The 241,510-nt window shown below is 39.6% G+C and overlaps 4 protein-coding genes and 4 long non-coding RNA genes across 15 annotated transcripts; 2 read left to right on the top strand and 6 right to left on the bottom strand.

Annotated features, from left to right (window-relative positions):
- Positions 1–1,247: 1,247 nt before the first annotated feature.
- On the bottom strand, positions 1,248–127,061 carry kdm4b (lysine (K)-specific demethylase 4B). 3 transcript variants are annotated; one of them, XM_088622450.1, is made up of 22 exons: positions 126,920–127,061; positions 113,256–113,406; positions 112,314–112,489; positions 109,792–109,906; positions 107,144–107,337; positions 93,160–93,209; positions 77,282–77,385; positions 69,772–69,909; positions 43,583–43,779; positions 38,572–38,756; positions 37,063–37,469; positions 33,557–33,683; positions 28,979–29,157; positions 28,300–28,504; positions 20,869–20,945; positions 20,489–20,544; positions 19,513–19,621; positions 12,515–12,700; positions 11,655–11,822; positions 10,424–10,543; positions 6,458–6,550; positions 1,248–4,063 (listed from the first exon to the last, which is right to left on the bottom strand). In XM_088622450.1, exons 2-22 carry the CDS (start codon positions 113,394–113,396, stop codon positions 3,842–3,844), a joined length of 3,249 nt encoding a protein of 1,082 aa, XP_088478576.1. In that variant the 5' UTR covers positions 113,397–113,406; positions 126,920–127,061; the 3' UTR covers positions 1,248–3,841. The 3 variants fall into 3 exon arrangements, with proteins under 3 accessions (XP_088478576.1, XP_088478577.1, XP_088478578.1); XM_088622451.1 differs by having other exon boundaries at positions 126,829–127,030; XM_088622452.1 differs by lacking the exon at positions 126,920–127,061 and adding an exon at positions 126,659–126,779.
- LOC148638922 (uncharacterized) lies at positions 3,771–8,252 on the top strand. The gene is made up of 4 exons (XR_015930895.1): positions 3,771–3,910; positions 4,269–4,390; positions 4,955–5,059; positions 6,441–8,252. It is a non-coding gene; the product is annotated as an uncharacterized LOC148638922 (long non-coding RNA).
- Positions 127,062–129,761: 2,700 nt separating the features above from the next.
- Positions 129,762–148,528, bottom strand: uhrf1 (ubiquitin-like with PHD and ring finger domains 1). Of its 4 annotated transcripts, none has more exons than XM_088621883.1 (17): positions 148,373–148,528; positions 146,568–146,730; positions 143,371–143,628; positions 142,535–142,698; positions 141,594–141,809; positions 141,175–141,284; positions 139,969–140,155; positions 138,099–138,222; positions 136,702–136,809; positions 136,231–136,335; positions 135,517–135,623; positions 135,121–135,283; positions 134,423–134,560; positions 134,118–134,238; positions 133,730–133,881; positions 132,120–132,218; positions 129,762–131,809 (listed from the first exon to the last, which is right to left on the bottom strand). In XM_088621883.1, exons 2-17 carry the CDS (start codon positions 146,718–146,720, stop codon positions 131,663–131,665), a joined length of 2,352 nt encoding a protein of 783 aa, XP_088478009.1. In that variant the 5' UTR covers positions 146,721–146,730; positions 148,373–148,528; the 3' UTR covers positions 129,762–131,662. The 4 variants fall into 4 exon arrangements, with proteins under 4 accessions (XP_088478009.1, XP_088478013.1, XP_088478012.1 ...); XM_088621887.1 differs by having other exon boundaries at positions 133,730–133,878; XM_088621886.1 differs by lacking the exon at positions 148,373–148,528 and adding an exon at positions 147,154–147,865.
- Positions 148,529–151,748: 3,220 nt separating this feature from the next.
- LOC148638919 (uncharacterized) lies at positions 151,749–156,293 on the bottom strand. The gene is made up of 3 exons (XR_015930857.1): positions 155,186–156,293; positions 154,048–154,208; positions 151,749–153,059 (listed from the first exon to the last, which is right to left on the bottom strand). It is a non-coding gene; the product is annotated as an uncharacterized LOC148638919 (long non-coding RNA).
- A 1,960-nt stretch (positions 156,294–158,253) lies between these two features.
- On the top strand, positions 158,254–163,895 carry ticam1 (TIR domain containing adaptor molecule 1). Of its 3 annotated transcripts, XM_088621760.1 has the most exons (3): positions 158,260–158,469; positions 158,794–158,983; positions 160,094–163,895. In XM_088621760.1, exon 3 carries the CDS (start codon positions 160,211–160,213, stop codon positions 162,449–162,451), a length of 2,241 nt encoding a protein of 746 aa, XP_088477886.1. In that variant the 5' UTR covers positions 158,260–158,469; positions 158,794–158,983; positions 160,094–160,210; the 3' UTR covers positions 162,452–163,895. The 3 variants fall into 3 exon arrangements, with proteins under 3 accessions (XP_088477887.1, XP_088477886.1, XP_088477884.1); XM_088621761.1 differs by lacking the exon at positions 158,794–158,983 and having other exon boundaries at positions 158,254–158,379; XM_088621758.1 differs by lacking the exon at positions 158,794–158,983.
- Positions 163,896–167,635: 3,740 nt separating this feature from the next.
- fem1a (fem-1 homolog a) lies at positions 167,636–170,393 on the bottom strand. Its single transcript, XM_088621762.1, has one exon. The coding sequence runs from the start codon at positions 170,230–170,232 to the stop codon at positions 168,382–168,384; it is 1,851 nt and encodes a 616-aa protein (XP_088477888.1). The 5' UTR covers positions 170,233–170,393; the 3' UTR covers positions 167,636–168,381.
- A 638-nt stretch (positions 170,394–171,031) lies between these two features.
- Positions 171,032–196,628, bottom strand: LOC148638916 (uncharacterized). Its single transcript, XR_015930765.1, has 4 exons — positions 196,430–196,628; positions 195,986–196,117; positions 177,676–177,796; positions 171,032–176,369 (listed from the first exon to the last, which is right to left on the bottom strand). It is a non-coding gene; the product is annotated as an uncharacterized LOC148638916 (long non-coding RNA).
- An 8,290-nt stretch (positions 196,629–204,918) lies between these two features.
- Positions 204,919–205,836, bottom strand: LOC148638915 (uncharacterized). Its single transcript, XR_015930844.1, has 2 exons — positions 205,771–205,836; positions 204,919–205,384 (listed from the first exon to the last, which is right to left on the bottom strand). It is a non-coding gene; the product is annotated as an uncharacterized LOC148638915 (long non-coding RNA).
- Between the last annotated feature and the right edge of the window lie 35,674 nt (positions 205,837–241,510).

Below are 241,510 nucleotides of genomic sequence, written 5' to 3'. Positions count from 1 at the left end.
TTGTCTCAGGGGAATTATATATATATAATCATAAGTTAGGGAAGCTAAATCTCTTCAAATCTAGAACAAAGGGGACTGGCAGATTTGGTTAAGATTCATAAAATAATTCCTGGTTGAGCCTATTAATGCTTTCTATTATTTCAGTAATGAAAAAATACATTAGGTCACAGCTTGAAATTAAAAGGGCAAAGAACAGAAAAATTATTTAAACAGTAGTGGTTATGTGTGGTCGAGACCAAAACTCGGAAGCACTTTTACGAAATGGGTACACAAGAGATTTCAGATTCCCTTACCTACTGAAATACCAAATGGCCTGCTTTTGTTTCCTGTGCTTTAGGATAAACATTTGTATTTGTTTTAAAGTGTCTTAAGGCTTAAGGGCAGGCCAGATTTTTAGAAATTTTAGAAAATACTCACTATGGCTATTATGTTTGACAATATAAATTCCTTCAGTATCTGTTTCTGTACATTGCATCTCCTAAGATTTTTAACAAAGAGAGATAATAAAGCAAAAATTAAACACGAATACATCACAGGCTTTGATATCTCCTTGGAAACTGCATTCAGATTACTTCTGAAAGGGCAAAAGGTGAAAAAGATGTAGTGGAAAAATGAGGTTCAATGAAGGGATCAATTAGCCCAAGTCATAAAATATTAAGTTAAGAATAGACTGAACATTGCTCTTGTTGTCTAAATTACTTGGCAACAATCTACTTATACAGTCTTTTAATAGCAGCAAGTAGAACAATGATAATATAGTTCAATTAAGCACTGAATAAACCTATGTAATGTATATAAGAGCTCTGTTGGGCTTGTGCCTATATGATTCTGATCAGTGCTGAAACACTAGCAGGGGATAGCACATACCCAGAGGACTGCTTTTCAATGTCTGAGGATTTTAATTCCAACTCATTTCTTATCAACCTCAGTCTAGTCAGTGTTGGCATTCAGGACAAGGACTGGAGACCTAAGCTTTAAAGAGAATTACCAACCCCCCCCAGACAAGACAGATACTTAACCTGTCAAATATTTTAAATAAGGAAGGAATTGTCAAAAATTTCATAATCGTATGAAGAGAGCCTCAAGTCTGGAAGCTGGCAGTGCTGTTAGGAAGAGGTGTAATGCAGCTCCTGCCAGGCAATACGAAGCTAAGAAAGTGTTGGATACCTTGATGGGCACACATTGCCCCACCCATGACAGGACTGGATATCCTTGATGTAAGATTAAAAACACAAATTCCAGAAATCTGAGGTCAATGGCCCATTTCACAGTTTTAATAGCATTTCAAAATTTTGAACTGAATAACATTTATAAACATGTGTGAACACCATGTGTTTGCTTCTCAAATATTACAAAAGTTATTGCAAGTATGGGTTTCATAAAGTCTCAAATACTGCAGTTTTAAAATCATCAGTTTTGTTCCATTCATCCGCATATATAATCATGCCAAAAATGTTTTTTTTTCCTCAGGTTTTAAGCAATTCCACTTTCATTTTTACTTAAGGGTATAACATCCATTATGCAAAATTAATGCTAATCACTGTGCTACAACATTTAACAGAAAAAAAGATTAGCAGCTGACAAATTTAGTTCTCAAAATGCAGAGAACAGAATTTTTAATATAATAAAGGTGAACACATTCAGAAAAATTTACAATAGTGCACTGACCAACAAGATAACCCTTTCACAGAACTGATATAACACTTATTCCACTCTTGGATGGAGATCTTGAGCAACCAGATGCCTTTTTTGATTTTTTTAAAAGCCTGTTAATAAAATCCACCGTTTCCAGCAATTAAATAGTACGTAAGTCTACTTTGGTTTTTCTGGGTTGTGAGCGACTATCGTATAGTAAGTGCTCAACCCACTATAAAACATACTCCGTTTGCCAAGTAACAATTACTTAATTTCTTAATCATGTTTGATTAAGTGTGTTAACAGCATACCTGTTGTAGAGGTGATGACAAACCATGAAAATAAAAAACGGACTATGGGAATCTGTCCATATGTAAAGGCTGCAGAAATTCACTATTACCATTGCAGTCCCCTGGCATCTCAAGACCAAATTTAACATTATCTCCTGCTGTTAAATTAAGTTAATCTATAAGCCCTGAAAGACATCTTCCCAGCATTCTATCTTCTTACTTTTTCAGACAACTTTGCAAAAATAAGGGACAGAATTGAAGAGGGAAATCGAAGGCAATTTGGCCCACTGTATCCAGCCATTGTTTCAGGAGTAGGGTGGTCAAAAGTAAGCGGTTTCATCTTGCTACTGGGGAATATACTTCTTTGCATTCACTTTTCCTACTGTTTTGGCATCACAGAAATTTCTGGGACACAACACCAAGGATGGTGAATGTACTCACTTTAACATTTAAAAGCCTGTTTTTAGAAAAAAACAGCTGGGAACAAAGAAATTAACATATCAGTGAAAACAATCAACTAGCATAGTGGCAGCCACTAAAGAGCCTGATCATTCTGCCCTTTCCTCTACTTTCAGCTAAGCAAGCCTGAGTCCTGGGTATCTTTTCAAGGTTGTTGCAGCCAGGTGGTCAACTGGTAATGGCCATTCCTGCGACCCTGCTGAGTTCAATCAGGAAGCACGGAGTGCACTGAGCTCAAACCAAGTAAAGACTTTGGTAAACTGGAAACAGCTGGACTTTATTCCGCCTTAGGCATTACCAGAGGCAGAGAAACAAAGCCAGTTCAGTGAAAATGAAAGAAATAAGGGCCTGCTGCTATATTCAATTTTAAAAAGGTGTGCACAAAAACGCAGTTAGTTCAATGCTACTTTACAATACCAGTTTCTCCATGGTACTAAACTGTGAACTGTTGCAGTAATGCTGTTTAGATACATACTTTCAAACATTAAAAAAGGTGGTATTTCATTGTTGAAAACATTGCTCCTTGTAGAACTTCAAAAAAAGAATTTATATTTACAGTTCCATAATATGAGGGATATTTCCTGCATCAGTAGTCATGATCATAGCACCGCTTTTGAAGATGGCTCAAAAATGGTAGAAAAAAATTAAGTTAGTCTTAAATCTTTCTATGGAGTTGTGTATATATACCATATATGTATATATTTATAAATATATAGATAGGTTTCCATGCCAACACTAGAACTGTCATTTCTCCTTCTTATATAAAATTTAACAATATCAAAATGCTGAATGACTGAAAAGAAATCTTTGAGATAACACCTACTCTCCCAGAGAAGCACAATGAACAATTTCAAGAAAGCAGTGGGAAAGAAATGGTCAATAACTTAAGAGCTCACAGTGGATAAAAGAAATTAAATTACACACAACTACTTTATCCCCTAAGAAAAATAAAGTAACAATCCATTTAAGAACCTGAGCTCTCAAACTGTGAGGGACAGGGCTCAGGACGTTCAGACTACAACACTTTCTTGTGTTTTTATTTTAACATTTTCTTCTATATCACTGGAGTTTCTAAATACTAATTTTCCCACCCCTCACAAAAAATATACTGAAACTGTACAACTGTAGTCCAGCTGTCTTTGTAATTTGTTAGCCTGCTTGTTTTCTTAAAAAATACAGCAAAAACAAGCAAATTGCTAACGGCACATCCAGGCGTGTCTCAGGTATTTTAACGTCAGAAAAAAGGTAACGTGACAGTCCTGCACAAAATGGTACACATTGAGAGTTCTAGCTGCTTTTCTGGTATAGAAGGAGAGAATTCCCAAAAGTGTCACACGACTAGTTTTCCCAACAGCATCCGCCTGCCCAAAGCCTGGTGCAGCGAGACGGGAGGAGCTGCTTCATCCAGCCGGCCTGCGGGAGCGGGTGGGAAGCCGGAGCCTCTGCCCCTGGGCCCTCTAGAACGTGCTGCTCCGGCCCTCCGGCGGGGGGAACTGGGTCTGCAGCAGGGACTCCATGATGGCCAGGTAGTCGGAGCCGTGGCCGTAGTCCTCCAGGGGCGGCGGCGGGGCAGCGGGGGGGGTGGGCGAGGGAGGGGGCGTGGGCAGGCGGGGCCGCTTGGCTGCTTTGACCTCATCCCCAGAGAAGGAAGAGTCCTGCACAACGGCTGTCGACAGGGACTGCAAAACAAAGCAGACAAGAAGCTTGACTTCTGAATACAGGGAAAAGGACAAGACCTCCACTGACTAGGAATCTGATCTGTTGTAGCCCATAAGCTTAGTCAACACCAGCTGTTACCAGGCCGTTACAGGCTTGTAGTTTTATGTCAAGTAAATTTGCATAAATAAATGTGAAATAAAACTAAAACATGTTTTTTACTTTCAGCAAGTGTCTAGTTAACAGACTTACTGTTAACTAGAAGAATGTGGGGTAATGGAAGTCCAGCAGTGAAAAGAAGCTGGACACCTTGCATGCATGTCTCTGCTGCAATGAGCAATGGTGTGATGGTAATTGAAAAATAATTAATGCTGAAACTCTTGAGAAAAATGTAAAAATGTAAGCTCCTGTTCAGGGTTTCTCAACCTTGTTTGATCACAGGCAACAGTTTCCACTTTTTAAACATGGACAGAGTGATGGGCAGCATCTTTCGACAGTGGAATGCAAGCCTCTTTGCACAAACCACTGGGAGAATTTCACTGGCATCTCATTAAAATCTGGAAGTTGATGGCATGGTGTCAAATGATTTTTGAAGGTTTTGAAGAATCTTTGCTTAAAGGCATGCCAGGGATAACATGGAGGTCACATCAAACCCATAATTAATGTATTAATTTGCAGCATATTATCAACTGAAGGTGAAACATTTTAACTTTTCTTCCTTATACATTAAGAGTTATTGTTCATGTCATATGCTTTACATGTCAGAATCAAGGCATTTGATGTCCATCAACTGGACTTATTCATGTATTGTTTAACATTCAGAAATAATTGTAGCATAAAATTATATAATGTAGAGACATAATACAGTGATGTAAAATGTGAATTACAAAACACTTAACATTTTTAATATTCAGTGTCATAAGAATCTCTGGAACCTGCAGAGGACTCTGCCAGGGAGCCAAGTCATAGTGACAGAGCTGAGAGGAGCTGTTGTCAAGACTGATTCAACACTTGAGAAGGTAAGAGGGTAGTTCTGCACTATCCTCAGGGACACAGCTGGCATTGGGGATGATACTCGAAAGGCTCTGAGCATATAATGGACAGGAACACCTGGACAGCAAACAAGTGTTACTTCCAGGCCAGCATTAACTGCTTGTATTGTCGAGTCTGCTTTTTTCTCAGTGCCACGTATTTACTAGGGATGAAGTTGTAATTGCCATCAGCTGTGGACCGCCAGCATGAGCATGCCTATATAAGCAGATGGGACTGAGGCCAGAAGAAATATAGGGAGAGCAGAAAAACTTAAGAGAGACCTTGAATACTAAAGATTTGTACAAGTTCTTGTACAAGACTTTGTTGTACTCCATATTGTTGTTTGTGTCTCTCCTTATGGTTGGTACTTTCTGTTTAGCTGGGCACTTTGTTGTTGCTAGCTAGGCTAACAGAGGGAGAGGAGATAGCCAGTTTATTTTGTATTTGTTGTTTTACAGGTCTAGTGCTAGCAAGTTCTAGGTACAGGCCCACACTTTTATGTTGGAACAGTTATTTTAAGGGGCCCTGCAAACACTGTACTTATGCAGCTTATTATTAGCCGGAATGGGCACACCTTCAAAAAGACAGTGCTGCTCAACTCTTTGAAAACACTGAATGCGAAGTACAAGCAGACACACATCTTGGCTAGGAAGCAAGGCAGCACTGCCCTGTTCTGAAGGGCATTAGAAAGGGCAGTTACAGCTTTGGCATTCCCTGCCATCTGAGTCTCAGCACTGCCGGTATTTGAAAGACTGTCACAGGTCAGCATAATGTGCCTTCAGTTCATTGTGCTGCTTAAGTTTTGCAGATGTGAGCTGAATGCAGCTAAGATCCACCTGCTGCTTGCCACAGGCTATATGAATCTCCAAAGACATTACCTGAGAAGCTGACGAGTACTTAAAACTCCAGCCTTTTTTAGTTTGACACTATAACCATCTGCATGCATAACTGTGCATTTTAAATAACCACAATAAGACAACATGCTAGCACCTGATCTCCATGCATAAATGCTAATGAATTTATCTACGATGAACAGCAACATTACCCTTAAATTTCTGAACCTTTGCTCCCTCCCGTGCTTGACTGGAACGCTTTGTTTTTTCTTCTTTAAATATATATATGATCTGATCTTGACCTTTATTACACTACATATTCCTTGATTTTCTAAAGTTATTTGAGGCTTTGGGCTCCACAAGACGTGCTGTGTAGAAGCGACATACATTTAGAAAATTGAAGTGATGGTTAAAAGAAAATATTCCAACTGCTGGTGTCCTGCCTACTGCATCTGTGAAGACGCGATGCAGTTTAAGGACCAAAGGATATGCCACTGTCCTGTGCTAATTCACCCCTGAACCTCTGTGTTGACAGCCCTCATCGTCACTCACCAGCCGGGACTTGACTTTCTTCGGCAGTTCTTCTTCCAGTGTGTGAAGATCACTGCGCTTCACTGTCAGCTGAGATCCATCTTCAAACTCCACCTGTGAAAACGTGTTAGAAACTGAGATGACACTACGGTTGTTCATGCTACATTTCAACAATGTTAAATCGCCACATTCCAAACTCATTCCACAGGACAGCCCTGTGTTTTCCCTTGAATGTTACATGGCGTACTTCACAGCTGCTGTGATCCTTTATGAAGTCCTCTTATAGAGAGTACAACTGCCCCCACTCCCCCATGTGACAACGCCATGTGTCTTTCCTCGCGCGAACAGCGAACAGTCAGCGAAGCAGCACGGCTTGCCGGCACCTGGACCTACCTGGCCAGCTCTGTCAACTACACACCTGCTCCCTGAAATAATATACATAAACGAAGGAGCTGCGACATATAAAACTAGACAAGTGATTAATATCTACACCCATCATTGAACTGTTCAGTCCAACAACAGTTTAACTGCTGTTAAAAACAAGGGACTCAGCTGGAAAGAAAAACAGAAACACAGGCTGTGCTTCAAGGTCCAGGCCTGCGTCCTTAAAATGACAAGTAGACTCGCAGTGCAGAAGGAAGATGATATTTTTACAGTTAAGTGCATCATTCACATTGAAATTGTTTAGAAGACGTTCCAGAATTAGATTTTTACTCTTCTGCAAAAGCAATACATAAACATAATGATCATTTTTTAAATGACTGCTGCTTTACAATGTTTGTTTTTCCATTCAGGTAATGAATAGGTGAAATTAATGTTTTACAATGTTTATTCTATTGAGATGTCTCATTACCAACACTAAACAGTGAGAAACAAAAGCATAATTATCATTTTTTGGAAAATTATATATGTGGTACTAGATATTAATTCATTTTATGTCATTAATTATGGCAATTATCTTCCATCATTTAACTTCTACTTTTATTGAAGGCACTTATTAAGATACTGGACAGTCTACAGTCAAGTTGAAGATTGGAAAATATACTTGACTTGAATCATAAAAGTTCAACCTGCAGTCAGGTGAAGACCTTTACTCTTTGAGCGCTTTGCAAAATATATAAGAAACCAAAACTAATGAACAGTACTGAAGTTTCCCCCCTCCCTTTCTGTGCAGCACCCACCTGGGTGACATGACAGCCATACAGCTCCAAAAGTCAAACTACCGCTCAGGTTTGGAAGAGTGTACTGCAGTCAGGCACTTCGTGAAAACCCTGGACTTGCATTCTGGCAGTCTTGCTGTGACAAGGACTTTCACAATAAGATTCTTCTTTTGCCACTTTCAGAGTAATAAGATTTAATTTAGGGAGGATAACTCTACAGGCTATGCGTGGCTTGGCACCTCAGTACCTATCTGAGCTATGTTCGCCCTACTCCCCACCTCGCATCCTTCGCTCTTCTAATTCTGGTGTCCTGGCTGTCCCCCGAGCCCGTCTACACTCTATGGGGGACAGGGCCTTCTCCTGCTGTGCCCCAAAGCTCTGGAACTTTCTCCCAAAGGATACCAGAGTCAACTTCTCTAAACTCCTTCAAATCCAGACTTAAAAGCGTCTTCTTTAGAAGAGCCTTTACTTAACTGGTTCCGTTCTTTACCCCTCTGCTCCTACTATATTTAGTACTACCATCTACACATTCTCATCGTGTTTATCTTGTGTATTTTTTTGTTTTTTATTGTTGTTGCTGTTGTGTTTCTGTAAAGCGCTTTGAGAAGCCACCATTAAAGGTGCTATATAAAATAAAGTTCATTATTATTACAGTCTTCAGCATCTGTGTGCAGTTTCAGCCCCCGTCATGACTTTTGCTATTGAAATGCCTTGCACTGCAGGACAAGTGACCATCAGTGTTTACCAGCTGTTTCTCAAATTCCTGTTCCTCCTAATTTCTAAAATAATGTACAGCTTAGAATGGCATGAGTGGAAGCAAATTACAAACAATAAGACAGTCAGGCCATGAAAACACTGTAGTGCTGCCAGAAAAGCCAGGGTTTCAGAGCAGAAAGGAGACAGAAAATACGACAAAAGGTTTTACCAACATTTATCGATAGTACATTAAGACAAGACAGAAGTATTTATTTAAATCCAACATCTAACAACATGTACTAATCAAATTCCAATCCTGCAAAAAACACTTAGAATTTATATTTAAAAACATGCTGAGGCAAGAAAATTCAAAATAATTTTACAACTGTTGGACATGATGTACAACGTAAAGTGATGCACAGTGTTGAGTTTTCCAGAAACCTGCTCCTTGCTTTTTAAGTGGCAAAAAATGGGTAAAACTTAACTTTCTATATTTTGAATGTAATCAAAACACAGTTAAGAGGCTTATGCAAAACAAGTATAATAAAGATAATTTGGAGGAGCAGTCTGACTTGACGAAATAATAAAAAAGGTGTTTTCCACTTGCAGACTAAAAACGCTAGTATGAAATCTAATGAGGACACATTCTGCCTTCCTGTCTATCGGCAGCTGTATTAGTGCATAGTTTTTGTACATTTTTTTTTAATATTACAGCCTAAGGGCCTCGAGAACTCAAAGATCAGCACATAGTACAACATGAGTCAGAAGAATCACAAAGAGAAGAAGAGACAGAATTCTGTAAAAGTTTGAGTTACAGGCAGGTGAGAAAAAACTGTACTAGTTAATTAAAATCAGGTCACTCTACCAGAATGACTGACAGACTGTACTGAAATGCAGTTGTAAATTAGAATACTTTTAACAAAAAAGCAGCTGTTACAGTCACTGATGTGGAAAATTCAGACCTCACAAAAGGATAAAATACAGTAGGTATGTTCCAGTAAATTCAAGAGAGGCAGGAGAAATGTTTGGTGGAAACTCAAAATTACTCGTACTCAGTAACACACTTGGAACCACTCGGAGGGGAAAAACAACTAATCTCTGATGTGGCAAAAGCACCTCATCCAGTGCTTCTATTTACAAAAACCCCTCTATGTAAAACAGTCACACCTTACACACTGGGACACCAGATGCTGGAAGCATTCATTATACACACAATGCCAACAGAAGCCAAGCTGATTAGCTTCGACCATAAACCATGTTTCAGGGTGAGTTACAATGGCCAGTGCTCAAGGATCAATAACAGATGCAGTATCTCTGAATTGTGCTTTATGTCAGCCCTTGTCATATTTTATCATCCCATCTCACACACAAGTTTCTGTGCCAGAATTTAGATTAGGCAAGAACATAGGATCTTATTGTGTTTAAAAATCTGGAACCATCAATCTCTTATCGAAAACCTCTACATTTTCAATTACCTAATCAACTGAGCTAACTACTGTCTTGTAACCACACAGAGGAAAGGAAACAGTTCATTTTGTGAGAGAGTGTTTACATATGGAGCCTATAAAAATGTTACAAACCATTTCCAAAGTAACATTTTGTGGCCAAATAGCTTGAAATCAAGACTAAAGCATAATTTATCTTTACACATTCTGAAAAGTAATTACAAATGAAAAGCAGTAAGTACCTGAACAAAAAGAGTTCAATTATCTAAAACTGGAGAAAGGAATGAATGTGTATCTCCAAGACCTAAATATTCTTATTCTCTCTAAATTTGCAGGTGGAAAAACTGAAGTGTTCAGCCTCCCTTCAGTTGTTAACAGGACAGAATGTTCAGGGTCAACAATGCATTGCCACTGAACCAACTCCAAATGCATCTCAATTTAAACCATGACTTTCACCCATCCACCTTCAAACCTGCTCTCAAGGGGAGCTGGAGCCCATCCCAGCAAGCAGCAGGTGCACAGGAAGGTACACCCTAGATGGGACACCAGTCCATTGCAGGGGAGATGGTCAAAAACATCGCCGAGCAAGCACTCACACCAGGGCTGACTTTCCCAGAAGCAAAAGTGAAACCATTTTCAAACCATCTTTGATGGGGGAAAAAAAGTTCTCTTTAAATTCCTCTTACCTGGTAGACATTCATGAGGTGAGCGGTGATGAACTTGGCATTGAAAATGTTGCCGTCTGTCCACTGAACCTGAATGACTTCACCCTCCACCGGAGGCCCAAACTGGAGGCAGTCTCGACTCTGAGGGGTAGACATTTGCTTAGCAAAGGCACCGAAACACACATAAAGCAACATTCTTTATATTTTTAATCATAGAAAAACAATTCAGAAGAACTACTGTATTCAATTAAAGACAAAAATAAGTACTCTCCCCTTAACCACATGTCCAGTTGCTCTTCAGTCTGTCAGCTAACATGTACAGTAGCACTCTCAGCTAATGCATCACTCAATAGAAAGTGTTACACCATGCTTTGTAGCACACTGATAACTAAACGGCATGCAACTGGACAGCTGTGAGTGTACATTTTCACTATATACTACATGGCTAAATATGGCTATGGTCAGTAAGCACCTTTGATGATTAGTTTCTATACCGCCAGGAAAGAATCTGTCTAGGCAGTAAAGATACGGAGCTCTAGTTGCATCTCTGGCTCATGAAGCGTATATTCAAATGATATCACGGCTGACTAACTCAATTAAAAAGCTTATAAAACTGAAAAAAACAAGAAAAACCTGCTGCTACATCAAAGCGCCAAACCATAAAACTCTTTCTTCACACATTCAGAAAAAAATTCAAGACAGGTTACATTTGGCCCACCTACAGTAGCTATATTGGCCACTAGCCAAATATCCAAGGATCTTTTCTGGCTGTTTATATACAGGCAGAGAAGATTGATTTCCCAGCAATACAGCAACTCAAGATTTCTGAGAATTTCCTAGCCAATGGCCAACCGCACTTTCTCTACTTTGAGCAATTGAGAAGAAGAACAAAACATATATTTGAGATTGAATGATATTGTTAATATATTTTACCACTGAATTGTGCTTTTGTGGGCAATCCAGTACAGTTCATCTAGAAATTACTACAATGAAACATTCAATATCACAGTAATCGGCCCAGCCATGCTATTGAAAGAGATTTCATGGGATCTTTTAAGAAACAGCCACATGACAACCAAGGATCTTCAAGGACTGAGCATCTGATTAGGAGCACTATGATGAAACAGGACTTTTTAGCACCCAAAAGAAGGAGGTGAGAAGGGTAATTCCCAGAGAGGGATAAATCTCTCTTAAAAATACTCTACATCACATCATCCTTTACTGGTAAAAAATGGGAGAAACACAAACTCACAATGACGTTTTCGGGATAGAGGTTGTCACTGTAGGATCCGTCCTCAAAGTTGACCTCGTAAAAATTCTGTGTGGCTGTCCCTATCACCCGGCACTTGTAATACAGCCCGTTGCGGTTCCTGCCGATGACAGTCTGTCCTAACGAGACCTCTTTGGTGGCCTGGCTCAGCTGGAGACAGAGGAAGGAGGTTCGTTAGCGGAAGACGGCGTGTTGCTAATGAGCAGAGCTACCGTCTGCCTTTAGTGTTCCGTCACCTTTTCGAGCAGCGACTGCAAGCAAAAATTATTAATAGAAGAAAGAAAAGAACAGGGTTCGCCCAGCTGGCCAGTCTGGACTGATCCTCCTGCTGTTTTTGTTAAAATGCTTAATTGGCTTCAGCATTTCAAGACTTTTTTTATCCACTGCCTCCTTTACAGTGCTAACAATGTCACATGCTAACACAGTGAGCTAGGACTTTTACTCTTCTAATAAGAACTGCAAATGGTAGTTTCTGCAAAGCCAAATGATCAAGGCACTAGACAGAAAATGAGCTGAAATTCTGAGTAGTGCAATCAGTATGCAGGGCAAAGATATAGGAAAAACCAGTTAATTCACCATTTTGTGAGCACAGGTAACCATCTTTTGGCAACCTGTGTTTGAGTTACAGTAGATAGGCAAGCCCTATAGGCAAGTTAACGTGAAATGATTGTGAATAAAGCAAACACCTGGGTATAACCTCAAAAGTAAAAAAATGTCCATACAGGTTTTGAGAAAAACTGTATAATTCAATGCTAAGGAAATTTTAAAATTTAAAGTAACATCCACCTAACTACCACTGAAACTTTATAGACTAGGTTTTCCCAGAGGTCCAATATACTCACGTTCTGATTGGTGGACTTGTGTTTATGGCAGGTGATGGACACTATGTAGGGCCAATCGTCAGGCTCCATGAGTACCCCAGCTGTGTGCGCACAAGTCACATGGAAGGAGGTGGAGCAGCGGTCAAAGGAACACTGGATACAGGCACCTGAGACCCTCTTCATCGTCTTGTAACAGTACACACATTTCTGCACCAGACAAACAGGCAAACGCACGCATGTCACAAGAACGCACTGCATCACATGGCTTGAGAATATGAACAAACAGCTGGACTGAGGAAGAGTAAAAAGCCTTTTCTGCCTGCCTAATTTCAAGTACTGAAGTTTATGGATCCAAGAATTTATTGTAGCTAATTCTTGGATACCCTCAGCCTCATTAACACAGCTTGACTGTTTTTCCAGACACGGACACCCACAGCTCTCTAAATTAAGTAGTGCTTCAAGCCTAATGTAGACTTACATGGATGTCTTTGGAAGCTTTAGGCTCCTATACAAAATCTGTTGAACTGTGCCCAGTCCTCAAACGCAAGTGCTGCAAACCAAAAAACCAAAATGGTTTGCATGTGTCATGTCAAAGCCTTGGCATCTGGAATTCAAAAAATATATAATTTGGCAAGTGGGGGGGGGGGGGCAATCGCTACTCATGAGAAGAGGAGTTGCTTCTGCCAATACTCACGCACATTGTTTAAAGGCAACAGTACAATCACTGCTTCATGCTCCAATGGCAACAGGTAACCATATTACAGCTTGGAGCATTTGTCCATCCTCAAACTGGGTATGAATGAAGCACTGAAATTGCCCCTGATAAATATATTCACTTGCAAAGCACAAAAAGGAGCCCTGGGGAAACTATGTTGATCCACTGAAGTGGATCAATACAAACAAAAAGCCAAAACGAATACTGTTGAATATAATAAAATAAATCAAGAGAAAACTAAACATAAACCTTAAACTGACAAGCTATTTGGATATACTGGAAAACAATTTCAGTTCTTTCATCGCTAATTCACTTTTCAATCCCTGCCACTTCCAAACAGCTGCACAGTGACTAATATCAGGACAGCACCACCAAGGGGAGTATTCACAAATGCCTGAGGCCTTGAAAACAGGAGACAATGGGACCAGGCAGGTAGCAGCTTTACAAAGAAAGTGCCTCACATTACTTGAAAATAACTTTGTAATGGAAAGTCCACAGTCCTCCTCAGGAAATACCTTAAAACATTTCTTTCAAATCTCAAATCTTCAAGAGAATCCCACCGATGCGGTAAATACAAGCTGTATAACACAGTAACAGAATATTTTATGTGTGTTTTTATTCTTTTCTTTTGAAAACCACCATGTGCTTCGATCTATAAATGCTTCCAAAGCCAGCGCAGTCAAACAGAATTAAAAACATAAATGAAGTTTTCCGATAAAGGGAGGCAAACGCAGCATGATCTCTGGAGACTTCTCTTAATCTATCTTTACTAAACTACAGAACAGGGAAAGACAGGTGGTCTTTGAGGGTTCTCCTGGTTAATGCCATATTTAAAATTCTATCGTTATTTACTCTTCAGTGGTGCTGTCAAATAATGATCCTCAGTATACTTTATTCCATTTCATTGATGAACTGTACCCTTACATTTTACTAACAATTTGCTAAACTTTACCTAATTTTTTGCCCCCCAAAGTTTCTTAAATGATACAGATTTTAGGTCTGCCAGGTCCCAGCCTAACAGACAAAAGTAATGACAAAAAAGGACCATAAAGTGATACCATACGATAAAAAAAAACTAGAACAGTGGAAAAAATGAGGATAAAAGAGTCTGACTTAAGACTTTTTGAGGACCAAAGTTTTGTCTCTTAAATCTGTCAGCCTTACATCTCCTTCAATACAGTCATTAAGTTAACAAAATGGACATTACTTCCTAGGGAAGAGATCAAAAAAAAGTAACCAGAATAATTTAAGGTTATAAGCTATGTCATAGGCAAACATGCGAAAGGAGATGAATCCTTTAGTGATCTAAAACGAATACCAGTGGAAAGCGACAGTGCATTAAAAACAGAAAACAGAAAGCAATGTTACTGAAAGGGCCTTGATTGTATGAAACAAATCATCCAGCTATGTTGAAGCCAACTCTTTGGAATGCTTTAAGAAAAAGCTATATTCAGTGACTGACTCAATATACTACCAGTGCAAACAAAACACAGTATAAGATGGCTGATTGGCTGTTTCTGTGTAGCCCTTCTCAAGCTCTGATCCCCAAGTGCCTGGCAGTATCTTCACAGACGACATGCTTGCGGGCTCTTTACCGAGGAAGGTAAAGAGTGCACCATCAGCACTGGAAAACTTCGAGAGAGGTATCCCAGCGCCCACCCTTTCTGTTTGGCATTCATCGACAGCTAGCACTTGGCAAAGTGAGGCATTCTCTGCAAGCAGGGGATCAATAAAAATAAAAATGCATTATTAAATTGTCAATACTTCATTTTACAGCCTGTGGGTATGGGCGGCAATGTATAACAGCTCTCAATATCATTCTGCATTGAAATTTTATTTAGCGCACGTTGCTGATTTAATATTCTGTAAAAGAGATCCATGAGACAAGGAAAAGCCAGGAGAAAGGGAACAGTGAGATTTATTAATATTCTCTCGTTATTTATTTCTACAATTTTTGCAAAGGTAGACAGAAGCAGAGATCACTGTAGCCAAGTACATATATTTTCACAGGATGCATCTAGATTCTCAGAAGAAGTGAAAGTCAGCAAATTCAGGCAACACTACCAAGGCCTGTGGTGAGTTGCAGAGAATGCCCCAAGTTCAATTTCACCTCATAAGGATGTTTAAGGATGCTGCAAAGACCAGCCTCATAAAAGGCTGGTGAAAGGAAAGAGTCCCCACATTTAAAAAGTGGTCGTCAGGTACTACCGTGTTAAACTACATCCTGGAAACAGATTATAAGCTACCAGACAGCACAACTACATCTGATAATGTATTTGTTTCTCAAACGGAGGTTATGTTTAACTTTCATTTTACTGCAGCCACTCAAGACAGCCACTGCCTTCTCAACAGAACAGCAGGAGATACTCAAACCACTGTCAGTTGGAGCTAGAAGTATATGACTATTCTACTGTTATCCGTTCACATAGAATAATCTCCAAGAGTATATTTTATTGATTACTAATATTTCTTCCCTTTCTCAGTAATTTTTCTGGTTTTGTATGTAGGGATACTCTTTTGTGGAAAACAGGTACTCAAACAGCCTTAAAAGATATACTCACTGAAACTGCCCTATCTAGAAAAGGAATAGTTAAAAATTACAACTACACTTCTATGATAATTTACTTATTTCATTTTGATACAGCATTAAAGTGCTGCAAATAAATAGCGGGAAATGAGGAAATGCAAGTTCAAAGATCCGGGAGTAAGAAATTGCCTGTCGCCTGTCTGGCGATCAATGCAATTCATTTAGCACAGTGAGAAATGACATGTAATTACTCAGCAGTTCCACATCATAAATTATTTACACACTTCTGGTCTGGCAAAACACCATTAATCAGCACTGGCTTGCAGTGCACACGCATAGAACTGTTTTCAGTCACGTTAGAGCATACTTTAGTAGGGACAGGTTGAGGTATGTGGGGCAAAGAATTGCTACACTCTTGTACCCTTTATATTAAACCATCTATTAAGGGCAAAGATAGTGGAAAAAATGTATTAACCTATATTCAGGTCTGAAAGCATTCACTGGTTAGAATGGCATACATGCATTATTTAATTTCAGAGCTACCAAGATTAAATGGTTAAGATATAGAAAATCAAGGTGTCAGTCAAGTCTTTTCACTGAAAGTAGTATAAAGCATTTCTCCTAACACTGTTGGATGTTTACAGCCAGGGACGTCAATTTTGGAACCCTATGCCTACAACAGGGCTATTAGGTGTATTAAATATTGCTTGATAAATAACACATGGCAATGCATAGGTAACAATTTCCCACTTATCCTAAGACATGAGAGGTGTGATGTACTGGTGAACTAACCAATGTCTGAGTACTGTAAGTGGGTTTGCTTGCTCTTCATACTGGTTTTCTCTGCAGTGTACTCCCACTGCTCAAATAAATGCTGGTAGGGAAAATGGCTCACATTCCCCTTCCATAATAGGCAAGAGCAGTGTGGCATCTTATTCATGAGCCTGTCTTGTCACAAGTTGGCCTGCTGCAAAGCCATCACCAAAGTACTTGTAATAAGGTTAAGATGAACTAGTTAAGTCAGTTTCTTGCACTGCAGTGTCCACAGAGACTGACCTTTAAATCACACATCTTTCATAAAATAGACTGAGCATTCAAGGACACATCTCTCTATGCATGAATGTTATTACAAAGTGTATAGATTTTGAATATTGGATTAAGGTTTTTGTAATCACTTTAATTAAATGATCATTTACAAGTGGCACAATGATATAATCAAGTGACTTTGTTGCATGAGCACTAAATCACCTACTTTAATGGACAAGAAAGCTGATCTGACATGTAATGAGGTGATTTAACTTTCTGAATATCAAGCTTGGTGAAGAAAAAAACTGAAAGGTACTTTTCTGGAAAATAACGGCTTTCTGCCACCAATATGATGTGAAGACTAGACTAAATCTATGCACTGTCACTCAGTGCTCTTCAGTGCCAGCAACGTTACAGCCAAACACATTAACAACAGACAAGATCCAAGACACCTTGCTCTGATAATAACTGTGAATAAACTGCAGTTATAACTTGTTATACAGCTCAGTATGGTTCTTTTGGTGCTCAGTACAGCAAAAGTATAATACTGAATCACTCTAAAAATGTAGGTAAGGAATCTCGGTGTCATTGTTGACCAAAGTCTTGCAATTAAATCTTATGTTCTCAATGATGTGAAATTCATAAAATTGCTCCTACCTGTTTGCATATTTCTTAAGCTGATGCAGAAGGCTTGATGCATGTCTCCATCTTTTCTAGGCTTTGTTATGGCAATGGAGCACTTGTTGGTGTAAATAAACATGTTCGAAGCAAGTTGGAGCACAATCAGAACTCAACCAAACCTATAAAGCATGAACATGTAATTTTTGATTTACATGAACTAGCTTCCTCGCACTGGCTCTGACCTCTTAAATGCCTATTCACGTGCACTTTATTCACACTCCTTAAACTTCGCCCTTCTTTCAGCTCTCAATGCAATGCTCAGTGTCCCAAGTGACTTTTTGGGTTTTTCTGTTAGTTCAAAGTTGAGGAGCTCTGTCCCAGTCGATATCAGAGCTTGCAAGCCAAGGGGCACTTTCAAATTCCATCTTAAAACTACCTTTTGGTTAAGTACGATACTAAGGTATACCTTTCATTTTATTGTAAAAAGCTATAAGATGATGTAACAATAAAGGAAGTATAAAAAGTTTGTTATAATTGAAATAACTGATAATAGATCAAAAATAACTACAGTTGGCTCAACAGGAATGATCACTATGTTGCGTCACTCTTATTACATAATGACCGATTTATGATTTATCTTGAACCTTTTTATTCTATTTGCCTAGTTTGCTGCAATCTTTACCTTTAAAATGGATCAGTGACAGAAGGGCTGCAATTGTCTGCCACTAATTGTGTTCATTACCTATTTACCCTTTAGATCATTTTGTATTAAGTGACTTGACTTATGTCATTGGAATTCATCCATGTGCCTTATCTACAAGGGTCTGGCAAGATGTCCAGTGAAAACTAGAAACAAAGTGAGGGACATCTGAACTAGAAACTGAGGGAAAACAAACCAAAAAAATACATTAAATCTGAATCAAAGGCTTAAAAATACTATTAGGAAGTATAAACACCCAATGTGCAGCTAACCTTTATGCTTAAATTAATAAACATTTACTGGTTGACTGAACACAAATTCCTTTTTCAAAGAGATCATAATTATAATAACTGTGATCATGTTTCTATTAAGGAGCAGAGTAAATCAAATTGATTCCTGGGATGCTAGCCTGTTGGCTGCAGACGGCAAGACAAAGGAAGATTTCAAAGCACATAAGCGCAATGATTAAGGTTTTCTTAGGTTCGGAGATTAATGTTCAAAGCAAAGATACAAGCTTTATACTAAATTCTGATTTTGGATGGGTGTGGTGGGAAATGTGGAGAGACAAACATCAGAAATAGAGAGATGTTTTGTGAGGGAAGATTTCAAACTCGTCAGGTTTTAAATCCAGCTACTTGGATGTTTTTTTTAAGCAGACATCCCCTTGAAAGCAAGTGAACTATTCACTTCGCATGACGTTCACTCTAACAGCCCATCACCAGGCACTGTGCCAATGCTAATCTCCATGTTAAGCAACACGTGCAAATGGATTTACAGGCTGTGGAGAAAGTGGCGTTACATACATTGAACACAATACAGACAAGAAAACCATCATGTAAGAATATTCCACTGACAAAGGAAACGGACAACGACTGGAAAAGGCTGCTGGCAAACTGGAACAGACGAAGTCATGTGAGAAAAAGTGGTACTTGTTCAGTCTTGGAAGGCGCTGGATTTATGGGCTGAGTATGAAATTTACACAGGAATGGGGAAAAAACTTCTGAACCAGATAACAGAAAAAACAAGCAGATTAACCAAAAATATTTTCTACAAAGTCACTGTTCAATTGGGCAGAACATTAGGTGATTGTCAATTCCATTAATTCCATTTCACTGGAAATAAGTTTTTTAACCAGAATTGTTCTGATTGTGTTCCTGTGTGGGTACTACTGTTCCGAAAATCATTTCATATGAAAACTGTTAGGATTTAATTATGATATTAAAGAAAACTCTGCACTGACAGCTACGAGACTGACCATCTCTCTCGGAAACTCTTATGCTTATTACTTATGCAATGCATTCATTTAAAATAGATATGGCTTAATGAATCGGCCTGAGTTTCAATCCTGGTTGTGGGGTGCCATCTACGTTTAGTTCTCCCCATGTTTGTGTGGGTTTCTTTTGGGTGCTCCCATTTCAGCTGAAACTCACCAGGTTCTTCCTCTGCTCTGGGATGGTGCTGATATCGACCGGGTTCCTCTCAATGGCGTTAACAAAACGAGCCTCTGGCACCGCTATGGCACAGATAACATGCACCCACCTAGGAAAAGGAACATGATGAGGGCACACCGTACCGCAGCCAACAAAAATGCAGTCTTCATGACGAGTATTTGGTCATACATCCCACTTCAGTAGGGAGACAAAAGTGTGCCCCCAGTTTAACTTAATGAGCACATTCTTTAATGGGTAACTCAAAATTAAACAGCAAACCAAAAGCAAATAATAAAACTTCATCACCAGTGCAACTGCCACACAGCAGACGGAAGGGGCCTCTGGCAGCAATCCTACATTTTGAACTTGCTATTTACCTTGGCTGCTCGAGCCCCACCAGATGGACTATCCAAGATGAATAATGGGACATGAATGCCTATATTTCCACAGAATTCATTAAAAAAAGAGCACAACTAATGTTTATCACAATAAATCTTAAAAAAGAGGGCTCAGAGACAGCTCAAATGATGAAGGCCTCCACATGCTTATGACACAGCACAGCTGGGGTTGGCTGGAAATAGAGTCAAGTAAGGTTTTCCACAGCTTTCCACACCACAATAAACCCTGGGGCTGGAGAGTCGCTGAAGAGCTTGAGGTTCTGTCAGGTTCTACTGCCAGGCTTTCAGAGTGAGGAAGATGACACTCGGTGCCTGCTCTGAGTGGATGCTGGCAACATGGGTCTCCTCTTTAATTGCATATTCCAAAACTTTAAAGAAGTGGGCAGAATCCAGTAAAACCACATTGTGGCTGACAGGCTGCATTGTGCAAACAGGTGTGGGTATTTCGTACAGTAGGGTTGTTTTAAGGCAAGAGAAACCACCTTCTATCTGTGCAGGGTCATCCTTGGCCCGAGTCCTGCACCAACCATCACATCTCCTGGACACTGAGAAGAACCCATATGAACAGGAACACATACCTCTTGTCTGTGGTCATCTGGAGGGCTCCTCCTCTTAAATTGCACAAGCAACAGTCCTGTACAGAAACACACACAAATCATTAGGGATGGAACAACAACAAGATCGGCATTTTGAACTGCAGTAGCCTGCACATTTACAAAGAAAAGAAAATCTGAAAAAATGAACAGCACTAATTAACAGTTTACCAGCGAAAACCAGCTTTAAGAAAGGCACTGCAAACAAAAGCAAACTGTTTTTAGGCTTCCAGGAAATGAAAGGTTTTAATTAACGGCAGGCCCAGATCAATGTCATCATTTTGTTAATATGGCACAGCATTAGCTACACCCTGATATGAAACTGAGAAGGGGCTGGGAGAAGATTCATGTTCCCAAGCACTCACCACTGTCCAGACATTGGCTGTGCAGCGTGAACAAGTCCAGCCCTCCTTCACGTGGTCTGGCCTGACTCCATAGCAACCTATAGAGAGAGAAGCAGTTCATCACGCAGCCCAGACTCAGACAGGACCTCATCCTCTTTAAACCTCACGCTGGCGGCAAGCTACCACAGCAACTCAAGTGGCTCAGGAGGTAGAGCCTACAAACTGCATGAAGCAGTAGGCAGGGTTCAGGACTACAAGCCTGAGGGTTTGGGGTTCGAATCCCATGTGGGACGCTGATGTGCCCTTGATCAAATGAGTTCACTCAAACCAGAAATCACCCTGCTGTATAAATGAGTCTCCATTGTATGTTTCCAAGATATCGAAAAATATATTGTATGTTTGTAGAATTCAAACAATACTGAGCCCTTTAGCCCCGAGATTGCCTTTAAATCTTTTAATTAAACCAGCAGTTGCCTGTGACTGCCTGATGCCCAAACTGTCCAAAAATATTATAATGAAGTCAGTTATCACTGAGGGCTGTATGAAGGAACAAGCATATACATTTCACATATCAAACAGGTAGCATTAGAAGAAGGAAAACTGTAAAATCCATAATATTTACTCCACTAAAATAAAGAGCAGCAAATCACTCTGACTAGCCAAAATACCACAATGAATGTCAGCCAAATCTAAGGATTTTATAATATATGAAGAATAATGACAATTCTTAGACAAGAAAGGGGATTAAAAATGTTTGGATATATTTAAGAACGTGTAATTCAGAAAAAGACTGATACAAAATAGATTGTGGGGGGTTTGATTCTGATATTTAAAATCGTGATAGCCCTTGATGTATTCTATCCACAAGACATTTACCAGATCAACAATAAAACAACACAAACACTTCCTTACACCAGGTTGTGGGGATCTGGAACAATATCCCTTGCACACTGCTGAGGACATCTGTACAAATCTTAAAGAAATGGACTGATGGGATTCTCGGGTCATCAAGCTACCAGCAGTAACACCAGCAAGATGGACCAAATGGCCTCCTCTTATTCCCAGCCTTACGTTCTTAAAGCCTCATGTTCCACAGGACATGGTACATTGGCAGTATGAAACAATACAAAAACAACAGCATTTTACAAACTGCTGTCACACATTCCTGTGAGCTGAGCTTTTGCCATTTTAAACTCTTCAGCTGTGAACTTGCTTGCTGACCACTCTTTCCAAAATATCCCAGCAGTATTTGGTAAGAAAACACTGTGCCCATTCTTCATAGAAATGCAACAAGAAAAAACAAAAAAAAAAGAAAAGGGAAATAAAAAGAAATGCTTGTCACAGAAAAAGAGCACAAAAGACTGAGTACAGGTATCCGATTTTAATGTTCTGCCATTCATGAAAATGCCTCTTATTGTGAGATGTGCACCTGGGCCACCAAAACAGCAAAGCCACAGGCATCGGCCTTGACCTCAGGCAGAACGCTTTGAAGAACTAGAGACAACCTGAATGGATTCTTTCAAAAGAATTTTGACTGTCCAGACAGTCAAATGTCCAAAGTGTCTTATTTTTATTACATCCAGTTTGCCAATCCAGGGGAGCTGTGGCTACAAAGCTCAGAAGCAAGGCGGTAACAAGCTGCTACTGGACACACGCGAATGAAAATGAGAGTGAAGAAGAGAAAGGAGTGAAAACGCAGGGGGCTTATTAAAACACATTCAAAGACGCCTCCAGATAAAAAAAAAGAACAAACTTCATAATTGTCACTTTCTTTCACAGAATCACATGCTGAATTGTATTGTATTCCAATCCAGGACTACAGTAGATGGTCTGTTCTGTAGAAAGAAGGAAATCTCTGACAAGAAGCAGAAGATTTTCCACAGACAGAAAGGATTTAACTGTGAAAACTGTGGTACAGGTGGAAGGCAAGAGTACAGATTCTTGCAGCAGTGAGTAAGGCTCTTCAGAGCAGCAGAAAGCTCTGTCAATAAAGAACAAATATGACCTCATCCAGAACATGAATGCGAGTTAAATACCCCTGTAAGAACATTTAAAATGATTTCAAGTGGAAGAAAAGAAATACAGTTACAAAGTTTAAATAGTATTTCCTGTCAAAATACTAAATACAAAAGGTAAGTAAGGCTACCACCTAAGAAGAGCCCATTTGGTCAATTTCATTGAATGCCAGCAGCTTACATGTTCAAAATCCCACCACACCATTTCTTCAAGTATCCAGTGGAGTCAAAAAAAGATCTCACTGCTCATGGTTCAGTGGAGTTGTGTATGTGCTCCCTCTACCAATTAGGTGGGATTTGATCCAAGGGAAAAATTTCTTGGCGGAAGATCGGGAGTCCATGTATATTTCAACTTCTGAAATCCTGCGAAACATGATTAACTAGTCTGAAAGAAGGAAACCCACTGGAAATTCATTCAACAGTAATTTTTTCTTGTCATATTCTGGTTTGAATAAGCTTGAATGTCATTTGTAATCCATCTTTAGTTCAATTGACTTCTGGGTACGTGTGAATATTCTGATGGATCAGAATATTCTAGTCTGCTTGCGTATTTCTCAATATGTAAAAGTATAAATCACTGAAATTCAGCTTCTTAATTTTTCACTTTGCTTTTCATTGCCAAGAAGCTCTTTTCCTTTTAAGAGGCACAGTTTTTTCCATGCACGTCCATTTCCTTCACAGATGCCGTCAAAATTTGCTAGCATTTAAAAAGCAACACACAAAAAAGAGGCTATTTATTTCTTTTGTCCTGATATCCAGGACTCAGGATTCGGCTTCAGAAATAATCGCAGCCCAGGAGGCCCATTCCAACTTAACCTTCACACTTTTAACAGCATCGTAACAAGCAGGGCATACAGAAACATCATTTGCTTCTTTAAATATGGAATCACTTATTGTTAATCAGTTTGGCTCACTGCCGTAACTCTTTTCACAGAATAGGGACAAAGCTGAAAACATGCACCACATCTTCCTTGACTAAATAGTAAATCACACGTTTGTACCAAGTAACTGCACAGTAAGGTTTATCCAGATATGGTTTCAGATCTCAGCCTGCACTACTGTAGGGATTTGATGCTTTCAAAATGACTTAGACGATTAGAAACTGGATCAATACATTTGATTATACATTGACAATACAATACATTACTTTTTTAAAGTTACTAGAAATCAATCAGAGCAACTAGCAATGTATATGCAGAAAAAAATGTACACATTTTAATTACAATAAAGATGTGGCAGTAAAACCAATGGAAGTGTAAATATAAATTAAACTGTCAAGAAATACACAAACAACAGATCAATCACTCAGTGATTACAAGAGCTAAAAAAAGGAGGGTTAAATATGCTAATACTTGGGCAAACGCTTGTGGACCTATGAAGTTCAAAATAAACATCAACATCCATAAACTCCAAGAAGATAAGCAAATATTGAATTGCCATCATTAACTGTATCATACATACTCATCTGTGTGTATTTAAATGAGGATTTTCTTTTCCTTTCATCGGCATACCCTATTCCGTACAAACACGAGGCGGCACAGTGGCGCAGGGGTTATCACTGCTGCCTTGCTGCACTCGGGCCCTGGGCTCCGTTCCAGACCTGGGGTGCAGTGTGCATGTTCTCCTCCTCTGGGTGTTCCAGTTTACTCCCACAGTCCAAACACAGACTGGTACACTATGTTAACTGGTTTATAGAGACATTTGCCCTGGTGTGCATGTCTGTGTCTATGTGTCCTGTGATGGACTGGTGTCCTGTCCAGGGTGTACCCCGCCCTGTGCCCATTGCTTGCTTTGATAGGCTCTGGCTCCCCCATGACTGTGGAACAGGATGAAGCAGTTAGAAAATATAATTAGATAAGTCTGTATCTGCCCCAGGTTAATACTTGGAGGAATCACCTTTGGCAGCAATTACTGTACAACTGAGTCTGTTGGGATAGGTCTCTACCAACTTTATACACCTAGATTTGGCAATATTTAACCTTCTTTTTTATAAAACCATTCAAGGTGTGTCAAGTTCCTTGGGGAACCTGGAGGAATCCACGTGAACATGAGGAGTATGTCCCAAGCTGGAACTGAACCTGGAGCCCTGGAACTGTGAGACAGCAGTGCTAACCACCACTTGACTTCAGCGATTCAACATTACATAGGCTGCAAAATGTTGTTAAATTGCTCCTTCACATTCAGACTAAAACTACTTTAATTTTGTGAAGGTCATGCAAGGTGGCGAATGTTGTCATTATTTCATAATGAGGAAAAGCAGTAGAGAAAGGGGCTGGGGGAAGGTAGGTGATTTGTGGTGAAACTAATATGGAATTTACTTTCCATATTTTAGTTTTTCCAGCTCAAGAGAAAAAAAAGAAGACAACAGCCCCGGGAGACAGGAGTGTGTATAACAAATCATCCCTCGCTAGCCCTGTAGCGGCTTGAACAAGAAGCACTGGACACAGGCCTCTAGACCCCCGTTTCAGCTCATACAGCCACTAGGCTCCACAGCCTCCTTTCCGCTCTCCACACTCCCACTGGAGAACAGACAGGAGCAGCAACAGGGAGATTCCACAGGAGCACAGCAGTGGGCCACGAACACAACAAGGCTTTTGAAGCGCAAGGGACACTTAAAACAAGCTTCAGACAAGAACGGGCAAGAAAGCTGCAAATTTGCATTATTGTTCACAAGGTTCTGTACAACGTCTGTGGGCAAGTTCTTTTTATAAAAAAAAATATCAGTGAAAGAGTCCACAGTCAATTTCTTTCATTAAACATTTCTTTCATTATCACCTTGTATATTGATCTCCCAAAAAAATCTCGAAAGACTGATTCCAATTCCAAATTGAATGCTTATTAAAGTTATTAAAGATTGTGATTGAGTATAATGGTAATTACTTCTTTTAATTAACAAAAAACTGAACTGAACTATATCATCCAGATATTGTGGGCTGGGTCCTGGTCTTGTAAAGCAAATTGTGTCACTTGGACAGCCTTTATGTATCTGTCATTATATTTCATTCTATCAATCTCTACTATTAAGATGCCATTAGTGTTTGTCATGGTTCATCAGAAACCTCTTTTCTTCTCCACGCAGAATATGCAGTTTTGGTATACCCTCTAAACTCCAGACAGTTAAAAATCTACAGTTGCTCATCAAACTGACCCATACCCACAGCCTCATAACCAAAACAAGAATGAATACCATGCACAATACTTTTTTTCAAGCAGGCAGATCGTGGTGCAAAATGATTTACTAATTTTACAAAACTAAGAATGATGAAGACCATTGGGTAAATGAACCATTATTGCAGCTAAATTTTAAAAATTGTATTCACAAAAAGAAAATTAATAATTTCTTCTACAGTAATGCATGTCAAAGATGCAGAATATGGATTTTAATAAGATACACAAAATAGGAAAGACTTGTTTGTGAATTGGCCACAGATGTAAAACCTTAGTCCTACACCCTCCAAGGCTTTGTTGTTTAAAAAAACTACATTTTTATTCACTGTAAATTCTACTCAGTGCAACTGTCAATCCACACACTCATCCCCATCACACAACTGGATGAGGCAGTCAGCTGAAAGAGACATGGACCACTTGTTAATTTAACAAATACAGCACCAGGGGTAATTGGTTTAGCTGTTAGAATGCAATAACTATATACATGAATGGGTTAAGCAAATGCCAATCTTTAAAGTTCAGGATGAGGGAAAGTAAATATTGTGACTGACGTTTCATTAGTATCTTGCCAAGTAAAAGCTCTTTAGAATTTTGTCACTTGCAGCAAGAACTTGAAATCCAGCACTGCATGTTTCTCTCGTTATCAGACAAACCTGGTACAACTACTGCTTGATTCACACTACTGCACTACAAAACTGCTGATCCCAAAGATCCACAACTGTGGTAACTGGGACCACTGCAGTAATGAAGTAATGATTTTGGTTAAGCCACAAGAGCTCAAATGGAATGAAACCTACAAGATCCAAAGTCTCTCCAGGACCACAAGTGAAAACCAGCGATTTACACTGGATAAGGACAGCTAAGGCAATACGAGCAGGAACTGCAAGTTCTGAGGAATACAGCAGAGTGAAAACTGGCCAAAAAAGAGGTATGTCCTATTAACCAGGCCCAGATATGTGCATTTACACCAGGATTTCTGGATGTGTGCAACCTACCACCATCTTATTTACTTGCCACTCCTCCCAGGAATGTCACACAATTAAGGTTTGCCAAAGACATCAAGAATTCAATGGCAAAACAAGCTGTTTGGCCCATTATATGGCAAGTACTCAACTCGCAACAGAGACCCTCCCCCATGAACCCAGGTCACAGATGCGGATTTCACTAGAATCCATCAACAAACAGCTTAATAAGGTTTGTCAATGAAAATATTAACAGAAGCAAATTGCACCTACTTTAATCCCATACAGAACACCAAGGAGAGGCCATTATCTTACATCATTTTGTTACAGGCCTCAGCATTCCTAGTACCGCATTGCAATTGTGTGCCTTATTTGTTTTGTGTATTTTACGACTTCCCCATGTAACGACTCACTTAGGTTTATACCATTTCTTGGTGGATTCATAATGCATTTTTTCACCTTATCAATCAACTGAAAGTGCTCAAGGGTTCAATATGTAATGCCCCAGTGTGACACATTAGGTGTTCTTGTTCAGTGGGGGAACAGACTATTGTAAATCAACAGAAGATGCGACAAACCATTAGAAAAATCTGACGCACAAGAGCAGGTTAACAGATACATCAAAATCGTCACAGCAGATTCACTGCATGGATTTTATACCGTATGCTAGAGGAAGGGGAAGAGTTATGTTTTATGTCTGTTTTAAGACCTGCTTCTGAACGGCTGCTTGCCTACTTGTTTACAATTCTGTTAATTATTCCTCTCTAAATGGAACTGTATTGACTAAGTCAACTTGGTTGAACCATTAATCATATTCAAAATAAATAAGAGCTGTAGTATAAGATGGCAAAGGAACAATATTGGCTGAGGGAGAATGCAAAGGAGGAGGAATTTGGCTTATGCTACAAAGTATAAGCAGGTAGAGCTGAAGCAAGCAGCACTGGAGTGATTCTGGAATTCAACAGTACCTTTCTTGTCACAGTGTACGTGGTCACTGCGCTAAGGACCAGGGGGATGTCAAGGCTGGTTACACCCTGTTTATACCATCACATTGCTCTGTAGGGCTGTAGAGCAATGCAGCTTCTATGCATTAAGATGATAATGGAGGACTCTCACTAAATGGGGAAGGTGTCTAGGAAAAGCCTTGGTCACTACTGGTACCCATTTACACAGTTCAGAGGTGATCAGGACAAGCTACCTTGCCCAAGGAAAGGGCAGTATCCAAATTCAGAAACCCCAAACTCTCAGGTCCAGAGTCCTAACTACTGCTCAACCATGTACCAGAACCACATTTGATGGGAACTCACTGGCATGGACCTGCAGGCAGCACTTGGAGCAGGAGATGAGCAGGCTGGTGCCATCATCACCAATGTAGGAGTTGGCAGGCAGCGGCTCAGTGTTTTCTCCCCCTGAGCTGAAGCACATCTCTGGAATGAGAGGCCTGGTGTACGTGCCGCACTTTGACACAGGGATGGTCAGACTGTCTGCTGACAGGGAGAGGTCCTTATTTGGCTGCAAGAAAATAACAGGATAGTTAATCAATTCCGTATAGAAATGTGTGGATAACAAAGCAACATCTTGAGTTTACTGCAATTATTTGCAATATGTCAGCTGACAGGAACCACAGATTCATCAAAAGAGTCTTTTGAGGATGCCGTCTGAAGTTAACTACAGCCACTAGACTAATAACCCTAGACAACATACATACACCACTTAGTTTAGCCCCAGCAAGAAAAGGAACATTTCAGAGTATCAGATGTTGTGTAAAAAGTGTTTCAGAAGCAGACGCATGGAATGCAGCTTCCAGGACAAACACCTGCAAAGAACTACAGCTCTCCAAAGTGATCCTCAAAGTGTCTTCAAGCACCAATAAGCTTAAAATTAGGATGTGGTCAGTGGTGAGAAAAACCAAGAGGAACGCCTCTGCAGAAGGTATAATATCATAGAGGTGTGACCAATAGCCCGAGCAGGGGCACACGAGCTGACCTGTATATAAGGGAAGAAGAGGGTGCAGATGGCACAGTAAGGCTCAATGAGGGCCACTGCAGCATTGAAGCGCCGCTCGGCTAGGAAATTGTGTGACTTGTTCTGCCAGAGGTGAGACAGGACTGTCTTCACAGCCTCAGGATCCAGCTCTTCCTCTGTAGCGAATGAGGTGAACAGCTCTGTGGAGAGAAGGCAGCATTAGTTGGACACTCAAAACCACCCACACTCCCTCTTATCCCCCCACTGTCTACAGCTGAGCATGTTAAACTCGGGGATCCCTTTTAAAGGATACTCCCCATACATTTAAACAGACATTAAGATCTTTACATTGCCTTTTAGAAAACAATCTCTATATGGTAAAAAATAAGTGATCTGATGAAAAAGCTATCATAACACCAAAATGGAGTGCAAGCTTCATGATCAAGTAAATGAAGAAGTTGAATTTTAAAGCCTGAAAATGAACTTTTAAGAGCTTTTTGAAGATCATTCCACAGTTCTGACAACCAGCTGAACACTCAGATACTTTTGCAAATTTGTAGAGGTACAACAACTTAAAATGATCAATCAAAACATTTTAATTGACAAAAGTGAAATGGACAGATTGGATTTTTTACACTAGGTCTAGATTGTGTAGCCCCTCTCTGAGGGCACACCCGTCTTGAGTGATTCACCCTTAACTGCAAACTTTTAAGCGATTTTTTAGGGTAAAAATGTTTTTGTAAAAGTATTAGTCAAACACCATATTTTCTGAGTAACAACTTTTCAACTCCTTAGAGAAAAAAGGTCAAGTTGCACACACATAGGTCTTGTTAGCATTTATTTAACTAAAAGCTTAAGTGGAAGAAAAATGAGAAAATACCCAGGAAAACACGACTGGTATTAGTATGCTAGAGCACATTTCGTACCAGACCTTAAAATGTGACATTGAGTAATTTACTACAGTTCATAAGCAACAAAATCCACAATAAATAAGCAAGTCTAAGGCTGATGCACTTCAAAAAACATAAATTTGACTACCATTTCATTACAGTTTTTACAGTACTTTGAATTACATACAGTGCTCATTTTATTATTCTTTACATATTAAATCACAAACTATAAACTTTTAGTTTTCACTGCTAAGGCACTGTAAATGTTGAATTTACCTGCAAAAGGTAAATTCTCTGCTCTCTGGATTCATATCTGGGCAAAAAAACTGTCATTTGAGAATTGGTGGACAACATTCACTGCACTCAAGCTGACAAGCTGAGAAATATTTATCTCTGACATTTGCACAATTTGCAACAAGATTTGTTTCCTACCTATTCCCAGTACAGGGCGTGCCCTAAAAAGGGATTAATTTGAGCCCTTTGCTGTTCCTGAACATATCAGAAGTTGACTTTTAACTAATGCAATCTGAAACTCAAGATCTCCAACTTCACTTCTGATTAAAAGGAAAACTTGCAAAAGCTCTGATCAAATCACTTGTTAGTTCAATTAAGGTTTTAATTAAGTAAAGAACTTTGCTGGAACAAAAACCTGCAGGTGCATCCCTAGGAAAGAGGTTGGGAACTGCTGATTAAGCTGAACCTAACATGAAAACTACCAATTAAATGAACTCAGTCATGCAAAGATCTTGGATTATCCCAGATGGTTTATAAAGCATTAAAGCACCACTACCAGTTTAACTACTATAGTATATAATTTAGTCCACTACAGTTAACGTTAAAACATTTTCAAATTAAAGAAAAATTTAATTGTCACTTTTCAAACAATCATTAATGAAATGCAGACAAATTAGAAATTAACATAACATCACTTTATTAGCCCTATACAATTTCTTGCATTAGGAATTAATCTTTTCTCATACACCAGCTTGGTCTCCATGAGACACAGACACACAGACAGGGAGAGAAGCCTGGGGTCAGAGCACAGGGGCAGCCATTGTACAGTGCCCCTGGAGCAGCTGGGGTTAAGGGGCCTTGCTCAGGGGCCCAGCAGAGTAGGTCTACATGATAGAGTCTATGCACCGACATGCACTCTCAAATGAGGGGCATTATGTCGAAATACAAGTGTATTTCTCATGAAATCCACTCAAACAATTGAACTGCAGTGCAGCGATCTTAATTTATAATTACATATCACAATTAATAAATCTGTTATGCACTAGAATGAATAGTGTTTTTCTGTTTTAAACAAATCTCTCCACTACCATTAACGACTTCAATGCATTACCATACAATGGTTTTCTGAGACCCTCACCATACTTCGTACTGTAGCAACATCTTATTTCAGTCCATAATGCACCTGCTCGTGACTATTGGTCATCATTTCTTCAGTGTCTGAAGCAGTCCCTTGCGGCTGACTTTGTCAATACCCTTCAGGAAGTTCAACACGAATTAAATCGCCTCACCATCTCTTACATTCAAGTTTATTGACTGCGCAGCATTGTAGGAAATTATACCTTGAAATCAAGTTCTATTTCTGCAGTGCAGTGGTCCCCCCCTTCTCAATTGCAGCTGTAAGTCTGACAGCTCTGTCACCTGTGGGAAGCCGTATATAGACAGGGATTCCAGGGAGATGAATGTTTTATGAGCGTAGGAAATAGACCTAGATTGATAATGGCACAAATAAATGGATCAGTAACTGGAGGAAGGAAAACATGATGAGCAAAGGATCCTTTATGTCTGGGACTTGCTCTGCATGGTCTCAGTGTTGTCACTCCACCATCAAGTAAAATTACAGAAATTTCTGTAAATAAAATTGATGAACATACATGTGTACAGTTCTCTGTATCACTGCTGCCATATGATGTAGTTAATACTCCTGTAACCTTTGTCAAGGAGTTGCTGAATCTCTGCTTAACAGCCACATATCCTTACTGAAAGCCCCCTTCAATTACAACTCCCATAGATATTAATTCAATCAAAACCGTGAGCCGTCCACTAATTCTTGGTGGTCTCTACTAGTTTTCTTGAAAGATTGGTATTACCATAAAAAATGGGTATCTTGTTAAAGGCTTTTACATCACCTTGAGTAAGGAAATGCACCCTGTTCACAGTTTAGAAAGCACTTCCGTGTATTTTTTCACTTTTGTCCTCTAGTTCACTTTTCATTTGATTCTGAAGAAGCTGCAGCTTTACAGGATAGGACACAGGGGTCTTGCAGCAGTGTAAGGAAAACCGAGAACCACCGGTTTGCAGCTCAGGAAAGGAATGAGCTGCACAGTTTTCTTCCCACCTCAGACTGCAAATACCCAGCTGACAAATTATGTGCAGAAAAGGTCACATAGCTTGTGTTTTTTAGGTTTTAATTGGTCTCTAATTAAAAATGTACCTGTAAAACATGTAGGGGCCTCTGGCCCTGGGTGCTATATAATGTTAGAGGACGCCGTGTTGTGTGTTCGGTGTGCCTGCGCTTTGTTAAGGCCGTGTACTTACACCCATCACTCTCCGAGATGAGGCGCTGAGCCTCTAGAAGGACAGGCCTGACAACTTCCATGCAGCCGGCTGAAAGTGCCTTTGAAATTGGTAATTGGAAAGTCATGATCCCTGAATCAATAAGTGTCTGTTGGAGTAAATCCACAAGGGAGCTTTTGCTCAGGCCACAGTGACAGCCTGTCTCCAACGCCCACAGCCCCACTCCCCCCCACCCCTCAGTCAGCCTGCTAATCGTTTCAGCTAATTTCCGATAGTGCGCCCTCTGGAAACAGGCTTTAAAATGCCTCGCCCTGTATTGACACGGTTATGTTGCTTTGCTGTTAGAGCAACCGGAAAAGATCATCGTCAGATGTGGTTAGACAACTGTCTGTGCTAATTATTGCCAGACAGTTTAAATAATTCAAAAACGACAACTGAAACAAAAAAAATAAAACCTCTGAGTAGGATGAAACCAACGTAAGCCCATCTTGAGCTACTAATGTTTAAGGTTTGACTGATTTAGATTTTAAACTGCATCTCCATGATTTGTTTTTATTTTATCCTAGGACATCAATTCATCAATTTCCCTACGGGATTAATAAAGTATTATCTATCTATCAGGGAAATAAACATGCAGTAGGTGGAAATGAAGGGGATGCCACTAAGAGACGGACCTGCAGCTTTGTCAGTGTTTTCTCTGCAGTGTTGTAGGCAGGGTTTTAGTTTTTCTGTGCATGGGGGCTCTAATTAGAAAACATCCCTGGACATACGCTACATCTTAAGGCAGCGGGCTAGCAGATAGATCAGAATACATACTGCCTCTGTTCAGTTTTGAAGAAGCTAATCCAATAAACAGAGCTACTGCAACAAGGTAAGAGTGACGAGCCACAATGCAGAAGAAGACAGTGCTGCAACATTACTGTACAATCTTAGTCAACACAGATAACTGACAGTCTATAAGTAGGTTTAATGTCACACAATGCAACAGCAGCTCACCCAATCCTGTGTTTAGGTGTGACCACTGGCACACTGTCAGCTCAGCAGTGGGTCCCTAGCCCATACACACCTTCCTGTGAAACCATGAGTCACAAATCTGAAATAGGTGCATGTACACTAATGCATAATTCTTGCCAGTTTGAAACGAGATCTTTCTGTGGACTCGCCCGCCCCACGCTCTCACCTTCATCACTGGAGGCCTCCTGTTTGACCACAGACAGTGGGGAGCGCATGGGCGGCTTGCTGAAAGGGTGCCGGCGACTTTTCTTCACTTCCATCTTCATTTTCAGCTTGGAGTAGGACGGGGGGGGCTGGAAGACGGAATCAAAGCAGCACGGTTTTACAAATACCGTTCAACTGACTAGAAAGGGAAATATAATCCTTTACCCAGAGTAGAAAGAAATGAAGACATTTTGTGCCAGTATAGATAACCTTAAGACCTTAAACACCATTACAATTCCTTGCACGTCACCACATCCTCCTCCAATTCAGAATGCTCGAAGAGCCTTGTTTTCATTGCTGCATAACTGATAAAAATATTGCTTCAAAACATGGAAAGTTACTTTAGCATATTGAATTATGTGAACAAGCCAAGAAATGACAATCACTGAAATATTTGTGTTCATTTCTGTGAATCTGACCTATTCCTCTTTAAAGAAATAGATAATTGCTAAGGCCTATTTCTCTATTCCCTGCAAAAACCTAATAAATGAGAGCAAAGCATGTTGGCAATACATCTTATAGGGACCACAGGATCAAAAGATAACGTGTACTTGAATTAGTTTTTGATAAAACGCAAGTTTTTTTCCCCAATAAAGAAACTACAAATCCAAATGAAAATGTTTTTGGTATTTAAAGCCCAATTCCAATTTACTTCCAGAATCCCTGACTGATTTGATTAGATTTTCTCAATGTCTCAATGTTGTATTCATATGCACAGATAAAGCACATCTTTAAAAAGAACAGCCCAGCTGTGGTCGCTTTGTGAAATGTTCGATGCTCCTGTGGACTGATATTGAGAGGGATGTTTTCTTTATTGGTGCTATTTCTAAATGTTAAATTGCTGAAGAGTAATTTTATTTATATTTCACATATATCAAATGAATATTTTGAAACATTTGAGGTTGTTCTTATGTTGTAAGACAGTGACTGACAGCTGTCAATCCCAAACACTTGGAAGGATGGAAGAAGATGAGAGTTAAAAAAAATATGAATACCACACCCTCCTGTACAAGTAGCAATTAATTCTGAGATTAACACAAATGAACTGCTTGTTCTCTTGTTCTTATTCTACCCCTAATAACTTACCTTGGATAAAAGCAAGCAATGAAAACGGAAACAATGACAAGACATGCAAGCAGACCCTTTCACATGGTGTTCATCTCCCGTTAAACCCGATTTCAAGACTTTATTCTTTCTGAACATGGACAATACTGCACATATTTAGGGAACTGAGAAAAAAATGATTTTTTGTGTAAATGCAGCATAAAATGCAGAGGTGTTATAGACAAATATTTTGGCATTCTTACTGAACCAATGTGCTGCTAACAACCAAACCTACAAGATGGGCAGAATGGGCTTCAGTGGTAACCATATCCTTTCCTCTTTTCCTGAACAAAGCTCCATCTATGCTGACTGCTATTAACTGTGCTCTTGCCTGTGGCCCATTTCAAGGCAAGTAGGTAGTGTAGTCTAGTTGGGAGTGTTAAGTACAAGGGGGTTTTTACAGGGTCAATACAGATGCCCACTTGCACTGATCTACACAGATATATATACTTCCAACTCTCTACAGTAGCAAATTAGTCTGAAAAGTCACACTCAAGCAGCAGGCTATGCTTCAGTGTCCTTTCATGGTCTTTATTGTGTATAAATAGCTACAAAGATGCAGACCTAAGTGCTGGAACAAAATATCTTCCCAATTCCCCTGGAACACCTCAACTACCACTTTCAAGTAAGAACAGGTGTTCGGTTTCAGAAGAGCCATCACTGATATCAAAACACCACCTATAACTAGGATAATTATTTCTGAAAAAAACTGTTTCAGATACAGGATACCAATGCTATTGTCTGGAACTGTATAAAAGTTAATGCTTTTAATAACTGGGAAGTACCCTGACAATAACTCAGGCAAAAAAAAGGCTTATAATGCAGAGGCCAGTGTTATTTAAAAGCCACTTCCGAGGCAGGTTTCTCATCAAGACACCAAAGAGCTACAACATTTCTGAACTTACTGTAGGTTGACATTTGAATGGGACTTAATTAGTTCTGAACAGCAAGACATCACTTAAGCCTGTGGGCAATGAATATAATGAATATGGGAGAACAGCTATTTATAGCTATTATTCTGTTCCATAAAAAGAACATTATAAATCAGTGCAGTTGAGTAATTATAAAGCATGGAAATGGAACCACAAAATGTACATAGCACATAGCTTATGCAAATTCAGTTCACGTACTTTACTTCTGGAGGATGGTTACTGCATGAATGAAATGCAAGCCAGTAATGTTTTCACACCTGGCGTAAAGAGTGAACTGAATGAGCCTCCCAGCTAGACTCACTGGCCTCTCTTCTCTACAGCCTAGTGCTCACGTCTGTTGAGGAGGGAAAGTTTTAAGTTGAGAAGTAAATTCCCCGGTAAGGATTTGCAAGCATACAGCATATTAATACTGTCAGAGAACTGTATATGTAGTTATAAACACGCATGATCTTTTAAGACTAGCTTTTACTATGAACTTGGCTAAAGGTACCTAAAGTCATTCACAAGATGAGCTGAGAACACCTACAAGTGACAGTTGCATTTGGGAGTATAGTTGCTCTTTATAAAGTCTGTCACTTAAGGAGAGTTTTTAGGGAGGTTATAGTTTTAGCTATGATGATGTGTTTTGCTGTATTGTTTGGACTCCTAAGCCCCATCCTGCGGCTGTAACAAAACCCTCCTCATTTTCTGTTTCATTTCAACACACAATTTAAAGGTCATATTTGGAAGTTATAACACCACTAACACCTCCCTTTACATTTCTGATATTGGATCCCATGACTTTTTATTTTCTTTTCACAGCATAAAGGCCTACTTTGAAACTATAAATCATTAGGTATCGGCTCATCTTCGTACAGTAGACAAAAACAAAAGGCATATTCAAGTAAAAGCATCCCAGAACCAACTACAAATGTTTTACATTTTTCTTTCCTTAAAGATTTATTGAAGAGTAATGGCTTCTCTGCCACCAAGGTAGTTTCCAAACTCTGTGGAAGCTACTGTCTACTGTACATACACTGCGAAAGGAGCTACAAAAAACACACGAAAATGATCAAGTATTAAATAGCTCCAAAAAGACTTCAAAGAGAATACTACAGATGCAGACTTTACAATTTTGAAGCACTGTAGCCAAGTACAATAAAACAAAATAATGGCCTTTGCTTTAAATTTTTTGAAATAGAAAAGCTTGTGTAAGTGGAATTCGACAGCGGATCTTCTCCCTTCTGTGAAAAACCCCATTTCCTCCCAGTTCTACAGCTGACTGGTTCCTCAACTAACAAAATTATTTATGAGATTAATATATACAGGGAATATAAGGACAACAATTTGGAACACGTACAGGAAAAGTAAGATGTAAGTGACCACAAAGTAGATCCATGTTGCAAAATACCAACAACAGGGTGTTTAGTGAAGGTACATTTACAGGACCAACCTGGATGCCCCTCTTCTCGGTTCTGCCCTCCCCGGGCTCTTCGGCATCACTGCTCTCGTCCTTCACCCAGTGGCCCTGTCTCCTGATGGGAGAGGCATGGGCCGCCTTGCTCTTGGCAAACTGCTCAAAGGCCTCCTGGCAGGACATGCGCTCCTTGTCGAAGACGACCTTCTTGGGACTGGGCATGACGTACAGGGTGGGGATGATGGGACGCGCCTCAAAGCTCTGCTCCCCCTCCTCCTGGACGCGCACCGCCGGCTCTGCTGGGGACAAGCCAGCGGCCTCTGCAGCCTCCGAGGCCGCCGCCGCCCCCCCCTGCACCAGGGCTTTCTTCTTCTTTTTCTTTTTCGCCTTCTCGCCCTCTGCCACGGGCAGCTGCCGCCCCGCCTGGCTCTTGTCTAGAGGTGCTGGAGAAATAAGAAGAGACGGGAGCTCCATTTGTGACAGAGCAGCGTTTCCTTCACGAGCTGATCATCAGCTGGTGATTCAATTTGTTCACTTTCTATTCATAAATATTTCAGCTATATGTCATTGTCTGATCTGATTGATTAAATTATACAGGCTGAACTGGAGAACAGAAGCCATGTTTAAAGGCTTCTTTAAGGACCGGACTTCTGCTGTGTCAACCCACCTACAACACGTTCGAAATATGGTCTTTGCGTGGTAGAGAACTGAAAACAATAAATTTCCATGCCAGTTTACAAAAGCATTTGCCCAAGTAGCAGAAGAAATTTAAATACAACTAGGGTCATACGTAAAGCTGTTTTACCACAGCAGTAAAGACTGTTAGCATCTTGTGCCTTTTCTTTATCGAATAGGGTTTACTGGGAAAACAGCAGCTTAGCCGTGAGTAAAGGGAATACTGTCAGAATACCTCATTCCTCATTTGCATATGAGGACCGTGAGAATAATTCATGACAGTCAATGGCTTTTGCCAGCATGAAAAAACACTTAACTGTTGGTGGTAATAATATAGGCATATCAATGATAAAAGTTAAAATTGTTTTTAAAATGTAACATATACACATGAAAAGAATTGTAGAGAAATCTGGCAGTACTCAGATTTCATTTCTTATGGTTAGCCTAAGTACAAGTCAGCTTGACAGACATAGCAAAGACCTGGTTAATACTATAGTGTCCAGCTCACTTGCAGAACTGCTGGGCGAACTTCCAGTATATGTGTACTGTACCCAGTCCACCTTGTTATTTTGGAAACATCCTAATATAGGATAATATAGGACACAGGTGGCTGCGATCATCTCAGCACTGATCATGGAAAAAAAAATATTTTATAGACACTTCTGATAATCTGAGTATCTTTCTACGACTTACTGTCTATATATAATCAGTTCGTGAGTGAAGAATATTCTTTTCTCTTGTGAGAGAATCAACAAACACCATGTCCAAATCTTGCAAGATGACATGGGAAAGGTTGCACTTAGGGGCCCAACACCATGTGCTGAGTGTGTTACATGAAGACGCCCAGATGCCCCATCAGCACCCAGCTACCTGAACTGGGAACATGTTTTTGCTCTTCCTGGTCGCCGGACGCCGCTTCCTTTTCTTTCTTCTCTGCCTCTCTGGCTTCCACCATGCGCTGGTGCTCCACCGGGTCGACCATTACTCCCACCTCAGCCAGTGCCTTGATATCCTCCATCTTCAGCCTACGAACCTGTTTCATCTTCCGCATCGCCCTGCGGAACACAGCCATGGGATCAGAGTTACACACCAGGCACCAGCTACACACAAACCCCCCAGAATAATCATGTCTCAAACCCACAACAGAGGACAGAAAACCATTAGAGAACTATGATCCGAACATGCTGTGCTTTGAAACATACTTTGAAACTGTCCAAAACAAAGGTTTACATCTTTTTGAAACAATGCTATGATTGAACTTAAGGAAACAGGATATTAGGAACACCAAGAGATAAAAAAGTATTGCAACTGAGATTTCATAAACATTTATTTTCAACAATATGATGCAAATGAAAGGTAAAGGATGTTGTCTCAAATACACATAGGAAACCTTTATGTGATGACAGGGAAATAGCTGATGTATCTAATGATTATTTTACTCAGGTGTTTACCAATGTAGGAAGAGAAAACTTGCCTCAGGCTAAGCAAACACAAAGTATTACATCAAAAATAATAATAGCATAGAAGAGGAAGAGTTGTTACAGATACAAGAAGCACTTCATGTCCAGCACTTGATTGTATTCTTCCTATTGTACTTTGAAAATGAAATGTTTTTCTTAGACCATTAGTAAAACTATTACAGCAGTCTGTCAATAAAGTGGCAGTATCCACTTACTGAGAAAACTGCTAAGGTAGCACCCATTTACTTTACAGTAATTCTAACTTACTGTAAAAAAGGAGTGGACCATCTTTGATATTTCTAGGCAAAGTTAGTAACATTTCTAGAGCACAGCAAACATGCATTTAGTAGAGGTGAATTTCAGTTAACTTGATAGAGGTCTTTGAACAACAATGGAACCAAACAGAGCGAATTGTATGATTTCTCCAGAATATTAGAGCCTTTTAATTAAGTTCCCAATATAATGTTATTTCATGTTAACATCTGAAAGGAAAATCTGAACTTAATGGACATTAAAAAGAAAGTTAAATGCTCAATACTGAGGCGAGGTATGTAGTGGAGTACCACATGGATCTGTACTAGGAACACAGCTCTTCCTAATTTATAACAATGATTTAGATTCTGGTATAGTTAACACCTGATGCCAAATGATGAGGGTTAGTAAACACTATAGAAGCAGCAAAGGAAACAAACAAACAGATAAAATCCAACAATAAGCAAACACCTGTCATATTCCATTTAGGGTGCATGTGTAACCTCTGACAAGAGAGTTAGAATGGACTCTGGCCGTTCGGAATCTATTGGGAGCACTCTTTCAGGCCAGGTGAGAGAGAAAACTCCCACCAATTCCATTACAAACATACTAGTTTCTCAGTGTCCTAAATCACTGTACACTTTTAGTGGATTAAATATGAGTAGAGATTATATACAGTACTTATAAATTACTTTTACGGATACTGAGGTTGATAGCCTGAACTACCAAATATATGCTGTAGTTCCATATATTAATATCTGGCTTGTATACTTCATAAAGGCTTGACAACTTTTCCCTTTCAATTTCCCCTCATGAAAAATTGGCTTCCAAAATCTAGATCAATACATAAGATTTAAAGGGTTAACCACACTGAGCTGAAATCAACCAGAAACTGCAGAAGTTACTTTCTGAGGCACTCTCAAGACAATTCTTAGACAGTCAAGTGGAGTTTACATATGTAATATAGGCAAGTTCTGTGCAGACAACAGAAACAGTTAGAACAGCGCTTCAATCTTTCAAAGGTGAACTGGAGTTGGATTGATATTTCATATCTAAATAATATAAGGAAGCAATAAAGAAAGGCAAACAATCTTAGTATATTTCATTTAAGTGCAAAATTAAAATCACTAATGTTAAGATGGCACAACATACTTGTAAGAGCTCTTGTGATTTTGAACACCATGGTACAAAAAAAGTACTGCTACCCTAGAATCAATAATGAAAGATATTTCCAGGCTAATAGGAATGTCCTATACACAATAGCTATTAGCTGCCAAAACCAGTGACAGAAGACAACACAGGTAACTCAAATGCACCAAATGGACTTCTTAATTAAGGATTAACATGAAAAACAATCCAGGAGACACAAATTAAAACTATGGGTGGAAAAAAATATTTATGTAGTGCAGGGATGGAACATAAAATCACAATCCTGATTTGGAGAATAAAAAAGTGCCCTTCTTTAAAAGGTAAATTCATTGTCTCAGGTGATCCCAAGTATCTTTTTTTTTTACTACTCCCAACTATTGTGCTTCAGTGCACTATATAATTCTCTCCTAATTGCGTGTTAGTAATGAATAAAGAAAAATCCTGCTTTTATTGGCAGGTCATTCATAATATTTTCTAATCCAATTAGAGCATTCCAGGACTCTGTCGTGTGTATTGGCTTTTGCTCCTGTTGACCAATTAGCTGCAGCCGTGATCAATTCCCATTATGCAAACTGAGATGGCGGAGAAACTTCAGTCGTTCTCTTCACCCCAGCGCCTCCCACCCTGCTTTGTTCACAGAAAAGCAACTTTGGAAATTTCTAATTTCTCAAACCACTGGCTTATGCTACAGTAAATTAAAGACGAGAGCGCTCCACAGTCAACAAACCAATAAATAAATAAAAATGCAGGTTCTTAGTTTTAAAGTGAAGTTCAAACGATTTTGAAACTATTTCTGAGAAAAGCCAGTGGAACAGAGAAATCCTTTCGGTACAAATTTGTGTTTCTACTTTAAAGTTGTCTAAATATTACTTAACATTTATTTTCTATACATTTCTATAAATAACATGGTATTGTTCCATGTTTGTTTTTGATCCAGTTCGCAGTAAGTCAAGCAGTAAAATCTAATCCTAACCCTAACCCACATAAGCACTGTAGCTTCGGCCACTTCATTCTCCGGCGTGCTCCCTGATCAGTTTGGTTTTTTACAGATTACAGAATTTAAGCCTGCAATTTATTCAATGGAGTTGCCTGCAATGTACTCTGTGTCATATTTTGGGCTTATTGTTGAGCATATGCTGCATATTTTTATTTTTAAATCACTCAAGTAATCTAGTCTCATGTAATGTCTCAAGTTACATGTAAATTCATTCTCACCTTGAAGACAGGAATCAGGCCAGTAGATAAAAATATGTAGCTGTAGCCCACATAAATGTGATGACAGGAACTGAAGGACACATTTGAATGAAAAAGGGCAATAGTACTGGTTTTCCAGTATTAATGTGGTATTAAGAAAAGGTGATGAGAACTACCAAAGCAGAGGAATCCATTTTAAGTAAAAACAGGTAAAAGGTGCCTTCTACATTGTGTGCTGAAAATCAGCAACAGTAATGGTTACCAAATGACAAGAAACAACAGAGTGAAAAGGAGCGTGCAGCTTTTCATTCTGGTATCTTACTGATTTTCTAGTCCAGTTACTGCTTCATTGTTTTTATTTAGGTTTTTCAACTGAATCCCAGAAAAAGCTATTTTGCGTGGAGTGAGTTCAGTCACTGCAGCTCAATTGCTTTGAACAAGTCCTTAACTGAGGATAATACCTAGGCCGTCAGTAGATACTGCATTAGAGAAATTCACTGTCACATTCATTCTTCTGTTTCACTTACACTGGTAAACGTAAATCCTTAAACAAAATTTCTTTTTTCATCAAATGGGAATAACATAAGGACTGCATCTTTGAGCAAGGCACCTACAAACAGCAGCAGTGAAACCAAAATGCATAAAATGACCATCACCTGCAATTCACAACTGGTTACTCAGTGAAGCTCAGCAGGTGTGAGCCCAGTCAATACCTAGATGGGAAACCTGGGAAAAACTAAGGTTGCTGCTTGAAGAGGTGTTAGTGGGGCCGGCAGGGGGAACTCACTCTGCAGTCAGAGTCACTCTATCCTCATCACTATAAAAGGCCATCCTTCGAATGAGACATACAAACAAGGCCCTAATCCTGTGGCCATTAAAGATCTCATCAGGGCTGTTCCCTTGGTGTCCTGGCCAAATATCACCCTGACCAATCGTGGCCTCGTAAGACCTCCAAGGTCAGGCATCTGTGGATCATATCATATGAATGCCCTGACTGCCATGTAGCCGACATACATCTTACTTTTCAGACCTGCCATTTGGTTAATGAGATTATGTATTCAGTGAACACCCTGGACATGGCCCACACAGTGGACACTCTGTATATGATGAATTAAAACTAAAGAAGGAAGTGCTACAGCTAAGTCTGAAACGAAGGCCCTGCCTACAAGACCCTGATGGTTTGTATTCAGCAGGCTGCATGTGGGGCTATTCCACTGTTGAGTGTTTTCTACAAGCTTTTGAAGATGAACTAGGAGTAAGACATTTCAGCTGCTGTATGACTTAAAAAAAACTCTAAATAGTGTGGTTAAGTACAGGAAAACATTGGTTTATATAAAAAAGCTAGGAAACGTACAGGGAAGTAGTTGATCTATTCAGCAAACTGTATCATGAAAATCACTGTGTATCACTGTGACACCGAAATGTGCCAAACGTAGACAGGAGCATCAATAGCATGTACACATGCACAACGGCAGCACACAACAGAGGGCAGCTCAAAAATGGCCTCTCTTTGACTCCAGGATGGCTTTTTTCATATGGAAGAAAATGGTTCATGGGTGGTTTGTCCACGGGAATTTAAGCCCCGTGGTATGATCTGTACAAGCACCAAATCTGGCTGTTTCACTGTGCAACTTTCAGAGCACAGTTGTGTGATACAGTCAACTTCATTAGAACCACATAGGCATGGATGTGCACTTTTATAACAACTAATGCTTGAAATGTAATGAGAGAGCCACACAGTCTTTTGTTTTTGTAGCCTTTGTGCCAGAGGTCTGTGTAATGTTAGCGTTGGCATGCAAGGGGCATCTTTTTCAATGGGCCACTACCTTCGCAGCAGCTTGTCCTTCAACATGGCCCGTCTCTCCCACCACAGTTCCAGCTCGGGGCTGGTGAGGTCAGTGGGCTTCAGGTGATCCAGCGCCGTCACATCCTTCCCCTGCTTCCACTGGTCATAGCGGTCAGGCTGCAGGCACCGCACAAATACATCCATCGAGATCTTCACCATATCCTTCCGACACGTGCACTGTGAAAGCACAAGGGAAACTTGTTTTGAAGACTAGGAGAAAACTCTTTATGGCTTATTACAGACACACTGGACCAGCTTATAGCTTCACTTATGACAAGCTAGCACTGAATGAATTAAAATGTGTGACATGTTTATACAGTGAATGCTTAGGTTTCTTTGAATTGATTTTAAAAAACATGCTAACTATAGTTACAGTATGTCTTGGGTGTCTAAAACAGATATATAAACTGTCCAGTGGCAAACATAAGCATAGTAATACACACAGCATACAGAGTATCTGTTATTTATGGTTCCGACATCCACATGCTCTCTTGGCACAAGCCCCCTGGCACTACAATACAGCCATTTCTTCTACAATGCGAGATTTGTGTTCCTGGAAAACACCGCAATATAGAAAATCTTGTTACAGAAACCACTGGTTCAATGGGATTTAAGGAGTTAGGGGGCAGAGAGAACAGATCCACAATAATAAAAGCATTTTGTTTATAGTGATTGGTCATGTTCAATAGAAAAATTATTAGATTGAATGTATTACATCTGCATGTGTATTTGTGATAATATTAAACAGAAAACACTAAAAAAATAGATAAGGCATAATATGCATCAGTATTTACATCACTAAGCAATGAGAAATTCTGCATTGGAGAGAGGCGAGAGAGCATTTTTTTTTTTACTTTAACAATGCGCACTACTAAGCGCAGTAGTGTACAAGATATGTTCTTTCATTTCGCTAATATAACTTTAACATCAAGCTTTTGTTCCAGAGTAATAGCTTTCCTTTTTTTACCACTAGCAGAATGGTTCATACCCTTGCCACTCAATGGAGCAGCAATATTCATACCAATGTCTCCAAAGAATGAAAATATAGTAGAGGAGCAGATACACAACGTTGTTGCGTATGCAGGTTGGGCACTGACAGACCGATTTAAATTTACAATAGGTGCTGGATCCTCAAATGACAACTACAGAAACTGATTAAAAGAATAGCACTCACCATAATTTTATCACAATGCCAATACACAATTGTGCTTAAAATAAAAACTATTGTAAGTGCTATCCTTTTCATCATTTTCATGGATACTAGGTCAATACACAGGAGAATACACCAGCATGTCAGGTGTGCTGCAGCGCTGCCAGATAGCCGTTTGGACTCTGCATGTGTTATAGCCTACATGCACCCGTGTTCAGGAAACAGCTTCTCGAACCAGTTGCATTACAGCCAATTTGTATTATGGAAACTTGCATTTCGCAGAAATAACTGTATTGACGACCACACCAGTGGACAGGAAAGCTGGGGGTAACACAGACACACAACACGGAAAAATAAAAGCAAGACAATCAGGCTCAGACTAGAAAGGATTTACTTTCTGGTTCATGGTCTTATCCTGTAATTCTGTTTAACACCCACTGAACAGCACTCTGCATTTCCTTCATTTGCACATAAAAAGATCAAGTCATAACCTGTCAAAAACAGTGGCTGGGGAACAATCTGCAAATAGGTCACCTGTAATTAAGTAGCTGTAACAGAAATTCAGGCACCCGGAGTCTTCAATAATTCAGCACAACACCTTAACTATCAGCCATTAAAATGAATGAGAGCTTGGTAAAGTCAGCTCTTATAAATACCAACAGAAGCTAACGTCGTTTCGATATAGAGTTCCGGTACTTGTGTCCGCAAGAGCTCCTACAGGTAGTATTTATGACAAATAAAATTTTCCATCTAAAAAAATACTATCATTACACGCTACACTGGACCCTAAAGCAAAACAGGATTAAACTGGATCTCCCATGACATTTTGACTGTTGTTTGGAGGTAATTATGACATTGGTGGCAACAGGCAAGCCAGTACAAATCGAATGAAGCCTCTAACCTCAGCCCATATCACATTAGCTGCACAATGTTAAAAAATGTATGACTTAATCCAAAGACTGCAGGGGCTCCTTTGAAAAAACAACAACAAAAAAACTAATTCTCTTTGTGCCCTGGTTTCATGTATTACATTTTTGCTTTATTTCATGAACTGAGCTGAAAGCCTTGAGTTCAATTACCGTGAACATTCTTCAAAAAATGGGAGGCTGTGGCTGGGGGAGATGTGGGGGGTTGGGATCTACAAACTGGTAATAAAACGGCAAAAACCTCACCAAGCAATATAAACAAACAGACGTGAAATCTAAAGGATTTATTAGGAGCAATCGCATGTGCCTACCAAGGAACAATTTTGCTTTCTTATAGGGGGGAGGGGGTCACAAAATCTAATAAAGGGAGAACACATTGAAAATTGTGTCACATACACAGGGAGTTTAAAGTGTAAAAAAATGTTTGCAAAATGCCAGGTTTGCTGTCCTCTCGCAGGTTTGGAAGGTGAATAAGTAGAATCTGCCTGTTCTTTGCCCAGGCCACAGTGCCACTCATTCACACCACAACATCCAGCACACATTTGCGATCTTTCCCATTTTTAAACTTTTAATTTTCTAATTCCTTCTAGTCCAGGTAAAGTTAAGAAAATTTTAAAAAATGAACATGAACCAAAAGCCTGTTGCTCCTTTCATTCTGCCTCCGTAATCACAGGGTTTTTATACAAAATATTTCCCTTCTTCACGATCACTGGAAATGGAAAAGGCACAAGTATGCTCTGGAGCTGGAGTTTCATTTGTTCTGGACCTGGACTGGTTTGGTAGATCTTACCAGGTTTAGACACCATTGCAGTAATTAAGCTACATTCCCTCCATTAAAGTGCATTTATCATACCCATATCGAATACAAGATGAAGGCTTGCTTCTTCTTCTACATTGCTACTACGGTAACGGGCCTTGTTGGGTAGCACTTGGGATTGTGAACCGTGACTGCACAAGAAGTAAAGTGCTATTTTTTCTTTTACTCAGTGTGTTCACATCCTGACATTTTTAGACCCAAGTTCACTGTGCCACTCATTCAGCGCCCAATTTTTGCCAAGGACCTGCTGCTCATGCAGAATCTTTATCCAGGTGATCCACAGGTTAAGTAAACAGTCTTGGGCTCACCGGCTTAATTTTGTGAAGGAAGTAAGATCCAGCCCAGAGAACTTAAATGGTGAGTGAGAGCCAGAACGTACCGAGCCTCTGTCTCCTGCTCACCACAGAGCAACTGCAACTCCCCCGAAACACAACAAATTATACCAGCTCTCACTCAGTAACTAAGGCAAGCAGTGAAAGATAAATAAAAACCAGCTCACGCAGCTCTACAGTAGTCAGTTTACTGCTTTCTAAAAACTTTTAGTTCCTCAGAGTGGTCTTCAGATAAAATAGAAACGTCAATTACACACTACACACTTGTATCTCCACAGGGTTTGCCGTGTGTGAGAATGCTCAAAAGCAGAGCTGGAGTTCTCAATGCTTGGCTGAGCTCCACTCCGAGCTCAGAGCAGATGGGGGAATTTTCATTCTTACTGCTGACAGGTTCCCAAGTCAGACATGCCAGTGCTCTGTCAAGAAGCGGAGAACTGCTTCCCTGGTTTTCTGTTATTTTAATAGCATTTACCTCTGGCGCTACTCCACTCTGCCTTTCGCTTACCCCAATAGCCCATGAATAAACTACAATGTTAAAACCTCACCCATGCAATTTTCTGATCGCTCGTCCTTGGAGATTACATTACCACCTGCAATTCCGGGATCCATTTGAAGAGATGGAAGAGACACAGGATCACACACAAAGGCAACAGTCACACCATCCTGACAAAGGGTTTCTGAGGAAGCGTGATGTTCCTTTAGACAGCAAAATGTACTTTTATGAAAATGTTGCCAAAGCAAAAGCAATTAAACACAGATTTTCTCAAAGAAAACCAGGGGTGAGAGGGGCTTAATTATCGATCATGTGTCAGAAGTGAATTAAGCAATATGATTAAAGACTGAAAAGACTGAGAAAGATGGTACCATTTAGAGATAAATATTTTTTTATCCACAGATCAAGATTATTCTATTCAACATTTCTTTCAACTACCTGCTTTGCTCTCCCATGTTGTGATACATTGGATGAATTCAGGTATCTAGCCCAATTTGAAGTTTCTGGGTGTTTAATAGGCAACATCAGTCCGGATAAAATAATATCTACAGAGACTTTTCTGCGTGCCTTCAGCAGTGGTAGCATGTAAAGTCTGAGGAGGCAAAATCATCTTCTTTGTCGACTTAGCAGTCAGTTATTTACAGACCTTGTTACAGGTCCCTTTGATCAAAGTCTCTCTAGCCTCTCAAGCACCACAAGAGGGGGATGAAAGGGGGAGTAATGCTGGACATCTAAAATCAAAATCCACATTGAGAAAAATGTCACTTAAGACTACAGGTACAGCGCACCAGAAACTAAACTGCACTTCCCTTGCCCCCAAAAAGTTACATCTTTTATATAAAAAATACAGCATATAACAGTCCTTTATGCATGAATACATCTGGCAATTCATGTAATTTCTGCCTTCTAGCTACGCAAAAAAAGATCAACGGGCAGGTCCTCCGCTATGACTGAGGAGAGATAATGTCCAAATGTTCCTGCCATTATACATTAATGAGATGCCAGGAGTTCTGCATGCCCTAAAACTACAGCCCGATTACCCACTCACCACCAGTGCAGTTTAGTGACTAGGCAACGAGAAAAGCTACAGAAATCTCATTACAGAGTTGTCATCAAATGGAAATTTAATGTGTCATATCCAGCAGCTGAGAAATGCCACCCTCTCAGAGGATATATAGAAAAACGTGATATCAGGACCTGTCTGGTACTGCCACTGAAATTCGGCTTCTGGCATCCTCCAGACTCGCGCAAACAGAGGTACACAGGGCCCTAGTTAATTCCGTTTTGAATTTCTAAGTATTTTTATGTGACTAATGTTCTTTTGTATTGTTACAGTGGTACACTATCAATTCTTACTTTTAAACATAGTACAGTATAAGATTATTGCTTTGAGGCATCATACTGAATATTAAATATAACTTAGGAGTAACAATTGTTTGTGTGCTTCATTAGCTGCAGCTAAAGCCAGTTTTCAGAGAGGAGAACTGATACCATCTGCCAAAATAAGTTTGGTTCTTTAGTTTTTTTAAGTTGGCTAAACAAAGTTTTGTTACCATTTAAAACCTATCCCTTCTGGTGTTCTGGGCTCCAATCCAGTTCAAAATACTTCAAAACATTAGAACAGGAAACTAATTTCTGATAATGGTGCAGTAGAAAATGGCCGTGTGTGATCAGGAAGAAATTATATATTAAATGTCCCTGAAAGGTGATAGCGAAATCCCAGAACAGATTTTTTCAGCAATTGGAAAATAAGCTCTGATTCTTTACAGAGTAGCCTGGGTTATAAAGTTTCACAAATACAAATTTAGAGAAAACACACATGATTTAACATGTAACCTCTTTTTTATGCTTATAACACACAAAGCTCCTCCTTCATGACTTTTATACTGTATGCATTGTAGCAAGTTAAACATTTCTTGATAATTTGACCATCAAAAGTCACAATAAATCTGAGAAGAACTAAAACTTACATTAAACTACTCCTTCTAAAGACTCACCTAGGATAAATGCAACACTGTATTACACACAGCATGTACCTTAAGTGGAAAGAGCTGAAAATTATTTCAATAACATCAGATCTAACATTCCTGGAACATGAAAAATTAAGATAATCAAATCCATCAGAACCGAAGAACAAGACCATGGAAATGTGCAGAATCCAAAGACAAACGGGGGTAGATTCAAAAACAAAGACCAAGGAACGAACATGTCAAAAGGACCAGATCATCCAGATCTTACATTTAAGAGCCAGAACAAGAAACAAGTTGCAAGAAATGGAAGCTACATGTACCTAGCTAGCCTACAAAGATGTCATCACAGAAACACAGCTCATGAAGAGCAATAGTAACAAATACAGCAGATATTAGCAGATGTGCAATGCACTGGATAGACATAAAATGAAGAGCTGTGGTACTGTACACCAGAAAGATAAATCAAGGATCTCAGAACTACATGGGTCAGGCTTGTAAATAAAAACGTGAGAGAAATAGTGCTAAAAACGACATCAACATATACGTTACAGTACATTACAATGCAGCCTCATGAAATCACAAATATTTTTGTAAATGATACATTACGGAAGATTTAATATTTTCCAGGGTGTACCCTGCCCTGCAGAGGACTGGCGTCCTGCCGGAGTGTACCATGCCCTGCAGAGGACTGGCGTCCTGCCGGGGTGTACTCTGCCCTGCGCTCGTCTCTTCCCAGGAGAGGCTTTGCTCCCCTGCAACCCTGAATTAGATAAAGTAGCCAGAAGATGGATGGATGGGCCACCAGGGACATCCTCACAAAACCAAAATTGTAGACATGGCTAATGACAGATTTCTTACTGAGACTGTCGGAACTCCCTAAAAGAAAGAACTCCTCAATTATGGCAAAGTAAGGAAGACAGAAGTGACAAATCACCTGGGGAGCACCAGACTAAAATTTCAGGACCATCAGTGGCCAATATAAGGTTGACACATTTGTTAAAAGAGAATCTTCATAACTTTAGTCTTCAGTTCTAAAGTCATCTAAGCAGTCTGACAAAGTTAATCATCACTACATTAAGCTGGCTAGAGCACTGACAAAATTTCTTATAAAAGATTAAAACTGCATAAAAGATTAAACTGCAAGCCAGGCAATAACAATACAAGGTAATGCATGTACTTGGATAAATAACTGGTTAAAGGAAATAAAGATAAGTGGTAAATGGGTGAGTGAAGTAATGGCGTACAACAGGGATCTATATTAGGAACACCACTTTTAATTTATTTCATCTAGAGTTTGTAAGTAACCTAGTCAGGTTTACAGACAAGATTAAACAGGATTAGCAAAGAGAAGAGAGACAAGATACATGCATGGACTTAAAGGAATGTATTTAGACAGGATAAAAAATTAAATGTGCTTTTAACTGCTGAGCAAATAAAACTTATGAGGGGATCTGACTTGGCTGTTCAGAATCCTCAAGAGCAGAATTTAGATGCCATTCTAGATGGACTGGTTACTAGAAACAAAATGATCCATTGACTGAAGGAGCCAAGTACAGTATATTAATTTAGCTTAAAAAACATAGCTGGATAGCTTGCCCAAGACTCCACAACGTGTTGTGTAATGTGTCCTCTGCTCTCAGTTTCAAATATACCCTTAGCTTCCACTTATGTCCTCGGGCTAGTGTTTCACTGTTGATCTTGAAGGAGTCCACCAGGTATACCTCGTCAGGATCTTTGATGATTCTTGATTCTTAAATCCAGTACCCTTGTAAAAGGGTTTACAATACTGGTATCTGAATCCAAAAAACAAAGTTCTCTTAACTTAGCAGCTACATTTATCACTCACTGAAGGTGATAAAATATTCTGAATCCATTCTATATGTTTACATATAAATAACTCTAAAGTAATTGGCAATTGTTTTTACCTTGCAAAAAAAACAATTATCTGATTAAAGGAACAGGATGAGATTTGTCCCAAGAGCCAGAAGAATTAGAGAGTTTGGCCAGCAGTTGATAGGACACATGCTTTAAGCATCTGTACATTCAACATGAAAATCAAAAGATCAAAGACAGCCCCATCTACATTTAGGAGCGGTCTCTGCTGCAACACCAAAGCTTTTAATTTTACCCAAAAAGCAACCGACCCACGAAAACAAAAATATATATATATATTGAACAGCATCCATGTGCTTCCATGGTTAATGACTATATGAAAATGCTGCCGTGTCGTGTGGCCGCCTGGGACTAACTAGAAAAATGAGGAGACCCTCCACTCAAGCAGTCATTATTGACTTCGTGGTGGTGCAGATTTAATGACTTCCTCCATTAGGAGATCTGCAAGAAACTCAGCATGTTCCTACAAAAACGATAATTATAGCTCTTTCTCCTGCGCCCTGGAATTAAATGAAATCCATCGTGTTTTTACTGTAGGTATCATAGGATTTTATGGGAACTCGTTAGGTCTGCCACGAGTCACATCCACCATCCGGAGCCTGAGTATGAGATCCAAAAAAATCAAGCTTCATAACGTCAGCTTATCAACTCCCTTATTAAAAAAAACATTTCATTTTCCAGAAACCTGAACTATTTTAGTTTCTAATCTCAGTCTTATACAACTACTGGAGTAACCACTGGGGAAGTACTGGGCTGAAAGCAATGAACAACTTCAGAGTCATAAGTAGCACCACTGGGCAATGTTTTAGAAAAAACTTTCACAAAGTTGAGAAGAAACAAAGATTTAAGAAGTACAAAATTTAATAAGAGATTAAATATTCTAAAACAACTTCATGCTTTTCTACTCTTGTCAATTTTAAATAAAACATCCAAGAGTGGATGGGTTGGATTGCATTATGTTATTTCCATTTAAATACTGCATTTTATTACACCAATTAGTGCTTAATAAACTGCTTACCCCCTTCTCCACTGATAAGAAGGGGAAAGTGCTGGTTACGGGTCACTGTGGAACTTGCCCGCGTTTTGGGATTCTAGCTCCATAAAACCTGTTGGAACCCCCCCCCAAGATCGAAGGTACAGGGATGTTTTGCGTTTGCAAGTACACAAGTTTATGTCAGCTGTGAGAAAGAGATGATTTTGTTTCTCAAAACACAGTCCACAGAGTCACAAAACTAAGATTTGAAGATTCACAAAGGACTTGTGGAATACGTAAACAACCCACAACTGCTACAGACCACCTTGTTTCTTCTGGCAGAGGCAGCCACTGAGATTAGACATCGTCCTTTAGCACCTGCTGCCTGTACTGCACACAGCAGTCAGCTGCGAAGGATCAAGAGTCTTACAGACAGATTTACTCCATGCTTTACTTTGCCATAGTTAAGATCTTTAATGTCCACTACAGTTTTATAGCACAGAGAAGTTATAGTATTTATATGATCTCTGCAACAGGATCTCATGGGGAAAAGACTGTAAACAGAAATTGTAATTGAATCGTAAGGCTTGATGGCGGGGCCTGGAACAAAGCATCAATAAATTAAAAAGAGGGGTGAAAAAGTTACAAAAATGAAATCTGAAAGACAGCAGGTGGCTAATGAAAGCTGCTTTCTGGCTCAGAACTCAAGTTTAAGAGCAACAGCAGGAGCGGCCATTACGACTTCACGATTTCTGGGAGCAAATCCTTCCAACTCTCAACTTCAGCCAAGGAGCAAGAGATTCATTACAAAAAATAATAAATGCAGATGCTGTCTCAAAATGGAACCTAAGGTTTTATACATTGGATAAGTGCTCTGGTGTGAAACTACAGGAGGCTACATGAAATTATCACTACTGGTAAAGTACACCAGTCCTATAAATTTAAAGATAAAGCTCTGTTTGGGCTTAAGGGTCACATAATAAACCTAATTGAAAAAGTCTAGAAAATTAACCCTCCTCATATCCAACACGCTTTCCATCTCATAACACTTCTGTAAAATTGCTTCAAGTATTTTCACAAATGCAAAAGATGGTCATGGATGACAAATAACGGATTAAAAACAAAGGAAATAAAAATATTGTGTATTGGCGACTTAACTGAAGTGTATGTTGTCTACATCCAGCTGGTAGCGCCAAGTGGGTGAAAATCTAGTGAGCAAATGCTCATGTTCACTGGAGCCAGGTACACAGCCCCAAGGGGATTTAGAAGAAGGGGCTCATTACGTTTCTCTGGTTTGTTTTCTGGTGCCACTTGTTACTGCTTTCCCCTGAGAGCTTGATGAGATTTCTTTAGAGTGGGACATCTCTCCAGAAAAAAACATTAAAACAGTAGGTGACTCTGGCAAAGCATGTCCCACTGCAGCTGGCAGCCTGGCAACAGGGTGAGAAAGGAGCACCAAGCGCTTGGCATAAGGCCAGCGCAGTGCAGGGCCGCCACCCGCAGCTCCACCCCATCAGATCTGCGGGGCTTCAGCCTCGCACACTTAACCAAGGCATCCCACTCACATGGGGATCGTAACCAGTTTCTGGCTATTTCAGTAAGGTAGAACAATTTGAAACAGCTGAAATTGTTTTTTTAAACAATCAAAAATTATTTCTGTACAAATTCACTGTTGCTCAAAAACAAATTCTTGTGCATAGAACTGCATGTATGAAGGTCATATTTATAATTAGAGGGAAAAAAAGTTTATTCTGTTCCGTTTCACCTCCAAAGAAATGTTACATCCAAATCTGCTTACCTAAAACAAGCTCAAAGCATGAAGAAAGTGAACCTTAAATGCTTTATCACTTTAATTCTAAAAAAATAAATGTTACAATAAAAACTCATTTTTCTAATAAGAAAGATGTGAAGCATCAGTATTGTGTGCAATTAAGGTTACCATAGCACTATTGGAACCAGAACAGCTCTAAGAGCTACATAACTTTGATCTCTATATTTTTCAAAAATAATAGCCTTACTGCAAATGTAGCATAAATAAGAAAGTTTAAAAAATCATTCAACTCATCTCTTATGGTTATTCCCTGAAGAGCATGAGATCCACGACAACTGTCCCATTCTCACTTTGCAAGAAACCTGGCCTTGCACGAGCAGCATGAGGACACACAGCCCACCTGTAATGTTGTCAGGACGAGCCCCCAGGAAGGGCAGAGAGTGAGATCCGAGGACGGATCAATGGAACATTGTGCAGTCAAGTTGCCATAAAATCAGTACAAGATTTCTGTAGCAACTAGATTCTCTTGATGAGAAGATCAGACCTGGACCTCTCTATGAATTGGTGTGGATAACAGTTGGTGTATTGTTGTGATGTCCATGAGGGTGAACTAGACGCAATCACGATTCATTATTATTCACTAAAACCATACACAAAAAGTGTGATGCATTTCTTTTGATTCTCCGCCCATGTTCTTAACTACAGTACTGTATGAGAAATTAAGTTAAAACATTTTGAAGAAAAGCATCGTTTCTGTTCTGGGATATTATGAATGAAAATTTTATTTCCTTGATTTAACTATAGAAATGTTAAAAGATAGCCACAGAATAAGCCAAAGAGCTATAAAAACATGTTGCAGAAGTTTTTTCAGCATTTTTTCCATTTAATACCTTGGACTCCTGGAGGTACCTTAAAAAAATACTATTAATGTTTAATTATTTTCTAATGTTTATTTTAAATGCTCATTTTGAAATAAACTTTTTAAACATTTGCAGTAAAAAACAATGTAGTATAACTACTGTATAGATCTGGACAGTTAATGGCTCCCATCAGAACCAATATTTTTTTATTTTCTATTGCATGACAAAACCATGAAACCCTTACTAGGTCAGTGTCAGGAGCCTGATATTTGCTCAAAATTATTTCTTTCATTTCCTAAGAGGATAATTTACTGAAGTGGACATCTGTAAAAAATAGCATGGTTTCATTTTCATAGACAAGGTAGAACCTTTTATGGTGGATGTAATGGGTATTATGTTTTTGTGAAACACGTGAACAATAATATAGCTATATAAGAGTATAAAATATATAATAAAAGAAACAAAACACCAACAGACCCATCTTGCTCATTTCACTGTCGGTGGCTAATTGACGCAGGGATCTCATGCATTAGTCAAAATTAAAGCAGCATATTTTGTATTGAACATTTCAAATTACCCATCAGATAATTCAGTGTTAATTGTGTTACACTTTAATGTTCATTTTTGGAAAGTCGGTTATTCCTGATAATGGTTCCAGAAACTTGGAGCTCATCCTGGCAGCATACCTTATTCGGCACATGTTGGGATGGTGGAGGGAAACCGATGCACATGAAGAAAACTCCACAAATCCCAGGTAGAACACGCACCGGTGCATAGCAATAAAATATTATAAACGTAGGTCTTTCTTGTTCTTCTAATTGATGTGTACTAATCAACCCCAGAATATAATTTATCACTTGCATGAAACATTGCAAAAATCATAAAACCAAAATCTGATAACCTGAAAGTTTTTAAAACTGGAAACATTGTAAAATCAATGCATACATTTGAAGAACATGTTATCAGTAAATCAGTAAGGTCAGTCAGTTAATTATAAGATTCAATAATACATCTGAGTCACTGGTAAAGTCAGCTGTTTCACACTGTTGAGCTATAAGGGTGACTAGCTTACATGCACGAAAGGTGGAATGAGAAGTTGTAAAACTTGAAGTTGTCTGCTTTAGCATTTTGAGTGGATGAAAAACTGATCAGTATTCATATCCACTGTACATTGTAACTGCTTCTCTTCATTCCCACCTTCATCTGCTAGGGTTAAATGGCAATGGCAAAACATTATGTTATTCAACGTTTTTCACATTTGTATACTGTCTCTTATACCTTTTTTATTTTCCATCTGATCCTGTGGGCCTCTTCTAAAGGACTTTAATCTCACATTAACAGTGATCTGAAAGCCTGGAGGGAGTCTCAAATTCCCAGCACAATTACAGAAAATCATCCTCTTTCAATAATACCCTCAAAAACATATATTAAGGTTATGAACGAAAAAAGGCCATCTAGCCGATAGTATAAAATATCTTGAAACAAGAGAAGTTGTTTCCAGGCTCAGGCAATGTAGGTCTCTGATGGCACCTTTTCATCTGAAGGTTCCAAACAAGTGTAGGGATTGTGCTTTGTTATTGGTCTTATAATAACCGTTGTGGTTATTTACTCCATGATAAAAAGTAAATTACCGCAATAATATCCTCTCTAATTGGCTAATTGGGTCAGCAATTATATAATCAACATCACACAGCTTCATCACAATTACACTACAATTTGCATTGTGCAATCCGATAGTTCCAAAGTCTATTTTGCAACTTGGTAATTGAAATGTTTGCATAAAAAGCCTTTGTTTTTCTTACGTTTTTACACTCAAGAAGGGCAGATCAGGCTGAAATAAAATATTTTATGACCTGTACCAACACGGTAGTGTTTCACACTATATATGCTGTATAATTTGCTCAGTTTTCCGTTGTTTTGCGTCACCTACCTGTTATATCAACTGACTTGTTTGCGCCACAGCAGTTATGCATACAAGACATCTTTCTTTTAGTGTAGAGGTGTGTCCTCGAGGCCATGGTCTGCCAGACAAAACTCACTGCGCAGGTGGAGCGCCACCTACTGCTAGGCAAATTCTTCCAGAACCCACATCCCTTTGTGTAAAGAAATGCTGAGTTCTAAATGCCCGGTTATTCGTTTCTAAAGAGAAAATGTTGGATTGGTTTTAACTGTAAAATAGTTAAAGAATTAATTAAGAATTTTTAAATATCTTAACTACATATCATTCACGAACATGGGAATGAACAATTTTATTTTAACTGGGTTTAAGGCTTACAAGCAGAGGGCATCAAAATATATTAACCCAGGGCCCACAGAAGTGTTAATCCCAGGCTGAGACTGCAGTATGTCTTTTCCTTAAACAGGAAGAGGACAGCTCCAGCTGCTAACAACTCACAGTGCAGCTGGATGAGAGGTTTCGCTGAAGAGCTGTTCTACTGCGTGCAGCAAGAAGCAAAAAAACACTGCGAGTGAAAGCACCCATCACTTGTCCCAAAGAGCATCCTCTGCTTTGTTCACTTCAGGATTGCCCTTGTTATATACAACTGTCTTTTTCAGGTCATAAAAAATACTTGTAAAAAGCATTTGAAAAGCTGAAAACAAAAAGCAAAAAGAACAGACGAATGTAAATATCAGTCCACATTAAGGGTTTATTCAAGTGAGTTACTGAGAGTGCAGCTGGACACAAATCACAGACCAAAGTATGACAGGTTAAAAAATACTGTCACAAAATATTAAAATGTATATATATGGAATTAAGATGTAAAAATATGAGGTTAAACCAAAATTATATTCACATTTACCAATATATCCAATTTGATTACTTCATTTACATTCCAATGACAAGCAAAAACTTCCTCAAAAATGACAGTTAATAAGTCTGAGGTGACAGTTAATCTAAATCATCAGGAGAAGAGCACAGGGGAATTCAAGACACTGTCAAAGCTGAGCACACAGATGAACTGCCTGCAACTTTCACACAAAAGGAAAGGATCTAAATATCACCCTGCAATACAGAGAAAAAACAGTGATATCCATGGTAACGCGAGTGAATTCTGTATTTCCAAAACCCCACAAAGCACCCTCAATAGCAGCCTCATGATCCTCAGTACAACAGTGGGAATCACTAATTCAGTGTGCTTCAGCCTCTCAAGAGATTTCAGCACTTATCCACACTGCTGTCACTACAACAGCTGCGAGTGACGTCAGCAGAGCCTTTTAAAAATCTGCTAAATGACAAAACTATTTTAAAAATGCTGCAACTTGCAATGGAGGTCCTTAGTCTAGTCTATCAACAGCAAAGTTACAGCACCCTTAGTGCTGTTTTTTCACTAACCTGTAAACAAAATTTAAGTCTCAAAGTGACTCACTTGGACTCTCAGTATAAGCAGGCCTATACTGAGAGTCAAAGCAACCTATACCTTGAGGTTACAAACTAGCCAGGATAAGAAAAATGAAAAATATAGAACTTATTAATTCAACAGCTGTGGCAACATGTGGTCATGAATAACGCTGAAATGCTCTGAACCATGCTGCTTGCTCTCAGGGCTAAAGCATTATCAAACTAGTCAGGCCTCCAACCCCTCCTAATGAAAAAAGCAATATAGAGTTTTAAATTGATATTCTTTATTATGAATAAAATACATTTTGGCACACAAGGCTGACCTGCAAAACAGCACCAAGCAACAGCTGTTGTGGGACCAACAGAATGTGATCCTACAGCACCAAACATCTTTACTTTGCCTCCATTATCAGAACTACTTGACAAATCTCTGCTGTGACATGAAAGAATTACTCTTTCTATGGATAAGCCAACAATTCTATCTGTGCCTTCTTCAGCCAAAAAGGGGGTGATCCAAACTAAATATTATAGAAGACGGACAAACACAAGTAGACAAAAATGTAAAGCAAGTGAATTCAATTGAACAAAATGACCATAAAACAAATAAGTACCAAAGTCGCAGTCTTCATTAAATAGGCTCTGCTGCCACCTAGAGAGGAGTTTGTCATTGCTACATCTAAAACAGGAAGTCTTATTGGTCCTGTTATTTGCCACCCTGAACAAAGCAATTTTGGTCAGAAGTCGCATTTTGGATTGATGCAAGATATTCTCCACTTCGATTTCAACTTTCAAAAGGACATAGAGCAAATATGATAAAGATCTGAAGGAGACCAAGACAATACATTCAGACTGCAGACGGACTGGAGGGAGGACAGGCTGGGCAGTGTGGAACAGGGTCTGGGTGTGGAGCTAGTTAAACCTGAGCACACCTCTCTGGTTAAACCTGAGCACATTCCAGCTGGTGGTGCCAACCGTTCTTTCATTTCTGCATTTAAAAGGTAAAACGGTTTGACAAAAGGGATCTTAGGCTCAGGTCACTGTGTCTCTTAGTAAACTGATCAGAAAAGAAGCATGAGAGCCCACTGCCTGAAGAGCTGAGGTCTGAACATGTTTGTCTTCCTGCCAGCAGGATTTACAAAGAAAGTGATCTGAGGTCAATCAAGTAATTCCTCTGGTCAAATACAAGGTGTCATTATTTTTAAAGTGGACAATGGGACTTATTTCTTAAAAAACACTGAAGAATCTAACTGTTCTTAGATTATATCTCAAAATCTACTTTACAACACTGGCAGCACAAGAGCTGTAAAAACTGCATTGTGCTCATTACAGATTCAATCTGAGCTGTACATAAGGACTTGGGGAACAGATGTTTATTTACACTGAAAACACTGCACTGCTGTTCAGAGAATAATGCTGTTTAACATCACATGCTGAGACCTCCGCCTGGGCTCGAGGTGTGCATTATGTATAGATCTGACCGCAAATTACATTTTCAGCAGCAAGTGTATTATGGAGGGCTAGATGTATATTATATTGAAGTGGGTTAATTTTCAGGTTTTATTTAGGGTTCCAGCACAATCATTCTTAAAGGTGTAAGAAACGCTGGTTATAATGATCTGGTTTAAATTTTCAATCACCTGGGAAGTCCAAATCCTGGTCAACACAAAGTATTTGCGTTAATTACTAAACAACGTTTAAAACTACCAGGGAATCCAAATTCACACTCTGACATGATCAACTCTCCTGAGCCGGATCCTGAAGCTCTGTGATCGGCCCTCCAGGCCAGGAACAGACCCAAGGTCAGCGAATCTGGGAGGGCTAGTGACCCTGCAACAACTGATGGCACCATAGTTCATCCCCCAGACTCTTTATAAAAGCCTGCTACATTCCAATAATGCAATAAAAAAGGGTGCACTAGCCCTCCTTAAATCTTTGAATAGAATGGCAACAAAACATGCCGAAACCTTAGGAAAAACATATAATGGTAATTGTACATCTCCTTCACTACTACAGATGTGCAAGCTATTAGAGGTATTAAATAAAAGGAAAAAGCAAAGTCAAAAAGCTCTATATTCCCATTCAAAGTTAGAGGGAGATGTTAGATTTATATTAAACTATCCAACTCCAACATTTTTTAGCACTACATACCAAACTTAAACATTGTCAGTAAAGTATATAAAGTAAATAACTGTGATGCACAATTAACCCTTCCAGGAAAAGTACTGTAACAGTTCAAAGATTAGGGACACGCCCTCCCTCTACTGATGGAACGTCCCTGTTGCAGACCTGAATTTCTTTGGTAATTACTCCCTTCCACGAAGCCCTTTGGGTTGGGTCTTTACATTTACCCAAGACCCACAATGGGCAATTACTGTAAAGCCCCTGTCAAAGATGGAACAGGTTCAATTCTTTTCATCTTATCTTTTGATGACATACCTTTCAGAAAAGCTTGAGCACTTTCTATAAGAGCAGTATAGCTCATAAAAGCACAATGCATACGAAAAACCCAGACCAGCGGTTAGTCATTGGCAGCTAAATGAATTGCCTTGGAGTACAGAGCTAGAATCTGAGAAACCTCTCTATCAGAGGATGTTCAATACAGAGGTGGTTCAATTCCAGTTCTCTAGGCATGGCTGAGATCAGTCAGGCTTTACTGCACCTTGAAATTTTCTGTGCATTCAGCACAGTGCATATTTGACACACGGCAGGCTACTCACTGCTGTTAAAATCCTACAGCAGCTCTGCTATCTTAACCCTTGTCTAGCACAACCGTAAACACCAGCCTTCAGAGAACTCTAGCAGGGTTACTCCAATTCAGGTTGGACATTTTAAATAGTATCACCACTTACAAACACCCATGACCATTTCTTTATTCTTCCCATTTTAGAAATAGCTTTTTTACTGAAAAGATTTTTTGTGGTTAGAAATTTGTCTTACACTCTCACAAAATGCCTATCTGCATTCCTTCTAACAACAGGCTAACATTAGTGAAGAAAAACAACATTCTAATAATTACTCTTTTAGCAGAGTATTCTAGCCCAGAGGCTGGAGAGATGATTATGTATTTCCTAAACCATACATTTGTGTATAGTAAAACCAGCAGTCTGAGGTAGACAGCACTGAAAACATAACATAAAACAGAATTGTGTGTTCTAATATAGCGGTTATGGTAATGTGCAGTGATGAACGATCTAGATATTTCACAAATTATCCTGCTTGCTTTCCAAGCAAGTGTAAAATCAATTTAAAAAATCCTGAGAACCTAGTGTAGAGATGTGAGCAAAGATCATATGCTGGAAAAGGACACATATGCCCAAGCATTTTAGCAATCTATTAGAATAATCTACTGTATGGATGAAGTTATAAAAATGTAAAAATGCATGATTTGACAGCTCAGCATTTTTTGCCACTGGTAGTGCACTGATTAATGCAATACACGAGTGACTTAATGGACCTCAGATTCATATTCTTCTCACACTGGACGTCTGTTTCATTAAAACGAATCCTGGCGACAAGTCTGCTGTAATAATCAGGTAACCAGTTCTTGTAGGAAAGAGAGCTTCCTTACTCAAATTTTTGGAATGTCCAACCTAAGAAAATTCTATAAAAACAGTTGGTCTTGTTGCTTAAAGATGTTTGAAAAAGACCTGAACTCTATTCCAGGCAAGCTCTACTGTGGGAATTAAGGTACAACATCAGTGCAGATGCTGAAATGTCAATTGTTTTTTCTCCTTGTTCTTTTCTAAATGAATAATGAAAACCAAAGACTAGTATTGGTATGCTAATTAGCATGTAACACTCCTCATCTAAGCAGGTAGGACATCCTTAAAGCAAATAGAAAACCTTTTTTCTATATTTTGTGTTGTTCATTAGCCACTAATATTCAGTGGATTTCCTGTATCGCAAAAATACTTTGGAATTAAAAAAGGATTAGGATTCCTTAATGCAAACTTGTCCATGATACTTTGGTTTGAAAACTAATTTACTTTTCCTGATATGGCATCACCCTACTTTCACTGTCACTAGAACTGACTATGATAACAGTGATCTAACACAATACATATTCACAAGGCTAGGAGGCCTGTCAGAGGACAAGCCTCATAAACCTTTATGATGGAAATCACAGTAGTATCATAATAGCAAGAGGGTGCATGGGGGAAAGCATATGAAATTAAGCTGAAAGCAAAGGAAGCTACGGTAAATAGAAAAATATTCAATATTACTGAGCAAAATCACCAAAGTGAGCATTGCTAAGAGATGAGTCAATGTCACCTAATCCCTTATAGAAAATCTGAAGCTTTACAATAAGTATTTATGTACGGACATTTACATATAACAATTTTGGAATTTAATCCAGTTCTGAACAGAAACACAAAAGCCCTCATGGTGTTCTTGGCCAGTAAGAGGGGGGGGAAAAAACATGCAGATGTAGAAAAGTTTGTAAAAAACACAAGTTTTAAATTCAAAATACTGCTCTAATATTGCAGGATTTATTAGCCGGTATTACATAAATCATTTCCAAAAACAGACAGGGGGGCTATTTGTTTTCTCTCACCGGCGCAAAGTTGGAATCCAGCATCTGTGAAGCCGAGCAGTTTCTTCTTCAAACACACACCATGTAAGAAGCACCTGCAATTCATCTTTCAGTCACGTTAACGTGACATTAAGGAATCATCAAGTGGAGGAAATGGGAAGAAAAAAGATAGCCAAAGAAGCCACTCTGCTGTGTGTGAGAATAAGGTGTGGCTCCGGGGAACGAGCTTCTGCATTCACCACCCTGCCGGCTCTGTGACACCACTTACAATAAATCGAAAAGCAAAAAAATGTTATTTGTCAATATCAGCTTAAAACAACAAAAGCAGCCCCCTGAGCACAGCTCCGACAGCCCCGGGGAGGGGAGGGCAACCATGGGATCGGTTCCTTCAGTTTTCCAGTCAGACACTCGGGACTCGGAGCTCAAAAATCAGAGGTTCAGCCAAGCAGAGGAACTGTGAGCAGTGTCAGCTGCACGGCTACTGACAGACACAGGAAAGCACAGGAAAACAGCTAATTAAGGCAAACTACAGTTAGCGCTAAACAAATACGAAAATAAATGATCAAAAGGACTAAGTGATCATATGCTCCTAGTTCTTTAGAGAAAAAACAGTTGTGCTTTACAGAACTGCTTCAAAACCACTGAGCAGTACATCTTCCTAATTTATTAGATTCGGTCTTCTCTGCTGGAATCAGACTTGATGTGAACATGATGCAAATTAAACTTGGTCGTTTGAAGCAGCACAATACCCCTGAAAAGTTACAGAACTGCATCATTGCATCCTGTTCCACAAGAGATTTCTGAAAATCTGTTAAATGACAAATTGATTTTAAAAAGATGCTTGGATGTTGGGCAATTGTGTTTCTCATGGAACACACTGTTAAGACTGCAATATTGTCTTGAGACTACTGACAGCACAGGTGCTCCAAAAGCAGATCACAGACCTTGATGCAAAGGGAGCACCTGTAGTTGGCATTTTCTCCACCACTGTGACTGCAGACCCTCCTGGACAGAAGGAAAGATACCTTCAAAGGGTGTGTGATCGATCTTTCCCTTCAGAAACTATTGAGAATGTAAATAGTAAAATCACAGTCATGTTAGTGTTTTCTCACACAAAAGGATTAAACGGGAAACTTAAAATTGGACAAGAAAGGTGCTTGTTAGTGTGCTATACAGCCAAAGTAGCTGATCAGAAAGAATTAGATTGACTCGACACTGCATCCCCTTGCACACTTACACAGAAAAGACTTCTTAATGACACCACGTGCCACACCTCCAGGACCCCTTCCATTCAGGTTTCACCTCAAAAGGTGATGAGACAGGGCTGCTGCTTCCTTCCTGGGCAACGGAGAGACCTGATATAAGTCTCGTCTAACATGTTTGAGAACATATGGTTTGAGAGCTTTGGAAAAATAAACTTCTGCCATGTTAAACAAGATCTATAGGCCCTTAATACAAAATCTCATATGTTTGCATTTACGTATTTCCAAAGCCTGTGGCGGTGAATCTATTATGGCAGGGTGAGGCTCTGACACAGGGTGCTTACATAGTCAGTTGCTTTTTTCAAGCCACCAAATGGTGAAAACTGTGCATGTGAAATGCAGGTGCCCATGCAGCACAGCAGGTGACAGTAGGTGGCGCTATGTCAGCGGGTGTGGCAACATTCTATACCACATACAGACACTGCCAGGCCTGGTGCGTACTGGTGATGTTTACAGGACACACAGCAGCGTGACCCCCAAGCGTCCATGTGAAGGTGTTCCAAATCCAATCGTTCCACCGTGCACAAGCCTAATGACAGATGACGGAGGCCATCTAGCTTTATAAACACTACAACTATGGAAAGAGCAAAACAGGGAAAAAACACAGAGGACAGTCCGCATAATCCAAAAAGAAAACATCACCTGAGGAGGTTGAAGGGGAAAGAGCTGATGAATCACAGCAGCTCTCCGGCTGTGCTACAGTGTGCCTGCAAGAAGCTCTCAATGCTCTGTGTTCAGTAATTTCACGCTAGGCTGCATAACAATGTAAGCAAAGCGGCACCATCCAAAAGCTGCTGTGCCACTGTCACCAGCCGGTATACACGGCTGAGCTGAAAATTACTTTTTATGTTCTGTATAGGCTTGTTTTAATTGCTATCATTTTCAAAATAATTTGAAACAAAGTACTAGAAGAAATCACTGGTAAAATATTAAAATGACTGCAAAGAAAACATCAGCAGGTAATGTCCGTGTTAATATAAATATCATACTTTCGCCACTTTTACGGTTTGCAATATGACAAGCCTAATTCCCTCTGTTAATTAATGAGAAATATCAACAATCTGGGTAAGAACAATAGAAAAGTTTGTTGAATTTTACTCTGGCTAAATTGTCCATCACAATTTCATCATCGCTGGCAAGTTTCTGCCTCATTTCGTACCTGTTAAATGTTTTATTGCTTTGTTTATACTTCTAAAATCTAATTTCTACAGCTGTTCAGTGCAATGAAATACTATACCGAGTTGATTTACACTTCTCTCTTGCTTTTTCATCTTCTTTATAAAGTCAGGAATAATATACTATTCTGCAGTTTTTATTTAGTGTTTTTCCCATAGCCTGTTTCAAACATCTAAAAGAAATCTTGCAAAACAGGAAGACCCAACTGTCTCACTGATAAAGGTGCTTATTCTAAATGGGTTCAAATCTAATTTAATTAAGGTTCAAATCTTGGGGCACAGTTAAAAGTAACAGACTTCAGGTGTGACTAGAGATCACCCCACAAGGAGTGAGTGGATTCTGAGAATGCTCTACATCAGTGATCTATAGCCCTGGAGTGCCGTAATCCTGCATGCTTGAAAGCCAGCCATTACTGGAGAATGAACAGAGAGATCTGTAAAGCATGTCTACAGCTCCTAACCATGAGTGATCTGAGTGAACTAATGAAATCATTCAGAGTTCAGATGTAATGAAAAAAAGGGCAATATGACACTACAGGACCAGGACAGCAGACCCCTGCTCCACATGGCCAGAATGAATATACTTCAAGGATACATGGTTCAACTATTCAAAAACCTAAAAGGTACTGACAAAGACTACAGCAAGCTCTCTAAGAGAACCTGAAGACAAATCAAGCACACGTTTAACTGAAGTTAGTGAGAACTTCAGAAAGTGTAAAGGGAACCTGGAATAATCTCGCTAGCCATAATGTAGACCCCTTGTTGCCAAGGATTGTTCCAAAAACAGCTGCATAAAGATCTGGGATTAATTAGCTACTAGCAATCAAGTTTAATTGGCCAAACAACCTCCTCTGATTTGTAACTAGTAACAATAATATTTCTTTTTTGGGGGGGTTATCCCATAGAAACAGAACAAGTGATAAATGACTGGCACAGAAATCATACTGTATGTCTCTTCAATCCAGTCTGTTTAAAACACACATCTGCTGCTCTAAAGGCTCCATTGGAAAACCTACAAGACTCCATTTCATTTCATATTGTGCATCTTGTGTTTGAACGCCTGGAAACACGGATGTAATTACAAAAGCACTTGCCTATAGCAAAAATTTCTAACCGTTCTGAGAGGAAGAGGGATAAAAACGGAAAAAAGAGGAAGAAACAAGGGAGGGAAGCAAGAAACAAAGACAGCTGGCAAACATGTTGAATTGAGCCAAACTGTTTGCTGATCTAAATCAGCGTCTCCAGAAGAAATTGATTGCCGACTGTGCCAGCTGGAGTAAGTGAGGGTCAGTGAGCTACTGAGAAGCAGACTCGTGAATTTTAATGCTGCAGTGCCTAAAAATTCACTTGGCAGAGACTGTCCTCCGCTCACCGCAACCCCACGAGGCCATCTTGTTGATCTCTGCCAGAGGAAACGGGACAGCAAGCCCAGTGCACAGAAAACAGACTGACATGCTTTGTGTCTTTAGGAGCATTTGATTTTTAGCCACACCCCAAATAGATGATACCCAGCTTCTTCACCTCCATGATCCAGAAACTGAAGTCTGCCACCAGATGGAGGCAACAGAAACAATGCGAACCATAAGACCACTCCTTCCTTCTGGCTCCATTCTGTTGCCTGTGCCTTTCAGTGTTAAGGTGACAAGAAGTTTCACAAGATAATCCTCTTTGATAACCACGTATAATGATAAAAATAAAGAAAGCCTTATAAACGCTTTATAATTCTCAACCATTGACAGTCCTTATAAAAAACCTTGTTAATTCTATAGAATAGTGTTCTTTTTTATACATGTATGTATTTTTGATACATATAGGATTGCCATACAGAGCATGAAACTCCAGAACACGTATGCAGAATTGCTTCTGTTAAGACTGTTATTTTTTCCCCCAGTCTTGGAGCTGACACTTGGCAAATGAAATTGAAGATGCTCAGTGGAGAGCTGTCTCAGTGTGCACTGGCAGCAAAGGAACAAGTAATGAAAAAACAACATTTGATGTTGATTTCATCTCACAAAGATGAATGTTTTTTTAAATCTTCCACATTAATTTACAGATTCCAGCTTTTCACACCTCTGCCTTAGATACCCCATCTGTGTGACCACTCTCACCTGCTCTGTCCTTTGCTCTCCTGTGGTTTATATTCTTGCCACCTTCTTCTCTCACACCTGAAGGCGGCTCAACAGCTGAAGCATGGTTTCAAGAATTAACCTGTACTTGTTCTAACTGAATGTATCGCAAATAACTGCACAGCGATTCACAACAGTATGAGGACTGCTACACACATCACTTGAGAGATTCGGAGCTGCAGGAAGTCACACGGGAAAGGAATCTGGCTTTTCTATCCTCGTCATGCAAATGTGGAGGAGGAATAATTAAATCAAACAGTGCTTGGATATAAAGCAAAAAGCATGGGATTTTAAATGCAGGGAAGGTACATTAAAGCTTTCCTTTACATTATTAAGAGCTCACTGACAAAAATGTATTTAGTTTTCATCACAATGCCACAAGATATGATAGCCTTGAAAGAGGTCAAACAAGAGTAACGATTGTTTTAGGGAATATACAAACAAATTACGGGATGAAATGTTTTCAGTCAAGAACAAAGGAGATTGAGAAAAGTTAATCCATAATACATGTACTCAGAATCCTAAAAGGTATATATATATAGGTTTCAGCCAGGGTACGATTTCAGACTTAATAGCAAAACCAAGGCATGTGGTCACAACAGGAAACTAAAAAGGAAAGAGCTATGCGTGTCTGGAACAGGATTCCTAGCCAGATGGTAAGATCCAAACCACTTTCACAAAGAGGCTAGATGAGCTAATAAGCTACCAAATGAGCAAGATGGCATCGTTGTTTTCCTTCTTGTCAATGTTTATTTGCCACTTTCAAGTTATCAGAATTCTATCAATTAAATCACAGACAACACAGTTAGCTGCTTGCACTAACAAAACTAGACTGATTATTACTTTGCTTCTACTTACTGTAATTCATAAATGAGCCATGTCAGTGAGGACACTGGAAACTGTTCAGGACACGCTACCACTGCAGTTCATAACAGAAGTGACACCTAAATCTGTTGAAGTCTCTCTGTAGCTGAGAGAGTGTCTGACTAGTTATGGAGACAAATGTGACCTACTTTTCTGGTAAGAGGACATAAAAAACAAATGGAAAATGAAAAATATTAACTACTTGTCTAAGATGCCAGATAGGTCTTGGGGAAATAGGGGAAAATGAGTTCCTGCACTAATCCTCCATACAGCCAACGTGTTTACAGGAGGTACGGAGCAATAAGACATTGAAGTAAAACCAAACTACAGAAAGAGTAGGAGCAGTGTATTCATTTTTACCAGCACTATTCAGAACCTACAAGAGCAGCAAGAGAGACCAATGGGAGACTTTCTGCAAACCTATTAGAAGGGTGGTAGGAACACCAGGAGATACTGAGGCTCTACAAGACGGGACCAGGGGATCCGCTTTAAAACCACTGAGCTACACAGACAAACATACTTCAAGTTTCTGTTACAGACGCTAATAGTTAACAGGCTTCTGTGTCATCTTTTCTTCAGCATTAGCAAACATTCATCTTCTTGAGATTTAGTCTTTGTGCATCCGAGACTATTTTAAAATATTTGGGAAGTGTTACATGATTCAGTAGCAGTAGATTTAGTTTTCTATATTTTCTTGATGTACTCTATTGAGCAGATTATGTAATGACATATAAATCTTGTTCTAATGTACAGTATATTATTTTAAATTCTACATAATTACACTTATTTTGGGAGATATCACCTGCTCCTACTGTGATAATAGGGATGCAGAACTCTAGTACACAAAGATCCTTGAATGTCATTATATGAGTGATTGAAACTATTCAGATTCCCTAATCCAATTCTTAAGTGATTATTAGATTATTTTAGAGTGAACCATGCAAAACATAACAGAATGCATAACGAAGCCTAGTTCTTCCCTACTGAACCTTATTCCTGTTAAAGTGCTGAAAGAAGTATTTTGTGTAATTAGGGACTCATATTTTAAATGAGTCTTTCCTCTCATGTATAATTCTGTTAGCTTTTAAGTAGCTGTGTTTTTAAGCAATCTAAATTAGACTGAAAAGTCCCAAATAATTAATCTACCATTCTTCGCTTAGATATTTAAGGAAAGTGTGGCTAAAAAGTTGAACATCTTACGTTTTGCAGCTACTTCTTTAAAACCTATCTTAAGCTTTACCATTTTTTATGGATTGATCTTTACTACATTGTTATTAAAAATCGCCAAGACGGAGTGGTGAAAGAACTATTTCATTATTCCGATTAGGGTAAACAGAAGAAGTTAAAAAGATGATTGATTGGGGGAGTTGTTGCTTTGATTTTCCTGCAGAGTAACTATCAGTTTTTAATTAAGCAACCAAGCGAAAATTACTACTGTAATTAAAAACAGTTTTCAGCCCATTATGACTTACAAATCAAACCTGAAAACAGGAGTACGTGCAACGAATCCATTTCCACTAACCAGGCCGAGACTTTCTCTCTTTTTTAGATGTGCCAACCTGGACGCTCTTTCACTCTACAGTGTGTAACTCACAGCCAACGCCATTCCATCCCCTTTCCCACACAGCCATGTGGACGACTCTTACGGCTCTGTGAAGACGTCTGGTCCAGAGCCTACAGTACCTGCGTGGCCATTTTGCCGTAGTCGATCCAGCGCAGCGTGGCGAAGTTGGTGGACTCGGCGCAGTTGAAGCCGTGATTGAACCCGGCGTGGTACCCGTAGGGAAAGGTGATCATGAACTCCCCAGCCTCCTGAGTAATCTGGGACAGAGAGGGAGCAGAAAAGGAGTCAACACAGCAGACAAAATAAAGACATCCTTCGACAATAACGATACTGGCAACAAAACGTATAACATTTCGTACTGGCATTGCTGAGAACTCCTGTAATTATGATAAACTCATCACGCTACTATAGCTCTTATTCCAACATGGGAGAGGTGAAGACAGTGAGTTCTCGGAAACGTGCAGGAGCACTTGTTTCACTGCGCAAGGAGCAGCATTCACTGGCAACACTCCAAGCTTTGGGGCACCTGGCAAGCCTGCTCACCTTGGCCAGTCTGGGCTCAAATAACTGTATAGTCAACTCCTCACGCATAACAGACACCAAATCCAGACGAAAGTTACCAAGCCAACGTTCCCCAGAGCTAAACGGAAAATGCAATGTGGAAGACGTAACAATTTGTAAAGTCTTTTGTGCATGTTTGTATTTCTTCCCCCAGCTTCCAATTCCAGCAAACAAACAGAGATCACCTTGTAACAACAGAAATTACCTGTGCTAAAACAGCTTAAAAAGACAGCTTTGGAGATATTTCCTTACAACTAATTGCTTTTACAGAACCATTAAACTATTAAAACTCTACATGGATTATTAACCACAGACTTTATAGGACACTAAAGTTTCCAAATTAAACAGGAAATTACGTTTACCTATGCAACAATGATAAAATGGGGCTTGAAAAACACACTGATGCATAGTTGTAGGCACAAGCTTGATGCAACAGAAGTCAGATTTTACCAGAAATAATTAAGAAAAAAACTGCATCAAATTTACTTGATCTAAATTACAGCGAAACGTCCCCCTTTGGAGGTTCCTGATGAATTTTGCAGCAAATCATTTCCAGCAGTACAAGTGTAATTATTTAACAATCACAGAAGTCTTGCGTGAAATTTAAGCAGCCTGTTAAGTTCTGAATGCACTCCAGTGCCTGATGGGCCCCACAAGCAACAGTTCAGGCATTCATTCATATATATGAAAAATTTTCTCTACGTTCGTTACCTTAAAGATTACAGAAACCCATTTTTATTTCTGTAATTCTCCATCTAAATGCAGGCATTTCTGCTACAATGCTTTAATTTTGTTTTTGGAAAACATTTTTATAGAAAAGCACATACTAGAAACCATTGGCTAGTAGGAAGAGAGTTCAAATTCACAATAACATGAATATTTCTATAGTAATCAATCATATTAGTTTGAGTAGATTACCTCTGTATAATGTTCTTTGGATTTTTTAAACGGTAAACAGTGGAAAAAGCAGATAAAATAAGGCATAACATGCACTATTTATGTAACTAGATAATGAGATTCTTCAGAGGAGGAGGGCAAGAGCATTTTCGTAAGAAACGTCAAAAATACACAATACTGTAATTTTTTAACGTCCCATATAGAACATAAAATAAATTTCTAAACAAAGATGTCTGTCTGTGCTCAACTACTCTGTTGCATATGCAGACAAAGACCAAGGCCAATGCATGAGAGAACACGCCACCACCCCAGGTGTGTTGCAGCGTTGAGGGTGCATGCCTGCACGCACCCATGTTTTGGAAAAGGCATGTCCTAATAAACAAACTGTTACAGCCAGTTTGCATTATGTAAGCACAGGTTATAGCACAAATGACTGTATACATGAAGTAGTAAAGGATTTACTAGATTTACTACTGAAGGTATACTGAATACACATTGTGCATGTGTAACACTCCACTGCTTCATGCTATTTCTCCTGTATGTTTAACATTTGATCAGGAACAGACACTTCTAGAAAGTAGACTCCCTTCCATCTAGATATCTCTGAATAATAATACTTTACACATACAATGATACTTTGATACTTCTGATAATCAATTTACTATGAAGAACTAGAGAAATTCAACATTGTCTATATTTATTATGGGGGAAAAATTACAAACAAAATAGTAGCAGTATTCTGAAGGCAATACCAGTTCCAAGATGGAAAAAACACATTTACACACAGAACAACACAACAGGATATTTGGCAAAAGCTGATACGGGATCAATGACAAACAGCCTGAGTGTGGAGGAGGAGGAATCTGGGGAGTGTCCACTGGACTGGGCTGAAATCACAGGAGGAGACACGAGGCAAGCGATGTCTGTGGGGGAGGCGGCACAATCATACGGAGCCAAGCCACTGAAGACCTTGTAAGTCAGAAGATTCATTAAGAAGACGACACAGACAAGCTCCTCCAGCCTCTTTGACCTCAAATTCTTCAGTGTGTGAAACCTGACAAGGCAAACCACCAGGAACAAGCCTTTTCCATTAGAGGATCGATCGCAGCTAAACAGCGGTACAGCAGCAGGGAGGAGTACTGTTTAAAAAGGAAGCGATCAGGAAAATTTAATTTCCCATGAATTCAACCTAAATTACTTTCCAATATCCACCCCCAGCAAAGCCTCGAGCATTTGTTTTCCTTGCAGGGAGTGTTCAAGTACTTGTTTTTTTGTACCGGCGAATTAAGTGCTTGTGAAAATGCAGACAGGAGGGCTGCGCTCAGACATTTCGTTTTTGTTAAAGACCAAAGGACACAGGAGCTTGCACAGCTGCAATGGGACTCAGTGCTTGGGAAACGGAAATCTGGAAAATGAGGACCACTTCAAAGGTCACAGTAAGACATTGCCTTTGAAGTATGTCTGTGGCCAATTATAGGCACAGCACCGGCTATTGCAAAGATGGTCATTTGGGAGTTTTCCCAGAAAACAAGGCAAAACTGATTAACCACCATCTGATCCTGGGTAAAGTTGTCGACATTGCTCCAGTTAACAATAACTCTTGTGGTTTGCCAGGTGTCTGTGAATCCTCACTGTTACTATAACATGATATAATGTAAAGATAATATTAATACAAGGACAAATTAGTTTGCTTCTTTATGGAACTTCCCTCAATATTTTCCTAGATCCAAAAGCCTAGAGGCAAAAGTAGACCAAAAATCCAGAAACAAAACAGATCTAGCGTGTGACATGAGAAACAAGATACTGTATCAAGTCAGTGCTAACCTAATCACCAAGGTCATCTCTGTGTACAAGGCATTATTTTAAAATAAAGTGTATTGCTTTTTAAAAAATTGCTTTCTATTCCCTTTTTGTACGCAAGTAGTGCATATAATATTGACTAGTTTAGCCAACAGCTATTTAAAAGTACCTCTTCCTGTCTAGCTGGAGTAAAAACAGCTGTTCCTGTGACCTTCTGCTGCTTTCATACCTCGTGTCATTCTTGGACTGCACACATTTCTGGAGACTTAAAACAGCATCATCGATAGCTACATCAGAAGTGTTCCTGAGTGTCCTAATGCAGCTGTTCCAGCATTGCAAAGTTTGAGAATGGTTCCAAATTAGAAAAAGCAATTACTAGTTAATTCAATAACCAGACCTAGAACCTCCTTCAGCCATCTCTTGATCAAACACCTGCACAGCTTATGATAAACATTGAAACATTCTTTAAGTCGACCTGTGGCTAATGTGGTTTGGCTAGGTTCTTGATTGTTTCTGAAATTTAAAGCAGTCCTTTGGAATGGCTTTGTCATTGCCTTTCAGAAATCACGGATTGTGTTATAACATTTACCTATTTTGGAATTGCCAATTGTTTTGATTAAAATGTCCAGCATCAACTTCTGTACTCTCTCTAAAGAGAATGAGCACAGCACTGGACAGGGAGTTAGCACCAAGTAGAGGAGCTAACTGTTTAATGCCAGCTTGTGCCACTCCACCAGTTGGGCACCAATATTTGAGGAATCCCAGTCATTGCTTGATAGTTCCCCAGTCTCAAGCTTGCAATATTTGGGCAATAGAGATCTAAGTGTAGAGAGAATGTCAAGCTGTTTGAGTTCCGGCTTCAATTCCAGGCTTGGGTGCCTTCTTTGTAGAGTTTGAAAGTTCACGTCTTTCAAAGCACGCTTCTATTTCCTCCCACCTTCCAAAGACATACTGCCTGGGTTAACACTGTCATGGGGGCTGGGATTTAAAAGAAATACAGGTGGAGATGGTCCCCCATTTTCAACAGCATTCTAGGGCTTTATTTTGCAGGTCAGATATCCTAAGCCTTACAAGCCCTAGACACGAGCAGAAAAGAGGCTGCATAAGGTATCTACAGCAAAGCTCAAAAAGGTTTGCAGTGAGGAAAAAAATGCCAAAACGCATCTTCCTCCTTTGCTACAGTGGTTTCAAAGAAGGGTCGTGTGTCTGCAAGAGGAACTCAGCATAGCACACGCTCTTCCTCAGGGCTGTCAATAAGGCCCAGACAGACCATTAGGGAACGGGCTCCGGTGACAGAGCTGACAAGTCAATCGGAACACAAAGCGGGAGGATGCTGCTGCCACTCACAAGCCTCCCCTCGTCACTCACCGACTTCACTGCCAGCCAGCGCTCTCACAGATCGATACAGAATCGCATTATATACACCCCCTTCTAACAGCTTAATGTGTTCTGCCACTTCCCTGTTCTGTCTCCATCTCCTTTTCTCTTCTTATTTCTAAAGAGTTAACAGGTGTTTTTTTCTTTTGCTTTATCATGAGCTTTTATAATATGCACTTTCAATCTGGGTACTCATACTAGCGAAAGCAGTAACTGAAATTACCTTTATGCAAAATCTTGTAATAACTGATTTTCCATTTAATTCCTATGCAATTTAGAACTCCAATTGCTTAACAGCAACTCCTCAACAGCATGGATAGTTATGATATACAACTAAGGCACCAGTTACATTATGTAGATTATCTTTTATATACCCTGTGGTGAACGCCAACGCCTGAACCACAGAACGTAGCTTCAAGTCAACGAGTCACCTTAGCACACGCATGTCCGAGTGGTCTGTCTCTATATTTTGCACATTTTCCTTGCCCTTCACGATCCACTGTTCAGTTATGCACCCTCCAAGCATCTCAGCTGCAGACAATTTAATTCATCTCCCTCTTCAGGTCAGTTCTTCCATCTTCAACCTAGAAGGCCGGAACGGACAAATTCATCTGTACTCCATATCTCTCAAGTAAAATCACAAAACAACAAATGTCCCTTTCATTCAGAGACACCCTGGTGTGCTTCATCTTTTATGCCCAGTCTTCCAACTTCACTTCAATCAGTACTAATCACCTTTCATAAGGTAACATTGGAGTCTGATAAACTAAATACTGGGATGTTCTAGCCTAGTGACTAAGCTACAGATCACTCTGGATCTAAACCTTCAATAACAGATCCTTGCAAGTATTTCTATCACACTCTCATGCCTATTAAACTATCTCTACAGGATCCAAAAGACTACACCTGTACTGTCCATAATCTCTACTTCTCATTCTTAGAGCTCACTCTCTTCCTTTACCGCTGGAGCCCAGATACAGTCTCCCCACCCTAATAAACACCAGATTACTGTCCCAGGGGTGTGGCCAATTATCCATTAAGCCCCAGTGATGCATGCTTCCACCTGTGGAATTTCACTTCTACTGGATGCTAATTAATCAAATAAGGCCAATGCAGAAACTGCAGACATTAACACTTCTCAGACTATACTGATCCAGCTCTAAAGCAAAGTCAGTGGCTCAACTCTTGTGGAAACAACTCCAAGCTATCGGTGACTGGCACATCTGATAGATCTGAGCTAAGGAGCTCTTGGACATCTTGGGTTAATCCCTCGCTCTCAGTCTCGCTCTCACAATCTGAGAAACAACTGAGGACTCCAAAGCAGGGAATAAGTAAGAAATGGAATGGCAAATGTTAAAAAGTAACCATCTTGCATTCTAAAGCCCTGAACTTCAACACTGTTGAAAACTTTCTTCTCTCCCCTATGGTTATATTTTCTCCAGCTCTTCAGAGGATGTTGGTTTGGAGTCAAAGTGACAAAGGCTCTCTTTCAACTAATAGTTCTCTGAATTAAAAAAATAATTTCAAAGTAGTTGAAGGCAGGGAAAGAAGAGGAAAAACAGCAAAGTAAGCTCATCTAAAACTTCTGCTCCTTCTCCTCTCACTCACAGAAAATCATGAATCAGTTCTATTTTTAACATGTTCTCTGAGGACTTCCACAGAGGGAAACAAGGAACAGACAATGCTCTTGTTGCGCAGACTTACAGTATAATGAACACTGTTAAAAAACAGCAGAGCAGAACCGAGACTCTGAGTGCTTATATTTGCAGTACATTGGCAAAAAACATGAAATGCAGTCAAGTAATCTACATTAGTGCTAACTCCTCTAAAACTAATTACAACCAGTGCTCACTTCTCTATATACTTCTCTGTATACATAAAGTAGGATGAAGAGTAGAAATTGTTCATAATCGTTTAGGGCTGTGATAGGAGACATCAATAATCCCCAAACTGAAGAAAGGTGAAAAAGACATTTCACACAGAGTCAAAGTTTTTGATCTCATCTTGTAATATTTCACTAAGCCTCTTAAGATATGCACACACTGTCATTCAGTAAAGTCAGTGATTAAATTGGTCGCTGAACACCTGTGATTGAAGTCACTAATAAAGTTTCTGACTCCTTCCTAAAGGACCATATTTTTTTACAGTCAACTGTTCCTTAGAAGAGGGTGGCACAGTGGCGCAGCAGTGAGCAGCGCTGCCTCTCGGCGCTGGGGCCCTGGGGCGCTGTCTGCATGGAGTTTGTATGTTGACCCTGTGCTTGCCTGAGTGTTTGCTGGGTGCTCTAGCTTCTTCCCACAGACCAAAGACATACAGTACTGGCAGGTGTCTTGGCTTCTGTGAGAACTGGCTCTGGTGCGAGCATGTGAGTGTGTGTCTGTCTGTCTACCCTGCCTCTCTTCGGCTCCCCCACAACCCTGAATCAGATAAAGCCATTATAAAATGGATGGATGTTCCTTGGAAAAGAAATGAAGTGCTCTCCATCTTTTTCCACTGGATAAATCAACAATTCCACTTTATGTTTTAGCTCCTAATTTGGTTTTGTTGACTTGTAGCTCAGGAGTACACTTTCCCATTTTCTAAGACTCTCAACTGTCAAATTTTCAATTTATAAAAAGTATTAAAAATTTATAAAATTAAGATTGAAAATAATTTCAAGAGCAATCATCGTGGAAGTGAGTGCAATCTTAATTACCTTACTCTTCCAGCTGGAGTTGAAGGGGTTGAGGATGACAATAAGAATAGAAAAGGACAATTACAAGCAAAAACAAAAAAGCAAAGCCTGACTACACTAGTCAACTGAAATTTTAATTGCTTACATTTTTAAAAGCCAAAAAAAAACTCCCAAAAAATGTTTCAAGGTAAAATAAATCTATTTAACAGAGTTATTTACCTCATTACTGAATTTGCCACAACAGAAAGGACTTGTAAACATCTACACTTGAGACCTATTACTGCTTCTTAAGATGTTATCCTGCCCCAAATCACACTTACCCTGTCAAAGGGGATTCCGTACTTCTTGAGGATGGAAGGTGAAATCAAGGTCATTTTGTGCCGCAGGAAAGCATCACAGCCTTGAGAACTGCCTGGGAAGAATCCTGGAATGTAGAAGAGATGAGATAGAATTATGGGGATTATTTTTTCATGCAAAGGGGTATATTACAAACAAAAATTTAAAAACCAGAAACCAGAAAGGAACTGAGAAAAGTAAGTCAAAGACCTGTCAGGACCAACGCACCAACAAATAACCAAGAAAAATGCACAAATGAATACAGCGGACACTCTTCTTTACATGAAGGGAGGCAGAACAAGTGCAGAACCAGCCACCCAGCCATGTCACTAAGTTTTTGGAAACCTAAAACACAAGACGTACCAAAAAGGATGAAGAGCAGTCTTTTTCAAGTTCATAATGTAATGTTTCAAGTACATAATGTACAGAAGTACAGAGCCGAGAGCTGGCACTATACAACTGCCACTTGTTATTCACGCAAAACCAGGTACTTCAGTGTGTGAAACTGAACTAGTGGACCTGAAATCACTACTGCTGTACCAGCCAGAAATTGCAATTCCTTTGTGACCCAACGAAATGTTTAAAACAATTGTTTTTAAGTGAATCATTAAAAAATGTAAAATCATACAGATCATATCCTTCTAACGCCTAATGGAAACACTACAGTGACGGACAAAATTCTTAGCCCTTTGAAAAAGGACTGGAACACAGTACCTTTCTATTTTTCTTCATTATCTACTTTGATGATTGCACTAAAGATTTTAAAAGATTATTCATTTTCTTTAACATTAAACAACTATAGCCACATTTTAAATGCTTTATTTCTGTGACTTGGAAGAGCAATTAATGTGATGATGCATAGAAAAAAGTATCCTGCTGGGCTATTAAGTGTTACTGCACCCATTTTAAATAAATGCATGTGACTGCCCAACTTCACACAGACCCAATTTATCAGGCAACATCTTCCACAAACTGAGTCAGGCAAGTATATCAAAACCCCTGTTTGAGACAAGGGAACAATTTCAATAATGTAATTTAAAACACCCGAGAACAAACTAAATTTATTAAAAGAGAAGCTGACAAAGATTTATAACCACACACAATTAATGTTTTCCAGTCCAGGACGTCTTGCACAATGGCATGGATCTTAGCATGGCAAACAAGAAATTTCAGAAATATGAAGTGGTGTTTCCCTGTCAGTCTTTCATTAATCTACATACGCACTGACCTTGTTCCCAGAGTGACTTTTAAAGACTCAGACTCTACCTCGTTGCTCTGCAAAAATACTCTTAACTATGAATACCATGTAGCTCTTTATGGAACACTATTATAAACCTCAGTCCACAAGCAGTTAACAGCTCCAATACATGTTTAATGCCAGGAATCACTAAAATATTAACAGTCCCTTCACTGACGTTGGCCTCAGATCAAGTAGCATGGCACTGAGTCCTTAAAATACCAATACACAGCAGTGCCCCTGTAACAGTGCTACTTAAAGAGAAGAGCATAATGTGTTAAAGTAGCATTACAAAAATACATCAACTCCTTTAGCTATTAAGAGGAATTTCTCATGAAGGTAAAAAAAAAAACTCATGCTGGTTAATTCCAGTTGATTATAGCTTTGATAAGCAAGAGATACAAACACAAAAAAACAAACATAGGCCAAGGGCATTTTGGCACACACTAAAAGGTTTATACCCTGTCCAAATGTAAAGCATGTGTAAATAAACTGCTTCTGTGCCTTTTGAACACTTAGACAACATTCTCCATGGTAAATGGATAAGTTAATGAGAACACAATCTTTGCTCTTAATCATGCATAACATTTCAGAAACGGACATCACAAGGGGGCCATTAAGTCCATCTTGCTCCCTTGACTACAAACAGAACAGTCGCCCAAGAATCCCAACAAGATGTTTCTTAAAGGAAGCCACAAAGTCAGGTTTAAAATAGTCAATATCTTCTGTTACCATTTATTATTTATTCATCGCAGACTCCATAAAAAAGCAAGTTTTGTTCAAGTGGAATAATCATAGCTTCAGCTTATGCATATTTTTTCCATGAAACCATGAAAGTAAAAAACACATTTAAAATATATATGAAGTGTGAAATGTTTTATTCATGCATGTTCTTAGAAAAATATATTATATGGATTTTGGTTACTGATTTAATGTTTTAGAATCATACTGATTAATTGGTCATGCCTAACAGACCATGAGACACTTGAGTGACTTTCGATTGTTGCACAAGTACTATTTCAGATTAGAGAAAAGGCTGATTGTGCATAAGAGAAGACCCGTTGAACATCAAGCTTGATGAATATCAACAAAGGAAAATTGAAAAGGGACCAAAAGAATGAAGAGAACAAGCTTTAGGGTTATCAGTATGTTGCAAACTGGACTAAACCCCCGTCACTTGCTGTCAGGGTGCTCACATCCAGCAATTTCCCACCTGTCATGATGCTGCAGCTGAACAGTCAACGTTAGACCGCAAGTCGCCACACCTCACCAAGATCAAAGGGAAGGTCCGAGTGTGATGGTCTGGGCGGACGTCTAGTCACTACAGACCACCACTTGCACTGACTAGCTTTATACACTAAGTGCCTGCCTCCCTGACACACACGTGGCAGGTGGGAAGAGAGCATTTAAGAATCTGAATAGAAAACCGAGAATAGCCACTATTTGGACTTTTGCTGCCACAAAGGCATTTTCCAAACTGTCACTGGAGTGTGACTTGCTAATATGAGGGTTCAAAGACTCCAGAAGACAAAACTTATCATCGGGGTTTGCTGTTGCTTCAGGGCAGTCAGGCCGATGAGGTCAACCACGCCTCTCTGAGAAAGTGTTCTTTTCAAAATTGTATTAGGCATCACGGACACTTTCTAATAAGACTCACTGCATCCCTCTGTAGGAGGTTGTTGTCTCACAAAAAAAAAAATTTAACAATACTTTACACCTTCAGTTCATGTAGCGATGGTTCAAAACTATGTTTCTCAGGTTCGAAAGAAAAGAGAACCGCAGGAAAAGTTCCTAAGCTGGAGAAACTGATTATACAGTTTGTTCCCTTTCCACTTCAGGGTGCATGTTTCCCATGTTCACTCGCCGCGAGGGGTATGCCACCACCGGAAATCTGCCGAAAACATGGCAGCAAAATACAAAATTAAAAAAACGAGGTCTGATTTTGTAATCACCAGACTTGATGTAAAAATGGATGATAATAAGGAAAACAAAAACAAGATGAATGTCAAGTGCAAGTTTATGCAGAGCGGGGTTAACTACATAATTGAGCACGGTGATGTGTGAATGCGCGCCTGTGTTTACAATCAGACAGGTTGAAGCAAACAGCCTGCAATGAGAGGTAAAGTAAAAACTTGACAGCATTTATCACACAGCGGGGAGGGGCACAGCTGGGGGTCCTGTGACTGCTAAGAGCCATTTCCCAGCTGTATTCCCTCAGCTGTGCCCCCGTCGACAAGGAGAAAATGCGAGCTGAAAAGGAAAATTCCTGCTGCGAAATCTAGCATACAAAAATCTAAATTGGTTTATGATCATAACACACTTCCTATTAAGTGAACTGTCATTTGTGGAATATGAGAAAGGAAAATGCTTTTTAAAAGAAGTTATGCGAGCACATGAGCTCTCGGCTACATCCTTTGGTGATGCTTTGTGGTTTAACGCATGTCTCTGTATTTATCTTCCGGCATGTTTTCAGTTCTTCTAAATAGCTTGTTACCACACTAGAGGGAACTTTTAGCGAGACCTGCACTGGGAAAACAGAGCAGGAGAATGGATTTGAAAAACGGTGATAAAGAGGACCCCTCACATTTAATGGGTATACAGTACAGTCCCAATTTCGCAGACCGGTTATTAAACGTCGGTAACAAAATTGACGGTATCGCAACAATGTACAAATTTCACACCTATATACTTATTTCGAACTGTGTGAAAGTACTGTATGGTTGCCATTTTAACGCAGGCAGATGAAAACCAGGTGGTCTCACCACGAGCAAGAGCATGAGTTTGCATGAATTATGATGTGAAAGTTACCCTTCCTGCTCACTAGTCATTGTAAGCAAATTCCTAACAACGTTAATTATGAGTGTATTGTAGAAGTTGCTCTTTTCTTGCAATATCTAACAATATTGCCTTGTATGTCTTAGTTTCATGAAAATATTTGCTATTAATACTGTAGTAAAATGTGCTTGGTCTAATGCACGTTTACAATGTAATAGGGCCAGTTTGGAATTTTTTGTAGTCTTTCTTTGAATCACAGACAATGAAGGCAATATAGCACTATGCACATATTAAAACTTTGTCTCTTTTGTGATGTCAATTGGAGGTCGTACACATTACAGTGCACTTGGCAATTCCATTGCGATTTGAAATGCACCCATCATTGCCGACTCATTATAACCCCAGAATGTAAAAATACTGTTGCAGTTTCTCCTTCGAAAACTGCATCCCACAACTCATTAATATAAACATTGCATTTTCTATTAACTCATATTTTACTGGAAAACCTGAGAGCTGCACGCTAGTTTGCTGGTAACTGAGTGAATGGATCTGTGAAATCTGCAAAATGTGCTCATAAAGGAAAATCTGCACAGTACAGTAAGTAAATCAGCTTCCGCAAAAGAAACTTCAGACAAAATAAGCAAACTGTTGGACATTTCTTTTAAGTACAGTCATTTTATCTGATATTTCTTGGTAAATAATGTTTTCTTTTAAAATCTGACAGCTTCTTCTGTACTGACTTATTATTCTATTATTTCAAAATTACATGAGCCTTCTCATCTCAACATCTGAGCGTGAAGCTGACTGATAAAACATTTCTGTACTACTTTTGATAAAATTGCCTGTGCCCAGAGTTTCATTTGGTATTTCACTGCAAAATATAATTGCATTTTTGAGGAATCTAAAACTGGAATTGAACACCCAGCTAAACCAGTTATGCCCATCATCAGGCTACATCCTAAGCAGGGATTTAAACAGTTCTTGATTATTAAATCAGAGATAACATTAATGGAAACTAATTACTTTTTAACTACTTTGGAGCTGTTGGTTGTCAAACTGTAATATGGACAGGGCCAAATTAGTTACTATAGTAAAATGCAATACATGATTATCTACACCACATCTATAAAGAAAGAATATGGAATTACAACTCCAGAAGTGCCAGTTTGGAGAATGAGCCCACAGGTTTGAACTGCATCAGTGGTAAACTGCTTTAAGTCAATCCCAAATGTTTTTCAAGACTTAATTTAGCACTTGGAGCCCTGGCACTATGCATTATTTAGATAGCGGGGGTCTCTGTAAGCTTTTTTTAAAGGGAATACCTAATGTTATACTGCAGTGCTAGAAGCTGGATGAAATCTGCCAAAAGCCCTGGTGGTTCAAAACGGGGAAGAAATCAGTAGGTATTTTTTTGTTAAAGACCTTAATATTTCAATGACTCTGTCTCACTGGCCTTGCTATTGTTTTTCAAGGCATGTTCAGTTTTACAATGCCATGCAATTCACCAATGCATGCCAGTTTGTACAACTGCTTGTCAGGGTGCAGAATTGCAGTCTTCTTTTTGCATTTTAATAGAAAATATTTTTGCTGTTAACTGGAAACCATCCAGGAACATTTCTCTGCAAATGTGTACTACTTTGGAGTACTAAATTAGAGAGCTCAGTGTTTTAAGTACTTTGGAAGGTGTTCAGTCTCTGCAATTTCTGTCATACCATAGCTTTACAGAGGACTCAAACATTGTTCAGGGAAAATGCAGTCAGAAAACAAAGCATCCATCTTTACAAAAAAGGTGGTGTGAGTGTTTTAACCTAATATTTTGTAGAAAACGAAGGCAGTTTTTTTAAAATTCTGCCATAAACTGTTTTGTTCACAAGCCAAAACAGCATATCTTGCAATGTCAAAACTAGAAAAAGCAGCCCGGAGCTGCTGCATCTCAGTCCATCACAAAGCTCAATCTTACTCAGTGGTGCTCTACCCAGAGCAGGGTGAGACGTCACCTTGACATCACACAGTGAGACCTGCTAACCACACCATCAACACTCATCCACCTAATTCAAGCTCTCCTGCTCATAACTGCCACCTCTGAAGGCCGAGGAAGAGAGATTTGGAGAGTTTCAACTGAAATTCACAACTCAGATTTTCAAAACAGAATAAGTGTGACTTTGGCTCTTGACAAAAAGACTTATCGGGGACCATCTTTCAGCTGCATGGATTATACTTTAAGAGATAACTAAGATGTTCGCTGCAAGAGTAGACACTGATGGCTTGCGTCAGATTCATTTGTTTGGAAGACCCCATTTTATCCAGTTCAGTGGTGTTGCTTCAAAAGAAATTACAACAAATGTGCTTTCATAAGAACATCTCATTACAGTTTTGTTAATTACTTTTGAGGCATGTCACGTAGGCCTTGCGTTAAAAACTGATTTTGATTTTTCCTACCCAGAAGCAATCCAAAGATGCTTTAAGATGCACAATGAACTGTGATTTTGCATTCATAGCACACCTGCATGCCATTAATTTAAAGCAATAGATATCCTGGGGTTTTGCTATAAGTGTGTGATGTAAACTTCAGCAAGCTTCTCTTCTCACACTGTCAAAAAAGCTCACCTTTCTTTCAGTTAAACATTTATAGCAGTGCAAAATTGCTCCAATTTATTTTTGAGCCTTTTTCCATAAAACAGATTTTGCCAGATTTACATTTTACTTTATCACCCACCAAGGCATATGTTGTCTTCAGCTGAAGTGGCCTCCTTAACTCAGAAAAGGGAGAGGGTACAAAAAATGGATAAAAGCAGTTTTTAAATCATGTCAGGGGCCTGCCACATCCTTGCGTGTCTAATCTGCAGACTGCTCACAGCACGTCTTTGGGAGATGTGAGCTCCAGGTCCCTTGTCGAGCCTAAAATAAGAACTAATGACAAGAGAGAAAGCTTTACAATGGTTGACTCAAACTCTTAGAACTCAATTCGCCCTCAGCTGAGCAATATCTCTTTATAGTGCTGAAGCCTAAAAAAAAACACTAAACAAATGAATAAAGTTTTTTTCTCAAATTCCCCTTTCATTTTGTTTTTACTATAACCAGTCATATACATTCCAACTAGAAAACACCATAATTCCTTTTAGCTTCAATTCATATCACTTTTTTTATTCCCTCTTTGTTGGAGCTCTCACAGATTTATAGAGACATTCTCCACTATCCCTAATTTAACTCATATGGTTTAGGGTGAGCACACATCCTATATGGAAATGACATGGTCAAACAGTCTATGAAAATAAATGCTGTCTCGTTTTAAAGTGACTCCGTTCACCTGCACTTTAAAAATATCTGCCAACTGTGCCAGCACCACTTTGCAAATTCATTTCAAAGGGCATCTTTTAAACTTTTTCAGATAACCTTCCACAACCCTTTCACCACCCAGAAGGGCACCAATTTAGTAAAATGGTTGGCCTCGCATTCTGAATATAAAATATCCTTAAAAGCTTTATAAAGCAGTGTCTCCTGTTGACCCGACACTTTCAGGGCACCACATTTTGAATAACCAGCACTTAAAACTGTTCAATTACCATAATTACTTCTCATTCTGCTCTGTGCCATGGGCTCCAGTAAGAGGTTGTGAATGCCTTCGAATTTTCAGTGATAAAACAGATATGAAGAACAAAATGGGTCCCAGCATGAGCCATTATCAGCACACTAATGATGGGATACACCAAATCAAGGACCTTCGCACAACACTGGCAATGAATCTCCAGCAGGAGGATGATGTAACCCAGCAATTAGCAGTTGGGCTTCTGCCACCCGCGCCTCATTAAGCGGAGTGATGTCTGCTCTGAGCAAAGGCAGATCTGGGCGCTCGCGAAGGACCTCGCTCAGGACTGTGACCCTCAGCCAGCCCCACTGCCACCCCAATGTCACATGATTAGCGGTGACATCAGCGAAGTGTGAGAGAAATTCTTGGCTTATACTTTGTATGAGAAAATTCTACAGCACAGTCTCTTCTGTCAACTTAAAGCCTGTTTCCTATCATATGTCTCGTGTCCCTAATCCAGCTACAGCAGAGCTGGAAGGCATTTTCACTATAGCTCGGGTACAGTTTCCTGCCTCAGGTACAATCAGGCCACAGAGCTTGTGGGGACATGTCAGTATCAAGAAGTTTTGCTTCCATGGCCATTTGGAGCTCCATGAGTTTTGGCACAGGTGACATCATCTTGAAACACAACAGAAACAATGAAATAACAAGCTCCTTTAACATGAAATAACTAAAGTATAGCAGCAAGCAAAATACAAGAGGGGGCAAAAAATATTTTTTTTAAGGATCATACACTGAACAATGAGACAAAAACAAAAAGTTATTCATATATATATATAGGACTAAAGAATACAGGACATATCAACTGGTTAATAATCAGCTAAATAGCTGGTAACCTCCTGTTTGCAAACTTCCTTAAAACACACCAAGGCAGCCCTCTATTGTACCAGGGGAGTATGGGTGTCAGCATACTACAGGTGATTTCTGCTTGGCTTTGGAATGAAAATTAATGTGCTCACAAGGACCATGGCTTTGATTTCTGATTCAGATTATTCTTGGAGACAAGAGCATTTATGTATCCTGGCAACATTACATTGAGAGGTTTAGAAGGTACAGATTCATAGAATCCACCACACTACATGAGCAAGAGTGTCACAAGAGACAGAAGCACAAGCTTTGAGCTAAAAAGAAGTCTCCTACCAACACAACAAGTTCTACCGATGACTCCAAGCTCAAAATATCAGCTGATTGTAGTGAAGATTTTGAATTTTAAAAGGTTAATTAACTATCCTGAAAGAAAAAATCCGTATGTCTGCTTCCACATATCATTTTAGATCCTGTGAAGTTTTTGCAAAGTACTGTGCCCTAAAATATTTTCAAAGGATTTAGAAATCTGAGACCCACAGTCCAGTTCGTTATTTTTTTTGTTGAAACAATGCAAACCAGAGCCCAGTGCAGAAGTAATGCAAGGGGTCATTCAAATGCAACTGGTGTCCATGGCCTGGAACTTGGAACTTAACTTCTGCCTGCGAGAGGACACAGGTGCACCTCAGCTGCAACTGAGTTTACCTATTTGTTGCACTTCATATTCAGTTTACTTTCAATAGTATTTTATGTTTTCTACATACATAGACAACTGTATCCTACTTCAAGGGGCTACACCTGGTCAGCTGAGGACTTTCTTTGTCTCTGCTTTCTTGCTACTACTCCCATCTGAGATCCTGATTTTGTCAGTCTGCTGGGGTCTCCCCCTCCGAAGAGGCAGTCCTGGCCAGCTGTGTTATTGTGTGCCTCTGCACTAAGGCAATGCTGCCACCTGCTGGCTCAGATCACCGTTTACCTCACCCCTTGCATGTAGTATATCCTGCCTCTACTTTGATTCATTCTGGTCTTGATCCTTGATAAGATGGGACTACCACTGCTGGATCCACATACTACCATTCCCTGAACTGGCTCTGTAAGTACAGATCACCAGCAGTATTTTTATAGACCTAGGAAAATATTTTTTTCAATCAATAACCATGTCTACGACAATGGTAGATTACAAGCACTCACTCACACTGTTGCAAGCCGCAAGATCACTACTGCAGCCTGGGAATCTTGCCATCTGCCCCATCAATGTATGCAGTCACCAAAGCACTGTGGCATAAAACTGCAATGTCTTCAAACCCAAGATCTCTTTTAAATATCTTTGCTAGGTTTCCTCTCTTTAATACGTGCCATTAAATAAACATTTTATTATAAATAACAGCCAGCAGCCATATCACTCTGCAACTCACAACAGGCAACCCACTAATGCTAAGTAGTTGTGAGCCTGGTCAGTACCTGGATGGCAGACCTCCTGGGAACACCTAAGGTTGCTGGTGGATGAGGTGTTAGTGGGGCCAGCAGGGGTGCTCACCCTGTGGCCTATGTGGGTCCTAATGCCCAATTGTAGTGACAGGGTCACCATACTGCAAAAAGGCGCCATCCTTCGGATGAAACGTAAAACTGAGGTCCTGACTCACTGTGGTAATTAAAAATCCCAGGGTGTTTCTCGAAAAGAGTAGGGGGTGTAAGGTATTGCATAGCACACCTTTAAAAACAAAACAATAGTGAAGCCTCTATGTATCAATCCAAGGGAGATTTTATCTATCTTTATTAATTTATCTGTTCATCGAAGGGTACCCCACAACACATGAACACAGCTCCTGTATGCGCTGCGTCAAGGTACACAATCAATAGCACTTAGATCAATTCAATTTCCTCTAAGTCTATCTGTCCTTGCACAGGTCTGATCTGTATATGAGAAAGGTACTTTACAACATTTCAAGGTTATTTTTTTTCAAGTCATTTTCATAGCATTCTTATTGGAATATTCATGTCAATGGCCTTGAGGTTCTTAAGCCCAATACTTCAAAATGTTGGCACTCTCTCACAAAGAGAATTTTGTTTCCAAAAATAACTACTAGTCTGCCCAGCAGACCCTCGCCTAAGACTGCACTTTTGAATTTTTATTGGAGTAAGTTTCAGTAGCAGTAACAGTGCAAAATACCTGTGTAAAAGGAGTTTTTTTTTTTACTTTGGCATGGCTTAAAATATCTTCAATCCACCCACGAATTGCAAAAGACAATAGTTGAAACTGAAGCTTATTTGTACATCCAGTGGTCAAAATATTAGGAGCGACCAGTCAAATTAGACTCAGGAAGCACATAATGCATTTTAGCATTAGGAGCATGAAACAGATTTCCATCACCACCCAGGACCAGAAAAACTGGCAGACGTCAGTCCTACTGCAAGCCTTTGGAAGCCCTGGAAAACACTGCCTTCATAACACCCTCTACTGCAGGAGGAATGGGACCATCCCGGCTGTAATTGAGCCCACATCCGCTGAAGCAGCTTTCTTTCAAGAAATATCTAAAAAAGATCCTCTTATCATTGTGATACCCTTCAACTCAAAGAGCAGCATTAGCTGAATGCAACATTTCTTATGCACTCATGACACACTACTCGTAATGCAGAAATGTACAGTAACTCACTGATGAATTGTTTGTGGAACTGCTCTCAAGTTCACAGCCTAACCCTAACCCTGTTCAGTCAGACCCTAGATTCAGACTAATGTTTATGGCCCTCCAAGAACCTGGCACTTATATCCCAGTCGAGCCTCAGCCCCACAATTGTCACCAGCCCTGTGCACAGCAGAGCTTGGACACTGAAGAGTCCACCTCTAACTTTCGCATCTTACACTTTGAGCCCTGTTACACTACCTCCACACCTGACAAAGAATAATGAGGTCTGCAGAGGCTGGATTTCATTTCAAAGCTCTCACTTGGCCTCGAGAGATTAAGAATTTTTCTCCCTGACCCACTGACCAATGCATCACCGAAACTGATTATACTGTCACCACTTGACATACCAAATAACCCCTCACCTAATAAGGAAAGGCAAAGAGTAACAGCTTTTTATTTCCATTTTATAACACAAATCCAACCTCCCCCACCACAGAAAAAACAGTGCTCTTCAATGACAAGTGAAGAGGCTGGAACCATTAAAACACTTTTCTTCCTTTTTTGGAGTCTCTCTTCATAGGTTGATCAATATAAATACAGCTCTTGATAAGACGTCATCTTCATTTATCTGCCCGATGAGAGATCCCTTAATTAAACCACGTTCCGCTCAGCTCAAATTTTATGTGTAAGCACTTTAGGTGAAAGATGTTTTTAAAAAAACGATAGCGGCTCTTCGAGTTCACTTCCATTAATGGGAACAAAAAAAACCCGAACAATATCGACTGACATACTATATTATTTGCTCATTTAGTTTTTATCTCTGAGCTGAATGGATTTTCTCAAGCACTTGGCCGGATGGGGGGTGATGCTGCACAAATCAAGACATAAGCTCATTCTCAAGGTAGAGTAGTGCAGTTTCAGCCACTCACTAGCAACTAATGACAACAGGACAGGAGTCTTGGGGATTCTGTTGTATGGCAGGTCTGAGCAAATCGTTCAACTGTGGCCAAGAAAATAAAACTTGTCGCTAATGAGAAAGTATTGGTTCTGAAAAAGTGTTTTTTGTATTATATTGCTCGATATCCTTCAGCAGCATATCTGTACTGGACAAAAACAATACCCTTGTTAGGCCACATCTGGAATACTACAGCTTAGGTCCCTATGCTACAGCTGCCAATTGCATTACTTGAGTCCCTTTGATGACTAATAACAATCTTTCTGGTATTCTAGTATTTTATAAATACTAATTATTCATATAGCAAAAATTAAAGTTAGCCACAAGCCAATGATAGTCATATAGCATTATTCATTGAATTGCTGCTTTGAAGTTTCATAGCTAATTTTCTTATTCATTGCTCTGATGAGAATTTCCTGAACTACACAACTAAAGGCTGATATACACACACCTTGTTTTGTTATGCCTGATGCCTATCTGCCACACATTACAGTACATACCAATTTTAGTCAATACCAGTAGCATGCAGAACACTTCAAATATATTTTCAAGCAGGTGTAAAAGACTTGAAAATGTAAAAAAAACTAAAAGGTATGTGGAAAAAAATGCATAAATCAGCTTTAATGCATATTGTTTTTCATTATACCATCTAAATATCATGTCCCAGTAGGCCACTACCTCACCCTGGAAGCTTGCAAGGGTACCCATGTGCCCAAGCGTTGCCAGCTCTGAGGTGTTTGACTAGCTGGTGAGGTGACTAGACAATGATCAGATCTCAAACCATGTCTTCAGCTGAAACTTTGTTAAAGCGAGTAAATAAAAATGCTGTCTACTATCCCAGGTGTCCTTCATACAATCACAAAAAAGACATGGTCTGGAAAGCTATTTCATCTACTTCTGGTGCACAGCAGGAGTACTGCAATTCACAAATTATATGACAAACATTGACAGAAATATAATGGAATTAATGTATAATTTCATTAAACAGCACAATATGTTGTAGATTTACTGAATAGTTTCAATAATGTGAATGTTGTATGTTCTTATGCCACTTATCTTAAGTACAGTGTGTAAAGATTAGGATATGAAAACAAAAAAGTATTATATAGTACACCACTCTACTCCAAGCCACACCATTACTACATCAGACAAATAAAGGGCAAGGTTAAATTAAAACACAAACATTATGCTACAATAATATTAATATCTTTGATGGTGTGTTGATTAGTTTAAGGCACTGTTATTAAGGAAAGAACAAAATGTACCAAAATAGTATACTTCAATATAATTACATGTATTTCAAACTCCCAGAGTCTAACATTACTCTATTGCATTTATTATTATGAGATAATAATTTCATTATTCATCAATACATTTAAAGAATGTAAACCATTAAATAAGGGGATATGACTGTCTGTACATTTATTTTCAAGTTATAAATATTGTAGTCTTCTGTTAATTTGTAACATAGCACGAACCTTACATTAAAGACAGTCTCCAGTAAATTCCAGTTTCCAATACTTGTTTATGCCTCAGCCACAGGCAAATATTCCAAACTCCAGGTCCATATCGATTTTTTCACAAGTGTAAACCACAGCAAAAAATATCTAGTGTAGAAAATGCACCACAACTTCAGAAGGAACAGTTGGAAAATATTCATGTACTCTTATTACACTGCAAACCAACATCAATGAAGCAAAAAAAAACATTGTGTAACTATTAGCTTATGGTAATCACTGATAACACACAAACTATAGAGCAAAAGCAGGAAATGGACAAATGCTCTTAGGTAACTCACTGCTGCCAGTTTCTAGGCTACTCTATTACACCATTGTCTGCTTTAGACTCCCAACGTTCACGCTATTTTCACAAAAATATGAAGCCGCAGTAATCAGTGTGCATGACACTAGTCTTGCACAAGAATGTGTCTTGAACAGCTAACAGAGAAATAACAGTGACAATGTTTGCATGCTTACATGTAAAATGAGCAACTCGGTGACAAATACTAATTACTCACTGCTAATTAAAAATAAGTGATTGGATGTACTCCATATCAGATGAACAAGTGAAAGGTTTATTCCATGCTGAAAAGAGCATGGTGGCTTCTTCAGAAGGCTCCACAGACGAAACGTTGCGTTTCCTTTCTTCTCTTTTCAGCATGGAATAAACCTTTAACTCGTTCTTTTGCAGCCTACGCTCAGCTCCCTACTTGAACTACTCCATATCAGATGTCAGCCAGGCCGGCCCAGGTGTGCACATTGAAACCACCAGAACATAGGTATTTGTGTGCTGTTAAAAAGCACAGGATTATATGCAGATATTCATTTTAAGTAAAGTGTTTTTGGATATTTGAAAGCAACGAGTCTCGGAGTTACTCCAGATGGCATTTTAGGAGTAAAAGTCAGAATTTCAGCCGTCATCATCTGTTTACTGAGCAAGCTACCTCTTGCTATTTAGAAATCACCAACAGCTAAGGCAACCAAACCATTAAATAATCATAGAATATTATGTAGAATAGAAGATGACATTTTTTAGTGTACCAATCACCTTATTGTGTAAAGCTCTGTATTCCATATCAAAACTCCATTTCCTCTTGAGCCCCCGGGTCCCTGATTCACTGCTGGTTTTGAATAAACTCCCCGGACTCAATCCCTCTCAATCCCTTTCAAGATTCTGTGAACCTGAATAAAGTGCCCATGCAATTAAGCATCCCAAATCCCAGGATCCTGGACTCTTTAAATCCTGGGGTGGAAAACATATATTTGAGGATATAATGACAGAGCATTATAATATGATTTTTATATAGAGCAAAGCATGTGTCAAAATCCTTTATCTCAAAGAAAGGGAGGCCCTGCATACACATGAATTAATTCACCTACATATTTAACCTTAATGAACTTGTGTATTTAGGAGCGGAGCAGTGTACATGGCAGCCTGTGAGTAATGTGTAACAGAGCACTACACTCCCAGCAGTCACACCATGCCAAAGACGTTCATGTCAGTAATTAGCAAACACCACTTTTTACAGATGAAGCCCTCCTCAGGGCGAGACAAAGAGATAACAGGTGTCAGGATGCAGGTACAGTTGGATTCTAACTTCAAAATTAAGAACTGCAAAATGCAGGAAATGTTAAAGAGAATTCTTCTAATTTCCCTACCTTCAAACTGCATCTATTGCAGCTACAGTGACACTAGTGCTGTGGCTCCTTATAACATTACTGACCTCAGGCTGGCTCTCCACACCTGGCCCCAGTGAAGCATCAGCACAAACCCCCATCGGACAGGCTTCTGAACACCGACAATGGAAGGCAGGCTGGGATTTTGACTCTTGTCTCTCAGTTTAGGGAGCTTATCATTTGTAATAAATTCACTGTGCTAGACTGCAGGTTACAAATTCTCTCTCTATGTGAAAAAAAACCTTTTGAACTAGCCCCCCTGGGACTCTCTGCATTCTCCACATCATGTCAGGCAATTTTCCTCTGGATCCCTGGGATGTAAACTGCAGTTTAACAACAAGAACATTTTTCCTCAATAAGGAGCACATTTTCTTTCCTTGTAAAGTCACTTTAGAAATGGTTCATTTCATTTCTAAATGAATTTGTCTTTTTTGTTAGAGCAGTTTCTAATTATCACTCCTTTGCTTCTTTCAGTCTGGGCATTTGAGCTCAAGTCTTGAGCATTAAAAAGAAAGAAGGATTCTGCAGGGAAAAATGCATAGTTTTCCATGGTATTTGAAGACGACAGTTTTCTGGAGCTCCAGATTTCCCCCGATACAGCCTGATAGGAGTTTAAGGGCACTGGAATGAGGGATCGGGTTATCATCTTTCACAAAGTGGAACAAGTACAGAAAGCACAAAGGGAAAAGAGGGAGCAAAATTTACCTTTTGCCAGTCTCTCCAGCCTCTTCCCATGTTCAGGAGGTATGGCATACCTGGGAAAACAAAGAACAGTATTATTATTCACTGGTGCCCCATGATTTTAAACCTACAGGGTTTAAGATATTTTATCACAATGCTCTATATCCCAAATCTGTAGGAAAGCCTCAACAGAATATACAGCCAAGGACTAATTTCACATTTAAGATAGAACCTGACAGGTTATGAACAACGAATGCTACTTCAACAGTTGAACATGCTGCGATGTGTAGGGTTTTTCAGAACACCTCCACCTCCTTCCTGAGAGGCACAGGGACTTGAACAAGGGACCAGCTGTCAGTAGTGCTGGAGAATGTCTAGCAAATGCATGCATTTTTCTAAATGTACAGACAAGCTCCTTCTCCTGCTGAGCTGTGCAGCTGGAGCCAAAAGGAAAAACTAAGAATCTATGGGTTTCATTTTAATAAGGGGATTTAGGAAAGACATGGCCCCTGTCAGAGCACCGATATAAAGAGTTAGGTGTAGAGCAAATAGATTCCCCACTTCAAGAGCATCTCCGGGGATTTTAGGATCTCTTCACACTGAGAGCTGCTTCATTAAGATTTTCAGTGCCAGGTCCAGGTGCCTGTTCTGCAATCAAAGGGAGGGCAGCACCTTGTGTCACTCTCGTGAGAGCAAGCTTTTGTGATAAGGAGAGAGAAGACCACAAATGAGCCTAGTAATGTTTGCTACTAATAATGACTATTATAAGGATATTTAACATCGATATGGCACTTAAGTGACAGACCTGTTCTACAAAACATTGAGTGGAGCAGAAACTGACCAGTAATTCTTACTGACAGATATAAGCTCGACCACATCTAAGCAACACTAAACTGCATTCTCACCAGATAAGGATTTGACCATTTTTCTGTTGTATTGGAGTGACAACCCATCAGAACCTAAAACCTTTTTTTTTTGTTTGCTTTGGAAGTACAATATGGACAGCCTCTTCTTTTACTCCAGAATTTTTTTATTGCCAAAATATTTTATTTTTCAGACAGTTATTACCATGATGATAGTGGAGAGAAACTGAACAGCAGAACAGCACTACACGGTGCTCACCTCTGGAGTTCATTATAGCCAAATTTGTTGGAACATTCTTTGGGGACCAATGCTTTGATCTAATGGGGAAAAACTCCAGCATAGGTCCCTATGGAATGAGCTTGATATGAGACTGCATCAGACATTTCACACTTACAGGATCAGCACAAGAACAAAGTCGTACCAAACGACTTTCCCATAATCCCATCACAGCACGCAGCAGCCTTATTCACCAAATTATACGGACCTCTGAGAAACAAGCCTGCTAACAAGATTTCACCAAAATCCTGTTCTCCTCGTTGTCGTTTTCCCTCTCCTCAGACACACGCACTTTACAAAAGGAGAACTCTTTGCTTGGAGAGCTCATGTCATGCTGTGAAAATCAGCTTTTTCTTAAAACAATGAACAAACACCAAAGAAACTTGACTACAGATATGAAAAATGACTAAATGAAAAGTAGAGAAATTCACACTTGGTGAGCAAGTTGCTCATGCTGTGAAGGCTGGATGCCAAAGGCAGATGTTTCCAGGTTTCCTATTAATGGTTTTCTTGGTCAACTCACTACATTACAAAAAGGACTGCATTAGTGAAAAGACCAGCTTTTCTATAACCTTATCCCCAAGTTATTTTGAAAGGTCTTTGATCTTCATGGTTGAATCTTTGCATTAAATTCACTTCTTAAATAAAGGACCTTGAAGAGACAAGTGTATTTATTCTAAACTATTAATCACGAGAACCAGTATATCTTTAGAAAAACAGGTTATTCAACTACTTGCGTGACTTGTCAAAGTAATTTTTTGCACATGAACTAATTTGCTTACCATAGCAAAGGGGGTGAATTTGTGTGCAATAAACAATTCAGTTCCTTTTGTAGTTTTGCCAACTTTATAACATCTTCCACCATTAAAATTCTGAAAAAGTACATCATTTATAATTCAAGAAGGTGGAACATCTTCTGAAGGAAGTGAATTTTGCAAGGCACTGTAAGTTATGTACAAAAATAAACAGATGTGAATCTAATTAGAACCTGTCTGCTATTATGAGACTTTAGTATTCCTTAGTTGTCATGGAAACAAAATGCAAGTCCTGAAATGCAAAACAAGACACAGGTTTCTGAACTTTGCAACTTTAGAACTTGCTGAACCTGCCCACAACCACTTCAGATCATTATTTTTCTCTACGACGTAGGAGTAATTTAATAAGTTATCAAAGTCGAGAATAAAATTTCTGAAAAAAGACTCTTAAATGACTTAACTATTTGAACACTAACTCATCATGACAGATTTAAGATTTATTTTTACAACACCATAAATGTGTTCATATTTTATGATTTGCTAACTAATACCTTTGGGCAGGATGCTAACTTTTACAATACAGTTGTACAGTTTTGTTTGTTGAGCTATGCACTCCTCCATTACAGTGAGTCAATTCTGAAGATCACATCCAGAGATGTGCATTCTCTTCCTCCAAACACTTACTAAATATTTTGAATGTCCCTTTTTTAAAGATTCAGAACATTCCTTCCCCTCTTTTTGACAGATATCCTAGAGGTACCCATTGACTTAGCTCACTTTAGAATTTACACTATTTTGAATTGTGTAAGAAGTAGCACTGATATCCTCAAGATCACTACATAGGGAAGGACTGTTTTGCGCTTTTCTCTATGCTCTCTGCCTGCATCCTGGTATGCCCACATGAACCTCAGCGCTATAGGAGGCAAAATAAATGTCATAATATTGAACTTGTAAAACAATAACATCTCCAGTTCATCTCCATCCATGTAATTTCTTCTATTTTTAGTGGTCTCAAATTCTCCCTCTGCCATTTCATCTTCCACATACTCACCCTGCAGCTCACAGCTGGCAGCCCACTGTGAGAGCCTGGCCAGTACCTGGTTGAGAGACCTCCTGGGAAAAACTAAGGTGACTGCTGTTAGAGGTGTTAGAGGGGCCAGTAGGGGCGATTACTCTGCAGTTTGTGTGGGTCCTAATGCCCCAGTACAGTGACGGGGACACTGTGCTGTAAAAAGGCGCTGTCCCTCAGATGAGACATTGAACTAAGGTCCCAACTCTCTGTGGTCATTAAAAATCCCAGGGTGTTTCTCGAAAAGAGTAGGGATGTCACCCCAGTGTCTTGGCCAAATTTCCCATTGGCCTTTACCAGTCATGGCCTCCTCATAATCCCCCTCTCTGAACTGACTTCATCACTCTGCTCTCCTCTCCACTGAGAGCTGGTGTGTGGGGAGCGGACTGGCGCACTATGGCTGCACACTGGTGGTGGTGGAGGGAATCCCCATTACCTGAGTGTCCAGAAGAGTGCTGTATAAGTGTAAGGGATTATTATTATTCAGCATCTGGTTCGGAATGGCTGCCATACAGCTCCCACACTGGTGCTTCCCATCAGCTGGAAGCCAGCCCCCCACCACAGACTTACAAAGGGCTCTTAGAGTCCTTGGGGAGAAAATGTGCAAAATTAGTGCAAAGTATTTTCCAAACAATAATCTGATAAACAATCTGATAGGAAAATGTTTTAAACTATGAAGATTTTCCAGTTGGACAATCAGCTAATATATTCAATATTCTGTAGCATCTTCTTCAACCCTTTTTCTCCTCTGACAAAGCTGAACACGAATAACTATTCAAATGGCTTATAACATTTTTGTCAGCCACAGCCCATGTAATGTTAGTAACAATGCAGCAGTATAGAGATAGAGAAACAGCTCTTTAGAAGTCAATGTGCCTTCTACGAGAAGCTGACAGTGAGAGACAGTTTAGTTTCTAACAAGTCCCCATAAATAATTTGTATTCTACGTGGGCTGAGCTATTTATAGGGTCACTTGCTTGTGTTTAGTTTGATGGATGCAAACAATTATCCTAAAGAAACCACACACAAGAAATAATGACTTTTGCTTTCAATTCAGCTCTAACAACCTGACTAAATGAACAAAAACACATTAAACATCCGCACATCTGATAGAACTTAACAAGTGTGTAGGGTGGGACTGAAAGTAGAAACACTGCTGTGCAAATGCGCTTTACAAATCATTTTATTAGCAAAGTAGCTAATGTTTCAGATGGAAATTATTTATCTGATAATGTGAGATACACACTATTTCAGTGATAATGTGAGATATACAAAGTACAACTGGCAATCCTGTTATTGCATGCATGTAAAAAAAACAGCATTTTGTAATAAGCTTTCAACAATGAAGTATTTACTAAGCTAACAAAGCCATCTACATAAAACAGTTTTAAAATGTTATTGATAGAAAAGTTCAATGTCCTAATTTCAAGTATGTATTTATTAATAATTGCATGTGTATATATTCCAGATAAATATATAGTCCATATATTCCTATTACCCAACAATACCAGGGTAGCATGTGTAAGGATGTAAGCTAGATGTGCAAGATTAAGCTGACTTCTCAAAATTGATTCTAGGAAGACTTGAATAAAAATACAAATAGAAATAGTTTCAACAGCATAATAATCTCACTTTACACAAAACAGAATGAAGAAACAAACCGATGGCATCTCAAAGTAATTCATTCTAAATCTCTGCCTGCTGCTCTGGCCAATATAAAACAAGACAGAAGGCACCACAGATACACTGTCTGCTGGCTGTTTGGAGAACAGTGTCACTACTTACCAGTAACCAAAGGACTAAGCAGAAAAAAGCAATTTGGTGCATGAAGTACATTTCCAAAATCAATACTAATGAGATGTCTCACTATGATGGCTGCCTTTCAAGGAAAAAAAAATCTGTTTGTTTTGATGGGTAAATGTGATCTGAGCAGATTGTTTCTAATGCCAGACCTTTTAAGTCTTATCCTTAATGAAACGGACAGGTGTCAGAAAAGTGAGACTACGAAAGGCATTCGAACAACAATCTGATAGAAGAAAGCCTTCACAGAACTGCATCACTTCTAAAGTGCCAACTCTCAAGATTGAAAAAATCACATTCAGTTGTCTTGGATAAATGGATGACGTAAAGGGCTGGTCCATTTTTTTCAGAGCACGGAACTTTTTATCCCTTTCTAAACTGGAAAACAAGAAGGCACTTAAAGCTTTTAATATATTTTTTCCATCCTGCAATGCAGTTTAAAGCATTATGCAGTCTAAAACCTATTCCAGGTCTATTAGGCTAATCAGTCTCATGCCTGAGCAGCTGTGAATTTTCTAGCAACTGAATGACCTCTTAAGTCTTTTGTAAGGATGTTGCAAGCCAAGGTCACTGTACTTGGGTATGGTCCACATTCTGATATTCAAAAGGTTTGAACTTGCATGGAGAAAAATCTGCTTTGAGCTTGAGAGGCTGTTCCTAGCTTCCTAGGATGGTGTCTACCAGGAGAAATAACACTATGGGGAAAAATCATTTGAATATTTGGATGTCTGAAAAATGAATTTATCATTGACCAAAATGTTTTGGACTGCGAATGAAGAATCTGCCTTTTTCCACAATTCGCCATTTCCAATGGCTAACCAACCAAAATATATTGATTTTTAAATGGAGATGACAGAAAAATAGATGAAAAGGGGCAACAGGCAGCAAGAATGTAAGCTCTGGGTTTACCATCCTTACAAACCTGAGTTCTGCAAGAGCTCAAGGTGATTAACACCCCTGCTTTGCAGTGAATTCCCACACACCGCCTTTACTATCAGTCATTCACATTCTGAGACCGTGCTCGGAGACGGCATTGGGTTTGGGTCAGAGAGCACCACAAGTGCCTCTCCTTGGGTACATGAGGAAGAAGTCTCTCTTGGCATAAAAGACTGCATGCACTGTGAATATTTTCAACACTCACTAAAAGTCTGACATAATGCACATGTTTTTGATACACCAAAGGAAATGAGAAAAATATGTATGCTTATGTTTTCAGATAGTATGCTATTTTTTAAACATCTTGGTGTTATTTTGATTAACTGTTCATGATTGACCATGATACACTTAAGTAACTGATTCAATCATGAAGCATTCTATAACTTCATAAGTGAGAGCTGCTCTGGCACAGATTAAGTGGTTTACTTGGATGTCAAGCCTGGTGAAAACAGAGCAAGCAAACCACCTGAAAGTAGAAACACATGCATTCTGATGTTTGTCATCTTAAATTCAGGTGGGTAGCTGCGTCAGCATGTGTAGGCTGCAAAGGAACAAGTAAAGGTTTATTCCAGGCTGAAAAGAGAAGAAAGAGAACACAACGTTTCGGCTGCGAGCCCTTCACACCCAAAGAAAGCTCCACAGCCGAAATGCTGTGTTTTCTTTCTTCTCATGTTAAATAGATAAGTCATTTCCCATAGACACTTACTATATTCTGTATTACAAAATCAGTTAGAAGCATACTCCAAGAGAGGTGAAATACATTTTGGATGCATTAATTCAAGGATGTCACCATTTAATTTGTCTTAGTGCAATGCTACACGAATAATCCAGGCTGAATGGCGATAAAAGATGGAGCAGAGAAGTGGAGAATATGATGTTTTTAATGTAAGCAAATGGGTGGGGGGTGACCCCCTACTGAAGGACTTAATTGGCCTCCTCAATTGTAAAACATTTTAAAAATACAACATCAAGTGCTGCCCCAGTATGTTGAGTCACTGAGGACTCTCTTTACTTCAGGTTTGACAACGGTGTTCTAATTCATCTGCTATTAATTACTACTAATCCAAGAGCAAAGTTCCCTACCGTCTAATTGGGGACCTAGTATGAGCCTGCCCTTCACTGCATCTAATGAGACTTTCCATTTAAAGACTCAGAAATGGAGGAAATTTGAGCAACTTTACAGAATAAGAATCACTTTATATAAGATTACATGAGAGTAGCATATTTAACTTGCTCAACACACTAAGTTAGATATCAGCTCACATAATTATATTTTATTACCAAGCAATCTCAGCTGATTTTGAAATAACTACATTTTAATTGTTATAAAAAAAATATGCTGAGAAATATTACCAATTTCACCACAAAGGAAAAGGTGCACAACTTTCCAAAGGTAGATGTAAATTCCTATAAACTTTGAAATGTCACTCTCTCATCGTTACTTAACAAAACTGTGCCGATTTTTTTTATAGCCTTTGTTCCAAAATTTCTGCACAACAGGTTTAGGAACTATGAAAGTGGTATACTGGAATGGGATTTCCACACAGTTAGGCAACAGATTAACAGATATAGCTACTACCTTCATTTCTAGAGGCAGGAAAACTTCCATCAGTAGATTACTTGGGACACAACTCTTGAAAATTAACAAGAACAACAAGAATACAGCATTTACGTCAATGACAAACTTGAACAGTTCTGTTCTTTGGCACTTGCAGGAATGCAGGAGATTCCTATAAAATAACAAGCTTGCAAATCAGAGGCACTCTGTGCGACAAACCCTGTCAACAATGAGCTTCAGTGATGAAAACTACCTTTAGAATAAAGCAGAAATCCTGATAAGGAAATACTCTTATAAAAATATTTAGATTCCCAGTAACATATTTGCTAGCAACCTCATTTTGAACACATATTCACAAAACACTTAACTGCTTCAGAGACAGCAGAAAACTGAACACAGTAAGGTTTGACAGTAGATCTTCTGAAAGTGTCATTTTGATCCAAAACATGTTGGAGGGGAAGAAAGTTAATTTCACAGTGGCTGCACAGAGGTTAGGCAAACAGACATCATGCAGTTTAACACACTATAATTAAAGGAAAAGTGAAAGATTAATTTTAAAATGCAAACGACCACTTTAAGGAGTTTGAGAGTCCATCTGTGAGCATCATTTACTTTTAACAACCTACTGGAAAAGATAACATTCCTTATAAATGGCACTGGAAGAAAAATTACTACACTTTTAATCATTTCTATCAGTAAGAAGATGAAATCAGAAGTTTTTCCATTCCAAATCTCCATTCTGTAGATGTACTACAGGACAGTCCTTTAGCAAGCAGGTGGCAACAGTAACCCTTTGCAGTCTATTTAAGACCTCTTTGGCAGGCTTACCAAGAAAATGAGCCTTCAAATCCATTGTGAATACAGAGACTAATTGTTCGTCTTGGATCTCATTTCTTCAGCACCCAATAAGCCATCACCTTTTCTATTTTGACAGTGCAAACTAAATGAAAATATTTCATTTTAACATGTGCTTAAAGCTCTGGCACTCTTGCTCCTACTCTCAGTAAGCGGCTGCTGGATTCAGACATAGAACCTATAGCAGAGATCACACTGGCAATATGGGACCGGGATCAGGACCACGAAGGGCTCACACAGCTGTCACTGTGGTTCCTTTGATTCATGCTCACCTACCTAAATGAAAAGTGAAAACTGAACATTTCATATTTCTTCCAATTTGCATTAGCTCTTTATAGCTTACGAACCTGTATTCCTAGATCACACGCACAAGACGAACGAAAAACATTAGCACTCCTCCAACAATTTGTTATTTAACATGCCACAGGTTCCACAGCCCCTAACAGGAGAGTTACTCCTAACTGGAGCTGAGGTGCATCTCACTAACATCACTGAAGGCAGGTCCTTAAGATTCAATTCTGGAAGCTCCACCTCCATGGCAAGCAAAGACATGTGACCCAGACAAGTCCACCGGTCCCTGGGAGTGTGTGCCCAATTATTATCACCTCTGAAGCAACTTTGCTCAAAGTGAAGGAAAAAATTTCCAGAGTAACCACACCAAAGTGCTTAAGGTATCCATGGCGACAACCATTAGTCTTACAAACTTGAGAAAGCAGAAGAAACAGTATTCCTACATTATAAGCTTTTCCATTTAAACCTAAAAAACACCTGTGCTTCTGTAAAAGCATGAATGCCACGCAATTTCTGAGAGGCTATAGTAGGACACCCCATGTGTGAAAATGGACTCCCAGTGAATTGCAACTGGACCCATTTCAGGTTTTAAAAGTTTAGCCTCCTGAATATAACTCAACACCAGGTCCTGAAAATTGAAATTACTGTTGAATTAATTTCCACAGGAAAATACATTAGATTAAAATGTTTTGCTTTATCCTGTTTATCATTGAGATTTGTAATAGGGTGCTGAGATTGTAAAACCCGTAATGCAATAAAAGCCTTACCCACATTTCACCCCTGTGAATACGCAAGACAGCAATCGTGTCCTTTCCCACTGTAGAGCCAACTCCTGGTACTAGGAAGCACCGAATCAAATAATCTGTAACCAACTGTACCTCAGGAACACAAGGTATCCAAACAATTAAGAGAAAAAATGCGGAAAGTGTTCCCTTTATCAAATCAAATACCAAAATTTCAACAAAAAAAACATTTCTGTTCTTGCATACCTCTATACAGGTCAGGTCGTTGTAAATGATCACATTGCTGCTTTTATGCAATTAAAAATGGCAATGTTACAGGAAATGGCCTGTTCATCAAGTCTCTGAAAAGAAAGCTTTATTTTCGCCTGATTATCCACCTACACAAACAAATTCAGTGATGAAACTATAAGCCAGTATGCTATTTGTTCTGATCACCTACTGAGGCAGAAGAAAGCCAAAAATCACAAAGCATGATTAAAACAGTGCAATGTTGTTTGGCTAACAAATTAAATATATCAATTTAAAATGTGACATTGCAACAAGACTGAATCTGATTAATGTCCAGGGTCCACCCAGAATCAAAAACGTTTATAGTACTGATTCCAGCAGGTCAGACTTCATGCTTCGTGAAGTGACATAAAATATCCTAAAAAGACATCTGAGGCAAAAACTTCAGGGCACCAAACTACTTAATTTGCAGAGTTAAGTCGTACCTGGCCCAGCTCAGCCTGGAACAGCTAAGTAGAAAAGCAAAAAAAAAACACATCGGCTGAAGTTTGCAAAAATTATTTTTGTTTCCAGTTTGTTTTTGGAAAGGTTCACTGTCTTTTAATTTCCAGTCATTCATTCTTCTCTCCCCAACCCTTTCTCCCCGACCAGTGCTTTGTGGTTCTCAGTGATTTATGGATTAGTTCCGGTTTGCCTAATGAAACAGCCAAAATGATAAAATGAGAGACACCAACTGCACCGTTTCTTCTAATGAGTTCTGAAGCACAGCATATTGACTGATGAAATGCAGGTTCGGCTGGAAGATCAAGGGAAGGATGAAGCACAGGGGCGCAGAGGAGACAGAAAAAATGAATGAAATCGCACAAAAAAAAACATTTAAAAATCTCCATTAAAAAGTCATACCCAATTGTGCAGAGCTGCACAGCATTTTGTGGTTTGCATTCATAGAACTTGAGTAAATTACAAACTTTGTAGAAAAAGCTTAAATGAAGATGAGTACCATAGAGAAGTGCTACTGTACACAGTTTGAAAATGACAGATTTCTTCAGTAATCTCTCGTGTTTGTATGTAATCTTTCTAGTCACAAATACAACTAGCAACAGGCCCCCATCACATGATGGAGAACATGCACCTCAATTCTAATGCTAATTAGCAGTAAAAAGATCCCAGGGTCTTACCCAGCCAGAAGCCAGAGTACTGTCCTGCTGGAAAGTTATATTACATCAAGATATAAGTGGTCAAATCAGGATGAGCCCACATCAAAGGCAGCAAGTAAGGTCCAGGAAGAAGTGACTAGATACTTAGACCTGAACAGACCATAGAACCTGGATGATACATTTATCTATATTTAATAAGCGCCAGGACTTCCAAATCTTGAATTATCATTGAGGAACTACATTTGGCTGTTATATATTGCCAGTTTAGAAATTGCTGGCTCTGAACATCCCAGATGGTGAGCGTGTTACTTCTGCTTCCAACAAAGATAACTCAAAAGATGTTGTTCTCTAGATAAGAAGGCTTCCCATATGCGTTTTCTTTTTAATTGTCACTAAGCCTGGCATTCAACAGGTATCACCTCTGTCCAGTCAACTCTCACTAATGGGAATTAAGGGTTATGTAGAGTCAAAATCACAGTCACAAAGGATTAATTAATCCAAATGGCAACAATAACATTTAATCAAAACCCTAAATTCATTTACTTTTTCTTAAAGCTTAAAATGAACATTTTAAATACTTTAAACATTTCAAGAATATTCCTAGAGCAACTATATAAAATAGGAAAAAGTTAAAGCCATTATTAAAAAGAAAAAAAGATATTCTGCAATCAAAACAACCAATCCTGTTTTGCTCCACTCTGAATATACATTACAAATCAAGTCCCAAAATGTATTACACCACCAAACTAAATAAAAGCATTTTAAATTTTTAAGTATCTAGGTCCAATGGCATATATATTGAAGGTCACATATTTAAGGCATTTTAGTATGATATTTACTTTCATGCATTAGAATTAAATCATTAAAATAAATCATTAAAACAGAATTAAATCATTTCCATATAAAGCCCAATCAGTTAACAAAAAGACTACACGTGCTGCCACAAAATTCAATAACCCTCGGCTCTTAATCTTTCAAAAGTACAAAAAATTGATCCAAGCAGCTAACATTATAAATTGATTGTTACAATGTCTGAATCAGACTTATCAACATGCTTTCTATCCCAAGGCAGATCTTAAAGAATCGTGATAATTTCCTCTGTCACGTGTCGCATACATGAGAGCTCCCCAGGTCAAAATGTTGAATAATTTATGGCAGAGGAGCCCAAATTCAGTCCTCAACGTCCACTACCTCCAACTTCTTAAGAACAAGGAAAGGCATTAACCTATTCAATTAAGTAAATAAGAAGTTCAGGGAGATAATTAAGGGCAGAGGTGGCCCTAAAGGACTGGAGTTGTGCTCCCCTGGTCTGGAATTAACCAGGAGGCCTTTACAACAGAGGGAGCCTGACTGAGATGTGATGACAATTATTCACACCTGCATCTGAAGGACCAGATAGGACTTGTTTTAACAACTATGGGAGAACAACTTTAAAGCAAGTTAAAACAGCTCAGTCTGCTCCATTTATTCAAAATGATACACACAAAGGAGATTTCTGAATCTAAACCTGAGTGCAAAGCACAGTTAAAACTCACTCAGCTGTTCAATCCACCTAATAAAGAGCTGAGCTGGAATGGCTTATGAAGAATTTTACGTAAAAAGCCCTCCTTACTTGCTGGTCAGTGATATCTGAAGCCGGCGGGTTACCTTTGGTAATAAGGAAAAGAACATTAATAAAATGACGTGTGTGCAGGTACAGTGCACAGCCAGCCTGCCGCGCTGTACACACTGCAGATGGAATGTGAAAACACGCTGCAGTGCTGTGTGATCTAGGTAATTATCTACTGTTAGCAGTCCAAACAGACAGACAGTAATTTAAAGCCTTCATTCAACTTAAGTCCAGCTGCGGCAATCTGTGCAATGTCAAAGGTGTTTTTTTTCACTTGTTTTTGTTGTTGACTTGTTGTTTTCTGGTTTTAACTTTTTTTACATTTGAGGAGCCACAGTGCTCTCTGCTGGTCAGTGGGAGAACTTCACCTCTCACAAGAAGCACTTCAGTGAAACATTTCAGTGGTGAATCCACTCTTCCTGCAGAGCTTTTTAAACAGATGCCAGCTTTCATTATTTGTCTCTGGCATAACGGAGTAGGACAGTTATCCTACTAGAATCAACACTAAAAAACTTCACTCCAAGAGACTGAAGTACATTTGTCTTCTTCAGCAATAGAAAATGGACTTCTGAACTTGACCTTAAAGTGGTTTCTTATATAAGCACAGCTAGATTTACAAAACATATCATAGCAACCCATTTCAAAAACAAAGTTAAAAAAAAAATTGTCGGCAGATAAAGAAAAAATTAAACTGTCTCTTGTCAAATTCTAAATGAATTCATTTTCAACAGATCAGTCTATAATGGGATACTTGTTTAATTTCAAGTGTTAAAAACAGGCTGTTTCCAGAGAAAAACTGAAATTTTCTTACAAGTGAGGCTGTTGGCAGAATCAAGTCATTAAAAGCTACAAGCTGTAGTTCAGCAGCTGTCTCTTTTCAGTGCTTGTCTGTCAGAATTACAAGAACTGTCATCTTCACAAAATTGATTTGTACTTCAGCATATTAAAATTCAATATAAAGAAAAATAAGAACTCTCAATAGAATCTATGTTTTGTTATACTACATCGCCCTCTGCTGGCTAGAAAGATTAAGACATTTTTGTTTCTAAAACACCTGCCATACAGAGATCATGTAAAGTTAATTCCCAGCTGAAGCTCTTGAGCAGTGATCGGGCCTTTCACACGGGTAGCTTTCCCACAGAAATCAGAAGCACAAAGAAAATGCAATGTAAGCAGAATTTTGTATGGTGGGGATTCCACCATACAAAAAAGGAAATTTAAAATTTAAGTGAATGGATTAATTATAATTCAGTACTACACATACCTATTGGCTCACAAGAGCTGGATTTTAATCAGAACTGCATCCCGCTTGAGGTTAAAGCACCTTCTTCAAGAACACAACAGCTGTGTCAATATCATATGAGAGTACCAGTGCTCTCAAAATTAGTTTAACGTGGGTATATAAGCTCTGGCAATGTAAAAAAGAAATGAAAAGAGTGCACACAGAGGTCCCCAGACACAATGTTTGTGTCCAAGAAAATGAAAAACTCATTTCATTGTGTTGTTGAGTGCGTTTTTCCGACCAGTCTACTAATGCAGCATTTCCATGTTCCCAAACAGACTAGAACTTTGAAAAGACGGTAAGTACTGATTCATTTTTTAAAAACTGGACACTGCAAACAGGGAAATCCACATTTGCAAACAGTTATGAAGAATCTGAAGCAATTTAACTATGAGGAAAATCTACACAGACATATCAAGTGAATACAAAAAACTGAAGATCACCTGAACAGCATGCCACAGGGCCTGATACTTGTAAAACCAGATATGAGCCAAGCTGCATCATCCTTCACACAACTCCGCACAACCCAGGACAAAACGCCCGTGAAGTTTTGAAAACTAATCAGAGGTGCAAAATGAGACTCACCAAGACTTGGGCTCTCCAAAGTGCAGATAGTTGATGCTGTAGAGGTCCATGTCCTCCGTGTGCCAGGCAAAGGTGGTCTTCCACATCCCAAAGTACAGATAGGGGGTGTTCACCCCCTCAATCACAATGCCACACTCCTGCTCCACCATGTCCAGCAGTGTGTTCAGGTGCCCGATGTTCCACTCACCTATGCCCTTCAAAAGAAAGCAGGGAGAAGGATGTCACCCAAAGGTCCTGACCACAGGTGAGTCAAAGGGCAAACAAATGAAAGGCTTACAGTGCCTTGCAAGAGCGCTCACGCCTTCAAATGAGTGTTGAATTACAACAGAAGTACTAGCAATTTTAAGAAGAATATTTTTAATCCAACCTAAATGCTCAAACAACACGTGCATGACTGTGGTCCGAGTGGCTCTTGTGAACCAGGGGTACTGGCAACCTGTGAAATACATTTGGTGACTAAATACATATATTTCATTTCTTAGACTTCTGAATACCTCAGAAATCTCTTAGTCCCTTCCAAAACCCCATCTTAATATACATCATAATTCCAAAGAAAAGCCAGAAAAAGTGGTGAAATTGTCATCTAGCTGTTGAAATGGCAAATGTGAGAAAAGCAAAAGTATTACATCAACACATCACACTTCACAAAAAATATTTGGACCAAGTAATGGTTTCAGCAGTAAAGGATGCCTAGGCTTGTGTTGCAGTTTGCAATGCTCTGTAATGCTTTCTTGCTCCTCATGGGGGCAAACACTGAAAAGCTTAGCATTCGCAATCCTTACAGCAGCTCTTATATTTTCCAGGATGAAATTGGCATTGGCTGAAAGCAGCAACTCCAGGGTACACGAGGAATCTACTGTACACGTGAACAGCTTGTCTGGGGCTGGGGTATAAAGACTGGCAGCCCGCACTAGCTCTCTGTAACAGATCTTGCCCTTTCACTATTGCCGCTAGCTATGTTTATTTTTAAACAGGGCTATTTAAGCTGGATCAATGTTGTGCCTTTAGGTAAATTACAGAGCGCAGTCAAACCTCATCATAATAGACCTGGGGGAAGGTTTGCAATGAGGGTGTGCACATTAACACATGCTATGATATTTTGAATCACAATATGAAAAAAACAGCAATACCTGCAGTTGTTAATATACTAATGCACATAATAGAATCCCAATACACTGTATCATATCTATAATGCTTTTAAACATTACATCCAAATGAAGGTTTCTGGCTGGTAAACAATCTGCCAAGGGGTGATGACCGAGTTTGTTTCCTTCTCCAAGCAGATCAGCATTTGACAACCCTGACCAGCAGGTGGTGCTGTTCCTCACAGACGGGAATTTTCAAACCAATGCCTCAGTATGCTGACAACAGAGACTGTGCTGTAACAGGAGGTGTATTACTTTAGAAGTATTTAATCATTGAAAATCCTAAGGCATTTTCCATAGGAGTCAGCCCCAGTTTTCCCCGGTATTTCAGTTAAGTTCCACTTTGAGCTTGTACAATCTGGCCTCTGTAAATTCCTTTATTCAACTTAAATTCTCACTTGCTTTGTAAAGTGTTTAATAAAACTAACAAATTATAGAAAAGGAATTTAACAAATTAGAGCTAGACAGTATTACTTCAGATTGAAAAAAAGATGATTATCTTAAGTGATTCTTCATTACTTTGTAATAAAGCTGAATCAGCAAAAAAATTAAGTGAAGAGCTTAGTGTCCACAGCTTTCAGGATGTCCTGGGTGGAGATGTCAGAACTGTAGTCCCTTTATAATATCTATAAACATTTTGCTAAAATGAAATTAAAAAAAAAATGTCCTGTAACATTCCGGGAAAGGTGGGGTCACTCAGTATAAACAATATTTTATAGAATGAACACCCTGGGCCGCACACCTTTTAACAAAGCTGGATTTATGTAAACCGAGTTCCCATATATATTTTGGTTTTTGCAGAGGAGGACCAAATAGCTGCCACTAAACCATCCACTGTGCATTCACATTATGACCACTAGGTGGAGATCAAGGCTCTCTGTTACAACAGGGTACCAATCTTAACAGCGGGCACATTTAATAGCATATAAGGTGTCTGTGTGAGTTAAGCTTCGGATGAAAAAAATTCTACAGTTTCATTCAATTTTAATATTATGCATATTAAAAAAATATTTTTCTTTATAGAAGTTTACTTTTTAAATTGACAGCTGTCAGTGACCAGATCCTGTGAAACATGGCAGCAGTGGTCTAATAACTCGACCATTCTGTCGAAATACTGTGCGCTGCAGCTATAACCTTGAGCAAGGTACTTCATTCCAATTACTCCAGTATAACAACTGTATAAACTGTATAAAGTACAAATGTAAGCTGCATTTTATAAAAGCAACAAATTGATGAATGACAAATTTGTCATTCTTCAAACCACCAGTCCTCAGTGGAATCATGCAGGAATACTGAACAACACTGCATTTAAAACATGAACGCTGCCACAGCTGTCAATAGAAAAAATCCTCAGAGCAAATAATCGCTAAATCTGCCTTTAGACACAAGCAGCTGGAGAGTAAGGCCACCTCTGAGCTTATCTATTGCTTCCCAGCATTTCTACTTGCATCTACCACGACCTTGCTCTGCGAGGGATATGTCCATCCCTCGGGCCACGCTTACCTTGTCGTAAAGCGAGCCACTGATGTCTGCTCCGTAAATAGGAGAAACAAAAGTCAGGTTCTTCCAGTACTTTCGCTCCAGATCCTCAAAATCCTGGTGGCGAGGAGTGCAGTATCTGCAAGAGAAAGGAGCAAGACGGACAGAGCCACGTTATTTAATTCGACGGTGCTCTCTGTAAGGTGGAGCCACTGTGACGGAGTAGGCTCGTGGGAAGAGAACTATTGAAAGGCACCCAAGTGGCTCAACCAATAAAAGTGTTCAGTTGAGTGCAGGCTGTCCTATGACCCAGGTGTTGTGGGTTTAAGACAAGGTTGTGCCAGTGGCCGAGTGTGGCCACAGCAGTGCCCGGCGGAGAGAGTAGCGATGAGAGGATTAGTATCAGTCTGCGTGACGTGACACAGCAGCCTCTGATCCCTGCAGGAACACTGCAGGTCTGCGGTGCGGTTGTGAGGTGCACACGTCTCCCACTGGTGCCACAGGCTTGAGAAGGAAATATCTCAAGGAGAAAATAACTCACAGATTTAAAAATCAACATCAGCATCTGTAAAAAGCTGGTCAGAACATGTAGATTCTCTTTCTGTAATGTGTAGCAACAAAGACACTGTAGACAATCAGAATGTGTATCAAAAGCAATGCAATATATTTGGAATTTCTATATGAACCTATTTTCATGTTTAACGTGTTTCATGAACCTGTTCCGTAAAACGAGAGGTTAAGATGAACCCTCAACTCAGACCTGTTTTTCTCAAGGAAAACACTTTCTAGGTTCCACCTCGTTTCAGATCTGTACTTGAATCTCAGACATACCAGCCTTTCAGGCGTTTCTTCCCACTGCTGCCAAATAAAAGTTACACAAACATGAGAAAGCTGGAACACAATGACAGCAAAATAATATATCTACTGTTGCATCAGCATGAATGCGACAGGCCACAGACAACGAGTCTCAATGCCTCACCACCCAGCCAGATGGTCACTCTGGTGCACAGCCGAAATGTCGGTATGAGGTGCTGGAAACAACACATTCCTGCCTGTCATTTGTTCTGTGCTGCCGCATTACAGATATAGTCAAAGGTGTTGTGAAGGACAGCCCCTCTACACAGCAAATCAGGTGGAGGAGTGAGAAACTGCTTCACCGACTGATTTACACCAGAATGTTCGAGACCAGAGGTGGTTTGAGCCTGGTGAACCGTGCTAGGGGATAACAGGCACTGATTGCAGCTAGAAGGTGGAAGGGATCATTAAAGAAAAATATTTCACAATGTTATTTTTTATAATAAAGACACTGTGGAAAGAACAAACAATTCATAAGACAACCCAAGCCATTAAAATTGAGTTACAAGAAAACTAATGTACTCAGCTTGCAGAGTCTGTACAATTTCTAAAGTAATTCATATGTGCATCCAGTACTGTTATCTCCACTTTTAATGGCAAGGTTCTTTTTTGTGAATTGGCAGCTTTTTAAATGTTTACCGGGCTTTCGGCAGAGACAGAACTTTTTATACTCTTTTTGATTATGCAAACGTATATTTTACTAAATACTCCTGGAATATTCAATGAGCTAATAAAGTGGTGAAGAAGGCTTTGAAAATATAGCATTGCATTGTGCACACAGCCTGCACAGGATTTATAATTACTAAGTCACAGATGCTGTTAAATATTACACAATAAAATCCGTGACCCAATGTGCCAAACAAGAAACAAATATGGACTGAGGATAAATGCCTATGCTTTGGAAGAAAGCGAGGTGTTTTCATTCATCACTGCAGGTCATGCGAGTTAGCTTGTAGTTTGTGCATTTGCTTTTACATTTTGTTCCCACGCTGTCAGGCTGAGCACATGGCAAGGCAGGCATGCTGGTGGGCAGCAGGAAACGCGTCCCGTTTCTCCAGCAGTGGAAACAGGGTGTTACTGAGCTTTAATACCCTCCCTCCCTTCCAGTGCTTCAGTCTCTCCAAAAGCTTTTGTCCACACTGCAGGCCTGTAGCATTACAATCAACGGCTTACATCTCCAAGGTGAAACTGTTAACATTGTATAATAACATTTGTTCATGCCAGATGTCATATACCTCAACATGTTAGATTATATAATAAACAGGAAAATAGACGTCTTTCTGTCAGTTTTGGAAATAGTGGGCATTTGTCACTTTCTCTGGCAGGAAGCAACACGGTCACAGAACTCTGCACTGTTGCTTCTGGCAAGAGGCAAGTGGTACTTTGAGCATCAGTACACACATTTTAGAGCAAACAAGAATGAATGAGTTGGTTCTACATTCTGTCAGGATGTAAACAACAAGAAGCTGTTACACCCCTATATTTACTTTATTTACTGAGGGAATTCGGTAATTCTACATTTTGCCCTTTGCCACCTTGACTTACACATGAAATGTTCCTTTAAACAAAGCATTTTTAGCGTTGGCAGTGCTTGGGCCTGTTGCCTTAAGCAGCCTGAGGCTGTTGGACACACACCCTGCAGTGGTCTTACACTGCACCAGAAGCGCAGCACACGCAGCAGGCATACGTACTTCTCGCTGTTGGCCAGCTTGCGGTACTCGCCCACCGTCATGGACTTCTTCTGGATGTTGTACTGAGTGAAGAGGCCAGACTGGCCAGTCACAACCTGCATGATGGGCGCAGGGATGACCATCTCGTCGATGGAGTCGTACGACTTCCGAGGCTTCCATTCTTCCGGAGGGATAACCTGGAGAACCAAGACACGTGGGATGAAGCCAGAACACCCATCTCCCCGGGTTTTCCCCCCCTCGAATGTCAGGATCTCAGTATCTTGTGGTTTCTATTGAAAATTCAGATCACATCCCCTCATTTTCAGCCATGTTACTCCAGTACAAAAGACTCAGATTTATCCTAAATCAAATGGCTATGAACACAGATAACAAGAACTTAAACTCTTCTGTTAGGAAGGCTTTAAAACCATAAAACAACTGTGATGAAAAAGTTTACCATAGCCACTGTTTTAAATGATGTGAGCAGAAAGCTAGTAGAAACGTAAGGTAGTTTTTCATCATTGCTAGAAAACATCTTTTTAAACCAACTTTGCAACAAATGAGCAAAACGCCTTTTGGAGGCAGAGAAGCTGTGATCCTTCAGAACTAAGCTCGATGGTGTTGTTGCGTTTTGCGTTTTTACACAAAGAGACAGAAGAAAGTAATTCTACTTCAAAAGATCAATCAAAAACATGAACATGAATAACCCCAGAGATTCATCATAGTTTAAACATGCATTTTTAAGTGTTGAATAACCAAGCAGGTGGCTTACTGTAATTGAAGTACAGTGTTATGTAAAAAATTGGTAAACAGTTCTGTGCTTTTTTACCTAAATTAAACAGTGCATTGAATGGTGGAAGTTTACTTCTTAAAAACTGTTAGTACTAAATATTCCACCTAACAGTTCACAATTACTGTAGCAAATGTATATTACAAGTAGGCACACAAACACCCTATGGCTACCTTTGCCAGTCCAGCTCTGTGGGCTCCCTGGGATTCAATATATGCAATGTACTTTCCGAAATCTCGGAACTCTTCCATGGTAGGCCGGAACGTCATGATCTTGCAGCCTGGGTTCTGGGCATTTGGGTTTTCGGAGGCCATGGCTGCAGTCCTGAAACAGAACAAACAGCAATCACACAAAATAAAACAGGACTGAAAGGATTCCCCATCCCCGTAAAAACAGTTTATGCGAAATAAGAGTAATCAAAAACAAGTCAGCACTACAATTCCCTGAAGCTCACGCCATAGAATATGCAAAGTCACAAAACAATCCTTAATTCCAATACTGAGCCTGCTAAGAACTGAGGGTCCGGTTGTAACAGCAGGTCATGGAAAGAACTGGAAGTCCTTTAGAGGCTGGTCTACAACAAGTATGAACAAACATGAAGAGGTTTTTTTTAGTGGATTAGAATTATACCTATGGATTGTTTTTTCAAAGTTGTATGGATGTTGGCAATTTAGAACCAGAGAATGGATTCAATTAAGTAGTCATTGAATACTTTAGAAGCAGAAATGAAACTGTGTTTACTTTAGAAGGATGGAATTTACTGTATCAGGAGGTATTGTAAATATGCACACCAATTAACTACTTAGAACAGGCTTTCAAGTTGGTTAATCCTGAAAGAAGGAGTGAATTCCTCACATATCTTTGCTTAAATTCTCTCATAGAATTCCTCTCATAGGCTTTGCTTTAATTTCTACAATGTCATACAACATCATGAAGTTAAGAATTTTTATCATATCTTTAAAAATATTTTGGGTATCAGAAGAAATGCATCCAATCATTGTCACCATGTGCATGTACTGTATAATAAAGAGGAAAATGTAGTTTTTTAGCCATGTTACTCCAGTATAAAAGACTCCGATTTATCTTAAATCGCAATTCTTTTAGGCACACGTGTCTAAGAGCCCCATTTCACTTCTGTGACAATGACAGCACAGAGCAGGTTGTGGTTTAAGAACAAACAGGAAGCAGAAGAGACTGTAGTCTTGTCTTTTGCAATGTTTAAAGAAAAATGCCCAGTTTCTAAACCAGACACTGTTACAAATAAGTAAGACCCATCCACAGGTGACAAAGTATCTCTCCACAGAACTGAAACCAATTTAAGTCCAAGGATAAATGCAGCCATTGTTGAAAATCTATACAGGAACAATTCTGACCCTTGCGCTTTGTGTCACTTAGAAGTTCCAAACCCTACATCAATGCAAACTAGAGATAAAGAGAGGAGATAAGGGTGTTAGATCTAAAAAGAACGGCAGACACTTCTCTGAAGCACTGAAGAAAGAGATCCAGAAGAACACTGCCTAGGATGACTGAGGTAGGTGTGACACTGTTGGTGGAGGTCAGCTAAGAGCAGAAGAAAACCACAAGCCAGCACCAGTGGACAGCATCAGATACTAGAAACCCAGGTTGTTAACAGCGAGGAGCTCCAGTGTGGCTCAACCTCTAAGTCCTCATTCAGAGTTGAGGTTCAATGCCATGACTGAGGCCTGAGTCATATCATCAACGCAATCCAATATGACATGACAGAGAAGTGTATGCAAACTGTCACTAAGTTTTCATTGAATCCCACAAACTTACTGACCATGTTGCACAAACACCAGACTTAAAAAGCTAAGAGAAGGATAATTACCAAACAACTGAGATAAAGGTATAAGAATCACCCACTTAAATGCAAAACAATTTTGTACATCCAAATCAATTAAAATTTATATTCAGCTAAGAAAACCTGCTAAAACAGCTAACTTACAGCTTGCGTCTCCTTCACTGAGCAACACAAGTAATGAATATTCCTACTGCGATAGTAAAGAGAAACACTAATTTGATTAAAACGTGCACCTTTTACCCCCACAGGACATTCCCCCAATGAACAAAGCACAGACCTTAATGAACCTGATTATATCCATCTAAGATTTCCAACACTCAAGGGAACTGGTAGACTGGGTCTCAGGTTATAAAATGATCACACAGCAGACCAGAGGAGGCTTAGCTCTGTGAAGTGAGTAGGCTTTCATGATTGAAAACATACCTAATAGCAAACCTAGAGCATCCAGGCACAGAATTTATCTTGCTGTGCTCAACTTTGCCCCATTCCAACATGCAAACTTGCTTCTATGGGAATTCTGGCTTTGAATGGCTCCAACCAGGAGTGAGCTTGACTTTTTAACTTGCCTCGCATTATCTGGAAGCGGTCCTGAGTGAGGGTCTCAAGAACTGAATTAAATATAAACACTGTCCATATTTACCATTTTTAGTCACATTTCAACAACCAATGCTAGAATAGATGGGGCCTTCAGACTGGAACAGGGTTATGCAAAAGTTTTAGGAAGTCTTCTGAAAGGGTGGTGTGTGTCGACAAGAATAACTTGATTTCACAAGGACTACTTCAGTTATCCAAGCGTGTCAGGAACTTTCGTTCACATGCAAGACTAATAAAGGAATAAATTCAGTCTGCATGGAAAGGGCACTATTAACATAACACCAGAAAACAAGAGAAAATTACCTAGCCTAGTAAATTAAATAGAAGCAAGCACATTGTGAAGGAAGAAATGATCGTTTTGTTTTTCAAAAAAATTCTAAATTCTATTTGCTTTTTACAGTGCGGCAGTTAAGCAATGAAAGTGATCAAATCTTCATATTAGTGATTAGTTTGTCGGTTCGACACCAGCTCCCTCTCTGGCTCAGGCTGATAGCTGCACACAGCTTCCTGGGAAACCTCCGCTATAAATTATAATTAAGATTCATCTGAGGAAAGCAACGTACCTCAACCAAGAAAAAACATTGCTGTTCCTGAAACTGCTTGTTTTCTGCTGGATTACTGATGCATGAGTTTGAACATCTGCATCAAGATAACTACACAAGCGTATTTCACTCCCTCAAAAATCACAAAACGTTTCATTTTAAAAAATGGTTATGTTTGATCCAAGTCATAAAACATAGAAGAGTTAAATATAAATCTCCAATAGTCTCAAAACAATGCACTTTAAAGATCTACAGAGATCTTTTAGTCATTGTAAAGGAGACAGAAGTGAAAAGCTAGCTAATCACACAGAGAGCCATGCATCACCGATTGCTGGGGGGGATTAATCTGGATTCTCCAGTCTTATAGTGTCACAAGCCCTGCAGCCTCTTCTTCTACATTTCGTGCTGAATTCTGCATTTCCGATTCCGGGTCTTGCCTGCGCCGCCCTACAAAATGAAGGGCTCAGATACATCTGCCTACACCTCAGTCTTCTGTGTGCAATGATAGAGCTCATAGCTGGGAGCCAATGTGAAAAGCATGCACTGATAGTTCAAATTGGGTGGGCTTAGATTGTATTTACAATAACTGAGACCAGGAGGCCTTTTGCTCACTCACTTAGGTTGTGGGAGGAAAAAGCAACCAAGCCAGGCCGTCAAAACTAATATCCTTCAAGAAACACCTTGATCCAATACCTAGATTTAGTTGTGTTAGATTGAGCTTCTCTTGTTTATAACCTTATCTTCTTATTGGGCAGTGAAAGTCACCTGGAGATGTAGTTCTCCAGAAGAAAGCAGAGATTAGGAGTGAAAAATAGCAGACACCGCCCTCACCCCTAGCCCTCTATAGTACACTTGTTTCTTCCAAACATTAAACCTATAAATACGTAGCCAAAGAATTCCAGGATTTCTTATGGATCAAAACCTTGTATTTGGTAAGCTACTCCTAACACATTGCACTGAGCCAAGATGTAAGTGTCTTCAACTTATCCAAAGAATCAAGCTTCATAACAAGATGATATTTCCTGAACTTAAAAACAATTTTTGGTTCTAACTAACCAAAAGTGCAAATAAATTATATACAGAAAGATTTTTTTTAAAGCAAAATGGCACAGTGGTTGGCATTGCCTCCACACATCTCTTCACATCACCAATGTGATTCTCAAATGAGTCTAAAAGATTTGATGAAGTCAGCATCCTAGACAGTAGTCCACTGCAGTAATGAACTGCATCTTGAATGACAGGAGTTTGCATCTAAAGTAAATTACACAATTAAAACCCACAGGATCATAAGCAGTGTGATGGGAAGGGGATATTAGTCTTACCTTATTTTTAAATTTAAACAATAACAGAGATAGCATCCAATATATGTATCCGTTTTAGATTGGATTTCTGTACAGCACACAAGGAAAAATAGATTTTATGCTGTTGAAGATGAGACTTCACTACAGTCATGTTTTTCACATCTGGGAAACAGGTAGAAGAATGAAAGACCTGTGACAAAAATACACAGCTAAAGATATGAGGCCTTCAAAACACCAGATGTTTTTCACATGGTCAACAACAACAAACTGAACATTATATGGAAAATCATATCACAATAGGTATATTTAATACAACATAAAAAATACCGGGTCGAAGCAGTGATGTGCGTACACACATGGCAATTCGGAAAAACATCATAGCCTGAAGATGAACGAAGAGAAAAACTACAAAACTTCCTTTTTCCTTAGAAAGGTCTTCTAAACTGCAAGTAATCTAGCCAACAAATCAAGTTTCTGGAACTGTGTAATACATGAGGAAACTCTCCCCCTCAACATAATTCTACACTGGTGATTAAGAATGCATCATGAAACACATTCCCAAGAGTTATGATAATGTTGCACACCGGAGGGTACTGCACTGGCTGACCACGGCCAAACTCACAAATTCATTCTTATTCAAACACTCCAAACTATACTGTTTTTCTGTCTGCAAAAGAGGGTTTCATTTTCTCTATAGTTACTTTCAAGAACAGGAAACCTGTTTGCATTAGCTTTAAAGTTTCTTACATCGCTAAAACCAGGCCAGTTCATTGTGCACCTTGCTCAGAACTGGAAGAAAATCTCACAGCAGGGAGAGGTCTGCCAAAGATTGTATAATTTTTTCATACAGTTTTACAAGTTTTATTTTAGATTTTTCTTTGCAGTTTTTACCACCAGTTGTACTGACAGTTTGAGAATTCAAGTTTGTATTAAAAATATTCACTTAAAAAATGTACATATCTGCAATTCAACAAATTGGGAAGTCTGGGAAGGGGGGAAATAAGATTTTTTTGTGAGGACATTTTCCAATACTTGTAAACAAAGCACTGTTTATTTTCCTTTGGACATTTAAATACAGGAAACAGGCCTCCGAGGAGGAAAGACTGGTTTCACTTTAAAGAAGAGCAGAAAAAAAGTGACATCTAGTACCACACTAATTACAAACACATTTCTGTACAAAAACTGAAGGGAACAAAATTGAGTCAAAGAGGTAAGGATGCCAGATCTGTGCTTTTGTTACTGTTACATTAAGACAGAATTTCAGCACTGTTCTTTAACAATATGAAACGTACACAGCATTTTAAAATACAATGACTGTTATCACATCAAAGTCCAGTTGCAAATATATGAAAACCATGACAAAATCACAGATTAGCACACAATATCTGAAGCAATCCAGCCCTGCCTTGCTCACTAACTTCACTGAAAACCAGGGCGGAGGTCTGATCCTTCACCCTCACTCCACAAATGCAAATGCTCTGAACCTTTCAGGACAGGTTTGCAATGATGTGCGTTAAAGCTTCCCACTGTCCACCGTTGAGCCTGCCAATAAAGCTGCCTTAAAGTGTACAGAACATCGCAAAGAAGTAAAGATTATACGTGCAAATGAAACCACAGCTTTTAAATACTGAACTAAAATTCTTTGCACAGTTTCAGGTGTCTGGAGTAACACTGGCTGCCAGAGATCCTTCATGAAATGGCTTCTTCCTGTCATCACTCGTGTAGTATGAACCAGCAGGCAATGAGTTAAGCAACTGCACGTCTCTGCAAGCTGCCTCCAGCAAATTCCACATCACTAGAAGTGCAAACCTATTCACAGTTCCAAGAAGGCATGATCAACATCTACACATTTCACAGGTACATGGGAATTAAGTTACATAAGAGGTATGTGAACCTAATAAATTCTGTGTACTTTTAACAGGTATGACCCAGAAATACCTTGAGGGAAAAACTGCTACGCACATCGGAGGGCAAAAGCACTGAAACCATACATGCCCAATCCTGACATTAGCAAACAGGCTATAAAAATTAAATACTGAATGCTGAAATATTTAAACCAGACACATGATCAACACATGGTCTCTGTACACTATTTGTGTCTATAGTGAAGTGTGAACAAACACCCTTTTATCAAAAGAAAGCTTCTCCAAAAGAAAGCACATCCGTTTTTCTTCAGCCTCTTCTGCAAACTCAGCAAGGACAGTGCCAGAGTATTCCAGGCAGGAAAGTTATTTTTGGGCAGTGAGATATTCACCCACAGGTTAGAATCTGCAGGTGGTGTTCAGGCTAGTTTTGAACCAACATTTTTCCTGTTTAAAACTGGACTATCTGAGGGCAGTTTATGAGCCCAATATTGTCACTGCTGTCCAATCTCTGAACAAAGAACTTTACTCTGGTTGCTCAACTCCACCCACCTGAGTAAGCAGGTATCAGTGCTGCTGGGCATGCAAGCCTGCAATGGACTAGTGTCCTATCAACTGCGGGGAAACGTATTTCCATGGAACGCATGATTCAAAGGGTTAAGGCCATGACATACAGATAACATCTGCAACATGCCCTTTGTTCACACTCATCAAACCACCAAACAACCACAGGTCTACTTTTTGTGTGGGTGGGATTGTCAACCTGGAAGACAACCCTCACGGCAGGAAAGAAATGCTGCAACATGGGGTATAGATGATTATTCAGTACCATTAAATTTTGATTAGCATTGTCCTTGACTTCTAAGTATATCAGTTGTGCAAACCATACCGGTAAAATGCATCCCATAACATTACAGAACCACCAGAACCCTTCACTGTTGGAGCCAAGCACTCAGAGCTGAGAGCCATTCTGGTCAGCTCCACACGTGCAATCCATTTGTAGATTACATTGTGTGGTGCAACTTGACTCGTCTGACCATGTCATCTCTCTCCACTGTTTGGTAGCCCATTGCCTGTGCTCTTTGCAGCACACAACTCACAAACGTGCATTGCCAGGTGTAAAAAGCAATTTGTATGGATATCACGATCCTGGAGTATACACTTCCCTCTTACTGTGGCTCTCTGCTGATTTAATCTTTCCCTTGGAGTTCCACACTGACATTCCCTTAGGCACCACTACTAATGAAACATCAGCAAGCTGAGCAGCCATGGCTATGGAAGTTCCAGCCAAACATGCCCCAACAGTCTCTTGTCCTCTTGTAGCCTTGCATCAATCATTATGGCAACAAGGCCTGTCCTGCACTTTTACACATAACCCTAAGCATGCTGGGATATCTGCTAAATTAACACGTGGCACAATGTAGGGTGCTGAAAGACCATTACCTTGATTTTTTTTACAATAAGGCTGGATGAGATCCTTGCATCAATGAACTACAAAAAGGGGTAAATAGGCCAAGAGGTTGCTAACAAAAGGGGGCCATTTTTATGCATTTACATAAGGAATTCCTTGTTTTCAATATACTCGATGTCCCTCATTTACATTTTTGGTCAAGTAACTAGCTTAGAAATTAACAGCTTCAGAAAAATCCTTGGATGCCGGCTCTTCTTATGTGGGATCAGTGAAAAGTTGTACTATCACATTTAGAGGTATGTTTGTTAGCTCCTCACATGACTTCTCAGTATTGTAGAACAGGGATCAATACATTTTAATGCTATAACTGCTACAATGAACACCTACTGCAGGTGTGTATGTGCAGTTAAAGTGTGTAAAAGGACTGTTTTAAACATTGTATACCAGCATCTAAAGGAAGATGGCTAACATATAATAATAGCCATGGTCAAGCTTCCATGACAACTTCCATGGTCAAGCTAATTACACCAACAAGGAGGCAAATATTTAACTTTTACAGTTATAAGCTAGCTTGTTAGCACAGCATAATCAATTCGTTAACTCCACATCCATGTTTTAAAAATGTTCCACATTGTGGTGTCAGATATTATAATAACCAAACCAATAAAAAAAGTTGCCTGTCTTCAGACTGTGACTTTAAGCATTAACCTTTTGGATCACAGTTTTTGGAAGCATGTCTCATTTCCTTAAGTGGAATTCGTGGGACGTCAGGCCCTGTAGAGGTATTAATCTTGAGTGCAGGTAGCACCTGCAGCATGTCTACCTATGTATATAGATATAGATAATAATTACACTGTGTCCTTCCCCTGCCTAGGGCATGCTGTTGACTTATTCCTCTTAAAGGAACACCAGAGTTAAAAATGCATTTAGTACATCAGTCATTGCCCTTTTACTGTCTACAAGTTTGCTCACTATTGCCCATAAAGTATATTTTACTTCAACCATTGTAATGAATTCACTACGCACATTGTACAAACAACTATTTCGCAATCAGAATATTCTGCTCTTTCCTTCAATACACTCCAGAACATTTCAGAGAATTGCACACTATGTTTAACAATATTAAATATGAAAATGAGGTTTTAATCAAGGAATGGGGTCGACATTCAAAAGCAATACTTTCAATTTGTCTTGAATTTGAATTTAATGTTAATAACTTACTCAAACATGCATAACTTTCACAATTCAGTTTATAACTATTTGAGAAAGTGAAAGTTTTCAGCAATCAACTGCAAAAGACCTTTCAAAAAAATCATGTTAACGTGGTGAAGAAAATATTTAAGAAAACAATTGTAATTGTGATAATTGTTAACTGTGAATACAAATCAAAACGCAAGGCTCTACAGGAACCAGGTTTGAGAATCTTCTACTGTGGTCTACTACTTCTAATAAAATATCCCACGGCACGAAAGAAAACATTTCAACAGTGCTGGAAGAAACCCTGCAGCATTGTGCATATTTAAACCAGCAAAAGGATGCTTTGTTTTCGCCACGGCTGTAGGTGTAAACACACTCTGACAAGTGGTACGACCGACACAGTGGCTGATGTCAATGGTGCTTTAATAGACAGTGAACAGCCACACAATCCTGTGCAACTCAACCACTAAAGGTATTTGCACACACTCAGCAGCTGGATACTCATGGTCCAAACGTCACCGATTGACATGGACTATAACATTAGTGTCCTCAAAACAGCAGAACACAACAGGCCCGGCCCCGCTGGAGTTAGGTCACCCCGACTTGAGCAGGGACCCCTCTGGCTGTCAGGAACTGCCACATCCCTCCTGCACTGCAAACTGACCAAGAAGTGGAACGCGTCGTGAAACTGTCAATCTTAATCGTTTGTTCAAATTGTTCATCTTACTGGAAAAACAGAATGGAATTCAGAACTAGAGGTGCCCAACTGGAAGAACAAAAAAACGCCAGTTTCAAATGTCCAGATTTTGTTGGGAAGTGAAAGAAACACAAGCTAATGCATCGGGCAGTCACAGCCCTCACGTCTGTCTGACTGGACCGGAGACAGATTGGTGGGAGGAGCTGAGCATCAGGTAAATTATTGGACAAACTGTGAAATTGTGATTGGAATTGCTTTTCAACCTCAAATTACTTAAAATTAAAGACAGCTATTTGTTATAAAAAGGACAAAAAGTCATTCTTGTGCTCACTAATGAGTGCAGGCAACTGGGATCGTGGTAACAGGTTGAGGCTATCCTTAACCAAACCAGCTCTTGCTCCTATACAGTTTCCACACTGTAGTACAGCATCATATATTAAATACTAGACAAAGTCCGGAGTATCCAAGTATCTGCTCCCAAGATTCACAAACACGAAAGACACCTAGGGTAACATCTTTTATGCTTAGTTATATACAGGCTACAGGCTTATATATGTGCCAATATTTAAGATCTGACCTGAAGCTTGCATTTGAATTGCTACTTGGATACTAAATGACAGAACAAGTGTTTTGACAGGCATGGGAAACATTGTTTTGAAACATTGTACACCCATCCCAGGGGTTATATGATTCACACTTGGAGGTAAATAGAATTGTTTGATAACTAAACAGCCTGATTTTATGTCAGGTACTCTTGTACTACTACTAATTTGCATGGTGATCTACATCTAGTAAAACCATGAATAGGCTACTATCCAACAGGTCAGTATGCTAAGTTTTCCACACAGTGAGGCATGTCAGCAACTTCACCTCTTTCTCCATATTTCAGCACTGCAAGAAAATTAAAATCAGGCAGGACAAAAACCCAGAAAAATGCTATTTATTTTCTTTTTTCACAGTCCTTCTTCCCCCCTGAATGGGCATCTCAATCTTTAACAAATCACTGCCATCCTTAGCACAAAGCGCAATGAAACATGTACTGTATGGCACATTTCTTCATTGTAGCCAAGAAGCCATGATTCTCTTTTCAGCCACTTTAGGTAATCAGTGGATGTTCCAAACTTCCTATGCAATTCCTGAAAGCGTTAAGGCAGGAGCAGTGGCTGGGTCCATTTCTCCCAAAGGCGTGGGCATAACGTGTTGATAGGACAAAGATCACTTGCGCAATCACTTTCCACTTGTGCCACTTTCGAGAGTAGGGAAAGGGAAATGGGCTTGGGGATTTTCTCTCACTCCTGGGTTAATAGAGCAGCATCCTCCCGAGAGGCACAGCTAGCAGGAGTGCACGTTTTCCAATCGGTTAATAAGAACCCACGTACACACCTTCATTCAGATACAGCCTCCTAAACGTACAGGATCACCTAAGTCAGAACTGTTCTTTTGGAATTATACTCCAGCTTTTTGTTTTTATGATGATGAGATCAATATAAATTATATGCACAATGTAACAGGTGTATTTTTGGATAGATAAATTTCTATTATGAATTTGAGACCAGGAGCTCCTAAAGCAAAGCTGGACAGACTAGCGCCCACCCCAGCTCTGGGCCGGGATGAGCTGAGCCAAGTGGTCTCCACTCAGGAGGGCAGTTCTGTCCTCCCCTGGGGTCCCTCCGAGACTGGCTACACTTTTCCAAATGCAGTTTGATATCAGTCCAATGGGATGAGGGTCTCTTTAAAACCATATCTAAGCAAGGCCAGTGAGGTTAAGTGAACAATTTGTTCAATTAGCTAATAAGAGCTCCTTTGGAATGAAAGGCTTAAGAGGCCATGGACCTCGAGAACCTTATGACTGCATTTCAGTGCAACTCCGGGATCAATGCACAGCTCAGTTCAGTATATTTGTACAGCTCCATTCACAACTAGTTTACAGACAGGGTTAAACAAGACAATAAGTCAAAAGGAAATAAGTTGCTGTCAAGTAGTGTAATGTAACAGAGAAACAGTAGTGTAATGTAACAGTAACCATCAGGGGTAGAGGGCAGAAAAAAACTCCCTAAGAAGTAACACCGCAAAAGGGGTGATAACTAATGGAAGGCTGCAGGAGATCTAAATACTCACAAGATTTAAGACAGCCTGTTAATGATTTGTTACAATGACTTCCTTCAAACAAAGGGAACGAGGACTGTGCAGAACAGCCTTTGCCATCAGGCCCTGAGCCCTTCACGACCTCACACACAGCAGGATCCAGAGTGCCTCCGCAGGAAGGCGAGTGTCACCTGGAGGAGGGGCACAGCAGGCTGGACCAGATAAGGGGAGATAACGGGGCTCCACCTGCACCTTCCCTGGCTGAGCCACCCAGCAGATACCAAAACACCACCGATAACAGATACAGGCTTAACAGATACTCGAGGTCCAGGTAAACATGCTACGAAATCTGCTTACAGACATGGATAAGCGGTGGCTTTAAAAGACATCCTTCCAACCTGTTCCTAACCACTTCGTCCAATTCCGGGTCACAGAATCGCAGCAAGCAACAGGCACAAGGCAGGGGACCCCAGGGACGCAATGCCAATCCATCACAGGCTTTAAAGCACATTTTCCAGATAAAACTAAACAAAGTGAAATCGAAGAGGCTGCCTTGCACCTGTTACTTGCCTGAACTGGCTCTAGCTCCCTCGCAACCCTGTGCTGAATAAAGCCGTTAGAAAAGGGCGCCACCCACAGGCACACAACCGCCACTCACAGCATCAACCCAGCCTGGTCCTGACCAGGGCCAGCTCGGCTTCTGAGCTCTGCCAAGGCCAATCTACAAGGCTGAAAACACTGCTACCCCAAAAACGTCAAATTCGCTTTATACAACAGCTTGGGTAGGATGTGCAATTTCAATAACCATTTAAAACTCCACATTTTCAATCAAAATAGTTCCCCAGTACTTGTAGACTTGCAAAGAATGACCAAAAGAAGCAACATAAAGTAAGTTTTCTATGCTACATGTCTTGTAAATTAAGCTTAGACTTCTTCACGACACTTTCACACTGTTTTGTGACAGGCTTTCCAGTAGCTAATTTAAATGTTCAATTGTCACCATTTCACGCATCCCAAAATGCAATTCTGATACATACACACCATTAGACCTGGAAACAAAGATGATCTTTAATTCCAAACCAAAGCAAAGACCGCAGTAGGCACCGCGTTTAGACAGACCAAATTAAAGGGTTTGTCTAAATTAAACTAATCAATAACCCGTGGGGGGTTCCAAAGCCATTCCTAATGCCTGCCTTGATAAAACGTTATTTCGTAGACAATGCAATCCATTGACTACACGCGCACTTCACTCGTGACATACGAAAATCAATTGAACTAGATGGACACCATCCTTTATGTGGGTTGAGTAAGCAACGGTACAACAACGGCTGCTAACTTCAGATGGTTGACACAAGCTACTGCAAAGCTCAAACTTACAGCCCCCGCTCGCAAAAGTTTCAAGAACAATACAGTTTCGACCGAGACTCTTGGCTGCACAGACCGAACAATGCCTACAGGGCCAGGCGAGAGTGGTGCTCGGGCATCCGGGTCCGCCAGCCGAACGCAAACATCCCCCCTGGATGATTCAAGTTTCAGAGAAGAGCGCTTCTAGCTCAAGTGTTCAACAACAGGAGGGATGCAGGGAAAAACATTCACGTAAAACACGAACAGTGCCGCCCCCCAGAAAACATTAAATAAAAACCATAATAACCCCGTTTAAAAACAATAATATTATTGACCCATTGTGAACCAAAGCTTAATTTCATATCGCACCCGTGCACCCAAAGGTTATTACAGATATCTTAAACACTAAAAAGTTAACAACGTCCGATACTCGATTTATGGAACTACATTACTAAAAACGTCTGGTTGAGCGTACATATTTAAAGTACCCATTGTCGTTCTCCATAATAAGATGCATTAAACGTTCTAGCATTGATACAGGGCTCATTTAAATTCGCTCAACACTGCAATCACACTAAAGCCCATTTCGTGGTAAGACAGACAACACTGTTGTTTATTTGTTTATTAAAACAAATTGCAGTTCACCAAGCAAACCGTGCTCTCTGCGCTGTAGCAAAACACAGCATTAACATTCACCCTAGAAGTGAAACAATGCTCTTTATACCTCTCCTGCCTTTTTTTCCCTATAAAGTGTGCTTTGCTGCTGTCAGCTTATCGCAGTGCTCCGGACCTGCACCGTGCGGAACTACAGTCCATTCCTCCCCAGGAAAAGGGCAATTGTCTCCCCATCTGCAAACGGAACAAGTTTTCGTCTCGCTGCCCCCACGCACACACCTCGTCCCTCCGGTACGAAAAATAAGTCACCGACACACCGTGACGCCGGCGGACCGGAGGCTGTCGCGGCGGCGCCGTGCTCCTGCCGTACCTGGGTGGCTCGCCGGCCTGTGAGGGTCCCGCCGCTCCCGTCGCGCTCGCGCTGGGGCTCCAGCGGCTCGAGCTCGGGGGACGCTGCGCCTCACGCCCCCTCCTGATTGGACACCGCCCCACTCGACCTCCACGGCCGGCGGCCCATTGGCCCGTCCTCTCACGGACAAGGAGGGCAGCCAATGGGCGTCGCTGACCTAACAAACCGTCATGCGAAGGCCGACTCTGATTGGGCGATCCCCCGGGCCCTTCCGTGCAGTTAAATATGCCCTCTTGTTTTCTTTCCCAAGGCAGGGGTCTGAACGCCTCTTCGGTAAAGGCCATGTTGGCTCAAAGGGGTGGAGCGTTGTGTTGTACTAATTGGGGGTATTCTGCCGGGGCCGAAATGGCACCCGTTTAGCAGCGTGCATTTTATTTTATAATAAAGTTGTGGGCACTGAGCCGTTGCAGTGGAAAACGTAAACAACGGAGGAATGTCACTTTGTTTTTTGCATACCTACAGTGGTTTGCGAGGATTGTTTTGCTTTGTACTCCAATAACCCCCTGACACGCACTGGGGGGCGACCGGCGGATCTCTTATTCCTGTTGGTGTGGTTTCCTGCAGCTGGCAGCCTGGCTATGCAGCTTCATTGGCCGCTCGGTCTGTCAATCACAGGGTCCCGCCCCCGAGCCGCGCTCAGGTTCGGTAGAGCGGCGGTGTGTACGTGCGGATTGTCACAGCGCCCACCGGTCCTGCAACACTTGCTCTCCTCATGGGTGCTCAGCACACAAATTTGAAAGAAAGGGGTTTTATTCTAATTTATTGGCGGGTGTTATCTGTACTTGCCATACTTACCTTTGCGTTTAATAGCTATTTCAAAATAAAGATCATTTTTTGTTAAATACCATCCCATAAATTGTGCAGGGTGTTAATCAATAATAGATTCCAAATAAATGTCCTATTTTAAAGGTTGTCTGCACATGTTGTGCTCCTTTGGAAGATTTCTTTGATGGTAATACCATTTACCCATACTTGTTATTTTTACCATATGGGTTCAAGCTCATATCTGCATGTTTTCCTTTATACGCCATTCTCTACATATGGCCAGAAATAGGAGAGAAGTAATCATTTTAAAGGGAATACAATTCCACAAAGCAGAATTAAAATAATACTCCAATAGATACAGTCGTGTTTCCCAGTCCCGGTCCTGAGAGACTCTACTTTTCTGGGTTTTGTTCCAGTTCTTAATCATAAGCTAATTTATTTCAGTTTTCGATTTGAATCATTTTTAAATTGTGACTTATGCTCTAAAAAAGTAGTGTGTGAGTGAGCAAGTGTCAGTTGGGAACAAGCACAGGAAGGTCTGATCCCAGGTGTGCAGGAACCTGAACTGAACTTTATTAACAACAACATCCACAAACAGCAAGGGCACATCCTCTTAGGCAAATGAGTGGCTGCGCTCATTAACACACCAACACCTCCCCCTCTTGGGGAAAAACATAAGAGGGAACATATTTCACATTGCTTAACCCCTGATGCCTTATCTAGTAATGTCCCAAACAGATGAGCATAACCTTAATTATATCTGTTCTCAAATTCCTTCAAACATTCAAATTCTATTCAAATGAACAATAACGGTCAGGATAGACGGCACTCCCGGTGAAATGATTGGGTTATACTGCCACTTGGCTCACGTGCCTCAACTACATTGGTATCTCATGGAACAATTAAGTTTCCCGCTTTGTGTCTGTTCCACGACGTGGGGACGTGAGACTTTGAAACCCCACTGACAGACTCTGCAACAACAGTCTGATAAATTGTCATCACTAGGTAGGTTTGAGTTAAGTGCTTCTGGGAAAATTGGCCCTGGCGGGACTGTTTGTGTCTGCCTAATTTATGCTTATAACCTACTGAAACATCAAAGTAACACCTTCTGCAAAGCTGCTCTGGAATGTGGATCTGTTCATGTGCAGTTCAGCTCTGTTCTTCCATCCATCCATTTTCCAACTGCTTCTTCCAGTTCGGGGTCACAGGGGAGCTGGGGACTACCATAGGAAGCCACAGGCACAAGGCAGGTACACTCCAGACAGGATGCCAGTCCACCACAGGGCACTCTACCAACTCCTGTGACTGAAATTAAACTTGGGACTTGCGGCAAGTGCTTCTCTCTCTTTCCCGTTTGGCTGTTATAATTTTTGTCTGCATCTTTACTTTAATATTGTTGGCTGAGCACACCTTCATGTCTTTTGTTTGAACTTGCAAGATAAGTCCTTGTATCATGGACCTATAAATTAATAGTAAAATTAAGAACTACATTACAAAAGTTCAGCTTTGATATTTCACTCAGATTTCTTAGACACATTATTTGCTTAATTGTCTTAAGTGCCCACAGGTCATGGGTGGATATTTAACACTAGGAACTGTTGGACTGAAACCCTCAGGGGCAAGAGCCAGCTCCTGTTGATATCCTATTAGGCAGAGCTCAAGCGGAAATATGTGGATCTCTAGAACTATAAATACCAGGTTTGTTTTCTTTCCTCCTGAACTGGTGGTTTCTGGAATCATTTACAATCCAAATGAAAAATCCCAGCTTTTTGATCACGACTGCACCTTATTAATGGAAGATTAATCTCAAAGGCGTAGCTCTGCGGTTCTCCAGCACTCGTGATAGCCATCACTGTTGAAGGCTTTGCTAACCCTCCACAGCAGACTGAGCTGAAGAGATGGCTGTCAGAAGCCAGCTGCCAAGGCAGGTCCTGCCACTGCGCTTCCATGTCTCTTGCGTGAAAGTGAACGGGCACCACACCGTGTGTTAGCATGTCAAGTATGTAGTTTTAAACAACGTTAAGAAACACACAATGCAAGCTTTTTAGAATTTATTTTGTAAAAAAACACCTGGATTGATTTAGCAATATGTAATTTAGACAAATCCTGCACTGACATATGCAAGATACAAGTATAAAAAGTCAACTACATAAAAGATCAAGTGGAAGCTAGAACAAGCACTACAAATATACATTTTAAAAATATACAAGTTCCAGTCTGAGTTATTTTATTGAAGTATTTTGAGGTATAAAAAAAGACCTGCAGCCTTTGGCATTGACTTACAGAAAACGTGTATGATGTAAATGTTACAGTCTAACAGTTAACTCAGAATGAACAAACACGCACTACAAAAAAGCTTCATCATATAAAAAAGGTTGAGACAACCTAAAAAGCAAAAACTTTTTTTAGGGGGAAGGGGAACAACCACTTGGTCAAATTCAATTAATCGATCATTTAAGAAGGAAAAAATAAATCTGCAAGACATTTAAAGCTGCTTTAAAATGTGCAGTATTACATAAAGCTAATTGCCAGCTGTAAGGCACTTAGGGGCTACATCCATTTGATTATATTTCCCCAAAGAACACACAAGTATTGAAGAAAATGGTATATATATAGAAGCAGAAACAAGATAAAATGAAAGGCAGAACAGTTAAGTCTAAGATAACATTTTCTTCCCAAAACTCTTAAAAATAACGAGACAGTAAAAGGGTGTTTCAGCGCTACTAAAAGGCCAAAATAAAAATTACAGCAAAGTAGCCCAGCTGCCTCCCTTATTTCCTTTTACCTCAAGCGCTTTCATTTAACATTCAAGATGCCCTTTATATTCGAGTAGCTAAGGCTTGGAAAAGCACACATATGATCATGTCCATTTCTCATGCTGACCTACAAGACCTCCAAAAAACAACTGCAAGTCTAAGATTAAATATGAGAAAAACCAATTTCTTTATAGTTTACTTAATGCTCAACTGCAGTGACCATCAGCCTTTACGAAATGGTACATATGATTTAAGTTTAGTGCGTAACTAGCAGTACAGAAGACATACTCCCAATGAACCTGAAAATGTTCATAATCCTGCAAAACAGGCAGAGTTCTACACTGATGAGACCAGCTAAATTGTGATATCCGTAAGGTAAACATGTACCATCCTGACCATTACAATTGGAAGTGGCAATAGAAAGCAGTTGTCTTATTCATTTGGATCAATGATCAAATTAATGAGAATGGAAAACCAGCATTATGTGGGACAGAACTCTGAATAAATGGATAGAAATGAAGCTGGAAACAGTTTCCTTAAAATATGACAATGGATGGTCAGCACAATCACCTATTCAAAAACAAAGCTAATTACCCACAGGGGAATGACTGAACTTAAATACATTAGATACTTGCTTCTCACTGCACAAGAAATAACAAGGAAAAGTTTACAGAAATGGAAGCAAGAGATTGTTTCAAATAAATATCTACTGAAGGTAAGTAAAACCAGCCCTGTTTTACTTGTTGTAAAAGCTCAACTGGCGATCAAATATTTGATTGGGAAGTTGCCACAACTGATGCTATAATACTGTACCAAGTTATATGGCTTTATCAGACAAGACAGGGGGACATAGCCCACTATGGTTTCCAAATAAGGGAAGTCACTTGTATACTTCTACCTTTATAGCAAATGGATGAGCCCTGGCTGTTACTTTAATATGCCACTAATAAGCAAACAATAATCTATCAACTACAGAGCACTAACGATCATTGTTCACACTTAAATTGCAACATTTACATTAACAACAAATCCGTGAAGGGCATATGGTTCGTGTAACAGCCACAGAGAGCTGTTGTGCACCCATTTGTTTCATATATTAAGAAGAAATTTCAGATTTAATTGATAAACCCTCATAGTTCATGAAATTCCCACTGAAACATAGCAGCAAAGGAGAAAGGCACCATCACCGGCCACTGCTGTAGCCAGGGAAAAACTGGTTCAGGATGGCTTGAAGTGGTTTGTTGACGCTCATGCTGTAGTTTTTGCCCAGATCATGTCTACAAGCTGGACAGGTGTAAACTTCAGCCTTGAAGGAGCGCTGTAAACATTCCTGTGGAATAAGAACATAAAAAAACAATGCATACTTTCAATGACTCTTATATCAGACCTATTCACATTTGGTCATTAAGCAGCACACGAACACATTTTGGTGCTTTTCCTCACAGATGGAAGCAATGGAGCCAATTTAGATTGCTCCCACCAGAACTGAGTAACTATTGTTTCCCCTCCATTATGTTTGGCCTTCTAATTGGTGATCATTAGAGCACAGATTACAAACAAACAGATACCTCAGATTTACTGCACACATACCATTGGCCTTACCAAATAATCTGCACAAGCAAGTTACAATTGTTACTTACCCTACAGACATTATGTTGGCACTCTGTCGTGACAGGCTGATATACTACTTCCTGGCAGCATATACACAAGAACACCTCTTCAACTTTGTTCAAAAACCTCTGCAAGAAAAAAAATGTTTCTGAAACTACAGATACACAAGTTAAAAGCTATTCTGTCCAAGTACAACTATTAAGCACTTACAAATCATGAAAAGGTTGCCTACATATTGTAATAACCATAGTGGCTTATGTTCTACATCCTAGTGGTCTCACTCTAACCTTGGTCATCCATCTTTAGATATTGATGCTAAGATAATGCTTCCTATTTACAGTGTATTTAATTGTAAAGTATTTTCATCTGAAAGACCATGTAATTACAATCCTAGGTAAAAATACAAGCCAAAAGACATTCCAATATTACACAACTAGCACATCTTTCATTTCATTTTTTTTCATGGGTGAAGTGATTTGAAGCTTAAAAAGTAATAACACTAATAAATGTCAGCAGAAAGTTTTAGCTCTATTACAACGTTGTTTAAAACCCTGAATAGTGCTACCTCAGAACACAGGTAGGTTCTCTCCTGTAAAAAGCACTTTGGTTGTTTGACAATTTCAGACTCCTAAATGCTTAAATGCTAGAATATTATTTTTAGACCATGCTTTAAAAAAACATGCTCAAAAAGCATCATCATTGTGCTTCTGGTAAAGTAGGTTTTATGCTGATTCAGAGGTTGCCCATTTCTCTTTTGATCAAATTAAGATTTAGTCAATTCATTTTTTTCTACATTTCTCACTGGAGGGCACAGTTCAGTGACTTAATTTTATTCAACCCTACTGAACTGCAGTTGACTCTCATCACAAATCAGGTTCTTCTGGAATACTACTGACAGGATACTCATGATTTAGTCCACATCAGAATCCCTCTGCCTTTACAAGCAGAGGTCTTCATTGAGGAGCTACCCATAAAACTCAAGAAGGTTGCAATGCACTTTCTTCATGCCCCTTTTAAGCCTGTACCTGATGTATATTTCCTTCAGTTTGCAGCTCTCCTCGTTCACCCATAAAACATTCAAACTCCCCTGAATAAAAGCAAGTAGTAGCACGGAGGTATGCACAAGGAGGTCTTCTTAGTACTGATTAGCTGTATTGTGAAGCTGACAATGCTGGCAGCAGCCACTACAATGAAACAGTGGCAAGAAATACGATTGACTGCCATCACAGTGCAAAATGTTCCAAGGTGTGAATTTCTCTTGCAGTTGTTTCATATGTACATTAACTGGAAAGGTGCAGTATTTCAACATGGAACAGAGAGAGAGAGAGAGAGAGAGAGAGAGAGAGAGAGAGAGAGAGAGAGAGAGAGAGAGAGAGAGAGAGAGAGAGAGAGAGAGAGAGAGAGAGAGAGAGAGAGAGAGAGAGAGAGAGAGAGAGAGAGAGAGAGAGAGAGAGAGAGAGAGAGAGAGAGAGAGAGAGAGAGAGAGAGAGAGAGAGAGAGAGAGAGAGAGAGAGAGAGAGAGAGAGAGAAAATGAATATGCATTTGAGGGCCTGTGGCACAAAGGGGTAGGAGTCACCAGGGTGGGTTAAGACTGTTCCACTGAAAAGTATAAAATGTGATAAAACAAAATATACATACCGGCCCTTCTTTAAGAGATCCCATTGCTTCATCCCATAGTTTTTTGTTCAGTTCATCCTCCTTTATCAGTGCCTTCTGTTCCTTTGTCAGTTTATATGGCTCCACTTTCATTTTCTTGGGTGAGTGCTTGGCTGGTGAAGACTTTTCTTCTGCTAAGAAAATCACATTGCTCATCATTGTACTGCATGGCATCTACCACAAAATAATTACAAGCTTCACATAAGAGGTCAGCAGCTTTTACTCATGCATACTCATCTACTACACAAAAATCTATAGAGGTAACCATGTACTGCTTAAGCCCCTATAGGAGGCACATGGAGCTTCATCCATCCATGACCAAAGTCATTTATGGCTAATGTGTGTAATAAGCAACAATGAGAAAACCCACCTCCTTGAGATTTTCTCTTCCTCTTTCCTTTGCTAGGGGTATCAGTTACTGCCTCCTCGTCATTCTTATTTTCCTTTTCTTTCTCTTTGGCAGCTATAGCCTCTAAATAACCCTCAGGATACTGAGAAGTGGAGAAAAAGAATTACATGAACATGCTGAACATTTTCAGGAAAATGGCAATTCTTTGAATACAATTAAAGCTCTCAATCCTTTCACAAAAAATTACAATGTGCTTTTCAGATACTATGCAAGTCATTCTTTCTCCCTCTTACAAGAGTCTTACTGCCGACCTTTACATCACGTACCTGCATGGTTAGCCCCAGCTTCTTAATCCTCTCCTTGCCCTCCCTGGTCCATGGTGCTGCCTCATCATCATTACGCTTTAGCAAGTATCTCCAGACCAGAAAGCCCGACTTCCCCTTCTCTGGCCAGTATTTCACAACCTGACATAATGCCAAAGGAGAAAGCACATTAAAATTATTCTCCAAGACTGACAGTTAAGAGTCTGAACAAATACATGATTCCAATGGGCATTCTTATGCAATCTCAGAAGAGGCTGCTTCCTTGGAAGTTCAACCCTTTGTTCAGATGCCAGTATGTGTTGGAAATCTGTGGCCTTTGATTTAATGGTTGTTATAAACAGCCTGCAGTGGCAAGTTATAAATGTGGCCAATTCAGATCCTCATGTATTAAAGAAATTCATGGATTCGTGGAAGCCAATTAGCGTCTGTCTGCTGCTTGCGGAGACCTGTAACTGTACTCATGCTACTGCTCAAGGACTTCAGCCCCTGAACTGAACTCCTTTCATAAACCAGGGAAAATGCAAACCACCAGAGATCTCTCTATCCAGTTCCAGAGACTTCCGCTGCACCTCCAAAGGCCAGAATATTATTGAGTTACTGGTTGGAATTTGAGTAACAGGGGCCAAGCCGACAGAGCAGCTGTCCAGAAGAACAGGCGGCGAGCGGTGGCCACAAGCCCCATCCCACACACACACACACACCTTGTAGATGCCATCGTATCTGTTCCCATCCTCCGGGCAGTACTTGCTGTGTTTCCGGCCCTTCGAGCTGCGAACAACGCGCACCGGCTTCCCTGCTTTCCAGTCCTTGGCTTCGGCTCCGTCCTTGTCGTTCACGGCAGCGTTGCAGTTCAGAGCCAAAGCCCTGTTACAGCCCACAACAACAAAAACAGACATTAAACCTATTAACAATGCTACACCCACAGTTCATCGAATGTGTAGGAAGATTTTAGTTTTTAAAACATCTTCACACCACACTGAGATTACCTTGTCACAAATGGAAAACTCACGTTTTTCAAAGAAGGAAAAGCTATGTTATCTGTAAATAAACAACTCTTCAATTAAACTTAAGCTTTTTTAAACAATGTTCCTGCTGACCTGTTCATATTTGTGAGTTTCTGATCGCACGACTGCTCTGCAGTTCTCTTGTTGCCAGACAGATCTCGCCCTCCAGAGCCCGTGTACGTAAATTCATTCCCATCATCCTAAAATTGAAAGGAGGACAAATATTACAGGATTTCTTCTCTTGTCTTGCTCGTTTTCTTTCCTAGCAGGGAACCAGTAGCAGAATCTCATTAAGGAGTTTCTTGAAATTCTGCAGACTGAGGAGTTTGTTCCACACACAATTTTGTTTAAAGTGCCTTCCAGTATGAGTATTACATCTGCACTGGATTATGTGAGCTTTCCTACAAGCTTGAGAGACATCAGCTGCTGCCAACAATTCCGAAGAATGAAAGTAGCAGTGATTCCATCAAGACATTTCCATGTGCTCCAGTAGAATGCCATGTTTGAGAGAATCATAAAACTACCCTGACAGGGGCTTTCTGCTCTGTCACTAAATCCCGACTGAATAGGTACCGAAGAGCTCTTTAATGCCAGGGACAAGGCAAAACTACCTGCACAGTAAAGAACTCTAGATCACATAAGATCTAAGCCCGCTGTTCAACTGCACTGATTTTACTCCTTCAGTACTTCACAATCCACAATGTCAGATTTCGGAGAGCAGTACTAACTAACATTCCAAAACCAAAAATAAAACCAAGGACACTAAATTCTGGCAGTTCTGAATTAAAAGAAAAGGCTTTAACTTACCACATCATCTTCATAGCCTCCTGCCAGCACCAGAGAATAAGCACCATCATTGCTTCTCCCATGAATCCCAGCTACGTGGGGCCTGTGCACGCCTGATTCACTAACCTAACAAGACGAGAACAGAACAGAAATGATCAAGTAAGCTTAATACTATTGCTCAGGAGATCACAACTAAACAGTCATTCAGCACTGTCTTTTATATTGCATAAAAGGGTCTTAATCTAATTCATGAAGGATATCTACATTCTTCAGATGTCCGTGTCCTTGTTTCTACTAATAAAATACAGTAATAAGTTCTTTAATACATCTAAGGTGGGTATAATGATTTTATTACAGCTTATTGACAAACACTGTAAATGTATTTTCATGTTTTTGCAAAATTCCTTGGAAAACAAACCACCACCTTAAACCACATATTTCAGTAAAATACAGGTACCATTCTTTGCAAATCACAAAAAAACAATCTCTTACCTGTACCCTGAATTTCCACATGGTTCCGACAGGAACTCCAGGAACTGGCCCGTAGTGATTAGAGGGCACAATGGTACATTGCTTCGTACGACCAACACAAGCCATACCCTTAGAAGTAAGGAACAAAAATTCTTAAAGAGCTTTTATTTGTACTTCTTGATTTAAAGTAAGCCTTGTACATTCCCATTTCTCATCTACAATACAAAAGTTGCCATTAAAATAATCTCCTTTTAGATAGCATGATTGCTAGTTTCTGCAGAAATGAACTTAATGCAACAGAAGAGAACTTAAGGTTAACTTCATGCAACTTAATAGGACTAAAGGTTAACTGAAGTCCCCAATAGCATCAGTATGTGTATTTGAGAAAAAACCTTTTCCCCACCTCGCAACCTCCGCTCTTCAAATTCTGTCCTCCTTACTGTCCCCCAAGCCCATCTATATTGTATGGGCGACAGGGCCTTCTCCTGCTATGCCCCCAAGCTCTGGAACTCTTTGCCCAAGGATATCAGAGAGTCACCTTCTCTAAACTCCTTCAAATCCAGACTCAAAACCCTCTTCTTCAGAAAAGCCTTTACTTAACTGGTTCCATTCTTCACCCCTCTGCTCTTCTTAGTACCACCATCCACGGTCTCCTCTATTGTAATTGTTGTAATGGTGTTTTAGGTCATGTATTCTTTTTATTTATTGTTGTATTCTTCTTATTCATTGTTATTGTCATCCTGTAAAGTGCTTTGAGAAGCCACCTTTAAAAGGCGCTACATGAAAAAGTTTATTATTATTATTTTCCGTCTGTGGGCAACATGAGACAGGTGTTCATGTGCTACAGGGCTCCTGCACTGAAATGACGACCTTCTTCGAAATCTAAAAATTGCAAAACTCTGCTGCAGCAGATGATCCCGTCTCTTGCGGTGGCAGAGTTATCTGTATCTAGTGAATGGCAAGGTACATTCTCGGAGCCAAGAGCAGAGAGCTGCACTTATCACACTGGTGCTTTCTCAAGCTCATTTCTTGGACTGCAGAAGTGTTATGTTAAATTGATTTTTATTTAATACTTTGTTTGGGAAATCTACATGCAAAATATATTTACAGGTTTAAAACTCCACATCGCTATAAAATATGCATGGGCTGTTAAATACCATAATTACCCATCCATTACCAGGAAGCCCCTTACTCCTGGAAGGGGTTGCCTGTCCCAAAACTACAGGTACAAGGAAGAAATACAACCAGAATGGGGTGACAGGATCACAGGGCACACGCAAACCGGGATAATTTAGAGATCCCAAATAAAATAGCCAGTAGGTCTTTGGAAGGAAAAGATTTCATAATTGTACTCATGCTTTTGTCTTTCCAATAATCCCAAGTGCTGGATACACAGGAAGGGACCCACTTCAGCTTACCTTTCCCCAGTCTCTCTGACTGGAGGAATTGGCAGAAGCCATCTTGGATTTCTTTTTACTCTCCTTCAGCTTCTCTCCAGCTAGAACAACTTCACTCACATCATTACGGCAATCAGGGCAGTACCTTCAAAGGGTAAAAAAAAAACAAACCGTTCTGTGGGTCCTGGCTATCCAGCGCTAGGTAGAACCTCTAGTTATGTGTAGACCTTTTGTATACAGCATAGCAAAGGTAAGAAACCTCAGCTCTTCCAGTCCCTGCCACTGCTGGAGGTGCATCCATCCAGTGCAACCCCAAAATGCTGCTTAACACACACTTGTAAACCAGCATACTCCAGTTCAAGAGCTTGCTACAACATTAAACTGGCAGCTGTTTAATCCGTTGCTTTTCATAACGTTAATGCTAGATACTATTGTTGACATGCATTGTTCAGCTGCGTGGACTGTATGCATAAAACTGCCTTGATGAATAAGGCAAAGACAAGTTAAATGGATCGAGGCCGAGACGATCCATTTCTTTCTTGACGGCAAATCATCCACTAGGAGATCCAACAATAGCTAGAGGACCATTAGTAGCAAGTTTCTAACGACAGTAACTGAAGATCATTCGATGTAACCTTCTCAAAACAAACTCTCCTTTGCCAATAACTGCTTTCATGCTAAAGAAATCAAACTCTCCCATCTCAAACTCAGGTGTAATCCCCATGCAGAAACCTAAGGATATTCAGTTCTGTCAATATCAACATACTCAAGATCCAAGGAATAAAACAAACCCAACTGCAGAATCTTTTGGAGACATTTTAATAACCTCAGCCATTTTGGTAATTCAGTTCAAAAGCTTGTCAAGATAAGCTCACACTTTCAAATAGCTCAAGATGGATCCAATAAAACTGCAGTACCAAGACAGCACTCCTTTATAAAAGTGCCTTATAAACGAGACTGAGGTTTTATTGCAAAAAGTTCACTCACCCCATAACTGCCTTGATAACACCATCCATCTTCTTTCATGGTCTTGTAAAAATATTTGCTGTGCATTTAAGTTCTTTTTAAGCACTTTCATTTTGCCTGTCCTTGCAATTCTTCATATTTTTTACGCTTTGTGTTGTAGTGTCTTTTCACATTTGAATGGCAATAGCCATTGTCAAGTGCAAGAATACAGCTAGAAAGAACACTATATTCACGCAAGCCACACGAGGGAAGAGTAACAGGAAATAAACTTTGAAGTGCAACCAAGGAACGGCTCAGTTGGGAAGCAACAGCTGTATAATATGCAAAAAGTCTTTGCTGATTGCCATGGTAACACTACTCTACACAGCAATGCATTTGAATGCAACAAATGCACGGGTACTATTTTCCTAGAAATTCAGAAATTGACTTTAACCCCACCTGATCTGATCTGGAAGAGCCAGCTGTGCATTTGTCACTGTGCAAATCAAGTCTACAAACCTTGTTGTGTCACAGGAAAGAATGAGGCAGACATCCCTGGCCCACTTGATCTAGTAAGATGTCATGCCAAAACTCAGCCATCAAATACAGACTTTACTGGTGGTCTGCAGTTGCTCAGCCAAAAGGAACTTTTATTTTTTAAAAAAGTTAATTGCTCACATTTTTACCAACACCCCCCGTGTTAAAATTTGAAATCTGGAAATGGGACCTAGAGGCTCTAGTTTGCCACCCCAGGCATTAGTTGCAACGGCCTACAAGGAGACGCACAGCTGCCAACACCATGAAAGCCACCCTGCTAACTGTGCTTTAATACATTTGAGAAGTTGAATGAATCAACGTGCTTCTGTTATTACAGTACAGATGACATGTAATAAGGTAAACGCATGCCTCCGTCTACCTTCACACACACAAAGCCAGCGATACTCACCAGTCCTCGTCCTCCGGGATGCTGGTGAGGGGAGGGTTCAGGCAGTAGGTGTGGAAGGCCATGTCGCACTCATCACACAGCAGCTGCTTGTCGGGGTCCTGCTTCACCCCACACACGTGGCAGTTACACATGCGGCAGTTCTTCCGCGGGTTATCCTTGCAGTGCTTGCACTCTGGTCCGTTTGACCCTGAACCATACAAAGAGATGACTGTTTAACCCAAAAGCCTAAAGATTTGTCATGTACACCTGTGATAAAAAAACTAAAATATTTTCAGTGGAAAATTGTTAAGGCTCAAGTCAAAACTCTGCTTTTGACCATTCCCATGAGGAGAGTATGACAGTCAGAGAAATCCTGTGTGCTCTTCCACTCCAGATTTCTCAATCATCAACCTCACATAAACCAACAGCATGAAGTACATTTATGAAGAACCTCATTTGTCCACACTGTTCATCAAACCTTGAACTTAGTGTTCCTCCCAGGCTTGATCCTGAACATTCTTAAATACTGTAAATAGTTTTAAATGCTTTGGCAACTTCAACAACTACTGAATGGACAAAAGCCGGAAAAGAATGAGTTGAAACTTAACTGAGGTAATCACAAGACTAAATGAAGTCCATAACCTAAGTCCATGTAACAAAACTTTTACAGTTTTACTGCATTTTATAGTATAAACGGAGCACATTACTTACTGGTGAGGTTTTGTTGTTTTGCCAGGATCTAGTTTACATCTTGTGATTATATCCTACACAAGCATTTGTGTTTCTGATGCATGCATAAAATGCAGTTTTCAACAAAATACACAAATGTTAAAGAAAATGAAACCTGTTTGCTACACTTTTGTAAAGAATTGTGGAGAGCAGGAAAAGGACAGAAAATGCAAATGCAATTTTTTACAGTTATTGCAAAATACTTTTGCTCTTTTGTTAATCTCAGTGCATGTTAAGGTTGTTTTTCTGTTTGCAATAGATTACTCATTCTGTTCTTCACTGGAGGCATTCAGGATATTTTTGCAGAATTTCAACAAAAATAAGGGATAGTTAGAAGACAATGGAAAACTCAGTGCAACTGCGCCATCTAGCAACAGAAACCAATACTTCTTTGGCATCGGTAGTTCCATTAATGCAATCACACAGAACAGCCTTTTCCTTTTATTTACGTGTGCATTTATCCTCTACTTTGAAGTGACAAGTTAAAGAAAAACCTACTTTTAAGAGGACTCTCCAATCCAGCACCATCTACACTGCCTGGCTCTTCAATCTTGTATATTTCATTCACAAACAATATCTTGCAGTCATTAAGAGAATCCCCTGCATCCCTATGAGACAAAGAAACAAAAAAAAAAAACACATTGGACCTTATTTTGACTTTCCCCACACATGAAAGAGGAGGCTTTCGGGTAATTCAACAAAGTTGAAAAACAGGAAAGACATGCTGTATTTTTTTTTTCTTCTCATCTATGACAAGTCAGGACACTTCCACAAAGGAGAGGATGAGGTGACAGACATCAAATGACTTTAATCCTAGCCCACTGTATTCTCTGAGTTTTGTTCCCATTAAACACTGCACATTACAACATAATTGGAAGTAATAAGACTACATATACTGCAAACACTGGCACACCTACCCAAGCAGGATCTTCGCACATATCTCACGGGCTGTGCGCGTTTCTCTCTTCTTCTGGATTTGTGCATCGTACCAGTAGCCCCTTTCCTTGGGCTCATCAGGGTTGTAGTTCACCATGACCACCATGCCCACCTCCAGCTGGTGCCACTGGTAAACAGTCCTGGCTCGAGGCCGCACATCCTTGCCAGACAGTTTCACCACGCCATTCTCTGGATAGCTGCACGCAGAGATTTACATTTTAAAGGTAAATTAGAAATATATTTGTTTTATATACATTGTATGTATATTCAGAATATTTTAATTTAAAAAAATATAAGGATCTAAATCTGCTCTGACATGCAAACCAGTTTGTCTATTTAGATATGTTATATTAATGAGTACGCCTTTGTAGACTCTTAACCATAAAATTCAAATGAAAGTCAAACTTGTACTCTGCATCTCTTCAGGAAATAAGTTTTAGAAAAAAGGTTAACACAACTGAGATCAGGATGACCCAACAACAAAGAGACACCCTCAAACAGTGGGTTTGATCAACTGAGATTTTGCAAGCAGTTTTACTCAAATTATTGCAGAGAGCTTTTACAAGTGTTTGCATTTCATACATAAAATGGCTTCAGCCCCAATTTGATGATCTGTCCATGTATACCAGCTCCAGCCCAGCCAAAGCCAGCAGTGAGCTAACAATTCAATTCAGCTGTGGGAAGAGGAGTCCCAGACACTGAATAGTTCAGCTAGATTTGAAGAAGCATCTTCTGCAGGCAATGACTTGTTCTGCACCCAAGGCTTTTGATTTTACTGGATGGTAAAACCTGGGAGGCTCAGCTTTTGATAGTTTAAAACGAGGTGACAATCTCAGAATATGAAGAACTGATCAAAATCACAGACAAAGCAATGTCCTATTAATAACATCACTTTCACATTCAGATCTACTAGCAGTCTTACTCTTCATATCGGACGTGATATACAATCTCCTCCTCAGTAGTCTTGGAATCGCTTTTGTTCTCTCTACTTTCACTGGAGCTTCTGTCTTCTTTAGTCACATTTACGATCTGTGCCTCAAACCAGGCTCCCATGTTCAAATCACGGGCGTCCACAAACTCATTAATCTGAAACATAGGATTTCATGTCTTTCAAATATGGGCAAAAATCCAATTACCAGGCCCACACTTCAGAACCAGATAACTCCAACAACACAAAAAAAGTTAGAAAGCACACATTCCACTAGTTGATTTGTAGAAAACCTCTTTAAAACACTTATAAAATACAATATATTTTTTTACTGACTGGAACACAAGGCATTCTAATAGGATTATGCAATTGACTCAATCAGGAATAAAGTCATTTAATTCTTCCGTGAACAAATATTAAGCATCTTGCCTGGTAGGGTGATCTGAATCATCTGAACAGTCTGCTCAGATCTCATTTTTGAACATATGGATTTGTAAAGTTTGTAGAGATAGCTCCACACACAGAACAGTACAAAATATGTTGAAGAAAGGTAACAAAATGTACACATTGAATATAGGTATTGTCAAACAAAAACTAATCCAATCGTGATTCATGTGCCAGCAATTTCCCTCAGGGGATCAATAAAGTCTATCTATCTATCAAGCGTCTAAACTGAATGCCACTGCATGCCTGCCTGCAGTCCAAACTAAAAATGACTAGCATTTCAATTATGTTATGCGTTATAATTTCAAAAAGAAGCTGTACCCATTCATCACTGCGACAACTAGATTTTAAATTCCCCAAAATACAAATGGAGAAAGTTTACTTACTTTGTAGAAGCCAAACCCAGGATCTATAAGGTCTGGCTGTGCCGAAGTGCCTGGCTGACTCTCCCCCTCCACAGCGGTTTCCCCATGATTAGAGCTCTTGTCCGACTCGCTCTGCGCAGACCCACAGCCAGAGTCCGAGTCAGAGAGCTCCGCCTCCTTCTCCTTGGGGGTACCAGGGGGCAAATTCTGCCTTACTAGTAGCTGGACTATGTCATTCAGCCCCACATTGTAGTCAAAGATAGTGTGGCCATCTTCCATCTGCAGCAGGTAAAGCACAGAACATCAATTACAACAAGTACAGATTCCAATACACAATCCAGGCAGGCAGTGCTGGCTTTAAGTCAAAACACCACAGAAGCAAAGACAAACAATACAAAAACTCAAATGCAAAAGTAAATGGAATAAACCTATTACTTGTTCCTTTGCAGCCTACGCATGCTGACGCAACTACCCACCTGAACTACTTCTAATTATATACACAGGTATACAAATCGATCATTTCAGTGCCAGTTTTCTGATTAGACATCTTTATCACAGATGCACATTGTTTTCTCTCAAAAATTGCAGTTCTTGTGACTGCAAGAGACTAGGACAGTAGAACCACTCACCCCGAGTGTGGGTCAGGTTCTGTGGCCAAGAAATGTTCATACCTGGGTCATGTCACCAGCTGCCTGTGTCTGGGATTTCCACATTTCATTAGGTCTCACAGTAGACCGTCATGTTGTTAAATTAAACTTCTAAGAAAACATTACATTCCCTTTCACCATCCTGTGCATCCTTACTTTGATGTACACCACGATTTGGCAGCCAGCAAGCATCAATGCTTGGCCACTGCATATAGAACTAAAACTTACATTTTACAATTCAGCAGTTGTATATATTTATACTTTACAGATGTAGATGGACAGAGTTTTCATGATCAAGCATTCAACAGGCCACTCCGCCCATCCAGACAACTTCATAGTTAATTGATCCCCGGAGCCGTTTCTTGAAGGAGACCAAAGTATTAATTCCCCACACAGCTGGGTAGTGTGTTCCATACTCCCACAACCCTTTGGATAACGAAATGGCTCCTATTCTTGCTTTTAAATGCACATAATTGCTAAAATCTTTCGCTATAACACCAATTAAAAAAAGAAAAGAAATTTGTTTCTTAGAGAAAATGCAGACAGAGCCTCACAGTAACATCAGGTAGAGAGTAACTCTCCTGAAAGACTCCGAAGAGCTTTCAGTAGGAAAACCATGTGGTACAGGAACCACGGCAGTCATGTGGGAAGCACACGGTCAAGGTCCAAGCTGAACTTGTCTCCGATGCAAAAGTAAGGGGTTCTCTTGATTCTCAGAGACACAGCAACCCCTACTACCCCAAAACACTTGTAGGCAATGCTGATGATGCACACGCCTCCCCAACAGGCACTGACCGTATGGTGTCGGCCTCTGGTGCCCGAGACAGGTAAAGGATCACGCGGGCAGGTCAGAAGAGGCAGAGTAAACCTCCTCATTCTAAGCAGATTGTAATGAGTGGTCATCCATTCTCTACTTCCGTCCCTAGTTCTGTATTTCTCTGTCCCAAAGGAATACCATAATGTACTGACCTGCAAAATCGCCCAATCTTTTCACTCTAGCTTGAAACCGACTACAGCTAGAAAGGAAACTCATCTGAGTGTTCGACCTTTCAGTCCAAACATTCCCGCAATAAAATCCATATACATCTTTTTGCATTTTGTCTGCAAAAAGAGGTGACAATATATAGAAGTTTGTTTTATTTAAACTGGAGATTTTTAAACTGAGGGGCTCCTATACATATCCTGGGTTCAGTCAGACCACTGGTAGGTCTGACCAGAACTGAGCCAAGCACACGGCGATACAGACCCCCAGCTGGAGACACAGCCCTCCCCACATTAGCAGCCCTGAGACCTGAGCAGTCCCTGCAGGAGCGCTCTTCTGTCAGCGAGGGCTGTCACACCTGCCACTGACAGCAGGAAAACTGTCAATGTCACAGCAAGCCACAAGTCTGCCAAAGCGCACATTTCAGAGAAACCAGCAAAAAAATCACACTACTAGATGTTTAATGTCAGTAAAGGAGCAAACAGCTGCTCTGAACCTGTATTTGTGTAATGTTTGTTTTTTTCAAGTACCTTCATAAAAGAACAGTACAAAAGCTATGCAGTTAATGCACAAAAAGTATAATTTTAAGTCGCTTTGCCAAAAACAGTTACTCATTTCATCATGATGCAGTAAACCTCAAAAGCAGCTTTCTGAGTCAAATGGGGTCACAGTGACAGCAGCTCATGCTGACAATAGGAACATCAAACAATTAAGCACCCTGAAAATGGTCACACAAAAACAAGTGACACGTAATGACTGCATCTATTCTGCAGCCTTGTGAGCCATTGTTTATTTTGGTGTGCTGAATATACCACTCACTGACTAGACTATAACAAACCACCAATAAAATAAAGAGCGCCGCTCAAAATGGAAGAACATCCCAATCTCTCTCAACCCAGTCAAATACTTCCCACATCCTGTCTGAGCTGCTCTAGCTGTTGGCAGGGGCTCCTCATATATTGACCTCTGATTGCACACATTATACCCCATTTGGAATCATCACAATACTGAAATTACACCAATGAAACTTAACACCGTCCTGTTAGAAGTTGTTCATAAGGATGGAGTTATGATTTTAATTTAGAATCAATCTTTTTAATACAGAATTTTAGTAACAGTAAAATCATTGTGATTTACAGATACAGGTCTTGTACTACTGCAGGATATGAAAACCCTCAGTGTCAACAGCTGAGTGAAGGAGTGAGGACCTAATGTTACAACACAAGCAGAGAAAAGACAGATGACATCAACATCCTCACAACCTCCAGGGTAACAGCTGGCTAATGACTTAGTGCAGATTCAGTCTAAGCCTGCTCCTGGCCTGCCACTTCCGATACCCTGGGGCTTAAGGTATTATGACAGACTTTTAGAAGCATAAAACACTGCATTTTAATAAAACCTTGCAATTTATCAAAGAAATCACACAACAGCCCCCAAAAAGAGGACATCAAGGAAAGCAACTGCCGGCTACATCAAAAACTCTCTTACTTGGGTGGAAAAGCAAATTAAGACATAAAAATGAGCAGCAATGTTACAGATGAAACATACAAAAAGGTTCAAAACGCAACTTGTTAAAAAAGACACTTCACCTGCTTGCCCCTGTAGAAGAGCCTCTGTCTCTCCGGCTCCACATTAAAAACGCCCGCGATCCGCAGCCGGAGCTCATCCACCTTCGTCAGCTTCGACAGGGAGTCGATCCTGTGGGTCACCTTCCCATCCATAGTGCGAACCTGGATCCACATGACTGCAGGCCTGGAATAAAGCCGAGGCACAGCCCATGAACCTGTGGAGCCGTCCCTCCTCCCACACAGGGGAAGCACCAGCACCAAGTGGCCTCCCAGTATCGCCAGCCTCCCGTGTGCAAACAGTCGGGCGGTATCCAAGCGCGAGAAGATAAGCCCCACAGCTGGGGGGGCGAGCTCAGTGCACGGCCCCAGCAGCCACACCGGCTCCTTCTTGGGAAAACAAGTTTTGTTATAAAAACGGTTTGAATTGAATAAGAACTGGAAGAGCTGGAGGTGCCACCTGTCGTACCTGGAGATGTGTCAGACTTGAGACTTGCCAGGGCGCCACCGGCGTGGTCATGCCAGGACAACACTGCTCCCAGACCGACAAACCACAAACCCGCTCATCTCTTGCTAAGTGAACTGTTTTGTTTTTTTCTTTACAGCTCACCTCTTTCCACAACCCTCTGTCTGCCGATCAGTTGTTTAGAGGCCAGTGGCTCAGAAGCCACGGTGTGTCCGCAGGACCCCCGCTCAACACCTGAGCCACGGAACCTGCGAGACCCCTCCGTGCGTTCAGACAGACGCCTAAAGCCAACTAGATGACCCGAGCCCAACCTGAGCTTGGGTTAATCCCACACTGGAGAGCAGAAAGAAGGAAAAGCCCGTTTCCGCACTTGAGCCGTCGTCAGAGGCGATTCGCGCTTGTGTAGGAGATGCTACGCGACCGTGCCGCGAGATTAAAGGAGCCCCCAAGCCGCCTCTGTGGTGAAGCCCTCCCCGAGCCCCCTCCTGCCGCTGTAGGAGCGGGGTGGATTCCCGGCGCTACAACTGCAATCGTGAGCCGACTGCAGCCCGACCCGCCCCAGCGCTCTGCTCCCCATCCAGCCCCGAGCCACCATTTTGAGCGCCCGCCCGCTCGTCCGCGTCGACGTCCGAGCCCCGCCGCGAGCCCGCCGCCGCCGGGTGTCCGTTGGCCGCCGCCGGGCTCGAGCCGGGCACCCGCCTGGGGAGAGCAGCCCGTCCGCCCGGGGGGGGCAGGGGGCTCAGCTGCCCCGGGGCGCCACTGCCGTGAGAAAACACCCAGAAAAGGAAACCGAACTGAAACCTGCGGCGACTACAGACACGACTGTTCATGACACGATTTTTTCTTCATAAATAACCCTGTGAGCCAGACCCACAGTGTTTAAAACAGACCGGCGCTATGGGCGGTACAAGCGCTTCTCCACCCCTCTCACCAACACATTTTACCTGCGCCTCTGACTTTTAACAATCCGGCGCTTTTTTCCCTCCCAAGGACGGGTTCTACAATTAAACTTTTTTAATTGTGTGTTTTCTCACCACAGCTGTTTCAGGATGCCATTTATTAACCTGTGTGTGCCTGTTAACCTTTTCCGCCACACCGGATTACAATAAACGGGAAAAGCAGGATAAAAAGCTGAAAACCTGCCATCGTCCCGACGTGTCCCGCTGCCGATCGCCCCGACCGGACAGCTCGGAGACGCCGGGCTGCTGCCCTGACCCGCAGCGGCTCTGGAGCCTCAGCAGCCCGGCGACCCGGCCGCCCCCGGGTCGAGCTGCCCCACACTTTTAAAACTCTTCCACAGCCATTCCCTCCCTGCGACAGAGACCGCGGGGGGAAAGCAAAATAAAAAATCAACTTCCTTTACCTTTTCTGTAACGGATCCTCAAAAAAAACAAGAATAAAAGACTTCTTTAAATAGGCACTCCGAGCTGACTGCACTTTGCTTAAAAAGACTAAACCAACACCGAATCAATGAGATTCTTCAACAGTACGTTTCCCCGCCCGTCCTGCCCAGACCGCGCTCCCATTGGCCGCCGCGGATCGAAATCCTCGCCGCCATTGGACGAAGGCCGTGTCACTCTACTCCCCCTCAGCACCCCCTTCTCAGCGCGCGAAAGTTTGGTCTCGCGCCCCGAAGGCGAGCTTCCAAGAACCTCCGCGAGAATATGCAAATCAGCACGCGAATGTGAGCGGAGCTCTGCAGCTCGCTGCTGCGAATCGCGAGCGCGGCCGAGAGCCGGAGAGCAGATGGCGAGAGCTTGGAGGGAGATTTGACGGCTGGGACGCTGTGCTGGGGATATATCATTTGTCTTGAAGTTTGCAACGTAGCAGCCATTTAGTCCAGGAGTAGTTTTTTAAAAATAAAATGCATACCCAGTTTATGATCATAGTTGCAATGCGTAAAAGCAAAGCAAAGCATTTTAATTTCAACGTGTTATTTAGTATCGGACACAACACTTCATGAAAACAGTGCCTGCGCGCATTAACAGAGCCAAGAAACTTGCGTGGGAGAGTGAGGCGACATGCAGAAATTAGTATCTGGGGATAGGTGAATCATGAAAATCAGAACTAAATTTAACAACTCAGAGCAAACTACGGCACGTAAAAGCTGTGGAGAAATCTGGTCGAAGTGTAGCTGCTATTTTTATAAGCGCTCAGCGCCATGGTGCGCTGGCGGGGGTTGTGTGCTGCTCAGACTCGGCGGGTTTGGCGGGAGAGAGCGACGCCTCCGCCCACGGGAGAGGGCCCGGCGCGGCATGTCGGTTCGCCAGGGACACACGGGATGTCCAGCCACGCGTACGTGTACGGTTTAGGGATTTTGGGCACTTGTCACATGCATTAATTTTGCACTTGTGCGCCTCTTTCCTCCCGTTTTCAAAACACACTGAGGGTCCAGGCGGTTGTTTCCAGCTGGTGGAGTTGGTGCCGCATTTGATGTGCTCTAACAGCAGACCGGCGTCCAAAGCTTTTAGCCTTTTGATTTCTTGGTCTTTTTTAAAGTAATGTAAACACCGAATATGTAAGAATTATTTACAGGTGAAAATAGCCTAATCTAGCCGAGCTGCAATAAGAATTCAGAACAGTTAGGGGCAGACCGGACAAAGGCTAATGTGTACAGATTTTACCCACAATCGTCCACGGTGTATCCTGCCTGGCGCCCGTTGCTTGCCGGGATAGGCTCCCACTCTGTTAGGAAGTGATCAGGAAACGGTTAAATGGTCCTTTTTTGTTGGATCTTTACCGCCACCAGTAAGAGGCAGATTCAGTTTGATGTTGATGGTTGCAGGTTTCGTTTTTGTCCTCTATCCATGAAAGACGATTGCAGCTTTTAAAAAACGTACCTCTTAAGAGCCATAAGGGAAGTGTCCAAGGAGCTCAGAAGAGGTGGTCATTACCCCATCCAGCCCATGATCATCTCATCCAGCTGTGTTTTGAAAGAGGCCAGGGTATCGGCTTCAACAATGTGGCTGAGCCTGTTCCACACCCCTGCAGCCCTTTGTGTAAAGAAGTGACTCCTGGTCTTGATTTTAAAAGCACTTCCTCAAAGTCGTCACCTCTGTCCACTGGTTTGTGTTTTCATGTTGCAGTGATGAATCCGAACTGCACTGGATCGAACTTGTCAATCCCTTCGAATCTTGCGGATACCCAGATCAGACCCCCTCGTACCCATCTCTGTTCAGGACTGAAGTGATTCAGTTATTTTAGGCTGTCAGTGTAGGAAATCGCTTAAGATACGATCTAATATGAGCTCAACACTGTCCATGGATAAACGTCCCAAAGCAACAGCAGTCTCTCAAGTCATTAGGCAGCAAAGGTCTGCATTAATGAACTTAACATGAAGTCCTGACTTTGACTGTTGTTTTCTATAGAGTATCATACAGACCAATGACAGGCGTCTCTAGTCAGCCCAGATTCTTTGTAAAACCTGCTAGAATCTGGCCTCAAAGAGCAGGACTACAGATGGACATATTCAAACATCCTCAAACACTTTATTTCAAGAACAATTACACATTTGTATGTATTCATGTGTATGTATGTGTTTGTACGCTGCTTCTAAAGAATGGTTTCCTGGAGGTCTGCAGTATCTGTCATGATTGCTTACGAACACGAACATGACTGTAGCTGATCTCATGTGGCCAAGTGATTCTGTGGGCTGTTGCTTGATGAGGCACCTTATGGAATCATCTAGAAGCTGTACTGAGGGCTGGAAGCAACGGTATTTTTCAAAGGACAATATCACGGCAGCTGGAAAGGGTCCAATGGCCGAGCAGGACAGAGAGACACTTACCATGGAGAGAGAAAAATATGCATTGGATTCCCCCGTCCTGCAAAGAAAGTGAAAAAATATGCAAATACATGAGAACAGGACCAGAATCACAGCTTGCACATGGGCCCATGTGAACGCAGCAGTTCCTGTTGTAATCTTAGCAGTTTCCCCCAGAGCGCCCTTCTGGATCGTGTGGTTCCTGTCCTGTGTTCACAATTTACTGACAGGAGCCAAGCTCCGGTTTCGGACCCTTCGAGGCCATGCAACCTTTGACCCTTAGCCCCAACCCCCTCCTGTCTTTTCAGACCAGTATTGTTTTGTTAGGGAGCCCACTGTCACAAATAGGAAGCACATTTCAGCGCTGCTGCCTCATAGCTGTGATTTTTGTGCTGTGAATCATGGCATTTCCGTAGGAAGCAGAACAGACAGACAGCCAACTCGTGGCGCTGTCAGAGATTTACTGTTCTCTGCTGTGGCATGACAAACAACTGTAATCCACATTTCACTTCGCTGACTAGTGTCACTGAGGTTTCCTCAACACATCAACCAAACCATTACTACTTTATTTTTTATTTAAAACGAGCTGTGAGACGTGGATAACCTAGAACTGCATTCATGAAAAAGAGAGGCTTTCGCCCCAGAGCACAGGACAGACTGTTCAGGCTTGTGGAGGGTTGGGTTGGCAAAGAGCAGACTTGACTTTGCTACCCAGAAACAATTCTGAAAGCAGAATTAGAGATTCCACAACTGCAGATATGTTCAAAATAAATACTACAGTAATACCAGACAATATTTTATGTACATTACTAAGCCATGTTATAGAAGTTAGGCTGTTATTATTAAAAAAATAACCTTGACTGGATGTACAGGAAACACTGAACTGTGATGTGCTGATTGGTCTGGTCACATTGCATGTTACAGCTGACACATACATGTGTTACAGTGATCTTTGTAATGGTACGTCTAGGTTTTATTCATCTTAATAAATACAGACAGCTTCCTTAACTCAAACAATATGGATAACCTAGAACTTCATTTCTAGGCTTTTATTTCTTCTGCTGATAAAAGAATCTGTTCCCGATAAGATATGCTGAAACGGATCCAAACAGTTTTCTATGGATATTTTAAGGGAATTGCATTTACCATTAATGTTAATGATTTTTTACAATGTTTATCTAAATCAACCCCTGAATAATTGAAATAACTTAAAATACAAATCCAGCTCTCCAAAGTAAAGAGTCAGGCAGTGGAAGGATGCTGTGTAGACCATGGTTTGCTTCCACAGACATTTTATTTTTATGTAGTGAAAGCATTTGTCATTTAGTTCTCCTTCCTTAAGAATTAGTTTATTTTATGGGGAGAGTTGTAAAACATTTGAAGCTTCAAAATGAACTGTCACCAGCATTGATTCTCTAACCTCTTGAACAATTTTAGGAAAGTTTGAGAGTCAAATGAAAATCCTCTATTGCATTTTCTATTCTTAGTGAAGAAAAACTGGGGTGAGAGATTAAAAACTCTTGGTAACTCTTTTGCGGAGTCTTTCATTGAAACCATTTTCTAACCACTTTCTAAATTCCAGTTCATGATTGCAGGGGGCTCTAGAGTCTGTAGGGCAAGCTCTGGGTTCAAGGCGGGATACCCCCTGGACTGGACAGGACACCAGTCTATCACAGGGCTCACACAGACACAGACACGCACACACTCAACCTATTATTATGTCTTTGGACTGTGGGAGGACGGAGCACCCGAGGGAAACCCAGGAAAACACGAGGAGAACATACAAACTCCACACAGACAGCCCCCCAGGAATTGAACCCAGGGTCCCACAGCTGTGCTACCATGCCGCCACCCACATATACAGTATGTACAAATATGTACAATGTTGCTGATAGAATTAGCTGTCCTATACAAACAATGATTACAACAGCATGGAGCAGTGACGTTTTGTTGACCAGACTCTGACAGTGGTCACATTGATCCAGTGTGATGTCCTCTGGAGTTTACTGTTTTGTCCATGAGAACAAATTCCTACTGGTCTTGTTTGAATGTGCATAAAATGTCGTTGTTCTCCATCGTCCAGTTCTCATGATTTTCATGAACTGTCTGAGTAGGGCAGTGCCTTCATAGGCACCTTATGCAAGACAATTGCCATGCATTCCCTGTCCAGTTTCAGGGACAGCCATAGCACTGCATCAGTGTGTAGGGCACCTGGATTTTGTGGCAGTTGTGCAGGCTTGCAGTTTCCATGGCGCTTAGAAAAAGCAGTTGAACTTCCTGTCGAGATCTGTGCAAAGAAGATTTTTATCGAGTTTAGAAAAAAAACGTTCAGAAGAGAAATTAATGAAAATTCTAAGTAAAGGCTGTCAACCTGGCCACACTAACACCAAAACAAAACCCAACGGAAGCAAGGTGTGTTCAGATGCTTCAGAACAAGATCTGTAACACTGGAATGTGTGCAGCCCTACCTCCTCCCCATTTCCTTACTGTTAGCAAAGGCTGAGAGTGACTCACTGTGAGCAAGAAGCTCTCACTCATCAGCACAGACCCAAGCGCCCAACAGGAAATGGAACATCGGGTGCAGCCCTCAAGGGACTTGTTCACTTGGGACTGTCCCATCTTCCAAAAAAATTTCAAAGGTTTAGAAATTCATGGTGAAATTACTCTACTGATTTTAGTAGTAGTAAATCATATTAAAAATTGAATAGTAAGTAGCAATGTCTTTTAAATGTATTCCTTTGTATGTAATATGGTCAAATCTGTGAGTTCAAAGAGGGCAGCCTTACTAAATTTCATTACTGAAATCAGACATTTCTCTTTTCTGGACTGTGATAGTGTGTGATCAGTGTGTGTCAATGCCACAGTCCATCAGCGTAAAAGATCAGAATTGTTCATCAGTTGTGATGCCCCCAGCACTCAGTGGTGAGAGCCCAGGCTTCTGACTTAATTATCACTTGAAGGGGTGCAGTCTATGAGCAATCTCTTTTAATTGTCTCTCTATTTTTATTTCTAATGTCTGCTGTCTTCTGAAAATGTCCCAGTTTGTCGTGTTTGTAAGCTGCTCAGCACCAAGTGTCTGTTTGAGGATGGTCTTTGTGGGTAAATTTGTTAAATCTGTGTGCTTTATTTATCTAAAAACATAATTACATAGAGTAGCAAATTAATTTGCTGCACAGAATATTATTAGGGTGGCACAGTGGTGCAGTGGTTGACATTGTTGCCTTGTAGCACTGGGGACTCTGGGTGCTGTACATGTGGAGTCTGTATGTTCTCACCTTGTTCACGTTGGTTTCCTCCAGGTGCTCCAGTTTCCTCCACAGTCCAGAGACATGCTGGTAGGTTAACTGGTTTCTGGGAAAACCTGCCCTGGTGCAAGTCTGTGTGTGCCCAGTGATGGACTAATGTCCTATCCAGGGGCTCCAGCTCTCCCGTGACCCTGTATTAGATAAAGTGGGTTTAAAATTGATGGATGATGATGACTAATATTATTGTGTGGGAGATTGTGGAGAGTGAAGGGACATGGGACACTATGTTGAAATGCAGAAAGTTCTGTTGCTTTTGATCCAGCCTCCACTAGGTGGAGCCTCAAACCTTTCACCTGGTTCCTTGCAATACAAAGCAGGAGATAAAACAGAATTTAATGTCTGTGGTTTTTTTAACCCACACAAGCACTGAGAAAGGGTGCACAATTATGGTGCAACTGACCTTTTAAAAAAAACATGTGCGTAAAGGTCAATACATAACAAATTGAAACCTTTTTAAATTTTAAATCTGTGTTCGTCTGTTTCCTCATATTAACCATTACATATGGTGTCCTAGGCTTTAATTTACTAAGATATATAAATATGTGCATAAACATTTCAAAAGTACAAGGTTTCACTTTATAAGAAACTTTCTATTGGTGGAAGGATGAAAGCAGAAAAGGAAATTACAGGAAGACACTTTTAGTTCTATTTTCCTCTGGCATGAAAGACACCTCATATTTTGAAAGCCTGGATGTTTTGCAATCTCAGATTGCAGTATAAATGTATTTAAAAAGAGTAATGCAAAATCTCAAATGTAATCATGCTACTGAGTGGAAAACATTGAAATTCTACACTTGTATTCAATCATGCTGCACATTCAGTCTTATTGTTGGAGGAGGTAAAGATGGACTCTCAGCATTTGTCATAAAAATAAATGAGAATCGCTGTTGCATTGATTTTTAAGTTTGTTACAACAGCTGAAAGAGATCCCTCTGGATCTAAACATCAAACTCAGTTTATCCAGTGGCACAAGAATACAGCAAAAAGTGATTGTGAAAACTGAATTAAAAACAAGTTATGCTCATGAGATGTGTACCCTCCTGCGCCAGATGACCTGGATCACGATCCAAAGGCGGCCATTAGTTGCCGGCAGGGGCTTGAGGCTTACCGTTATGCCTGCATGCAGTGGAATGACACCCTGCTGTCCCGATTGAGCAGACATAAAAGATGGAAAAGGCTGTTAGCAGAGAAGCAGCTGATGGCATTGAGCAGTGGTGCCCCCCTCCCTGCCAGCGGAGCCCACCCACACAAAGCTCGATTCACGGAGACTCCGAGCAGCTGACAGATAGACAAGTCGCCATCAGCTGCCCGCCTCTGTGTTGAAAAAGGCTCCTCGCAATTATCGAGGTGCTAAAAAACAGACGTGAAACTTGTACCATAGTACCGTCTCAGAGGCTTTTTGTAAACAGTGTTGTTCTGTTTTGTATTGTTTTAAGAAAACCTCCACCATGGGCTTGTATACTGCCAAAGCAGGACAGAAGCCAGCACTGGCAAACATGGAAGCCTGCTACCAGCTGTCTTTGAAAGTTTTTGTGCCATTAGTGCCAACTTTCACGGTTGCAGTCAGAAAGCTGTGATTGGTTTTGTCGTTGTACTGCGGACAAGGCTTTGCTGCACTGGAAAGAGTTCAAAGGAAGAGCTGCTAGAACAGTTTCCTCATGGAAAGTGTGACATACATTGAAAGGATAAAAGAGTGTTTCTTCAGCTTAGAACAGAGAAGACTTTGTTGGGATCTGATTTGCATATTGAAAACGCTGAAATGAAGGGACAAAGTTAACCCCAAAAATCTGCATGGACAAAATATTAGGAACCACCAGTCAAATGAGCAGACTCTTGTAGAGGCTGTGTGGCTGGCCTCGAAGAGCAGAAGACCAGTTTTGTTCATCTTCCCAGGTCAGTGCAATCCCCAGTAGACAGAAGGGGACCTGCAGGTCAATCCTGCCCACGGCTGCTCTCACTGTAGCCTCAGCTGCTTGTGATCGTGCTGGAAGCCCAGGATGAGATCTGGTGCAGGTATTTCAGTACCATGTGGAATTTATACTTGTCTGCAGGAGCTCCTGAAAGCACATACTGGAGCTTCCTGAGGTTGTTGACGAGAGAGTGAAGTTCATTTCAGGAAGGAAAATAGACCTAGAAGACACAAACAGAAGTGGTGGTTGAAAGAGTTGTTACAGGCTTCTGATGCTGAAGCTGTTTGATTGAGATCTTGACCAAAGGCCACCAGAACCTTCCAATGTTGTGGCAGTACATGCAGGCTGGAGGGCCTGGTGTTTCAGTCCCGCCTGCTCAGAGCCTCAGCTCACTGTGCGTGAAGGACCTGATAACAAACTGTTCCCCTAGTATCCATGGAGCACCAGACCAGCAGGCTTTGTAGGCCTCACTAAATCACCAGCACAAGTCTTCAACTAACAGGGTTATAGTAGTTCAATCAAGGCACAATTAAACCAATTCAACCCTCACAGGTTTGATGCTGCTGCTGATTTAAGCAAAACTCGCACTTGAGGAACTGATGTGGAGGCCTGTGTGGGTGGTACAGTTAACCAAAAACAGCAGATCTGTGAGCTCACAATGGTTTTCTAAGGAGGTCAGGTCAAGTATATTGACTGTGTGAAAATAATATATCTATCTAACAACAAGAATATTAGGAGAGTTGTCAGTTTTAATTATCACCTGCTCTTAAAATGCCAACATTTTAAGTTTTTTTTTCTTTTGTAGCAGTAATAAGGCAGTCGGTAGTGTGTTTCAATATTACAGAAGGGAAATAAAATCTAGGACTACTTGACATCACAATGCTGTTACAAATTTGTTAAAAAATACTGTTGCATTACAATCATCTTCAAAATGACAATACATAATAAAAACATACTTACATGTGGCAAAGGAGTTAGAAGTTTTACAAGTGCAAATGTTACACCAGATGAGATCAGATGATACAATCTAAACATTGATATCTGGCCACAATAAATCAGTTTTTTTAAATGATACCAGGTAAATAAAATGAGAAAAGGGTAAATAAAGTAAGGTGAATAGAACCAGAACTCCACAGTTTTTGGACTGTGGGAGGAAATCAGAGCACCCCGAGGAAACCCACACAAACATGGGGAGAACACACATATTCCACAGAGACAGCACCCCAGAGCCCCCGCACTGCGAGCCATGTGAGCATACGGCCTCTAATCTTTGTAAATAAAGAGCAGGTTAAGATGTAATTGCTGTTTTTGCACATGAGTGAAAACAGTAGTTTCTGAGACTTTTGCCTTGCAGTATATTCACTACCTTCTGATGATGTACCATTTAGGTGAATTACAAATACTGTATACACTTTTTAGGGTGAATCCTATTAACCAAAACTTGAATCCTCAAACTGAACATTGTTTTTGGAATGAAATTAAATGTCAGCAAAGACTGCAAAGACCAATCCAAAACTTGAATATGATAGTTCAATTTTCTTGGTATGTATTTTTATTACTGAATGGCAATGAAATATAAAAAAAAAACACCTGCAGGCGAATGACACGTCCAGCCCTAACTTGTGGTAAAGGCATGAAGATGTGAAACAGTTGCAACAGGTTGTAGTTCACCTCCGTGGCCGAGATGAAATACCGTTTATAATCGAACAAAGAAGATTAGGGGCTTCACTGCCGGTTACTACGTCTCTGCCTCCACCTTGTGGGCAGACTGGAGAAGGTCGCCCACTTTACCTGGCGAGCAGAGACTTGTTTCGGCGCACCTGTCGTGTTGCTGTGCTTGCGAACCGCTGTAATCTTATTGAATGAGGCAAACACATACAGTAACGTTACAATTAACCATTCAAGTGGCAAAATACTGTAGCTCGACAGCACTTTAAAAATGGTTCCTGACATCATAGTCTTCCGAAGCTGTGAACGGGGTGTTTTCTGTGAATGAAAAAATAAATTATTGGGTCAACACACCTTTACTAAACTGAGCATATGGTTTAAAAAAAGTAATGAGACCATAGAGTGTCCATTTACTTATAGTTTATAAATGCGTATCGTTGGGATAATATTAAGAATTGTAACATTATACACCACGCTGAGACTCCGGCCATCACCGTAAGCCCAGGGCCCAGCGGGAGTCAAGAAATCAGGCCAATCAGAGCTGAAGTGAAACTTTTTCGCTTTGCTTCCTGAAAGCTGGAAAGTGTCGTCAGCAGGACTTTGTGCTGGATGGGGGTTGCCGGATGTGCACGAACCACAGACGGTAGATGTTGGAGGTTCCGTCTTCCTCTTCCTTCCTCCTTGTCCTGGGGTGTTGGGACTAGTGAAGATGATTAGTTGCAAGGTATTACCAAACTGTACTTTCAAATTAAACGATTTTGAAGATTTGGATTTTTAAAAATAAATGTCTTGGCTGGGGACGTTCATACATAAGGTTGGTGTTTTTTTTTATTGTATTGATCACAGCTACTCGTTTGCATCCGACCTCGGGTTGTACACAGCCGAAGTGCTGCTGACGGTGGAGGTTTACAGCTTTTCCTGCAGTGGCTGTCAGATCACATATGAAAAATAAGCACCCCGTAACTCCATTCCGCACAGGTGACCGAAACTGAACAACTTCACTGCACGGAAGAGACGCAGAAGATAGGGACTTCTTAACGAGGCTCATAAGCCCTTTGGGAAATTGTTAGTTTAACCTTGTAGTAAGGTAATCCTGAAGTTTACGGTTACCAGGACTCTTTCATGTGTTTTTTTACAGTACCCCTGAAACCGTTGTGTCTTTGCTATTCCCCGCCATGTTGTCACCCCAATAAAGGACCAGAGCTATAGAGAGGATGTACAAACTAAAACATGCTGTAACTTGCAAAAGTATCAGTGTGCTTTGCTAGTACAAGGGTGTGCTGACAGGGACGGTTTTTGTGATGCCGGAAGAAAACAGGTGAGGACAGGTAAGTTTACCTGCAGCAATATTGAGTCAGTTGTGCTCATCAGATGCTGGTGGTGGAGGCTGGGATTTCCAGCTTTTGGAGTTTTGTAGGTGTCATTAAGTCATAAGCTTAGTGCTAAGGTTGAATTGATCAAATTAAAATTGATCTAACTTATTATTATTGATCCAAACTTAATTTAATTAGTTTTGCCAAGTTCCACAGGGCTGTGGATCAGTACATTATTATCACAAATGTTAATGTTCACCCTTTCATTTATATGCTGTGCAGTTTGTTTGCATCACTGTGTACTGTAGCTCAGTTTTTAATGATTAAGAAATTTAAAAATGTCCAAAGTGCCAAAAGGGGAAATTGTAGTTCCTATGTGGGAATGAAATTCTGTGTGCTGTGTTAATACAAACTACTTTCTCTCCAGGACAAGGTGTGAGCTAGTGGATGGGTTTAGCTCATTAAAAAATAAGCTTCAGAATTTGATAAAGCTTACATGACAAAAGAGAAGAACTATGATGAAAGGGAATGGTTTGTATTTACTGGTTAAGTGAAGGATTTAAAGACTCCAGAAGACCTGTTGGATTGTGAACCCTTGAGGACCGAGGTTGAACAAGTGCCAAATTTACTCTTGTTATAGACCGGAGACCAGGGAGAGCCCTAATTAATGGGGAATAACACTCCATAAGAAAAATAAGGAATGTTAATTGAGAATTCAGGCACAAGACATTTTGGTTTAACTCCCTGGCCGGAGGAGGAGGAAGTAAAGAGCTGGAGCTGGGGTGGAGGAGGGATACAAGGAAGAGAAGGACTCGCTGGGGTATTCATAGCTTTCCAAGAAGCGACATCCAGTGGGATTAGAGTCAGAGTAGCTGAGGTGAAGGACAACTGAGTTTCTGTTACTTCTCCTACACTTTCATTAAAACTGTATTTATTGTTATTGTTTCCTAACAAAATGTATAATCAAAATGTAACATGCTTGAAAGGAATTCAGTGTTCATTTTGCAGAAAAACAGCATGTTTAACAACTTTTTCATGAAGTGGGACACTGTTTCATGAAAAGCCAGTTTTGCAGTCACAGCTGCTCAGGTTTGTCCTTATGTTTGCCTCTGTTTGCCTCTACAGGTGTGGTTCCATGGAATGAAGATAAGCAGGTGACGATACCCTCCTGGGAGGAAGGCGGACAGCATGACGCTAGGCTCTGCGATGCAGTTTGAGCCGTCCTAGAACCACAACAAAAGAATGGCCGAGAAGAGAAAGTGTGCGCCGAGCCTGGAAGCCGCTTTCAGGTTCCTCTCCGCCACGTCCCCTGAGAAATTACTCAGTCTCACATTCAAGCTGGGCCGTGGCGAGGCAGAGCGGCTCGTGCGCGCCTTGGTTCTGCTGAGCCTCAGCAAGCAGGCAGAAGCCTTGGCAGAGCTCAGGGAGCTGACAAACAACGACCTGGCCAGCTATCTCGCTGAAAGTGGGAACAGTCACAGCCCCCCCAAAGCTCAGGGGTCCCCGCTCTCTGCCGATATTCTTATTGACCTCGCTCGAGTCTTTAAAATTCTGGCTGATGAGGGTTTGTGCAAAGACTCCTTCCGTGATGAAGCCTACTTAGCTGCCATCAGGGCGTGTGAGAGCGCTCAGGGAACATGTAAGGTGGATGTAGGGAAGCTTAGAATGGAGGCCAAGGAAAAGTGTGGTCCACACTTGGACTGCGGAGGCCTGCCAGATAGCGGAACAACTTTGAAGTCCTTTCTTGGTCTCTGTTCATATCTTCCCTGGAAACCAGAGCATAGAAGCCCAGCCATACAGATCATGAGGACTGAAAACCCATCTGCAGCCAACAGCGGCAATTCTCCATCCTCACTGAGGAGCTCCAGCGGGAGTCAGGTGTCCTTTCCCAGCCACCTGGAGGTCAGCGCGTCCCCCACCAACACGTTTCTTTCTAAAAGAGAACAAGATCAGAAAACGGTCTCCTCCGAGAGGCACCAAGAGGATTTCGTGGAGTCCATAGGCAGACTTTCAATCAGCAGCACGTCAGTTCAGCAACAGGTCACAGTTTCAGCTGTTCCTTTACCTGGGGAGGAGGCCCTGGGTCTTTCTGTTCTGACTCGCCTGGAAGAACAGAAGGAAGGAGCAGAAGAAGAAGGAAACCTGTCTGTGGACAAGAGATTTGTTCATGTTCAACCTGAAAGCAGCCACAATCCACAAGACACTACACAGTCCTTCCTGGACAAAGGAAGTCATGCCAGACCTTTGGAAAGCACTGTCTCCATGGGAGGTCATCAGACTATAACTTCCAAAGAACCCAGTGCTGACTTTCCAGTCCAGCCTGGAAAGAAGCTGTTGGAGGTCAAACAGAAAGCAGCTGCAGAGTCTTCTGATACAGATGTCCAGAGTGAGACTAAAGATTCCAAAAACAACTCTCCTAGGAGTTCGCCCTACATCTTGGGATTTAAAGAAGAGGATAGTGGTGAAAAGTTTTATTCTTTTGTAATTTTGCATGCAGCAGAGGACAGTGACATTGCTAGTGAACTGCAGTTGAAATTAGAGAGCCTGGGAGCTGGGGAAGGTGCTACTTTCAGCGAAGACTTTGAGGTTCCTGGGAGACACACCTTGACTTGCATACAGGATGCCATTGACAATTCCGCCTTCACCATTCTCCTTTTGACAAAGAACTTCAACACTCGCTTGCTGGAGCACAAAACCAACTCTGTTCTCATGAACTCCATTGAGAAGCAACACAAATACAACACTGTCATTCCTTTCCTGCCCAGGGAGAACTTTCTAACCCGGAAAGAAATGCCACTGTGCCTTAAAATTTATAACCACCTGGATGAGGGGAGAACTAGGAATTTTGAGAAAATAGCTAGAAAGACCTTTGCACCTGAGAAAGTTGAAAGGCAGAGACAACTCTGGAAGATGGAGCAAAGCATAAAAGCAGCTGAGGAAAGGAAAGAGCAATTAAAAGGAGTCAATGCCAGACATGAGCGTTTGGTCAAGGCAGCCAGTGGAACTGCTGAGCTGGAACAGGAGCGCTTACATCTACAGCAAGAATTACTCAGACAGATGTATGCAGGATGGATGGCAGGCATGCCTCAGCCACAGTTCTCAAACCCAAATGTACAGCCTGACCATCACCAAATGTTCTGTGGACCCCATTTTGTCCCTCCATGGACTCAAACCTGTGGTGTGGGGCCCCCCTATTCTGCCTTCCCGTTGAGCCCAGGTGGGCTCTACAACTTTCTCCCCCCGCACGTGCAGCAGGTGCCGCAGGGATATCATTCTGATGGGTTTGCGAACATGGTTGGTGCTCCTGCCTGCCAGCCCTCAAATATCATCCAGATCCACAATGCCAGCCACATTATGATCGGCAATGATTCCTCCATGAGTGTTGGGGTGGCCGTTGAGCGAACTGGGGAGGGAGATGGTGAAGATCATGCTCCTTCTGCGGAGGGAAAAGGGCCTGATCCTGTCATTAATAATTTTTTATGAAAACAGTATGACCTTCAGATCAAAGCATCAGGAGCACATTTTCCTACATAAGCACATGCAAGGCGGTGAAATTCAGTGGTATTGCACTTTTTTCCACAATTTGTAACTTGTCGTAAGCAGGTGCATATGAAGCAAAGAAGGAGATTCCTATGAAAACAAGAATATGGCAACTTTCTTCTGATTTAAAAAAATGATATTTCAGAGTTTTGTTTGTAGCAGAAAGAATCTTTTACAGGTGTTTAAGAAAAGGTACTTCTTCCTAGAAAAAACGTTTTAGAGAATAAATGTGAAAATATGGCATGTTTTGGTTTGTGTAACAAGATTGACATATTTAGACAATGTCCGCCTGGAATTTCCTCCCCCTTAAACATTTGTTATATCTCTGCAGCAGAACACAGCAGGAGCCTGGTTCAGGTCTTAAATTGAAGCTAACCCCCTTGGCTTTGAGTGTGAATAGTCAAATTTCTTATATTTCTTAATGTGTCCACTCAGCAGACAAACATATAAAAAAAAACAGCTGGCGAACATGTTTTTTTGGTCTTCAGAGGTCAGATTTTTCAACTATATGCATGTCAAGGGCCTGGGAATCATTTGAAAACCTTGTTCTAGGTAATTGATCAATTAGAAAAAATTCTACATCATGTTTTGTGAAGACTGGACCTGGAATGAAATTAATAAATTAATAAAAAATCATGAAAATATTGAAAATAAGAATAATAACCATTGCAATTGCTATAAAAACCTTTAGACACTGCTAGAGAGCCTTTATCTGCTGTTATGCAATGAAAAAAAACCTCAGAGTTGCCTTCTGGTGTGGAAAAAAAGGAGCACTGATAAGAAACTGATAAAAAAACTGATTGATTACCCTTTCTGAGTCAATGATTGACAGCTAAAAATGCAGCCTGAAGCTTCTAGAGGAAGTCTCACCCCCTAAGGGCTCTGAATGGCTAAAAATACAATGAATGACAGCGGTTTTTACCAATCAAATCGCCTTATTTCTAGCGGTCGTTCTTCAAATATTTACTACGTAATCAATAACGTTTACTAGTCTCTAGCTCTTTAGATAAACTAGTCTGGGTTATTTTGGATATATATTATGCTCCAGAATAAGGTAAAAACATGGGATATATATATTTGCTGGTTTTTGCTTTTGCGGTTTCGTTGGTAAAAATGTATGATATTGACATGCTGTGCTGGCCGGGTGACCGGGTGTTTTTATTGGGATTCTGCTAGTTTATGAATTTATTGGTTTATTGCATAATAGTGTCATATCTGTGGAAACAAACTTTATGGTTTTGTTGTGGTGATATTGGAGAATACGTGCATGTGAGAAAATTTGTGGAGCGGTTTCAAACAAACGTTGTTTATCTCGCGTTTATCTTAAAAATAAAAAGTGTCATTTGGGGAGACAGGAGTACCCCCCGGTGACCTCGATACGGACTAACAGGTTCCGTGGTGTTACTTTACGTAGGACATTACTTACAATGTCCTCCAGGGGGCAGCATTTGTTACTCTTTGCAATGGAGAACATTTTAGTACAGAGCTGGGGACTACTTTCAGCACCTAAGTTCATCGCAGTTGGTATTTACTTCTGTTAATGGTTTAGAATGGAGCATCGTATGAACATTGGGATATTAGTTTGTTCTTCTCTTGTGCAAGATTCTGATCCACACTTCACCAGATCTCTTTCTACCTTTGTCATGCCTTCGAGAAAAGCCTCCCCTTTCGATGTTTTTTACTACCCGCGACAACCTCGTACGTAGTGCCCCTTAGAAAACACCCTGGTTCTTTTTCACGTTGACGAATGTGCTTTGCATAAAAAGAGCAACAGCTGTCTTGTTCGCAAAGTTACAGATTTAAGTCTTTTTTGAACACGTGGCTCGACTGACGTCCCTTGGCGCGTCAGATTTTAAAAAGCACACCGCTACGAAGTATTAAGACGTGCTCGTTAAAGCCTCTTGGTAAGAACATGCAATTGCTTGCTAGTGTTCGCTTTTTGAGACTACACCCGCAACTCTTCTGATTAGGGTATGTGATATTCGTGACAAATCACTCAAACGCACAGAAGACTGATATTAAATGCAAAATCCACCGCCGCCCACCACCCGGGCAAACACTCTCGCACCCCTAACGGAAGACGGGGTCACTGGAGGTCAAAGTCACTGTGCATGGTCAAGTGATCACCGGAAAACCAAGGCGCTATATCTCGGGAACAAAAGGAGCACAAACGCTACTTTCAGCGTCACAGACCGGGACAAACGCAGCACTAACAAATGAGACCGGTTTGGTTTCCCTACGACATTGTCTGTAGGGGGAGCAACTTCCCGGAGCTGCATTAACATGAATAGCAAATGTGAGCTTTTTGTATATATACCTGATTCGGTATATGTTTAAAAATCAGTCCAGCAAACTCTACTTTTAATTCGAATCATATTGCACAGTAGGTTATTATACCATTATACTGCAGTCTTACAGTCTGAATATTTGCATTAAAAGCTGTTCTTCATGTGGATTTATACTCTGTGATAAAGGCACAGACTACTCTCACACTCTTGCTTTTCATTCCAAACAAGCTCTCAGTCATGATTAATTAATAAATGTTCTTCTCGCACACTAGTAAAAGAACATTTAAGGATTGTTTTCATATATAAAATTAAACAGGGTTACAAATGCACTTCAATCTTGCACTAATTTCTGGGTACAGGATCTACCACTAATTCACATTTCCAGAACAGCAACTAAGAATGTTTACTCTGTTTGAAAAGGGTCATTCCCACTTGTGTCTATGAATCACTAATGAGTAGCCAATTAAGCAAAATTAAAAACACATTGTATGATTCTTTCAAAACAATGCTGAAAGAACCTCAACATTGTTCACCACCTGACAAGGCTGCAATGTGGGTTTCAAGAACATCTGTAAAGGAGCAATGAGCATGTTGATGAAAAATGCGTCCCTCTTGTTGTCTGCATAAGATTTTGAATTAAATTTACAATCCCCCCAGCAGGGTGTTTTATGAAACCACAATAAAAAAGCAGTTAGAAAAGTCTAATACAACCATTCACTTAAAAGCTCTAATTAGGTTCAGTTTTTGAAATCTAGGCTGGAACGTGAAACAGAAGTCAGAGGGGCACTAAGACAAGCGGGAGGATTCAGAGCACTAAAGGTCAAGAGCTGGGAGCTAGAAACTGTATATGAGGAGTGAAAGGGACTGAGACCAACCCCTGCTTCACTAACACATGTGCATCCCTGAACAGGCAATGGAGTGCTTTTTAAAAACTGGGGGTGGAAGATGTCTCTTGTCACACCACTCCAAACTGCCCTCCCTGTTCTGAGCACTCTGTAGGGCTGTGAAGGATACACAGATGGAGATAAACCACCTCAGGGCCTTGTACAGGTAATACACTCTGAGAAGGTGTTTCCTTTTTTCAGTTATTTAAACAATTCAGTTGAGAAGCAGGCTGCACTATGATTTACTAGAGAATACTGCCATGGATAAAGGTAATACAGTACACTGGTACAGTAGGTACTGTGTAGTGCTTGCTTTGCTATATTTGTAGCAAGAGAAGATCATTTTGTGATGAAAAATAAGCTGAAATGCAACGGTAACAAAAAAGAAACATTTATGAATCACAGTTATGTCTGCCAAAGATGTTTTTTTAAACAATGACAGAAAGAACAGAGACAGTTTGGAACACAGTAACATATTTATGCAAATATGCAAATGCTGTTGAACTGTACAGTGCTTCATCAGGTCACATACACTCCCTTCCAGGTTGTGTAATGTTAAGAAAGGAGAAATGCTACCACTGTACTTACAACACAAATTAATCACCAGTTTCTTTTAGTCTGTATTTAAAAAGGATGCAGTTCAGGAATGCAAAAAGATTACTAACCCAGGGTTTACACAGAAAAGCACCAACTCTTTTAAACCTCATTTGTTGCTTCTAACCATTGCACCTGTAGTGCACGATGACCACTAATTCTTAAAATCGTCTCTCAACTCTGCTGCAGAATTATAGTCATGACAGCTAGTAACTTTCCTAATCCAAGAGGAATCAGTTTGCCAGGACTCATTTAACCCACACTAGAGACTACAGGGCGGGCACAGAACAGCATGTATTTTTACTTTCATACTCCTATTTCAATTCAGCTATAAAAAGGACGCTGTGTAAGTGTGCAAGCTACTATGAATATCACGCACGGAGCCAGGCTTCCCCTACAAACCTGAAATTATTTTTTGTCCTTTGCTGGATCAAGGAGTTAAACAGGGCTCTCACAGTGCAGGACTAAGCACCATATCCAGACAAACAGGCCTAATTTCCCCAGAATGATACTAAACAAAATAAGATGGTTTTTGACCTAGTGCTGCTAAAAATTGAAAGGAGCCTGAGGAACCTGAAGAAAAAAATAGAAAAGTTGTTCTGTGGTGTGAAAAATAATCAGCTTCTGTCTAATACTAAATTCTGTCTTTGTTGAACAACTGAAATTGTTATGATTGTCTAAAAGAACTTCTTTTAAAATACAGTATTTCTGCATGAATACATAGACTGCCCTGTACGGGATGAGATGGAAATTGATTATGCAAGTGCTGTACTCGAAGAGTTAGATTCTTTCTCCTTTTCTTGAACGAAGCCTGATTGTTTAATCCTGCCAGCACCAAATCAGGCAGGCATATCCAAAGCAGTGGCTAAGTTTTTATCCTGGTGCCACTTGTGTGCCCTTTTTTATTTTATGTATGCTGTTTACTGATTACTGGCTGCTATGGCTGAAGTAACATGTTTAAACTTTACAGCATTATGCAAACCCTCTGAACAAAATTGTTTCCAGGGTTTCCCATGTAAGGGGTATACTGCAAAAGGCCAATTTGAAAAGCAAGCTGAAAATGTATTGAAAGTCACAATGGCACAAGCACAACAAGGAAAACTCATACTAAGAAATTAAGGAACACTTAAGCCATTTATACAAGGCAATTAAAAATTAGTGTTTTGTATCTCCACGCACAATTTAAGTATAACTTCTGTTGTCCTTTCAGTACTAATTAATTTAAGCATTATTATATTATCTTTGACTGGGGATCTGTTTATGAAAAAAGAAGGATTTCGAGTAGACAGGTTTGAGAGCACAACACTCTGAGTGGCACAAGATCAGATTGCAACTTTCATGCAATAAAAATTCTGTACACCTTCTTAGGATAACTGAATTTTATTCAGGCACCTTAATTCTGTGTGCGTTGTCTTTGCTTAGGTATTAAATTAAACACAGAACAACAGTTACTGGCTGAATTTGGGACCTGATGCAAAACAACAAACTAGATCTTCAAAGTGCTTTAAATAAGGTAAAATAAACAAAAACTAACGAAAAATAAAACAATAAGACTCCAAGGTGTGGAAAATTGCTTGTCCTGCTCCCAGTTTGTAGATGTAGAATCTAACTTGCAGGGATGATTTCCTATAAGCATCAATGGAGTCCCAACAATACTAATACAATCTGCCCTGGACAGAGCAAACCGGACCTGCCAAGTCTACAAGTATCTGTACTGAATGACAGACACCGGTGTGAGCCATCAGTGATGTCTGTTGAGAGCAGATCTCACATTATCTCGATTACCGTTTTTGACTGTTTTAGTAACATTAAAAAAAAACATTAAAGCGATAAATAGTTAAAAAACAAAACAAAACTAGGCACTAGACAGACAAAATTCTGTACCCATGAGGCTGGTGGTTCCTTGCTTGAGAATACTTTCCCCAACATGCAAGCTTTTTGGCAAGTTTGTAACCCCCCCCACCCCCACCCACCAACACATTATTCTGCCACCATCTTCTTAAGCTGTAGCGCCAACTGACATACAGACACAAGAGTTAAATAGGTTATTACTTGCTAGTCCTTTTTATGCATGTTTTTCCAGAAAAGTGGAAAGCGAACAAAAGGGTTAGTGCAGCTCGATGAAGGCTTCCATTTCCTCGGGGATGAGCCCTTTGTAAGGGATTTTGTGTTTCTCAATGGCTCGGGCGGCAAGGCACTGCAGGGTGATGTGGTTGAGGGGGTGCATGGTGTTCTTGGCGGTGGCCTTCTCGTCCAGCAGCTCGTAGGCGGTCTTGCGCTGGGAGTTGGTTGCATCGAAGTGGGCGCCGGCCTCAATGAGCACGTTCATGATCTCTGGGCTTGCGTTCATGGCAGACACGTGCAGGGGGGTGTTGTTGTCATAGTCCCGCGAGTCCACATCAGCTCCACACTCGAACAGAAGCAGGGCCACCTGCATGGAGGGGAACTTGCCCACAGGGTAGCGGCCCACTGTGGTGGTGTCCTTGTCCACAGCCATGTGCAGGGGGGTGTAGCCGTTCCTAGCTCTGGGGTTGAGCTTTAGCAGCCTGTAGATGGTCTGCTTCTTTTGGTGCTCCTGCTCGGGGCTGCAGTCCACCTTCTCCAGCAGGTAAATGAGGTGCAGGATGATGGAGAGGGCCTTGGTGAACTGGGACACCTCCGGCGGGTTGTCCCGCTGGGCGATGGCTCGCTCTACCTCCCGCACGCTCTTGTTAAGGATTCCCATGAGGTCGGTGAAGGTCACCCGGGTGGCCAAGGTGCCCTTAGCACGGTCCTGCAGGACGAAGGAGAAGAGCTCGGCGAAGGACAGGAAGCTGCTCGCCGTCATTGGGCTGAGAGGGTCCAGGTTGCTCTGCTGCATGTCCAGGGCATACTTCCAAAGGTTGATGCAGCGCTCGAAGTTGCCCGAGTCAGCGTACACGGCCCCCCGGTAGCGGATGTAGTAAGAGGTGTCGGGGTGGGAGGGACCCAGAATGCGCTCGCGGATCAGCAGGGCCTGCATGCGCATCTCGTCGGGGTCAGTTATCAGGGCCTCCAGCTCCTCGCTGGTGGTCACCTCCCTGGAGTAGTCGTACGCCAGCACGAGCTGCCCTGGGTGGGGCTTGGAGATGACAACGCCCTTGTCCCCGTGCCTCATCTCCATCGCTCTCTTCCAGTACTTCATGGCTCCTAACAAGTCTCTCTTCTTGTCTACAAACGTGGCCCCCAGCAGCTCCAGCGCATCGATTCGCTCCTCGCGGGAGGAGCGCGGCTGGTGGATGAGGTACTCCACGATGTTGGTGTGTCCCGTCACGCTGGCTGCTAGGAGAGGCGTCATACCGTAGCCATCCCTCTCCATCTTGGCGTTGCACTTGAGCAGCATTTTCATAATGTCCAGGCTGCCCGACTCGGCACAGTCGTGCAAGGCGGTGTTACCCTTCACACTCTTCCGATTCACATCGGCTCCCTTCTCCAGCAGGTACTTGGCAATCTCCTTGTGCCCTTTGTAGCAGGAGATCATCAGGCAGGTGTGCCCGTGACGGTTGGCCACTTCCATGTCTGCCTTGTGCTCAATCAGATACCGGACAATCTCCAGGTGGCCATCAAAGCAGGCAGCCCTCAGAGGCGTGGAGTTAGTTAAAGTAGTGTTGTTCACAGAAGCCCCGTGTTTCAACAAACTCCTCACGACCTGTAAGTGGCCGGCCGCAGATGCTGCCCACAGGGGGGGCGCTCCTTCAATCGTTTCCCCGTCAAAATTAACAGAGCCCCCCAGCTCCACATTGGCTTTGCAGTGCTCAAGCAAGTAATCCACAACTTCCAAATGACCATACCTGGAGGCGATCAATAAAGGCGTGCCCCCTTGCGTCTTCTCCTCGGCAAGAGCTTCCAACTCTTCGGGAGTTTTGTTGCTCAGCAACTTCTGAATAAGTTTCAGCTTCCCATCTCTGGCAGCGTTAAAAACCGCCGTTTTGATATCCATATTACCGGCGTTTGGATCTTCTGTCGGCCATTTAACCCAGCGAAAGCGGTTGTCAAAATTAAAATTATAAATCTGATCTGTGCCTCTTCCTCTCGCTTACATTTTCAGCCATTTTAAGGCTGGTGACAAAATGGAGTCTTTGCTTTTTTGACAGGTCTATGTTTACCATACGCGCTCAGCATCACGAGAATTGTAGTCTTTCCGCTGCGTGAGACTAGTAGCGATTAGCGGTTAGAGCTGCTTCCATAGAAATACCATTCCCGAGATGCAATGGAAGATTAGGGTAAAACCTTTTCCTTAACGTAATCCGGGCGATTATGGTAAATGGGGTTTTTAAGGAATCACTCATCCCCTTCACTGATATAAACAGCCAAAGAACTGTAACTACATGTCCCAGCATGCCCCGTGTCCTGGGCCCCTGCGCCCCCGTCAAACAGCTGGGAAGGCTCGTGACCTTCCCATGAGCCAATCGCATCTACAGTTGTGGGGGGGCCGGAGGGGGGTTCGGATCCACCGGCCGCCAGCAGGAGTGCGCTCAACTTCTACTAAAGATATTGTTAGATCAATATAGGAAAAAGGAAATAACCCGTACCTTCGTTTGAGCCTGTAGTAACTCCAAACAGAACACATCGGGAGACGTATTTATTTATGAAATCTGTTATTTATTTGTATTTGTATCTGTTATTTATTAATATTTGTAAAATAAAACTCAGTGAGTGACATTGAAGTGCGTCCCTTGGTTTGCTGTGGGAAAGAAGGTGGTGTTTGACCTCACACAAAAAAACAACAACAGAAAGAATTTGAGAATATTGATTTAGTTCCTCCGAACCACAGTATTCCGGTCTGATGTGGACAAATTGACATGTTCCTGTTAATGATTTTCTTTGAAAGGATTCTTACAATAACTAACCAGTTGTTACTACAGTATTTGGAAAAGGGACATTTCCTGTAACAATATTAGGACATCAGAAACTGGACTTCAAAAATGCAAATAATCTTTGGGTTTTATTTTCTTCACATTGTCTATCTGACTCGTAGGTAATTTGCTTTGATGGGACAGCAGAGCCCCTGCCCAGGCCGGGAGGTGCGGTTTACTGCGAATGTCACTGGAACTGTGCAGGACTTCTTGGTATTTGCACAAAATAAACAAAGTTACTTCCAGTATGCTTGACTATGGCAAGATATGGTTACATTCCCACAAAAACAGCCGTAAAAACTGGACGCCGTGAGTGTCATTGTTTTAGCTTTTTAACACTTTTTGTTTACATATTATGCTTATAATATAATAATAATAATATATGGTTAATATTATATTATATATTACAAAATGTAATACTCTTATAATGTCCAGAAAACCATTATTTAATATTTCTGAAAACTGACAGCATTTTTAAGAGAAATACAGCACACAATGAAATTGTTTAAAAAAATTACACCAGAGGGCAGTGTGCCAGAAGAATAAAAACGCTTAGTTACAGAGACAAACGTATAAAGTACAATATATGTAAAATATGTACACAATGTATATATTTTACATACATAGCAGTGTAAAATGTATACACAACATTTGTTAGATTCTGTTGCATTCTGGGTAAAGTGTCTTGCTCAAGACTTAAGCAGCAACAATTTCATAATAAATATAAAAATATATGTTTTCTCATTAAAAGGGGTGAGCAATATTAAAAAGCCTACTTTGGAAGAGATTATTTGAACATTAACACAACATGTTATATTTTACATTTATAATAACAGTCATTTTTATTGTGTGGTTGGCCCTAGAGTGATTGTGTTTGTCTCTGTGTGCCCTCTTATGGACGGGTGTCCCATCCTGGGTGAATCCTGAGTTGCACCCATTGTTTGCCAGGTTAGGCATCAGTTCCCCCTGTGACCCAGTGGTCTTAATTAAAGTTAAGATTAAACCTTTGCCATCAGGTGAGAGGTCAAGAAGAGAATCAATGTCAGTGTTTAGGGGAGGCAAAGGAACAAGGTAAACTGGGTACATATATGCCTTGTAAATATCGAAAAGGTGAAATTGTAGCAGATTATATTGCCTTCTAATGTGTTAAAAACATGATATAAAAATGTTATTTTCAAGCAGATCTTGAATTGTCACAATCCAATTTCTGTGCCAGTTAAGGAATGTCTTGTCATCGAGGGAAGGGGATAACAGATGATGAGTATTAAGAGGGCAATGTGAGGAGAATGACATAAAGCCAAACTGCTTCCTGAACTGGAGCCAGAGTATGTTGCACTACAGGGTTCTGGGTGAGCTGAGCAATAGAAGAACAGAGCAGGGCCAGATGGGATGAGAGTTCATTTCAGTTTGTAGCCAGGCCAGATCTGACTGTAATGGTCAAGTTGGATGCCAATATAAAAGGTTCTTAAATTTTTTGCCCAGTAATAAAAATGAAATACAGGCAATGCCATGCCTTCCCTCTTTTTTGGTCTTTGTAAGAAAATCTTATGAAAGCATGGGGTTTAGTTATTGCAAATGAAGTACGAAAGTATATTTGATTGAGCTTTTGAAAAGCAGTCTTTGGAATAAATGTATTGGAAAGGTCTGAGAAAGATACAAAAATCTATGAAGATTGGTCATTTTAACAGGATTGACTCTACACGCAACAGACAAGGACATGGTGGACCACCTGCTGAGATCTTGCTGTGTACATTCTAGATGTGCTGTGGAACTGACTTTGAGGAGGTGAGAGTAAGATCTTGTAACTGTGATTCCCAGGTAGGAAAATTAGGGGTGGGTAATCTTAAACGGTAAGGTGTGGAGTGGATATTGGGTAGCAGCCTTATTAATGAGAAAAAAGTTCACTCTTAGCAAAATTTGATTTATACCCTGAACTACGTACAGTATAACCAAATTATTTTAAAATATACACTGCATGCAGAATAGAGCTAGCAGGATCAGAAATATAAAGTAATAAATCATCTGCTTATAAGGAAAATGATGTCTGTTTGTAGTTTTTCCTTTATCAATTCTGACATAAGGACAGCTTTCACTTTATCAAGATAATTTTGAAGGTCGTGAATCTTTGCATTTTTCCAATAAGTCAAAAGGTAGGAGTCTCAAGGCTTTCTCTTCTGTGCTGCCCACACATTCAGCTATTGGTACAAAGCAGATTCTTGCATTTTATCATTCTCAAGGTTGTTGTCAAAGGGATCGTGCGTGGTTAAAAATGAAGCTCCCCTGTTAGGTGGAAACGGATCGCATTCAGTAGATACATATAGAACACTGAAGCCTATGATCACAGCTTCTTTTTGCTACTTTTGAAATAAATCATCTTTTAAAGTCTAATCTTTCCCTGGATCAAAAAAAGGTTAATACTGGACAATGAAAGTCATCCTCTATCCATGATGAACTAATTGCCATTTGACTTTAAAGTTAACTTTTCGTCTTCGAGTCAGAGCTAGATTTAAAGTGAGCTGGATGCTTGCTTCAGAGAGCATTATGTTGTTGGCTTCCTGGAATGGTCTGAGTATCTTACAAACACATTCTAAGAATTTCGTACCTTCACCATTAATATTTAGTGCTAGTTTCTTTAGCTTCAATGCTGCAGTCTATAATTGTTCATCTCCGTATAACAGTCCCTTGGAATTTTCTTGGGTTTAGATCCAATTATAGTCAGATGCAATTTAGCATGAGCTTGTCAAGCATTTGGTGACTTCTAAGAAAGGGTAGTATGGACAGGCAGCCTTCCAATTGTTGAAGACTGTCTGCCAAACAAGACAGCCTTTTCAGCTTCAAGAAACTGAAAACAAGCACAGCAGTGGCTGACAGCATAAATCACTTTAAGTTAATGGAAACCAACACATTTTTTACAGAGGAAGCAATATTCTCTCAGAAATCAATTGCAGTCATTTCATTTCACATTTAAATTCCACTCCTAGTCAACAGGAGACATGTCATAGCAAGAAACGTCCTTTGAGTTTTGTAACAGGTCCATAGATCAAATGTAATAACAGTATATGATTCAGACATTAATTCTTGTTTTAAAATAGCCACAGAATGTCTCAAGTGCATTCTGGAAACTGTTGTTCTTTATTGTGGCTGGTGTCCTGGACAAAGCAGAGACAGAACCCTTGAAAATGAATTAAGGTCCAGTCAGTAACGATCTATGAAACCTCTTATGCAAAAGTAAGGTTAGGAAATTTTCCTTTTAAATCAATGTTTACATAATAACATTACTTCTGATGATATACTTACTTATAGTAATTATGCTTACATAACATCATAAGTATGAAAATGCATAGATTTCCATCCACTCATTTTCACAAGGGTTCATTTTGTTATCACTAGGTGAGGCTGTTTATAGTTGTAGGTATTCTGTAGAATTTTCAAAACTTAAACTTCATTTCAGACTCAGTTCCATTACACCTTGACAGAAACCAACATGGTTTTAAGGATGACTTAAAAAACCTTAAATGCTAAGGTCAGAAGTTGGAGCAGTGAAGGAGGTTATCTAGGCTCTATATTGATTTTGAAATCTGAAAATCCCATCTGGAGCAATATAAGGATGTCTTGGGAAATCTTTCTAATTAAATTTTAAATGGGAAAAATTGATTTTCTTTTTTTGTTTAAAACATCTGATCAATTGCTACATCCAATGCAGTGCTGATCATACTTGGTGTAATGACTTTAAAAATATTTTTTCTTAATAAAATATTTCAGTGCAAGCACATGGCTATCTGATATTTCTGATTTTTCTCCCCCTCCTAACTCCTTTTCTCAGCTGGTTATCTTGCAAATTGTTCAACACTAGACTTTCTCAATGGTGTCTGTCTATGACATTGTGAAATTAGTCTTTAAGCTTCATCCTACTTTGCTTAAGAATTCCTGGCCTATTTAACTTTGTAAAAAGTGTCTATGCCATGGAAAACACTCTAAATACCTCTTAACTCTCCAGTGTTATTAAACTGCACCTATCCTTAAGATCTATCAATGTCTTCAACATTCTTCAGTGTTGGGAAGGTTATTATATTAGGATTAGTTAACCTGCAAGGACCAAAGCTTGAAGGATCATACTTGCACAGCTATGCCTTAATATACTGCAATGCAACTGGATTGAGTACTTGTAAATTTGTCTGAAACAATCAACAGTTTGTGTGCAAATCAGCAGTCTGTGGTAAGAACTCCTTTGACGGTTGACATGTTATAGGCATTCTATTATGTTTGTTGAGAAATGCACATATAATTATCGACTTTTTGCAGGGGAATATTAGTGTACACCAATGCATCTGTCAAATCATAAATTATAGCATGTCAGTGTTCCAACATACATATTTTTACAAAGACCTTTTTTTAACAGTATAAATCTCAGGTTTTCTTTCCGAGTGTCTTATGATCTATTGATCTTTTGAGCAAGGTCCAATGGTTAATGGAAGGTTTTGCAAATAATTACTTCTGTTGGTGTACAGTACATCAGGTGATGTTGTCACACTTTTTCATTAATTGAAATGCTTTTTGGTGTTTTTGTGCGACTTTCATGATTTTCTTTAAATGCATTAGTTTATTTATTTTCACTAAACCCATTATAAACAAAGATGAGATTGTATTGCCTACAGGTATGCCTGGAGGATAGTATTTGAGCTACAGGTAAGAACTGAAGGTAAGGTGGCCAAGAAAATCTCCAGGCATTCCTTCTTAATAGAGAATTGTACACAGATGAGCTTGGCATCAGTTTTGGGCAGTTTAAGTTGTCTTCATCTATTGTCAGCTGTGCCAGTTTCATGACTCCCTCCTTGTATTACACAAAGCATAGGGTTAAAACATGTAGGTCTTTATTAGCTAAACTCTTCTGATTTCTGTGCTTTTGTCATGTGAGATTTATATACGGTATGTGGATGGGAGGTGATGTAGCAGTGACTAGTGTAATGCCTGCCAACAGCGTCATTCACATTCACTTCACAAGACTCTCGTAGGTAACATTTCATTTTACACAAAAGTTATTGATCTAGACTACATACAGTAATTTGCATTACACACATAAAACTGTGACTCTGGTTCTCCAAGTGGCTGAGTGTCTCCTGGGGTAGGGTGGATCACTTGGCACTTGCAGACATGTGGAGCAGCCAGTCAGAGATGCACCTTTCTTCCAGTTGGCCCTGAGCCTCTGATGTGGTGCTGTGTTCTGACATTAAAAGAGAAATCAATATTAAAAGAGGCTCAATGGTGGGCAGTCAGATGCCTACACATTCATTCTGTGTGCATTCACAGCATTCGCAGCTGAGTGTCAAGATGTGAAACACACAATATTGTTTATTGCAAATATGGTGGGTATAACAAAAATAAATGGTGATTGTAAATGTATTAAAAATACCGTAAGAGTAAAATTAAAATAGTAAGGGGATAGCAAGTAATAGAAAATAATAAAAATTTAAAAAGCAAACAAATGTTAAGATGTGAAGTCCACATTTTTAATATTTAGATCCAAATCATCAATGCTGTTATTCACACACCATAGCTGATATTGTAAGCATTTGATTTCTCTCAGAACATCTTTATGTAATATATAAAATACATTAAATTATTTTGAAAAGTTCAACAAGATGTAGTCATCCTTTTCACAATTTAAGCTGGAGAGTAGCCTAGAAGCAAGAGCTTCAATTAATGTCACTTTAGGGACTTGGCCAAAAAAAACGTTAGCTTAGTTTTCTGTAAATTTTATTTATAGTAGTTATTCAGTTTCTCTTTGCATACACCAAACTTAGGACAAGAGTTGGAAGTTTTTAACTTATGCTCATTGTTTTTCTCACAAAATGTTCAGGTTTATAAACCTTTACCCAGAATTCAAAAGATAAGTTCATTGCAGAAGTATAATACTGTATGTCCATAAATCCTTGTTTCAACCCAGATTCATAAAGGGGGTGCAATAACCTACCTACAGGTAATAAAATATAATTCTGAAACCTTTGTTATGCTGCATGAAAAATCTACAACAACGAAAGATCATTACAAAATAAATAGAGGCAGTAACAATCATTTGGGAACTTGTAGAGCATATTGATTTAACAACAGTAAGTTAAATATTGAATAGCACTGCTTACAATAATATAATTTAGCGACATGTAAATGTTTCATGCCCTGTTTTGTGTTTAATTGGCTTCTGGGAGATTAGGAACTCCCTCAAGTACTTTACAGTCTTCCTTTTGGTAGATGTTTCTTTGGTGGGAAATGTTTTTGGTGTATTTTTAATTTGTTGCATTTACATAATTTCATGTACTAGTTTGTATCCTGCCAGTGGCAGCATTCCTTGAATTAGATCTGGGTCCTGACAGCCCAGAGGAATATGGGAAGATTGTTGGTTCACAGACTGCTTTTCCAGAAAAAAGGGATCTAATGATAATGGGTGACTCAATCTATAAGAGTTATTATTAGAGGTTTGGACAGTGTAGTATGCATGAGGGATAGGGAATCTCATACCGTGTATTGCCTACCTATTGGTCTGTACTCCTTGAGTAGTAGTAGACAGGCTCCCGGCCAGAAATGAGGTGGATCCAGTTGTTATGGTCCATTAGGAACAGGTGACATACAGTAGGTAGAGGTAAGCTGATGATTCTACGAGACATAATTAAGGGTTTAGCTTGTAGCAGGTAGATGGTTAAGACTCTTCCCTGAATTTCTCCCCTGTATGTGGTGTTTGCTTTGAAACAGAACTCCAAATGTATTGTTCAGCTCCTCCGCTCATCCTGTTGGAGACTAGGGTATGTTGATAACATATCAATGATAATATAGATAGTCTCAATGTAATCCTGTAAGATGATTTGTATTCATGGATGAGTTATTTCACTCTGATATTTCTGAAAAAAAGTTTTGCATTAGTTCTTTTCAAAGGTTTTAAATTGATCTCGTAGAGAAAACACAAAGACTTCCTTGCCTGCAGTCTACGGTAACTGAACTACTGATTTCAGGTCAATGTTACTTCCTGAAATGAAAACTTGTCATTTTAAACCAGAATTTCAGGTCTCATCCTGAGCAGAACAGAAGAACTGCTGACATATTCCATATGATATAACCAGTCCTTGGATGTCATTGCCTTGTTTCCTAAATTGTGGAAGATTTCACGATGACAAAGGCTGACTATGCTGACTGGTTTGCAGGGAACTGACAACTAGTTCTGTTTGGATTGAAAGTTGGTTATGAAATAGAAAACAGATGGTACAGTTCAGGATAAGGGGTAAATACACAATCTGATGTAATTTATGGAGCACCACAGGGATCAGTACTATGAGCAGTGGTCTTCTTAATTCATATCAATGATATAGATTTTGGAATAGTCAGTAAACTAGTTAAGTACCAGATAATACCAAATTAAGAGGATTAGCAAACACTGTAGATATTGCAAGTGAAATTCAGAAGGCTTTGAATAAAATTCAGACAGAAGAGGCCACTTATGAAAAAGGCTCAGTTGACATATCATTTACATCTTCTAGACGATGCGAGGAAGCAATTAAAAAGGCAAATACTGAGATTTACTGTATAATAAAAAGCATAGAATTTAAATCAAGGCGAATTATGTTAAAACTATCCAAAAAAACAGTGAAGTATCTTTTTTAAATTACTGTGTACAATTTTGGTCACCATGTTACAGAAAATATATTTCTGTTCTGGAGTCTATCTAGAGAAGATTAGCTAGATGCTGTACATTCTATGTCTTAAGGGAATGTCCTGCATCAGGAGGTTGAAGGAACTGAACCTTTTCAATATTAAACAGAGAAGACTACAATGGGACTTAATAAAAGTATTCAAGATCCCCAAGTCAGCCCAGCGGATCTCTTCCCATTGAACAGAGGAACATTAATCCAGAGGACACAAGTCAAATCTGCATGGAAATGTTTGCAAAACCTAGAACAGGAGGCACTCAGCCACATTGTTGAAGCCGGATCTCTGTTTTCTTTCAAGAAACAGCTGAATGGGATCTTTGATCAAATAGCTAATGTTTAACTGGTACTAACATACTACCAAATGGGCAAGGAGGGTTGATTGGCTTCCTCTCCTTCGTAACATTTCTTATGATCGTATATGAGGTCCACCTGCTGCATTCTGAATTGCCTCCTTCATGGTGAGTTAATTTTCCAGGAGCTGATGTTAAAAATAAGACAACCTTGTCTTTTCCAATCCTCTTTATCTGGTTTACAAAGCACTGTGAAATGGAAAAAATGTGGAGAAAAGCTTCTCTGCTGCCTTTCCTCCCAGTGCTGGGTGGTAGACTATGACTTGTTGTCCTTTTTATCAGTTCAAAAACAACAAAATCACTAGTCTTCCACTCAGTACTTGGGCAATCATCATCGTTATCACAATCTGGACTCCAGGACCATTCACACTTCCATTCATTCACAATCTGAAGTGCCGACAACTTCATGTTACACTAATAGACACAGACTGGCACAACCTTAAATAATATATATATATAAAACAATAAGGAGAGTCTTTTTTGTGTGTCTAACACCAGCTGTTCTGTTTTATTGGTCAACACCCTAAACAATATAACAGGAACCTCTTCAGAAGAACATGTTGAGAAGAGCAACTTAAACAAGATATGGTTTATATGCCACCAAGTTTCCAAGCCTTCTTCCCTTCTCCTAGCAGGATGATTGTCAGTTGGGTTATAATGGAGATAGTGTGTGAGATGGAACTTCTGGTTTTAACTGTTTGATCATTTTTCATGGGACTGAACATTGAATTACAGATTGGCTTGGCCAATGAGGACTGTCTGTCTTATACTTCTCAATCAAATCACATATTGCCTGCCACTAAGAACGTAGATTCATTTGACTGGAGATTTCTAATATTTTAACCAGCAGGTGTAGTTAGAAAACATGAAGACTGGCTGAAACCTAATTTGACATCTTAATTCAAAGATAAATTTGTATTTAAGTTCAAAGATTAAAAAGGCAAGCCGTTATTTATAAACATCTCACTTATTCATATGCAGGCCACGTAGTGCTGTGGGTAAGTCTATGGACTTTTCATAGTGGGTTCAACTGGGTTGTGGGGTCAAGTTCCTGGTGTAGGTTTTAGTGAGGTACTGTACCCAGATTGATCCAGTCCACCCAGCTGTGTGAATGGAGATGAGGACTTTGCTGCGGTAGATTCTACATTGGACTGGCATCCATTCAGTAGGGAGCCCCATGATCTTTTGCTTATTGTCATGGAAATCAGGATAGACGCTTGCCCAGTTGATCTGACCCTCTGTATCCTGAATCTAGAAATGGCTTACCTTCTTATACAAACAAGTAGATTACATTCCCATACAAACCTTGCAAATAATTACCCTCATCATGTTGCTAAAGATGATTGCCTAGGTCTTTACAAGAAATATTTGGGTGCGATTCCAGGATCAATAAGATTTTAATTCTTATACCATATTAGTGAAGACTTATAATTCATAAAGCTGATAATAAAGACAAAATTAAGTGAAGATCATGAATAGGTTTATGTAAGTGAAGCAAAGATATGAACTACTACAGTATATCGACTACTGAACATGTTAATTTCTTGGCAGCTTTAAAACATTCAGTAAATAGTTTCTAATTTAAGAGTTACTGTAATTGATCATTATAAAGATACAGACCGGTATAAATAATTATATGATTATGTGCTTCTATGTGCATTTAAATCAGCGTGTACATGTACAGTATATTTATTTAAAAATGTATTTATAAAAACCTGTATATTTAAAATTTACAAAAAAAAAACCTTCTGGAATGTGATATTCACATTGAGGTAGATAGATCTTGTTTAATCTGAGTCCCCAGGGAGGCCTTTGAAAAGGAACATATTGTCGTTCTTTTAAAGACTCAGGGTCATTAGATTAAATAGCACAGCTCCAGTGAAAGGCAGGTGAATGAGACATGCCAGGCAACACAAGGCATTCCACACAGCAGCGGCCTGGGCCTCATCACTGCAACATTAACAACAACCTCCACTGTATCCTGGCAACAACATGAGAGTCTTTTCTTCTTCTGAGCCTTGAGACAGTGGGTCTCAGAGGGTAGCTAAAAGCTGACCTTGTCAATACTAGAACGTCATGCTAAAGAAAGCCAGGCACTGCTGGAAATAGTTTCTAACTAACTTGCGTACTAACTTGCGCCTGATCATAATTTTAAGCCCTGTCATGGGGTCAGCTTTCCTGCAGTCTAAACAGCCTCACGGCACATTGGCCTCTCTGTAGATGACTGTAGATGACTCATATATGGATCAGTCAGGGGCACAGAACTGCAAATTTATGTTACTTAAGTGTCAAAGTAAATTGCTCTGTCCCTTATCAGGAATTATTCCTGGTATTCCTGGTAAGGGTTATTTTAATGCAGAGACCCTCCTGAATGCCAGATAGGACTGCCACAGAGCACAAACACACACAGGGATAATTTATAGACACCTATTAAGCTAACGTGGGCAGAACATGCGCACTCCACAGCAAACGCAGCCCTTTGGAACTTCTCCGTACAGAGACAGTGTTGTCTTTGCATAGGAGCTACCAAATCAGACCCTGTTGTTTATATAATAATATGTTAATCCCATACTAATTTAACATATAAAAATGCCATATTACGTAGCCATATTTACTTATTTACCTGTCTTTCTCTTTTCTCAGTGTCTTAGGCCCACACTGCAGACAGAGCCACTACTGGAAGGCATTTAAGAAGAAAAATAACAAACCAGACCTATCCTGTTTTATTTTCCATTGGTTTCCAATTTAGTTTTGTTGATTTGCTTTGTGAATCCTTCAGGGAACAAAAGTGAAGACTCCTAATAAACAATTTGGTACTTTTTCTTTTCACCTTGTGAAAATTTGATAAAACAGGCCACTAAAATATGCACACTGGTACACATGACTTTTGAACAATATTTTGCTTCAATCAAATTATAGCCATAATAATCATCATCCATTTTGCACTTTTCTAAAGTGAATACTGACTAAATCTATAAACACGATCTTGTAAGTAAATCTTGGAAATAACTTATTTACATAAGAAGGAATGATGTGAAGGTGGACTGTTAATGGATTTGAGCTAGAGGATGTTGGTATTAAATTTCTCACTGGGTCAGAGATTCTTTCTCCCCATCTTCCTTTTGTTTTTTGTCTTAAAGTATTACTTAAAAGTATTACTTCTGGTAATCATTATTTTATTAATTCAAAACATTCATTCATTCCTAACCCTAATTCATAGCAATACAATTACATTTGAACTTAAGCAGTAAACTTGCAGAAAGAAAAGGGCTCTTATTGATTTTAATACTCTGCATCAATAGAATGAAGTCTACAAGCCATGGATAAACATTGTAAGGTTTTGTTCTATAGGCCAACACTGTGCTGTAAACATAAATATCCGGAAAAGTCAATCATTAATGAAGATTGTGATATTTTCTTTCCAGGGCTACATACACACCAAGCTGCCACCAACCCTTGCAATCCAGCAAGTTTCTCTCAGCAAATGTTAGAATGGCGACTGTGAAATACCATGACTTATTGGATTCACTATTATCTATAATCAGTCAGGCAGCAGATGGGGCAACTCTCCAAATGCCGAGAAAATTGGTATATTTTCTCCTATTCTTCCACTGCAATGGCATTTCACGTGGGGGGTATTCCTGTACATCTGCACTCTCAAACTCTTCAGTCATGATCGTGTTTGTCCTAATTGAAGCTGCTTTGCTGTTCATGATTATTTGCATTCTTTGCTTATGATTCACCTAAACAATTGTGGCTATGTGTCCTCAAAGTAGAATAAAATATACAGCATTATGTAGAGGAAAGAGGTTTGTGGTACCATGCACTGATTATCATAACACAGGTCTAAGGCTTCTCACTGTCAACAGGGTTGCTGTGGAGAGGACTAACCCTCCACTTAGGAAGCACTTGCAAAAACTCCTTAATGTCAGGAGGCAAGATAGCCAGGCAGAATGAAAAGGCTGAAATATTAGCACAGCTTAGCCATGGATTACTTTCCTCTTTCACATGTTTGTACAGTCAAATGTGTTGTGTGGATGTGTTGCTAGATGCAAGGAGATTGGAACTTATTTTGCAGGGCAGGGAGCGTTGTAACGTTGAACAGACACCGCACATGTCCTGACTGGTTGTGCATTGTGTGATGCGCTCCAGGGGCATGGTGAAGATGGCAAGCTGCCCTGGGGATGGCTGTAGGCAAGAATAAACCATCCACCATGCGCTGTGGGTGTGTGGGGCTACAGAAGAGGTGTGGACAATGACTGACAGCTGGTTGGGGTGCTTCCTGGACCTGGAAGTGCACTACAGTCATGAACTGAAGAAGCAAAAACAAAACTGAAGAAAGCAGAGCCTGGTGGATTATTCGTTGCCTAAGGGAACCCTTATGGAAAGCCGGAAACACACTGGTGTAGAGAATGGAAAAACTCTGCCTCCAACTGTTGTAGAAGGCTCTGCATTCTTTGAGGGTCTGTGCCCTGATCCATCTGAGAAAGTTTAGAAAGAGAAAAATTGCAATTGAGTTTTGAAGGTTGGCATTATGGGTCAGGTATATTACGATCAGTGTGTGATATGTTGAGGAGTTCTGTTTCAGCAGGTCAGGTGGGAGGCAGTTTCGATTTTGTGATGCATCCTGCCTTGTACAATGAGTGTGAAATGTTATATCATATTTTAATTTTTGATTGTGTATAGAATGATGCAATGCTGTAAATTGTTTTATTTCCACTGTATCAATAAATTATAAAACACACTTAATGAATTCCTGAATTTTAGGGAGTACAGATAGTACAGGAGTGTAGCAGATTAGTAGTATTTATAGTTGGAAACTGGGTGCCTGAGGGTAAGGCGACCACTAGGTCTTGGAAGAGATGGGGAACATGGCAGCCTGGCAGTGGATGGGAGAGTCCGGTTGAGTTTTCCGGATTCCCAGAGTAGGAATGGGACTGGAAATGGGACTTCCAGGAAAACGGAAGACTGACCATGCATATGAGAACATGGTTGAGTGTGCCAGGGGTTCCAGAGGAGTCCCATCACCTCAGGTGCATTACAGTATGTACCTGTTACATGTGAAAACTGAATATCCAGCAAGACAAATGGTTGGAGAATTTTAAATGAAATGAAGCAGTTGACATGTTAAATCACCATCTTAAGTTTATGAGGAAAAGTTTGAGTAAACATTATAACTCACCGCAAGGAGATAAAAGCATTTTGTGCAAATGCAGAATCTTTGGCTCCTGCTGATGCTTTCCATTTTTGACCTTGTGAAAACGAGCTTCAGCTCAGCTGTGCGGAGTGGCCTTGTGACATTATAGCTGGCCTAATCCGCCCACCACTTCGCTTTCTTGTCTCTCCCTTGAAAGCAGCCTTTGCTGCCACAGGGCCAGAAATTAGCACTGAATACCTTTATAAAACCTAAGGCATGACATTGTCTGAAATCTTTCCTTCCTCAAAGTGGAATCTTGCAGATCTTATTTTTGTGCTAGCATTTATATTTTTCAAATGGATTTATTTATGTACATTTAGTGACTGGAAATTAATTTGTGAATTTCACTTCCAATGGAAGTGATACAGTACAGTAATAATGCCAACATCAATCGACAGTACAGATTAAATTTTCAGATGGAATTGAAGTGTATTTTACTTTTATAAGCAAGCAAAGGTCAATGTCCTTTTTCACATGCTTAGTGTATCACATGCATTAGCATTATTTGGACTGGCTCTCCTTTTAACCACATGGACATTGTATTTCCATGACAGGAGGAAAGGAATCTGTCACCTTTGATGATGTGTTACTGTGTTATATGGGAGATTGGGAAAGCTGTGCATAGTGGTACACAACAAGACCATAAAATTACACAGCTTACCAAAGTGGATGGTGCATCTAGATTTGAAATCACCTCCCCTTCAATTTATAAGTAACCAGAGGTGTGCACAGAAATGTGAAATTGATAATGTGGGTTTATACACACATATTTGCAAAAGCATGAATTTAATGGCACTATTAAATTCAGAATATTGAATTTCAATAGGCACAAGTTTAATTATAAAAATAATTTAGCTTGAAAACATTCGATCTTTTTGAAGCTTCAATTCAGTTCAAATCTGAAAACCCCAGGTGAGGGGACAGAAGCACCTGTGTGAGGTTAGCAGGGACCAAAAATAACACAAAAAGGGTGAAAACTAAACAAAGACAAAAAAGGTCTTGTGACCTCCAGGCTGGGCTTACCCTGTTTAGTGGGGTCCAGTCTGGTAGAGCAGGGCTCGTAAGGCAAGAACAAAACATAGACATAGTGCATGAAAAAAAGTGTGTGTGTGCCTGCCCCGGTGAGAATACATGATGGGACAGGCAAAATGAAAAAGAACACCTTACGCGGGTGCAAACCCCCTCCGGGACGGTCTGTGTAAAACTCCCCCTTCCGGGGGTGTCCCTGCTCGTCCCTTCGGGGGGTGTCCAGTTTACCTTTATAGGACCTGCACAGCGGAAGATCATCATCTAAAAGCCAGGACAGCTGGGCCTACACTGGGCACGCCCCAATGTAATATCACACAATCTTTCTGTATTTAAAACAGAATGTTTCCTTGCCTCTGCCCTCTTTGTCTGCTTCTTCCTGAGGATTAACTTTCATACAGAATTCACCTCTTACGTGGGCTAACTTTATCAAAAAGGGTCTACCACCGTCATGAAGAAAATATAATTTCTTGGTCATCTTCATATCCTGTTTTTTGTGTGCAGAGCTGGTAGCTATGCAACAGAACAAGAGGTGCACAGAGAGTGAAGGACAAGAGGGGAGAGGGGAAGTGCTCGGGATTCATTTCCTAATGTCTTGAGCACCGGGCAGCAGAAGAAGAGGGAGGTGTTTTAATGAAGAAAGCCTTTTACTAGCAGCTCAGCCCACCAGGGTAGATAAGGAGATATGCTGTCTGCTCTTTTATTATTCTGTCACCTGCCAGAATGGCCAAGGGATAACTATTCAGGCAGCCAAATTCAATGACTTCCTGACAATATTACAAGTGAAAATTGAAGCACATTCCCCTTATTATTCTTAGGAACAAAAGTGATCAAGTCTACATCTTGGGCTTTAGCACTACAACCATTTCATTCAGTGTTCATTTTCCTTGTGGCCTCTTCCCTCATCTCACTGGGGGACTGCCATCCAGTATTTGGAATGTGTGCAATACTGGATTAATGTAGGGTTAAAGATAAGACTGAATTAGGCCCAAGTCTGAAAGGAGGGAGGACCTAGCAAGCAATGAACACAAGAATATGTTGTGTGTGAAAAAGAACATGAGGGTGAAGATCATAGCATGAGATGCAATCGTTTTTTTTATTCCTATGAATTCCTATGTGTCTGATTATTCTCTGTTTTGTGATGGATGGAACTTCAGCTATACTTACATAACAGTTATATTATTAAAATGCTTTGAGAATGCTCTGGATTAAGAAGGTGCTATATAAGAATGAAATTTGATCGACTGGTTATTACTATTATCAAGGATTCAGTATGTGGAGAACGTGCTTAAGAAATTCATCTTTAGTAGGAGATGAGCCAGCAACTTCATCTATTTTAACAACTAATGTTTGCCAGACAAATAGAGACACAATCAGTATCCTTGCACTACTAAATTATTAAGAACCACATGGACTAGATGGACTGAATGGCTGCCTGTTGTATTGCTTCAGGGGTATTAAGCAATTGTAATTCAATGCATTTCAATGGGAGGTCGAACAGAGGTGCAAGGATTATGTTGCAGTAACATGTTATTGAAAGCAAAACAGTTGAGACTGTTGTTTTCCTGTGAAAATTAAAAGTACAAAGGCAATATCTGAATCAGCATATGGGTATACAAGGTGTCCCATGCCCCCCTAATTGAGTGAGACACTTTAAGAAGGGCTTTGAATACTGCAGTGTTTTAGGCTTTTTAGAAGACCTGGAATTCTCAACTTTATCAACTTTGGATCAAGCTGACACTTAGTCAAAACCTCTTCCTTCTCTGCAGTTAATTGGACACACCTGCCTTCATCGACTGATTGGACAGGAAAGGGATCAGTTGATTGGCCCTGTGCTTAATTAGGACATTCCTCAGGAGTAGCAGCAATCATTACAACAGCAGGTGGGTACAGAGGGGCTGTGCTATGTCTAAGTGCCTAGAGTTTAGGGTGAGAAGGTCTTAGAGGATACCTGGCTTGTAGAAAGTTAAGATAGGTGTTGAATAAACATTCCTGTAATGTGCTTTAACATCAGCAGTCCCCTATGTCCTGTTCAGGTTTGAGATGTTGAAAAGATAATGAGGTGCAGGTTTCTCTGAAATGGGACTGTTGGTACATCCTAAGAGACTGGAGAGGTTCTATGCATCACAGAAGCCTACATTCTACATAAATGGAATCCCAGAATGCAAGGAATCAGAAACATTTCGTAACAGAAACCCCACAAGAAATTTCCCAGCATCCTAAATAAAAAATACAACAGAAACTAAACCTCCTTACAATATGGATGCACAAAAGTGAATGGGAATGTAACCATTCCCATGTTCTTATTCAGAGTGTAGACTGGGACTTAAGAACCTGGAATGGTGGGTTGAAATATAAACTGTGCACTTAAATGACTGTGACAGGGATTCCCCAATTTGCAGGATGTATTTAACTCTGCACCTGTGCATCTCCAGGGTTAGTTGTGTTTGCGTTGTGGCCTCCAGGTGACTGTATAATATATAATTTAGGTGGGGAGCTGTGTCAGCATGCATAGGCTGAGAAGGAACAATGAAGGTTTATTCCTTGCTGAGAAGAGAAGAAAGAAAACACAATGTTTAGGCTTTTCTTACACCCGAAGAAGGCTCCACAGCCAAAAGTTGTGTTCTCTTTCAGCATGGAATAAACTTATCACTTGTTCTTATATAATATATATTATTATAGAGACAAAGTATCTCTGATACCTTGACTCTGTATTGAACATGAAAAAGGAAGAAGGTGTCCTGACTGCATGTTCAGAAGAAGTACCTTGGTTGCATTTATTCGGTGCAGGTTGGACTGGTAAGCTAAGATGGCTAAGAATTGCGATATTAAATAGAGGATTGTAAAGATTTTCTCTTTACCTTTTCACTGCTTTTTCTGATGGAGAATCAGGAACAGAAAATCAAGGAAACACTAAATAGCTGCATAATATTGCTGATTCACATAAGAAGAGAATCCCAATTAGACTATGGAAAAAGACTTCAGATGTTTACAGCTAATGAAGTGAAGTTCATCTGTGCTTTTAACTAAATATCAATTTTGCAAGAGCAAAGGAAAATATTAAATATATATATAAGGTGAATTCAAGAACTTGTCGAATTAATGTGGCTAATACTAGTGTAAATTACAGCCAAAGCAATAAGTAAGACGTTAATGAAATAACCAAGGTTCACACATTACATTACTCACTTTAAAATGCAAAATATATTCTAGCACACAACACACAGAATTGCAGTGAAAATGGTATTAATATTACTTGTCACATGCAGAAAACATCAGATCTCATCTGCAGCTGACAACAGGCTGTTTTCGCCCTGTTGTTAAATGTGAGGACATTCACAGCATGAATCTCAAAAGGAGAAAAACAAGAACTTGATTGCACAATGAATTCTAAAAACTTGATTTGAATCACTGAATATATGACTTTTAAAAGGTTTGATTTGCATCCACATGATGAAGTTTCACTAATATAATGTGATGTAGTTACTGTACATACTCCAGATTAAAATTAATTTTTCCAAACAATTAGTTCTTATTTTTTCCTTTTAAATATTATGTTTTCCATGTGCTGCTCTCCAAAACAATTTTGTACCCAAAATAAGAAATTCAAATTGTAAAATATTTTAAAGCAATTTTTTTGAACAAGTAAAATTGCAGCCTATATTAACAATAAAAAAAAATCTCAAAATCCCCAAATATCGTGGAAAATTACCACAGGATCCTCACAGGAATGATATTACCATGAAACATAAAAAGGAGTATTGAAAGAGTCTTGGATTGTTTTGTCTGCCTCACATGGATTTACTCTGGGCTAAATGATCATTCTCCATATGGCCACATGGGTTTCACAGGGTGCTGTTGTTTCCCCTGACAGCATGGAGTAAATAAAGTTTATTTAATATTGCTATTGATTATTTATTTGTGAAGCAGACAGCCTTGCTCAGTGTAGAATACAATGAGGAATTGATTCTGGAATAAATACAGTACATCTCTCTAGTTTTGAATGACATGTTCAGACTTTAAATAACTAGAATGTCCTTTTCTATACAAGAACTTAATATATGCACTCTATTTTGTCAAATAAAGAAATATGTACAGTAGCAGTCACAATACATAGTTCAGATGATTATAGTGTATTTACAGGTATTACTCACAGTCTAACAGTCGCATTACAGCAGATACACAAAATGTGCTTTAGCTCATGTTCCACAAGGATGCTAATAAAACAAGGGATAAATGTCATTCAGAACAGCAGCTATAGAATAATTGAAATATTTTCTCCACTTTTCAACTATTCCTTAAATTATTTTAATTTCAACACTTATCTACTAATTAAGTATGCAATTAATAGTGTTTGGTTACAGAATGTGATACAATATAGCAGACTGGGTCACAACATTAGAAGCATGACATGTGGAGGCCCATTATGCACAAAGGGCATGCTCCAGATATCATGTTGCATCACCAGTCATCTGCACATTGAAAAATTGAACCTCTTTCTGTTTAAATATGCATTTCAATGGTCTTGAGGTGTTTTAGTGCAACATGTATATAATCACGGTCTCCAATCCCTGAATAACATGAAACTTTTCTGATCTGTCATTCCCAGTCATGATTTAATGGGATGCTGATATAAAGAATGTCAACAATTATTATTATAGCAGCCACAACCTAATGAATGGTGGTTGGTGTGCTGTATTGAATGAGCCACATCTAGTCACCCTTGACCCTGTGAAATAACAGCGAAGTTCAGAAAGCCAATGTTGCCAGCCAGTTCATATGAGGGGCTATGGCATAAAAGTGGATATGACCACCGAGGTCGACAGTAGCTTCCTGATATTATTAAGTACATAAAAAATTGAGATGACTTTATTTTACATATAAACAACACAAATTATATCACATGAATAAAGTTATCCCCACCAGGACGTTTATGTTGCATATATATATTAGCTACATTTTGCATTTGAATACAATTATGAGTGTAGTGGATGGGGATAGAAATTGCTATGTTTTAATGCCTGTTGAGGGCAAACGTAGGAGCATTCTTCTTTCGATTTTTGTGAAAGCCAACATTAAAGAGAATGGGTTTGCTAAAATGTGACAAAGAACAGCTTTTAAGATGAATAGCCTTTCCCTCCCAGAGTCTTTCTTCAATCCCACTCATGCACAGATCCCTGAACATGACTCCATCAGTAAGCAGAAATCGGCACTACAAACACCAAGGCCTATTTGAAAGATAACTTCATTTTCATTACTCTATATTTGATGTTACAAAGTAGCCATTGTGTACAAAGAAGAAACACTCCAAAAATCAGGGACCTGTGCTTATGACATCCCTGTCGTGGAGAAGCAAGGGGAAAGATTCTATAGTTCATTATTAAATCAAATTATAATTCTTCCAAAATAAAAGGACATTAATTGTCATAATACTGTACAAGTATGACCATCTTTGTGATAAAAAAGCAAGGATTCCAGAGTAATTCAACTGGTAAAGTTGTTCTTATTTGCAATACACATTAAAACAAATCGTCCACATGAACATTTTGAACTAGATTGAGTAATTTTTTGACTGAGACTTGGGTTCTTCAAGCTAAGCCAACTGTGCATCACTGAACATGGACAAGCATGATTGAGTAGAGTATCTTAGAGCCTGTGTGTTGTACTGTTGTCAGCAAGAACACACCACTCCTCCATTCATGCTAACTCTTGCACTGTGTGACTGCAGGATAGAGTTATAATAAGAAGCAGAATTTTATTTGATAAAAAACAGGTTCCCCCTTTACTCTATAGTATTTGCACCACATTTTCAGGGTTAAGATCTGCTTATTCGTTCTGCAAAAGGCAGCGTCCAGGTACTCACCATTAACAGAAGCTCAGGTGGAGGTCAAATTCTAATCTTGCACTTCCATTGCCCTACACATACAGTATACAATTCCTGGCTGAACACAGCACTGTGCGCATCTTTTCTAGCATTTGGTATTTCACTTTGTTGCAGATGGACGTGTTTGACACTTGGTGTTGCTTGGAACTTATCTTCATCACTTTCATTTCCTACAAGCCAGACTGGAGTCCATTTCTCACTTTCAACCTCAGCCTTCCAATGAAAACATCTCCTTCTACCATGCCATCTGTGCTTTCCTTTCAGTTCTCCTGATGTCATCAAGCCTTCCAGAAACTCCAAAAAAACTGCAGCATTTTTTTTTCTTGCTTCCCTTCTCTCTGTTCCTGACCATGCTTGCTCCGTTCTCCTCCCTTTTCTCTTTTCCTCTCCATTCCTGGTGGAGTGTCCTCCCACCACGCCCACTGCCCAAGCTCATATCTGTTGCATCATCTCTCCCCTCTCCCTAGTTGTCCCTGCAGGAGCCCCTGGTCACTGACGAAACACGAGAAGAACGTTCAACCTCCATTCAGATAGCAACCCAGGGCTAGAATTGAACCCAGGACTCCAGCACTGCAATACTGACCACTGTGTCACCCTCATGTTAAACAGAACTGTTTAAATCAGTGTGGTTTCAAATGAATGCTTGAGATTTGATCCTGAATGAAATCTAAATGATTGTAGCTTTTCAGGACCAGTGAGACAGACTAAGAAAAACTAAAAGCATACGGTTCTGTATCACAAATCCTTTTTACCCCATTCAACTTGAAAATGAGACTCCTATTGTGTAGTGAATCATTGGACACTTCGGTCATTCAAATTTTGATATTCACCTAACTGGATATTAAAGACAAACATTGTTCATCTGTATGCCATGCAGTGAGCCTGTAGTTCAATCCCAGCTTGGAACAATACATAATCAACTAAATTACTCTGTACAACCTATGTGATTCCAAGTGGTTATTTTCATTTCTTCTATTTTTTCCCCATCTAAAATGTAATTTTAATGTACAAAAAGCAAGCTTAAATTGAAGTGATTGAAAGATCAGTTATAAAGCAAATAAAATATTTCACTCTGATCAATATTATATGAAATGAAGACAGTGGAGAGAAGAAGCACAATGAAGTGGAATAAATGAAGCAATTTCTTGAGAGTTATTAGGCGCACACCTTTTAAAAAACTGGAGTAAAATGAGCTTGAAATAGTAAATATCTGGGACAGCATAATATGAACAGTTTTGACCATGGAAGGCAGGGACAGTGTTCACATGTGAATGACCTTAACAAAACTGTACTTGGTTTAAAAAGTTAAAAAACATATCTAAAATTTAAAAATAATATAATCTTTCTTCCCCAGAAATACAATTGTTACAACATAGCAATATGTATTGTTTTTCATATTGTACTGCATCTTCTTTGAAATATGATTAACATGCTCTTCTACAAAAACAAACAAGACAACAATAGGCCGAATTGAGAATTGTTAATGAAAATTGGATTAAGTGTTCTGTAGCATGAACTGTATATTTCTTGGCCTTCTCAATTAAATGTCTTTATAATGTACATTGCTATGGAATGAAATACAAGATAGTGATTTGCAGAATGATGGCCTTATACAAAAATTGTTATTTTTATATCGATGCTACCCTGCTAAAATATTTTGCATATATTCTGAAAAACATGTTTTGAGTGCGATCAAATAAACTTCAACACACACTGATGTTAGAATGATGTTAGAATGCATTGGCCTGCCCTGGCACTCACAACTTCCCTGTGTCAAGTTTGGGTTACACGTTTTCAATTGCTGTGAGTCTCCTTACTTAATTTATTAATTATCTGCCAGCGTTTATTTTACTGTCAAATAATATTCAGTACAACCACTCACTAACATTTACAGAATCATTTTTACGAGCATGTAATTAGAAATCAGTGAATAAAACATTTGTTATGTTTTTAATGAAAGTACTACTACAAATGTAGGTTTCTAGACTGCACTTAAAGCAACACGTCACACATTATTAATGTACAGTATGCACCAGGGGCAGTTTACCTACTGTGGAATAAAAAAACATTATGGTCTTAAAACTAAAACAACAGAAATAATCACCCAACCTAGATTGTATTTTATCGAATGAGAGATGGAGGAAAGATGGTATTCCACAGAAGTACTGCACTGTACAAAAAACTTGTTTTGGCTAAATTAATTTAGTCTTTGCAAAGATTCACAAAGCACTTGTTTGTTTCCCCTGCGTTTTAGTTCTGGACATGTTTTTTTTTTATCGAAATGAACCTCTAAATATAGCATATAAATGGGGCGCAATCACTGGATGAAAAAGTTAGAAATGTGCTACTGCTTTCCTGTAAAGAACGCTATCATCCTGTTAGAATCTGAACTGTAGCCGTGCGCTACACAACCTGCACAGGTCCCAGTAATGTCAGGGGAAATTCGACCCTCGGTAGTACAGCAGCCATTCTACCGAGTCTGTGCCTTAGACCGGCTTGGACGGTAAAGCATGTAGCGAGCACAGTGCAGCGAGCATCGCCGTGCAAGTGCAATGCTACCTCGTGCAGCTTTGGCAGGCTCGAGGTCAGACACGAGTAGGATAACGTGGATTTCGCAAACAAAAACAGTTTGTAATCTTTTCTAGTTCATCGATCCGAGGAAACCAAAATATTTTCTAAGAATCGTCGTCTTCAAAAACATAAAATCATTTTCTCCAGAGGTTTATTTACCGCGTATACAAGAAAAATTACCTACATAAATCAGTATTAATATCCCTACCTGTTTCATTGAGGAAATTACATTTTTTTTTCTAAAAAAGAGCGCGCTGGAGGTGAAAATACATATAGTTATAAAACGAACTCTCGAATTATCCAAAAAGAGGAGGTGTGTTTGAAGTTTTAAATTGGATATGAAGGGTCAGGGAAAAACATTAAGACAGAACATTAATATCTCTCCATACCTCAACATCCCAATCTACTCAACTATACACAATCTAATCTTAAAAGAATATCGCAAATATTTGACGAATAATTACTTTTTAAGACGTCATGAAATAAAATTAAACCTTGTTTTCAATTAGAGACCACTGCCACGGTCCCTCTACAGTATATGGAAGTATATTTATTTGATGTGAATGCAGAGCAGAGGGTGCCTCGTTTCAACACTGGAAATCATTTAAAATTGACAGATGTCACTATATAATAAAAATAATTGCTTACACTTATATATCGCTTTTCTGGACTCTCCACTCAAAGCGCTTTACAGGTAGTGGGGATACCCACCATCACCACCAGTGTGCAGCCCCACCTGGAGACTACCTAAAGGGTCTAAAAGACTAAATGGAGACCAACAATACCGCAGTAAAGGAGATAAATCTTCTTTCATTTTTCAGTCTGTAAGTTTTGTTTTCAGTTTTCTTGTGCCTTGTGAATTGTCTCATTTTATTAGTTTACATGCTGATTGCCTGCTCGTTTTCTATCAAATTATATGCGGTAACGTTGCGTGAAGGGCGTGTTTGTATTATACTTTAAAATAACTGGGGTTCATGTGGTACAGTGGAGTTCTGACGTTTATAGAAAGGCACAAAAACGAATCACGTGTCGGCTACCATAAGAAATAGGTGACAATGATTTTGGTTAAGAAATTCATTAGATTTAAAGCTTCTGTATTGTGTAAGCAATTTCTTAAATTCGTGTGGTCTCATAAATTGGGTAGATAAACTGCAGGTCTCTCAAGAGCATTTTGCTTAACTAAAATTCGAAGAGCCGAGACAACCCAATCGGACTCAAATGAATGAGGACTGGAAGGGAAATTAAAAAAGTATATATATATATCAAATTTACTTTCATATCAAAATGAATTACACAATATACTGTATGTAATTAGCCAGTCGAAATCAATTCGTACACTGAAACGATGGGCAATGTGGTGAATCTTATTTGGCAATTAAAGCTTTAATGACAAGTCTTACCTCTCGATATGTACTATTTACTCTAAAAATCGAGGTTTCTTTTGTGAGAAAACTGAACGCTGACACTGAAAGCTGATTGTGTTTTACCGAGTTCCAGACCTTGTAGGATGAAAACGAAAACATGTTGGCTGTCATTCCGCGGTATGGGAAGACACGAGGCGCAACTTAGTTTTTTGTTTGTTGTCCGAAAAATTACATGATTTAGCTTTCACAGAAAACAAAAGATGTAATCAGAAACTCAAAGCGCATGTGCCTGGTATAATTATATTTTAAGAAATTAACAAAACACAGATTAAAGCAAGGAGAGTGAGCAGTGTATTCATCCTCGGTCTCTCTGTGCGTCACTTGTTGCTTTCAAAGTTGCTTTTGTAACTTTTATGCGGTTATTAGTACATTATACAGTATATTTGTCCTGCATTGTATGAAAGCCAGGGACATGTAGAGATCGGTTGAGTTCTAGGATTCATTTTAATTTGGTTTCTGCAAGCACTGGGTCGTATATTTTCCTCAAGCCCTTCCTTCTCTATAAAAAGTGAAGTACTTATTTTTATAAAGACGACGAGTTTACAGCATAGCCTACTGCAGTATACGATATATACGAGGTATAGGAATTGTTGTTCAAAGCTATTTTGGTAGATACATTAGATACACATAAATTAGACGTAACTGAATAAAGATAAAATACAGGTACAAAAAGTAATCTTTAAATATTGACCTGCTCTCCACGAAAGTTTGCTCGGTGTCTGGGACCAGCTGCTGATGCTGCTGGAGCTGTCCGTAGCAAAGGTGCTGAAACAGATCACCGCTCTCTCTAGTTGAATGTCGACTGACTGAAGATAGGAGTGATCTGGATGTGAACAAGTTATATTGTGTCAACAACAACAACCGCAGCAATAACGATACGATGAAGAATGTAAGGTCACACCGATGATACAGGAGAAATAACTGTAAAAATAAGCACATTGCACTTAATACAGAGCACTGCACGACTAGAGTACAATGTTCTCTATATCGTTTTGTTAAATAAGGAAATGACTGAAATAATCTATTCTTCACACTACTTTGCTGACAGCTGGGATTGTCCACAAGCCGTCACTAAGCGTATCACCGTTATTAAAGCAGCTCCACCGTACCATTCCAATTAAGACTTGTGACTTACCATCGCCCCGGAGAAAGAGAGCTACAGGTGGACTCCACAGCAATTCATCTGTGTTTTTTATTTCTCCATCTTTTTATTTCTCTCAATCCCCACATACTGTATGGTGAATAAATTACTGCATAACGTGAAACCCCAGTGATAGTGGCTATTGGTTTCCTACTTTAATTTTGCTGGTGCTTCGGAGACAGAACTGTTTTTATATAAAATTCGAGGAGAGGGGGAAGGGAAGTCCTCAGGGAGGAGGGCTTTAAACTAACCAATTGGGCCTTCGATCTCATTACACATCTGTGGATGACATCATGGTTCGACTGCTTTCCCGGAACCAAGCCGGTAACAACAGGAATGTGACAGAAGTCTTATAACGTTGCAGCACAAAAAGTTAAAAAGCAAATAATAATAATAATAATAATAATAATAATAATAATAATAATAATAATACACCGGTTATATAAAACGTTGAATAAACTAAAAACGATTCATAAAGCTGAACCAAAATAAGCAGTGAAGCGGGAAGGTCTGTGGATGATTTAAAATCAGGTACAGCTGTGGCTGATTATATTCTGAACATTTAGCGTCTGTTAGCTTTTACCAACAGACAAATTCATACAAACCCAAATTCACGCTTTGTTCGGAAACAAAAAGGGGTAGCAGTGAAATAAAGTATATAGTGAAATAAATTTAGTTATTGATAAAATAGATAATATTCTTAAAAATTAACTTAGGTGCTGTTTACAATATACCAATAAAAAGCTTGTTTCACAAAGCGAAAAAAAAGATAAATCATAACTTCATATATGGGTTTACTCATGTATCAAAATAATGTACTGTACGTCAACGAACGCGACGAAAGTCTATTTTCAATCCTTCATATACGTATTTAAGTCAATTGTGCAGGTTCTCATATAAAATGACGATCTGGAGAGCACCTTTTTATACAACGGGGCCTTTCTAGAGCAATTTTAGTGAAGTACTGTACCTTGTTTCAAGGGTAAAACAGCCCATCCCATCCAAGGTTTGAAATAATGAACCTAAACGATGTGGAGTCCGGAACATTAACCACTGTGCTGTATTGCGGGAATAAATGAAAATAGCAGCAGAACTATTAAAACCCAATCTTTTAATTTAGTTAGATAAGATATTGGCAATTATATTTACAATATGAAGTGCTTTGGATCGCATGATGCACATTCTACTTCTTAATCATGGACGTCACTGTACTCAAATAGATAAGTAACTTTCTCCCCTATTGCTTTATCCCTGTTTTATCTTAAAGGAGTTCAAGCCTGATTTATTGTATAATTGTATGATTTGTGACATGAATTTCAATCTCTAGTAGTGGTCATATATTACCACTACTATGGCAGACAGATGTATTTACCACGATTTATTTGGAGTAAATTGTGTCAATTATAAAGATTAAATCTCAGGAACAGTATCTGAAAATGACCAATTTAAGAGACTGTAGGATAACAAGCAAACTCTTTATGAAATCAAGTGAAATAATCATGAAGAACCATTGCATTTCCACTAACAGCTCCCCAGAGCTGCATTGTGTGATTAGTGCAGGAAAAAAACAAAATTTCCGAGTTCTGCAAATGTTTTGAATTTGCAAAGGAACATTCCCACTCAAACAAATTTGACTGGGATGAAACCCTCTGGTCAGAACATTGTTGGCCACAGAAGAAGACCATATGTCCAATGATGAAAAGTTGGTCAAACAACACAAGTTTGGACAAAAGTGAAATATGATTATGGGTGTGTACATATTTGAGCTGCATATCTTCCAGGTGTTGGTAACTGAATTCAGATGGAAGATTCCCCCAACAAGACAAATTAATTCGAACTTTAACTTCCATTAAAGGATTAATAGGCTGGGGCTTTGCTTTTTAGCACGACAATGGACTGAAAAAATGCCACGGTAAATGGTAAAGAGTAATTCAGTTGAAAATGAACAAACTGGAGATGTCTAGAGAGGCTTGAAATGAGGTTCATCATTTGCTTATTGATGTGATTTACCTGGAAAAAGAAATGTTGTAGTTGCCATGACATTAAAACAATTTATTGTTGCTAATGTGTAAAAAACCCCTGTTTTGCTGCAGGTAATGTAGAGCTTTTGTACAATAAAACCCTTCTGATTTTTCTCTATTTGATTTTCATTAGAATTCTCCTTGGTATCCTGGTGTTTGCATTCAAAAGCACAACACAGCACAGCAGTAAACTGCATAACATTTTTATTGAATTCACTTTTAAATGGAATTTATATTTAAATAATAAAATTACCAGTAATTAATTCACCTAAAAGAAAGTCTTCCCTCTTAGAAACATAAAATATTTTACCATAATAGCAGAGAACAATCTAGAAAACGAATGGTAAAACCATAAACTGATTGGGTAAATTTTAATTAGATACATTTTAATTAGGTGTACAATGTAGATGTTTCAAAAAGTGGATCTTTGATAGTAGTAGAAAGATTACCTTTAAAGCACTCCTAAAAAGCTTTCAGTGAATTATTCATTAACATTGTTTTCTTTGACAGTGCTAAATCCTTTGTGTGGATTTGTAATAATGTGGCAAGAGTAGTAAGTCAGGTTTTGGAACAGACTCTGGCAAAGGAGAGTACAGAAATAACCACTGAAAGATGCTGCTGGGGAACAAAACGCCATTTGGATTGACTTTGCCCAATCCGACAGCATTCACAAACACAAACTCACCCTGAGTTTCTGCAGGGGCAGGGGGTAGCTCTATTGTCCACTGAAAGATGCATTCCCTTTTCTTGGACCAGTGTGTCTTCACCAAGAGCTTGTCATTTTCTTCAGTTTCATACACTCTTTGTAATTGGTTCTGAAGTATCCTCCAGCACTCTGTTTTTTTTGTCTTGGATCAACTGTTCCTGTGTGGTTTTTAGGTCAGTTAGTGTTTACTTCAGTTGTGACTGAGTCTCACTGAACTTCATCTCTCTTTGAGTCCCAACTGCCTCTCTATTATTTAGTCCTTTGCTTGGCTCAGCTGCTGCTGGACTACAGCAAATCAAGAAGGCTTCTGTACTGCTCACACTCTGCCTGTATTGTTTTCTCTGCCTCTTTTAGCTTCATTTTCAGGTTTAGTACTTCAATGGCCTTCTGGCTGAGACATCTTGTGCTTTAAGTTTTAATGCAACCACTTTTTCTGCTTGGTGTCTAGGAGTATCTGTGGAAAAAAGACATGAAGTGTCTCCATCATCTCGGTTTGCCACTAGATCAGCTGACACTCTGCAGCATCCTTTGTGATCTGAACAGCATTTAATTTCTGTTTGCACTCTTTAATTACTTCCCAATTTTTCTCTGTTTTCAATCTTTCATAAGGCCTGTACCAAACAAATCCTCTCCTCTTTCCTCCAGTTGTGTCACTGGTCAGGTGCTACGAGGGCACCGGCTCATTCCCCACAGAATTATGGGGAATGTGGTCCAGATAAGAATCTCTGTCTTGTCTGAACCTAATGCCCTCTAATAAACATCATTCTGTGAAATTAATGACAGTTTTCCATCTTGCTTCCCAACTTCTAGTGATTTTGCAATGTCCCTACTTATTATGGACTTTGTGCACAGTTATAGTAGTTCAGTAGCACTTCATTTAGGTAAGTTCCACACTGAGCAGGGTTCACTTCATGAGGTTGTTTGCTTGTTTTACCATTAAGAGCCACATCAATCTTCTTCCTGAGGTCCAAGCTCAGCTGTTTTTATTGTACATTGTGAAAAGTGGAGGATTGTGGACAGTCCATGTTTTATAAACCCCTCACCAATTGTCTTCTATCTATTCTGCACTGTTATGATGGATATTGCAGTGGGTGTTGATGTTTCCAAATTAAGGACGCAACAAAATCGATTCCATGTTTTAGAGAATAAAAATAAAAATATGTACTGCAAATATGACCAAGAGCTGGGCAACTAATTTATGTCCCTTTCATTCTGCTCCATTGCAGTACTTTCATCCAATAATCTTCTTAATTGCTAAATTCATCCAGCTAATTAGAAATTATATTATTAAGGAGTGGATTTCAGCAAAATTATGTAAGGGAGTAAACTGGAGGGTGCCTAGAAAGCATAGCCATGTCAAATTAGAAACCCAACAGTGAAAAAAAGTGCTGATGGTGTGGTGTTTTGGGGCATGTTATAGGCAAGTGGTGTTGTGTCAGTTTGTTAGCTACCCACAAGGTTCAATGTCATCCAGTAATAATCTCACAGTGATAGATCTTTTGAACTTATTTTGACTATAGCAATGTTTTGAAAGTGAGTCCTTTTGGACCGTGCTTCTTTATACCACAAGCACTAACATTAACTCTCAGCACTGTCACAGAGCCCTGAGCAGCACAGCCTTATGAATCCTTGTGGCATTACCTGCAAAGGACCACCTCCATACCCCAATGGTGGACCCAATTAGCCCTTTCAGAAGCAGATGTGGGAGAGTAATAAGAAACGTGCAGTGATAATGTCAGGTCATTGAAAGTTCCTTTTTCCTCAGTAGTAGCATTTGTTTTGATCTGTGCCTATTCTTTAGGACTGACAGCAGAATTGATTTATTAGTCATTGTTTTTATTTGGTAACTTAGTGGTGTAGAGTGGTAATTCAGTACATTACATTGTTGTAATCAGTTTGCAGTCTGCAGTAAGCTGTTGTTAATTTGATTTTCAATTACAAACTGTGTATTCTGTTGTTTGAAAACCCACAAGGATTAACTGATCCTCATATCCATGTAACGTCAGTGTAACGAGATTTCTGATTATTTCAAAGTCCTGATGAAAGTATGCTAATCATAACTTCATGAATTAATATATACAGTAAATTTCACTAAACCAGTGAAAACCAGATGAGCAAAGTGTGTTATCTTTTGATATACTCTCAGAAGGTGAAAATGATAACTGCAAACAATTATGAGCTTGGTTCTGCAAGTAACTTATATATAGGTGAAACATATACTGTATACAGATTGAATATATGTAAATAACATAAAATGATTATATATAAAAAGGCTTTTAAGTGCAGAAGTGAAATTTCTGTCAACAGATGTAAATATTTTTTTTAGTTAAATCGTGCACACTGTTTTATCCTGTACATTACAGAGAAGAAAACATTATTACTAAATAGATATTGAATTGTCATCTTTTCAGTTTCATCCTCTTTGAGCGTCAATAACTCTACAGCTACACAGCAGTAGCACTCTCAAAATAAACACCAATTTGCAAGTCAGCAACCATCATAAACGAACTATCAACACTTTTATGCTTTCATGGAAAATGCTATGCTCCTTTTTCAGTTTATGTATAATGTTGTGATCTACACTAATTCAGGTGTTTCAGACTAATTGTTCTGATAACGAACAGAATCATATTGCTTTTTTGTGATGTAAAATGTTTGTTTTTTATGCAAAACTAGCTTTATAATAGACGTCCAAATAAAAATGAAGCCATAAAAACGGAATTTCAGAAATCCCAAAATACTTTTTTTTTGTTTTATCACAAAAAAGTCTCAGTGTTCACCAGTTATCATGAGCTTTTATCCCTGTTCCATTGTGAACTACTACTGTTCATAAAAGAAATTATATGACTTTGGTGTGCATTTGATATTTATCAATTATCTTCACAACATTGAACATTTGCACCAAGACAAAACTTACTTTGAAAACAACGTGATTTATTTTTTCCTTCTTTTTTGAGCCGGAAGCAGGGGGCAAAAGAGGGCGTCGCCCCCCCCCAAATGAACTGTCCCGCCCCCTCAGTTTTGGACGGAAGGATTTTTGAACATTTTCGCTGACTTAACTTGCGCCCTAAAACATAGTTATACTTTGTCAATGGTCAGATAACTACACTAACGAATTCACACCAGAAGCGACAGGCTCGTTTCTGGTTGGATGGTGGGTGGACCCACTTGATTAGAGCGCGCATTGTAATCCAAAACGCCACCCGTTAGCTAATGGTGCTGTCGAGATTGCTGGCACTATAAACATGGACATTAGAAAACGGATGCATACAAAAATTGCGGCTCCTCCAAAATGAATACGAGTGGTGGGGAAGTCCCTGAAGGAGCACATGATCGAGGGGACATTTGGTCAACACGAAGAGGACGTTGAGCAGGAGTGTAAACGGCTGTTTATTAGCACTCTTGACTCTGTTGTTGGACAGATGGCTGCGTGTTTCAGCGAACGTAACAGCAAACTATTAGAGGCTTTGAGCGCCTAAGATCCGGGCAGCCAAAACTTTCTGGATGTTGGGAAAGTTAAACCGAAGACGGATATGGTAGAGGCTCAGTTTGCGGTTGCTCACAAGTTTCTACAAACTGGGCTAACGGGCTCCAACGGCAAAAAACGGACCCTGGAAAAACTTGTTCAAAGCTGCTCCAGCGTTTTCGGGACGATGCCCGCGTGCGAGAGCTCATTCTCGACTTTGAAGAAGAGTTTCTGAACACAGACGTAGCCTGACGCACAGACGGAAAGCCCAGGTGATTCAGTTGGCCCTCGAAATGGATCTATCCAGCAAATTTCGTGGAGAATGAAAGGAAAAACTGCTCGGGAAGTTTAACTCGACGAAGAGAAGACTCCACTTTATTGACTAAAGGTAGGCTAAAATTATTTCATGGGTGGTTTTCTGGCGTGGCTAGTTTGGGATTATGCCGGTATTTTGTTTGATTAGCGTTCGCTTGTTTTGGTGTATTTTACTTTAGTAGCTGCACTGATTTTGCAGGTTGGCTGAAATGGTGTGGAATTATTTGGCTTGACAGTTGTCTAATGTGCTCAGGGTTATGTTGTGTGCATGAATCGTTTGTTACTATCAAGCTACGGTGTAAAGTGAGTGTTGACGTAGGCCACCTGTTTTACTGTCTGCAAGTCGTTACCTTCTATCACGAAGCACTAATTAGTCGCATGGTTGCGCGAATTCACTTGGGTAGTTGCAACGGCTCCGTTTCAACCGAAATATCACCGCCCCCCTCAGAATTTAAAACGGGTCCCCAACAGATTTTTCCCAGGCGCCGGTGATCTAACATTTCCTCCCACCTATTGAAAAAACCTTACAAGCGCTATTGCGCAAGCAGTTACGTCATTGTTCTCGTGTTTAGCGGCACGCCCATAAATTAATTAACTTCTGCGTGTATATTTTGATCGAAGCTTAGTATTTTATGTTTTTCATTAGTGTGGTTTTTCTTCAACTTCTATTCCATCTGTGATGTTAATTAAACTTTTCTTCAAGCGTATTATACGAAACCAGCTTGTTTTGGTTTGTTATCCAAATCGCCATTCATTATAGTCTTAGATGAATGACTAGCTACAAGCACGCATTTTAACGCGTTCATATTTCATTTATTAATGTTCACACACGCATAAAGAGGCTACTTTATCTCTACCATTGCATGCAGAAGTTTTTACTTTTAGGAATTTATTTGCAGTAGATGGGCACATTTTGAATGTATACAATATAACAGTCAACCTATATATGTAAAAATGTGTGGCAAACATAAGCCTGCTTGTCTTGTTACTGTACCTCTGGATTTTGACTCATGTTTTGCTCTTTACTTGCTCCAGAGTTCGGCCTTGTTTTTCTTATGGTTTTGACCATAGCCTGGTTTTCGTCTTTGCTTCTGATCTAGTTTTTTAGCTTGTTTACATTGCAGTGTTACTGTCTATCTCAGTGGGTAACTGAACCTACCTTAAAATCCCTTCACTGTCATGAGCATCGTAGACAGAGCCTGTGCTGTCTCTCCACCACAGAAACTGGAGCAGGGCATCCTGAATTATGCAACCTAGTGTCCTAGGCGCAGAGATGTTCTCTTTTAATGAAATTTGTTGACTTCATTCATTTTCTTCAGGAAATCGTCGCTTCTCAGGTATTCTCGAGCAGAATATAAATACTGCCATGTCAAACTTCAGGAAAGTCTCCAAACACTGTGCAGCATTAGTTTAAGAGACTGTGGGTTACTCAGAATTGTTTTCTTCCTCTGTATATGCTTGTGGTGCAGCAGTGTTCTCAAGATTATCTATTATTTCAGCATCTGCCTTGGTACCCTGAGAGATTTTAATCCTCTCTTCCACTTCATTGTCTTTGTCTAGTCTAGGTTCTGGTGGTTTCTACTTTTCTTAGAAACAGACTTCAGTTTTCATTGATTGAAGAAGCCTTCAAATTCTTCTTCTGAACCTCAACAAACATAAATCCATCCATCCATTTTCTTACTGCTTTATCCAATACTGGGTTGGGTGCAGTCCAAGTCAATTAATCAGCCGAGGATCATAAAGACCCTACGATCTGTTTTTATTAGGGGGCTCCCTGCTCCTTGGAGATTCCATGCTCTTCGATCTCGTCACCCGCCTCCTGTCGCTGAGACAGTGTATTCTTTTTATTTGAGCCATTGAAGAGTGTGTAGAGATGCAAAAAATGTATTCAGAAGCAGTATCTTGAATTAGTACTTGAACTTAAACTACTAATCTTATCTACTACTTTCTAGAAATAATGAATGTTCAAACAATATAGAAGGGAAACAGTTAATTGTACAACTTAATGGCCAATAATAATTTTGCTTAGTAAATGAGCAAACGACAATTCTGGACTATTATTTGTGTCTGGGTGTTATGCCTTGCCCCACTATACGCTATCCACAGTGGGCTGTGTCACTGCTGCAGAGGCCGGTGGCCATGCCTCTGCTCTGGTCCGAGTGCCGTGGAGGCAGCTTCTAGAGAGCCCCTGGCTGTCATCAGATCGGTCACTACTACAAACACTCTGAGAGTATTTAAACCCTGCTCAGTCTCTCCTCGGCGATCCAGCACTGACTCTTCACTTCACTCCTGAGCCTCCTCAGTGTCCCAGTGGAGCCCTTCCTGTTCCTCGGAGCTTTGCCCATGGCTGTGCTATCCAGAGGATTCCGGACTGGAGGTCGGTTCTGATCTCGGCAGACGTCTCCCTCGCCCATTCTGGACGTCACCTGGGAATCTGGTTCCTGAGGACAGAGAAATGGAAATGAATCAAACATTTAACACAACAATGCAGGACATTTAAAGTTTAAAAGCTCAGATACGTGCTATTAAAACGGACGTGTGTGTGTGTGGTATATAAAACACAGGTGTAGGATCTTTAGTGAAACAGACAAAAAATGATATTTCCTTTAAATGTGAAAACGTTCTACGTTTCGTATTAAAGGATTTGTAGTTATTTGCTGATGGTGCTTGTGAAGGAATGGGAAAAGGGTGTAACTTGTTTTGCTTGCTGTTTATACCTAACTAAAGCCTAGGCAACTAGTCTGGTGATGACTGTGATGACACAAAACTTAGCAAGACCTCAATTATGTCCATGTAGTTATTAAAATACTCTATTGCTATATAATACCTATAGAGTTTGTCACTAAGACTACTATGGACATTTCTATAAGGCAATATGTAATTCAAAGTGCTCCTCCTCATGCATGAACTGGAGCCGGGCAGAGTAAAGAGTCACGTGACATCACAATGGCTAGGGTTTGTTGCTGGGATTCTGAGGTTGCTACGGAAACAGTTACTATAAAGATTGAGAGAAATGGCAGAGAATGTATTTGTCCATGTATAACACGTATAATTAAGAGACAATCTTAAATGAGTAGGTTTTGTCATAATTTTCTTGCTCTTCTATTTCTTTGTGTGTTTCTGCTACTGTATATTTGCTATTCTGTATATTCAGAATGATTCTCTGATGTTTCTACTCCTGTTACTATTTACTATTCTGGAAAATTCCGTATAAGAATTACTTTTGAGTTGGATTAGAAAAGCGTTTGTCGAAGCTTTGTTCTGGTCAATGTGTTCTAGTATAAATGAGCAAATGAAAATGACCAACAGCAGGAGTGAAGGAGCATATAAAGTGCTTCTTTATCTAGTATAGGGTTCGGTCTTCGTATCTATGAACAAACAACCATACAGCAGGCACATTGCACCTTTATACATTGTATCACAAAGACTGCTGAATTTACACGACCTATTACTGATGAAGCATCAGCAATAAAGTAATAAATCATAAGTAAGGACTGAGAGGTTTGTCATGATGGGAACATAGATTGAGCAAAGTAAGGGAAATCTTAGAGGCAAACCTTCTTCACTCCTAAAACGGAGACCTTTCAATTGGACACTGACCCAAAGTACAAGGCCAAAGCTATGCTGGGGTGGTTTAATAATAAGAAATTGATTGTCCCATTCAAAATCAAAGTGACTTGAATCTGTGGGAAAAACTTGAAAACTATAATCCAAAACGAATCCCTGAGCAACTTGAGAGCTTGAGAAAATCTGTCAAAAAGAATGGGGAAAAAAACTACGTTGAGGTGGTGTGAGAACCCAATAAGGCTTTAATTAAGAAAGGAGCTTCCACCAAAATTTTAGCTTGTATTAGATTTAAAAATGTATATGTGTCTTTGTGTGATTTCACAAAATGGGAGACCATAGGAAGGGCCTAATCACTCATATGGAAACTTTAAACTTTTGCAAGGCACCGAACATATGCAGAAAGAAATTCAGGTGAACTTAAATGAAACATTTATTAATCTCTTCAAAAGAAACTTGTTTAACTTTATCAGCAGCTTTTTGTCTTCAGGACATCCTTTCTTGTCAGGGGTAACAGAAGCACATACAATAAGTAAGTTGTGTGCATATTTTTCAACTTGTATTTAATTTCCTGGTTTCAAGAACTTTATTTTGAGTTTTAATAGTTATAGTCACTATATAACTCTACATGTTTAGTAAATACTAAGTTGAATGGCTAGCATGAAACCAACAGTATTAAGTTAATTGCTGACTTCTGTTACTGAAACCTGGCCTAAACAAGAGATTCAAGTAGGGAAAAGAGAAGAAAAGAAACACAACGTCTGGAATAAACCTTTCCTTGTTGCCGAGATGCCTACTCCTCTGATGTTTTCCTGTGAATAGAAACCTAAATGAAACCAGCTGCATCCGATCCCTCTGCTGCAAATGCCTGCACTTACTGTCTCTCTGCATTGCCCTTCAGCCACCCCTCAGCACTTTAAACCAAGAATGTCGCCTCCGAGAGACTATTGCTCTTTTACAGTTCTCTTTCCATGTTTGGCCACCACCTATAGGAGGCGCCGTCCTTCTGATGTGACATTAAACCAAGGCTCCAACTACTTGGTCATCAAAGATCCCATGACTGTAGGGGTGTTAACTCTGATTTCTTGGGAAAACTTCCTTTCCATGTTTGCTTGACTCAGGCCTTAATTTGCCCTAATTGCACTGCTCCACCTGAGATGTGGATTACAAGGAGATGTAATGGATTCTGGAAAATTTTAAAACATAATTCATACAAGGTAAAGTACTCGGTAACCCTTTAATAGATATGAATACAGGATAGCATGTTTTTTATTTGGATGTAATGTACTTATCATAAATTGTGATGTTAAGGTTTTGCCTCTTGAAAGAGGTTGAATGCAGGGAATTAGTTATTATATAATTGTATATGTTTAATTATATATTATTTTTTTGTCTGAAATATTTTGAAAGTACCTATTACCCTTCATTACAATTAAATTGATTTGGATTGAGTCTAGGAGTGTACCTAGGGTCACTGTCAAACAGAAAAACAAATCACTCACACACAAGAGGTTGTCTTGAGTGCGTTGCATGTGCTGAAAACCGTATTTGTCACGCTTGTAAACCCCTCCTCTTGAGGACTCTCCAGCCCTTCCTAGTTTTGTACTTATCTCCTGCCCCCAGTCCTATAAAAGCCAGACGTTCCTGCCAATCTGGGCTCAACTTTGGAAGATGGAAGCCCACCTACCCGCGAATCCAGGAGTGACTCGACGGCATCGGCTTCACAACGGTGTTCTAACCGTCTGGGACTGGAACTGGGAGCGTCTGGACCCTTTGCCGGATCCCGCTCCGGCTTTTAACTCTGTTTGTTTGTCAGGATGGATTACCCGGTCTTGGACATTGGATCATTCTTGGATTTGCCTCAGACTCCCCTGGACTTGTTTGCCTCGGACACCCCCCCTGAACACCAGTGCACCTTGGACACGCCCCCCGTTTTCCTTCCAGCCCCTTTGCATGCTTTTTCCCTGTGTTTTCCTCACTCCTCTCTGGATTGTGCTGTCTGCATAGGGTCCTGCAAAAACGCTTCTTGACAGAATTAACCTGGTTTACGAGAGGAACAGCTCTTAACATTATGCCACAAGACTGTTTTACTTCATGCAGTGCACAGTGTTTTTGTTTCCACAGGGCTGATTCTTCTTCAAGCTAAAGTATGATCTTAACTCTATTTTTATACATGTTCTTAAAGTAAAAATTAGTGAAAAATAAATTAATCAATTTACAGCCTTGTTTGTACTGTGTTTGTCTACTTTTTTAATTTCATTTGTAATTACCTAGGAGAAACATGATAACAACCAATAGCTCTTATATGGACGATGTCATCTTGTACTCGGTAAACAAGATCAGAGCGGACCACAACCATGTTTTAGAAAATGACATGTTTTATGATCTCATATTTCAATTAAAGTTGAAATTACCTCTGGAATGCTATTTTTTCTGTATAATAGGAGCACAGTAACATTTTTTGTAAGTACTTTAAGTTCTTCAATTGGAAGGACATTGGAGTTTTTTCTTTATCCCCTTAGGGACCCTATTATTTAGCAGAGATCAGAGAGCACTCTGGGCTCAAATGTGGTAGCAATCACAGCTTGGATATCATGATTGAAGTTGGAGTCCTCACATTAAAAGCCCAAGGCAAAAGGTCTAGTAATAAGAAAATGCTGTTTTGAGTAAATATGTCCAGTTTTCTAGATTAAGGTAATTATCTGTATACAGTACATTATACTTTTCCATTTAAATAAGGTATGTTTTCTTTTCCCTAATTTATTTTACAAGCTTGGACTTTCATCTTTAACATAAGTATCCTTCTGTGCCTGTGCCGACTTCTCAACATTGGCATATCTACCTGTATAAACTAGGACTAAACCAATTTTTCATTACAACGCACATATATCTGGCGCCTCTCAGATAGAATTTAGTCGACCACAGCCACTCAACACTTTGTTGTATTCACACAACAGTGAAAGCCAAAATTCATACAAATACAATTAATCTTTAATGCATGTTTTCATCTTTAGTCATTAAAGAACTTACAACAGTTTTTTCTAATTGTTGTTGTATTATAAGAATAAGCATTTATATTAAAAAATATAACTTTTTTTAAAAATTATATTCAATAGCATTATCTAAGCACTCTATGGCAAACTGTTGCAAAGGCATATATTTGACTGCTTGTTAAACAATACTTGCAGGCCTGTGATTGTCTTGGACCAGGAATGATAATCACCATTAAGCAATTTATTTCACCCTAACACACCCATGGGCACTATTAGACCTGTTGGATTTGATTTTTACATGTTTAATTTACAACTCCGGCTCTGTTCTCTAATATCTTCAAGCGATTTTCAGTTATACCCAAGGCGCTATTAATTACTGTTTTAGACCTTATGAAAGCATTGTGAAAACAGACCACACAGTCCATCAGAGCTCAGATTGGTATTGCTTTTTTTTACTTATTAGACAAAATATTGGATAAAACTTAAATTGGGTATAGTAGTAGCACCAGTGGCAAGGTTTTTCCATTTTTCTGATCATTTAGTCTAATTTTTTGGTTTGAGTAACATTTTCAAATCCAATGACTGGAGCACTTATGGATAGTTGACTTAATTGCCAATTTGAAACCCCAGCTAGGGTTCGAGTTAGCATTCCCTCACTACTTATACATTGTTTGGGCCCTAAGTGAACTTTAGAACAAAATTTCACTAGGCTACTTTACATTTATACTGCATGTATTCTAGGTATGAATTGTTGACAGGTTTTATTTCTTCACCACATTTTGACTGGTTAATATTTGTTTACTTGCTGTGTATGTTGTAAACTGCTTCGAAGTATTGCCAAGATTGTCTTATTTAGTTTACTTTGAATCATTCCTGTTAAACATGAATGAACACGTTATGTTCCTCATATTGTCATTTTTTTACAAGGACAGACAAGATGAAATGTATTTAGTAGTACAAAGCTTTGAGTAAACAGCGGTATTGTGAAGTTTTCCTTAGTTTACTTCGCCCATTTTGAGTCAAGACTGCTCAACATGAATGAACATATTATGTCACTACTTTTGCGTAGGGGCAGATGAAATGAAATTCAATTCCATTAAACGGTGAGTGGAGAAAGAAAACTTATTAAAAAAATCTTTGCAGATGTGTAGTTAGCCACTCGAAATGAAGCATCAACAACAGAAAGCATTTTGACTGTGAGCTGTGTAACCAGCGAGTAATGTCATGTGAGAATTTCCCATTGCCCTGTTTATAGCAGTAGACTCTCAAATGCTCACACACTTGCGCTACGACACAGAAGAGTGGACTTGGAGGAATAGCTTAGGGTTTAGTGTGGCATTTGGGACCAGGCCATACTTGGTCCTTACTTGAACATGCTTTAATGAAATGCTAAGGATTTTTGAAATAAATATCTAATGTATATGTGTGTAAACAAGGAAAACCTGGTAGAGACACTAGTGATTATTAGTTATTGCATATTAACTAATAAGAATGCTCATGATTTGTGTTACTGAAATGACTTACAAAGGCTGAATTTGTTTCTGTTCTTAACTTGGGACAAATTACACAGAAAAGTACACTCATCTTTTGTACTCTAGCTTTTTCAAGAACAAATCATTTGATACAAAAATATTATTTGGAAAATAAAGAGAGCCCTAGACAACTTTTGATGAGAATGGATTTTTTTCTTTGATTAAAATGATCAGTGAACACTAGAAATGATCTACCCACGGAATATATTACAGAAGGATTGACCAGTTTTACATGGATTTTTCAATGTGCATATTTAATATACAGTATGGAACTGAAATAATGGGAAAAACACTGTTTGAATCCTAAAAACTGAATGCATAAATAGTACAAAAACTAAGTGTTGCCTGCTGTACAGTTTGTGCTAGGGTGGTAGAAAGTCCTTAAAAGAAGAGAGAAACAGATGCAAAATAGAAAAAAAACCCAATATGTCCAACAAATGCACTATTATGTGCAGAACTGAACTAAACATAACCCCCAAGCCCCTGCCATAGTCCCATTTCCTTCACTCTGACACTTACTGTACAATCGATCATTTTGTTGCCACTGAACTTCAACATTAATGAGAGGATTAGTGACTAGACCTGTTAAATGGTAATGTGTTTTTTGCTTCAAGAAATTGTCCAACTGTCTGATAGACCAAAATTGTCTTGGATCATTATAAAACCATTCTTGCAAATGTTTTTTTTTCTTTCATTATCTCATTCTCTAAAAACAAGCTTAAAGTGGTTAATTGAGCTGTAGAGATAAAACTAAACACAATTCATATTTTTACATTGAACTCTGGAAAGACCAAGAGTTATGTTGTTCTGCGGTGAACTATTGTAAGAGGACAGAAGCCTTGTCCATAGAAACCTATGGGGGACTGACATGCTGCCCCCAGTCACCTGATCAGTTGGTACCCTTGTGTTTTGCTCCTGGCTACATCAGAAAACTCTGTACAGACTTACATATCGTTTGTGCTCTTTCAGTTCCCAATACAAGGTCCTGTACCCTGGTCCTGAGCAAGTCTGTCAGCAGATTTGATCTCATCCATTCTCTTGCTGAAAGGAGCTTGAGTATCAGCTTCAACAACATGACTGGCTAGCTAGCCAGAACATCCTTGTGTGCGACATACTATCCGTTCTGTAATCTAAACGCATTTCACAGCAGTTTGCATTTGTGCTCTGGTCCCTGTGTGCCTGTTGATTATGAAGAATTCCATGGGGTTGACTTTGCCTTTAAAGATCTTGAATGACTGAATCAGGTCCTTTTGCAGAGATATTTTGATTGATATTTAAAGCACTAGAATGTGTTTGGCTTCTCTTCTCTGGTGGATTTTAGAGCCACAATATCTTTTTTGATAAAGTTGAGAGGAAATCTGTACATGATTGTAAATTACTTCTTACTACTGCATTGTGCAATTGTAACATTAAAACTTTAACTGTAAATCCTATAACTGTCTTTTTAATTGTACCCTCATATTGTGTAAAAGTATGAGAAAGCAATTTGCTTTTGAATGTTGAAAAATAACTCAGGTGCTGAGTATTTCAAAATTATGATTTGTTTCTCTTTGATATACTAAACTGCTTTATATCCAATTGCACTAATTTCCTTTTGACTTATTGTACAACCCTGTCTCCATAGTCTGTGTAAATAACTGTGAAAGCAATCTATAACAACTTGTTGTGAAGTGCACTTTAAAAAAATAAAATTCAATTGAAAGTGTTAGTCATGAAACACTATCTATTGACATACTGTACAAAACACTGAGAGCATATTTGCTCTACATTGATAATTTGTATCTATAGTCTACTATATAATTAATTCATGTGCTTAATTCATGACTCTAATAAATGCCACACATTCAATGAATGGCAAAAAAGGGATTTGCAGTTATCTCTAGCAGTCGTTTCTCCCCCAGCCTTCTCTTGCTTTCCTGACCTTATCCAGCAGGGGGCAGTGGCAGGTTGGGGGCGCTCTGTCCCAGGGCAGCTGCAGCTCAAGCAAGCAGAGGTCTGAGGGCTGCTAGGAGGGCAGAGGCAGCTCAAACAATAAGAACAAAGGCCAGGGCCGCTGTAAGCATGTTGCCAATTCATTGATGGGTCGATCACTAAGGCTCAAACCCACCACACTTAGGTTTTTCACTCTTACTTCTTCTCATACCTCTTCAATTACGGGATATTAGGGTGTGAGTCACAAACGGATTTCCCAGGTTTCATTATTTAATATAATATTTCACATGGGAACTTAAATGTACAAGTATTGCAATAATAAAGCAGCTTATTAAAAGTTGTTCTACAAAGGAGACAAAATTAAAACCAGAAAAGACCTCACAGTTCTATTGTTCTGACATTAGATGTTTTTTTATTGAAGTAAACACATTAGTCTACCTCCATCACAGGAGGTAAATTACCACACATTCATAAAACAAAAGTGAAAGGGTTGAGAACAATTTCTGATTTTTCCATTTCTTTATATTTTAAACAACCCTTGTTGTTTTCTCAAATACTTTAACAGTTAATCATAAAGTGACATAAATCAAAACATAATTCAGATTTAGTTTTCTCAGAACAGATGAACTTTAGGAAAAGCATTAAATTTGAAATCCCTCTGACTTTTAGGTGGTTGTTCTTTTCTTCCTATTTATGTAACACAAAATAACCTTTTGGAGGTACTTATTTGTGAACCCAGGGTTTCTAAGTTAAAAAAAAATGCATGCAGTTCTAATGGTAAATTTGGAACAAGCTGCCAATCATCTTGGGGCTTAGCAATTTCTGCATGTTTAACCTGTGAGCTACTTGTTTGATTTTGCAGTATTTGAGAATTATAAGCTTTTGTTTAAAAACTTTAGTGATTTGCAAAATGATTTTGGATTTCAGGCTTGGAGGAGAAGCATGTAGGATGAACCTGGAGATTCTTTGGCCAGAAGACATTAAAAAACAGCAGAGAAACTAATCACACAATGGGAACAGGGGGTATTGTTTCAATTATGAATTTTCTGAATTTATTGGTTTTGCCATTCCTTGGGATGCAATACTCAATATAGTACAGAGTCCACATTTCACACATGGCATTACACATATTTGTGATACATACCCACATGGTTATGTATGGTATCTATTAAGTATCAATTTTTTTATTGCATCTCCAAGAGGAATATGTTCTGAAAATTGAGTGAATCTCTTGCATGTACCTTTAGCAGGATCCCTGCTGTGCTTAGAGTTAATGAGCCCCTTGGAAAATGGTGCTCTCCATCTAAAAGGCTGCCTTGTAAAGCACAAACCTAGAAGTGTAGCTCTGACTAGACATAAACACCAGCCGGCAGAGCAGTGTGCATCTTGGAGAAAAGGTTACCTATCGTTCTGCTAGAATCTAAATTTGGCTTTGACATTCATTTTACCAGAATGAACTTCAAAAAGCCACAGCTAATGTGCTTTATGCCACATCACAGAAATCTAAACACCACTAAGGAAATATCAAAACGAGTCCAGAGTTTAGAAGAAAAAAAAATCCCATTCTGCATCTTCCACTTTCTTACACGAATTCCTTACAAGAGCTTCCTGCAAAACCCGAAAGGCTGAGCCTCCACATATAGTTGCTGTGATTTTCACTTTTATTCCCACACATCCATGTTCCATTAGGCTCTGTTTGTCTAGGGAGGAAGTAATGAACTCATGCTCTGAGGCATGTCTACGAAACTCCCTCAGGATGCTCGAGAGGGGCAGGCAGCCCTACGACTCCTCACTGCGGCAGTTTGTCACTAATAAAGCCTGACTACAGAAAGAAAGGTAGGAAGTGAAGAAAAGCACAATCAGAGATTACCTTCATTAAGGGAATGATAGGTAAAGAACAGTCTCTGGACTGTGAGTGAAGCAGGGTGTGGGGAGAGGAGATGGAAGAGTATCAACAGTTTAGAAAGAGTAGAGAAGACTCATTCATTTTCACTTGCAAGAGCAAATGCAGCTGATCACAAAAAACTTTCTTCTAAGCATTTTCATATTGAAACGGTGATCCAGATATATGAAATAAGTAAGAATAATTACATTTTTACTATGATTAATTTTATTATAAGATGTTTCCAGCAAAATGCATTTACATTTTTTTTCTTGCGGACTTTGTTTTAAAGTTTGGCTTTAGGCGTATTTCTCCCAAATCATGAACAAATAAAAACAAAACCTGTTTGGGTCTACTGTGTTTTTAGTTCTGTGCATGTACAGTATGTCTGTGTTGGTCAGTGGTTGTTATTAAACATAAATTAATTGCTACAGTATGTACTGCTATCTAGCATTTTTTCGTAAAGAGGGAATTTAAAAACTATAAGGGAAACTTACTGGTCTCTATTCTAAAGCAAAATAATAACCATCCTCTCCCAAGGAATTTAAAGATGCACTTGAGCAACACATCCATCTGCATCGGCATGAGATTCATCACATTGTCAATGGTTTGAAATATTTAAGCTGTAAGGGGAAAGTGATTCATTGTAATCTGTGTCTTCTGCAAAATGTCGCTGTCGCTTGAATAGTTTTGATTAGAGCTCAATTATTTAATCATATTCTGACAAAAAATGCTCACCAACAATGGCCTGTAATCAAACGTTCCAACAACTTGTCCACTGGTCTGCATGCAGAGCAGTAACAAAAATGAGATCTTAAGCTTTTAAAATGGACACAAGTCTGTGGACCAGAATTTGTACTTGATGTGAAAATCAGTATTGTATTAGTCTAACATTGTGGTGCATGTGTAGAATTGGTGAAGCACAGATTTATTTATTTTATTGACTGGGGAAAAAATAGTTTACATAAAGATATAAACAAGGGACCTTACTGTCCACTTATAACATATTTAGTTGCTGTCTTTTAAACTAATCATTATATAAAAACTACAGAAAGTCTACACCCCCCTTGGACTTTTTCACATTTTATTGTGAAATAAATAAAACACAATAAAATGTGAAAAAGTCCAAGGGGCGTGTAGACTTTCTATAGGCAATGTAGTTATCAGAGGCTTCTCTAAACTCCTAAGTAGTATTGATTAGTTATTGAATGATGGCAGTGACAAAGAACATTTTATATATTTTATATTAAATATTATAGTTGTAAAATGCAAGGTCATTAAACAAAAATATTCTCTCAGAAGAGATGTTAATATGTTAGGATTCATTTATGCATTGGGTTGTTTCAGTATAAGGGCAAATTTAAAATTCTTTACTGTCTTATAGTGAATATAGTGAGTCTCCTAGTGGATGTTTTCACAGTGTTGGGAAACCAGTTCAGCTTCATACGGGTCAGTGCCAGGGCAGTGTACGGACATCAACAGTCACTCGTCTGTTTGCTTCTTGTCTTGCTATTTCTACTGGCTTCTATTTAACATCCTCTTCGAACCCTCCCCTATTACCTAATTAAAAGTGTATTGCATCTGCCTTTAGAATCACTCATCTATCATTTTCCTGGCAGTAAAACTAAAACTGTTACCATCATGTGCACACTAACAAGAGGTCAGCACTCTCCATCCTGTTAAGCACCTTTCAGCACTGAAGAATCATTAGCATTTGAATAAGACTTGGGTCCCTGTGGCGAGCCCAGGCCCTCCCAAATCTCCACAATATCTCATTACTATACAGGAAAGAGGGTGCTTAGTATACAGAACTAGAGCCTCTCCATGCCAACTTATAAATAATCTAATTAAATGTCTTTTATTGTGAGGATGCTCTGAACCCATATGATGAGAAGGAAAAATGCTACTTTCCTGGTCCTTTTAACATTCATTCTAAAGCTTTGGAGAGTCCTCTTGTTTTTATATTATTGTTCACCTTAATATTACTGCTATTGCTACCAAAGGGTCTTCTTTTTCTTGTGCACACTTCTGTGCAAAATAGCCATGTTTGGTTTTTACCCACTCAGGCCTATTTTTTCTGTTCCATATACAACTAATTTCCTTTATACATTAAAGGCAATTAGCAAAAAGGATACATGCAGAGGAAAGCATCTCCAGTGGTCATAATGGTTAAGTGAGACATGCACTTCAGATTGTAGCTTGCAGTCTTACTGCACCCAGCTGTATGTTTCCTCATAAAACACAAAGACAGCATAGTCAATATATTTGACTCAATACAAATGGGAAAACATTAATAATGAACCTTATTTTGTATTAAAAGTACGACAGTAATGATTGATACAACATTATAGAGTAAACTGGCCACACAAATTCACAGAAGGTCATGTCACAGAATTATTGTAAGCAGCTACATATTTTGTTTATGAAGTTTTAGTAGACATAAAAAGACTACTTATTGAATTTTCAGACAGCAGAGAGAAAGATGAGAAACAATAGTTTACAAAATAGTCTAAAGATGAGAAGGGGTCATGTCACTCCAAAACCAGAAGAAGAACACAATGTTGCATCCAATGGAAATAATACTTTTCCTTCAAGTTGATTGAAATGTTTCAAACAAAACAAGTAAAATTATTTTCTGAAAGTGTCCACTTACTAAAGCAAAAATATTTTCCATTACATTTTTCAGTCAGGGCAATGTAAAAATACAGAAAACCAGCAATGAAACATCACATACAGGTACACTAGGGCTCTTGGTGAAAGCTGAATAAGTCTATTTAAAGCTATTTGCATTCCATCATTAAGTATTTTGATAAAATGTCAAGGTTCTCTAAATCAGGTAGCATAAGTTTTAACTTTATTTTAAAGCAAACAATGCTTGAAAGCAATGTAAAAACACACACCAAATGTCCAAATGTTTTACATGTATTACTTGGTATGGTATAGTAAAAAAACAAGATCCCATACACAGAAACATTCAGAATAGCAGCAGAACAGAAGCATATATATGTACTGTTAATGTTATTTAAGTGCTGTTAATAGCACCTACTGTGGTAGAGTAAGAAAAGCAATTATTAATAATACTGAGAGAACAAATGTAAAATATAAACATCATAGTTATAAAACTGAAGTTGTAAACAACTAGACATTCGATTAAACTGTTCAAATGTGCACTCATGAATGGAACTGTATCACATTCAGTGCATAATAATAGCTGCACTTGAGATCCACACAGCTAATTGGTAACTGAAAGCATATTAATCAAGCAGCATTGAAGAACATTTTAAATAATACAATATTCATAATAAAATCAGTATCATTAAGCATAAGCTGTTTTTTCTCTTTAAAATGAAAGAATTTTACAATGTAAAACAGAGCACACACCTAATTCAACCAATTTACACAATGAAATGCAACCAATTATTATTCTTTCAGTAGCATTGAGAAAAAAGAGAATCTGGCTCTTCTCAAATGAAAAAAAAATGTTTATTTGAAAAGTATAGTATTAATTTATTAAGGAAGAACACTGGTTTTCACCTGGAAGGATCCCAAAATGCTTTACATACAGAAGGGGATTCACTTCATTTCCCTCTGAAAGGAAGAACCAGCTTTGCAAATTACAAAACTAACCCATTATGTCATATATTAACAGTGGTGACTAATAAATAGGTAACCTGAAACAGGAGGTTTCATAGGAGGTTTCATGAGTGTTTCAGTACAGGGCCATGTGTCTGTTATTAACAGTTTCAGGTGGAAGAACAGCCCTGGAACAGCTCACCTCATCTGAACACCATCTTGTTAGGAGCACCGTCCTCTTGGAGCAGGACGGTCTAAACAAGCTTGATAGACTTCGAGAGTGATATATGTCTCATCTTGCAGTGTTAGACTCATTAGATGTCAAAGAGTTCTAACAGGCAGACGGGACTCCTACGCCAGTATAGGTGAAGGAGGAGCTCATAAAGTCAGGTGCAAACAAGTGCTTTATAAGAAAAATAAATGTACCTGTGTTGTATGAATGGAAGAGATGAGGTTTCTGTTATCACAATCAACCTAATGTTTGAGTCTTAATATGATCAGCCACAGTTTAGGTCAAAGAAACACCTGTGTAGTAGCACTACACAAGAACATTATAAGGATTTAGAATGAAAGAAATGCATTCCTTTCTTTGTTTGCAGAAATGTAGGCACAGAAAGTAGAGCTCCTGACTGGCGAAGATGCTCGTATGCACCACCGGCTAAGCCCTGTGCTTGAGATGCTGCTGAGTTGGGTTGTAAGAAGGGTTATGTGACTGGAATTCCCCAGTTGGCAGAAGGCAGTTGGAGAAGCTGAGATGGAGCTGTGTTGGCTTTGTTTGAGTTGTCTAGGGATTGCTCAGCGTGGTTCCCAGCAGTGAGTCTTACCAGCGTCCTGCCGATCTGCTGTGGAATATGCGCTGGAGAAACCACTGCTCCTCCACTCACAGCTAGCTGTCCTTTAGGGCACTGTCAAGCTGTGAATTTCACAGCATTGCAAATGACATAGAGAGAAGTAAGTGCAGAATTTGTGTATTGAGAGAAAAATAATTAAAAACATTTTAAATAAGTGACTTTCTCAGTTAATGAACAACTGACAGTTCCAAATTTGGTGGTTCTAAATTAGAAAATAGTTTAAAAAGGAAGATACAAAGAAAGATTCACTCTTTATGTAATTGTTGTCATAACAGGAAAATAAGTTCTTTCAGAGAATGAAAAACAGTTGCACACAAGACCAGCATGTTACAATTGACAGCCTCTTGAGAAAAAAAAGAATCTCAAATAGTTCTCACCATGAAACAAAACACAGTTGAAATAAAGAAATTCTGTGCAATACATTAATTTTTCTAATTTTGATCTTTATCTTGAAATGTACATAAAGGATTTAATATAAGCTGTGCATATATTTACCTATAATCTATATTATAGGTGGGGAGCTGCATCAGCATGCGTAGGCTGCATAGGAACAAGTAATAGGTTTATTCCATGCTGAAAAGAGAAGAAATAAAACACAACGTTTCGGCCGAAGGCTCCACAACCAAAACGTTGTTTTTTTTCTTCTCTTTTCAACAGGAATAAACCTATTACTTGTTCCTATATATGAAATATATCTTTATACATTTTATTTAAAATGTACAAAATATATGTAATGGTACTGTAAGTTCAAGTTAAAGAAGGCAAAATTTTAATCAATAGATTGGATGAGAAGGACATTTTTGTAACAGAAAAATCACTGATGCTCAGACTTGACTGAGTAAAGTGCTCTCTTCTAGTTTTTAGGACGTCAGATATACTGGTAGCAAGCTACGCAACTGTCATCCTTTTTTTTCTTAAATTCAATTTACAGCAAGTCATTGTTCTGCAAATTATCCACAGTTTTTTATATAGCGGCATCTTTAACATCCATCCATCCATTTTCTGACTGCATTATCCAGTTCACAGTCAAGGGGAGCTGGAACCTATCCCCGCAAGCAGTGGTGTAAGAATACACCCTAGACAGGAAGCCAGTCCATCACAGGACACACAGAGACAGACACAGACATGCACACACTCATACCAAAGTATGAGTATACAACACCAGTTCATCTACCAGTATGTTTTTGGACTGTGTTAGGAAGCCGGAGCATTTGGAGGAAATCTACGCAAACATAGGAAGAACAAACTCCACACAGACCAACACCCCAGGTCCAGAATTAAACCCAGGGCTCCAGTGCTGAAAAAATAGTTATTTCAGACAAAACTCCTCAACGGAAATGAAAGAAAAAGCTTTTCATACTTAATCTACGTGCTGAACGAATACCCCTTCCCATATGGCAACTGCTTAAAAGTCACTCTTCCAACATATGTGCTCATTTGGACAGGCTGTACTTTGTAGTTCAGATACTCATATTGATTCTGGAATATTAGTTGATTAGACCAGGTTCCCCAAAGCAGCAGTGTACAACAAGCTAAGCACTGCTGCAGCATACCAGGCAGTGATGCAGCCAGTCAGGATTTCAAGGGTGAAATATGGATGAAACATGGGTGAAGCAAGCCAGGGTGCAAGCCGAGATAAACACCATGGATGGGTGATCCTAGAACAAGATTGAAACAGAGCAGAAGTCAAGAATCCAACAAAGCACAGACGAAAAGCAATCTAGGCACAGAATTCAATAACGAGAGCAGAGTCAGAGCAGCACTTTAATATCCCTGCACCACCTAAAGCAGGTGAGGTAGTAAACATGGTGATTCAGGTCTTATGTCAAATATGTGACAAGTGGGTTGAACGTGGCAGTACCACTCCCTTGAGTGCTGAACTTTGGGCAATGTCAGACCCTTTGACTGCAATATTGCAGACCAATGAAGTCCTCACAGCCTGCTCCACCCCCGATAGGGCAGCACCAGAGACACAGGAGGGCAGGATCAGCGGCTCAGGATTATTTTTACAAGGAGCTGCACGATGGCACATTAATCTTTGTGCCGTCATGCTTGCCCCAGCTGCTGCTCTGCTGCTTTCTGCTCAGCCCCGTTCCTGTATGCGCACAGCACTGGTTCAGCTTTCGACTCTTGATCCACCGAACAATGTTAGGATCGTTACAGTACAACAGGGCCAAAACTGCAGTACCCATCAGCATTGTGCATGCCAGCGACTATGATTATTAAAAAATAATGTCATTGAATGTGTGCTGTATCTCACATAAAGAGGCCAGGTAATGCAATAATTATAAGGTGCACACGTGCTGTGGACAGCTGTGTGTCTGGACAAACTTTATCATGGTATGCTTTCATTTCTTGTAGAGCTACAGATCTTAGTTGGAGTCCTGCTGGGCAAGTCACTTTGTCCTTTTTTTATTTGACAGTATAAATGCGATCAACATTACTGACAGGACTATGCATGAACAGGTGTATTTGAGCAACGTGATTAAATCTTTCAAAAGCATCATATAACTGCAGGCAATATGAGAACAACGAAGTGAGCAACATGTTATGCCCTACAGTACTGGATATGGAAAAAAGGCTGATGGAATACAAGAAAATAATTATCATTTTGGCAAAAGTAAAAGAGAACAGAGCATATAATTATTAATAGTCTGGGAGCAGCTTTAGTGTTTAGTTTTTATATAGAGAATACCTACAGAATGAAAGTATCCTACTTTTAAAATGTGTACACTGCACAAAAAGAGCTGAAAAGTTATATTTGTAGGATCACGTACTTGACGTAAAAATACATTTCAATTCCTGGAGGGTGTATTCTTTCTGTTAATGGGAACCAAAGATCCATGGGCGGAAGACACAAAGGCACATTCATTTAAAATTCAAAGTTTTCTGCCTCCTGTATTGAACACTGTTGTTCAAACTATGTCCAGCCCCACCATGTTTCCTGTGCAGCTTGATGCTAAACCAGAGGGGGGTGGATTAATCAAATTGAATATTTTTCCCTTCTCTTCTAAATATAAATGATTTTTTTTTCAACGAGTGATGTACTAAGGCTGTGATAAAGTAGCATGATGCTTGGCAGTACAGCAAGCACTAAGAAGAAATTTTAATTTCCTTGGAGAGCACTTCACTCTAGAGAAAGGTACCCCTGCTGGAGCTAATAAAGCTAGACCTTTCCAGCCCAGGCAGGACAATCGCAACCACACAGTCACCCAGCTGCTCAGAGAAAAATATGCTTTCAAAGTAATTAGCTTGTCTATTAGAAATGGTTATTGTCAGGGAATACTTTTTCCCTCTCTGTGCAAGGAAAAGTTTTACATAGTTACACTGGTAACATTTCAAGTTTTAATATTTTACATTTGTGATTTTTTCAAGCCCAGGCTAATTTTTATTTCTGTGCTTTATATAGAAGTTTTATTTTTTGTTTTATTGTGATACTGCGCTGTCATGTAAATTGTAACAGGTTTACAAAAGACTTTGCACATCAAAATAATACTTATTGCTGTCACTGGCTTAGATATTGATGGAAATTTTCTGCAGTTGTGGTTAATTGAAAAAAAGTACAGTACATTTTCTGTTACTTATTTGTCACTAGGAAAAGTGTTGCCACTATTATACTGTCCTAGAGCAGTGAAACGTAAAATCAGTTAGCACTCACTGCAGCTGCTTTGAGAATGAGACATAAAAAACAAAATACCTCTCTTTCCACCCCACTCTCTGTCACTCTGGCTGGACTTTGCTGAACCTACAGCTTTGACTAAAGATCAGAATTTAATACATTGATATAGTGCTAAATGTTTCCTATCAACAGTACTAACACCAAAAGTGTCTTAGGCTCTTCTTTCTTTTAGGAGCTGTTTTGCCACTCAGGAATCCTTCTTATTTCATATAGCTTCCTGTTTTGATCAGGCATTTTCCTTTTATTTGTTTCCCACAGCTGGGTTGTACCATTTTGTATTTTTTGGTTTATGGTATGTACTTTTTCTGTACTTTTGCATCCTGGCCAAATTCCCCATTGGCCTTTAACAACCTGGGCCTCCTAATAATCCCCATATATGAACTGGCTTCATATCTCTGCTCTCCTCCCCACTGATAGCCGATGTGTGGGGAGTATACTGGCGCACTATTGGCACACTGGCGCAGTTGCAGGGTGATAAGCCAGCAGCCATATCACCCTGCAACTCACAACTGGCAACCCACTGAAGCTAAGCAGGTGTGAGCCTGGTCAGTACCTGGATGGGAGACCTCCTGGGAAAAACTAAGGTTGCTGCTGGAAGAGGTGTTAGTGGGGCCAGTGGGGGGCGCTCACCCTGCGGTCCATGTGGGTCCTAATGCCCCAGTATAGTGACGGGGACACTATACTGTAAACAGGCGCCGTCCTTCGGATGAGACGTAAAACCGAGGTCCTGACTCTCTGTGGTCATTAAAAAAAATCCCAGGGCGCTTCTCGAAAAGAGTAGGGCCCTTACTAATCATGGCCTCCTAATAATCCCCCTCTATGAATTGGCTACATTACTCTGCTCTCCTCCCCACTGATAGCTGATGTGTGGTGAGCGTTCTGGCGCACTATGGCTGCCGTCGCATCATCCAGGTGGATGCTGCACATTGGTGGTGGTGGAGGGGAGTCCCCATTACCTGTAAAGCGCTTTGAGTGGAGTGTCCAGAAAAGCGCTATATAAGTGTAAGCAATTATTATTATTATTACTATGGCTGCTGTCTCATCATCCAGGTGGGGCTGCACACTGGTGGTGGTGGAGGGGAGTCCCCATTATTTGTAAAGCCCGTTGAGTGGAGTGTCCAGAAAAGCACTATATAAGTGTAAGCTATTATTATTATAAATCTTTTTCAAAGGCAGAAAGACAGATGAATCTGAGTGAACAACAGCAGAACATTGCAAACGCCAAAGCTGACGACTCTGTGGATGTGCCTGTTCTATCATCTCTCCACCAGAGGGCGCCTTAAGTACTGGGTGCTGGTCTGGCTTTGCAGCAGAGGTGCAGACCACACAGAGTTGTAGCCCATCACAGAATGATGAGTGTACCTAGGGCTCCACCCCTCTCCTCCCCAGCCTTATATAAACTGTGCTCTCAGTTCTCTGAGTGGTTAGTATTGTTTACTTCTGCTCTGAGCTCAGGTCCTCAATTTACCTATTTTTTTCCCTGTTTCTAGTATTCTGCTCCTTGACTTGCTTCCTTCTCCTGATCAGTTCAGCCCTTTTCATGTTTTTACCTCCAGGTTGTTCCTTGATTTCTGTCTCCTGTTTTGGTGTTTTATTTCTCCTAGGTTTAGCTACCTGGTTTTGGATTTTGGCCTGCTTTTAGACCTCGGTTGAGGACTGTGAATTAAATATATACTATTAGCTATCCCTTTCACCTTGAGCCCATGCAGGTGCACTCCTAGCAGTACCCTCTGTTCTTATGAGTCTATCAAGTTCTTATTAAGACTACCCAAAGGATTTCCATGTCTGTCTAGCAGGAAATATAATGACACTGTTCCCATGGTATAATTTCAGAAGTGATTGCTAGTCCCTTATGGGAGATTTAAGTAAGTGTCAGCAGCACTAACATTAACATTCACTTGCCAATCATTTCTGTACAGCATCTATAAAATGCAGACTATTATGATGTTCAACATCAAACAAGTGAATTGACTCGTGAAGAAAAAAGAAAAGAAAGTACTCACATTTCATTTTATGTTCACAAATAATGATGTCTTCAAAATAGAGGTGCTTTCTCAAAATCAAACAAGTTCACTGTGCTTGGGAGGTTTAGAATCATGGTGTAGCATTTTAGCAGTGATATAGGATTAACGTTGATGTTTACTTTTGAGATCCGTCATATGGCAAACAGTGAAAAGGCTAAAATAAACGTTTGAAACAATAATAACTGAAGAATGTTTGGGAATGACAGGACAGTATTTACTTGCAACAACAGTAAGTGCAGTATCCAACACGTATATTTAGTTTTTTCTGTGCTTTGTAATAGAGAACAAGCAATTCACACAAATCATATAGAAAACTATAACTATAAGGTACTGTCACTCACAAAATAAGTTGCATCTACAGTACTGTAAGTCTTTTTATTTTACTGTTGAAATATTGTGAAGAAATGCTGTTATCAGCCCAACAAATCTTTGTACTATTGCAGTTAAAGTGGACTTCTTACATAATTATAGTTTTGCAATCACAGTCCCCAATAGGGTTTTCAAAAACAGTTGACACCTGTTTATGGAAATACTATATTTTACTGTATTTTCTGTGTGTAGAAAATATAACAAATGTAAATCACAGTCACATGATGATTGCTAGAGATTTTAGAGTTTCTAAATTACTTACTGTATATTCTACACATTGTCCAAGTAGTACATGTCTGGGAATTACCTTCTCAGTATTTTGAGTAGACTGATGGCTCAGAGGAATCAAAGATAAAACAAACCCAAAATAAATTACATGCTGGGGCTGTTTTGAATTTTCTTAAAATAAACACATCATAAAATCCAGAACACATCATGCACCACTAACTGAAATGTGGCTCATCATGGCTTTACCTTTACCTAATCAACATCTAACTTCTCAATTTTTTGAATACTTTGCCGCATGGCAACAATTCAGTGTACTAGGACAGAGGGAGAGAGGGGGAAAAAAGGTTTCCATTAAAAAATGTAAAAAATTAACACAGAAAAATTATTTTTGCCATCGATTCTCCTGTTTTTTTATGAACTGAACTCCATCCACTTCTGAAACAAAGCCTTCGCTCCCAGCCGCGGAGAGTGCATTAGCGGTAATAACAGTAATTGGGGCTACGAACGGGAGCTGGAAACGGTCGCCATGGTTTCACTTTTGTTGCACAAACAAGTACCCGGGCTGTCTACAAAGAGTTTGTGGTGTCATCGAAGATCAATTTTCAGTACATTTCTTATGTACCACTGCTTTTCCCAAAATATATACAGTGAGGACAGTTTAAATTGTCACTCTTTGTCCATTAAAAAACTCCCATGCTTATAAAATAGGAAATCCTGCACCAACCATAATGCATATAAAAAATGTGTCCTCCAGTCAAAATCCATATTTGTATTCACACATTATTATTAAAATAGAAAGAGGTTTCCTGCTGAATACAAAGAAAAAAAGACCTGTTATTTTCAGTGGTCATTAAATCACTGCCTTATTTGTGTTATGTGTTCTACTGTTACCTAAAAAGGGTACTAATTGTTATAAATAAGAAGGAATAAAAGCTATTTAAGGTGTTTTTACAAAGAACGTTAATTAAATTAATAGAAATATCAGAAAGCCTCAGGATGGCCCTTTATGAAAACTATGACATACTTTAAGAAACATACAGTAAATCGCTCTACCAACAAATAAGTGTTCAATCCATCCAGAGGTGAACCACCCTGTCTAAAGTAGTTGTTTCAAAGAATATTTTGAAGTAACTTTAAAGTAATAAGAGGAAACAAAAGACTTGTAAACAATTTGGTAAGTTAAGCTATGTGAAATGATGAGAGCAGATAACATTGGTGCTTTACTGCAGACAAGAGCAGACCTGGCAAATTTGTCAATTAAGACAGTTTCAAAGTATTACAGGCATGTGGCTGGCATATATTAAAATACCTTTCTGAAAAATGATTCTGGCTCCATGAAGCTACTAAATTGTTACAGTACTGTATATACAGTACATTTCATGTAGAGCTTCATTAAATGTTTTTGGCTGATTAGTCCTAAATCTTACCAGATACCCATGAGAAATATAAGAAATAAGAAACATTTTTTGTATATTTGTAATAAAATACAGAATTATTTTAAGACACCACACAACAACCTTTTTCAAAATAGGTTTGACAATGTGACAAGAGTTTTTCTGCGAAACGTATGAAGCTGATAAGGGAAAAATGAAGAAGTAGAAGCCTTGGCCCATGTATCTCTGACACATTTTGGAACATTTGAGACCGGTTTGCAATTCATTAGGTGAAAAAGAGTAGTACATCCAATGAAACTAAGGATTCTGTGGGTATTGTGGAATTCATAGGTGTGTATTTCAGAATTGGTCCTAATGTTCTGATTCAATGGAAAGAGAAATGTTTTGAAAAGACTTACTTTATTTTTGCAGATGTAGATTGGATAATTCTACCCCACATCCCTTTCTTTCAATTTGAATGTTTTCTTCAGTGTTGTGGTCCCCCTCTCTTCTACTCTTCTGTGATTTAGAAGGTCAAAAGCTTTTACAATAGCCAGAAAACATTTACTGTACCCACAACCCTGTCTTTGTTGGATTACTCAAGTGTAGCTCATAGCAAGCCTTGGACTCACTACTCTAAATAAAAAAAGGAATGCTTTAATGTGAATTCTGTAATATTTCAAAGGCAGTGTATTTTTACAAGAAATGTATTTTTTATTTCTTTAGAGATTTATTTGGATTTCATTAGATTTATTAGAAGAATATTTGTATTTATTTAATTAGTTGTATTAATATACTCATTTTAGTCATTTCAACCCTTGTTGACTTTGTCTCCTTGACGTAGTATTGATGAAAGAATCATTTCTGCTTATCTGGTTATCTCCTTGTTGTTGATATATTTAGGACCTTTAGGAGCAGTTTCAGACACCAGCAGTAGGTGAGGACTGGGGCTATTTTAAATGTGAGCTCAAGCAAAGCTAGATTCCTCTGTGCAGCTGACGTTTTTACACCTTAGTTCAGAGACTGGACGTGCCCTTCACGCTGTATAACTAAAGTACCATTATAGAGCAATGAACAATGACTGATTCCTAAATAACTGTTATCAAAGTGTTAAGAAAAATATCCTTTGAGAATGAATGGTTACATCAGCAACTCCATAGGGATAGGTGAGCCATACTTCTTTCTGTTTTTTTTTAACATTGAATAAGTGAACTGAAAAAGGTTTTTTTCAGTAAGAGAACACAAAGATGAGAGTGGTACAAAAAGGAGAGAATTGTTCTGAAGGACGTGAGAGCTACCAATGACAGAGAGTGGGTGACATTTGTTGACCATGCTGATTTGACCCCCACCCCCTCAGCACTGCGCTGTCGCTCTGATACATTTAACTTTCAGTGTTGTAACCCTATGCTAGACAGCCGTAGGCTTATTATTCTGTACAAATGTGCTACATTTGGTGTTCATTATTGAATCCACTTCCCTTTTTCTGTGCTTTCATTGCCCCTAATAGACTTGGAGACAAATGTGGTTTACTGTATGTGGGTGGATGTGTGTGTGTGTTTCTGGGCATGTGAGTGTAACACCTGGCAGGAAGAAAGAAACAGCAGCTGCACAAATACTCAGCAACGCTGAAGGTACTGTGACCTTGGAAATATAGATTCAGAATGATAAAATAAAATGTTTTAGAAACTAATGTTGGAAAAAGGCTTTTTAAAAGGCGTTTTCAAATGTGATGAATGTAATGATTAATGTCATGCAACTTTCTTACTACATTCCAATTGTTATTCATCAGCAGACAATTTTAACACTCCATTTTTGGTTTTGCATAAACTGTTAATTGACTTTGAGCTTAAGCAGTACAGTTCACAATGCAATTCAGCATTTAATAACTCTCTTATTAATTGTAATTAATTTCTCAATTACAAATCAACCCATATGGTTTATTTTAGTACAATTAATTTCTTACAAAAAGTTTGCAGTGGGTTGAAGTTAATAATGTACTTTGTTCAGAGGTAATAACTACAGTAAATGTGGAGCTCACTACTGCTCTTCACTCTCTGTGCACATGATTGTGTTGCTAGTGGTCCAAACCAATTCTTCATCAGATTTTGTGATGATTCAAGTTTTCCCTGATGAATGATAAGGATGATCCCGACCTGTAACACTGTGTTTAGTTTAGTTGCACAGTATGACCAGAATGCTTTTACTAGAAACATGAAAGAAATTACCTTTAATCTTAAACAGGATAAATATACTTCCTCAGTCATAATTCATAATGGGTCCATTAAGCAAGCTACAGCCTATACTGTACATATCTGGGAATATACAGAGATGTTAATCTGTCTTGGAAGGCAAATCTTGACTTTATTTGTAATAAAGTAAAACAGCGAATTTATATTTTTCTTGGCCCAACCATTCTGTTCCTGTACTTCCCTGTATTGATCCAGCCTGCTAGTGTGGCAGTGCAGCATGGGAATCCACTAGACACACTATGTGGTTGGGGTAAAAGAGCACTTCTTTTATTGAGAAAGAGAGTTTTAAAAGGAGAATACTCCCATGAACGAAATGCAAACAAAAATATAGAAAATAATACTTGGAGATCTGGTATTCCATCTTTAGCATCTTCCTCTTTCTTGTTGCAGCAGAGTCCTCTCTCCTGTAGTGTGCTCTCCAGTTCAGTCATCCTCAGTCCTATACTGTCCCCTTATTTGGAGAGAAATAGGTCTGTGAACAGAAGTACCACAACTTAGGCTCGGAGGACATAATGTTCTGGCATCATGACATTAAACATAAACATTTCTCACATGAACATTTAGCAGATATTGAGAGAGACACAGAGGTGTGTAACTGCTATCACTGCTCAAGCAGAAAGACAACAATGGATGCAAATTCATTTTGGCAGCACCCAGCTCAAACTATATAATTGCTTTGATCCCTTCTTGGATAAATTGATACTTAATACTACACTCAACAGCAAACCAAAAGAGCAGCATTATTTTCACAAGATAGCTTATTATGATAATACAACCAAATCATTACCATTTTAATTTCCATTGTAACCATTATCATTACAACTTATATACAAACACAGTGGTATGTAGATTAATCTTACAGTCATAGCTGATAACTTTAGTTATATATTTCTCCAGCTTCAGAACCAGCACAACAGAACCAAACTGCAGCATTCCAAAACAGCAACACAGCGGCACATTCCGCTGAAACTGAGCACCTGCTGCACCGCTACTGTGCACCACTGGCTGAAACATACAGAACAACGAAGTAGCTCACCTCCAGAAGGAGGAGGATGTGGAGCTCTGATTACCTGTTTGAGGGAGCACAGTTTTGCAGATGGAATCAAGCAGTTCATTCGGCAGGACTGTCGTAAGGAAAGGCCAGATAGGCATTCGTGGCACTACCAGTAACAGAAAGCCAGAAATCACCTGTTTGCCAAATATGAAGCCAATGAAAGATTTGCTTGGTACAACTCTATTTACTGCAATGAAGGGAGATACACCAAAGGAATTGTGTAACTGCCTGTAGGACCTGATTTTACCCAAATAATCCACAGGAGCAATGTGAGGATTTACCATGGAGCTGGTCCGGGGCATCGCACGTCATAACACGTCATCGCACGTCATAACACGTCATAACGCGTCATACCGCGGTACGTGATTGGTTGACCGACAAGGGGCACTTGTGGTTCGTAGAAAGATTTAAATGTCTTTACTGTGCCCGTTTTAATATTGAATATTTATATGGAATTTTACCACTGAAGGGAAATTTTAGTAGCTGAGCATAAAAAGAATAGGAGCATAACGCGTGTGAATGGAGGCTTATTGCTGGACTGAGACCTTTCTAGCAGCACATGAATAAGCCTGCTCACTTCCCTGGTGAGTGTGTGGGAGCAGGTGGTTTAAGAGAATAATCCTAATAATAGGGTTAAAGGTACTGGTAGGAATACAAGTATAAACACTTACTGGACTGTGTATGCGACAGCACTAGAAATCAGGTTATTCTGGTTTTAAGTAATTCCAGAGGTTTTTACATTGTGCAGCGTTAATACAAAACATCAGGGGATGTTCATCTGTAAATGAAGGGATCAGGTACCAATTACATGTCTATAATTCTCCAGAACACGTACAGTATATTGCCTTAGTAATTAAACACATTCAGAGTACAGCCAGGAAGTTTGATTTATTATAGCGAATTGATTCATATTCAACCAATCATTCGTAATGTTACAAGTTATAGGAAAAGCAGTTAAATTAAAATGTACCTGAGCTATAGGCAGAATCTTGTGTCCAAGGCAGGTCAGAACAAGGTCCTCTCACATGACACAGGAAGAGAAGGTAATGGTGGTGTTTATTCTCTCCGGCTTCCCCTTGTTTTCTGTCCTTCCTCTGCTTGTTCTTCTCTACTTGCTGTTTTCTGTGGCTGTTAAACATTTATCCTTTATTATGGTTAACCACAGTGAGTCATTAGAAAAGCCCCTTTGATAAACTGTGTTGACCTGCTATTAGCTCATCTGCAGATAAGCAAACACTGCAAATGATGTCCATTATTAGTCTTTTCTGCCAAAGACCAGGAATAGTCCAAATGGTCACACCTGGATACCTGCTTTCTACCATTATGATTCAGTTCAGTGAATTGATTCAAAAGATTAATTCAATTCACCAATTAACTTTAAAGAAGCAACACCACTTAATCCCAGAATCACGTCCCATTCAACTGAAAGGCACAGCCCTGCTGTATCCTTGATTCAGAGAAATAATTATTGAGCAAGGCTAAGTCATTCCTGAAGCAAAATGGAAAGTAAAATAGAATGTAAAATTGAGAGTCTTCCTTCTTCAGCATGGAAAGAAATGTAGCTTGAGAAATAAAATAAAATCTTTGTTAAAATCATAGAGAAAATGTAATACAGTAACATCTTTAAATAGTATAAGTAATAAAATATAGAAAGTACAGTATAATAAATTATATTGTATGGGTTTGCTTTTCAGGGTTTTTGGAAAAAACAGCAATTCATAAATGAGAAGGAAAAATATTGCCAGTTTACACTCATTTTGTTATACTTATTTAAACACCCCATTATTGTAGTAGTTGAGGCAGTAAAAAAGCAATGCAACAGCAACGTAAAAAATAACTCCAAAAGATGAATTTATTCATGGAGAACTAACAAAACTGCTACATTTTCTAAATTGTTATTTCTAAAATAGTTATTAGCTGAATTAACAGTGGGAACAAAAAACGAATAATACCGCATTATGTCATCACATTTTGTCATTTCTGTACTTTGTGGCATATGTTCATTCAACAGCTGAAACAGCAAGATAAAATTACAATCATCTGCAGTCAGTTCAATTCAAATGAGCTTAAACACAAATACATTAAAGTAAAAGGCTTTTGTAATTTTAACATAAACAGAACACCTATAATTACTGACAGAAGCAGCTTGACATTTTTAAATAAATGCCTTTGAAAATCAAAATTACATTTAAAGCTCAGTAACCTCAATAATTGTGCCAATCTATGTACATCTATAACAATACTATATGTAACATTGTTCAGGTAGGAAAATAAAAGTTTACTGATATTATTCCACTCAATATATAATATAATTACAAAAATGATATCTTGAGTCTCACAGCTTTTAGATTACTTATCTAAAATATAGAGAATATACATTACATATATGAGCAAATTAAGATGCATAAACTGAAAACTATATATGCATTTTGCATTTTTCACCCCTTATATTCCATGCAATTGCCTTCAATTACAAATGTGTTCTGCAATGCATGCTTGTTGCTTGAGGAGCTCCAACATGCTTTCAGAGTTTGACAGAAGGAGGGCTCCAAGATTCTGGCTCTGGTAAAGTGGTACTCCCCCAAGTTCTCCAATCACAGGTTTGAGCCTGGGTCATGTCATGAGTCACGTACCGAGTTGTTTGTGACCTAAAAAAGTTAAAAGCTCAAAAGTGGGTCAATGGAGTCTGCCTATAACCTCTTCTTTTCTCTTGGGAATGGTGTTCCAAATGGGTTAGGGGGGCCAACAAAAGGGTGATTTTAAAATTTGGAAAATTCAAAACTTTATATCTCCTGTTCTAAATAGAATCCCATCAGCACTGGATACTAAGTGTTACAATGTGTAGAGAAAGTCTACAAGTCCTTTCAAAAGTTCCACCTTTTGTCATCTCATGACCTAGAATTAAAGTGCAATAAAATAATTATTTTCAATAATGTACATACCCTGCCATGCAACTTCAAAAATATCCTATATTGGTTTTCAGTAAATCTAAAATAAAAGCTGAAATAGCTTGGTTGAATAAGAGTCTAACCCCCGGAATAAAAATTCAAAATTAGCTCAGGTGTATCCACTGACTTTCAAAATCAAACACCAAGTTAATTGGCCTCCACCTGTGTTAAATTGCAGTGATTCACATGATTTCGGAATGAATTCAGTATTTCCTGTAGGTTCCCTCTGCTGGGAAGTGCATTTTAAAGCAAAGACTATACCGTGAGCACCAAAGAGCTTTCAAAGGAACTCTGGGACAAAGTGATAGAATGGTACCGATTAGAGGATAAGTATAAAAAAAGGCCTTGGTGATTCTTTGGAGCATGAGGAAGATGATTATTTAGAAGTAGCAGATGTATGACACCACCCAAACCCTGCCTGCTGTACATCAGACTGCCCCACCCAACTGGATGACCAAGCGAAAGGGGGACTAATCAGAGAGACTACCAAAACAGTCAATGGCAACTTTGAAAGAACTGCAGGCAAGACTGGTCAACGTGTCTATGTGGCAACTATATCCCAGATATTCCACAAATCTGGTCTATATGGCAGGATGAAGACCAAAAAGCCATTATGGGAAAAAAAAACAACATCAAAGCATTTAAGTGATGCTGTTTTTCACCTTTCAAAAGAAAGACCAAAGTTCTCCTTTCAGTATAATAATGACCCAAAACAAACAGCCAAAGACAGCAGCTCCAGTGGAAGGATTAAAAAAAGGACATTTATGTCCTTGAGTGGCCCAATCAAAGCCCCAACCTAAATTGAGAAATTTAAGATTTGTGGCATGACTTGGAGATTGCTGTTCATCAATGTTCCATAAGAAAATTGGAAGAGGTGGAACAGTTTTGTAAAGAAGAATCATCAAATAGTGTTCAGGTGATGAAAACTTACCCGGTTATGATTTATGATTTTACAGTTTGTATTTTAATATGTAATACTTTCCCAATATAATCATTTCCCCCTTAAATGTGTGGAGTATGTTGTGTAGAGAAAAGGAAAAAAATCCTCATTTAAATGAAACCGAGACACTGACGCAACAAAATATGAAACAACAATCAAGGGGACTAGACTTTCTATAGTTACTGTACAGCAGTACTGGATATGACACACACAGTAGCATCAAAAGCAAGAGTTTGCTCTAATTATTAGAGTGCTAAAAACTCAAATTATACTTTGCTTTTTGACATATTTAATACTTGGTCAGTAGATTAAGTAAATATGTCTAAATCTGAGCCTTCCTCCTTAGTCCTGCTGCAGGCAGTTTCTATACTTTCCATAATTTCTATTAAAAATAATTAAGTTATTTTGGAATTGTCATCTGTTCATCTCTCCGCTCAATCATTAAGGAGAATCATTTGATATTGTTACAGAGAATTGAAGCAGGCGGGGGCAAAACCAAACACCAGAACACAGATGTTAGTATATTTATTCCTGCAAGTAACTGAATCACTGATAATGCTACTCAAAATATTTGTGATTTGCCATTTATGATGACATTATTATAAAATCATACAGAACTTTGAGCTTATTAGTATGATCTATAATAAAAGGGACCATGATCTCGACATATGTAGTAATTAAATTTAATGGAACAATGTGGGGGAAATTTAAGTATTAAGATTGTCAACAAATTCAAAGCACTCTTGAATTTATCCAATCTCATGCAGAAGTGAGTAAGGCTCAGTCTCAAGACAAAGAGTGCATTCTGTCTCCACGGAGCTCCAAGCACTTTTATACATACATTCCGAACGTGACCTGGAGTTTTTCCTTTCCGGAAACAAGCTGCCTCCACACTTGAGCATATTCAACTCTTGAATTTTCCTTCGTTCTGATTGTACATTGTAGCTTTTTTCTCAAAGGATTTTGTTAGTAGGTGTTATAGCCACAAGAAGCTCTTTGCCCTGCACTGGTTTCCTACTCACTTGCCATCTTGGTGACAGTGGTACCCATTATTTTCACAGAGTCAAGCATGCTTCTTTTTCTTCTATGTGGAAGTTATTGTGTTGTTAAATAAATTATATATCACATTAAAAGCCTTTTGGGGTATGGCTGTACCTCATTTCAAATCTTAATATCAGACTTTTATAGTGGGAGTTTAAGACATGATTGGATTCCAGATCATCCTCAAGGTGCCCAATAGAGGAAGCTTTAAGCCACTTAGATTCCAGTAATTTTTTATTTTTGGTCCTCAGGGCAAGAATCTTCTCCTTTTGAATTAAATGACTATACATTTTGGGAAAAGTCAACCACTTTCTTGGCAGCATCTTAGCCTTTTACTTACCCACTCTGGTCTATAAGAAATATCCAGGCTCTTGACGGTGTCCTGGGAGACAAAGGCCTGTGCACACTACTCTTACTCGCTTGTTACAGGGTTCCTATTCTACCAACTCAAACTCGGTTTTACCTATGTTTCTATATTTGCCTTTTCTTTACCTAAACTAAATCACTTTCTAATTACCTCTATATGGGATAAGAGACTGGAAAAGCAGGATGATAGTCCTGAATTGGATGTGATTTAGAACAATAGGTTACTACAGGAACAAAGTATCTATCAATCATCAGATACAATATTTGTTCTTGTCAGGTCTATCCATCCGTCAGTCCAGTTTCTAATCCCTTTCTACAATTCTGGGTCACAGAGGAGCCGGAGCCTATTCTGGCAAACAGTCGGAGTAAGGAAGGATTCAGCTTCGACAGGACGTCAGTCCTTCGTAGGGCACACACATACACAAACACACATTTAAATCAGGACCAATATTCCCAGAAGCTAAGTAACCTACCAGTATGTCTTTGGACTGTGGGAAGAAACCAGAGCACCTGGGAAAACCCAAGCGAACATGGGGAGAACATGCAAACTCTACAGCGATAGTACCCAAGGTCCAGAATTGAGCACAGGTCCCCAGCACTGCAAGGGTTTATAAGGTTGTCTGGGTTAAGATACTCCTAAATCACTCTTGTTCGGTTGTAGAAATTATTCTTACTGAAATCAGTACAGGCTAGATACATTTTTCTAATTGGAAAAATAGCTCAACACTGTCAAAACCTTTTTCTTCAGAAGAAGGTTAATTCACTACTACACAATTTTGTTCAATTCTGTTTTCAAAATCAATACAAAAATGTAAAAATCACACTTAGATCTGTTTTCTATTTATTTTACCCGAATAGAATGCAATTGGAACATTTCAGAAGCTCATTGAAAGAAGTCTCATGGGATTATGCAGAGTGGTCATAATAGTTTTCGTCTAATCCATGCACCACACTGACAAAACCTGGTAGGAAACATCCCCATTTCTGGTAACGTACCTTGAGCACCTTTGCATATGAAAACACTTCTCTCATATATGAAAGCACAGATGTAAAAAGGATCTGGCTTTATTCACACTTGTAGAACAGAAAAAAACAAAAGCCTATCTCATCTGCCAGGCTCTACCTGGACATATCCAATCCTTGTATATGAAAACACTAGGGCTGCTGAGCTGATTACAGGCTCCAAAACTCAAGTCTCTCACTGAGATCAAAAGAAAATCGCTCACAGTTTCATGTCCCTAAGCTCTTCGATAGGTCTTTTCCTTATCTGTTCCATATTTCCACTGAAAAAAGATTATGACATTACCAGGTGATGAAAACTTGTGGTGAAATTATCCCTATAACAAGAACTGTTGACTTTTAAGTAGTATCAATCACAGCTCTTTGTAACAGACATACTCACTAACTTGACATGAGGAGTGTTTTGCACAAATGAAACAGCATGTACTGGAAAACCAGAAACCAAAGACCTGAGATAGATATCTAGCCTTTTCTCTTGAAATATCTATGTCATTGCTGTTTACAACATGTAAGAGAACTTAGCCAGAAATTTATACTCCCATTATTATAAAAAAATATCTTCAAGATGGGCACATTCAAAACAAAAACACAAGTGAAAAATACAGGGAACTTCATTTGATAATGAGATAAGGAGGCACTTTTTTTACAATTAGGATCTTGGGAGTATGTTGTTGAAAATAAATCCCTGCCTTTTTTGCAAGAATACTCTAGATGAAATCCTTTTACCAATTAGATACTAAATATCAAATGAGCTAGATGGCTGAATGGGCTCCTCTCATTTGTAAGCTTTATGTTCTTCTAAAAGATTGGGCACAAGCATCAGAGGTTTGTAGAATGCATGTGAGTTTTACACCCAGTGTAACAGGGTGGTTCAGACAAGATGGTAGTTCTTGAGGGATGATTGGTTGGGTGACATTTAAGACCAAAAACCTGAAGCAAATAACAGTTATTAACCTGTTATCTTGGGTGGCATCTCAGAAGTCATTCCATCACCAGTTAATTGGCATTCACTAGCAATTAGCAATCTCCCCTGTGCCTCTCCTGAGGAAGGAGAGGGGGTGAGATGTGTTGTGAGATAACTGGGGAAACAAGCAGTTTTGCGCCAGGTTGCTTCGTTCTCTCTTCCAGAACCAACAGAGGTTTCAAGCTCTGCTTAACCTGCTTAAATCACCTCCACACTATGTGGAAAACACGCTCTGAATTTCCCAGAAATTCCCAGAAAGGAGACAGACCGGACTAATGTCTGACATAAATGGAATAGCAGGCTCAGGCACTTAAGGAAAATTAATTTAGTTTTCTTAGAAGAGAGAAGAGTTCAGGGGGACCTGACCATGATATTGAAATCCTGAAAAGTACCGATGCAATCAATCCAAGGGGTACATTTGAGATCAAATAACATCAGTGCAGGGAGCTGGGGACACAAGTGTACAATAAGATAGCAATATTCAACGCAGGAAACAGAAGACACTTCTTTACACAAATGGCTGGAAAGCTGGATTAGATCCTTTAAGAAATGGCTTGATGAGAATGTGGAATCATTACAGGCCAAGCATGTAAATGAGCAAGACAGGACAAATGGCCACCACTGTTGTTATGTTCTGTTCTTGGCACAGTGTAAGCTTAGCACTATTTCTGATTTGTTTTTCAAATCCACCTTCTTAGGGGCACAGTGTCATCTAATTGAAAGATCCTTAGAAGTGGAAATAGGGATCTCTTTGCTACTTGCCATAACTGTGGCATAGTCTGGCAACAGCTGATAGAATACAACCTTCTTTTCCACGGTCTCTGAAGAGTTAGAATTGGGACATTGGGAACAGGGGTGCATCAACTGCTGGGCAAATGCTCCAGGCCAGCTGTTCTCACTCCCAATGTTCAAAACACTGTGCCTTGGTTGCTCAAACAAGTCCCCTGCATCCTCATGGCTCAGTTTTTGTGCCATTGCCTCTGCCTCCCAGATGAGAAGGGGACCTAGTCAATGTACCCAAGTGGACTTCCACCTCCTAAGAACTTGGGCTTTGTGCTCATATACATGTATTGTGACAAACACTTCTGGGTCATGTTCTGGACTCTCCTTGAATTCAGTTCACCTCAGGCAGGTTCTGCTTTGGCTTCTGATGGAGCCTATAAGCATTCTGACACTGCCACAGACTCCAGGAGCCTTCTGTTTTGCACAACCACTTCTTTCTACAAGACTTCTTTCCATCAGCTTTCACTCCAGATCTTGATTGTATTGAAGATGGCTGAGCCCTGAATTGCAAAATGCTTAATGTGGGAATTCACTGGACTCATCAAGATAGAAGAAGCACTTTTTATTGAGAGATTTTTACAAGGAAAAGTACTCCCATGAATGAAAAGGAAAGAAATTTACAATAAAGATATTCTAGGAGAAGCCTGTCTAGAATTGAAGCTCCTCCTCTTACTTCTCTCATTTCAGCAGAGCTCTCTGTGTTGTGCAGGTGCTTATACTGTACCTATGACGATTGTACAGTATCAGAACATTTATAATTAGCCAACAATGTCTGATGTATGTCAGCCCTGTCTTATTGTTTTGTGAATGAGTAAATTTAATGCAAATTTTCATGTTCTTACCTTGCCGTGTGGGCGGGCATGCTTTGCTTGAACGCCACCTCTCTAAGATTTGTTTTAGGTTTCATTCACACAGATTCAGTAAGCAGTAAGGCTGCTGTCTGAACCCAAGGATGATGTGGGAAGGGGTGTTTGTCATGATCTAGTTCCTTTATGTCTATCATAGGAACTCTGTGTTTATTCTTATTTATGTTTAATCAGTAACTTTTCTGGTATGTAGGAACTGGTTGGTTTGTTATTTCTGTTGTGAAACCACTTAAACATTGTGATGACATGGATATATAGCCCCACCATGTGGGTTACATACTTTATGTTTCTCCCATCCAGGAGATTAGGGGATTTAAATCCTTAGCTTTGGTTCTTTCTGGGGAACTTTATTTCAGTGAATTAACACTGTTTGTAGTGTCTCGGTAATGCCTTTACCAGGAAAGAGCTCAGGTATAGCCTTTTCTGGTACCTTTGATCATATTTCTTTGTAGAAATTTAAATCACAGCTTCTACCATTTTCCCTTACAAATTAGGTATAGAAAATTAAGTATCAATTATTTTGTTTACTACCTTTTTTATTGAAGAGACCTTGCCTCTGTGTATAACAAAGTGTGCCATTTTGTTGTAAGAAGTTGTTGTGCTCTTTTTATTTTGGGAAAATCCACCTTCTTAGGGGCATAGTGTCATCTTTTTGGTGACAGACCTTCAAAACCTTCACTTAGGAACAACATCACTACATTTTCTCTTGTGTTTCGCTTTCTCTTGCTTTCATCCTCATCCCTTTAGTCCCCATACTTGGAGAGAAATAGATCTATGAACAGAAAGAATTGAAGTAAACCTCATAAAGTCTTAATCTATAGCAGCTGTGAACACCCTGGGGGGTTACCTCTAGAATGGGCTCACGACTGCTATTGTAATATTGCTCCCTGGAGGAATTAGTGATTTGCTGGAATTCTTTCATGAAAGTTCCTTACATAAAGTACAAATACAACTATCCGAATACTGTATTTAACCCAAACCCACACAGCCACCCAGCTAGCAAAGAGCTGGTGAGGCAATCTGAAATACCTCTCCCCGCTGCCTGTTGCAGAACAACAGCAGTATTCAAGCAGTGAACTAATGGCTGTAGGGGTCTTAGAAAAATAATTAGGATTCTCTTTGTAGTATAATTTCATATTTTCTCCACATTGTGAACAGCAAGTGGGATGGTGTGCAATTTTCTTTGATGTTTCTTTCAAATGTCCTTATTCATGATGATGAGGTTGAACTAAGGAAGTTAAGCTTTACAGAGTTAACACATTTTTTATGTATTATGTATCCTTTTACTCTTTCATCTAATCTGTTTAATCCCTTTTTATGTTACAAATTTCCCTTTGCCTCTGCCTTAGTGTTGAAGTAGGGTGGTTTGTACTTCCATTAATTCCCTTTGCTGCAATAACAAAATTTCTCATTGTGTTTCTTAGCCCTTCACATAACTGTTTTGACTTGTACTTGCAGTTTATTTGGACATTATCTCTTTCCTAACATGCTTTTTTTAATCTTATATTTTATTGTTCAATTCATTTAACCATTTTCCCTGGCTTGGATCTTTTTCTTTAGGGATTAGTTTGTTCTGAGCTGTGGCAATACATTTCTGAAATCAGATCACCTGTATCTATTTTACCTTGTTTGACAGTATCCCTGTGCCTGTTGGGTCAAACTCCAGCTCACTGTCACGTTGTGAGGATATAGCTGTTACTGAAAATGGACAGAGAGATTGATTTGTCTATTTTATTTTTGTGGCTTGTGTTAAGGTCAAACCTCTAATTCTTTTTCCATTCTAGTCTGTTTGTTCTGAGAATATACGCTTTTGAAAAACCTCCAAGCAGACCCGGTATAGGTAGGGCTTCTCTGAGTGCCCCAGTACTGAGCTCCTGTCCTTTAGATGAGTCTTGAAGCTGACATCCTGACTACTTGGTGATTGAAGATCCCAGGCTGGTTTGTAAGACTAAGAGTAGTTTACCCTGTTTCAATGTTTGCATAGTCCTGCCTCCCTGATCCCTTTCCTCTTAAATCAAATGGTGAAGTTTGACATGTCTCCGCCTGTTTTTTTTATCTTACTTGCCTGTAAATTTGTCCCATATGTAAGGTGTTTTGGTATTCTTTGGGATGAGAACTAATGTTTCATTTCCAGAACCTTTATTCAAAATACTAGTCATCCTGACATTAAACATTTGCTGTTTATACCTGTTTAAAAAATTGTTGAACATTACAGTGCCATCTTGAATGCTGTACCAGGATTAACTATTTTTGTAAAATAATGATGCAAAATTAGTCTGTTTTTGTGGTCATAATTTCTAATGTTTTCAGATTTTCACCCAAACCAGCAAATAGTT

The sequence above is a fragment of the Lepisosteus platostomus genome, chromosome 27, assembly GCF_059453375.1.
Source record: "Lepisosteus platostomus isolate fLepPlt1 chromosome 27, fLepPlt1.hap1, whole genome shotgun sequence".
Classification (NCBI taxonomy): Eukaryota; Metazoa; Chordata; class Actinopteri; order Semionotiformes; family Lepisosteidae; genus Lepisosteus; species Lepisosteus platostomus.
The sequence above is the reverse complement of the archived record's forward strand: the minus strand, read 5'-3'. Positions and strand labels throughout refer to the sequence as shown.

What these genes read in the sequence shown, in the direction of transcription:
- kdm4b (XM_088622450.1), bottom strand. Translation starts at nt 113,396, where the DNA reads ATGGCCTCCGAAAACCCAAATGCCCAGAACCCAGGCTGCAAGATCATG. An exon ending in TCTTCTTCCCTTATATACAG is followed by an intron (nt 28,505 to 28,978) that starts GTCAGCTCGTGT and finishes ATTTTCTTGCAG; the next exon opens with CCAAATAAGGACCTCTCCCT. An exon ending in CAGATGACCACAGACAAGAG is followed by an intron (nt 19,622 to 20,488) that starts GTATGTGTTCCT and finishes TCCTTTTCCTAG; the next exon opens with GTGGGTGCATGTTATCTGTG.
- uhrf1 (XM_088621883.1), bottom strand. Translation starts at nt 146,720, where the DNA reads ATGTGGATCCAGGTTCGCACTATGGATGGGAAGGTGACCCACAGGATC. An exon ending in TATCACGTCCGATATGAAGA is followed by an intron (nt 141,810 to 142,534) that starts GTAAGACTGCTA and finishes CTCTGCGTGCAG; the next exon opens with CTATCCAGAGAATGGCGTGG. An exon ending in ATCCCGGAGGACGAGGACTG is followed by an intron (nt 138,223 to 139,968) that starts GTGAGTATCGCT and finishes TACCCTTTGAAG; the next exon opens with GTACTGCCCTGATTGCCGTA.
- ticam1 (XM_088621761.1), top strand. Translation starts at nt 160,211, where the DNA reads ATGGCCGAGAAGAGAAAGTGTGCGCCGAGCCTGGAAGCCGCTTTCAGG.
- fem1a (XM_088621762.1), bottom strand. Translation starts at nt 170,232, where the DNA reads ATGGATATCAAAACGGCGGTTTTTAACGCTGCCAGAGATGGGAAGCTG.